Genomic DNA, 278,499 nt, shown 5'->3' on the forward strand with positions numbered 1-278,499 from the left:
CCTCTAGGTCAGGGGAATGAGAGGATCTGCGACTGGGAGGAGGTGCTCAGAGACAGCAGAGGTGGGGGGAGACTTCTCAGCCCATGGCCCACGTGCCCACCCTGGCCACACCCGGGGCCTCTCCTTCCTGCCAGAAACCACCCTCCGACCCTTCAACATAAGCCATCCCTCCCTTGTTCCTATCGCTCTTCCCAACTCCACGCTGAGCTTTCTGGAATGGGGGACGTTGCCCAGTGCCTCCCAAGACCGGCTGGCTATCTGGCCCTGAATTAAGGTTCTCCTGAGGCCGCCCCAGGAGCCAATCCCAGAGCGTTACGGAAGGAGAGGGAAGGGGAGAGTGGGGGGAGCTCAGTGGGAGCCCCGGCGCCTGAAGCTCCCCCACCCCCACCCCAGCACCGAGGCCCCCTCCCTCCATTGCTGAAGAAGAGGCAGCAGGAGCTACAGCCGCCTCCTCCCCCCTCCCTGCCGCTGCTGCCTCCTCGGCTGAGCCGGCAGGTTGTCTTGGCAACGGGAGGCGGAGAGGAGATGCGCTGAGGGATGGAGGTGTATGTCACCGAGGAAGCTGCCGAGCCCCACGCCCCAGGCCCTTGAAGGTACCGCAGACCCCTCCCTTCCCCCTCCCCCTGCCCTGTCCCCTAGGCTTCCCCACTCTATCCAGAGTGCTCCTTTCCCTGGGGAATGCTCCCCTCCTCCCAGCCCAGCGACTCCCACCCATTCCTCCTGAGCCACCTCATTCCAGGCCCCTGTCCACAGCTGTCCTTCCTGGCAACCGCTCATTCCAGCCCTACCTCTGGGGACCCTTGCACCGGAAGGCAAATCTCCTGGAATGGGGTCTTGGGGGGGTGGGTGACGCATGAAAACAGGGAAGGAACCGAGATAGTGGGAAAAATCAGGAATTCTAAAGGGCCACCTGGCACTTGGTCTCCCGGAGAGGGGGAGGGAGGCTGTGCAGCACTAGGGTGGGGACAGGGCAATAGGGGTGGGGTTGAACGGACAGAAAGCTGAGAGGCCGGGCTGGTTGTGCAGAAAGGCCTGGTTCCCCTCTGCTAAGGCTATGGCCCACTCCTGCCACATCAAAAGTGCACCTCCTCCTCCATCATCTCCTGGCCTTTTTTTCATGGTTTGATGGATCCTGTGTTTCTCTCCCACTCCCAGGCTTTCTAGTACCTCTCCACAGGCCCCTCTCCCCACTCTGTCATGCATCCAGCAGCTAAGCCCAGATTCTTTCCACTCTTCCGCAGCCACTCGGCTACCTGCCTTTTTCATTTCTCCTTTCTTTCTGGAGCCCATCCTTCAGGATTCATTCTTCTCAGTCTCCCACTAACCCAGACACATCCCCCCCTTCCTGTCCCTACCTGTCCTCTCCGGTCCTCTTCTCTTTGAGAAACAGGTCCCAGGACACACTCTCACCTGTCCTCTCAAGACCCTCCCTCCTGTGATTTTTCCATTCAGATACCCCAGAGCCCCCTCCCCAGATTCTAGATTTCCCCAACGACAGCTGATACCATCAGCTGACCAGCTGTGGGCAGCGGTTACCAGGGCAACAGTAAGGGCTGCCTAGGTAGGCAAGTCTGCACAGAGGTGGAGAGGAGGCTGGGCTGGGGCCAGGGTCAGCTGGCTGGGCTCCCTCCCCTGCTCCCGGGGTTCACAAATGAACCAGGCTCTGCTCTAAGCCCAAAGGGAACCAAAAGGCCAATGACAGGGGCCTGGAGTCCTGGAGGTTTTCCCAGAGACATTCCTGTAGTTCAGTGCTGGGACCTGGACATCACCTGGTGAGAACTTCTCTTTTGAAGACCCCGCCCTGGAGAGAGATTGGGGTCGTTCCCACTCACCACCACTGTGCTCTGTCCCCGGGGGATTTGGGTTACCCAAGGGCCAACCCGGTCTCTTGTGCTGAGGACCTGGTTTCTCGAATCCTCCCATTCTGTCCTCCCCAGGAGAGGGTTAATCCTTGGGTAACCAATTCTGGCATCTAGCCCACGCCCCTGCCCCTCACCATCTATGCGCTTTAGCACCCCAGGGAGGCAGGGACCCAGAGGCCTCTGTGGTGCTGGTAGGTGATGAGTGGGAGATACAGGTGCTTGGGGAAACCGGGTGTTGTCACCCCTCTGTTATCAGTAGAGCCCCTTCCCCCTGACTCAAACTCTGGCTGTTTAGGAGGCTGGAGGGGCTGTGTGTGTGAGCGTGTGTTGCAGGGTGGGGGGGTGGGTGTGGGAAAGGGAAAAAGGCCAGCGGCTGGCCGAGAGTCTGCTTCCGATTCTGCTTCGTCATGATGCCCGGTTAATGGTCCTCTTGTTTGAAATGGATTGAGCTGCAGCAAGCGAGGTGGAAGAGCAGACACACAAACACACACCCGCAGGCCAGTGGCCACACGCTATCAGCTGGAGGTGGGGAGGGTGCAGGGGTGGGTGGGAGCCAGCGGCCCGCCCACCTGGCCGCCCGCCCGCCCCGCCTGGCCTGCCCACCGGCGCACACACCCGGCCCTGGGATTGCACGCCAGGCTGGCGGAGAAGCAGGGTGGCGGCGAGGGGGTGGGGGCCCAGAAGGGTAAGTCCCCTCCTTCGCCGGCTGCCCACCCACTCACCCACCGCAAGCCGGCTTTTTTCTTGTTATTTGTGCTCTGGGAAATCACGCTGGGTTCCTGGAAGAGCCGCCTGTTACCTGGGCTCTGAGGAAAAGCCGAAGCCCCGGGATCTGCGCCTGCCCCTGCCCCCACCCTGGGGCCTCAGAGCACCTGGGCCACCCTGTCTGGGAAGAGGTAGGTGGCAGGGTCTCCCGCCTCTCTTCCCCTCTGTGGGCACTTTGGCCACAACACCTGCCTAGAAGTGAGGCTCTGGGTGGTGGCAGGGATCCTGGGGTGGGGAGGGGGAGAATGGGCAGGACCCTGGGACTAGCTGGGTTTGATCTGACCCAACCTCCTTCTGATTCGGGGAAGAGGGGCTGGAGTGTCACATGCTGCCACCCAGGGACCCCCTCCCCTAGCTGTGCTGGTCAGAAGTCCAAGTGATGGGGGTGGAGGCTCCACCTTGGGTAGGCTGGAGAGCTGTGCCATCTTTGCTGAGTGGTGGAAGGGGAGGGGGCGTTGCCCATCTCCCGCCACCATGCCACAGATGCTCTGGGGGGGAGGGGGGAGCAGTTCACTCAGAGGCCTGAATGCCATTGGTGTGGGGACTGCTCCTTGTGGGCAGGGGCCTGAGGAGCCTCCTTCTAGCCCTTAGCTGGCCAGGCTGGGGTGAGGACCAAATGCAGACCGAGGCTGGGTGGCAGGGCGTGGCCACAGGCCTGGCCACGATGCTCTCCTGGTGCCGGCTGTTGAAGTGCTTGAAGGGGCTGGGGGCTGAGCAGACACGCAGGCCTCCAAGGATCGAGGCGCCCCCTTGCTAGCTCTGCCCCTCCCTTGGCCTGGCAGGCCAGGCGCCCTTCCCCGGGCAGGCACACCTGGTGGTTCTTTCCCAGGGCACTGGGTTGCCGAGTAGTGAGAGGCAGGGGAGCAGGGACAGGTGTAGGAGAAGGCATGCAGTCTTGCTTTGGGAAGGGGTGGGGCCCGGGAAGCGCCCACGGGATGGGTGAGTGGGTGCTCTGTGCCGGGGACGATGTGTCAGCACGTGGGGTGGGTGGCTGTGAGCGTGGAGAACCGGAGCCAAGGGGAGGATCGGTGGGTGGCGTGAGTGGGTGTCAAAGGCACCGCGTGTCAGCGTGGGGGGTGCCTCGCTGGGAGAGCGGGGGCGTGCGTTCTGCAACCGTGCTTCAGCAGGGGCTGCCTGTGTGGGTGAAGTGCCTGTGCCCGCGGGGGAGGCTGGCCTCCGCGCTGCTGGCCTCGCTACGGCCACATGTCCAATGCCGGGGCCAGCCCGTCCACCTGGGGGTGCAGGTCTGAGGAATTCCTCGTTCAGAGCTCATGCGTGTGTGTAACGACCAGAATAGGGACGCCCCCAGGATTCAGAAAGCTGAATTTGGGAGGCAATCTCCCTTGCATCTCCCCCAGCCCTATCAATCAACTTGCACAAGTGACACCACAACCCGCCAACAGGACCAGCTATAAATAGAGACCAGAGCAGGAACAAGCTGAGGACCAAGCAAGCCTAAGGGGCTGGGAGGGGGGACACAGAAAGAGGGCCCTCTTCAGGGGGTGTGTAGAGAGAGGATACAGAAACCCAAGCGAGAGTGCTAAGAGAAACTGTGTGACGAGATGCATATTTGTGGGGGGTGGGGGAGGAAGGAAGGAAGGGGGCGCCCAGGCCCGCTCCTGCTGTCATCAGAAGCAAACGGGGAGCAGGGCCTTGAGCAGGTGGGTTCCCAGGCTGGGACCCTGATTCTGGGCCCACCTGCCCCTGCCTGATGCTTCACCAGAGTGTGAGAGGGTGCTGTTCAGGGTTGGCATTAGAGGAACCCCAACCCTAGTCCTAGCAGATAGAGCAGGGCTTAAAAATGGGGGTGCGGGAGAAGGACAAAATGAGAGGAGGGGAGTGGGAGCTTCATCAGTCTTAGAAAAGGCGCAGGCGCAGGCTTGGCAGAGGTTAAGAGACGTTCTGATGAGCCACCGGCCCGGAGCAGGGCGATTTTGGGGGCGATTGTGGGTGCCCCCTCCCCCCACACACACACACAGACACAGACCCCACCCTCAGGGTATGCCCCGGACCTCCCCTGTTGGGCTGGTCTGCTCCCACCCACCCTTCCCCTCTCCACCCTGGTATGCTGTTTTGGGAACTGTGACCTAGCTGGATCCTGCCTTTATTTCTGGCATTGAGTTGTTGCCACAGTAACTGCGGGGGTGGGGCCGGGAGAGAGAGAGGGTGAAAGGGAAGCAGAACCAAGGGAAGAAAGATGAAGAAAGGAAAGAAAAAGGGAATGGAAAGCAGAAAGAGCGAGATGGGACCCGGAGGCACAAGGCAGGCAGGCACACTATGAATGAAACTGGTGAAAAAGGAGAAAGGCAGAATGCTTGCCCACCTGACCCCAGCCCACGGGGCCAGCTCAGCCATTTCGCAACTCGTTTACTATCTGCAAGGCCGGCTTCCAGCCTGGCTTGTCCCTGCCCCAGGGCACAGAGCCCGTGTCCCCCAGCCTTTCTGCTCCTTATCCACAGGCCAGTCCAATGAAGCATTCTGGTGGCTCCACGGTATAAGGTTAGCACACGGGACCCCAAATCCAAAGTTCAGATTAAAGTGAGATCTTTGGGCACCCATTGAAAAGAGCATTCATTGGCTTTGACCTGAGACAGACCTGGGTAGGAATTCCAGGTTGGCTTCAGTGGGCCGAGGCGTGGGGGGTGTTGGGGGTGGGGGGGAAGGTCAGTCTCTCAACCACATTTTCATCTAATTGGGAGACGTGAGCTTTGGTGAAGCTAGAGAGGATGGGTGAAAGTCCCTGGCCCAGAGCAAGTGATGGTTTAGAACAGGGCGGGAAGCTGGACTAGAGGATACCAGGCTGCGGTTCTGCCGGTTGAGCCTTCATTTCCACAAGTCCAGGGAGCCAAGGCCGGCTCAGCCCCTACCTGTAGCGGGCGCCCATGGGAATGGGTGGGCGGGCCTTATCATCAGGGCCGAGCGGCTCTAGGTGCCATGGAGACGGGGCAGGCGGCGTGAGGTGGGGCCCGGCTGGGGGCTCAGATAAGGCGCGGCTGCACAGCTGGGGGAGGGTGGGTCCGAGATGGAAGAACTGGGCGCCGCCGGGGCAGCTGAGAAGGCCCTTCCGCCACCTGGGCTGGCCTTCCTCCGCAGCTCTTTCCCTTTCCTCCCTTTGCGCCCTCCCTTCCTGCTGCAGTCTGCCCTCTCGGTCTGTCCACTGGAGGCGGCCCGGGCCTGGGAGCGCACGTGCAGAAACGAGGGGTGTGCACGGGTGCGGACGCGCGAGGAAATTGGCTTTGGGGGAGGGGCTACGAGTGGGTGGAGTAAGCGTTTGCGGGGCGTGATGTGATTTGGGAGAAGGCAAGAACACTTTCTCTCCCTTTCTTTCCCCTCCCCCTTTCCCCCTCCCCTCCCTCCTTCCCTCTCTCCCTCTCTCCCTCTCCCCCCACCCTACACTCCTACTCCACCCCAAAACATTTTCCCTGCTGGCTTAATATTTAACGAGTAAGACCTTCACTCCTTAAGGTTAGCCCCAAATTAAAATGCCATGTCTCTGGAAGGGTAAGACATTAACAATTTCCGCAGCGTGCTTTCTAACACACCAGGCGCTGGTGTGCAGGTTGCTGAACGAATGCGGCTCAGGGCAGAAGGCGAGGAGACCCAGCCCAGGGGATGGGCACGGGGCTGTGCACAGCTGTGGAGAAGAAGGGGCAGGGGACAGAGCGGGGACATCATTATTCTGAATCGTCTTTCCGAGTGGCTGCGTCTGTGGAACAGTGTTGGTGCACAGGCGAGTGGGGGTCTCAGTGCAAGACCTTGTAACCTGTGACCTGGCTCACCTTGGACCCCTCCTCTCCCTCCCTGGGCAGTGACCACTCTGAGAGGCAGTCATTACCCCACTCTGTACCCACCCGCAACTGGTGTTCCAGGTCAGGGTGCCTGGGCCACCTCCAGGTTCAGCCTGAGGCTCCGGGACACATAGTCGCTCTCCATTCTCCCCCACCTCCCCCGCTCCACACTCCCCCCGGCTCCCCCCACCCCCACCCCCGACCGTTCCAGTCCTTTCTACTCTCTTCAGCCTCTGCCTAACCCACCTGTAGGGTCTGTATATGACCTTATCTCTCACTTTTCCTGGGAAAATAGAAGCCTCCCGATAGGCCCACTCCAAAGTCCCCTAGACTGCAGTTACCCAGCTTTCCCTTTCCTCTCCTTTCAGGGAAGCTCGGGCTTTCTTTCCAAAGGTAGTCCTTCACTTGGGCCTGGACCCAATCCCTCTCCCCTTCCCCTGCTGGGACCTTCCTCCCTCAAGTGCCCCCCCTCTCCTGCAGCCACAATTTCTTCTTCTCTACTCTTCACTGCCTACAAACGTGTTGAGGTCTCCCTTTTCCTAAAAAACCTTCAGCCAAGCTCACCTCCTGCAAAGTAACTCTCCTAACCCCCTCCTGCCCTTCTGTCACACTTCTTGGAAGTGCCCCTCCCCCTGCCTGTACACCCTGGCCACCCCTCCCCACCCCCATCCCAAACAAGGAGGCCTCACTATTCCTCTGCAGATGCTCTCAGAGGCCACCAGGGCTTGACATCCAAACTGGCAAGCTGTCACTCCTTCCTGCATGTCTTGCCTTCTCTGGGCGATGGACTCCTGGCTTCATGACATTCTTTCTCAACCCCCCTATCCCTCCCCGCAACTCTCTCTCAATGTTTATGGCACACTTAACTGTGTATTAGGTCCTTTACTGAAAATACAAAGAATCACTAGATACACTCCCAGCCCCTCAGGGACCCGGGCATCTAGCCTTCCGCCTCCCTTTCATGCCATCTCCAGCTCCCGTTTTCTTCTAGTCCCCTAGCGTTTCCCAGGATGCTGGTTTTTGACCTTCTTTCTCCCTCGGCAACCTCATGGGGCAGACTACCACCTCTAGCTCAAATGGCTCCCAAATTTCTGTTGCCAGCTACTGCCCCCACCTCAACCTCAACTGGCGAGAAGTGAACTCATTGCTTCCCCTTCTCCTGTCATTGCTACCTGTTCCTCCCCCGCGGTGAGGGGGGTTGCGGGGGAGGCTGTCTCCAGATCAAGTTCTGTTTTAAACATTCTGCCTCTAGGATTCCTCCCACTTGGCCCTTTCCATCTTCGGCCCCAGGCCCAAGTCTAGAGCCTCACAATCCCCTGCCTGAACTACTGCCGTAACTTCCTGGCTGGTCTCTCTGTGGACCGCCTCTTCCTGTCTATTCCATCTCCCAGGCTGCAGCCTGATTCATTTTCCCAAAGCACTGCTTGGATCCGTCACTTCTTTGTTTTAAAAAAAGTTTCTAAGCATTCCATAGACCTAGTTGCCCACAGAATACATTCGGAATCCCCTAGTCTAAGTTCAAGGCATCTACAAATCTGGCCCCCAACCTCCTGCCCCAAACCAGTCTCAACCTCATGAGCTCCACGGTTCAGCCATATTTGCTTTCTCCAGACAGACCCAGTGCTTCCCCGTGTCTCCGGCTTCCCTCATGCTGCTGTCTCTTTCAAGGATCCCTCTTTTAGTTTTTGCATGATCTCAAACCGGGCATCTTTCTGCCTTAAACACTTCCTCCTCTAAGAAAACCTTTTTATTTTCCCCTCTTGACACCCCAGCAGGAGTGATTCCTCTCTCCTGTGATCTCTCACAGCCCTTTATACTATCTTATCAGGCACACATAATTTTCTGCTTTGCATGGGCGTTATCTATACATATGGCCTCATTTCTGGAGGGGCGGCTTAGCTCCTTTGACTCATCTTTCTGTTCTCCATAACACCACAGCGCTCTGTGGTCATTGCAGAACAGGTGCTCAGAAAGTAGTGAATGAATGGGTAAAACAATACATGACTGGGTGGGCGGGTGGATGTATATGGGTGGATGAATGAGTGTTTGCCTCTTGGCTAAGCCAGTGTATAGCTAGTTTGACAATGTCTGTTAACAAAGTAAAGACGAAATAGGAGTGAGAGGGAGCTAACAGCTCTTTGAGTATGTGTTAGAGTTTATTCCAGTCCTCACACATCTAGTTAAAAGCATTACAAAGTGAGTGTTAAGAAAGCAAGAGAAGGATGAAGCTCTGGAATGGAGCCCTTCCATGGGCACCTAGTCACCAGTGTGACTCTGATGGCCAGAGTCTTGTCTTGGAGAAGCCTTGGCTCTAGAATTCCAAAAAGACTTGAGAACTGCGGCAAATGCTAGTCTATCCCCACAGTGAACCTGACACAGTACTACGGCGGCACTACGAAACATGCCAATGCTGAAGACACAGTCACTGTCACCTCCACGACTCTGGACAAGTTTTTAACCTCTCCGAGCCTCGGTTTTCTCATCTGTAAAATAGGTCTACCTTATAGGATTGTTGGGGGGATGAAACAAAATAATCCTTGTAAAGTGCTTATCAAAGTACCCGGCATGAGCATTCAAAAAATGATAGCTATTATTATTGTTGTAGAAATTAGCAGTCATTCTAGTTAGCGAGAAAACATGTCAGGCAACATAACCAAGGACTAAGTTATATGATTCTCTTTTTAAGTCCCACTGGAATTCAGAGACGAGTTTGTCAATGAGGACTAGAATAATAGGGGAGGCCTCCAAGAGGAGGAGGGTTTAGCATGGCCCTTAAAGGATGGGTGGGATCTGGGAGATGAGAATAGTGCAAGAGCATGCGCAAAAGCAGGGAAGTGGGAGTGAGGGCTGCTGGTGCAGCAAGTAGGTGGTGGAGAGACAGAGAGCAGAAAAACGGCCTGATACAAAGTAACAGGTGATAAAATTGGGAGCACCAATGACCTCAAGTCTTTCATGACCTTCTGTGGCAGAGTGGCTACAGAAAGCCATCTAAGTTTATCAGTCCTCAGGGAGATAGAAATAATAATAGTTAACACTCTACATAAAATCTATGTTTTAAACACTTCACATGTTGTAACTTAACTAATAATCAGAGCAACCCTATGACACAGATACTAGTACCACCTTCCATGTTATGGATGAGAACGTGAGGCCCAAAGAGGGTAAGTAACTTGCGCAAGGTCACACAGCTTCTGAGTGGCAGAGTCTCCTCTCCCCAGGCATCCCAGTCCAGAGTCCATGCTCTTAACCACTACATTATTGCTGCCTCTTCCCTGCACCTTCTGTAGTCATCAGCTCTCTTCACTCTATGGCTTACTGCCAGCAGTTGGAAGACAGTTCCACTGCCACCGTCACGTCAGAAACTCAGCCAGGCGTTCATTGAATGGTTATTTTTATTTATTTATATAAATTTATTTTATTTATTTATTTTTTGCTGCATTAGGTCTTCATGGCTGCACACGGGCTTTCTCTAGTTGTGGCGAGCGGGGGCTACTCTTCGTTGCGGTGCGCGGGCTTCTCATTGCAGTGGCTTCTCGTTGTGGAGCATGGGCTCTAGGCGCGCAGGCTTCAGTAGTTGTGGCACATGGGCTCTAGAGCGCAGTCTCAGTAGTTGTGGCGCACGGGCTTAGTTGCTCCGCGGCATGTGGGATCTTCCCGGACCAGGGCTCAAACCCATGTCCCCTGCATTGGCAGATGGATTCTTAACACTGCGCCACCAGGGAAGTCCCACTGAATAGTTATTATGTGTCTGGTCCAGGGGTGTGTGGGGAGGATGGGAGGATTGCTAAGGGAGTTACTGAGGAAGGAAACCTGGGCTGTGGCCCCAGGGAACTCCTACTCTACTGCTGCAGACAGGACTCAACTTCTTAGGAACCAAGAGAGGGCAGTGCCAGCCTGGAGGCCTTCCTGCTGAACTAGAGGGCCCTGACTTGCAGCAAAGTAGCACTTCAGAGGGCAGCCTCAGCTCGAGGATTCCGAGATGGTGGGGAGCTGGGACGTGGGCTTCGCCCCAAAGGTGTTTTACCAAATGCCCGCAAGTGGGATTGCCTGCTGTACAGGGCCAGGCACATGGGGATGTGGCTCCCTCCAGCCGCCCCCTCCCTTCTCCACTGGGAGAGCGGCAGCCCCCAGCCAATGACCTGAGCGCTTCCCACCAAATCGCCTTCGCTTTGTCCTCCCCTCCCCCTATTGCCATCTCATAGTATTACTAAGTCCCTCTGTGTTCAACCTTTCTGGGCTATGAGAGAGGGGTGGCACCGTGGACATAGATTGAGGGGAAGGAGGTCAAGGGCACCAACACAGCGCCAGGGAAAGGCCACGGCAGAGGCCGAGGCGAGCGAGAACCTGGGCCTGAAACTGACCCGCAGCCCGGGCAGGGCAGGTGTGAGGAAGCAGGGATGTGTAGGCTGCCCCGGGAACGGGAACGGCTGGCCCCTGCCGTCATTTCCTTTCCAGCCAGAGAACAATGGCTCAGAAACTAGTGCAGCCCGTCCACCTTCCCGTCTCGCCGCGGGCCACATGCGACCTCCGGTCCCCGCGGCTGAGCGAACGGAAAGCTGGAGCCCCGCTCCCCGAAACACGCGGGGCCGGAGGGGGCTGCCCTCGCCCCCGCCCTCTGAGGTCTCGGGGCCCCGACAGCCCCGGCTGGCACGTTCTCCCTCCCCTTCCAGGCCCTGCACTCGGCCAGCAGCCTGGAGAGTCACCGAGGGATGAGGACGCCGCAGCCCGGGGGAGCACCTTTTCTGCTCTCGAGGCCCCGAGCGCGCAGCGCCCAGGAGCCGCATAGAGCCTGACGCCCTGTCGTCTCCCCTCGCGCACAGGGCTCTGCGAGTGATCCGGCCGGCCAGCTCCCTGCTGCATGGAACGGCTGCAGAAGGTGCGCGGGGCTACACCCACGCCGGGGCGGTGGGGTGCCGGGGGCACGCGGTGGGGGCCAGGCTCCCCGCGGAGGGTCAGGTCGGGAGTCGAGGATGCCACCTGGTGGTTGCCCGCGGCGCCGCACCCCGGGGCCCCAGAGGCCTAGAGAAGCCCTCCCCTGCCCCACCCCCTCCCTCCGCCCGGCCCTGGCACCCACGCACATTCCCACCCGCCCGCCTTCTCGCTCTCCCCAGCAACCACTTACCTCCCCTGGGAGCGTCAGCTCCTCCCGAGGCTCCAGTGTTCCCGGCTCTCCCTCCAGCATCGTGGTGAGTACCTCTCGGCCACCAGCACCCTCAGGCTGGGAGGAGGGAGGGGCGGGGCGCACGCTGGCAGCTTCACTCAAATGATGATGGTCCTGCCAGGGCTGGCAGGCAGGCAGAGAGAACCCCAGATCCAGAGAAGGTTCTGCACACCCCCTCCTGCTGGTCTGGTCCTGTCTCATTGTACCCAAAGGGCTAGATGAAGGACTATCATTGTTTTAAGGTGACCCTCTAAATGCTTAAAATGACAATAATAGAAATATTAACTTACAGGAGCTGACATCTAAAACGGCTGCCCATCTTCTTCCTAATAAATTGCAGGTCTGGCTTGTAAGGCCAGTATTCTAGGGGAGGCTTTTGACACCTCTGTTCCATGTGTACCATTTCCCTTCAGGCCAAGATGGACAATCAGGTGATGGGCTACAAGGACTTGGCCGCCATCCCCAAGGACAAGGCCATCCTGGACATCGAGAGGCCTGACCTCATGATCTACGAGCCCCATTTTACCTATTCTCTGCTGGAACACGTGGAGCTGCCCAGAAGCCGGGAGGTAAAGGGTGGGAGGTTCCTCTTGGACAGGACTTGGGGGAAGGGCTCCCCCAGCCACACTGGGTGGGAGGCAGAATCCCTCTCATGCTTTCTTTCCTGGAGGTCAGACTCCAAAACAAGAAGGGGACCTGTGCACAGGAATCACCAGTCAGTTGGTGAACTGGGTATTTGTGCAGAGCAGGCAGAGATGGGCTGGCGGCTGGAGACTAGCTCGAGGTGGAGAGCAGGGGAGGCCGTGTTTGAATGGTAGCAGCATAGAGCGGGGTCATGTAGGAATCGGGTGGGACTGGGCAGAAAGTGAGCAAATTTGTGGAAAGCACTCAGGAACACTGAGCTCGGAGGCCAGAAGTCCTAGCTGAGTGTGACCTGTGTGACGGTGTGGTCTCAGTTTCCCTTCCTATAAAGTAGAGGTGATACCTTTACCCGTCCACCTCACTAGTCAAATGCACGAGATAACGCAGGACAGGTACTTCATACACTGTGTTGGAGAAAGGGGCAGTGTCATGGCTGAGCAGAGAGACGGGGCCAGGCTGTGGGGAGACTTAAATGCCTGACAAGGGGCCCGGACTCCATCCTGGACGCTGTGGGTCTTGTCCCTTCCCCTTGTTGCTCGTTGGCTCTGAGGTCAGAGCCATAGACCCTCCAGCTGGCCCTCAGAGCACATGCACACTGCTCCAAGATCCTCGGCTTCTTCTGCTTCTTCGTGGGTCCTAGGGAAAGACTTAGGTCCCTGTCTCGGGAGAGAGAGGACGGAGGGCCAGCCCTGGGAGCTGGCAAGGACTAAGAGAGAAGAGGTGGCCCAGAAACTGGCTGGGCAATTGCAGAGTTGAGTGAGGGGGGGTGAAGTGGCCCACCTGGGGTCCTAGGGACAAGGGTTTAATCCCACCCTTGTGGCTCTGACCAGCCTCCTCTCCATTCACAGCGCTCGCTGTCACCCAAATCCACATCCCCCCCACCATCCCCAGAGGTGAGTCTGCCCCGCACCTGACACTTGCCCAGCCCTGCTCTGACCGGGCTCAACCCCCTTCCCCACACACGTCCAGACTGGGCTTGGCAGAGCCTAGTGGGTGATGGAATCAGTGGACCTTGTCCTGTCACTGGCCAGCTCTGGGTCCATCTACGTCTAACCCAGGATCTCTTTTAATCCTTTCTCCTGGGTCAGGCACCATCAGGAGGTCGAGTCCTTGGATAGCCTTCCTCTGCCCTGGGGTTGGGGGCGTGTGGGCTGCTAGGGTGGGAGGATGGAGATGGTGGAGGGGGTGGGGTGGGGGACCTGGGAGCTGCAGTGAACCGTACTTCTGCTCTGCAGGTGTGGGCGGAGAGCCGGTCCCCTGGAACCATCTCTCAGGCTTCAGCCCCAAGAACCACTGGGACGCCCCGGACCAGCCTGCCCCATTTCCACCATCCTGGTAGGTTTTAGTGTGAGCATGGCTGCATCCTTGCCCTAGGACCTCTTTTTTCCTTCAGGAACCCAAGCCCCTTACTCTCAGTCCCCCACTCTCTGGAGTATATGCACACCACAGAACTGGCGGGAACCCCAGATGCCGGACCCCAGGCAGAGCTCCCAGAGATGGTGGGCCCTGCTGCATCCTCTCTCCCACCCAAACAGAGAAGTGCAAAAATCCCAACCCCTGAGGGATAATTTCGGGATCTCCGGTTCTGTCTTGGCTCTTGGCAGGAGCCCCTGAATTTCCTTCCTTCTCCCAATCCATGTCTCCATTCCCTTCTCTGACCCAGCCTCCCCGCCATCCTCATAGCCTCCTTCTCATCCACTCTTGCTCCCTCTCCACAGAGACCACCCGCCCAGATTCCAACATCTACAAGAAGCCACCCATCTACAAGCAGAAAGGTGAGGGTTCCCCTGACCGACCAGAGCTCCCTTTTTGCCACGTGCCGGGAGGCTGTCCTGAGGGTGGGAAGGTGATGGGAGAACAGATGTTCATCACGGCGTGTAAACTGCCCTGTGCATTTCCTTGTGCGTTGCTTTTACACCCAGGAGCTCACAGGTGTGAAGAGGGAGGGATGAGGGAGTGGGGGGCCGAGGTGGGAGGTGGCCTCCGGGGCGGGGTGTGCCCGGGCTGACCTTGACCTCCCCCCGCAGAGTCCACAGGAGGCAGCCCTCAGAGCAAGCACCTCATTGAAGACCTCATCATCGAGTCGTCCAAGTTCCCTGCAGCGCAGCCTCCCGACCCCAACCAGCCAGCCAAGATCGAAACGGACTACTGGCCGTGCCCCCCGTCGCTGGCCGTTGTGGGTAGGCGAGACTGCTGGAGAGGGGAGAGGGAGGCCCTGCTGAAGCCCCAGGAACCCCCCACCACCTGCATGAACCCTCCAGGCTCCTGCTCCCCTGTCCCCTGCAACCCCATCGCTCTTGGTGTAAGCAGCCCTGCTTGTTAGTCATTTACCTGCTTTCCGTTCATTTCTTTGGCTGCTCAACAGACGTTTGTCAAATTTCTACTGTGTCCCAGGCTCTGTGATGGGAGCTCTGGAAAGAGAAAGAGGAATGAGACGAGGTCTTGGCCCCCAGTTGCTTTCAGTCGTGTGAGCATGTGTTGCCCACCCAGCTTCACCGCAAGGCTAGAAAACGTTGCTTTTGTTTTATAATAATAATTTGCAGTGTTCCCTTCAAGGTGCAGCCCCGGGACATGCACAAAGCAGCCCCTGACAGACGCTCGTTGAGCGCGCGGTTGATTGACTGATGTGCCTGCTTTTGTCCGTCTTTCCCAGAGACAGAATGGAGGAAGCGGAAGGCGTCGAGGAGGGGGGCAGAGGAGGAGGAGGAGGAGGAGGACGATGACTCCGGGGAGGAGATGAAGGCTCTCAGGGAGCGTCAGAGGGAGGAACTCAGTAAGGTAGCGTCTCACTGCCCCACCCGCATCCCTGGGCCACCCTGGGGACAGAAGTTCCATTCTGATCTAAATGGGTACATGTCTGAAAAGCGTCCTAGTGAGACCATGTGAGGAATTCCTTTTCTTTGCCAGGATGTCAGGCTGCTGCTTTTGAAGGGACACAAGGATTGCATGTTGCTTTAGGGGGGCACCACTTACTGTTAGGGCCAAAAGCACAGAAAAGGGTGGCCCCACCAGTGCCAGGCTTCAGCAGGCGGAGTAGTTCATGGGATGAGGAGAAAGGAGAGAGTAGGCTGCTGGCCTCCAGGGGAGGAGAGAGGGTGTAGGGAGTCACGGAAAGGCCACTGATGGTGGCACGGGCTTGTGCTCTGGGCCTTGTGACTTGGGACGCAGAAGCCCCTGGGGCAGAGTTACACTGAGCGGCTCTGACTCCTTGCTCTCGAGGGTGGCCAGACCCAATGTGGCAGAGCTTCTGACCAGGACAGGCTCCACGGGCTCCAGGCACCACACAGCCCCTCGGGAACTCTGTCCCCACTCCTGCCTGGGGTGGACCCAACTCTGAACCTTTTGGAGATGAGAAACAAGTATCGACGCCTTGGATCCATCTTCCTTTCTCCTTGCCAGGTTACTTCTAACTTGGGAAAGATGATCTTGAAAGAAGAGATGGAAAAGTCATTGCCTATCCGGCGGAAAACCCGCTCTCTGCCTGACCGGACACCCTTCCATACCTGTGAGTGTCACCGAGGGGGCTCAGAATCACCTGGCCAGACCCTGAGGCCAGAATCAAATAGTCTGCTGAGTTTGTCTGTCACACGCCCAGCACTGTGCTACTGTGGGTATAAGAGACATAGAAGTTTCGGTTGCTGGCTCAAGACTCTGGTGATCCCCTTAGGCCAAGGGTACCAGTCATGGAACAAGATGAGATGACAAAGGATGGCCTCAGCTAAAGCAGAATTAGCACATTTTGTTTAATTCAACAAACATTTATTGGGTGTCTACCATGTTCTTGGCCTTGAGGATATAAAGAGTAAAACACTATAGTGCTGCCTTCCAGTAGCTTCTGGTCACGGGGAAAGTGACGTGGAAACTGGGGTGTCAGTGCAGCATAGCAGGTGAGAGGTACACTTCAAGTGCTTTGAGAGGACACTGATAGGGCCTGGGTCCCAGAGTTGGAGTCTTGAAGAACGAGACAAAGTGAGTCGGGGAGAAAGGCAGCACAGACCCCAGGGACAGTGTGGGAGCAAAGGCCAGGAGCAGCAAACATCTGGCCAGCAGAGAGGACCTCCGGGAGCCTGGAATTACAGCGCACAGAGCGTGCTCTGAGGTGGCTGGGGCTTTGGTGCCATGCTGCTCATCACTGAGCCTAACCTGGGCTTCCTTCGAGCATGGATGGCTGGAGAGGAGGGGGGCACATCTGAGAAGCCCAAACTGGAAGCTACAAGGCCTCTAAGAGCCTGGCCTCAGAAGCCACAGGGTATCCTTCTACTGCCTTCTGACGGCCAGAGCAGCTCACAGGCCACCCAGACACAAGGGAGAGGAAAGAGATTCTGCTTCCTGATGAGAGGAACCACCCAAGGGCACACAGGCTGGGAGATAATGTTGCGGGCCATCTTCGGAGACAGTCTACCACACTTTCCAATCATCTGGGTAAGGGCTAAAAATATACATAGGTCCAGAGAAGAGGGAATGGGTTTGAGAACTATACAGGCACAGTCTGTATAGAAATAGCCCCGGAATTACAATTTTTCAACTTTACGATGGTGCGAAAGCAATATGCATTCAGTAGAGACTGTATGTCCAGTTTTGAATTTTGACCTTTTCCCAGGCTAGTGATGTGCGGTACGATGCTCTCTTGGCTTTTTTTTTTTTCTTTTTTTCTTCTTTTTTTTTTTTTTTGGCCGCACCGTGCAGCATGCAGGATCTTAGTTCCCCAACCAGGGATTGAACACGCAACCCCCGGCAGTGGAAGCGCAGAGTCTTAACCACGGGACAGCCAGGGAAGTCCCACGATGCTCTCTTGAGATGCTGGGCAGCGGCAGCGAGCCTCAGCTCCCCGCCAGCCACACCATCACGACGGGAAGCAGCCCGTACGCTCACAACCATTCTGTACCCAGACCACCATTCTGTTTTTCGCTTTCAGGACAGTATGCAATAAATTACATGAGAGGTTCAACACTTCATTGTAAAATAGGCTTTGCCCACCTGTAGGCTCATGGAAGTGTTCCAAGTACGTTTAACGTAGGCTGGGCTGAGCTCTGATGTTCAGTAGGTTTGGTGTATTAAATGCATTTTTGACTTAACGATGGGTTTATCGGGGCATGACCCCATCGTAGGTCGAGGAAGATCTGTAGAGGAGATGGAATCAACTGGACTTATTGGCTGATTGGATGTGGGTGGTGAAGGAGAGACAAGTTGGGGTTTTTGTCTTGGGTGCTGGGTGATGACAGACCTGGGGCTGAGATCATGAAAGAGGCAGGTTTCGGGGGAAAGATGAAGAGACTTTTGGGACGTGTTGGGTTAAGTGCATGTAGGTGGGAGCTGAGTTTGACTGAGTTGGAAGCTTGAGGCGCAAGTCAGGGCTCAAGCAGAATCTTCAGCTTATACGTGGTAGTGGGACCATGAGAAAAAATCCAATTGTGTAGAAAAAGTGGAGGGAAGGGCAGGGTGCCGAGGGCTGTTCCTTGGAGAGCATTCACACTATAGTCCCCTTGGAAGGTTGGCTGGGAGGAGGTCAGAAGTGAGACCCAGCCTCAGGATGCGGGAGGCTGGCCTTGAAAGGGTCGGGGACTTGGCTTTGGGAGCAGGCCACATCAGAAGTTGAGGTTTGGGACTTCCCTGGTGGTCCAGTGGTTAAGAATCCAAGCTCCAACCTGAACAATTTCAGAAGTACGGACAGGCGTGTCATTCTGACGTAAGGGTAACATTGAAATTAATGGTCACTTTCAAACATAAAAAGGCAATCTAGAAATCATTAGGAGTGAAAATCTTATACACTTTAGGGACTTCCCTGGCCGGTCCAGTAGTTAAGACTCTGCGCTTCCAGTGCAGAGGGCACGGGTTCGATCCCTGGTCGGGGAGAACTAAGATCCTGCATGCTGCATGGCTAGGCCAAAAAAAAAAGAGAGAGAGAAGTTGACGTCTGAGCACACGGAGGGTGAGGCTTGGTGAGAGTGGTGAAGGTTCGGAACAGCTTCTGCTGGGAAAGGGAACTGATGAGAGGCTTTAGGGTCTGTAGTGATGCTAATGTACACGTGGTGGGCTTCATCTCCATAGCCTGCGGGCAAAAGGGGAGCCCTGGGCTGATGCAGGGTTAGAGTTTGGGTGCTGCTGAGTGTGGGTGAAAGTGGTTATGTACTCACCCATGGGTCAAAGGTCAGGGGGAAGTGGGGGACCAAGACGCTGGAGGTTCCCCATGATATTGACCGGCAGATGTGCCAGGAATGCGGCTGAGGGAAAGCTGCAAACAAAAAAGGGTGCTGTGGCCGCAAAGTGTGATACCCAGGCTTCAGTGTCAAAGCGAATTGGTTGTGGACGACAAGATCCAGGGGCTGGCCACCGGAAGGGGTTGCATGCTGTGGAGTGGAGGTGAAAGCCACTGGGCTGGGGGACTCAAGGAACCGTTAAGGCTCATATATGGCTGGGACATCCATAGGGTCATCGAAATGATATTTCACCAGGATGATATTTCAGTGTGGGTGGGAAGAGCTTCTAATAGGCCTTTTTAGAGAATGTGGAATAAATAGTTAAGGCCTGAAGAATGAGGCAGAGAGAGCGATGCCCCGAAGGTTGGATTCAGCCTTCATGCTCCACCAGGATTTGCTAGTTAGGCAAAATTAGCTCTTTAATGTGCATTTGGCCTTGCAAAGTTGAGTAGCGAAATGTCTGCCTCAGTGTCAATGTTGGCATCCTTGAACTTGTATGGGATCAACGGTCATATGATTGCCTAGGTTACTCTCATAGCTGATCAACCTGAACAATTTCAGAATTACGGACAGGCGTGTCATTCTGACTTAAGGGTAACATTGAAATTAATGGTCACTTTCAAACATAAATAAGCAGTCTAGAAGTAATTAGGAGTGAAAATCTTTTACACTTTAGGGACTTCCCTCGCGGTCCAGTAGTTAAGACTCTGCGCTTCCAATGCAGGGGGCACGGGTTCAATTCCTGGTTGGGGATGCCATGCAGCATGGCCAAAAAGTTAAAAAAAAAAAAATCTTATCAGTCAGTTGAGGGAGAAGCGTGTACTTATCACAAAAGAGAAGTGCTTCAGTAATGAGGGTTGTGAAAGCAGACAATTTTCTACACAAAAATAAGAAGCATTAAGGAAAAAAAAAACACGAGGGTCCCCAAAACACATTTTGTTCTCACCAAACTTCCAAATAACATATTTTATTAAAATGTTTGAAGAAAACAATTCTTCCTTATACTTTTGAGTCTGTCCAGGCTAAACCTTCACACAAAAAATGCTGGTCAAAACAATTGCTATACCATGCCAGCAATTTCTAGTCATTGGAGATAAAGGAATTTTGAGATTAGAACAAACTAAGAATCCTTCTAGGAAAACCTGTTACCGAAAACCAATTTTCTTGAATTATAATCTGCAGCGCTTGAAAGCTTAGTGATATTATTGGACGTCAAGTTGAAAGTGACATCTGGTCATGCGAATGTCAAGTCCAGTGACTGCGGTGCCATCTAGCAGCTGAAAGTGCTGGGAAAACTGCAGCTTCTGTTTTATAACATCAAGCATTTGAAATTTGATTACCAACATTGCTAAACCTAAAATTGGAATAATTCGATTGTTTTGACTAAATTTTAGATTTATTTTCATATTCCAGAGGTTCATTTTACGATGGTGAGCCTCATCATCTGACTATCATTGGCTGACTATCAATTTGAACACTCGGACATTTGGCCCAAATGTCTATTTTGTGCACGTCTGTTAGAGAGAGGGGAGGCATTAGGGATAGTTCAGAGCTGCCAGCACGATGTCACCTGCTGAAGGTAACGGGCAGGAGCTGGAAGCCAACAGAGGCCCACCGGCTTCCCCCAAGTCCCCCCCTCCACTGCCCTGCCCCTGGCAGGGGAGGCCAGGGAATGACCCTCTGGAATGACTGTCAGGCCAAAGGGTCTGAAACAGGGCCTCCTGCTCTCTTCCAGCCTTGCACGTGGGAACATCGAAGTCTTCTTCCCTCCCCGCCTACGGCAGGACCACCCTGAGCCGGGTAAGGTCCCAGGACAGAGGTCACAGGCCTCGTGGGAAGAGTGTGCATGTGGGGCCCGTGAGGGACTGAGCTACGTGGGCACCCGGGGGGGGCGGCCAGACCCTTACAGTGAAGGGGGACGATGTGGAATGCCCCAGCTTCCTCTGATTCCTTCGTGTCCTTTCCAGCTACAGTCCACAGACTTCAGCCCATCTGGGAGCGAGACCGAAAGCCCAGGTGAGAGGCAGGGCCGCCCTGATGCTGGGATAGGGGCTCAAGAGGCCCCTGGGGCAGCCCGTGTCTGCGATGTGGGCAGGGCTCTGTGGCCGGAGGTCGGGGCGGCTGAGCTGGCAGGTTTGGAAGCCTGCTGACCTCAGAGCTGCCTCTGAACAATGGCTCTTCTCTCCCACAGGCCTGCAGGTGAGTGCCTTCTGGAGGGTAACACGTGGAGCACGGAAGCCACGGATGGACGGGGGACTGGCAGTGTTGGGGAAGGGGTGCGGGGCGACGGAGTCACCTGGTGAGGACGTAAGAAGCTTAGGGTAAGGCTGGGGAGGCCTCCCTGCCCCACTCTGGCTCACTGCGGCTTTGGTCTCCCCAGAACGGAGAGGGCCAGAGGGGGAGGATGGACCGGGGGAACTCCCTTCCCTGTGTGCTGGAGCAGAAGGTGAGGGGCAGGGGCAGAGGCAGGGGATGGTGGGCAGGGGACAGAACCGTCTCTAGTGGGGGCGGGCCAGCTTGGGGAGAAGCCAGGGAAGTGAATGCACTGAGGGGTCCTCCTGGCTGATGATGGGAGGGGCAGCACGGAAGTTGGGGGAGTTGGATGGCAAGATGGCATGAGCCCCCATGGCCCCTGCAGGCTGATAAGGGGGCCTGGGGAATGGAGGGGGTTACACTGACAGGGACCTCGAAGAGCCTGATACTTACGGCCCGCCTCCCCTCCCCGCCAGATCTATCCTTACGAAATGCTGGTGGTGACCAACAGGGGGCGAACCAAGCTGCCTCCAGGTGTGGATAGGATGAGGCTTGAGGTACGCAGGGAGCATGTGCTGGGTGGGTGAGGGGCTACTGACGGGGCAGCCTCCCCTGCCCGCTGTGGGGGAAGGTGGCCCAGCCCCACCCTGTGCCTCCTGTCCCTACACTGCCCCTGTGTGTCCCCCTTGCAGAGGCACCTGTCAGCAGAGGACTTCTCAAGGGTCTTTTCCATGTCTCCCGAAGAGTTTGGCAAGCTGGCTCTGTGGAAGCGAAACGAACTCAAGAAAAAGGCCTCTCTCTTCTGACGGCCCCCACCTGCTCCGTGACTGACCCTCACCCTTGCTGCTTCGGGGCTCTGGAGCTGGGGTCACTAGACCCCAAAGCATCACCTCTGGGGGGAGCAGGGGGGTGGGGCAGACGTGGGGTTGGCTCCGTTGCCCAGGTCGAGGGAGAGCAAGGCCCCTGCAGTGCTGGGGTTTTGGGACGTGGACCTCCTTCCCCATGATGAGCTGGGGGGTCTCCTTCTCTCATCCCTGGTCCTTGCTGCACAGGGCAAACCCAGCGTGCACTCCAGCACACACAGAGTTAGTGTCTGCACCCTCTCCCTGCCCCCACCCCCATGTGAAGGTCCCCAGAAGGGAGTGATGAGACACGAACGTGACACTTAGTGGTCAGGCCTGTCTGCTGTCCTGACCAAGGGGTGGGAAGAACCCTCGGGCCTGGTAGGAGGCACGTGAGGGTGGGAGGCAGCCACGCAGGCAGAGAGCGCCCAGGACCCTGTGTGCACCCAAACACTCCTCCGCAGCTCACCTGGGACGGGTTCCCCTGCACCTGGGCCTCCCTCCTCTCAGCCTCCAGCAGGGAGGCCACCCAGCCCTCCAGCTTACCCTGTCCTCTCCTTGTGACCCCCAAGCTTCGAAGCCTCTTGCTCCAGCCCTGAGGCTTCCCTAGAAGCCTTGGCTTAGAGTGGAGATGTCGCCTATACAGACCCCCAGCCCTACATCAGCCTTCAGGCTGAGTCGGCTAGAATGCTACCTTCTAGCATCCAGGTCCTGGGCAGAGCCCAGGCCTTTGGGCTCCCCTGGACGGGATGAGGAGCCAGGCTGAGAGTCCTGGCTACCGGGTCCCAGCCACACCCCTGCATCCCCCACCATGCTCTCTAAAGAATGTAATTTATTGGGGCACCCCCCAGCTGCTTTCCTCACCTAACTCTCTGCCCTACCTTAATCACGCTCCCAGCTTTTCTTCTCTCCGAATACACGTGTATATAATTATATATATATTTTTTTGCCGGGGTCTGGGTTTTGTTCCTGCCCAGACCCCGACATCCCTTTCCACCGTGTGTGTGTGATAATGCTGGGGGAGGGGGACTCTGCTTGGAATTAAAAGGTTGCATCGGGGCCCCAAATCTATTTGTTCTTTATGAGCCACCAGATCCGAGTGAGAGGGACAGGTGATGCCAGGCTGAGAAGAGCCACAGAGCGAGGGTTCAAATGGGGGGGCACACAGAGTTGGAGGAGGGAGAGCGATGGCACACATCCTACCCTCCCCCATCCCTGGGCCAGAAAAGCGGGGGCAGTCTTGCAGGTCCTGTCTGCCTCCTCTCCTTCAGGGGCTGTGCAATGGTGACATGGATGCGGGGACAGAAACTCACACTCTGGAGCATGAATATAGAGCCAGCTGGGAAAAAAGGCTCTGCCCTTCACTGAGCCCCTAAATGCACCCCCTTGGCGGTCAAGCTCATCAACAGCTGACATGGTTGTACCCCTCCAGGTCTATGATACTCACAGTTCAATGGGGAGGCCAAACACGCAGTAAAGGTCAACTGTGTAGGAGTGGACAGTGAGCTGATTGTCGAGGGTCAGGCGGGGAAAACTAAGGGGTGGAGAAATGATGAGGGAAATCTAGCAGGAGCGAGGGTCAAGTGGAGGCCAAGGGAGCAGGGGTAACTTGGTCCTGGATGACTTGGCGGGACCGCCCAGGGGCAGTAGACATGGAACAGGCCTGCTGAAGTGGGTGGAGGGGGTGAAGACTGGATTTGAAGATCAGAAGGAGGACTTTGGGTGTGAGGGCTGGCGGGGATGGGGCCGGCTCACCTGGGGGGAACAGAACCTGGGTTTGGGCACCTGAAGAGGTATGCAGTCCAGAGGACCGGGTGAGTTGGAGGGGGCCCTGCGTGTGAACCCTAGACTGGACCTGGCACCTGAATCAACTATCCTGCCCTTGGACGAGTTTCTAGCCCCTTTGGCTGAAACAAAAGCAAAGTGGATAAGAACTGCTCAAGTGTGAATGATTAAACTGTAGGAGTTCTGCTACATGCACAACATTGATCGTCTTAACAAACTTGCGAGGTCAACGGCACAGGTTGTTTTCATTCTTCTCGAGAATGAGAAAATCATGGAATAGAGACATTTCACAAGCCTGAAGCTACAAGCAACTAATGATTGCAGACTGGAAACACACATCCCAGTTTCTTCACTGCTAACCTGGGTCATTCCCAGTATAGACACAGTTGCCTCTCCAGGGGCAGCAAAGAGAGGAATGGTACCCACACACACGTACCCAGGATTAGGTGTTCAGCAAAAGTTTGGAAGGCTTATCCCGTTCCGGCATGAGGGAAACGGGTGACGAGGCCAGCACACCCCTGTCCATGGAGCTCCCAGGCTCTTGAGCACCAAGGGGTGTGAGGAGTGTTTGATCACAGCGCACTGGGAAATGTTTGTGGTGCGAGCAGACCGGACTTGAAGTCCTAAAGGATCTGAAGTTCCTGAGAATTTAGAGCGGCTCAAAGTGGAGGTCTGTCCTAAAATAAAACCTTGGTGATTATTTAGTCCATTGGTTTCCAAACCTTTTTAGTAGTCAATCTTTTTAAAAATTAGATCTTACTATTAGTAATTAGAATACATTTATAAGTTGATTATATTTATTTATTTTTTTGGCCATGCCATGCGGCATGCGGGATCTTAGTTCCCTGACCAGGGATAGAACCTGTGGCCCTTGCAGTGGAGGCACGGAATCCTAACCACTGGACCGCCGGGGAATTCCCTGTAAGTTGGATTTTATAGTTAATTATTAATGAAATCAATCAATGAGAACAAGGAAGCAATTTGATGGATATAAAAATTTTAAGTCAAGGGTTGTATATGACAGCCGCCCTTTCAGCAAGCACGGGATCTAATTTATTCTTGTATTTGGTTGCACAGTAGGAGAGAATTCTGATTCACAGATAAGTAGTCACAAAGTTGCAGTGGTTTAAAAATGCATGCAAATGTGAACAGTCACATTCCTCACGTTGAGCAGCAGCAGCTAAGTCCCATCTCTTTGAATCTGGGCTTAGTGCCTTGCTCTTTCAAACTGTTTATTCTGCAACAGCCTTCTACCTTCATTTACGCTGACAGGAGGGAAGGTTCATTCAAACATCTTCCCAATGAGCTAACCTGGCAGCAGAATTTAAATACATCGGTGGGCTCTATCATATATACAAGTATGTCCACTGACTTTTATTAGAGCTTTTGAAATAAAATTTTAAAAGTTAAACCAAATAAAAGGTTATGAATTTCTTATACACTTCCCCTATATTCTACAGTTCCTTGAAATATCTTGAAGGAAAACAAGTAGATTTAATCCATCCAGCCTGCTTCCTTTACCTATGAGGAAGAAGACCCAGAGAAGAACAGTGTTGGACTGACTCCAGATTGCTTTTTTTTTTTAATTAAAAAAGTGTTTTTTGGCCACGCCGTGCAGCATGCAGGATCTTAGTTCCCCGACCAGGGATCGAACCACTGGACCGCAAGGGAAGTCCCCTAGATTGCTTCTTGATACACAAAATAGGCTTGTTTCTTCCCTTTGTTCTTATACTTTTCAGCCTAAAAGCCTCCTCTCATTTCCCATAGGCTCCTCACCTGGGACCAATTGTAGACGAGCTGTTTGAAACATCTATTTTCCCTAAGCAGCTGCCAGAGAACTGAGATCCAAATACTAGCTCAGCCGAACCCTGGCCTCCCCATGACTCGGTCTGGACTGCAGGCTCCACTCCACAGCACATGGCCAACTCTGGGCAGGCGTTGCCTCCTGGGCCTTAGTCCCACTGGTGAAAGAGGCCCCAAAGGCAGGGCCAGTGCAGTGAAGCCCCAGTACCCCACAGCTCCAGGTCCTCAGATCTGTGAGAGGGGCTACCCACCTTCCCTCGTGGGACCCCTGGTGCCTCACCCTCTCATCAGATGGTGTCAGGGGTCAGCAGGAACACATTTTGAACAGATGTCAGCCCTATCCTCAGGAAGAATCTCTTTCCATTCCTGGGGGTTAGAGGTGGGAGATGGGAGCAGGGAGATGGGGAATGGGCTTTGAACTGGCAGAGCTGGCTGCTAGAAAGCCCCCTCCCTAAGGTCCCAGCTTTTGACATTCTGGGAAACCCTGCTCTGGTTGAGGGTTCTGCCTGTTTAACTCTTGGGTGTAACTTTCCCAGTGTGTCCCCGACACCGGAAACCCACCTTCTGTTTCTCTCCTTGGTGCGTCTAGAAGGGCAAAACGAGGCCAGTGTGATGTCCTATGCAGGACCTCTGGACCAGCACTGTATCCACTTAAAGTAACAAGCAACAAGTGAAATTAATTTTTATAATATACTTTGGTTAACTCAATTTATCTAATAGATTACGTTTCAACTTGTAATCAACATAAAACATCATTAGTGACTATTTTACATTCTTTCCTTTGTCTGACATGTCTTCAGCACATGTCAATTAGGACTAGCCCGTTTCAGCTCCATAGCCACAAGTGGCCAGTGGCTACTGTGCTGGACAGGGGTGGGGGAAAGAAGTCACGCTGGCCCCGTTTTGCCCTTCTAGATGCATCAAGGAAACAGGTGTGTCTCGTGTGTGTGTGTGTGTGTGTGTGTGTGTGTGTGTGTTTGTTCGGGGGGACACACTGGGAAAATTATGGCCAAGAATTACACAGGCAGAACCCTCAACCAGAGCAGGGTTTCCCGGAATGTTCAAAGCTCGGCCCTTAGGGAGGGGACCTTCGAGCAGCCAGCTCTGCCAGTTCAAAGCCCATTCCCCATCTCCCCGCTCCACGCCCCCATTCCCCCAGGAATGGAAAGAAATTCTTCCTGAGCACATGGCAGTCAGCTGTTCAAAATGTATTTCTGCTGACCCTCGACATCATATGATGGGAGGCTAAGGCATTACGGGGTCCCACGAGGAAAGTCTAGAGACTTCCAGAACCCACAAACCTTCTCATCCCTCATGGGAAAAACCTGTCTGGTTCCACTCGCCCTTCTCTAAGGGTAGTTCGCTCGCTGCCTCCTGGTTCCCCAAGAGGCCGCGGCGGACTTGACCCTGCCCCTCCGCTGCCCCGGCTGTCGGCGCCCCCGACCCCGGGGCCCTTCCTAGCTGCCTGGCCCGGCCACGTTGGCGGCCGGCCTCCTCTCCGACCCCGGGCTAGGCCGGGGGGGGGAGCGGCGGGGCGGGGCGGCCGGGGCCCCGCCTCCCTCGCCGCGCCTCCGGGTCGCCGCCTGCGCCCGGGAGCTCCGCCGCCGCCGCCGCCGCCGCCGCCCGGGAGCCGGGAGCCGGGAGCCGGGCCGCCGTCATGCTGAGCCGGCTCGGGGCGCTGCTGCAGGAGGCCGTGGGGGCGGTGAGGCCGGGGACGCTGGGGCGCGCGGGGCCTGGGCCGGAAGGGCGGGCGCGGGGCCGGGGGAGGAGCCGGCCGGCGCGCGGGCGTACGGAGGGTGCGGGCCGCCTCCAGGAAGGGACCCCCAACCCGGGCCGTGGTGCCCCTTCCCGGGCCTCCTCGCTCCCCCGCCGCGCCCCTCCTGCGCAGCGCTCCCCGCTTCCAGGGGCTTCTTTCCGGATCGCGCGTGTTCCCAGCTCCTCTCCAGGTCGCTCCGGCCCCCTAACCCTTCTCCCCGGATTGCTTCCTGTTTATTTCTCCTGCTCCCCGAGTCTCTCCCAATTCCCAAACTCCTCTGTGCCGAATGATCCCTAGTCACCCAATAGTTTCTTCCCAAAATTCCCCCCAAGGCCCCTCCCCCAGCTTGGGTGCCTTCCTCCTCCCCCACGCTCCTCCCTTCCTGGTCACCCGGCCTTAAAAAATAGCTGCCCCTTACCCTGGTTCCTAGCCCTCGGCCGCCTCCAAGACCACACTCAGGCGCAGTCTGCCCTCTCACCTTGGACTTGGGAAGTGCAGGCCCCGGACTGGCCAAGTCCCCAGGAAGGGTACAGATACAGTCCGGCGGGCGGGGGGTCGCCTAGCCCAGGAAACAGCCGGCTGCAGGGTACAAGCGCAGTTTCCATAATGCTGTCTCAACACCAGGCCAGCCCGAGCTCCACTGACCTTGAGTCAGGAGAGGCCAGCTGCAGTGCGGCCTGGGGCGGCCAGCGGGGACGGGGAGTGTGTGTTTCTGCCATTTTCTGTTGGGCTTGAAGGCTGCTGAGAGGCGCCCAAGGCGGCTGTTCTCTTCATTGAGCGAGATAAAAGTGCCCTTTAGCTAGGGTAGGCGGGATGCCCTCCAGTTAAAGCAACCCTGCCAAGATTCTGCCTGTAAAGTTAACAATTCTTTTGTCTCGCAGTATAAACCCTCCCCCTAATTGATCAGTTGAGTGTATCACATGTTCTCAGGAGAAACACCCTTGGGTTCCATCGCTTTCCTCCCCAACACACACACCAAATCAGAGCTTGTTAATGAGTGAAATCAGTCTCAGCCTTAAGCAAACTTGTGAAGAAAGTGAAAAGCTTCTGCCCTTTCTCCTCTCCCACCCTGCCCTTGCTGGTGTTCAGGAGCCTCCGGCCATTCCGCCTCAGGAGGGGGTTCCAAAATGATCTCTCCTCCCTTCCTCCCTGTCCCCAATCAAAATAGCTGTCATTTTAGAAAGTAATCTGACACTCCTTCATACCTCTCTGGGAAAGCTGCATACACAACCAGATGGGTGGACTGGATAGACAGGACCCTAGACCTGAGAAGTGAATTTCTAATGCTTCCTATGTGGAAATTTCAGTGTCAGTGGCTGCAGGAGTATTGCTGGTCAAGGGGGATATTTTTAGGCAGGTGATCTTAGGCCCCTCAGTATACAACATATAGATGATGCCCTGGAAATTTGGCTGGCCCCGTGCAACCATCAGGAGAGATGGGGACCCCTCTCCCTCCCACCCCCAAGCTTGAGTATCATACGTCTTCCCAGGGCTGGGTCACCAGGTTAAAACCCCCAGCAAGTTGCTTGACTCCTAGTTAAAGAGGAAGAGTGCACCTTCCTGCCCTCTTCTGACAAAATAGAATAGCAATCTTTAGCATTATTTGTAAATAATATTATATTATTTAAAAATTAATCATTTGGTGCAGTTTCCTTGGGCTGGAGTTACAGTAGCTAATAACAGATTCAGGTAAAGATTACCCCCTGCTTTCTTAGCTCTAACAGTCTGTTTTGGCTAACCTTTGTTCTCCTGTTTCTCCTTTTCTTGCTGGATTGTTTTTTTTTTTAATTTATTTATTTTTTATTTTTGGCTGTGTTGGGTCTTTGTTGCTGCGTGCGGGCTTTCTCTAGTTGTGGCGAGCGGGGGCTACTCTTCGTTGGCGGTGCATGTGCTTCTTATTGCGGTGGCTTCTCGTTGCGGAGCACCAGCTCTAGGCGCACGGGCTTCAGTAGTTGTGGCACACGGGTTTCAGTAGTTGTGGCTCGCGGGCTCTAGAGCCCAGGCTCAGTAGTTGAGGCACACAGGCTTAGTTGCTCCATGGCATGTGGGATCTTCCACGACCAGGGCTCAAACCCGTGTCCCCTGCATTGGCAGGTGGATTCTTAACCACTGTGCCACCAGGGAAGTCCCTGGATTGTTGTTTTTTGATTTAAGTCCAGCTTAAGGCTTTAGGAGACTATAAATGAATTTTAAGGCTAGATGAGACCCCATCACAGGCTTGTGCGATGACCGTAGCGTGGTCAAGGGTCAGAGGGCTTTCCCAGAGACAAGGAACCATATATGGAAGGGGCTGAAGGAGTTTGCTGAGATATTTAGTAAATATCAATGAGTAATCACTCTGTGCAGAGCCCTTTAGGGGCAGGCAGAAACACAGAACCCTGGCCCCAGGGAGCTCACAGTCTCCTGGAGAGATGACTGCTCACCCAACAATAATAGCATCACGTAGAACGTGATAAGATGCAGTCACTCCATATGGACGGTATGTTTGGAACGACTGTGCGAGGTGCCACTCCTGTAAGTCGTGGTCCCCACAGCGAACTTTGAGAGAAGACAAGACTGCCTGGGCCGCCAAGGCCGGGGGAATACTTCAAGGCCTCTGATTCAGTGTGATGCTTCCTCCTCTTGTCATAATGGTCTGCTAAGCATTTATCCTGTGTCTGTCTCCTACACACCCGCCAGATGACTCTTCCTCACACAGTTCGATGTCACTGACCTGCACCCGGCAGCCTGCAAAACAATAAAAAATTTTAAAAATTAAAAACAAAATCGGACTTTTTGGTTTGGCCAAGAAATTCAAGGCCCCACACACTCATCAATCCATCCTTGGTCTGGACATGCTTTGCAAAGTTCCTTCTCCAGGAAATGTCTCTCCTATTTCTCTAATTGTTGAAATCAGACCCAGCTCTTCAGGTTTTAGTTCCCGCATGACCTCGGTAAAGCCTCTTTGTTCCACTTGTTGCAAGTGACCCCTCTTCGCCCAAAGGCCATTCTCCACCTCTCCTGTGTTCTCACACTACTTCAGTAGTGGAGTTATTCAGCATGTTTTATATTCTCTTCTCCTCCACGGCACGTTTCTGGAGGACTGGCTCTTAGACAGCCTTGTATGGCTTGTAACATCAGGCGTGGTGTCTTGTACGTGGTAGGCACTCAACAGATACCTACTGAGTGAGTTATGGAAGGAGGAGACACCCCGTCCTGTGGTGTAGAAAAGCGTGACTTTAGAGATGCGTCTGGGGACCGCAGAGGTGGCTTTGTGGAGGTGGTGGCCCTGAGCTGGACCTCGCTGGGGACTGCTAGGACCTAGACAGGTGTAGGGGGATACGGGGGCTCCTGGACAGAGGAGTGGCCGGAGCAAAGACCAAGAGGTAGGGATATAGGTAGGGACTATGCGTTTTTCTCCTGCGAACATTTACCCTGCTAGAAAAGAGAAGAAATGCACTTTTTTGGAGAAGTTTTCAGGGGAACTGGTTGTTACCAGTTCAAGGTTAGTTCCAGCTGGGGCATGGAAATGAAGAGAGCACTTTGGGAAAGGGGGGAGGTTCTGGGGTTGCTCACAGCAGATCAGAATTCCCCCCGGGGCAATCGAAGGAGTCAGAGGAGATGTGGACAGGAGCAGAGCGGAGAGGAGCTAGGGGTGCACGGCCTGCAGCCGTGGACAAAAGATGCAGCACATTATAAGTAAGGCACTTTCTTAATATTCCTCTAACGTTACCTGTCTGGCTGAACTGAGCTGTCGTGGCCTTCAACCCGGATTTTCAGACTCTCAGACCGAGAGGGACCCGAAAGCTTTGTCTTTGCCACATTTTCCATCTGTATCATTTTGATTTGGTTGTTTTGGGGATGCTCTCCTGCTTCCCTCTATGTACCTCTGTCGTAGCATAACCGCGATATATGGAAATGATCTGTCTCTGTGTCTGTTTCCCCCACCATCAGTCTTAGCTGCTCTGGGACAGGGGATATAGAATCATGACATGTGCTCATGTCACAGCATTTCCAGGAGGGAGAGGGGGTCTGAGGAGAGGAACCAGGAGATTGTTGGCAGATAGGGAGACAATGTGCAAATGTCCTGGAGAAAATGTGTAACTATTCAATTTGAGAACCCAGGATCACGGTGCCTCCTCCAGGGCCTAGCACCCGTCCGACACTTAGCAGATGGTGGAATGTCCTTTCTGATGAGTGCCGGTGGCGACCACTTAGGTTGTGTCTGCTCTCTCCACAGCGGGAGCCCAGCATTGACCTGCTGGAGGCCTTCGTGGAACACTGGAAGGGCATCACGAACTACTACATTGAAAGCACAGGTGCGGCCTGGTCTCCTTCCGCGCAGGGATCCCTGGAGGGAGCAGGGAGGAAGGTGTGGGTGGAGTCACCCTGCAGCTCAGAGATGCAGGTGTCCTGAGGAAGGTGACATCCGCTGCTCAGGAGTTCAGAGTGGGGGCTGCCCCACCCTGACCTTCTGGGAGGGGACCTGTGTGAGGTAGGAGTGGGGACAGGGAGGCTGAGGTCTCACTGGCCTGACTCTGCAACCCAGAGGTTGAATGCCACTTGCCCCCAGCTTCCAGTTGGGCAGAATGTCCAGGCCTTCAGTCCCCAAGTGCCTGGGCCCTGTGCCTAGGGCTTACTGATTAAAGAAAAGAAATGGAATAAATTCCTCTTTTCTGTGAGCCAACTTAGAGGGGCATTTCTCTTGTAGAGACCTGGCAAGGCATGTAGCACACCTGGTCCTTCTCCCCAAGCTGACACTCTAAAAAGCCAAAGCCTTGGGTCATCTGGGCCCATCAGGATCACTCACTGAGGGGGCAGCGTCTCATTGGCTGCCTTGTAGTCAGTATGCTGGGATTGGTGGAGATGCACTGGTTGCCAGGTAACCTTTCCTGCATCCCTAGCCTTCCACCTCCTGGAGTTCAGACTGGGGTTTGATTCCAGCCTACACCTTTCCTAAAGGCTTTATTTCCAGCCTGAGCCAACCCAAGAAATTAAAAGTGGCCTTTGGACACTCTGAGGGACCCTCTGAGCGTTTTGTTAGACCAGGTTCCTCAGTCTTGGCACTGGTGACACTTGGACTGGATCATTCTTTGTTGTAGGGGGCTGGGGGGGTACACTGTATGTTTAGCAGCAACTCTGACCTCTATCCACTAAATGCCAGTAGCACCCCTTCCCCATTGTGATAACCATAAATGGCTCTCCAAACATTGCCAAATATCCTGGGGAGCAGGGGCAAAATCACCCCCAGTTAAGAACGATTGCTTTAGACTGAAGATCCCTTTTTTTTTTTTTTAACTGAGATACAATTGACATATTAGGTTGGCCAAAAAGTTCGTTTGGGCTTTTGTATCATCTTATGGAAAACCCGAACGAACTTTTTGGCCAATCCAATATAATTGGTGTAATCAATTGAATATATTGATTCAATATATGGAAATACGGAGAAATGATCACCACAATAAGTCTAGTCAACATCTGTCACCACACATAGCTACAGTTTTTTTTTCTTGTGATGAAAACTTTTAAGATCTTCTCTGTTAGCAACTTTTAAATATACAGTACAGTATTATTAACTATAGTCACCATACTGTACATTACATTCCCAGGACTTATTTTACATCTGGAAGTTTGCAGCTTTTAGACTGAAGATCTCTTGACAGGGAGCCCCAAGCTACCAGAGACTAGGAAAAGATCTAGAACTGCCTTGGGTCCACCTGGGGCTTCACCTGGGCCCAATCCGTTAATTTCCAGACTGGTCCCTGGACCAGAGATGCAGGGGTGGGCGAGGTGAGCTGCCCTGCTTAAAAGCCTATGCTTTCAAGAAAAGCTAGGGGGTGCTCCAAGGCCAGTCCCAAAGTACCAAAACTTTCTTTATAAAAATACTCTACCCTCTGAGACTGACTAAGAAAATCCCACTAATCAGCTTCTCCGTCAGGACCTGGGCACTGTGCAGTGAGTTTGAGTCTGAACCCACGGTCGTGCATGGATTTTTTTTTTTTTTTTTTTGGCTTTGTAAAAAAAATAGAGTATTGCCTTCCTTGAGTATAAAAGAGACATAAACAGGCCCCAGGAGGTTATCTGTTAGGAAGCTGATCGAAGATGGCTTCTAAATAATATAACAGAGACCCCTGAGCCCATAGCTTCTCACTCAGGCCCAGGGCTCACTCTGCCCCTTCAGAGCAGGCCTGAAGCCCTAGCAGGTGTCCTTCTGTAGGCCCCAGGGTTCAGAGAAAAAATGTTGCTGCTTTCCTCTCATAAAGTGCTGGGGCCTGCACACATGCTCCGTCAGAGGGCTGTATCCTGGGCTTCATCTAGAAGGTCTTTTGTCTTTTCAACTAGAGAGGCATCAACTGTAAACTTCCCTTTCCTCTGGTCTTTGAAGAAAAGCGTTAACCTGGCCTGCTCCAGGTTGGCTTCCACCTCCCTCCACCCGCTAGGCCCTGTGGGCTTGACCCCATCCAGCCAGAGTGCCCCTCTTCACCCCATTCACCTTGTTTCCTGAATCTTGATTAGATGAAAACACCCCAGCCAAGAAAACAGATATTCCCTGGCGGCTGAAGCAAATGCTGGACATCCTGGTGTACGAGGAGAAGCAGCAGGCGGCGGCCGGTGAGGCGGGGCCGTGTCTGGAGTACCTGCTGCAGCACAAGATCCTGGAGACCCTGTGCACACTGGGCAAGGCCGAGGTGGGCAGGACCCCGGTGCCTCTGGAACTTTCCACCTGAGCCGGTGTCCGGCAGGTCTACCTGTGCTCCTCCCGGTGCCCGGTGCCCACACTGGGGGCGGGGCACTGAGGCTGTCTCAGAACACCCCGAGGCTTTGGGCCCTTGCTTATTTGCTTTGGTGGCGTGTTCTCGCTGTCGTCCGGGTTGAGGACATGTTTCCTTTCGTTCAGTCCGCGTTCGTTCATCAAAGATGTACTGAGGACCAGCCATGTGCCAGTCTGTGTCCTAGGCACTGGGGACCTAGCAGTGATTGAAACAGACGAAAATTCTAGTTGGGGAGAGGCAGGATAATCAAAGGAGCCCACGTATAGTATGCTCAATAAAGACAAGGTTATGGACAAAAATAAAGCAGGAAGGGGGCGGGACTTCCCTGGCGGTCCAGTGGTCAAGACTCCGCGCTCCTGATGCAGGGGGCACGGTTGGATCTCTGGTCGCAACTAAGATCCCGCATGTGCGGCCAAAAAGAAAAAGGAAAAAAGCAAGAAGCGGGCTTGGCAGCATAGAGGAGGCCAGTTGCCAAGAGTGAGGGAGGGAGGCTGGCGGAGAAGGCCCCTCCGCGCAGTGAGGGGAGGAGCGGTCCGGGCGGGGGCGTGGCCTCGCCGCCTGACTGACAGGTACTCTGTCCCCCGACCCGCAGTACCCGCCAGGCATGCGGCAGCAGGTGCTCCAGTTCTTCAGCAAGGTTCTGGCCCAGGTGCAGCATCCCCTCCTGCATTACCTCAGCGTCCACAGGCCTGTGCAGGTGAGGGGCCCAGAAGCTACGGGGTGTCTGGGGGTGAGGCCTATGCTTTCAAGAAAAGCTAGGGGTGCTCCTAGGCCAGTCCCAAAGCACCGGAACTTTCTCTACAAAAACACTCCACCCTCTGAGACTCTTAAGAAAGCCCCCAAATCCAGCTTCTCCATCAGGACCCGTGCCGCAGGTTTGAGTCTGAACCCATGGTCGTGCACGGGTTTTTTTTTCTGCCGCCCCATTCTTCCTTCTCTTCCCTGCCACCCCATTCCCCTCTGTCTCTGTCCTGCTCCGCTTCCAGAAACTTCTCCGACTTGGTGGGACAGTTCCTGGATCCCTCACAGAAAAGGAGGAGGTGCAGTTCACCACTGTCCTCTGCTCCAAGATCCAGCAGGATCCAGCCCTGCTCACCTATATTCTAGAGGTGAGCGCCTCTGGGGAACAGGAGCGGGAGGGCCCAGACCCCAGGGCAATCCCCTGTGGCCCTTCTGAAGAAGCAGAAGGATGGAGCAGGTACCGGGGAGGCGCTCAGGCAGCTCCCCCTCCAGCTCCACGCCGAAGCCACCCACCCTGTACTCCCAAGGGGCCACCGTGGGAGGTGCTCTGCACCACAGCCTGGCCTCACGCAGCCTCCCTTGCAGGGTAAAAAGACCGTCGGTAGGAAGGAGGCATCCAGAGAAGCCACCGCCCTGCCGAGAGAGGCAGCCGGCATCAAGAACGAGGAGCAGCCCCACAGCAAAGCTCCTGACAGGGGTGCCTGGGGGGCCCGGGCCTTGAGCACCCAGCTGCCTGCTGAGACCGAGCAGCCCGATGGAGGGACTGGGGAGAGCAACCTCATCACCTCGCTGATTGGCTTGTGCAAGAGCAAGGTGCCGGCTGGCGAGACGCAGGGAGCAGGGGTGGGGCGGGCGAGTTGCTGGGAGGGCACTTGGGGGATCAGCCGCACGTCACTGAAGTCGTACCCTTATCCCCTAGAAAGGTCGGGTGGCCCTGAAGGCCCAGGAGAACCTGCTGCTCCTGGTAAGCGTGGCTTCCCAGGCAGCTGCCACCTACCTGGTGCAGAGCAGCCCTTGTTGCCCTGCCATCGTCGAGCACCTCTGCCAGCTGTACCAGTCCCTGCCCAGCTTCCTGGACCCCGCAGACATTGCCGCTTTAGAGGGCATCAGCTGGAGGTAGGCGCTTGGCCAGGGAAGGCTGGGCTGCATCTTCAGTGGTTAGAAGCCCTGCCCGTCATCTTCCTGGTAGTAGCAGCTCTTCTTGTTTTCCGGGGGGATGGGGACCCCTGCTGGCCACCCTCTTCCTGAGGTTACAGCCCATGCCCAAGGGCCTTCTCGCCTTCCAGGAAAGCATCACTTTGGCTTCTGCCCTCAGAGCCCCCAGTAAAACTGACCCCCAGCAACAGAGGTTCTAGGGCAGAGGGCAGAAGGGCCCAGCTTCCTGGACGTACCCGAAGCAGGCCTCACAAAGCTCTCTCGCTCTCCCTCAGGTTACCCAGTGCCCCGTCTGATGAGGCTTCCTTCCCCGGCAAGGAGACCTTGGCTGCCTTCTTGGGCTGGTTTGATTACTGCGACCACCTCATCACAGAGGCACACACGGTGAGCGGGGTGGGCGATGACAGGGCTCTCCTCGGGTGTCCCCCGCTTCATGGTGCTCTGTTCGTGTCTCTACCTCAAGGACCCGGGGGGTCTCTTGGGAGCTGGGTAGGGCCCGAGGTCAGCAGAGACCCTCTACCTGTTGTTAGGCTCTGTGCAAGGACATAGCTGTTTCTCAGTGGAAAATGGTCGATCGGAGGTAAAATGTGTTTAAGACATGCTCTTTGGCGCCCAGGTGGTTTCGGATGCCTTGGCAAAGTCTGTGGCTGAGAAGTTATTTGTGGAGATTCTGCAGCCCCAGCTCCTGCATGTGTGAGTTCTGTGCAGTTCCCTTGGGCGTAGCCATAGTCTGGGCGAACCGCCCACCCCACCAAGCCCCTTCCTGCGCCTGAGACCAGGGACCTCCTTGTCCAGAGTCATGGGAATCTGTGGGCTCCGTCAGTTGATGTTTGCCTGTTCCCCTGACATACTCGTGGCTCAGAGCTACGTGGGCTAACAAAGGCCTCCCACCCTTGGACTCTAGGACCTCGGGGGGGGGGGGTGTGGGCAGAGAAATACCAGCCGAAGATGCAAGGGAACCAGGAAAGGGTGCTGCCCCCTACACCCCTTCCCTCCCTGCTCCTACTCTGGTCTTGACTGCCCCGCCTGGCTCAGCGCGCCCTCCCTGTAGGTCTGAACAGAGCGTCCTGACCTCCACCGCCCTGCTCACGGCCATGCTGCGCCAGCTCCGCTCCCCTGCCCTGCTGCGCGAGGCCGTGGCCTTCCTCCTGGGCTCGGACCAGCAGCCTGCAGCCCCCGAGGACAGCCCTCACACCCTGGGTGGCCACCTCGTCAGGCACTGCGACCACCTCTCTGATGAGGTGAGGCGGGCGGGCCCTCCTCTCTAACCGCTCCCTGGCCCCCAGCCCCTGCCCAAGGGACTCCTGAAGTTTCTTCCCATTTGCATTAGCTTACCAGGTGGTTCTACCTTTGAGGCCATTGAAACCCAACTCCCCACCCCCACCCCCAGCCAAAAAAAAAAAGAAAAAGGCAGTGACCCAGTGATTGGTAGCCAAACTGCTTTTGTCACGCAGTTAATTTTCTGTGATCACATACTTGTGATGGCACTTTTTATCTTACAAAATGCTTTTATATTCATTTGGCTTGTTTGAAGCTGACAGCTCCGGGCCATTTTCTAGACATGGAAACTAAGGCTCCAAGGAGCCAGTGGGCTTGCCTGATACTACACCTCAAATCAGTAATGGGACAGGGACCAGCCAGACTTCCGGTTCCTGGGCCAACACCCATCTGCTCCCCTTAAAACCTGCCACCTTAGCCCCCGGCTGGAGGAGGTGACCCTCTCCTAGGGGGACTCCTCTTATCTGGGTGAGCACTTCCCAGGCACCCCTAGAGGCCGGGATGGGGAAGGGGTGTCCTGCTGACCGCTTCTTGTCCCAGATCAGCATCGCCACGCTGCGGCTGTTTGAGGAGCTGCTCCAGAAGCCCCACGAGCAGATCATCCACAGCCTGATCCTGTGCCACCTCGAGGGCCGCCCTTACGTGGCCCGGGGCTCGCCCGAGCCCGAGAGCTACGAGGACACCCTGTAAGTAAAGCTCAGCGCCTCGGGGAGGCCTCGGACCGTTCGGGACCCACCCCCCCCCCGCCGGCCCCCAGCACCCCACACCAGTTCCTGCGTTCACTGGTGCCTCGCTTGTCTGCCCTGGCACAGAGATCTGGAGGAAGACCCCTACTTCACGGATGGCTTCCTTGACTCCAGCTTTCAACCCTCCATGAAGCCTCCCCCTGCCCCCGTCACCAACCCCGATGGCAAAACAGCGGTGACCGAGATTGTCAACAGGTAGGAGCAGGTCAGGAACTCTGAGCCACCTGAGTTTTGTTCCGTCTTTGGCCACAGCCCCGATGGGGTGCAGCCGGGAGAGTGCTCCCTCGGGGCTGGAGGTGGGGCGGGGAGAGCAGGGCGGCCCAGGCTGGGGCACCTCCAAACCACGGGTCCTGTCTCTCAGTTTCCTCTGCCTCGTTCCTGAGGAAGCCAAGACCTCGGCTTTCCTGGAAGAGACCGGATATGACACATACGTCCACGATGCTTACGGACTGGTGAGTGTCAAGGCCTCTGCCGGCGCCCAGTTCTCGCCGCTCAGAGCGTGGGGTTAATACACTCTGCCTCTGCCTCTGCGATCTCCCGCCCGAGGTGCTCCCAGCTCTGGCCAAGGGCCCGAGCCCCACCTGCCTGCGCGGCTCCCTCTGTCTGCTGGTGCCTCCTGACCACTGGGTCCACCTCTTTTAACTCTCCCCTCCCGTTTCAGTTCCAGGAGTGCAGCTCCCGAGTGGCGCCCTGGGGCTGGCCGCCGGCTCCCACACCCCTGGACCCCCATGAGCCCGAACGGCCTTTCTTTGAGGGTCACTTCCTCCGAATGCTGTTCGACCGCATGTCCCGGATTTTAGAACAGGTGCCTGACAGGGCTGGGCCCCTGCCACAGGGCGAAGGCCTCTGGAGTCCTTCAGGAGAGGAGGGCCCAGCCGTGGGGGTCCAGTCATCTTCTCTTTTCCGGTTCCACGACCCCCCTCAAGCCCCACCTTTCCCCAGGCGGGAAGCCCCGTCTCGCCTCTGCTCCACACGCCCTGACGTGCCCTGGTCCTCAGCTCCAGGGAACCCGTGACACACACATCACATGCATCTCCAACCCCCGCGCATGTTCACACTGGCCAGGCGCCTTGCTGGGGGGTGGGGGGGGGGCGCAGAAGTGCTCACCGCCTGTGCCAACCCTTGCTTGTCCACCGTGCTCCCCCCAGCCGTACAGCCTGAACCTGCAAGTGACCTCAGTCTTGTCCCGGCTCGCCCTCTTCCCCCACCCCCTCATCCACGAGTACCTCCTGGATCCCTACATCAACCTGGCCCCTGGCTGCCGGAGCCTGTTCTCTGTGCTCGTCAGGGTAAGGATGCCCGGGCCAGAGGGAGCATGCCAATGCTGAGGACAGGAAGGGAGGGGGACAGGACGGGGGTGCCGGGGGCTGCAGGAGTGGGCACCCTTGCCAGCGCCAGGGGAAAGCACTGGTACCACCCCCCTCCCATGGTGCGACAGAGCCAGGGACCCTGCGGCAGTGTCGCTGGTCTCCTCAGTCCCCTCTTGTTCCCACTCTAGGTGATCGGGGACTTGATGCAGAGAATTCAGAGGGTGCCCCAGTTCCCAGGCAAACTGCTTCTGGTGCGCAGGCAGCTGATGGGCCAGGTGCCCGGGGAGCAGTAAGTAACAGGGAAGCGGGTGCCCAAGGAAGAGCCCTGGGGTGGGAAAGCTAGGGCTTCCGGGTGGGGGAGGCGCCAGGCCGGGGACAGAGGAGGGCCCGTTGCTGAGGCCTGTGGTCCCTCACAGACAGTCAGAGGTGGCTGCCGCCGGGTGATCCCTCACAGACACTGGGATATCACGCTGGCACGCTCCCCACACCTCCCAGCCGTGACCCCCGTCGTGCTGTCTCCCTCAGGCTGGACCACCAGACCCTCCTCCAGGGCGTGGTAGTCCTTGAGGAATTCTGCAAAGAGCTGGCTGCCATCGCTTTCGTCAAGTTCCCCCCACATGGTCCTCACCTGCGCCTCTCCGAACCCCCGGAAGGGCACGTCTGAACCAGGAACGTGACACCTGCCCAAGAGCTGCCTCCCGCCTGGCACTGCTGCCACCACTGTCCTCCCGGGGTGGGGGCTTGGCTCCGTCTCCTTTACATCCCGGGGACCTCTGCCTGGGTGGAGGTCTGGGCTTCCACTCTCGGGTTAACTCAAGACGCCCTTGGCCTGTTGGCTCTACCAGACTGGGTTTCAAGGAGCGGGTCTCCGAGGTATCAGAAGCCAAGGAGCAAAAGAGATGGCTTTCTGGGCAGCATGGTGGCCTCGGGGCCTTCTCTGGGGAGCTGGGTGACGGCCAGGTGAGCCCCCAGACCCAGAGCTTCATGTGTCCTGTGCCTGTCACCTGTCTCTGGGCCATCTGTGGCGAAGGCCAAGACCTGAGACTCATTCCAGGGGCACGGCGGGGAGTGAGCTGATGACTCTGAGGCTGGTCAGGACCACAGGCCAGAGAGATGCGGGCACGGCCCTGTCTTGGCCACACCAAGTACCACAGATGCTGCCGAGACTTGACGTTTTCTCTCCTGCCTTCTTGGCTTAACCCTTGGGGAAGCGGCAGTGGACAGCAGGGGAAGCCCCTCTTCCCGCTCAGCCCTCCCGGAGACTGTTGCACAATTCCCGACAGCCTCATGGCAAATGCCCAAAGCATGCTCCACGCCCAGGTGGGGGCAGCCACTTATGAGAAGCGTGATGCAACTGCAGCCAGGGCGGGAGAGGGCCTGGGGAGCCCGGGGGGCTGGATGCCAGGCTCCAGCTCCAGCTGGTTTCTCTCTGGCGCCTTCTAAACCTGTCTCGGCAGGTCCACGACACCTGGGCAGAGGGGCTCAGAGACCGGGGGAGGCCAGGCCTTGCCCTTAGCATCCTGCCAGGGTTCTCCATGGAATTCAATCCCAGCGGTGCTGGAAGCTCTGGGTCCAGGTGAGGCCAAGATGCCCACCGGACCGTGGGCCCCCCAAGGCCTGGCCGGGGAGTGGGGCTGGGGCACAGGCAGCCAGCCGGTCATGGTGTGGTTCTCCCTGCATGACCTCTACGGCTGGGGCTGCCACCCCACCCGGCCTGAATCTGTCTCAACCTGCAGGAACACACAGGCAGTGCCAGGCATTACTTCACAGCAAACTGCAGTTGCTGGCTTTACTCCTGGGCAAGGAGGAGCAAGCCAGAGCCCCACTCGCTTCATTTTTCTGCCCATGCTGCTTCTAGAAGCCGTCCACAGGTTGCCAAGAGGTGACGTGAAAGAGGAGGAAACTCAACGACCTCTACCTCTCCTGCATCCCTCCAAGCTGGGGAAGATTTAACTGCTGCTCCGGAGGACACTGTGCACGTGCCTGCACGCGTGTGTGCGCACGTATGTGTGTGCACGTGGGCGTTGGTGTGGGACGGGAGCAGAGCTCAGCGGGCGAATTGGGTCTGGACTCTTCGATTCAGAAAACGTTTGAGCGTCCGGGAGTCAGACACTCCGCTCCCCAATGCACTCGGGCATTTATTTGCAAGGTGTCCCCCGCTAGACAGCACGGCAATAAATGGTGTGGTTGTGTGGACACAGCTGCCCTGTTCTTCTGCGCCCTTTGTGTCCTTCTGCCCAGGTCTCCACTGCTGATTCAGGCCCATCTTCCTAAGGAAGGCAAATTAAATTCCTTTTCCAGCACAGGGGCGTAGGGGGGGCAGTGTGTGTGTGGTGTGGGCCGGAGAGGGAGTGGTAAACAGAGACAGGCTCTGGCAGTGCAGATCTGATGTTCCCCAGCACCTGCCAGGAACCAGGAACTAGGAACCAGCCGCTCTTGGCCAAGCAGCACTATTTTTGCACGGCTTGCCTACAGCTGAGAGCTGGCAGCCCTGGAGACACCACGAGGCAATGGGCCACCTGAGGCATCTGTATGCAAGTGTCCTTTTTAGTGTTTATGTTGTGAGCGGTATGGCTGCTTTAGTGGTGAACAGTGGACCTGATATTTTAAAAAATCTTGTCCCTAAGTGTACGCGTGTGGCAACCCTCTGAGGGGGGTCCCCAAGAGTACTCCAGGGCAGGGAAGATGAAGATGCAGAGTGAGGCCTGATCCGTGGCTTTTGCCTCGTTGCTTTTTAAAAGCATCCCCTTGTGGGTTGCCTTTAAAAATACCAGTGCTCCAATCCTGCCCTCCACCAGTTAATCACATCTCTGGGGGTGGGCCCACAGTTGTTTTTAAAGCTCTCCAGGTGATTCTAATGGGCACCCAGGGTTGAAAACTACTATAGGCTAAATAATGGAAGATCACTGTCTTTCAATGTGGATATGGACCGGTGGGTCTCTCAGACGCTGAGAGAAGGGAAACCAGAATGAAAGGGTTTGTTTCCCTCATTTGGAAGATGTTTTTCTTTAGAGGGAACAAGAGTATTCCTACCACAGCCCCAGAGGCCAGAAAAACAAGATGGCAGCCCAGAGAGGCAGAGAAGGGGGTCTTTGAGGTTATCCTGGTCCTTCGGTGTCAAGAGTGGAGTTACTTCAGAAGGGAAACCCAGTCAAGTATTTCCCTGCTCAGAACAAAACCTGTATGTTAGTGATGAGTGTATAGCAGTAAGTAGCGTGATATAGTTTCCTCATTTCCTTTGGTTTTCCCTTATTCAGTAAAGTTCTTTTTAAAAATAATTCCTACCATGATTCAGCTGAGCTGAGGGAAAATGAAGAGAGGGTTTTGGTCTGGCTTTGGGGTGGAGTTGTACCAAGGCAGAGGCAGGAGCCTGGGGGACAGAGCGAGGTCGGGAGGGATCTGTCGGAGAAGCTCAGGGAGAAGAAGACTGGGGGAGAGAGCCAGGGGCAGCTCTCAGCTCCTTGCCCACCTGAAGCTTCTCCTGGCCTTCTCACTGCTCAAACCTTGGAGGAGATGTAGTCACCTGGCAGGCAGATGAAGGAGCCCCAGCGGGCCCAAGACAGGCTATGGTGGACAAAGGAAGCCTGCCAGCCAGTCACCCGCAGTGTCGCCTGCTGTCTGGGAAGGCCTGGGTGGTATCAGTGGGATGAGGGAAAGAGCTTCTCTTGATGGCAGCCCCCCTTTCCTGCTCACTTCCAACCCACAGAGACATTTAGGCAGGAAGGCAAAGTAAGCAACACCTATTTACTCAGCCAGGGACCCACTCCCTTGGAATGACCTCCCCCAGCACCCCTTCCATGTTCTAAGTGCTTGAGAATCTGGATGAGGCCTTTACTGAGGCGGGCACAGAAAACGAAGAGGTGCCACCTGAGGGGTCCAGAAAGTCCTCACATCCCCTTAGGGAGTCGTGCCCTCATTGTGCCCTCAGGGCAACTGGGTCCTTGAGCTCTGGACTCCTTGCTTGGTTGAAGGCACTGTCCCTTCTGATGCAGTGCAGGGACCTGCTCCATGGCAATAAGAGATGGAAGTCCCCCTGGGAACCAGGAGAACTGCCCTGCTCCCCATGCAACAAGATCTCTACCAACCCCCGGTGCCTCTTAGAGGCAAAGCCTCCTCTGAAGCACAGACACCATCATACAGGGGGTCAGACGGCCTGAGTGTAAGCGCAGGTTGTACAATTACTGCCCATGGGAACCCAGCTCCTGGCCCACTGACGGGAGCCTCCTATCGGTTGATTGGGACGACAGATGATTCCTGAAGCCTCTGTAAGAGCTGGCTTTGTAGGTCTTCCTCCACTACCTTCCACCAAAAGAAGTTCTCACCCCGAACCTTTGGGGGCTCATTTTGGATACCTGGATTCCGAAAAGCCACCGTCACCAGCACGTTCAGGCAGATGCCATCGGTTTGGTCTTTGCCCAGGTGCTGCAGTCCAAGCAACCCCTTGGTCTCCACTGCCAAGTGGTGCAAGGTCAGACACTCCTGTAGCAGACGCAGGACGGCCATCTTGATGCCACCCCTCTGCTCTATGGGAGCAAAGCCACAGGAGGTGATGGGCAAGTGAGGCATCCCCACTGTGCCCACCAACACCCACACTGTCTGGACACTGGTAAAGGTGGCTACGAGCCGCTGGCAGACCAGACTGCAGGGAAGCTCTTGGGGCAGAAGGAGAGGGTGCCTGGCTTGCTGGCGATACTGGGCGGCTAGCTCTATCAGATGCAGAATGTCGTGGGCTCGCAGCGGGGTGGGCAGCGAGGTTCGAGGGTACCAGCCAGCCTGCAGGGACTCCGCATCTGCCTCCTTGGGAGTCTTGAGAATTCCACCTGGGGGTGATGTAGGTGACAGGGTAGGGGGAAAGGTATATGTTGAGGGAAGTGCTGGGCCTGGCAGAGTAAAGGGCCACCCAGGCATCTAGCCCTGACCCAGGGGAGGCCCCGAGTCAAGTCCTCAGGCTGGAATCTGGAGATGCCAGGTTTGTGCCAGCCAGAACAGGGGCTCACCTCACCTGAGGACAAGCTGGGGAAACGGTGTCAACTGCCCTCTGCCCACACTGCCATCCACTGGGGCCATACCTGTGGGGCGAGCGAGGAACACAAAGCGGATCCAGGAGGGGCCCCGCTCCTCCACAGACAGCAACGTCAAAGGCTCACACTGCAGCCCGGCCTCCTCCTTCACCTCCCGCTGCAGCGCCTCCACAATGGTCTCCCTGGGCTCCATCCTCCCCGCGGGAAGGTACCACGACCCACGGCACTCCTTCTTGGCCTCCTGGATCAGAAGCACCTCATCCTGAGGGCAGAGGAAGGATCCTCACCCACCACAGCTGGGATGGGAGCTCCTGGGGAGCAGCACAGCCAGCAGCCTTTGCTTGCCCTGGGGCCATGACAAATCCCAGATATAGCTGCTCAATACCCACATTCTGGGGGACACCCTGAAATTGTGGCGCTCTCCAGGCGACTGGCCCTTGTGTGTCTGGGGACTGCAGCTGCCTCTGCAATTCATCCCTCTTTGCACTAAAGTTTTCATTTCAGAAAGGGGCTAAGATTCCTGGGAGCTGCTTCAGGGGCTGGAGATTAGGCCTCCCAGCGAGGGCTGTCATGTGTCCTGCACTGATTCACGTCTGCGTAAGTCACTGCATATCTCTCACCTCCCCTTGTGGTTTATAAACTGCTTGTGGCCAGTCCTCACACTGGAGTCTAGACTTTGAAACACACCCCAAACCCTCACCCCGTACAACTCCTACCTATGGCTCCGGCCCCTTCTAGCTGTTGTCACAGCAACTTGTACAGGGATCAGCACCAAAAAGAGCATCACACAGGGGGTCAGAAGGCCTGAGTGTACGTGCAGGTTGTGCAATTACTGCCCATGGGACCCAGGGGAGGTCTCTGAAGCACTAGACAGGTCTTTAAGAGCGCCCACTCCGCAGCGGGCACTGTGCTAGATTCTGGGGAAAGGAAGAGGCCTAAGATAGCCTCAAGGAACTGAGGCCTAGAGGGATGGGACAGGCAGGCTCCTGGGCCTCAGTTTCTTTCTTTGTACATCGGGACAATCACAGGGTTGGGCTGCACAAGGCTCAGATGTAAGTGTGAGAGTGCTTTGCAAAACTGGGAAGAGCCACACACCAGGAAGCGGTGGCTGTTGCGGGCATGTCCTCTGTCCCCACCGGGGTTGCCTGCGAGACCCGGAGGCCTGGGCGGTGGGCCTGACGGGCGGACGCTCACCTGCTCGTTGAGGAACACGGCCAGCACCACGTAGCAGACGTTCTTCCGCAGCCGCACCTGCGCCGGCGTCTCCCCGGCCGGCCCCGAGTCATAGCTCTGCACGCGCAGCCCCCGGCCCCCAAGAACGGCCGCCAGAGCCCCTGCCAGGTCTTCCGAGGCCATCGGGTCCCCAGAGAGAAGGCGGGCCCCCCCACCCCCCGCAGCCCGGCCAAGCCGGGTGGGATGGACGTTGGTGACCGTGGAACGCGTCGCCCTCACACCCTCCCCCTGCAAACTCGGGCCGGACGCGCTCGCAAAGCGGAAGCGCCCGGCGAGCCCTGGACGCTGATAGGCTGCGCGTCACCGCGGCCGGCCCGGATTGGCTGGCTCGCGTCTGGCACGGTGGGGCGGGGCCAGTCCGTAAGGGGCGGGGCCAGCCCGTAAAGGGGCTGGGCACCCCTCCCTGGCAGTGCGGACCCCGCCCCCGCTTCTGCCTTTCTACCGGTTTCTCCTCTCTCTTTCCCGGCGCCGCCAACCGCCAGCCAAGCTAATTCCTCCCGCGCGCACTTGTCTGCACCGGTTCCGACGATGACGTCATCCTGCCCGCAGGCTGCGGAGCGCCGCAGCGGCCAGCGACGGTGACGTTACAAGCCCGATGACGTCCCCGGGCCCGAGGCTCGGACCCACTGTCCAGCTTTTGTCGTAAACAAACCATGGCCTTGCCCGAAATGACACTTCCCAGATAACCTTCTTTCTTCACTAAAAATGGACTTGGCTGTCACATGGCAGGAAAGACACGAGCTCCTGCCTTGGAGGTGGTTTTGATCTAGTTGGAGACGTGGACATAGACATATAATGGAAAGTCAACTGATTTATAAGCCAAGGACTAAAAGATTGGTTTGGGCAGGAGATGCTACAGGCGCTCAGAGGAGTGAGGGAGCAGAGCTGGGATGCTCAAGGGGTGCCTGGCGATGGAAGGCAGGATTTGGGGCAGAGATCAGCCTGCCCCGCCCTCAGTATTCTCCCGGCCCCCTGCCTGCCGCATTTCCCTCGCAGGGTCAGGGCCCTCTCCGCTGCAGCGGCCGGGTCCTGCTTTGTTGTACGCCGCCCCCCCCCCGCCCCCGCAGTTAGCGGAGCCCTGGAATATTGAGAGATGGTGTGTGGGTTGATTTGGGGAGCTCCTGCTTCCCCCGCAGCCTGATCTTTCCTCCTCAGGGCTTCCTTTAACCTCCTCTCAGGACAGGAAGGCAGGGCCAGCTGGAATGAAGCTGAAATCAGCCAAGTCTGAGCTCTTCAGCCCCAGTGAGGGCTCCTCTTTCCCTCCTGCTGGCTTTGGGCATGTCCCTTTTGGGGGGAACAGTAGCTTGGTGGAGCAGACAAAGCGCTGGACTTGGAGCTGGATGCCCAGCCACTGCTCCCTGGCTGGCTCTGTACCCTGAATAAGTTGTGGGCCTGTTTGCTCATCCTGTATGCTCCTAACAGCTCTTCCTTCCCAGGGCTGTCGGGAAGGTGAGACATCATGAGAGGAGCTCTATGGGCTGTCTGGCGAGGGTCACCACCACCAGGCAGCCCACCAACCCTCCAGGCTGGGCCCTCCTGGCCACGGCACTTGTTGCTACCACACAAAGGCTCATTTTCATGAAATGTGCCTACAGGGCCACCGTGAACTAGACCTTACTCTCGGGAATTCCAGCCACACCAGATCAGCCTCCTTAGGCCCTTCTCACATACTGAACTGACTGCAAGGTCCCTGGAGGGCAGGGTGCTGGATTAGGCTGTGGAGTATCCCCGGGGGACCCGCAATCTTTTGAGGCACTTGGTGAACGCTGCTGCCCCTACCCCTATCCAAGACCTGTCACGTCCCAAACAACTGAACTCACAGGGCTGAAGTCAGGCCCCCAGGACTGCAGAGCAACTTGTCGATGTATTTGCCGCACATACATGCGTGCGTGCGTGCGTGCGTGTGCGTGTTTAGACCTTGATTTTCCCATCTGTGAAGTGGGGACAGTGTTAGTCCCAGACTCCTTTCTGCCTCCCAGGAATGATTTGAGAGAGAGTGAGGTCATGTCTGGGCAGGGCTCTGAGAGTCTCAGAGGCAGCCTAAGATAAATACCAGATGGCCTAACTGCCCAGAAGAGCATAGGCTGCAGCAGACCGTGACTCCACTCCCCCCATTATTACTGAGAAAAGCGCTCCTCTCCTGTTAAGTGGACCTAATCACCCCTGTGATGAAGAGCACATGAGAAACTTGAAAACCAGTTGTAAACTGTGAAGGGCCCCACGGGCAGAGGGCCCTTGAGGGGGTGTACCCAGGCCTTGGCAGATGCTGAGGGGGACAACAGAAAGCAGACTTTCTCAAGGTGCTGGGAGACAGAGCACACACCAGACTGAGTCAGGAGAGACCCCAAGACAGAACTGGAAAAGCCAAGGGAGGGAGGGGGGCTGAGAAAGAAACTTCCAGAACCTGAAACAAAGGTAGGTCTCCGTCAGGTTTGCTCTGCATCCCCACAGAGGGCAGAGCACTGGCGGGTGTGGGTGGCTGAGCAGCACAGTGGCCAGAAGTGGCTGGACTGGTCGGCCCCACGGTGCAGTGCTCCCAGCACCCACGGGAGCCAGGCCTGAGCCAGCCGTTTTGGGGCCTGTGGACACACGTGCATGTGAACAGGAAGGCAGTATAGGCAACCTCGGAAACAGGCCGGGCAGGCAGGGTGGGGCAAGGGTGTCTGTGAGGCTAAAGTCATTTAGGGAGCGGCAGCCCTGGCCCTGGACAAAGCAGGAAGGGTGAAGAGGACAGTAGCCCAGAGTATGGGGAGGAGGAGGTCTGGCTTCAGCCTGTGCCCTGCCACTAGCTTGCTGGGTGACCTTGCGGGAGCCACATCTACCCTCTAGGCCATCTGTAAGGTGGATGGGTGGATCCTGAAACAGAAAACTGGTGAAATCCCAATAAAATCTGTTGTTTAGTTAATGGTAGTGTTAATATCAATTTCTTACCTTTCGATCACTGTGCCACAGTTCTATAAGATGTTACGGATGAAGGGTAACTGGGAACTCTCTGTAGTATCTTTGTGACTCAACTGGAAACCTCAAATCATTTCCAAATTAAAAGTCTAAACAAAAAAAAACAATAGAACTTCCCTAGCGATCCAGTGATTAAGACTCAGCGCTCTCACTGCCTAGGGCCCGGATTCAATCCCTGGTCGGGGAACTAAGATCCTGCAAGCCGTGTGACACGGCCAAAAAACAAAAAGTCTAAAAACTGTACTTGATAAGACAAAAAAAAAGGCAGTGTTGGATATACACACTCTGAGGTCACTTCCAGCTCTGAGGTTGTGCCTCTGTGATATCTGGGCCGGTGAGCGGGGCTGGAGCAAGTGGACAGTGGGATACAGGGAGAAGCAGAGGCCCAAAGTGCAGGGCTGGACTGAGGGGTGGCCTGCTGAACCTCCTTGAGGAAGAGAGCCACCAAGTGCCCCAGGCTGTCTCAGGGTCAGTCCCCACCTGGACTGGTTTCATTCCCAGGTCGAGTTCTGAAACATTTGGTCCACCTGCTGTTCGCTAGGAGCCAGACCCAATACGCCCTCAAGGGTGCTGTGACCTGCCATGAAAGGGGAGGCCTCAAAGAGGTCTGGAGGGGAGAGAGGGCCTGTCCCGGGGCCATCCCCATCTTCCCACAGGAAGGACCCCGTGTTTGGGGTTCTGAGGTGACATCAGGACATGGCTATACAAGTTGAAGTGTAGGTAAGGATGGGTCGCTCCGTGCCACTTGGAACGTGATCAGCTCTGAAGTGCGTCTACCGGAAGGAGGAGGACAGAGGGGACAGCAAGCCCATCTGCAAAATCCATTAAACACGAAGACTGTAATGTAAATGAGGCAGCTTAAGTCAGGAAACTTGGTTCAAGTCCCAATTCTGCCACTAAAATTGCTGTGTGACCTTGGGTGACACACTTAACCCCGGCCTGCCTTTTTCCTCTTCTGTAAAATGGAAATAAATAATATCGACCCCAAAGTTGTGATAAGGGATTCAATGAGATCCCTGGCACATAAAGTGCAGTAGTTCCTTAATTTTTTCTTTTTGCTTTTTTTCCTATCCCGTGGAAAAAATGAAAATAACCTAGCTTTGCAAACAATGAAGAAACCTAACTTTTTTAAAAATGAGAGATGATTATGGAAATCACTGCCAAGCCACTTAAGGGAATATACGAAGACATTTAAAATAAAGGTTAGGGGCTTCCCTGGTGGCGCAGTGGTTGAGAATCCGCCTGCCAATGCAGGGGACACAGGTTTGAGCCCTGGTCCGGGAAGATCCCACATGCCGCGGAGCAACTAAGCCCGTGCGCCACGACTACTGAGCCTGAGCTCTAGAGCCTGCGAGCCACAACGACTGAATCCCACGTGCCCTAGAGCCCGTGCTCTGCAACAAGAGAAGCCACGGCAATGAGAAGCCCGTGCACCGCAACAGAGTAGGCCCCACTTGCCACAACTCGAGAAAGTTCGCGCACAGCAACGAAGACCAACACAGCCAAAAATAAATAAATAAATTTAAAAAAATAATAATAAAATAAAATAAAATAAGGGTTAGATAGCAACCCAGGAAATGATCACAATACATTTTCCCAGAAGGAAACCCAGCATGGCTTCCCTGGTGGCGCAGAGGTTAAGAATCCCCCTGCCAGTGCAGGAGACATGGGTTCGAGCCCTGGTCTGGGAAGATCCCCCATGCCGCGGAGCAACTAAGCCCGTGCACCACAACTGCTGAAGCCTGCGCTCTAGAGCCTGTGCTCCGCAACAAGAGAAGTCACCACGATGAGAAGCCCACGCACCGCAATGAAGAATAGCCCCCACTCTCTGCAACTAGAGAAAGCCTGCATGCAGCAACCAAGACCCAACACAGCCCAAAATAAATAAAATAATAAATAAATTTTAAAAAAAAGGAAACCCAGCACAAAGCACCCCAATTCAACCATGTGTAAAACAGATCCCTGGAGAAAAGACTAAAGGAAATACACCAAAAGACTGATAGTGGTTGGATTGGAGGTGAGTGGAGGTGGGTCTACAGGTTTCTTTTTCTTATTTTCTAAATGTTCTGAAAGTATATTAAATTTATAATAAAAAATTTTACTTCATAAAAAAACATTCCCTGAACCACTGCAGGAACAACTGTAACACGAGTCAGAGGATGTTGTGGTGAGATGTACAAGGGCAGGGGAGTGGGTGGAGCCACACCAAAGGGTGGGGGGGTGGGGGGGTGGGGGGGAGGGAGGGGCTGTCAGCTGTCTCAGGCGACCGGCCAGTGGGCATGGGGCTGGCCATGGGCACCGAGGGCAGAAGACTGGGCAGGGGCTCTCCCAGGCCAGACTCCCGGAGCTCCAGGTCAGGTCAGACAGGAGAGATGGGGTAGCCTGGAGTTCGTAGGGAGAGTGAGGGTTCCAGAATCTCTGGTGCCACACAGGGAGATGGCCTTGCTGCTGTGGCCCGGACCTCTGCCTTGCCCGCTGTCGCTGTCAGGAGTATCCTCAAGGGCAGCCCCCTTGGAAGGCTCCACCTGCTCCTCTGTGGGAGGGAGGGACCCTGCCCCCCACCCTAAGAAGAACAGGCAGGGGTGTTTGAGGTCCCCGTCACCACAGCCTCAGCCCCCTCCCACCCTGCTCCATTTCCATGTGTCCCCTCCCTCCCCAGTCCATGTGGCCTGCAGGAGCAGGGCCAACCACACTGCAGCATTCACAAAACAATCAGCCTTTAATGGAAATCAAGAAGGAAGGAGGCGAGAGGAGGGTGCAGGGATGGGGCCTCGCCCATATCAACCCCTCCAGCCAAGCCTGGGTAGTGGCCAGATGCTGCCCCCTCCCCACACTTCACAGCTCTCTGGCAAGAGGGCAGGATGTCGGTGGCCCCTGTCCAGCACGCCTGCAGTGCAAAGGGCCGCCCGGGAGCCCAGGAGGATGTGGGTGGTATAAGCAGAGCTCGGGCACAGGTGAGACAGCAGGAGATGAAGCAGCAGCAGCAGGTGTTGCTTAAGCCAGAATGATTTCCGAGGTCCCCCAAGGAAGGGCTCTTCGTCTCCTGGGTTGGCGGGCAGGGGTTGGAGGGAGACGGTCACCCCCAGTGTGAGTCTGGTGCCATGGAGAGGAGCTTGGGGCGGAGCAAGTGCCAGCCTGCAAAGGGCAGGTGCGAGCTTCAGTGGCACTGTGGTTGTTGGCCTTAGAGCCCAGGTCAGGGGCAGGGAACGGGGTGCCCTGCTTGTGCCCAGAGTGGTGCTTGCGGGATCGAGCAGAAGTCCCCAAGTTCCCCGGTGCCATTCTCTGCTGAAGCTGTGCCTGGGCTGAGCACTGGTCTGCCTGCTCCCAACCCCTACCCCAGACACCTGGGATCCCCCTATTTAGCCTCTTGCAAGGTTCCCACAGCCAACTTCACTGCTTGGAACACAGCCCAGTCCATCTAGGAGAAAAGGAGAGGACAAGGAGTTTACAGTCGCGCCCCGGGCTCTCCCTGCCGCGAACACCCTCCCTGGGCGCAGCTGTGCTGTGGGGGGAATTGGGCAGCACACTCAGGCTCCCGGCCAGTGTCACACTCACCTGGGCATAAAGCAGGCGGCAGTCAGGGGGCAGGCTGGGCCCCTGGTGGCAGAGCTGAGCAGAGAGGGCAGCGGTCTCGGGGGACAGGAAGTGCTGAGTGACACTCACTGTGCTGACCAGCCCCTGCACCTGTGCCAGGGACGGGGTGGGCAGGAGGGTCAGTGGGGACTCAGGATGACGCACCCTGCCCCACTGGTTCCTGAGGTCTGCTTCCCCAGATGACTCCCACCCAGCTCTCAGAGAGCAGAGGCCCTGGGTCCAGCACCAGCCACCCCCAAAGGGCGCGGCCAAAACCAGGCCAAGGGGATGCCAGAGACGGCACAAGCAGAGCGGGCACCCAAGGACACAAAGCCCAGTTGGCTTGATGACTTCAAGACCACTCCTCTTCCCTGCAGTGGAGGCGTGACTTCCTGCTCTGCCTAGCTCCAGAGGGGAACTGAGAGGGACGAGGGTAGACCAGGCTGGGGAATGCTTCCGATATTCTGAGCTCTCTGCAGAGCCCCCGCCTGCACGCTCCGGGGAAGCACCTGGTGGGGAGCCCCCGCGGGCACCAGCACGGCCTCTCCGGGGGCCTGCAGCAGAGTCCAGCAGCTCACACCCCACTCCTCCCGCAGGCGCCGCCGCAGCCCTGCGTCCAGGTAGCAGCTGCCCGGGGTGCCAGGCTCCAAGTTTCCCGCCCCGGCCGGGCACACCTCAAAGAAAAGGAGGAATGAGCAAGGCGGGAGGCTAGGGCGGGGCTGCAGGAAGATGGGGCATGGGCTGCCCAAAGGCCAGAGGCAAAGGAAAGAGCCGCAGGGGTCAAGTCTTGAAGGGCAGGGGGAGGACATAGGGGTGGGAGAGAAAGGAGCAGGATGGTGAAGGGCTGGGGTCGCTCACGTTGGCAGAATAGAGATTTGGCTGGAAGGAGCTGAGAGGAAAGGATTAAGGGCTCTGAGGCTGGGGGTCTAAATCCCCGCTTTTCCCGGGGCTAGATGCCTTGAATAGCCTCTGTGGCCCTGGCCCTGGGCCCTCTGCTCCCTCCTTCAAAGGTACCCCTTTCTCCAAAACCCAGGAAGACGTCCTGCATAATCTCAACTTATAAACTGTCTACACCAAGAGCTCTTAATTGTGGAGTCCTGTGAATATCCTGAACTGTGTGCTAAGCTGTAGGTGAGCAGATAGCTGTACGTCCCTGGGGAGACAATCCAAAGCATGCGTCAGATTCTTCTAAGATCCCAGATCCTGAAAAGGCACAGCCACACGGAAGTTCTGACTCCCCAGTGGATGGACCGACCGGCTTGCCTGTCCAGGCTGAGGCCTCTGAAGCAGGCACAGCTTTGGGGGGCCTTCACCAGCCCAACCAGAGTGGGGAGCTCCTTGGGTAGATGGGAACTCGTGGAGGCCAGGGCCCAAGGAACACCTGCAGAGGTGAACCCAGCATCGTGCTTCAGCTGCCCACCAGCTCCATCCAGCCCTTCAGCTAGAACTTTAGCAATTACTCCTGGGCTTAGGGCTCAGGCCTCCAAGACCAGGCCATGGGAAGAGGGGAGGCTGGTGAGTCAGGTTGGACCCTAGGGTAACCCCAGGCAGGTGCCAAGGAAGTCCAACCTGGAACTAGAGCAGTGTTTCCCAGGCCACCCAGTGAGAATATGCCCCTCAGACCTTCCCGGTGAATTATCGGGTTTGGCTATGCGGGACTGCCCACAGCCGGCCACACCCAGATCAGACAAGGCCACCTATGCATGAAGGCGCGCTGCTGTCTGCTCCCCTCTGCGTGTCCCAGCACCTGCGTGAGTCCATCCGTGTGTGTGCATCTCCTGTGGGCAGGAGGGTGGCAGTGGACAGCCACGTTGACACCTGCACGTCCGTGTGTGTGCATGTGCCTGAGCAGGGGTGACACTTGGTGGGCGTCCTTTCCCCAGGACAGTCAGGGCTCAGCTGGACTTTGGAACCACAGGGCCTCCCCCACCTCCTGCTCACCCCCTCCTCTTCTCCTTCCCTGCCCCCTCTCCTGGCCCCGTGTCTCTCTCCACCTACCACGCTGCCCCCCCTTAGCCCTTCCTTGCTAGCACCTCAAAGGGCGCCTCCTCATAAGGTGCAGATTTCCGAGAGGGGAGCAGTGGGACGGATTCTCAGGTGAGCTTCCTGTTGCCCTTCGGCCAGCCCCCACCTGGAGCCTGCAGCGGGGAGGCTGCCTGTCCCCAGGGGGAGCACAGTGTAGCGACCCGGGCTGGGAACAGCCACAAGCTCGGGTCCCAGCTTTACCACTCAGCCTCAGTGTTCTCACCTGCAAAATGGGAAAGCAGCAGTACCTACCGCACGGGGTGCTCGTGACAATTAACAGAGAATGTACCCAAGGCCCTGAGCACAGTGCCCAGCCTGTGGCAGCTCTTGCTTCATTTCATCACTAGGTCCCCCACTTTCTGTGCGCCCCACTGCACACCTCTCAGGAGGGCCCAGTCTGCCTTCTCTGCACCAGTGGAGTCCAGCTCACCTGAGGCAAGGGAGCGAGCACACGGGGCACACACACAGAGGGAGAGCTTCTGGGGCTGGAAGGGGAAGGGGAGAGCTCCCGGCTCCCTCCTCACCATCTGGAGAAAGCGGCGGATGCGCTGGGCGTCCTGTGCCCGGAACACGTGCCACACGGTGCTGACCTGGCTGCCCGGAGACCAGAGCCCCTCCCCGTCCAGGGCTGAGAGGAAATCTGGGGGAGAAAGACGGCTCAGGAGGGCCCAGGGCCAGCAGAGACAGCACCTCGCATCTGCAGCTTGCGTCGACCCTTGCTTCCAGCCAAGGACGCACCTTTCTGTGTCCAGTGCCAGGCAGGCAGTGGGGCTTCAGCGCGTACCAGGACACTGACCAGGTCGGTCACCTCCACACAGAGGTTCTTGGTCCCCAGGTGCCCACACTGTGGGCTCACACCTGTATGGAGGTAGAGAAAAGACACTTGGGAATGGGCCCCAGGACCTCGGCACTGACACATGTGTTCTTGGAGATGACGGGAAGGGGGTAGGGACTGGGCAGGAATGGAGTGGACACTCACCATAGGCCGCCCACAGCTGGGGCTCCAGTGGACGCAGGACAGAGCCCCAAGGGAGGTAGGAGGCCAGGTTGAGCTTCCCATGGCGGGCACAGTACTCTGGGAGTGGCAGGCTGGCAGCCAGGCTCTCCACCCTGTGTGTGTGTGGGGGGGGGGTGTCACGCCCAGCAGGCTCAATCCAGGCACCAGAGACCCCGTCCAAGCCCGCAAAGCTAGAGTAGCTTCCCGAGGCAAGCACAGAGCACTGAGCGTCCCAGGGCCAAGGAGGAGAGGCAGGGAGGCCCGGCCAGACAGCCCTACGGCACCACGCACCTGCTGGTGTCCTCGTCCCCCAGAGCTCTGTGCAGCAGGAAGACCGAGCCCTCATCTGACTTTGGGCGAACTAGGGGAAGAGACAGAAAGGCCATTGGCCCAGGGAGGAACCTCCTTGGCCCAGAGGCCCTGCTCCCGTGGCAGCAACAGAGTCCAGTTTCTGCGCTGGGCCCTGCTTCCAGCTGCCCCCCGGGTCACTCTGGGACTTCGATGCCCCCCCAGCATCATAGGGGCTCCCAGCTCCTCTACCCCACATCAGGGATACTCACTCTCAGGCCGGGAGAATCCCTCCCAGAACGTTGTGCTGCCCAGGCTTGCGGGCTGGGGAGGTCTGAGGGGGGTCAGTGCCTGCACCTGGCCTCCAAGCGCCCCTAGAGCTTCTGTCCCCCACAGGTGGCCTTGCAATGTCCCCTGAATCCCTGACACCAACACGGGCTGTAGTGGGGAAAGAAAGGGGGACACGGGGAGAATGGATGGGGTACCCAACATGGCCAGGCCGGGGCATGTTGTAGGGGCACCAGAACGGCGTGGGGACAGGCCCTGTTGTTCCCTCCGAGTGACGGACCAGGTCTGCCTGGGCCTCAGGATCAAGGCCCTGAGGGTAGGCGAGGCTGTGAGAGCTGGGAGCCTCACCTGGCCCTGCCGCCAGTGCTCCTGGAAGAGGTGGAAGCCTCGCCGAGGCCTGGGCTCCTGCAGCCACAGCAAAGCCCCGGGGGGAGGCAGCCGGGGCCGCACCGGTGAGAGGGGCAGGCCCAGGCCTTTGCGCAGGCCCGGCCCGGCCCGCAGCCCCGGCCCCAGGGCTCTCTCCTGAATCTTCCGTTCCACTACCTGCGCGATGATGCTGTCCAGGATGTTAGTGATGCGGTCGTCCTGCGGGGAGGGAGGGGCGGAGAGGCAGGCGTGCTCAGGACCCGCCTGACCCTGCAGGGAAGGCCAGCCCAGTACCCGCCTGACCCTGCAGGGAAGGCCAGCCCAGTACCCGCCTGACCCTGCAGGGAAGTCCAGCCCAGTTTCGGCCCCAGGCCCCCAGCCCTCCCTTCGTGCCCTCGCTCACGCTGGGCAGGGCCGGAGTGACAGGGGCGAAGGCCATGTGTATCCGTTCGTGCCCCAAGCAGAGCTTGACAGCAGTGGAGGCCAGCAGTTCACAGAGAGAGGGACAAGGCAGGGGCCCTTGGCCAGCACGGTCCTCTGCCGGGGTCTCTCTGGAGTCTGGGGTCTCTGTTAGGAAGGAGGGCGGTGAGGGGCTTCACCTTTCTCTTGAGGCTCCATTGCCCATGTGCCCTTCCCTCCTCTCCTGGCGGAATCTGCTCTGTCCTCACTGGCACTGCCCATCTCAACTCTGGTCTGGATGCACTTGCCTCCCACCAGCTTTCCTGCCAGCGTGTCTAGGACCTCTCCAAAGGAGGGGCTCAGAACAGGGGTCCGGCTGGAGAGGGGTTAGGAGGCTTGTCCTAGATTTTATTTAGATTTATTTTCTTTGGAATGACTTGAGAAGAGAGATGGTGATGGGGGGCTGGGGGGATGGCTAAAGCCATGCCAATCTCTCCTGGGGATTCCAGCCTGGCCCAGCCTCCCCCGCACAGTCTGAGCAAGGCGCAGGGGGCCGCTCACCCTCCTTAGTGTCCTTGGTCCTGTTGGTATCCCTGTTGCAGGAAGGTTGTGGAGTTGGGGGAGTTTTCTCCGTCGGCTCCTTCTGTTAAACCCAGCCGCCACCCCCCCCCCCATCCAACCAGAGATTTAAAAATGGCAAATGCATCTCAATCCAATTCAACCCACAAGTATTAACAGTGGACTCTTGTTAAGTCCTAAAATCGTGTTTACAAGGAGCGAAATGTCATACGATACAACGTGAGGTGGAAAAAAGCTGCCCATGGACTTATGCATACAGCACGATCTAAAGTATACTCAAAAGAGGCTGGAATAAATAGATAGGCAAATGACTGGAAAGAAATATGTCAAAATGGTAACGGTGGTATTGTAAGCCACTGCTGTTTTCTTCCTTATTCTTGTCTGTATTTTCCAAATTTTCCACAGCGGGAATGTGTACGGTGTCTGGCACACAAAAGGCATTTGATAAACCCTTTCTTGAATAAATGACTTTTATAATAAAAACATGAACTTCATAAAAACTTTGTGAAACGCGCACTGAGCACCTGCTCTGTGTCAGGTGCGGGGACTACTGAGAAGGTGGGCCGACACTCCACCTGTAGGAGCCTGCGCCTGGGGAGCGGAAAGACGGGACTCCAGCAGCTCGAGCAAGATGCTGGGACGCGCACAGAGAGGGTGGGACCTCCAGGCAGGCAGAGAGCGAGGACTTCTGCTGGGCGGGTGGGGGGAGGCGGGGCAGAGGCTAGAGCTCACTCCATGGGCCCTCATCCCCAGGAGAAGAGAAGAAGCCTGATTTCACCGGCTTCCATGTCCCTCTTCACTCCCCTCAAAAGAAAAGGACCAAACTCTGCCAAATCAAAGTCAGGAATTTGCAGACACACCGCCTAATCCTGGGGCGCACCAGCCAGTGCCCTGTCCCGTGCCCTGCTTCTTACCTGCTGGCCCCCATCCCCAGGGGTCCACACCCGGGCATCAGCTTGGCAGGGGCAGTGCCCCCGGATGTCAAACTTGACCCAGACCTGGTGCATTGCAGTGCTCAATTCTGCCAAAGCTGTGAGGGGGAGAGGGGAGATGGAATTTGCCGGTGACTGCAGACAGGGGGCCACTTCCATGCTGCTTGGCCTCACCAACCAGGAGGGCATGGGATCGGGCTGAGGGACATCCAAACAGGAAGCTGGTCTCCCCCAGGACCTGCCCTCTGTACACCCCACCCCTCCAAGAGGGCTCACCCTGGCTGGAGACAAACTGGGTGAGCATCAGGGAACAGGCACTGTGCCCAGCCTCCTGGGGACACTTCTCCATGGACTGTTCCTGAGAGCCTGTTGGGGGTAGGAAAGGAGAAGCTGCAGGTCAGGAAATCAAGATAAACCCAGGTTAAAGTCAGGGAAGAAGAGCAAGGGAATGATATCTAAATCGGGGACCTTGAGAATCTACAAAACATGGGCTTTCTGGGAAACCTGAGTTCCCTAGTGACATAGGATCCTTTGCTTGCAGAACGCAGAGCCGTTAATATGCTGAGTGCGTTGCAAGATGCAAGACAATCATGTAGAATATGGTGTTCCGAAAGGTTTCTGACCCTGGAACTCTTTTTGGCCATGTCTATTGGAACACTGGGAAATTTCAAGTGTTGAGGTGGCGGAATTGAGCCAAGGGAGAGAAAGCTGAGAACCATGAAGAGAGCAGAACTTGGATTCAGAAGGCCTGCCTTTAAATCCTGGGCCCAACACTTACGAGCTGTGTGACCTTGCACAAGTCACTTAACCTCTCTGAGTTTTTCTCATCTGGAAAACGGAGGCAATAATACCTACTTCACAGTGTTGTAAGGTTTAAAAAGGTGCAAGCTGAGCCAAGTGAGAGATAGAGAGTAGGCACTCGACTTCTTTTAAGGATATGGGCATGGCCCTCTGATCTGGGGAGAGGAAAAGGTCTGCTCTAAAGGGCATTGAGCAGTGGTAGCTGAGGCTGCGGAGGGAGACTTTCTCAGGGAGCCACAGCCAAGAAATGACCATGAACTTTTTTTTTTTTTTGCCACGCCACATGGCATGCCGGATCTTAGTTCCCCAACCAGGTATCGAACCCGTGCCCCATGCAGTGGAAGTGCAGTCTTAACCACTGGACTGCCAGGGAAGTCCCTGGCCATGAACTCTAGAGCATCCCTTCCGAAGCCCCCAGCTCCTTTCCTACCTTCTTTCTCCCTGGTCCTCCAAGCTCCTGCCATGCGACCACAGGCCACACACAGCCGGTGGCTGCAGCAGGGGCATCGCCAGTGGGTGTTGAAGAGTCCATGGTGGCAGCGGCTACAGCAACGTGGAATGCCTGGGTTGTCCTCTGTCCCGGCTGGCCCCTGGCCTGCTGACCACAGGAGAGAACGGGGTCAGAGGGGCCTCAAGTCAGTGGCCCCTTTGAGGACCTCATGTGGGAGGCCTCCAGGAAGGGATGGACACACAGGAGCAGTTTCCACTCAGGGGCTGCCCCAGAAGGGAGACAGGCCCCCTTACAGTCACCCTTGATTACTCAACAGCCCCTGTAAAGAACCTACTTGCCGCACCGTCCGTCTGCAGCCAACCCTCCCAGGCCAGTGCAGGCTGCACCTCCCTGGCGCCTGCCCCAGGGCCCCCTGAGCCACAGGACTCCCAAAACAGTCCTTCATCCCCCCAGCCCACAACACAGTGGTGTCTCCTCAGGGGATTCCTCTGTATCTCAGAAGAGGAAACCTTGGGAGGCTGCTCCTTCCCTCACCCAGAGTTTCAGACCAAGCCCTGTTGGTAGGTGGGAGGTTGCCAGTGAGCACACGTTCATATACTCATCGACACACACTCGTCCCATCCAGGGCTGGGTGCTGGGGATCCAGAGCTGGTCAGGACCTGCCACTTGCACTCCCAGCACTCACATCACAAGGGGGGAGATGGGCCCATAAACATGGTAATGCTCGTGGCATCATGGGGTGGGTGCTAGAGCATGAGTGGGATGGAAGGAGGAGGGTGGGGACAGCTGCACAAACGGCCCTGAGCGATGAGTAACTTTTCATTCACCGGGTAGGAATGGAAGGGAAGCGCGTTCCAGGCAGAGGGAACAAAGGGTGCCGAGGCCTGAGGGGGCGGACAAGCTCAGGTGAGCCAAGAGGGCCGGGCGTGTGCCAGGAATCGGGCGGAGGGAGTGGCACGGTGGACAGGGGCTGGCTGTGAAAGGGGAAGGGGCTGGACTCTCTGGGACAAGAGGGAGCCACCAGGGGGTTCCATCCAGGGAGTGACAAGACAGCAGGAGTGTCTGGTCATTCCCCATGGAAGGGATGCAGGAGGGAGAGCCTGGAACCAGAGGGATTAGCTGATTGCCTCGAGCTCCTCCCATCTCTAACCTCGGCCCCAATCCTACCAGCTTCCCAGGGCCCAACAGCCCACCATCCCCGGAAGCCTTCCTTCCCTTGCAAAGCTGCAGAGAGCTCCCACCCCACCCCCGCCTCCCTCCCGGTGCTCTTGCAGACACTTGGCATTCAGTCTCATTTCCCCAAAGCTCTTAGAGGGTTGAGCCAGATCAGGTTTTACACCTTCCCAACATCCCCCGTCCAGGCCAGAAACTGGAATACAAGTTGACAGAGCCTGAGCTGGGAATAAGGGCACAGTGCGGCAGGAGCTCTCCCGCGCTGGCAGCAGGTTGGTAGGCAGTGCTGGGGGAGGGAGGTCCCATGCTCCTTGTGAAAGTACTGACCACAGGACCGGGCCGTCCCGGGGTCCTGAATGCCTGGTGGGGGCCTGCTCACCTTCCCGCTGGGCCCAGGCCAAGACCTCCCGCTCCCTCCGCAGCACGTGGCACAGTCGGTCTCCCAGAGCACTTAGCAGGTGCTTGGCGAGGCCCATGCTGAGCCCGGCCTCCTCCGGGCCAGACCCTCCTCCCTCGGAGCTGGCTGCCGTGTCTTCCTCTTGCTGCTGCAATCTGGAGGTAGGGCAGAGGAAGGTGAGCAGGGAGCCCCACTGGGAGGATGCTGGGGGCAGCCGGGGGCAACAGGCTCACCTGGGCACTGGCTGGGAGTGGCAGGCCGGCCCTCCCGCCGCACCAGCTGCCTGGGCACAGCTTTGGCACTGAGTCATGCCTGCCGGGGGAGCTGCGCAAGGTGTATCCTGAAGCCCCGGGTCCTGGAGTCTGGCCCTGACGTCTCGGGGTCCTGAGGGGACAATGCTGCTGGTCAGGAGGCCGGGCTTCCTGGGCTTCTGTGAACCCCAGGCCCTGCCTTAGCACCCAGACCGTCCCCACACAGAGCCAGCGCTGTCCCTGGGCCCGGGCCTACGAGGCCTGATTCGGAACGAGGGAACCAGGCAGCCGGAAACTTCAAAAAGGCTGAGCCCTAACATGGACTGACGGGCCACGTTTGGGGCAGCTGGGGCGCAGGATCCAGTCGGTGTAGACTTGGGTTAGCTCTGCCTCAGCCTCAGTGATACCGCTGGCTGCGTGACAGTGTGAAGAGACAATCCCGACGTGGACGGAGGGCGATGGAAGGTGAGAAGGCCGGAGAGTTTCAACACAGGCCACAGGTGCAGTAACCCTAGAAGTCGGAGGGGCCTACAGCTTCCCAGCGCAGGCAGAGGCCTGGAAGAGCACAGACAGACCCATGCCAGGTGCAGGGGTGCAAGACCAGAGAAAGAGTCCTGATCCAGGCCCAGCAGTCTGGGAGGCCAAGAAACCGAGGTGATCCCGAAGAACCGAGGCTGGGGCCGGCAGTGCCAGAACCCTCTGTGAAGGGCAGACCTTGACAGAGGGGTCCAAGATGTGCCCAAGTCCTAACACTGGCAGAGTCCAAAATGAGTTTCTATGATCCAGCTGGCCCAGAGAGTAGTTGTTTGTTCCTGAGGCAGGACAAGGGGTCCTTCAGGAGATGTAATCCCCCCGACGGGAGATTTGTGGCACAAGTAATCACAAAAGTGACTGTTCATTGAGTGCTTGCTAAGTGCCGTTTACGTGAATGATATTGTTTAATCTTTGCAGCACTCTTTACGGGGTAGGTGCTGTCTTTATCCCCATTTTATAGATGGAGAAACTGATGCCCAGAGAGGTGAAGTAACCAGCCCAAGGTCACATAGCACCAATCAGCAAAGCCAGGAGCCAGGTATTCTGACTCCGGAGTCCACACTCTGAATCCTGTCATTATACTGTCACCAAAACGCCATGGCTCGGGAGTAGGCACACGAAAATAGGAGCCACATGCTGGACGGGTCTGGCCTGTACCTGCTAAGGATTCCCAGAGAGCTATCCCATCCAGGTGGGCAATTGGACAGCTGGCTGTGATCTACTCATAAAGGACTTCTGATCCCACCTCCCTGCAAAGCCCCAGTCCCGGCTGCACCCTCCCAAGTAGGGCCCCCTGCAGGCCCTCCCCTGTCCCCTTACCTCTGTGGTCATCACGCTGTTTTGCCTCTGCCTTGTTCCCAAATGATGAGTCCAGCAGCTCCTGCCAACCTCTGGCCTCCTGCCCCACACTGCCCGGGAAAGGCCCGGACGGGCGCTTGGCGGCTGGGCTGCCCACTGCTCCCTGGACCTCGGGGCTGCTTGCCCTCTTGAGGGCCCGCAGCTGGGCTGCTGGGCTTTCCTCCTCCCCAGAGCAGCTGTCTGGGCACCCAAACTGCTCAGAGTGTCGTGTGAGCCATGTCTTCTTCAGCTTGGTGTGATGGCTGGGCGGGCAGGCCCTGGGACCAGGGGCCTTGTTTGCTTCCTCGCTGGATTCACTCGGCCCACTGGTTCCCCCCTCCAGGTCCTCCTGGCACTTCCCACAAGGGCCAAGACCTCCATCTCTAGCTGGTGGGTGAGATGAGCAACGGTCCACCTGGGTGGTAGGAGGCCCAGGAGAGGGGCACCTTGATGTGGCTGACGGCCCCAGCTGGTACCCAAGGCTCCCGCCTCCCGGTACAGCCCAGACATTGCCAAGAGTATGAACCAGGCCTGGGGAACAAGTGGGCCACAGGGTCCGGGGAACAGTATCTGGATGCCCCAGGACAAGGGGGCAAAGATTCTGATGCCTGCCGACTCCTGTCTCTCCATCTCTCTGGTGGAGTGAAGGGCGTTCCACCTCCCCAGTTCTCTGGAGATGCCCACCAGGCACTAAGCCCAACAACCCACGTTCCACAGTTGCCAGTGGCTCCTTTGCCAGCCTGAGAATGCTTGGATCCTTGCAGTAAAAACCCTAAAGAGAGGAGAAGGGATTAAGCTCATGCTGACTTTGCTTCCCACTGCTTAAAAGGATGGGCAGAACTGACAACCATCAGGTGTGAGCCTGTGTGGCTTTAAGGGTTGTGAAAATACTGAAGAACATACTGGTTAATAGGCACTGGTCCCCTAACTGCCTCCGCCACAGTCCTGGCTACCCCAGATCCTTCCCCAGGATTTCTCAGGCCTCCCCATAACCCAGCAACTAAAGGCTTCATGCCTGGCACAGTCAAAGGGCCTCCAGGATCTATTCAGATTGTGTGATGCCCTGTACCACACTGGATTTAAAATATTTTACATCTCATCCCTGAGGTGACCCTGGGGGGGGTCACTTGTGGGGGAAGTGCCAGAGGTACAGGCCATGGGGCCACCTGCCCATCCCACTCCCAGATACAGGGCCTTGTCTACCCCTCCCCCCAGGACAAGACCACACATTCTGAGGCCCCAGTTCCCAGGGCCTTGTTCTGGGTGGACAATGTGTGAGTCAATTCCTGAAATGGCCCAAAGGCAGGTGAGGCCTAATGAAATGGGTTTGCTCAGAAGAGGAATTGCTTGGGGTCGACTATGCCTGAGCTGACAGGCTCCTCCTCTGCCTGGGTACCACCTTATCTTTTCATCAAAATGGAAGGGCAGAGCGGTTTGGCCCCGGCAGCGTTGCTCAGGGGCCACTGAGCCCCGCTGCATGAGCCCCAGGTACCCTCTCTGCTCCAACACTCACCTTGCTGCCTAAGCTGAAGGCAGAGGGCACTTTGGGCTGGACTCCGGCGTACCCCCAGGGGTGTGGGGTCAGGGGCCAGTCACATGGACGCTCTGGGGGCAGGCTGGACACTAGGTAGGGTGGCAGGCAGCTGGGCACCCAGAAGGGAGCTTGCTCAAGAATATTGGTCTCCAGAAGAAAGGGGCAGTGCAAGGGTCGGAAAGCCACAGGGTCACTCTTGGGAGGGCCACCGTTATGCTCAGGAATCAGTGGGCCATAGCAAGGCGGGCATGCTGACCCACAGAATGCCAGCGGATGGCTAAGCATCGTCTCCTTCCAGCGCAGGCCCTCCTTGCTGCCCGACCAGCTAGCCTTCCTCTCCCCATTCCGGGGACCTTTGCCCTCCACCAATGGGAGCATGTCCTTGGGGCTCCGGGGGAAGCCAGGGGGGAGCCAGGAGCCTGGGGTGCTCAGGACACCCCTCCAGAAAGGAACAGGCTCTCCCAGGCACAGTGCTGCAGGGCTCAGGCCATCTTGTGGTGGGGTATCCAGCTCTGGTCCCACGATGCCATTCTCAGGGGCTGTTTTCTCCCAGGCTGGGCTGTCCTTCAGGAAGCTGGGCGTACTCTCCATCGCTCTCCTGCCCTCATGGGGCTCTCCCAGAGGGGGTCCCTGGAGCATAACCACCAAGGCATGAGCTGCTTAGGCACCTGCCTCAAGCACCCTACCGCCTGGTACAGAGTGGGCACCGCCCTGGCAGCACCAAGGCACCCCAAACCAGTAAGACAAGTGCCAGCCTACAGCTGGGCTCCACGTTGCCTGCCACATGAGACTCAAAGGACCCGCCTGAGTGGGATGTTCCAGTGTGGGACGTCATCCCTTCCCCTGAATGCCTGGAACTTGACAGCCCACCTGGGCCAGGGCCCCTCAGCAGAGACTGCCGATTCTAGGATGACATGTCCCGGCCTCGTCGAGCCTGGAACTGGTCATGAGCCATGGGGAAGGACAGAGGGCAAGAACCCAAAAGATGTGCTCCATGGAAGGCACTGCACTGGGAGACAAGAAAGTTGGATCCTGGCCCTGATCCAGTCACCTGCTGTGTGACCTTGGGCAAGTCACGTCACTCCTCTGGTGCCCTTGTGTAAAATAGGGCTGGGAAATGGGCAGGCTCAGAAGCCTCTTCCCTGCGCTGCAGTCTGTGGTTCTGGGGGTGCTGCTTCCCCACCCCCAGCCCTCAGCCCCACCTAGGCTTGTTTGGGTGGGAAGTGCAGACAGGGCAGGCTGGAGTCACGGGGGAGAGCAGGGCTGCTGGCTGGAATCTCTCCCTACACCTGGGCAGCCCCGAGTCTGCCTCTTCCAGGTGCTGTACAGTTTCTTGGCTCCTGAGGCAGAGCCGAGGACAACTGCTGGGGGCTGGGATCTCCACCGCTGCCCCCAAGGGAAGGAGTGAGCCGGCACAGGGGAGGGAAGTTAGAGGCCTCAGCAGGGATGGGTCAAGATGCCCCAGTCCAGCCGGCAGTGCTAGGGCGGCCGGTGGACGCTGGTAACTGCAGCCTGGCCGAGGGGAGGGAAGGAGGCGGGGAAAGCGGGCTAGGGCCCACAGAGAGGCAAAGGAGGGAAAATTGAACGTGCGTGCAAAGGACCAGGATGACAGGTGGCACCAGAGCCGCAGCGCTCTCCCAGCACGGCCACGTCGGCCCACTGGGGGAAGCCCCAGGAAGGAGGGGAGGGAGCCCAGGGAGCCGTGACACAGGGCGCTTGGGTTTTCTGGGGCCACCGCTCCGAGGCGATCCAGCCCCGTCGGACATCCTAACTTTCAGAGGTGTGGCCAAGCCCAGAGGAGCAAGGGGAGCTCATTCCCTGCGTGCGGCGCGGGCTCGGCTTAGAAATACCCTCCTATGGGCGTCCCCAGAAGGCGCGCGCCCGGCGCCCCTCTCAGCCCTTACCTGGGCTTCACGCGCCGGGCGCGGCGCGGGCGGCGGAGGTCTTTGTGGCCGACGCCGGGCGCCCTCTCCCCATGGGCTGGCTCCGGGGCCTCCCGGCCGGCGGGCGAGGACTCGTTCGTTCTCCCGCTCTCTGCTCAGCGCGCTGGCGCTCTCTTTCCCCCGGGGCGGCGGGGGCGCTCTAGGGCCGCAGGTTGGAGGGGTCGGGCTCCGGGATCTGCAGGATGCGGCACACGGCGCGGATCGGCCGCACCAGCTTCTGGGCCGAGGCCGTGGGTTGCGCCATGGGACGCCGAGACTCCGTGCTGCGCTGCGGGGAGGGCCGGGCCGGGGCTAGGGAGCGGGTGCCCCCGGAGGGAGAGAGGGAGCCGGGCCGGGGGGAACGCGCGCCCCGGGTCGGAGATGGCGGAGTGGGGGGAAAGGCCGAGGGGCCGGGGGAGGGGGTCGTGCCTGGAAGGGGGGCCGATCCCGTGACCCGGGAGAGAGGCACCAGCTACGGCGCAGCACGGCGCGGCGCGGCTAATGGAGGGAGTGCCCAGCGGAGAGCGCAGCAGGACCTCTGATCGCCATCGCCAGACGCGCAACTGAGAGTGGGGAAGCTGCTCCGCCGGTTTCCTCCTCCAGCACCCTGCGGGGAAACAGGAGCCCGAGATTCGGCGGCCCCGCCTGGGCCTGCCCCCTCCCGGGCCCCGGGGGCTTCCGCCAACGCCCCGGCGATGCCACCGGCTGCGCACGGGGAGAATGAGCCCTTTGTTCCCCCCTCCCCCCCGCAGCACCCGGGCGCCTGCCGAGAGAGGCTCCCCCGGGGCAGCGTGCCAGCTTCCCAGCCGCCCCACCCTCCCGTGGGCCCGGCCCCGGAGCCTGGCAGGCGGGCAGCACCCCCACTATAGGTGGCAAGCCCGGGAACTGGAGCAAAGGGCGGGAGGGGCCGGACCAGGCCACGATGGGGTGGGGTGCCCCCAGGGGTGCCAGGGCAGGGTTGCTGGGAGGGGTCAGTGCCAGAGCTGGCAGGGGCAGTCGAGTTCTCACGGGTCAGTGATGGGCGCTCTGACCCACGCCAGCCTCCCCGTGCTTGCTGGACCACTGGCTCCTGATCCTCTCCAGCTCTGGCACATGGGCACACACGCTGGCCCAGGTCTGCCCTGCCCGGTCCTCATCTGGCCAAGCTGCTCTTCACCGTTCCAGACACAAGCCCCCTCCCAGGGCACAGTGTCCTGCCTTAGCAGTTCTAGAAGGGTCTAGGCTCTAGTCTGTTCCTGGTCTAAGGGCCCCAGTTTCACCAATTGTCCAGAGAGGAAGTGGGACCAGATGCGCTCCACCACCTGCTCTAGCCCCATGTTCTGAGGGTCTGCCCCATCCTGTGCTCCTAGTGTTTCCAGGCCCAGCCCTGGAGAGGAGCCCATGGGAGTGGCTCCTGGGAGGGAGCAGAGAGGAGGAGAGGAAATGGGAAAGCAGGGCACCCTCCACCCGAGGAAGCATCCTGGCCCTTCTGCGAGGGTGGTTCCAGAGCACAGACACAAACAGATTCAAACACACACAGACAGATTCAGACACACACAGAAACCCACACGCCCAACGGGCGCTTCACTTCCCCTCAGGCACCCACGTCCCACCCCGCGACTCCCCTGCCTCCCTGTGGAAGCCATCCTTGGCCTGCCTTCACCCAGCCTGGGACAGAGAGAGCATCACCCCACCCACCCCCATTCCATCGAAGGGATGAGTTCTTGGATGCCTCTAGCCTTGTCCCAGGTCACACTACCATCCCTGGAGCAGGAAGCCATGAGGGCCTGGAGGGAGCCTTCCTCCCAAGAGACTGGAGGGGAGGCCGGGATCCTTTCACCAGTTGAGGAGAAGAGGAGGGGTCCTGAGGAGAGGAGGCCTGAAGGGGTCGGCACCAGGCAAGACTTAGGTCATGTTGGCATAGATTCTCCTGGCCCCTTCGCCTTCCCCCAGAGGCCGGTTCTGTGGCAGGGCAGGCTGGTAGGGGTTGTTTACATGACTGAGTTATTAACACTCCCTTCCTCCCATAGCTCCCCTGAGGGGTGGCCTGGACCTGAGTGTGCCAGGGGAAGTGATCCTGGAGGATCTAACCCAGACTGCAGTCTCCAAGCCCCAAGCCCCAAGCCCCAGCCTCCGGCTCCCAGGCTGGCTCCAGGATGTGGATGGAGGGCTGGGGTGTGCCTGTAGTCCCCCATCTGTGTCCTCTGGCAACCAAAACTTGTGGGAGATTCCAGGGGGAGATTCCTGCGGCTTGAGGCCTAGAAGAGGCTGGGCAGGGCAGGGTGGGAGCCTGGGCTGTCCAGGCCCCGAGGGGAAGGGGACTGCCCCAGGGGAGTGGGACAGACACCTCCCCCCACCCCCTTTGCCAAGTCTGCTTTGTCAGATCACTGCCTCTGGACTAGACCAGGACTCTCAGGACAGGCTCCTAAAATGCACAGGGGGTGGTGGGGGGGATTGGGGTGGCGGGGGAAGGAACCCCTTTCCACCCTCGCCCAGCTCCCCATCCTGCTCCACAGCCCATGCCACAGGCCCACAGAGCCCTTGTAGCTGGCTGTTCCGTGCCTGAGGACAGAGCAGATCTGAGGAGCCACACAAAGACACAAACAGAAGGAAAGCCACGCAACGTGTGGACACAATGCCGGATCCGTGGACAGAGGCGAGCTGACCAGCACCCCCAGACACGCGTGGGTCCGCTCCGGCCCCGCAACGACCCCTCAAGAGCACTGACACACACACACTGATACACACGTTCCCACTGACACGCGCAGCAGCACTCATGAGCCAGCTGCCCTCACGCTGTCCCCAGAGCCCCTTACCTGGGCAAGCACAAGTGCCCTTCGGGTGGAGCAGCCCCCTGCCCAGGGGAAGGCAGCAGGCGGGGGCGGGGAAAGGAGCCCCGGAGAGTCAGGCCAAGCTGCCACTAATCCGGGCAGGGAGAGGGGGGGCACCCACACGTCAGAGCGGGGACTGCCGGGTGGAGGGCATCTGAGGACATCCCCTCCCACACACGCGGCCGTCTGGGCACCTAGCCCTACTTCCCCAGCCCCTCCATCCTTCAGACAGCTGAGGCTGGCCTCCCCCCACCCCACCCCCACCCTTGTGGCAACGCCTGGGGCGGGGGCATGGGGGAGGGGGGAATACCGGGGAGAATTCTCCCAGGACGTGGGGAGAGGGGCAGAGGCAGGGAAGTGTGGAGATGCTTCTGGAGCCAGGAGGAAGCTCCGCGGCAGATGCCCCCTCCCCTCTCACCCACCCACCCGCATCTCTGACCTAGTTCCTCTTCTCAGTTTGCACCTCACCAATGCCCCTTCTCCTTCCGCCCAACCTTCCCTCCCCTGCAATCCAACCACCCTGGTAGAGAAAGCTACCTCATTCCGCCCGGGCTCAGGACCTTCTGCCTAGTAACCCAGCTCCGGCCCCCCGGGATTTCCCAAGCAGCGGGCCTCATCCTCCTGCCGGGGCTTCTGCGCCTACCCAGCTACAGGGCATCCCAGTCCCTGATGCTGGGCGGGGGACAAGGGAGCGAGAGCCGGAGCGCTCACCTCTTCAACCCCTTAAAGGGTGGGGCAGTGCCAGCCAAGACGCCCCAACTCAGCCTGGGCCAGGGCTGTGTTGAAACAAGAGGCTAACCACGCTGCTGCCGCCCAGAGTGGCAGCGAAAAATGCAGCAGTGGGGCTAGTGCACCTGGAGGCCAGAGGTAGGGAAGGGGGACCAGGACCGGGAGGGACCGAAGAGGTAGGGAGAGAGAGGAGCCACCAGAAAGGTCCAAGGGACAGCTGGGCTGTGGGGAGGAGGGAGAAGGGAGGGCTGGGAATGAAGGGCCACCTGCACCTGGGAACTTGGAGGCAATGGGGGCATCCCTCAGAAGCAGACAAGATGGATGAGGAGGCCAGAGTGAGCGCAAATCGAGCAGGGCTGGTACCTGGGCCAAGCAAAGTTGTGTGCTTCCAAGGGGACTGGCCTAGGCTCTTCATCTCCGTACCAGTGCCCGGCGTGATTCTGCCTGGGAAGGCAGTGGGCATACTGGTGGGTAATAGAAGGTGGGGGGCCGTGGGTAGGCCAGAGCAAGGCCTAACCTTCCCCTAGGGGCCAGGCCAGAGAGGGCATGGGCTGGGCCAGTAACCCCATGCAGAGGGAGATGGTGCTGGGCAGATGTGTCAGTGATTCTCAGAGGGACAGGGCAGGCTCTGAGGGAAGCCCAGCCCACACCCAATGCCCCAGTCTCGGGATCACATGTGCTTGTCCAGAACTTGGAATTCTCCTTGCCCCTTCCCTTCTGGCCCCAGGATGTCTTGGAATCCAAACAACTGCAGCAGACATTCGCCAAACATGTGTTACAGAGACCTGGGCATTTTCAAGGCTCTGTGATGGTCACCAAGGAGATGCAGGGTACAAAGTTGAATGTACAAGGTCATCCCCAGCCTCGAGGAGCTTCTGCTCACTTGGTCCATGTTCTTTTACCAGCTAACATTCCCTGAAGCACCTTAGGTGTCAGGCCCTGTGCTGGGCACTGCAGGTAATGATTGGAGTCGGGCATGCTAACAAACGTTAACAAGGTGCTTCCAGTCCCAGCCTGGAAAAATCAGGGGAGCGTCACAGAGGGGGTGATGCTTAGCTCAGAAATGAGAGACTAAGTACTTCACCATGTACTACAATATTTCACTTGGTCTAAACCACCATTTGCTCCGGGCCAGGATACAAAAGTAAGACACAAATCTATTCATTATGAAGTCACAATGTAGTGGGGGGGAAATACGATGTGCTCAAGGCAAAAATAGAAGTCCATGCAGGAACAGAGACAGCGTGGTCTAGATGAGCAATCAACCCCAAGGGGGCAAAGGGAAGGTTACAGAGGGCTTCCTGGAGGAGGTGATGTCTGAGTGGGGTTCAGAGGGCAAATAGGAACAGGACAGAGTGTTGGGGGGACAGGAGAAGAGCATGGAGACATGAGAGAGTCCAGACTGATGAGGTGGGGAGCAAGAAGCAATTGGGGTCTAGGGGAGTCTGGTTGGTCAGGGAGTGGAGGGGGCGATGGACACATGAGCACAGCCCACGGCATCGTGCGCCCAGGACAGGGTGAGCGGGCCAGAGATCAGGAGCCTCAGGATCCTCAGGAGGGGTTGGAGTCAGGGGAGGGCTCTTGGAGAAAGCAGATCATGAAGGAAGGCCGTGACGGCCTGGATGGAAGACTGTTGGGAGCACAGGCGATGCATACAGTGCAGCAAAGGCCTGGAGGCCAAGGTCGGAATGAAAGTGATGCGTTCTGCAGACAGAAATAGGAGCAGCGGGGCAGCCAGGCTAGCCCGGAGGCTGGGGCTAAGATAGCCATCAGGGACCATCTCTAATTCAGCCCCGGGGCCCAAGTGAGCCTGCCTGTCACTGTAAGACCCCATCCAAGGAATGAGGGCTGGTGAAGCCCCAGCTCCCAGGAAAACTCCCTCACCAGCCGGCACCTTCAGGCCTCCCCCAGCTGCTCCCCGCTTTGAGTTTTTATTTCATTTTGTCCATTTATCACACACTCCTCTGTTTTTCTCTCTCAGTTCAGGGGAGTGGATCCTGCCATTCCACCCCCACCAAGGCGACTTCTGGGCAGACTTGCATCAGGAGACAGGGCCCTGACCCACAGGCAGCACAATCATGGAGAAGTTGCTTCACCTCTCCAAGTCTCAGTTCTTCCATCTGTAAAATGGTTATAACCCCGACCTGACAGGCTTGACAGGAGAATTTAAGGAAATCATCTCTTTAAAATGCCCAACACAAGGTCAGACAAGCAATCAATGTTTCTTTTTGTTTTTTTGTAAATTTATTTATTTATTTTTGGCTGCGTTGGGTCTTTGTTGCTGCGCATGGGTTTTTTCTAGTTGGGACGAGCAGGGGCTACTCTTCGTTGCGGTGTGCAGGCTTCTCATTGCAATGGCTTCTCTTGTTGCGGAGCACGGTCTCTAGGTGCGCGGGCTTCCGTAGTTGTGGCACGTGGGCTCAGTAGTTGTGGCACGTGGGCTCAGTAGTTGTGGCTCACGGGCTCTAGAGCGCAGGTTCAGTAGCTGTGGTGCATGGGCTTAGTTGCTCTGCGGCATGTGGGATCTTCCCAGACCAGGGCACGAACCCTTGTCCCCTACATTGGCAGGCAGATTCTTAACCACTGCGCCACCAGGGAAGTCCCCACAATCAATGTTTGATAACTGCTAGTTTCCTTCTCCTTGCCTCCCAGGCAAGAAACTTTCTCATTTACTCTAGTTCTGCACAGTGGTTAAGTACACTGACTCTGGAGCCAGACTGCCTGGTTTCCAAGCCCAACTCTGCCACTTACTAGCTGTGTGACCTCAGGCAAATTACTTGCCCTCTCGGTGCCTGTTTTCCCATTTGTGAAATGGAGATTATAATAATAGTATGTACCTCATGAGATTGTTGTGAGGATTAAATTAATATATGTCGGGGGCTCAGCGCAGCCCCTGCTGGGGCAGCCACATTCTAGGTGCTAGCTCTCACTTGACTTTGTATCCCCAGTTTCTCGAAACATGCCTGGTACCTGGGAGATGCTCAATAAAGATTTTTGAATGAATAAATGAAGAGATAAATCAACCCCATGATGCAAGGGAACACCAAAATAGGAAGTCATTGAACACCAATCCGTGAGGAGCTAAGCCACCCAGCAGATTAAGTACTTCCCCCAAATAAACCCGGATAATCCCCATACCCAGAGTTAATCCACACTCCTCAGGTCACTCCGGGTGACCACCCCATTTCCCCTCTTCGTACCCGACACTCTCACCCATCTCTTGACTTAAGCGAAAGCGGGAAAGAAGAGGAGGCATGTGGGTGGGAGAGGGGAGCAGCCCGGGGACAGTACAGTAAGACCAGCATCCAGGGGCAGGAGAGGCCAGGGCTGGGCACTGGCTGCCCCAGGGATTAGAGTAGGGGATGGAGTGGAGCCAGCAAACAGCCTGGGTCTCAGAACAGAGGAGATTCGTGGATGGGACGGCTGAGGACCAATGACCACGAGCAGCAGGGAGGGCCTTTGGAGGCCGGACCGAGTTCTGCATCATCCCTCCAGCCAGCTAGCTGACAGGCCCCAGCAGGGCAAGGCCCTACCCAGCCTCCAAGCTCCGCCCTCCTTGACCTGGAAGCTGGGGGCAGCCCAGACCCTGGCAGCTGCTGCCCTCTCACGGCCACTCCGCAGAGGTGCAAAGCTCCTACTGTCAACCTGAGTGTTTACGAACTCGATGCACCGGGAGCTGCCTAGAGGCCTGGCAGGCCCTTGGAGGAAATCGGCCTCCCCAGCCCTAATCTTCCGCACAGCTTCAGCTAATCCCCATGAGATTATCGTGCTGCCTGAGGTCCCTCCACACCTTTGCCCCCACTGGTTTCTACTTCCCGTCAAGGCCTGATCCCATCCCCTCCGGATTGCATTCTTAGACTCTGGACTGCCCGCCCCCCCCCACCGCACCCCACTCTCCCATCCGTGTTCTCAGAGGTCCCCAAGAGCTTTCCATAATAGTACTTGCCGCATCACAACAATTTGTCAATGGCTATCTGCCGCAGAACACTGGGCCCCTCTGGCAGTCTGTCCGGCCTTTCAGCACTAGGCCCAGACTGGCCTGGGGCAGGCTGTTTAATACCACGTGCTGTGAGGGCTGGGACTACAAACCAGAAGAGACAGAGCACTTTTACGCATTTATTTATCAAAACTTCCACAAACCTGGCCTCATTCACCAACACAAACCATACAACCAGGACACACACACGGCCTTGGAGAAGGCTGTGAAGTACTTTGAAGGACAGGAAGGAACGAACACAGCTGGGTGGGCTTTGGGTTTCGTTTTTCAGGGGTCTGGGGAGGGCTCTGGTTCCATACCTGGGAAGGTAGAGGGGCGAGGAGGACAATAAATAGAACCCTGAGCCCAGCCTGCTTTGGTGCATCATGGGTGCAGCCCCACACGTGGCCCGTAACCGACAGCAAGAGTCAGGAGGGCAGCACGCAGGCAGCTGGTGCAGGCAGGCCAGACGTGCAGCCAGAGGTCCCCTCCAAACAGTCCCAACGCCCTGCAGGGCACGAGGTAAGACCGGGCCAGGCTCCGCAGACCCTAGCTGTCCATGTCTGAAGGCGTGGTCTTCTTCCTCGTCCGAACCTTCAGGGAGCGCGAGGTGCCCTGTGGGGAGAGAGAGCAGGCACACCGTGAGAGATGCGGGCTGAGGCGGCCACCAGGGCAGCTCACTTCCCTTGTGCCTTCCTCACCACCGACCTCCCGCACCAGCGGCTTCCTCTTGACCACACGCAGACTCTGGGTGCGGCCCAGAGGCTTCTCTCGGGGCCGCGCTGATGGCTGGGGGACCACTTCTGTGTCTGACCAACACTCATCCTCGGTGTCACTGTCCTGCAGGCCCCCTGCCCGGTACCCTGTTGTGGAGGAGAGGGAGGCCGGGAGGCAAAGCTGGGCACGGACACAGTCTGAAGGCCTGGGGCCAGCTGAGCCTGGCTTTCCTCTGGCCCTGGGGGGAGCCACAGCTTGCCTGGAGGAAGCCATGCCTCTCGGGACAGCTCTGGCTTCCTCTGCCCACTCACCGATGGGTGGCCTGCGGTGGGATACCTGGTCCTCCAGGTAGAGGGGATCCTGGTAGGTGGGAGCGGGGGCATCGGAGATGGTGCGCAGGTCCTGCATGGAGAAGCTCCGCAGCCTTCCGGCCAGTGCGCCCTGACTCTGCAAGAGAGTGGGATCCGCTGCTCCACCTGACGGAGGGGGGCAGGGCTCCTGGCAGGAAGGGGCCTCAACCAGGGGAGCTGCCCAGGAAAATCAAGGCTGACCTGCAAGCAATCCCTGGGGCACAGGCCTCAGAACCGAAAGAAATATGGCAACCTTCTAGCCCTGTGCCTTTGTGGCGCCAGCAGGAAGGTAGGGCCCAGGGAGCAAGAGGAGCCACTCACGGTCAGTGTCAGAGCCAGGGAAGTCTGAACTTAAAGCTCTGTGCTCCTGCCAACACCCCACCTGTCACCTCTCGCCCCTGTTCCCCCGGCCTGGACAGCTGCGATCTCTCAGCTCCCTGACAGAGAGCTGGACTCGCTCAAAAGGCCCCGGGGGTAGGGGTGGGGGTGGGGGAGGGCTGGGGCCCAGGGCACCTTGGTGGCTGCCTGCACAGCAGCCGAGGCGGCAATGTTGAGGCCCCGCTTCCCAAAGCTGAGCACCGTCTCGTAGCTGCGCTCCTTGGCCTGCACGATGTAGGTGTCGATCTCCTGCGGACACGGGGGAAGGAAAGCTCAGGCGGACAGCCCTAGTCACTCCTCTATGGCCCAGAAAAACCACTGGGAGCCACGCCTCCCAGCCCACCCCACCCACAGAGCACAGGGCTCCTCATCCACTCACCGGATGCTACACCTCAATGATCGGCCATGCTCCAGCCTCCTCCCACCATCCCCAAACCAACTTCCAGCTGGTGTCTCACACCCCCAAAAGATCATTCACGTGTGTCCCCATTTGATTTTCCCAGAAGAGGAGGAAGGCTAGGCTCTGTCAAGGTCCCATGGCTAAACAGCAGCAGGATGGGATTTGAGCCTAGGTGTCCCCAGTGTCTTGAGCTGCAAGTCCAGGGCTCTTCGCCTCACACCCACTCCTACACTGCCCGCCCTGCCACCCCCTGGGGTACCTTCTCATGGCGAGACAAGGATGGGTGGACGAACTTGCGGTAAAGCAGGCTGGCCCCCTTGGTATAGGGCGAAAGCAGCCACAGCACAAATGCCATCTTGATCTCGTAGTAGAAAGGGAACCTGTCAGAGCAGAGGGGGCAAGGTCTGCCAGGGAGCCAGGCCAGGGAGGGCTACCCGCTCCCCGCAGCCCACAGAACCCCAGTGCCCATACCAGGAAATAAAGATGTCTGTGAAGGTCTCCACTGCCATGAAGAGTGCAAAGACGATCCAGTACATCATCCACCGAACCTGGACGGGGAGGGGCGGGCAGAGAGGTCAGAGGCCAGCAGCTGAGCCTGCAGTGCCAAATCCCCTGTCCCGGGCTGACCCAGCCCAGAGATTCCAGAAAGCCCGTCCCACTGCATTCCCCTGGCACCTGGCTGGCCTTAGAAAGTTGCCTCTGAGAAACTGCCACTCATTCCTGTACCCATCCCCAACAGGCTGCACCCACAAGATCCTGCAAAGAATCCCAATAGCCCATCCTCCATCCACACCCACTCTGCTCCAGGGTACGCCACCAGATTCTACCCCTGGAGGAAAGGGAGGCCAGCTCCGACTCCCCCACCTCGCCAAATCCTACCACACCCCCAAGGCTGTGGTCCCCCCACCTGAGCTGAGCCCTCCTGCCCACCCCCACACTCACATATTCACGAATGTTCTTGGTCTTCACAGCCTTGTAGGAAGCATAAGTTGGGTACAGCATCCCAAACACCAGCCTGAAGAGCAGCCCCCAAAGCAGAGGGAGAGTGTGAGGAGCACCACGCCCCATGTCCCTGCCAGGTGGCGGCCTCCCCCCCACCCCATGTTCGAGGTGGCAGTGCCTGCCCTGTTCTTCCCGCTTGGCTTGCACAACCTGCACCTGACTCAGTGCCCTGGAGGCCACCTCCCCACCCTGTTGTTTACAAACATCCCAAGCCTGCCCAGGCCTGCACGAGTGGCCCATGGGTGCATGATGCAGCGAGAGCACAGATAGCCACTCCACAAGGTGAGTGGGAGGCAGGCTTCGGAGCCATGAGAGCACCAGGCTGTTCCCTCCCCTGGACGTGCAATCAGGCCCAGGGCCACCAGACCTGGCACTGCCAGGTTGCAGGCAAGGATATTCCAGCCAGGTGAGGAGTAGGACAGAGTGGGGAAGCTGGGGCCAGGGTGGTGAGTCACGTGACTGACTGCTCAGATGGGAAGCCGGCACCTGGATTCTCTGCCCACAACGTGCCACATCCTGTGTTTGCCAAGGGGCGGCTGGCCAGCCTGTGGTCCTCCGTCCCACTCACCTGCCTGCAGTGTGTGTGCGACTGCAGGGGGTCGCCATCAGCCAAGTAGGCTTGAGTGCGGGGGGACAAGCACACGGTGCCCAATGCCTTGTGCAGGCCCGCAGGTCCGTTAACCCTTGCGGTGAATGTTGGAGGGAGGGGAAAGGTGTGACATAGCTCAGAAAAAGCCCCCTTCTCCACCTGACATTCCCAGCTTCCACCCCAGGGGCGGGCTGACATCCAGGGCTAGAGAGGGTATTAGAGCGGCCATACTCACACCACCAGGCGACAGATCATCCAGGACACCATCCTGCAGTCTCGGGAGCGAAGGGAGATCCCTCCAGGAAGACGCCCAGAGGGACGCTCACGCCTGCGCTGGGATGGGATTAACAGTGGAGGTGTGGGAACCACAGGGGCGCTCGGGCTGCCTCTTGGTGGAGGCGGAGCCCACCGCCCACTAACTCCGCAGTGCTGGAAGCCTGAAGAATGGGGAGACCAGTGGGCCGGGGCAGGCAGGAACCAAGTTGGGAGCCGGTACCGGCCGGCACGCTCTTCCGCCCCGCCGCTCGGGCAGTTACGGCTCCGACGCGCACTTCCTGCCCCGGAGAACCAGGCGTTCGGCCCTTGCCGGGGGCGCTGTGGGTCCCGGGCAAGGGGTGGCTGGTCGCAGCCTGCGTTCCTGCGGGTCCCCACGGCCCCAGTGCGCCAGGACACCTGCACCGGCCTCGGGGCGGAGTTTGCAACTCACTTGAAAGTTGCACGGAACCGGGCTCTGCCCAACCCCAGGTCTCCGGCGCGTGGCGCAGGCGCAGTGCGGCCGCGGAGGGGCGGGGCGAGGTCAGGGAGGTGAGAGGCCTGCCCCTTAAAGTGGCGGTGCGCCTCTGACTGGTGGATGGGGCTCGTAGGTTGAGTAGCCCTCCGAATGGGAAAGATTTGGGGGTAGGAAGCGGAAACAAAAAGGTGCGGACTTCCCTGGTGGTGCAGTGGTTAAGAATCCGCCTGCCAATACAGGGAACACGGGTTCTAAGCCCTGGTCCGGGAAGATCCCACATGCCGCGGAGCAAGTAAGCCCGTGCGCCACAAGTACTGAGCCTGCGCTATAGGGCCCGCGAGCCACAACTACTAAAGCCCGCGTGCCCAGAGTCCATGCTCCGCAACAAGAGAAGCCACCCCAATGAGAAGACTGCGCACCGCAACGAGGAGTAGCCCCCACTCGCCACAACTGGAGAAAGTCCGCGCTCAGCAACCAAGACCCAATGCAGCCAAAAATAAATAAATTAAAAAAAAAAAAAAAAAAAAAAAGGTGCGACGGGGGAAGAAAGAAACGAAGGACATTTGGAGCCCAGAGTTTTCGAAGATCTTCACTAGCTCCCCTCTTTTGCCTCGTTTTCCCCCTCTGTGAAATGGGAATGGGCATGAGATGGGTGGACGTCCCCCGTTAGAGGCTCAGGTGAGAACTAGAAGGAGGTTTGGCTGGGCGCCAGTAAATCCGGCTCTTATAGCACTAGGTCGGGAGATCGGTAAGCGCCTCAAAGATGCTGAGGTGACCTAGAGGGAAAGTGGGGAGGATGTGGAGGAGAGGGAACCTGAGGGACTCATCACCCCCATCTCGCTCACCCTGTTGAAGAGTGGGCTTCAGGAGTTGACTTCTCTCTGGGATACCTTTCCAGAGCCCACATCCCTGGGCAGGCTGATTTGAAAGATTCTGGGTGGAGTCCCCAGCCCCCCATGTCTTCTTCCCCAAAAGTTTGAAATCCCACCTATTTCCATGAGTCAAGAACACAGATATCCCTGAGAGCTTAACAGTATCAACGACTGCCATTTTGTAGTGCATTTTTGAGCGCAGAGACTTGATCTTTACAAAGATCCTTTTTTTTTTAATATTTTTACCATTTAGGAAATAAGCTCAATGGTGGAAAGTAACTTGCCTAACGGCACCTGATGGTGAACGATAAATAAATGCTTAGATTAATCAGTCTTCTGAGGGCAGCCCTGGGAGGGGACAGGGAATGGAAAAGCTCCTCTAGGAGGAAGGTGTGTATCTGGAAGAAGGCGGGAGGCTCAAAAGAAAAGGCTTACAATATTGTAAATCAACTATACTCCAATAAAAAGTAATTTAAAAAAAAAAGAGAAGGCAAACTTTGCTGCTTCTACAACTTTCCACGTGGGGTTGCATTCTTTGTACCTCTTCTGCTAGGTGCCTCATTCCTCCCTCTGAAAATGGGGAGCGCATCATCCCCCACCCCGCCACCCCGCACAGCTTCCCCTCTGCCTCGCAGGGCTGAAGTGAGGGTGACAGCAGAGCTGCCCAGAGCGTGGGGAAAAAACGAGAAAACTTGGGCAGTTATTACTTTTTATTAGAGCCACAGTTAACACTCACCATCTATCGAAAGGATGGAATAGCTAATGATGGAGGGAAAGGAGGCTTCTTGGGAATAAATAAACACTCATTGATTATACAGTCATAATTATCATCATCAGTTTTATTGGTGTTGCTGAGTGGGAGAGCTTGCAGTGAAACTGGCCCACAGGAGAAACTCCCCCAAGGCCCTGATGCCTCCCTCTCCCCACCTAACCACCTTCTCACATTGGCCCTAACTCCCACCCTGGTTTGGAGTAACAAGAACCACCCAGGGCTAGGATCCCCTCAGGAAGGTCCCGGCCACCATCCATCTCTGATCACAGACATTGTAATGAAGGTGAAAAGTATCCTTGTCTCCTTGGAGCAAAAGGATGTGACTGACCCTCTGGACGCTCAGGAGGAGCAGGGGGTACAGAAAAGGGAATGGACATCCATTCCTCCAGAAGTTAGGGTGCCTGGGCTGCCTGTGTGCATGTGAGCCTCGGGCCTTTGGTACCTGCTTCAGAACTGCCTCCCCTCCCCCACCTTCGCTGCCTTCCAGAGTCACCTGCCCTCAGCATCACAGGCCTCACTTTACCCCCATTTGCTGGAGAGGAGCTCCCCTCTGCCAAAGCCAACCCAGCTGGGACCATCTCTCACATGGAGACTCTTGGTCCCGATGACTGTGCTTGGAAAAATCTAAGGGACAAAACATCGGAGGTCTGCTACTAAGAGCATGGAGGGGCGTGAGGCTGACAGCTGAGGGGGTCACCCTCCTGGGCTTTGGCAGAGTGAGTGGACTCTGCCTCTCACGCCCATTGGTCCTGAGCTGTTGACACAGTCACCCGGTTACAGTGGGTTGCTAAGCAGCTCTCTGGACATATGATGACCCACCTCTGGCAGGTGACCAGGCAGGCATATGGTGGGCTCCATTCCCCATGTGCAGAAAGCTGGGCATTCAGGGGGAGAAGTGTCTCCCAACCCTGGGGGTTGCCCTGGGGGGAGCGACAGTCAGAGTGATGTTTATCTTTCTACTGGGCAACAGAGTGCCAACATGTCTGGGAGACTCAACCCTCTTTCCCTGGCAACCTCTCCCTGGCACAGCATGAGGGCCCATTCCCCATTTGAAAAAGCAGGACAGGCATTCCCAGGACACTGTGGCTGGGGGGTCCCAAGAGATACCTGCTAAGCCAAGAGCACGTGAATGTGGTTTTAGGAGGTGGAAACCCAAACACATCACCTATGAGATTCCCTACTGTGAGGAGTGGGCATCTGAGGCTAAAGGTAAGATGTAGGGTACAGGGCCTCTGAGACTGAAGATAGGTCAGGAACCCTAATCCACAGACAGCAGGTCTCCCCAGAGATCAACCTTCTCCTCGCCCAAAAAGCAGCCTTCTCTGAGCCACCTGGGTATCTCCCAGAGTCCTACAATCAAAAATAAAAAATCTTAGTTCTGTGCCAGACACACGATTCTAAGCCTTACATATATTAACACATTATAAATCTAATGCATTCAAATCTCACGTTAACCCTGTCACATAGGTAGCATGATTATCCACATTTTCCAGATGAGGAAACTGAGATACAAATAGGCGAAGGAACATGGTTGAGACCTCCAAGCTAGTAAGTGGCAGGATCAGGATTGGACAAAGTAGGTTTTATTATTTACTTTACAGAAGGAGAAGCTCAGCTTGGAGAAATCAGTCCACTTGCTTGAAATCTCACACCTAGGGCCGAGGGTGGCAGCGATGACATATTTGTCCAGCAGAGGGGGGTGGAGAGGAGACGGCCTGCTGAGCTTGTCCTTGGCCCTGTTGGTTGGATTTGACCTGACCGAGGGACAGCCTCCAGTCTCAGTGGGCCCCAAGACTGTGATCTCCAAGAAGGAACACTTGGCCGTGAGTCAGCCCCAGGTGATAGAGACTAGTCACACCCAGCACCTGAATGTCATCACCATGAACTCCTGACCCCAGCACCGGCTGACTTTGGGGTGCCTACTCACTCCTCAGAGGGAGGGGAGCAGGGAGGAGGGGGGTCTGAAAGCTGATGCTGGCCCCCTGCAAGCAGCAGGGACAGACAACACAGCTCTGTTCTTAAGGAAACAGGTGCTGCTGACCATCACCATTGGATACCTGAGAGCCGTCAATGAGGTGGAAACTTTTTATTTGAAGCAAGTGAATCAGAGCATTGTCCCCAAGTGCCCCTGGGCATCCTCCTACCTGGAGGTCCCCACACAGTCTGGGCACAGGGAAGAGACTCCCCGCCCTGTGCCTTCCCTACCAGCCTAACATCTCAGAGCCCTCTATTCCCAGCGTACAGCAGAGGGCAGCAGAAGCTTGGCTGCCAGGTGCTGCTCCCACAGGACCCTCCCTCCCTCCCCCCTGCGGCACTCAGCTTGCACTGAAAGGCAGTGCTCCTGGGGTGTGCCTCTGTGGTTTGGAGGGACGCCAGGGCCCCCAGGATGCTCTTCAGCCCAGTTCCACTCCTGGCACCTGCCCAGATGCCTCAGGTGCTTGCAGCATCCCTGGCTTGGCCAGCCCTTGGATGCACCCAAAGGAGCCAACACAGTGCAGGGTCCATATCCCAATGGTGGGGCTGAACCAGGGGGTGGTCTGAGGCTGGGGAAGCTAAGGAAAGAAAAGCAGAAAGGCTTTCATCTGAGTGGTCTCCTGTTCACCAGTGAGCTGGATTCAGGGTCAGAGAAGGAAACTCCAGTGAGCACTGAGACAGCGCCGGGAAGACGGCAGGGTCTGCTGGAGCTGTTGTTATTGCTTCGGGCAGAGGGGCTTTGCCCCCAGGAGGTCAAGCTGGTGCCCAGAGGTTGGCACCACCATTCCAATCGTTTTCAGCTGCAGGGTGGGCACACCAGGGGTGAGCAGAGGAGGACGGGTACTCTGTGCCCCTCCAGGAAGAGAGGCAAGGTCATGGAGGGGACCCACTTTAGGCAGCGCTGAATCTGCATGTGTGCACGTGGAGATGGGAGTGTAGACAGGTGTGTGTGCGTGTAACTGAGGGAGTCTGTCCGTGTCCACGGGTGCGTGCAGAAGGCAGGTAGCGTGGGTGAGCGCACCCGGCAGTACGAAGGACGTGGCCATGGGCTGCAATGCGGAGCATGAGCAGGTAAACAGACACCTGGAGCACCAACAGGAAAGACCAGAGGGTCAGAAGGATAAGCTGAACAACAGGAGGGAGCGGTTCAGCCTCCAGCCCCCCCAGGACCCCTCCCTGGGCCAGAGCATGTGGAAGGCAGCAGAGCAAGGGAGGCTGCAGATGTGGTGTGGGGTGAACCAGCGTCCACATATGGGAGGGCACCAGGGGCTGGGCTGTCTGGTGCGTATACAAGACGTCATGCTGATTACAGTGAAAATTAAGTGGCATCCCTGGGCTAGAGTCCACGGTACGGTCCATGCTCACCGGGGGGATGTGTACGTGAGGGCACGTATGCAGGTTGGCTACATGTGTCCACACAGGCAAACATGCTGCTCACCTGGAGGCTCCACCCAGCCTCCAGTGCTGCCCGAGGAACCCAGAGGCCTCGGACCCCCTCTAGGCACTGAGATCCACCACCACGTGTCGGTACACAAGTGTCTGTCCCTTGAAGCTGGGGGCCAGGAGCAGCTGGGCGTCCCCAGCAGGCATGTAGCAGAAGGCCCGAGGGGCCTGCACCGCCAGCTCCTGGAACCGCACAAACTTCTGCCGCCCCTCATCCCACTGGTAGATCTGTGTGAAGGAGAAGTCGCTGCCCAGCGCCAGGTAGCGGCGGCCACCCACCAGGAAGGGCTGCAGGGCCAGCGAGCCCCTGGAGGGCAGCGCCTGCACCTCGGAGAAGCGGGTGCCCTCCCAGCGCAGGATCTTGGAGTCGCCGATGTAGCGGCTGAGGCACAGGTAGCTGTCGCGACCTGCGCGGAAGTGTTTCACAGCCTGGGCATCAGGCACCTGGGTCACCTCGCCCTGGGCCACAAACTGCTTCTGGGTGCGACTCCACTGATAGATGACGGGGGCCTGGGAGCTGCTGGACACGATCAGGCGTGGCTTGCCCTCGCCGTCTACAAATTCCAGGTCAGTGTCACGGTGCCAGGCATGCAGGGCCTGGTGGGAGTAGAAGCCGTTCTGGTGCCAGCGGTAGAGGCTGGTGGCCCCCGCCTTGGAGCTGTCAGCCACGGCAAAGTACCAGTCGCCATCGATGCGGAAGGCCTCGAGGTCATTGGGCTTGCGCACGCGCTGAGGGTCGATGTCCTGCAGCCTGGTGAAGCGCGTGGTGTTGGGGTCCCAGTGGTAAATGTAAGAGCCACCAAACAACTGGGCCACCACCACATACAGCTGGCTGTCCACCACCATCGGCTTGCAGTGCACTGCAGAGGGGGCTGCAGGATGGAGGGAAGCGAGTCAGGCAGCGTCAGGGGGCCCGCAAGCCCCTGCCCCACGCCACACCCTCAGAAAACAGTGTTGGTCCCTTCCAACGGTGGGCGAAGACTAAGGGTCTTTGCTACAGTATTCTCTCCCCGCTGAATATCCACTGGGTGCTCAATGCTTTCTAATTGTCTCACAGCTAATAATCAATCTCAGCATCACCCTCCCTTTGCTCTTGACCCCAAGGTTCAAATACAAGCTGACACTGAGCACAAAGTAAGTGCTGCTAGATATCGACCGATTGTGTAACCGTCATGTCCATTATTGAACTTTTATTGTGTATAGTCACTGTGCTAAGTGTGAACACATTGCCTCAATGAATCATGCTGAAATACACCCTATTATTTTGTAATTTCACACAGGAAGTAACTGAGGCTTGGAGTCTTAGTGACTTGCCCTAAGCTACCCCACTGGCGAATGTCCAGGCAGGGGAAGGAGAAAGAGTTTGAACACAGCCACAGCTGGTGACAAAGCCTAGGTAAACAGAGCCTTGGAGCCTTGTGTATGAAAACACAATCCCCCAAGAGCTCCCACTTGTGAGAGGGCTTTTATGTACGAGAACATCTGCATCACAACCAGATTGCCCGGACCCCTTCTCAGGCACCGGAGTCATGTGTGGACACACTCTCGCCTCTCCTGGTGTCCCCAGTCATCGCCCCTCCTCTCCTGCTTGCCAGCACTGCTTCACCACCCTCCTCCTCCTCGTGACCCCACCTGTTTCCCAAGGGAAGCCTGTGCTGAGCCTCAGCCTCTGGCAGTCACTGCCCTGAGTCCTTTCCACAGCCTTGGTCTGTGCACCCAGATGCTGATGACTCCCCCAGCTCCTGAGCAGCAGCTTAGACCCTCCTTCCCCCGACACCCACAAGCATCTCAAACTCTGGCTGGCCGAGACTGAGCTCTGTATCTACCCCCAAACCTGTGTTCTTGATTTCAATTTGTGGCTCTGCCCAGTCACCCCATCCTGAATCCTGGGAGCCATCCCCAACACTGCCGCCCTCTCCCTCACCCACTGCTGACCAGTCCCTAAGTCCTGTCAACCCTCCCTTCTGCTTTCTAATACAGTGTGTGTAAGATTGGTATTATTTCTTCCTTAAACATTTGATGGAATTCACCATCTGGCCCTGGAGTCTTCTTTGGGAGAAGGGTTTTTTATGTAACGACTTCAAGTTCTTTCATAGATACAGGGCAATATAAACTTTCCATTTCCTCTTGTGTCAGTTCAATCCCCCCTTATTCTACCTCTCTATCCACACTGCTGCTGCCTCAGTCCAGGCTCCAGCTGAACCCCTCCTGGTGTGCCCACCTGTCTTGCTTCATGCCTAGCACTCTCCACACTGCTCACAGAGGGAATTTTCCAAAATACAGATTGGATTGATTCATACACTCTGCTCAGAACCTGTCAATGGTCTGGTCCTCATCTCTCTCTCGGGTCTCGTCTGCCACTCTCCACCTTGAACATTATGCTGTCATCCTGTGAGCTGCTAATTGTTTACACGTGCATACTCTCACATGCTAAGCTGCTGCACACCTTCTTGACTTTGCTCATGCCGTTCCCTCTGCCAGAATACCCTTCCCACAATTTTTCTCCTAGCTAAGTCTCCCTCAGCCTTCGAGACTCAGCTTAAACTCAGTGGATCCCAAACTGAGCTCACTAGCCACTCCTATATCTTCCTTAGTTCTCTGGCACCATCCAGTCACTTAAGCCAGGATCCTGGACATCACTCCTCCCTCTCCCTCATCCTTCAAGATTCAGCTTAGGCATCCCCTCCACCAGGAAGCCTTCCTTGATTGCCCACGGTAGGCCTCTCCTTTGTGCTCCCAGAGCATTGTGGTCATATCTTCCTCCTAACACCTACATATTATGTGGATGTTATGTGTGTATGTATCAGCCTCCCCCCAAAGACTAGAAAGTTCTTATGTGCAGAGACCATGTTTCATCTATCCTTCTACCTATAGGAACTCAGTGAAGAGGAACAATGGAGCCCACCCCACCATAAGGACTACCGCAACCAGGCCAGGCGCAGATACCTGGGATTCTATCATAGTCTCGAAGCTGCCTTTCAACATAGTCCCACTTGAGGATGGTGCAAGCGCTGGCTCCTGGCTGGGCCAAAGCCAAATAGAGGTCACTGGAGTAAAGGAAGGGCTCGGCCGACACCGCTGGGAAGGACAGGGTCTGGTACAGCACGAAATCTGCAGTGATGGGTCGGGGGGGTGGTGGTGGTGGTTAGGGAGAAGGGTAAGAGCTTTCTGGGTGGTAAGAGTTACTCGACTGGCAAGGCAGGGTGCTGGGAGCTTCCCTGGGGAGGCCCAGCCTGATGCCCGAGGTGGAGCACCTTCTTCCTACCTGTGGTGATGCAGTCGAACTCCCGCAGCGGCAGATCCTGCACCTTGTGCTCTTGGAAGCGGGGGGGGCTGGCGCAGTAGATGGGCGCCACCGTGGTGTTGGTGTGTGCCAGCCACTCCACCAGCCACTTCACCTTGCAGTCACAGTTGAGCGAGTTGCCCCGCAGGTCCCTGGATCATGAGGGTAATGGAGGGGACACAGAGAGGGACAGGCTCCCAGCTGCTCTGCCCACCCAGGCCATCTAGGTTTTCAGAAGTAGATATTGTCAAGGCTGCTGTTGGTTGCTCATGTGGCATCTTTGTGCCAGTTAGGAAGATGTTCCCCTTGGGGTGGGTGCAGCCCCGTGGACACGTGCTTGGCCAGCAGAGTGGGGGCTGAGTTTCATCCCCTACTTGCCTCCTTGGCCAAGTGCCTTTTGCAGTGTATGACCTGCACAACTATCTGTTGCATCCCAATTCCTCCAAACCTTCCATAATCCAGGGCTTTTGTTTTCCTGTAGAAATACTGATCAATGACTGCGGCTATGCTATCAGACTTTAACGTAGATTCAAATCAAACATAGATTTTAAAAGCGCATGTTTTAAAAAACATATATACATAACGTCTCGTGTGCATTTTAAGAGGGCCCACAGATGCCTTGAAGAACCCCAACTTGAAAGGCTACCAATCTATATATAACTCAACCTAGCCTTCTCCCCGCCCCAAACCCAAACCCTCCCAGCCTGTCAAGACCTTATGATCTTCCCAATTCTGGCTCCCACACCCCTCCCTCCAGGGACGTGTCCCTCTGTGCCATTGTCAAAAGAAGTAGGACTCAGGCCTTACAAGTCACTCAGGATGTCCAGGGGCCGAAAGATGTCTCTAGGCAGTGTCTGCAGGTTATTGTTGGCCAGTGAGCTGCAAGAGAGACCCCTGGGTCATCTGAAGATCGTGACCGAAGCCAAAGGCCACAGGAGACAGGGGGCTTTGGTCTGGTGTATGAGTGTGATGTACTCACAGGTGTGTCAAAGACTTGAGTCCTCTGAAGGTAAACTTGGAAAGTGCCCAGATGTCATTGTTCTCAATGAAGCTGGAGAAAATAAGAACTTGTCTCAGCCACCAGTCAGGATCCGAGACCCTCGACCAGCTACTTCTCATGCCCCACCTAGATTCCAGCCCATGACCCTAAGACAGGCTTCCATTCTGAATCTGGCAACATTAAGTCTGTGGTGACAGGGCATCCAGGCGGGATGGTTTAGGCAGAGGGATGGATGAAATGACATTCTGCTTGGGTCCTGCAGTCAGAGGATTCAAGGGCTCTCACCCCCTCACCTCCCCCCAGCCCTCCTCACTCCCCCTCCCCCTCAGCCCTCCTCCCTTCCACTTCCCAATTCCCCTTTCCTTCCCACGCACAGGTACTGCAGGTGAGACAGTCCTGTGAAGGCATTGTCTCCAATCAGTGTAAACTTGTTGGAATTGAGTAACCTGCAGAGACAAAGGTGGATTAGAGCTTCCAATGGCACACCTGCCGTGCCAGCCCCCAGCCGGCTGCCTCACCCCCGGGCCATGCCTCCCACCCTTGGGACCCCAGCAGAGAACCCCAGAGCAGCCTGGGCGGCAGGTCCAGGCAGGAGCCTGCTCTGGTCCCAGAAGCTCCCAGGGCCCCTATTTACTCCTAGGGTAAGAGCAGCCAGGGGCGGATCTCTCTTGTCAAGCTGGGTCCTTCCCCACTGCTCTGTCTCCCACCCTCACCCCAGCTCTCTCCAGTCCCTCCCAGATGGATGGTAAGTTTGAGGATAACCACATGTATTCTCTCCTGCAACTGGGGCTTCAAACAGAAACAGCCCCTTTTAGAATTCCAGACCCTCCCGTCTTCCCTCCCTTTCAGTCCCCAGCTTTTTCTTCAGAACCTGATCCCTGGGGTCACTTGTCTCTAAGATGAGCTCTCTTCCCTGCAGTGTCCACCCTCTGGCACCAGCCTAAATTACTGCACCCAATTCTTTGGGATCTGCAGAGGAGGAAAGTCCATTCCTAACTGGGTCCCAAATACCCGCTTCTTTGCTTTTGTGGGCAACCCCCATCTTCCTTCCCCAAAACTGCTGCTCCCTGCACCCCTCCTGACTCCCCGCTGCTTCGCTGTTTGTGGCTCTCCCATTGGACAGAAAGTAAGGGACGCCTGCCTCCTAACCTCCAAAGGCTACTCACAACCTCTCCCCTCTCCCCAGTCCAGGATCTGTCCCCTTCCCCCGCCCGCCCCCCCCCCCCTCGCCGGCCTCCTTCAGCAAGGCTCTGTCCATACAGGAACTGCAGCAGTGGCAGGTGGGAAAATGCTCCATCCTGGATCTCCGAAAAGGCAGCATTCACCAGCGTCCTGCAGGGGACACTTGAGTCAGTACTGAGGGGCGTATGCAGGGACTCTGCTGGGGTGGCAGGAGGTGGACAGGGCAGTGGTTTCTGCACACCCTCGCCCTGGAAACTCCCCATGTCACCTGGCTCCTCCCCCAACTTGAGGCTGTCTTTCCCTTCTCACAAGCTCACTGCCTGCCTTCCTCATCATCCTCCCCTACTGCCTCTCTGAGCACTAAGGACCTCAGCCCAAAGAAGGTTCCATTACCCACACCTTCTCCATCATCCAGACACCCACCGTGTGCTGGGTGCTGTTGAGGGATGGGGCACTGGGATGGGGGTGGTGGATTAGCATCTTGCTCTCAAGGACCACACAGACCGTCTAGTCCCTGAGGCCGCTTGCTGCAAGTGACAGGCTGGCTGGCCCCGTGCAGAGTGGCTGGCGAGACCAGTGGCAGCCATCTGCCCGTGCCAGGGCACTGTAGGAGTGTATCTCACTTCCACCCCTCCCCCTGCTGCCACCCTTCCCCCACAAGAAGCCTTCTGTCCTTGGTGTGACATCACAGGCAGGGGCCCCCATGCTCATGTAAACAACCCCCTCCCTCCAAGTCCAGAGCCCTGCACACAGTAGGTCTCATTGATGCTGATGGTGGTGATGATTCATTCTTGGCCATAAACACCAGCTCTCTCAGCCACCGCTGCTGAGCCTGCATGACTGCAGAACTCCCAGCCAGGGCTGATGCCTTGAATCTCCAGTCCTGAGGACGCCCTGGAGCCCTCCTGGTCCCCACACTTTGTAGAGGTGGAGCAGGGGTTCTCCCCACCCACTCCCAGAGCAGGTTTTTGCCTTCCTCTGCTCTCAAGCTCTCCCACCCCACCCCACCCCAGACCAGAGCACTCACAGAGAGATGACCTCGGAGGGCAGGTTCCTGGGCACTGCCTTAGAGTCCACGCAGAAGGCGGTGTCCCTGGTGCAGGAGCAGCTGGGCGGGCACGGGGGCATCTTGGGGGGCCTCTTGGCGCCGACTTGCAGCATTAGGCAGAGGCCCAGCGTGGACAGCGCCAGCAGCCCGAGCCCCGAGCCCAGCCTGGCCCGCAGCCCCGCCATGCTGCCTGCGAGCTCCCGCCCCACCGCTCTCGGCCACCCCGCGCGGGCGCCACAGGCAGCCGCTGCCGCAGCTAGGGCCGCAGCTGCCCGCTGCGGAGGGCGACTCCTCGGGCCCTCGGGCGCCGGCTGCCGTCCCCTCCCCTGCTCGCTCCCGCGAGCCGAGCCCTCGGAGAGATGCAGAGATGCGCGGAGCCCGGAGCGAGCCGAGGGCTGACCGGCTGGGAGTACGCGGACTGCGGCGGGCGGCGGGGGCGCGCTGGGCGGAGGGGGGAGTCCCGGGCGGGGAGTAGCCACTGAAAGGAGTGGTTGCGGCCCTGGCCGCTGCACACCCTGCGGGCGGTCTCTGGGGCCATCTGCTCGTGGCTGTGCGTGAGTGCGTGTGTGCGAGGTCTCCTTGTGCATCCTGCACGCGTGCACACCTGTCTCTGCACGGGCACAGGCACATATTCCTCCGGGCAGGCGTTTCTGCGCTACGTATAGATCCATGAACCTCTGTGTACCTGTGCGTATGTCTTGGCGCTCAGCGGCCTCTAAGCAGAGTTCATGGGCATGTCATGTGTCATAAATGACATGTGTGTATCTGTGTTCACGTCTCCACAGGCTAGTAAACAGAATGTTCCTTTGTGTCTGTGGGAGCTGAAAGGGGAAATATCACTGGAGTTGGAATGGGAATGTGTGGAATTCCAGAACATTCCTCACTAAATAGCCACAGCCTGTTGGAGCTGGAAACGGCCTCGGATGTTTCCAGTCCAGCCCTTTGTTTAACAAATGAGGAAACTGAAGCCCACATCAAGAGGAAAGCAGCCAAGCTTGATATCACATCTACTACGTGTTGTGTACTCTACTTACTTAATCGCCTCAACCTTCTGAGGTCTCTGATATTAATCCCCTTCTACAGATAAGAAAAGTGAGGCCCGTAGTACCCGAAGAAGAAAGTGACAGAGCAGGGATTTAAATCCACTGTGCCCAACTCCAAAGTCCACAGCCGTTCTTCTACACCAGGGGTTTTCAAAGTCCGGTCCAGGGAGCCCAGAGGCCCTTGAGAACCTTCCAGGGAGTCTTTGAGGTCAAAACAGTTTTCCTAACAATGTTAAGACATTATGTGCCCTTTTCACTTTCATGCTCTTATAGAAGTACCCTGGAATTTTCCAGAGGTATCTTCTATTAAACTGAATTAACAAAATTAAAGAAATTTCCAAAAATGTAACGCCATGACACTCTGCTCCCTAATATTTTTGCTTTGTGAAATAGTTAATCTCATTAAGAAATTGTATGTTATGTATGTTATAACATAGAATGGGTTTATTATTGCTATTTTAATTAAATTAATTCATATTTTAAAATTTCTCAGTAAATATCAATACGGTAAATATCAATAGGTATAACCCACATAAACAAAAGCACTTTGGGGTCCTCGCTACCTTTTTAAGAGTGTTAAGGGGTCCTGCAGCCAAAAAGTTTGAGAACTGCTGCTCTATACTACGTTATTTCCCAGGGGTGTGGAGGGGGTGTTTGATTGTCCCAAGAGCTCACAGGTACAGTCAAGTGGCTGGGCTGCCAGTCCAGTGCTCTTTCCATCAGTCCGGGAAACCGAGATCGCTAGGTATAAGATGCTTCCCCAGCTGTCCCCAGCCTCTGCTAGCAGGGGATTCTCTGGTCTGAGCTTAAGTCCATGTTCTCCCAGCCAAGGATGCCCCTGACCTTGGATGTTCACTTGCTACTGCCCATCCAGCTGCCCTCCCCATGCCAGCTTGTGGGAAGACGAGCAGTGGGGGTGGGGAGAGTGGCTGGGGCAGCTGGGCAACCATCCCCACCCGTCCCTGGCACGGCTCTGCCCAGCACACAAAGGGCAGAGTGAATCTTGTTCATCCCCTGTGGCTGAGGGGCTGGAAGGAGGAAAAGGGGAGGCACAAACAGGAGTGGCTGCCATGGGGAGAATTCTCCATCACCCACATTCTCAGAGAGGTTTAACTCAGAGACAGACAGAAAGGGGGAGTCTGGGTCCTATTCTTTTCTCTCTGTTTTTTTAAAGATTTATTTATTATTTATTTATTTATTTTTATTTTTGGCTGCGTTGGGTCTTAGTTGCAGCACGCGGGATCGTCGTTGAGGCACGCGGGATCTTTCGTTACGGTGCGTGGGCTCTTTGTTGCGGCGCGCGGGCTTCTCTCTATTTGTGGCGTGCAGGTTTTCTCTTCTCTAGTGTGGCACACAGGCTCCAGGGCTCGTGGGCTCTATTGTGGTGTGCTGGTTCCAGAGCGCGTGGGCTCTGTAGTTTGCAGCACACGGGCTCTCTAGTTGAGGCGCACGAGCTCAGTAGTTGTGGCACAGGCTTAGTTGCCCTGTGGCATGTGGGATCTTAGTTCCCTGACCAGGGATCGAACCCGCGTCCCCTGCATTGGAAGGCGGATTCTTTCTTTTTTTTTTTTTATAGGTTACTATTTTTTTATATAATTTTTTTATAAGCAGATATTCATTTTTAATTATTATTTATTTATTTATTTTATTTTTGGCTGTGTTGGGTCTTCGTTTCTGTGCGAGGGCTTTCTCCAGTTGTGGCAAGCGGGGGCCATTCTTCATCGCGGTGCGCGAGCCTCTCACTATCGCGGCCTCTCTTGTTGCGGAGCACAGGCTCCAGACGCGCAGGCTCAGTAGTTGTGGCTCACAGGCCTAGTTGCTCCGCGGCATGTGGGATCTTCCCAGACTAGGGCTCGAACCCGTGTCCCCTCCATTGGCAGGCAGATTCTCAACCACTGCGCCACCAGGGAAGCCCCAGAAGGCGGATTCTTTACCACTGGACCACCAAGGAAGTCCCTGGTCCTATCCTTTTTTTCTTTCTTTTTTTTCTTTTTTTTTTTTAAAGAATACTCTCCAGCCCTAAAGATCCACAAATTTTGGTTCCAATTTCTGACCATGTAAAAAAATTATTTATTTATTTGGCTGTGTCAGGTCTTAGTTGCGGCATGCGGGATCTTCGTCGTGGCATGCGGGATCTTTGTCGTGGCATACAGAATCTTTTGTTGGGAAGGAATCTTTCCTTGTGATGCGCGGGCTCTTCGGTGCAGCACGAGGGCTTCTCTCTAGTTGTGGCATGAGGGCTCCAGAGTGCATGGGCTCAGTAGTTGCTGCACGCAGGCCCGGCATGTGGGATCTTAGTTCCCCAACCAGGTATCGAACCCGTGTCCCCTGCATTGGAAGGCGGATTCTTAACCACTGGACCACCAGGGAAGTCTCTGTCTGGGTCCTATTCTTAGCTACTGAGAAGAGGTGCCCTGGCGGTGAAGTAGATGATGATAGTCATGAAGATTGGACTTTCACATCGTGATGTCATTGGATCCTCACAACAGCTTGGAGAGGGAACAGGACAGGCTGTATTAGACCCATTTTGCAGATGAACACACTAAAGCCAAGAAAAGCAGAATGACTTATTCAAAGTCCCAGAGCTGAGCTGGCCAGTGAAGCACTGAGGACATACTGAAGGAATAAACTACTGACCCCTCACCAGGAGCCCCCTCATGTTTGGTGACAGTCTTATTATCATTGAATAGAGTTACATGTTGGCTGCATGCGTGCTCCTTGCCCTGAGGGAAGCCTCAGGAAAGCACGGTCTCAGGGCTGGTCCCAGGGCCGGCAGGCTTTTTGGGAAGAAAGGCAACCAAAAACACCCATGTAGCTGATGGGGCCAGCAGTGCCTGCTAAGTGGCAGATGCAAGTGCATCAGGAATGCTGGGCGATCTTGGAGGAGGGAGGGGGCACCGTAGGCTGGGGTGGTGAGCACAGAAGGGGTGTCATTGGTTCTTGCCTGGCCTTTTAGGGTGGGTGGTATTCAGAGAAGTAAAGAGGCGTTGAAGGTGCGTTTTCCAGGAAGGAGAAATGGCCTAAGTAAAGGCCAAAAATGTGAAAAGCCTGCAGCAGAGGGCTGGTGTGGGGGGACGAGGTGACAGCCATGCATGCCCAGCGAAAGGTCCCGCCCCCGTTCCTGAGAAGGAAGACAATAATCCCAAAACCTCTACCAGGTCAGTGCCAGCATCTGAACTTCCCTTATGAAACTTGAGCTCACCCTTCCTTCCCCAACCTCCAAATAGGCAAAAACAAGTTTAAAAAGAAAGAAGAAAGAAAAAAACAAAGTTGTAAGAACCACAGTCTAAGGGCAGCCTGCAGGGGAGACTGAGGACCCAAGGGAGCAGAGGCTTCTTTCCAAGAAAGAGATCCCTTTCCCAGCAGCCAGGGATGATGGCAAGCCCTAAGCACAGCACCTGCTCAGAACAAGCCCCACAGCTGGACTATGCGCCCCCTGCCCCAGATGCCCACAGGGACCCCCCCCCGAGATGCTTGCCATTCTCCTTGGTTCTCCCGCTGGCCCGCTGCCCACCTGGCTCAGGTCCAGTATGCGTGAGTCAGCCAATCAGTTCCAGTGTTGCCAGGACAACCGGGGGCGGGAGTGGGGGCCCTGGGGCGGGCAGGGGTGGGCCCTGCAGGCAGGCTGTCTCCTGCATCTGGCACCTGCACGCAGCTGAAGCTGCACACAGTCGAGAGGAGGATGCTTCTTCCCCCCTTCTCCCTGGAGCCCCCTCCCCCTCTTTCACTCCTCCTAGGACACTTGCTGCTAGAGGCTTAGGCAAATATTTAAAGTGGCAGCTGGGGGGTGAGTAGGGTGGGGGGAACAAACACTTCTGTCTCTCTCTCCTTCTCCGAGCTTCTCGAGCTTCTCGGGGCTCTCAGCTCAGATGCCATGCCATTGTGCAACCTGGAGGCTGAAGGCTCTCTAGCTGGAGAGGGGGTCCTTGTGGGGACACGGGAGCCTGCCAGGGCTGGAGAGTTGGGGACCAGCTCATGACTGAAGGGCAGGGCCAAGGTGCGAGGGGGCCCCAGCAAGGGACAGGAATTGGGGTGAAGTGTTGGAGTTCAAGTACAAGGAGGACAGGGGGTGAGGCCAAGAGAGGAGTGAGGTGTGGGGCTCTGACTTACACTCGCGTGAACGTTTAGAGGTGGAGGCGTTGTAGGGACCACCTGGCCCAGCAAGTGGTGGGAGCCCAAGAGAAAGGATGCAGCCATTAGTCGATGTGGTTTAGTACAACAAAGCAACAGGGATGGCTTTGGGCAAAGAGGCAGGAAAGAGGTAGAGAGGAGAAGAAGATCCAGAAAGTGGTTCACATCTGGGTGAGTAGCATTCTCAGGGCAAATATAGGATCAGAGGATATACAAAGAAGAGTGTCGAGAGGTTAGGGTGCGAGGCAGCACCAAGCAGGTGGGCTGATTCAGGGACGAGGAGATGGGGACCCCATCAGTCACCACCCCCAGCCCTGTGCAAGGCTGTCTGGCACTGTCAGGCATGGAACTGCTATCATAAGCCTCCAGCTTGATCTCTGAAAATTGGTTTGCTATTCACTTGATAGAGAAAACCCCGCAGAATCATGCAAATCCAGAAGTTCAGATCTTCGTGTTCATTTTAGGAATATTTGTGAAACTGCTCAGGCTATCGAGGGTATGCATATCCAAAAAGCCACCAAGTATTTGAATGATGTCACTTTGCAGAAGCAATGTGAGCTGTTCCCTTGTTACAATTGTGGAGCTGGTAGGTGTGCTCAGGCCAAACACACCTTGTTACAATTTTGGGGCTAGACATAGGGTCAGCGGTCCAAAAAGAGTGTGGAATTTTGCTGCACATGCTTAAAAATGCAGAGAGTGATGCTGAACTGAAGGGTTTAGATGTGGATTCTCTGGTCATCAAGCACATGCAGGTGAACAAGCCCCCACGATGCAGCACAGAACTTCACAGAGCTCACAGTCGGATTAACCCCTATAGGACTCCCCCTGCCACATGAAGATGATCCTCCCTAAAAAAAAGGGCAGATTGTTCCTAAACCCGAAGAGGAGGTTGCACAGAAGAGAAAGCTGTCCCAGAAGAAACTGAAGAAGCAAAAACATACGGTCTGGAAATAAATTCAGCATAAAATAAATGCAAATAAAAGTAAAAGCAGGTTAGAAAAAAAAAAAAAAAAAGCCTTCAGCTTACAAACAAGCCTATGACAAAGAAAGAAAAACTGCGTGTTAGTAAGCATTTATAACCAGAGGGGACAGTGTTCAGAATCTGGGCAAGAATGACTGGGGGCATGTCTGAGGTTAGGTACGAAATGTGTGGGAGGAGGTGAGGCAGATACTCGAAGTGAAAATCTGATGCTCTCAGAGAATTGATGAACCATTTATGAACGCCCACTCTGAAGCCAAAGCACCCTGTGCTTTTAGTACTGTCCCTGCGGGTCCACAGGGGCTCCCCTTCCTGGAGCTCAGCCCTATGCTTGGGGGAAAATTCTGTTGGGAAATGTGGTGGACCCATTGGGTCAGACCCTTGGTTGCCTAAGAGGTTCAGCCTGGGAGAAGAACAGGAAAAGCCAAAGGACTGAAGGGGCAGGTGCCAGCAAGAATGGCAGGCATGCCAGCAAGACACCCACGGTGAGAGGTGTAGATTGCCCAAGGGCAGGTTTGCTCACCTTACCCAGCTTTGCTCTTGCTGGGGCCAAGAGGACTCATGTTCCGGCGCCAAGGGCCCTTAGGCACTCTTGCAGCTAGCTTATCGGGGCCTCGGCTCTGGAGGACCAGGAACAAACAGGCTTCAAAGCTGAGGGCTTGGCTGGCAGACAGGGGCTGGGTCTTTCACCTCTGTCCCCTCTCCCTCCTGGCACATATAAGACCCTAGTCACACTTGGAGATGAGGAGGGGAAGGTGTCTACCGTGAGATGGATGTGGGCAGCAAAGAGGTCTTGATGGAGAGCCCGCCGGTGAGTTTGATCGTGTGTGTGTGTGCATGTATGCGGGAGTGTATCTGTGTGTGGTGGGCCCTACCTCCTCCAACCTCTGGGCCTGTTTCCTCATCCAGATTCATTCACTCAACTAACTTAGGACTGTGCTAAATCAAGATAAGGACACCAACCGCTAAGACAGAGACCCTTGGAGAGATAGACTCGTCAGCCACTAATTCCCATATGAGGGGCCGTGAGCCACCACAGGGGTCAGTGGAAAGGGCTGTAGAGAGCACTGGGTAAGGAGCCACTACTCGGGAGATCACAGGAAGCTTCGCAGAGAAAATAACATTTGAGCTGGCTCCAGAGGAACTAGTCAGAGCTCACCAGGTTGAGAAGAAGGAAGGCATTGCAGGAAGAAGGGATAGTATGCATAAAGGCATGGATGGGGGGGTCGGGGCAGGACAGAGAGGGACTGGGCATGGTTAGGATGCCAGAGGTCTGGAGGAAACAGCAGGAGATGAGACTGGTGAAACAGTCTCTCTTGGGTCTCTCCAAGCCAGACCTCACTTCTAAGCATCTATGGGTTTGTTGGAATCCAGGCCCCCTCCTCCAGGAAGCCTTCTCTGATCTCCTCAGCCCTTCTCTGCATGTCCATAGCATTGGTTGTTCAGCCTCGGGAGAGTGTGGGAAGGTGTCCTGGTTGTGCAGGGAGAAGAAAGGGCATCCTCATGACCTCACACCTGTCTCCCTCCCTGCCCCACCACGTCAGGACTACTCAGCAGTCCCTGGGGGCCGGTTCCAAATCCCCTGCTGTCCTGTGAACATCAAACGCCTTCTCATCGTGGTCGTGGTGGTGGTCCTTGTTGTCGTGGTGATTGTAGGGGCCCTGCTCATGGGTCTTCACATGAGCCAGAAACATACTGAGATGGTGAGCAGGCCTGGGATGGGGTGGGCAGTGGGTACAGGTCAGGCCAGACAAAGGCCCTGGGATGGGGTGGGCAGATAGCATAATTGCCCAAGGGGAATGAGGGGAGGAGACAAGTGGCACCTCAGGGAAGGACAGAGGTGGGAACAGGGTGGTAAACCTGGCCCGGGCTTTTTCACCAGGTCCCTGCCCCACGGTGGGATGACCTGTTCCCTCCAGCACCTGGTTCCACTCGGCCTCTCTGAGCTCCCAGGGAAGAAAAAATTGCGTTTGAGTAAAGAGGACTGAGGGTGGGCATGATGAGTGGGGAAAGAGGAATGCCAGGCAGCACTATGCCCTCCCCTAGGTCCTAGAGATGAGCATCGCGGGGCCGGAAGCCCAGCAACGCCTGGCCCTGAGTGAGCGTGTGGGAACTACTGCCACCTTCTCCATTGGCTCCACTGGCATCGTGGCATATGACTACCAGAGGGTGGGTATGCCTGGACCTCTTGACCCCAGGGCTAGACTGTGCGAGACCTATCCAGCTGTGGACTCGTACACGCCCACCTCTCCCCACCCCCCCAGCACTTTTGCCTGAGCCCTAGATTCCAGTATGACTCCCTCCAGTCCCCAACCTAGAGGGAGATGGCCAAGGACCAGGGTTAGGAGCGAGCTAGGCAGCGCCTTCCTGAACCAACTCTGGGGTTCCTGTGCCCAGCTCCTGATTGCCTACAAGCCAGCCCCGGGAACCTGCTGCTATGTCATGAAGATGGCTCCGCAGAGCATCCCGAGTCTTGAGGCTCTCACTAGAAAATTCCAGAACTTCCAGGTGGGTGTGTGGGTAAGAAAGAGTGGGCTGTCTCCCTCCCAGGGCTGCTATGAGGAGCATTGAAGATGATGGTTCTTTGTCACCTGTAAAGCGCTGTTCCTCGTGGACTGCCAGGTGAATGACCTCCCGGGATTCCCCTGCACCAAACCTTTCCTACCCATTTACCATCCCCACCCCACAGCCAAGCTGCTGGCCTCAACTGAGCCCACACACCCCCTGGGGGCTTCTGACTCCAGCACAGCCCCTTCTTTACTCAGAGAGATTGCCTGACACACCTGAGGTACCACAATAAGGGCCGCAGGTGAGGCAGAAACTCAGTTCCCAGCCTCCAAATCAGGTGCTCTTTCCAGGCCGAGTCCTCAGTACCTACCTCTAAGCTGGGCCAGCAGGAGGGCCGTGATGCCGGCTTGGCATCCTCCGGGGACCTGGCCTTCCTGGGCAGCACCGTGAGCACCCTGTGTGGCGAGGTGCCCCTCTACTACATCTAGGACCCATCAGGTGAGCAGGTGTGACCTCCAGGGCACTGGAGCAACAGTGGCCCAGGATGGTCATGTCAGCTGACCAGGAACTGGGGGAACCACGGAGGCGGGGTCACCTACAGAGCTCAGGGGAGGGAAGGTTCACAGACACCGACCCCCCACGTCCCTCTCCCTCACATAATGAACAGTGTTCCTTTGCTTCGCAGGGCCTCAGCAAGCCCCAAAGGGACAGCAAAGCTCCAGGAGCAAAGGGTCTTGTGCAGACAGGCAGGAAGCCGCTCCTGCCAATACCACTGGGACTGGTCCTGGAGAAATGGGAGCTGTGGGGAGAGGTGGGCAGAGGAGAAGCAGCTCCTAGGGCCCAAGAGGGTTCCTACACCAAAGAATAAAGCAGCCTGATTGAAAAACGAAGGGTGTACCTCGTCTATCCTCTCACATGCCTCAGTCCCGCTCTTGGTGGGGGCCAGCCAGGGGAAGGCTAGGGCCTTGGGCGCGCCAAGCGGGCTTTCCCATTCTCCCCCGGTCCCAGGGTGATGAGGCGAGGGGACTGGGGAGCAATCCGCGGGCTTCAGGCGCCCTCCAGTGGCGTCTCCCGAGGGAGGGAGCGAGACGGAGACGGCGAGAGACAGGACAGAACTAGAGGGACAGGGACCGAGATGGGAGAGCGCGAGGGTCCGAGAAAGGCAGACAGCGAGAGCCGCAGGCGGGGAAACACGGCCCAAAATCGGGGGACGGAGCGAGGCGGAGGCGGCACGATTGACCCGACGGTGTGTTCCGCGGCCCGGGAGGGGGCGCCGGGCCGGACACCCCGGGGCCCGGCGCCCCCTCTCCGGCCCCGCCGCCCCGCGCCCCGCGCCTCCCGAGCCCCCTCCCGGCCGGCCGGCTCTACACCCTCCCAGCCTCCGGCTGGCGCGCGTCCCGGCCCGGCCGAGCACGGTCCCGGCCCCGAGGGGGGCCGAGCTCCAGGCGAAAACCCGCCCTCCAGCGAGCTCATTTCCCTAAAGAGGGGGAGAGGGAGGGAGGGAGAGAAGGAAAGAGACGGAAAGAAGGGAAGGGAGAGCGGAGAAGCCGGGCCGGAGAGGGGGCGGGAGACAGGAAGGAGGGAGGGCGAGGAGAGGGAAGGGGAAGAGGTAGGGAGAGCGCGGGGGGAGAGCGGACGGCCGGGAGCGCCCTCCCCTCGCCGCCAGTCCTCCGCTTCCCCTCTCGTCCGCTCCCGCGTCCGGGCGCGACCCGCCGCCGCCGCCGCCGCCGCCGCCGCCGCCGCCGCCGCCGCGCCCGCCGCCGCCGCGCCCGCCAGCATGCCCGGCGTGGCCCGCCCGCCGCTGCCGCTGCTGCTCTGGCTGCTGCTGCTCGCGCGCCCGGGCCGGCAGCTCGACTTGGCCGACTACACCTATGACCTGGGGGAGGAGGACGACGCGGAGCCCCTCAACTACAAAGACCCCTGCAAGGCGGGTAGGCGCCCCCCACCCCACCGGCCGGTCCCGGGGCGCCCGGGCCGGGCGCGGGCGGGCCGGGGCTGGGAGGGAGGCGCGGGCTGCTGAGGGTTCGGGGTTGGGGGAGGACAGTCCGGTGTGGGAAGCCGGGAGCTGCCTGGTTGGCAATGCAGTGGGGAACAAAAGAAAGAGGGAGAGAGGGAGGGGGAAGTTTGGGGGACTTTTAGGGACTGAAGTTTTGCTGCTGTTGGTGGGAGCTGCCGTGGCTGTCTCTGGTCTCTCCCAGAGGATTCCTGCCCGGGTCCCAGGAGAAACCTGCTGCCAAGGAGGCTTTTCCTTCTACTGGAAACTTTTCCGGCCAAACTCCTCTGTGTGTGTGTGTGTGTGTGTGTGTGTGCGTGTGCACTTTTCCCTTCTCCCCCATCCCGGGCTCCAGCACACTGGTGTTTTCCAGCCTGTCTGTCTAGGCTGCCCTCTGGGGCTGCATGTCTGTCCCGCTGGGTTCAGGGAGGCCTGTATCTCCAAGGAGCAGGTCTCCTGAGGCCCCCACCCAGCAAGTGGAAGAAGAAAGTTTTTCAAGGGATCCTCTGAGATCATGCCCACTGGGAATCCCATGTTCCCCACCAGCGGCAGCAGGTTTCTGACCTCGGAGACAGCTGTCAAAGTCAGAGAAGCCAGCCCAGGACAGGGACTTAACTTCTGCCCGTGTGCCAGAGGACCTTACTAAGGCCAAGTGGGGTGGAAAGGGGAAAAACAGAGAACTCAGATACTGTATATCAGTTCTCTCTGTCCCACAGACACTGGAGGCTAATTAGCCCAGGTCAGGGCCCTGGAGTGTGTGTGTGTGTGTGTGTGTGTGTGTGTGTGTGTGTGTGTGTGTGTGTGTGTGTGTGTGTGTGTGTGTGTATGTGTGTTCTTTGTCCACAAAGACCCCATGTAACCCTTTCACTCCTGCTGGGCCCAGAGGGATTCCCCCCCCCCCCCCCGCCCCACAGAGTGACCAGATGGTCATGCACTCCAGCCGTTTGCCTGATCGGATGACCCTGAACAGGCTGCCTGGGACAAGAGAACACACAGGGCATTAGATATCAGAACCTTTCCTCGACTTCCTGCCTCTGACTTCAGACTGTCTCCAAATAGCCAGAGCCAGGGCAGTGGCACAGTGCCTGGAGTTCTAGAAGTGCCTGTGTGGAGCATGAGGTGTTGGGGGGCAGGTTGCTCTGGTCCTGACCCGGGGGACCCCTCTTTGGGTGATGGATCAGAGCAAACTGCAGGAATAAGAGTCCTTCCAGTGCGAGGAGGAGAAGCCAATCCCCCAGCCCTTGCTCCTCCACCCCTGCTGGGCTGTGAGCAAACCAGACATTGGCCTCCATCTTTCTCGCTGGGCTTGGGGTGGACATGAGGCTAAGTGGACAGAGCGTGGGCTTTGGAGGCAGGCAGACCTAGCTCTCAATCCTGGACCCATAACTCATTAGCTGTATTGTCTTGGGAATGGTAATTATCTCTGAACTTTGCTTTTCTCACCTGTAAAATGGAACTGATAATACGATTCTCCGATTCTCCGTAGAGTTGGTGGTAAGGATTAAATGTGAGAACATATATAAAATGCATATGAGAGCTTAACACTCAGTAAGCACTAAATAAATGTTGGTGGCCTACCCGCTGTTTTCTGTGCCTCACGCTCTGACTTCATTTTTTTCTGAGGGAATAGGCTTGGTTTTCAGGAGAAGGGAGTGTCTCCCTAACCCCATCCTTGTGTCACTTATTCATTCAACTGATCTACATTTACTAAATGCCTAAGAGGTGCCAGGCCCTGGCCTTGATGTTGTGGGAGATACAGAGAATTATAAGTCATGCCCCCTGCCCTCAAGGAGCTTACAGTCCAAAAGGGGCACAAGACACACGTGGACATAATCAACTGCACAAACCAAGGAGGGAAAGCCCTAAAGGCTCAAGGAGCCTCTTGCCCCTCTGCAGCCCTGGTGGTGGTGGTGGCAGAGGAACAGTGATCACAGCAAGCTGGGAAGTTTGGGGAGGTCTTCGTGGAGAAGGAGGGCTGGGCAAGGTCTTAAAGAATAGGTAGGAAGCCAATCTGATGTATTTCACTACCAGTTGGAAATTGGAGGGATTTGAGCAGCGGGAGGCTGAGGGCTCTATCCCCAGTCTCAGATTTCATGGAAGGGTGGGGCTAGCTGAGCTGGAACTTCAAACGAGGACTCTGGAGAAAGTTCTCCACCGGGGCTTGGGGCTCGTGGGGAGCTGGGCCAGGCCTGGGGTGGCCAGGAGGGTCTGACAAGGCCAAGATTCAGGGTCAGACCAGGCTTCCCTCCTGGGTGTGACTGGTGCAGCCCTGCCTCCCTCCGACCTGACTCCTAAGACCCCACACGAACACCCTCAGGCCTCAGGTCCCCAGGCTCTTTCCTCTGTTTGTGTTAACCTCTCCTGCCGGCCTTCACCTCTTGCCCCCTCTGAGCCCTGCCCTCCAGATGCGGGAGGTGGCAGTGGCAGGCGTGTCTGGCTTTACTTCCTTTGGATGCACCTGGCTGTGCCTGCTACCTCTACCCGCTTGATGCTCTCCAGCTCTCTCCTCTTCCTCTCCTCCTCCTCGCACGTGGAGGACCAAGAATGAAAGCCCCATTGACTCCCTGGCTCACCTGTGATCGCTCAGGAGAGCGGGGCCTCTTCATTTGAGGTCACCTCTTGCTATTACCATCAGAGTGATGGTTTACTGTTGCAGTAAGGACAAAATTAAGACCCTTGATACCCTGGAGAGGTGCCTGGATATTCTGGGCAAGATCAGAACACTGGGCAGGAAGCCAGGCTGGCTTGTGTGTGCTCAGAGCTGGTTCCACCAAGCCCTCTCCCTCTCTCCCAGGGAGATTGCGAGTCAGCCCTGATTTCTTGTACGTTGGGATGCCAAACCATCAAGGGAATCCTTCCCTAAGATTCCCAGTTCCATTTGGCTGCCCCAGATGACTCAGGACTCTGGGAGGGACCTTAGAGGCAGGAATTGGGACACAGCTGCTCCCATCAGCAGAGAAGCCCACAGGGATTCTCCTGAGCCAGCAAGGACCTTACTTCAGCCTCAGCTGGCAGCTCAGAGGTCTGCTTTGGGGAGGTGAGGTGGGCCAGTAGCTCACCAGTCCTTGTCAGCATCCCCATCCCAGGGGCTTTGTAGCCCAGGTTTGGACTTCAGGGGGCCTCAGAGGAGTAGGTTATCAGCTCCAGAGGTTGAGAAACAATTCATTCTCTTGCCAGACCACATTCCCCCTCCAGACACGCTGAATGAGTCACCCACCCACCTATACCCCTGCTCCATGAGTCACCTTCTCTTTTAGGTGCCCCAAGGGAGCAGGAAAAGTCTTACAATCTCCCTGGGCTCCAGATGGAGGGGGACCGATGGGACTCCCCCAGAAGAAGGAACTCTCAAAAATTCTAGTTTCTCCAGGGATTTTGGGAGAAGATATTGGGGGAGGGGAGGGAGTAGAATGTATCACTCCTCAGGCCACTAAAGCTTACCTCCTAAGGAGAGCTAGGGGAATCGGCTAATCTCTCTCTCTCTCCTCTCCCCTCTCCATTTCTAAAGGTGCCCCTCTCCTTCTGGGGGTGTAGCCTGTGAAATGGGGTATTCACGTGCAGTTCTTTGAGTGTTTGAAAACACTAGGGCTTGCACAGGGAAGTAGTGAAGAGTGTGTTTTTTGCACATTTGTGGGTGTGCCCCTGCTTTATGGGCAAGTCTGTTCAACTGTGCATGTTGGTACTCCTGAGTACATGTAAGTGCGTGTGCAAATGTGCACCTGTGTGTAAACGTACACTGTGATTAAGTACACGCAAACACTCGCAGGAGCTTAAGCGTGTCCTCCCCCAGCAAGAAGCTTGCACCTGTGTAATGGGACATGCGTAGTATGCCTGGTACACATGGCTTTGGGGCTCCACACCAGCCAGGCACCTCTCCCTCCCCCTAAAAGGGGAGGAGACTGCAGTGAGGAGGCCGACCTGAAGGATGCCGTACTTATTCTCTTCTTTCCTCTCCTGCTGGGGGGCGGGTGGGTGTGTGTGTGTGGGGGGGGGGAACTGGCTATGGAGCAGCCATAAGTGCTCCTGGCTGGTTTACAGCCGGAAAACAAAACAAAAACTTTTGATCCCGTGTTGAAAACAACTACTATCCTGACCTTGACCCTGACCCAGGGCTTCCTTCCTGGTAAGGACGGGCATCCTGGACTCTCCAGGATCCAGATTCCCTAGCTTCCCCGGAGGGCATCCCAAATGGACAGGGCTTTCAGGCCCAGGTCCTGGCCATCAGGCTCTCCTGCCCACCCCCATCTCTCCCCTTCCCCCCTCAGTTCCCACGCATTCTTCAGTCATGACATTCCCACCACAGGGCACTGCTGGCAGTGAGCTCCGCGGCTAGGCTAGCCCAGAGCGTGTCCCGCCTTCCGCTCACCCTGCCCTCCACGCCGCCTTGGTCCCGCAGGCCAACACAGTTCTGTGGCCTCTGTACTTGGAATTTAAGGTTCTGCTTCTGAGCACCTGGGGGCTTCACTCAGCCAGGAGGCCAGTGTGGGTGAAAACTCTGTGCCCGTGAAAGTAGAGAGCTGAACCTGAGATTACAGGGCTACTATTGGGGCGATATTAACAGTGGCCACTCCATGGCTTCTTACTGTGCTCCAGGCTTAGTGCTAGATGCTTTATGTACGTGCCTTATTTCATGCAGTAGTCCTGGGAGACAGATTCTTTTATTTGTTCCTTTTTTATATAGGAGAAAATTGAGGTTTAGAAGAGTTCATATGACTTGTCAGTAAGAAGTAGTCAAGCTGCGATTCAAAGACAGGTCTGTCTGACTCCAAAGACCTTGCTGTTTGCAGCTATGTCTGAAGATGAGTCTAAATGTCCAGCCACATGTGTACTTGGTGATGTCTGCGGGTGTGGCTGTGTGAGCCTGGCGCTGCAGTGTCTGTGCAAAGGTGCAAAGTGAGCAGAGGTGTGGGAGCATTCACATGGGACATGAATGCCCGTATGAAGACTGGCACATAGGACCCGCCACCACCTCCGTGGGGTGCACCTCCCATCCCATATCCTTGCTAAGGTCACCCTTGCATGTCAGCTGAGAAGCGCCTTGTATTGCTGTCCCATCAATTGCTGAGCCAAGGCTGCCAAGGGTGATGTTTTCAATAAGAGAATCTTTCCCGTGTGGAGGAAGAACTTCTGGACCACCTACCAGCTGGTGAACTTGGCCAAGGCATTTCCCCTCTCACATCCAAGTGTTTTGATCTCTCAAGTCAGGGAGGTGGGCTTGAATCTAGCCACTAGCTTATCTAAGAGTTTGTAATGGGACACTCCTAGGCAAGTGTATGGGTGGAGCTTGGCTTAATGGGCATGTCCCTGGTGGGCCAGGATTAATTAATTCATCAATATGAATTCATTAATATGAAAGCACTTTGTCAACTGGAAAGCACCACATAAATTTCAACAGACATTTACATAAGGTATCATTATTTCTACTATTACTGGCTTAATGGGCTTGGAACTTGCAGTTGGGTTTGTGTGTGTTGGAGCTTCTGCATGTGTGTTTTAGGACTGTCTGTGATGTGTGTATTTTTTGGTGGATGTGTGTGTCTGAGTGAGTATTTAGAATATGGGTTCTGCAAGATGATGAACTTCAGTGCAGTGAGCGCTGGACTGGGAATCAGGAGGCGTGAGTTATAAATCCAGCCTTTGTAGTGACTAGCAACATGGTCTCAGTTAAATCATTGCCCTTCTGGGCTTCAGTTTCCACATCTGTAAAATGGAAATTTGGCCTAGATAACTGCTAAAGTCACTCCCGCATTCTGCCCATCCAGCTCCAGGTCACATCTATAGAATAGTGTGTGTCTGGGGCACGTGTTTGCAAGCCCAAAGAATATGGACGTGATCCTTCACTTGAACAAACGTTATTGAGTGCCTCCCACCAGAAGGGGTGGTATCGGTGCTGCTTGTGCATGCAGGGTTGTCTCTGTGACTTTTATAGCTCTGTTTTTGGTGGCATGGCTGTGGATGTCACCATGTGTCTGGAGGAACACTGGCCCATGTGTCTGATTCTGTGTTGATGAGTAGGGGTGTGTGTGTGTGTGTGTGTGTGTGTGTTTGTGTGTCTGTCCATCCAGTGGGCCATCTGGGGAGGAGAAACCTGTGTGCAAGGCCTCAAGGTTAAAACAATTTGTGTAACGCTGCCCACCAGGCCTGTGTAGCGCTTGGGATGAGAAGCAGATGTCACTGTGGGTGGAGCTGGGGGGAGGCTGCTCTCTGCTCCACCTCCAGCGCAGCCTCTCACCTCCCCCACAGCAGCCCAGCATGAAGCTTGCATCTGAGCTCCTTCCAAAGCGCTCAGCTCCAGGGCCTCTGTTTCTCAAAAAGCAGATAGACCGCTTAACCCATCCCTCTGGAAACCTCAGCCCCCAGCTCCAGAAATCAGAATGTCCCGTTAGGGGGATTCTTTTCCCCCAGGCCTTCCTTCCTCCAGAGAGGGGACTCTGAGACTCAGAATATGAATCACTTGAGAACTATTAAAGCTTTTCCTCCAAGCCCATCAGGTGTCCTGGCTCCCCTCAATATACGCTCCCCTCAGTGTAATTGAAATGGCATTTGTTGAGTGAATTCCATATGCTCAGCACAAAGCTAAGGTTATGGGCCCCCGAAGTAGACACTCTGTCCTCTCATCCCCTTTCATTTTCTTGGTAGCACCCATCCCTTCCTGGAATTCTCGAGCTCCGTATTTGTTTACTTGTGTTTCTTTGAAGGTCAGTTTCCTGCGAGCAGGGACCTCTTCTGTCTTGCTAATCACTGGAGTAGCGCCGGCCCACAGTAGGTGCTTACTAAGCATTTGCTGAAGAATGATGGAATAAATGACACGACTGTGGCTTTGAGGAGCTAACAGTCTGGTGGGGGTGGGCATCCGCTTTGCTGAGATTCCAGCTGAAAAATGATCATGAGTTTCCCAAGAGATCCTCAAAGCCCCCATGTCCCTTCCCCTTCCTCAGAAGGCACTTGAGGATTACAGTTGCTGGGGCCAGGGGCTGTGCCCACAGGGCTGGGCTTTCAGTGCTGGGTAGGGGGACTGACTCGCCCCGGCTTCTTCTCTCTCCAGCTGCCTTCCTTGGGGACATCGCCCTTGATGAGGAGGACTTGAGGGCCTTCCAGGTGCAGCAGGCTGCGGATCTCAGACAGCGTGCAACCCGCAGGTCTTCCATCAAAGCTGCAGGTACACCCAGTACGGGCTGGCCCCTCTCTGTCTCAGAAATGGGTTCCAGAATTGGAAAAACAAGGAACCTCCCTGTTCCCAGCTAGGCCCTCCCAGGACAGAGGCCATGAGCCTGAACCCAGCATAAGAGCTTGTCTTCCCTTGGGATATCTTTATCCCTTCCCCAGAGTGGTGGCAAGTGTAGACATACCCAGAAGCTAAGCACCCACATTGCTTTTTGCTTACAGTTTACAAAGTACTTTCAAAAACATTGTCTAACTTGACTGTCCCCAATCACCTTCACAGGTAGGTCAGGACAACTCCCACTTTACAGACACAGATCTTCCTCAACTTATGGTGGTGTTACATCCTGATAAACCCATCATAAGTTGAAAATATCTTAAGTCGAAAATGCATTTAATATACCTAACCTACTGAACATCATAGCTCAGCCCAGGCTACCTTAAAGGTGCTCAGAACACTTAACACTAGCCTACTGTTGGGCAAAATCTTCTGCCACAAAGCCCATTTTATAATAAAATGGTGAATCACGTAATTATTGAACACTGTCCTGAAAGCGAAAAACAGAATGGTGGTCTGGGTACAGAATGGTTGTGAGCGTACGGGCTGCTTCCCGTCGTGATGGTGTGGCTGGCGGGGAGCTGCGGCTCGCTGCCGCTGCCCAGCATCTCAAGAGAGGATCACACTGCCTATCACTAGCCCAGGAAATTCAAAATTCGAAGTACGGTTTCTACTGAGTGTGTTATCACTTTCGTACTATCAAAACGTTGCAAGTAGAACCATCGTAAGTCAGAGACCATCTGTACAGAAACTAAGAGTCACAGAGGTAATGTGACTTGCTCAAGGTCCCAAAGCTAGTCAGTGGCAAAACTGGGACAGGAGCCCAAGGCTTCTCATTCCAAATCCCAGGCTCTTCGCTCCACATCACCATCCCTCCTGGCTTCCTCTCCTGCTCCCGCTTTGCAAGCCTCTACGCATCCTTTAAAGCCCATCTCAAGAGCTTCTCTTGTGAAATCTTCCCTGATCATCCCCGAGTCCTGACCATGCCACCATTTGCTGTGATCTTTCCTCTGGGCTTACACTGATAGCATCTCACAAGTCGCACCACACTGCAATGATTTGTTTCTATGTCTCTCTCCCCAGCTGGACTCAAAGCTCTTCAAGGTCAGGGGTGGGTCCAAGTACCGCCCCCCCCCCAAACAAACCTGGCACTTGTGAATGGGTGAGGGAATGGGAGGGTTGAGGGCCTGGGCTGTCTTGGTTCTGTCCAGCCTTCTCACCGCTCTGGAACGTGGTCCTGCTCACAGGTAACCCTCCCATTGCCCAAGTGGGGGATTCTCACCTGGGACCTGTTCTGGGCACACTCTGGTGGTACCAGGCAGTTGTCCTGTCTGGCAGGAGGGAGGATCCTGGCATGGGCAGGCCATGGAGTAAAGGTCAAACTACCCCAGAGAGCAGCTGGCATTGGAGGGTGACCTGGTAGCCTGGTAACTAGCAAGGCTTACTTGACCTTAGTGGGGATTAGTAGACACGGGACAAGAGGAAAGCAGAATGGAGATTTGGATAACTTGGACTTGCCACTAACCCACCATCTGACTTTGCGCAAATCTTGGGCTTTAGTTTCCTCATCTGTCAAATGTAGATAGCGACACTGGCCCAGTCCATCCAGAGAGCTACTGTGTCAAATGAGGACATGTACTTGGGAATACTTAAAGAGGACGTTAAGTTCTGTATGCTCCACAAATATGAAGGTTTATTGGCTGAGACGGGACTGTTTCCTAGTCTCGGGTCCCCTGCAGGTCTGGGGAAACGAGTACACCGCTGTTCTCTTTTTCACTGACAGTCAGTTCTCTCTGTTCATGGTAGTTATGAATAGAGTTGTAGAATAACCTTACAGTTATTCCATAAAGTCACTGTGAACACTGAATTAGCAAATTCTGAGCCATTACTCCTAGGAGAAATACAAGGTTAGTTTCCTGCGAGCCTCTGGTCACATTTTCATCAACTCATTAATACGTAACCCAGTCTTATGTGTGTTTCTATTTAAAGACACCTTAATTAATATAGCATTGATTCATTAATGTTGAACTCATGGCCAAGAGCACTGTAACTCATGCCTGAACAAAGCTTCTCTAACCCAGGTATTTTCTCCATAAGGTACATCCCAGCCCTCTTGCACTTGGGAACACTAGACAGCCCTTCAGCACTACAGGGGGGTAAGGGGAGGGTCATTTTAAACAGCAAACTCACCAAGAAAAAGCACAAAATGCAAAAAATGTTGCACTAAATAATTGTGAAAAAGATATTTACAGTATAAGCTGAAACAAGAAGGCAGCCTGTCGCCTTGTTCAGGCTCAGCTGGGATCATGCCTGTTGGGTGACTTAAATTTTTCACTGCTCTGTGCATGACAGCAAGTGACCATGAAAGAGCTGAGGGTATTGATTTGGGGGTTACAAAGAAATTTTACTGAGCGGGCAAATACGGAATCCCTAGATAATGAGGATCCGTTGTAATTTGCTTCTTCTTGCTCTTCTTTCCCTTGCGACCAAATGCCTTCTTCTTTCAATTTCAGGAAACTCTTCCACCCTCAACTGTCAGAGCACTAGTGGGCAGCCGCAGAGGAGAAGTCACGGGAGATGGAGAAGCAGGTCCCGGAGCCGGAGGGCAGCAACGTCTAGACCAGAGCGCGTGTGGCCCGATGGGGTCATCCCCTTTGTCATTGGGGGAAACTTCACTGGTGAGCATGATGTCGGGCGTGTGGGGAGCAGCTTGCACCCTGGCCTGGCCTCAGGACAGCCCTGTCGCGCATGGTGGTGTGAGTGGTACCTTCTGCCTGTCTGTCCAATGAATGGCTGACTCTTTAGCAATGGGTGGAAGTGGGCCCACCTGGACAGCTGTGACAGCCTGGCCTCCCTTGTCCTGGCAGGCAGCCAGAGGGCAGTCTTCCGGCAGGCCATGAGGCACTGGGAGAAGCACACCTGTGTCACCTTCCTGGAGCGCACAGACGAGGACAGCTATATTGTGTTCACCTATCGACCCTGCGGGTGAGCAGGGGCCCCTGGGCACTGTACCCTCGGCCGTCGCCCCAACCCATGTTCTGTCCTGAGCACTGCAGCTGTCCCATCTGGGCACGGCCCTGCGTCATCTGTCCCCTCCCGCCATGGGGCATCTCCCCAGGAGCTGCCCCGGATGTGGCTCAGACCCCAGCACACAGTCCGGGCATCCCGCACTCGGGTCCCTCCCCAACCCCTCCGCTCCCTGGCCCCCCTGGCAGCCACACCCGACCCCTGAGTGGATGCACTCCCCCAGCTCGGGACCGCCCCCCTGAGCTGGCCCCGCCCTCCAGGTGCTGCTCCTACGTGGGCCGCCGTGGTGGGGGCCCCCAGGCCATCTCCATCGGCAAGAACTGTGACAAGTTCGGCATCGTGGTCCATGAACTGGGTCATGTCATCGGCTTCTGGCACGAACACACGCGGCCCGACCGAGACCGCCACGTCTCCATCGTGCGCGAGAACATCCAGCCAGGTACGCACCTCTGCCTGCCCCTCCAGGGCTCCTGGTCAGGGTGGGAGCTGCTCCCTCCAGCCATCACCTTCGGTCAACTCAGCATTGTAGTCCCAGCCAGCTGGGCAGTCACAGCCCTGCCTGGGGTCCAGACCCTTCCCCTGCAGCCTCTCCTCCGGGTCAGTAGCAGCTCAGGGACTGCAAATCAGTTGCCAGACGGGGGGCCAGGACAGGTCCAGGTCCTGCACACAGGGGCTGTCTGGAGCAGCCAGAACGCACCTGGCCTTTAGGGTGGCGGGTGGGAAGGGGTCGGCCCATCCCCCATGCTGCCTCAGCCTTTCTCTTCACTTTTACCCAGTCTCCTGCTCTCTGCCTATGCTGTCCTCTAAGGGTTTTTTCCTCTCTCCTTTCTCCCCACTGTGCTCTCTTTCTTCCCTCCCTTCCTGCTTCCTCCCTTTCTCCCCAGGCCTCCTCCACTCTTCACTGCTCTCATCTCCCTGTGGTTCTAGAAATGGGCACCTCCTTCCCATCTTCCCTTGAGCCTTCCCTCCAGCAAGTCCTCAACCCCACCCACCCCCCCTGCTGGACAGACTCTTCTAGAGACCCGCCCCTCCCCCAGGCTTCCCTTGGCAGCTGCCCAGACCCTCAGGTAGGGAGGCACCTCTCAAGTGCAGGGAGGACCCCGTTCCCCACCCTGAAAAGGTGGCACTGCATCCCGCACAGACCCGCCCGCTCCCACCTCCCCACACCCTTTTCCTGGTCTTCGCAGGGCAGGAGTATAACTTCCTGAAGATGGAGGTCCAGGAGGTGGAATCCCTGGGGGAGACCTATGATTTTGACAGTATCATGCACTATGCCCGGAACACATTCTCCAGGTGAGAGATGGGGCCCAGCCTCTTCTGGGGCAGCCCGGCCCTGCCCTCCGTAGGCCTCCCGCTTTGCACTAGCCTGCCCTGCTGGGGTCGTTGGCGAGGACAAGGGTGGGCCTCTGGGTGGCTGCGGCCCCCGAGCAGAGGACCCGTGGATGCTGCCTGCCCTGCTCTCCTCTTCCGCGGTGGGTCCATGGCAGGGCCGGGACTCACAGAGCCTGGGTTCTTCACCTAGTACTGGGCACACCTGGCCCGGGAGGCTGAAACCCAGCTGCTGTGCAGCCGCGTGGTGTGCTGTGGCCCCGGAACCGTATCCGCCTGAAGGAGCTGAGCTTTTCCCTCAACCCTCAGCCAAAGGGGGCATGTCTTTCTGATGGGTCTGCCTTTTTGTAATTGGCTGATTGGCACAAAGTCTGGCTTCTGCCCTGGACCAACCCTCCTCCCCAGCTCACGAGCACATGTACACCTACTCTTTATCCTGGGCCTAGGTTCCCAGAAATCGCAGCCAGAGCCCCCAGAGGTAGTGGCCCAGCCTCCCCGTCCCAGTTTCTCCTTAGCAGAGTGTGGGAAACAGCCCCTCCTCCTCCTCAGCCTCCCCCCAAGCCCTCTGCACCCCAACTCGCACCCCCTCCTGGCCTTTCCCATGCCTGGCTCTGTCCTCATCCTCTGTCTCTGCTCTCCCAGACCCTGGCCCTCCCCCTCTCCTCAGACGCTCCTTCTAGACCCACTCTTCCTGCCTCCAGACCTGAGGGAACAGAGACCAAGGAAGGGTGGTGAGGTCATCCCACCCGCCACACCCACAGACCACCCCCTGTACATTTCCCACCACATCCCACCCCACCTCCTGCTGAGTTCTGCCCGGCTGGGTGTGAGTCAGGGGCCCTGGGGAGGTGGAGGGATGCCTGCTCCCCCTTCCTTCTGCTCCTCCCGGATGGAAACATCCAGGACCTAGCAGGCAGGAACTGAGGGGCAGGGGACACTGATGGATCAGGAGCTAGCGGGGCTGTCCCTGGGGTCTGGTCTGGCCATGGTGGAGCCTGCCCTTTGGCCTTGTCCCAGGTGCCATCAGGAGTAGCCCGTGCCAGCAGGGCGAAGTGTTGGCCCTGGGTAGTCCTGGGAGAGGTGTAGTCAGGGCTGAATCAGCACAGGGAGCCTCAGAAGCAGGGCCGGGCAGGGCTGAGACACGACTGACGAGGGGTCTGGAGCGCTCCCAGGGCTGGGAGTTGGGCCAGACTGAGCCGGAGCACCGGTGGGTCCCCAGGGCCTCCTAGGTCCGTGTCCCCGGGGCTCCCCCAGGCCCTGTGGTGTGACTGCCACGGAGCAGCGTGGCTGCTGGGCATTGGACAGTGTAATGACAGGGTGAGACGTCTCCACCCATCCCTGACCCTGCTGAGGAATGTCTGGGCTCTTGCGGGGTCGTGACCTTTGGTGCACGCGGGCCGGCCGCCCTCCTTCCCATAGGATTCTCACCCAGGCTGGGCTTCTCCTCCTCAGGGGTATCTTCCTGGACACCATCGTTCCCAAGTACGAGGTGAATGGGGTGAAGCCTCCCATCGGCCAGAGGACCCGGCTCAGCAAGGGGGACATTGCCCAGGCCCGCAAGCTCTACAAGTGCCCAGGTCGGGGCAGGGGTGGGGACAGGCCAGGGTGGGGGGGAGGGCAGGCCCTGGGGCCAAGAAGGTTGAGGCTGTGAGACTTAGAAAAGGCTGAGGCTGCCTGGTGTCGGGGGAGGGGGCACCCAGGGAGGGGGAGTGTTCAAGTTACAGACCCAAACTGGGGCTTGGCTCAGGTGGGGAGATGCCGAGCCACCCATCTTCTGAGGGTGAGGGTGAGAGTGAGGGACAGTAGGAGCAGAAAATGGGGGGCGCAGAGCGATTCTCAGGGAGTGAGATGGAGTGAGGCCCTCCGAAGGAGCTTGACCTTAACTCTGGAACCCATGTTGCCTTGACAACAGGGCATCCTGCAGCACTAGGTAGAACGAAAAGGAGAAGGGATGGATCTTAAAGGGACAGGGCCATCCCAGACTCTCTCCTCTCCCCCAAAGTATGCCAGGGCTCAGGGCAGGGAAGCCAGAAAGTTGGGGGGATTGGGCACCTGCAGCCAGCAACCCAGTCATTTCCTTTCCTTGACAGCTTGCGGAGAGACCCTACAAGATAGCACGGGCAACTTCTCCTCCCCCGAGTACCCCAACGGCTACTCCGCCCACATGCACTGCGTATGGCGCATCTCAGTCACACCTGGGGAGAAGGTAACTGAGCATCCTCTCCTCTGCCAGGACCCCTGAGTAGGAGAGCTTAGTCCATGTGGCTGTGAGTGACCTACCTGGGGAATGTAAACTCATTCACCCTGCAGGATGCTGAGAGGCTTCTACTAATAGTTGTATATAAATGCTAACTTGTGAATAGCATTTACTGTGTGCCAGGCATTTTTCTAAGTGCTTCTCAGATCCATTCACAGGCTTTTCATGTGGAGTCTGGACCTCTCACCCACCCCTGGACCTTCCATGTCCTTCATATTTTTATTGCTCCTAAGAGCTTTAAGGCTTTATTTCCCTTGATTGGAACTTGGTTCTTAATGTCCTAGTGCAACCTTGATCTGGGTTAGATTTTATTACCGGTCTCATTGCTCATTCCAACAGCTCTCAAGATCATTTTGAATCAGAATTCCACCATCCAGCAGGTAGCCGTCCTCACTCTCCCATGAGCTCATTTGATAAGCATGTCTTCTGGGTCTTCCAAACTTGGCCTTTGATCAAAATATTGAACAGGACATGAATTAAAGCAGATCCAAGATCTCCCTCTGAATTGACATTGACCCAGTAATCTGCAGGCTTCGGGCAAAACTATTCCACTAGCTATGACCATGCTAAATGTCATTACCAGCCAGCCACCAGTCACCACCTTATTGACCAACCACCATATGAGCTGCTTCTGAGATGAGGCCTTTGTCATCTTTATGTCTCTGGCACAGGAAGTGATTAATAAATGCCGAATACATGGATGAGTTGCCTTACCAAAACAAATCCACTGTTTCACCAGTTGGTAGATCCCCTTTTAAAAAGGAAGTGAGATTTGTCTGATGTACCTTGTTTCAAGTGAACCCAAACTGGCTCCTAGTAGTCAAGTGTTTCTTTTCTAAATGGTCATAGACCCTCTGTTTAATTGGGGATCACCATTGAACTCAGTGGTTTGCAATTCCCAGAATTCACTCTAAACCCCCTTCCCAACACACGCATGTGCATGCACGCATGCATACAAACCCCTTTTGAAAACTGGGAAAGATTTTGTTCTGAGTTCTCAAGATTACAGACACTGCTCACATCTGCAAGTTATTTGAATGTCCTCTGATGTCATTTTTGAGTCTAGAGGCAAAAGCCAATTTAAAGAGGCGCTCGCTGACTCTCCTTCTGTATTATTGAGCTTCTATTTCCTTTCCAAACGATGCTGATTTTATTTTTTATAATTTGACGATCATCCTCACTTACGACAGACTTTTACTGAGAGCTGAGTAATTCCCTATCTCCCTTGGTTAACTTTCTACCATCTTCCCTCAAAAGTGAACCCACCCCTTCCTTGTTCTTCTTCTTGTTCTGAATCTAAGTTAAAAATTGCCGTCCTTTTCACTGGTTTGTAGTGACCTTGCCCTGGATTCCTTCATTCCTCTGCTGAGGGTTTCCAGCCTTTGGAAATCTCACCGCGGATAACAATAATAATAATAACAACTAATGATTATTGAGCATATGATTGGCCAGGCATGTGTTAAATCTCTGTGTTATGTCTTTTAGCACAACGTTATAGGCTGGGTGCTAATGTTAGCCTCATTTTGTATATGAGAAAACAAACTTGGAAAAATTAACTTGCCCAAGATCTCATAGATCCTGGATTATGACATAAAAGTCTGTGATTGAAATACTGTGTGTATTCCAAAGCCTTGTCCCATTCCAACAACTAAGTGCGCTTTGGCAACTTGTGTGGCCACTAGGTGCCCAGTGCTGGGCCCAGCCCTGGGGATGGACAGGTGCACGAGACAGTCCCCGGCCCCGCGGAGCACAGAGTAGGGTAGAGCATCACTTTCTTTCCCATTCAGGAGGTTTGCTCAGTTGGCAGGCATATGGCAACTTGGTCAGGACCCTCTTCTTTCCTTGCTTTGTGGGCTGGCATGGGCTGGCCCTAGTCCCTAGTGAGCACATGGCCTTGCCTTAGGAGGCTCTCCGTGCCTGGGACCTGCTCCCTTCATAGCTCCCACAAGACTCCCCATCCTTTTTCAGAGGCCTGCCCGGAGCTCCAGGGAGAGAAGTGGGCTATGGATAAAAATTCCAGATTAACCAATGCATGATTGTAGAAATGCAAAAAGTAAAACCCACCCATGGTCCTGGTTGAAATTGTAGAGTTGTAACTGAACCAAAGATGGAACCCTGGGGAACAGAAACATTTAAAGGCTGGGGAATCAGAAGAGGATGGTATCATAAAATTGGCATGGCCACTCTTTGTTACTTACCAATTATGTGCCAAAGTACTGGCATCTTACATGCATGATCTCATTATTCCTCACAACCGTTTCATGACGTAGGTACTGTTATCCCTACTGGAGAGTGGAGGGAATTGAGGCTTAAAGTGCCAGGAGTAGATCTGGCCAAGTTTGCTCAGGTAGCAATGGTGGAACCAGCATTCAGTTCTAGGACTATCTGACTCCAAAGTCTACTCTTTCAACAGTAAACCTTAAATAAATCCACGTGTGTTAGCGGATGGACTTTGACATCTGTTTGGCTCCTGAGAGGTTGTTTTTCACTAGCCTACCAGTTCTCAGCTTATTGCCAGACATGCAAGTGATAATGTAAAACTTATCTCGTAGAATTGTGCAAGTCGTAGGGATGTCAAACAGGAGAAAGAGCCACTTTGGAGGACTTCTTGGAGGATCCTCAAGTCTTTACACTGCACGTAATTAGCAACTGCCCTGAAGAGGATTTACAGTGTTTCTCAAGCAACGAAGGGAACTCCTTTATGAGCAGGAAAGTGGTTTCAGAAGGAGACCATAGTCAAATGTTGCAGAGGAGCCAAGAAGATAAGAACTTAAAATGTTTTTGGATTTGGCCGTATCCACCCTCATTCCCATCAAGGTCCAACCCAAATTCTGCCTCCTCCCATCCCCCAGCTGGGCAGAGGTGACCCCTCCCATCCCTCCTCTGCAAGGCCTGGGCTGGGTCCTCCCTTAAGTCCCTCTTCTCAGGCACTGAAGGGCGTAGAGCTCTGAGCATGGAGGGAAAGCTGATGCTCATTCTTTGCACAGCTGTTGGGCAAAATTGATTGGTAGGCCTGGGGAGGCCACGTGGAATGGAGGTTAGGGGTATAAGTTTAGGATCCAGAGTGCCTGGGTTTGATGCCCAGCTGTGCTCTTTACTGGATGTATGATCTTGGGGAAGTTGCTTGCCCTCTCTGTGCCTTTGTTTCCCCATTTGTGAAATGAGCCTGGTGATAGTACCTCCCTCATGGGGTTGATACGAGGATTAAACAAGTTAATGTACATAAAGTGCTTAGGGCACTGCCTGGAACATAGTGGGAATTCAATCCATGTTAGCTGCTAGTATCATTCTACGGTCCTGATCTATTAAATGAGTGAGCCCTGGTCAACTTCCCCGGGTACCTCATTTGCCTCCCTCTATTTCCTGGATTCTGATCCGGACCGTCCTGTGAACCCAATATCAAACTATCTAAGCAAATTCAACTCCAGGAGTGAAATTAACGTTTATCAAGTGGCATACACTGTCGTATGGATGTGTGACATGTATGTGTGGCACCCGTGTCAGACAAGGTCGTAAATTTTACGTGTATTAATTTAATTCCCCTAAGTCCTATGAGGCTGGTACTATTCCCGTTACCATCCTACAGATAAGGAAACAGAGGCCCAGAGGAGGAGTTAAATGAGGAAACAGGAGTTAAATGAGGCCTAAGATCTGACTGAAGCCAGACAACAGGTCCCCCAGGGTCGGCGTGTTCTCCCAACTCCTCCCTGAGGGCACCCAACAAGCATGAGGAACACTTCCCACACGCAGGGTGCCCCTGGGGACTCTGTACCCGTATCTCATTTACCCCCGACTCCCCAGTGGAGTCCTTACGGTCACCTTCATTTTTCAGACAGAGACAGCGAGGCACAAAGTCAAACCATGGGCCGGAGTCACCGGCCAGGAAGTGGCAGAGCTGGCCCAGTTTTCCTTGGCAAAGGGCAGTGCCCCTGCCAGCAGCGCACAGCTGTTTCCACACGACAGAAGTTGTTACAACTCTTAATTAGACACCTCCGGTCTCAATATAGCCGTGGGTGCGCCTCCCTGTAGGATGCCCCTGACTGCTAGCCCAGGTCTCTTCCTTCCACGTGAGGTGGCCTCTGCTTCCTCCTGCCCGTGGCAGGTCTTGGGTGGGCCCTGTGGGGCTCTGCTGGCTGGGCACGGTTTCTTCTTTGGAGGCCTGAATCCATCCCCCCTGGACAGAATCACAGTTGTTTCCGGGGAGGAAGGGAAAGTGGCTGCCGTTCTCAGGGCTGCTTGCTGAGTGAAATTGATTGGCAGACCCAAGGAGGCCACGTGGAGTAGGGGTTAAGGGTGTAAGTTTAGGAGTCAGGGAGCCCTCACTCGGCCCTCTGCATTCCTTCTTCCACCCAGCAGCTCTTCGAAAGGTATTTTTGTTGTTTGCTAGATATAAAGATAACATATGCATGTTGTAAAAATTTTGAGCAGTATAGGAATGCCTAAGGTAAAAAGTGAATTTTCTCCCCTTGATCATCCTCCAAATCCCACTCCACAGAGACAACTAAGCATTGGTAACACTTGGGATGTCCTTCTAGACCCTTCTAGTGCGTGGGTGTGGGTGTGGGTGTGTGGCCTTCTGAAACTTGCCTTTCACTCAACAATAAATCACAGTCATCATTCCATGTCAGCACATATAGATCTACCTCAATCACTTTCGTGGTTGCTTGGCATCCCATCATCTTGATTGCCCTTAATTTAATTATTTAATCATCCCCTCAGGTCTCTTGATGGATGCTGATTTAAGTTTTTCCAAGCTTTCATTACTGCCAAAATAAATACCTTGAAACTTAAATCTTTATACACTTGGGCAAGTATATAAGAATAGATTCCAAAAAGCAAAATTCTATTCAAGAAATATTTATTAAACAACTATTATGTGCCATGCACCGAGGATTCCATAGTGAATTAAACTTCCTCTGTGGTCATATTTGGTCATTTTCTAAAAAGATAAAATATTGGGTTAGGATTCCGGGCTTTCACTGCTGTGGCCTGGGTTCAATCCCTGGTTGGGGAACTGAGATCCTGCAAGCCATGCGGCACGGCCAAAAAAAAAAAAGGAGTAATATAGTGCACTTTTCTTTTAATTTTTAAATTTTTATTTATTTTTTGGCTGTGTTGGGTCTCCGTTGCTGCACGTGGGCTTTTTGCTAATTGCGACAAGCGGGGGCTACTCTTCCTTGCGATGCGCGGGCTTCTCATTGCAGTGGCTTCCCTTGTTGCAGAGCATAGGTTCTAGGCGCACAGGCTTCAGTAGTTGCAGCACGCGGGCTCAGTAGTTGTGGCACGCGGGCTTAGTTGCTCCACGGCACGTGGGATCTTCCGGGACCAGGGATCGAACCTGTGTCCCCTGCATTGGCAGGCAGATTCTTAACCACTGCGCCACCAGGGAAGTCCCCTGTAATGCACTTTTCAAAACGTGTTCTCACTTGATTACATCTCAGAGTAACAAAATTAATGAAAGCCCCCCCCAAACACAAACATATTTAAACTCATGTGTGAATCAAAAGAAAATATGAAAGATGGACCATGGGTTCCAAGCTAGGTCAGAAGAAATGTAAGTACAGGGGGGTGAAAGGCAGTGAAAGTACAACAGGCTCAGTAGATTGAAGGTTGCAGTGAACTGGAAGGATCGTTGAGCTCTGTGTACAGAGGGAGTGAGCAAGGAAGGATTGGGGCACATGGACGTAGAGTGGGGTCCTTGGATTTGAGATTATGGATGATAACAAGGTCCAGGGCATGGTGTGCTGGCTGAGAAGGGGCAGAGAGAGGGTGAGAGAGGAGGTTAGGGAATGCAAAGGTCAGGAAATGGGAAGGATAGTGCAGGTGGATACTGAAAACACCAAGAAGGAACTTCCCTGCTGGCGCAGTGGTTAAGAATCCACCTGCCAATGCAGGGGACACGGGTTCGAGCCCTGCTCCAGGAAGATCCCACATGCCACAGAGCAACTAAGCCTGTGCGCCACAACTACTGAGCCTGCGCTCTAGAGCCCGTGAGCCACAACTACTGAGCCCCCGTGCCACAACTACTGAAGCCCACACACCTAGAGCCCGTGCTCCGCAACAAGAGAAGCCACCGCAATGAGAAACCCATGCACCACAACAAAGAGTAGGCCCCGCTCGCCGCAACTAGAGAAAGCCTGCGCACAGCAACGAAGACTCAATGCAGCCAAAAATAAATAAATAAAAATAAAATTAAATTAAAAATTAAAATTAAAAAAAAAAGAAAACACCAAGAATTCTGACGGGGTCGGTGCTAAAGTGACCATAAGCCAGGAACTCTTCCTTGACCAGCGGCAGTAGTGGCTGCAGACAGCAACTGCCAGCACCCGTGGGATCTTTTTCATTCTGGCCTCCACTCTGTCTGCCTCTAACACTGCAGTGAGCCACAGGGGAGATGGACACCCTTGTCCCCTTCTCCTCCAGCAGGGAACCCAGCTAGCACCTAACAGGTGGGCCCCTTGGGCCTTCTCCTGCCCACTGCACACTCCTCGCAGATGGGGGCGCCATTCTCTGGAGTCCCTGCTTGTTGGACTCTGAACATACAGCAGGCTTCAGGGCTCACTCCAGAAACTAAGGAAGCAGTTTCCCTCCTAGGAAGTGTGCTTCTCTACCTGTTCATATGCCCCCCTGCTGGGGAGACTTGGTACTTACCAAGGTATCAAACGTTCCTCCAGTATTAGGTGAACATTTGATGAGTTCAAGGGCTGAAATAAGTTCATGTGAAGGAGGTGCTTAGGGCAGTATCTGTACGGATGTATTGCTGTGTTAGGGTGAGATGCTCTTTCCTCATTTTATGCACCATTTTATGCAGAGGCGAGATTCAAACCCAGGCTCATATGACTGGAGTCTGAGTTTTTCACTAGGTGGTCTTTTCATGCATATGTCTTATTCTTCTAAGTCCTAAGTTCCTTGACAGGGACATATCTTTTTTTTTTTTTTCTTTTATTTATTTATTTATTTTTGGCTGCGTTGGGTCTTCGTTGCTGTGCGCAGGCTTTCTCTAGTTGTGGCGAGCGGGGGCGCCTCTTTGTTGAGGTGCGCAGGCTTCTCACTGCGGTGGCTTCTCTTGTTGCGGAGCACGGGCTCTAGGCGTGTGGGCTTCAGTAGTTGCGGCACACAGGTTCAGTAGTTGTGGCTCACGGGCTCTAGAGCGCAGGCTCAGTAGTTGTGACGCACGGGCTTAGTTGCTCTGCGGCATGTGGGATCTTCCCAGATGAGGGCTCGAACCCGTGTCCCCTGCATTGGCAGGCAGATTCTTAACCATTGTGCCACCAGGGAAGCCCTTTTTTTTTTTTTTTTTAAAGAAATTCACGTTCTTTTATTTATTTATTTATTTATTTATTTATTTATTTATTTATTTTTGGCTGTGTTGAGTCTTCGTTTCTGTGCGAGGGCTTTCTCTAGTTGCGGCAAGTGGGGACCACTCTTCATCGCGGTGCACGGGCCTCTCACCACCGCGGCCTCTCTTGTTTCGGATCACAGGCTCCAGACGCGCAGGCTCAGTAATTGTGGCTCACGGGCCCAGTTGCTCCGTGGCATGTGGGATCTTCCCAGACCAGGGCTCGAACCCGTGTCCCCTGCATTGGCAGGCAGATTCTCAACCACTGCGCCACCAGGGAAGCCCCCTTTTTTTTTTTTTTTTTTTTTTTTTTTTTTTTAACTGAAGTATAGTTGAGCGTCTTAAACCCATTCTTGGGAGGCATACAGACCTGATACTCCCTTCAGCGGTTAGCACGAGCCCTGCCTAGAACCAGCATTCAGTAAATACGTGATGATGGATAACTCAGGCCTTCTTCCCTCTGCTCTTCCTCTCTGGACCCTTCATTCCCGTTCAGACCGGCCCCTGCCCCCAGTCCCACATGCCTCCCTGGGCCCTTCCTCTCACCACGGAGACCTCTTCCCTCTAAAGATGCTGTAATATATAATATTTAAGTTGACCATGAAGAGAGCTGGGTTTGTTTAACCCTAAGCAACGGCTCCTTACTAAGGAGATGAGTAAAATGAGACCCCAGGTCTCAAACATATTTTCAACGAGGCTGTGCATTTTAAGTGAGGCCTGGCTTGGGGTATCTGGGAAGAATGCTGACTAGAACTGGCAGATGGCTGGGGACGAGGGACACTTCTGTGCCAGGAGCTCCTTTCTGGAGCACTTAACTATTTATAACCCATGGCACACAGCCTCGCGAGGCAGGCAGCGGTCATGGGGCTGGTGGGCGAGGCCGGTGGGCGATGTGTGGACCATTACACACCTTCCTCCCCCATTTCCCCAGATCATCCTGAACTTCACGTCCATGGACCTGTACCGCAGCCGCCTGTGCTGGTACGACTATGTGGAGGTCCGAGACGGCTTCTGGAGGAAGGCGCCCCTCCGAGGTACCGGCACAGCCCCGTCTCACCGCCTCCACAGCTGCGTCCTTCTTAGAACTACTCACATGACACGCTCTGCATCCTCCCCCCAACACCAGCGCTTGGCTAAGGGCAGCACCCTAGCATGGGAACCAGGAGTCCTGGTATAGTCAGTGCTGCCGGCTCCATCACTAAATGTGTGACTTTGGGCAAGTCTCTTCCCCAGTCTGGACCTCAGGGTCCTCAGTACGGGCTTCCAGGCCTCCCTCAGAGGGTGGCTGTCAGTGTATAGGTGTGGGGAGTCACACAAGGTGACAGAGGGAGATGGACAGGCCCGTCCTCTCAGCTCCAGGCTCTCTTCCTCCTCTGGGCAATTTCAGAGGCTCCGTTTTCTGTCTACGAGATGTGGCCTGAGGGTGCCCACAATGCAGCCTGGTGCACCACAGAGGCCTACATTCCTGGCACGGTCGCCCAAATTTGTTTGCACAGAATGCTTTGTCTCAGGGGATAGGGGAGTGGGTAAGTGGGGGATGGATGGGTCAGAACCACAAGACAGAAGATGCTGTAATGAACACAGAGCTAGAGCCTGAGGAGCTACATGCATTCTCCTTCTTCGATCTGGATGTGAGCCTAAGTAGCTCAGGACCGCTCATTAGCGTTAGAACTTTGTCTCACAGCCTCTGCCTGAAGCAGGCTGAGAAATCCTCGCTAACCATCTCTTTTTTTTCCCCAGTTTCTGATATTCAAATATTTCTTATTAGTCACCCAAAGCAGCTGTCATTACGACACTTCTTGCTACAGAAGTGTTAGCATTTCCAAGATTGCAGTTTCTTTCTTTCTTTTTTTTTTTTTTTTTTGCAGTTTCTTTTTCATAACTTACATTCCTAGGGCAGCACCCTCTGTCCATTGCTGAAAGTTGGGAAACACCCATCTTATTACGAACACACAAATCATCCCTAGTCAATTCTTGACTACAAAGAATTCCACAGATGGCCAGCCTCATCTGCTTATGTGGATTCTTGTCAGGTTTTATTTCAAAGAGGATATTTTCTGACCCAGTCCCCAGCTTCTGGGATTTATTTGGGGTCCCATGGTATCCCCTGCATTTGAGCAAAAGAAAACTGTGTTTGTTTTTGGTTATTACTTGTTTGCATGGAGAGCAAATAAGAAAGGATAAGTAGTGATGGTAATGCTCTTTTTAAAAAGTAAATAAAACACAGGTACCGGTGGTTAAGGTGAGGAGTTACCTTTCCTTCCAGAAACAGACTCCTATCCTTTCCCTCAAGGGCATGAAATCTTCTAGAGTGGACTCTGGCTCTTCAAGGCCAAACTGGACCTTGGACCAGATGCGGGCCAACTTGAATGTGTTTCAAGTGCAGACCAGGGCCAGAGCCCCTGAGCCCCTCAGAGAGGTGGGGAGGGCTTCCTGGAGGTGCAGCCCTGGTGCGGGAAGGGAGAGGGCCTTGCTTTGGGCCTCACTGCCCCCTGTCCGCGCCGTCTGTGCAGGCCGCTTCTGCGGGGGCAAACTCCCGGAGCCCATTGTCTCCACCGACAGCCGCCTCTGGGTTGAATTCCGCAGCAGCAGCAATTGGGTCGGGAAAGGCTTCTTTGCGGTCTATGAAGGTACCGAGGCAGGGGGACGGGGGAGTCAGAGGTGGGGTCCCTGGACACCCTAGAACCACTCCCTCCTGGCACCCCAGGGGCAAGGCCGAGGGCCCGTGAAGGAGGAAACAGAGATCCCACTGGGACTGGCCAGGGCCAGGGGCACTGGGAAGCTGGGGATGTGGGTGGGCAGGGCTGGAAGAGGGGGTAGAGGGGCTCTTGAACATTGCAGAGCATTCTGACCGACATCCTCTTTTTCCCACCTCATCCCCTGTCCCCAAAGCCATCTGTGGGGGAGATGTGAAAAAGGACAACGGCCACATCCAGTCGCCCAATTACCCAGACGACTACCGGCCCAGCAAAGTCTGCATCTGGCGGATCCAGGTGTCCGAGGGCTTCCATGTGGGCCTCACCTTCCAGTCCTTTGAGGTGGGTCAGAGACCCTCAGGATGGCCCACCTCCTGCGGGCTTCCGGGGCTTGGGTCTGGGCCGCCAGGGCTCCTCCTGCTGACGGAGCCCCCGACCCCCAGATTGAGCGCCACGACAGCTGCGCCTATGACTATCTGGAGGTGCGCGACGGGCACAGCGAGAGCAGCACCCTCATCGGGCGCTACTGCGGCTATGAGAAGCCGGACGACATCAAGAGCACGTCCAGCCGCCTCTGGCTCAAGTTCGTCTCTGATGGGTCCATTAACAAAGCTGGCTTCGCCGTCAACTTTTTCAAAGGTGCCTCCTTCCCCGCTCCCCTACCCCGGCCCACTCCTGTGGCCAACCCACCTCCTTTGTTCCTTCTTTTTATTTTTAAAATTTTATTTGATTGTGGTAAGAACACTTAGCGTGAGATCTACGCTCGGAACACATCTAAGTAAGTGTACAGACCAGTATTGCTGACCAAGGCACAGTGCTGTGCAGATCTCCTTGCTTGACGGAAACTTTATGCCCACTGATTCATAACTCCCCACCTCCCCCTCCCCCAGCCCTAGACACCCATCATTCCACTCTTTAATTTTATGAATTGGGCTATTTTAGATACCTCATGTAAGTGGAATCATGCAGAATTTGACTCTTTGGGACTGGCTTATTTTACTTAACATAATGTCCTGAAGGTTCATCCGTGTTTTCGCATATGGCGGAATTTCCTTCTTTTTTAAGGCTGAGTAGTATTCCACTGTGTGTCTGAACCACATTTCCTTTAGCCTCATCCATTGGTGGACACCTTGGCTATTGTGAATGGTGCTGCCATGGCTTCATTCGTTCCTCATTCACTCACTCAACACACTGTGAGGGATTCGTAGACCCTGGCGCCCTGCCTTTGAATTTATGGCCTAACTGGGCAGAAAAGGTCCCACTGAAAAACTACATACCTCATTGAGTAAATGACAAACATAGGTAAAAGTAGCTGACACACGGTAGGTGCTCGACAGAGAATTGACATAACAATTCAGGAGTTGTCTTAAAGTCCAAAAGTTTGTACTGAAGGAATCTTGGTGAGATGTGCAGGCAGGAAGTACCGTAGGAGCTCAGGGAGGAGACAAGGCAGCATGGACTTTTTATTGGTGTGACCCTGGGCATTGAGGGTGTTCTGCCCAAACCTCATTTCCTCATCTGTAAGCTGGGCACAGTTACAGCCCCTCCATCACAGGCTTCATGTAGGGATTGAAGCAGAGGTGAAAGAATAGTAATCAGCTGGGGATGGCACACGAGAGGCCCCAGTGAATGGTGGTGGCCACCACCCCAGCCAGTGTGGTCAGAAGGAAGGCTCCATGGGCCCACCTGTCCCCTCCTTCAGGGCACTGCCTGTCCCTTTGGGGTTGTCACAGACAGGATCCCCTGGGGACCGAATGGGGTTCTGAGCAGGTCACAGCTGACTTCCTCCCCCTGGAATGGGACTGGGGGTGGTCCTAGCAGCCTGAGGGACCCTGGACTTGACTCTCAAGCAGAGGGCAGGAGCAGGGACCCAGGCCCCGGGCTGGGAGTCCCTGACACCCTTTCCTTCCGACCGCAGAGGTGGACGAGTGCTCTCGGCCCAACCGCGGGGGCTGTGAGCAGCGGTGTCTCAACACCCTGGGCAGTTACAAGTGCAGCTGCGACCCTGGGTATGAGCTGGCCCCTGACAAGCGCCGCTGCGAGGGTAGGTGCCCCCAGGTTTCCCAGGACCTTGTTCCCTCTCCCACCCCAAACCCTCCAGCCCGGATCTCTTCTGCCCTTGGACAGACCCCTTTCCAGAAAAACTAGGATTCCCTGGCACTTTGGTCACTACTCATGGATAAGGAATACATTGTATGTTTCAATCCCCTGGAACACACTGTGACCAGGTGTGATGTACTCTGGTTTTGTTTTGTTTTCATTCTTGTTCTTCTTTTTAAATGCTGATCTTGACTGATTTCATCACCCACCAGAAGGTCATGACCCACAATTTGGAAACCACTGTTCTTAGAAAGGCACTGAGTTCCAGCCTCTCATTATAAATATTCCCAGGAGGTAGTGAAACGCTCTCTGGCTAACTGACTCCAGCTCAGCCTGATCTTGCTGCCCGGCTTCTCTCCACTCACCTCTGAGCAGCTCCCTCTCCCTCCGCGCCTCCTAGTCCTCCCTGCCTCCCTCCCAGCCCTCCCTGCCCTCCTCCTGGTCCTCCCTGCCCTCCTCGTGGTCCTCCCTGCCCTCCTCCCGGTCCTCCCTGCCCTCCTCTCGGTCCTCCGTGCCCTCCTCCCGGTCCTCCCTGCCCTCCTCCCGGTCCTCTCTGTCCTCCTCCCGGTCATCCCTGCCCTCCTCCCAGTCCTCCTTGCCCTCCTCTCGGTCCTCCCTACCCTCCTCTCCATCCTCCCCATCCTCCCCCACAGCCCCATCCCCTCTGCCTCCCTCCCAGCACCCCCTGCCCACTGGTACTGCCTTTCTGGAGCCCCTCACCCCACCCCCCCACCTCTAAGCAGATGCCTGGCCTGTTCTCTCGTAGAGAAAATTGAAGTGACCACACAACTCCTCCTACTCTGAAGACACCCCCTCGCCCTGCCTCCTTCCCTTCTTCCCCACAGAGACCACACACAAGCCCCCCAGGCTGGGGGAACCCACAAACCCACTCCTCCTCCTTCATGCACCCCAGCCTGTGTCCAGGCCCTTCTCTAGAGCCGGGACTCCTGGTGGGTGACGCCACCTCCCTTGTCCCCCCAGCTGCCTGTGGTGGATTCCTCACCAAGCTCAATGGCTCCATCACCAGCCCGGGCTGGCCCAAGGAGTACCCCCCTAACAAAAACTGCATCTGGCAGCTGGTGGCGCCCACCCAGTACCGCATCTCCCTGCAGTTTGACTTCTTCGAGACCGAGGGCAATGATGTAAGTGCCCGCCTGGGGCTGAGGAGACGCAGGGAGGTCTGAGGCATGCGAGCTCAGCCTGGTGCCTGCTTCCTACCCTCCGAAAGAAATACTCCAGGAATGTAGAGGCGGAGGGGGGTTCAGAGGAAGCAGGGGAGGCTCAGGGAGGAGGGCCTTGAAGGCCAGGGAGCACGTGGCACGTGGGAATGAAGGACGTGGAGTCCAGAAGCCTGTGGGGAGAGGCAGGGCTGGGGGCTTGTGTGGGGAGCACAAGAGGAACTGATGGGGTGGGGTGGCACTTTTTGAATTGTTAGATGTGGCAAAGCAGGTAACTAAAGGCGAAAGGACCCACAGAACAGGGAGCCTCCTCAGGCGAGGGTGGTCAGGAGAGGCTTCCTGGAGGAGGTGGGCCTGGAGCTGCGCTGCCCCACAGGTGTGCAAGTACGACTTCGTGGAGGTGCGCAGCGGACTCACGGCCGACTCCAAGCTGCACGGCAAGTTCTGTGGCTCCGAGAAGCCCGAGGTCATCACCTCCCAGTACAACAACATGCGTGTGGAGTTCAAGTCCGACAACACAGTCTCCAAAAAGGGCTTCAAGGCCCACTTCTTCTCAGGTAACCCCGGACTCCCCAGCTCCGAGCCCCGCATCCCTTTCTTCCTGCCGCTGCACCCCTGTACTCTGCAGCCCCTCTGGTGCCGGGCAGCAGGGTCTGTCCCCTGCTCTCCGCACTGGCCCTCCACCACCAGGACAGCCCTCCCCGCCTGAACCCCGCTATTCCTGAGCCCTCAAGGCTGTATGGGAGCCGACCTGAGGCCGGGCAGGACATAGGCCTGCAGAAACGAAGGGAGAGGGCGCTCCAGGCCTCAGGGGCCGCCAGCCAAGACCCGAGAGAGGTCAGGCCCTGGGAACAGGGAGTTCAGTGAGGCCGGGCACTGCCGCATGCAGAAGAGGAGGGCGTTTGCATTGGACTGTGGGGCAGATTATCTGGCAGCGGCTGGATCTTTAATCAGAACCTGCACACACCAAACGGGGTCATGCCGGGGCCTTCAGAAGCGATGAGGAGCCTCCCTTCCCTCAACCCCAAAGCCTTCCCACTCCCCCGAGGCCCACGGCGGGGGACTCAGATCCAGCCAGCACATGTCTGTTGACAGCTGCCCCATGTAAGGCTAGGGGTCGAGTGCCTTTGAGGGCCCCATCTCCGGGCAGGCAGGAGGCCATGGGCTGGCCGGAGCAGACAGTTTGTCGGGGAGCAGCCCAGGGGTCCTCATCCCCAGCACGCCTGGTGGGCCAGGCATGGGCGGCAGGAAGCCCAGAAGCCTCCTGCCGGGTCCACGCTGCCTTCCTTCTCCCCTCCTTTGCCCAGGGTCCTGCATCCTCAAGTCCCCTATGTGGCCGCCCTGCACCCTCACCTGCCCCACTGGATGCCATGCACTGCCCCTGTGCACTGGTTCCCTGCTTGGCACTGCCAGCCACCCCGCTCTGCTTTCAGTGCCTCACAGCCCCTGCCCCACTGCTGGCTGAGACCCTTGCAATGCGACTCCCTCTCTTCCCTGGGCCCACCTGGAACCCGTGTGAGGTGCTCACCAGAGGGCTGAGGGGACGTAACATCTACTCAGGGATGGGCTCGGCCCCGGGGAAACCATTACCTGCTTACTCTTGTCTCTTCCTGCCCTTCTGTTGCTCCAGTCTTGCGGGGGTGGGCACGGAGGGGGACCAGCACCACATCTGTCAGACCTAGAGCCCAGGGCTCTCCACCCACGGTTACTGCCCTGCCCTGGCCCGACACTGTGCTACCCTCAGCCCACCCTCAGCTCTGCACAGACGTGCACGCACACTCACGCACACACACACCTGCACATGCACACTTGCACTGCCCCTTCTCACAAGAAACCTGCAGAGGACCCTCACCGCTGGGCATCAAGTTTCAGCCCTCAGGGTCCAGGGCATCTGACTCTGACCCCCCAGGAGGGGGGCTATTTGGACTTTTGGGACACCCAGCGAGGAGACCATAAGGCAAGAAGAAGAGAGAGCCTGAAGACCTTCAGTGTGACCCCAGCCACCTTCCGGGGCATTTGGCACTGGAGGGTGAGTGCCATCTCCTTGTCCCAGCCCGTGTCCACTCCCTGCTCCTGCCCCTCCTGCAACCTGCATCCCTGGCTCCCAGGAGAGGCTGCCCCCAACCATGGCAGAGCCCCTCTCCGGGCACTAAAGCAGCCCTTTCTCAGGGCTCACAGCTCTCAATACTGCACTCAGCACTCACTCACCCACTCACTCGTTCATTGGGCAAGTATTTCTTTTACCCCTACAATGTGCCAGGCACTGTACTCGGTTTCTGGGGTGCAAATATGAGGAAGGCATGGGGGTCAATTTCAGGACAGTCTTTGCTCATTCCATGAGCTGGGACTCCTGAAGCTCCCAGCATAGTCATCAGTGAGTTACTCGGTGAAACCCCAGGATGGGTTGTAGGGTGCCCATCACCCCCACATTCTCACAGGGCTTGTGCAAAGGCAGCTTCCACAGGGCCCTCTGTCAGGGTCCCTCACGATGCTGTAACTGAGGAGACCTGGGGAAGGACTTGGGGACTCCACCTCTTGACCTTGGGTTGTTTGGGTCCCACGGGGTCTGGCTCACCTGAGAGTGGATTGGAGAAGCAGGGCCATCTGGGAGCCAGTGCTCCAGCCCTCGGGCCCCTCTCCCAAGGGAGACCCGGAACAGGGCCGCCGTCGTCACAGACTCCACCTGGCCATGTGAATGTCAGCAGGCATCTTTCTACCTCGGGCTCCTCTCTGGAATTCTGTGTGTCCACTCCCCTTCCCTGAATGCCTGCCTCCGTTCCAGGCACACAGTACCCAAAATGACCATGTAGAGAGTGGAGAATATGTGTGTGTGACGTACCCTTGCCTGTGACCACATGTCCCTCTGTGTGTCAGTTTCTGTGTTCGTGGGAGAGCGCATGTGCAGATCCACCCGAATGGGAGCAGCTGCGCCCGCGAGCCCTCCTGAGTCCGCAGTGGCCTGCTGACGAGCCCGTGGTCTCTGCATCCACGTGTGTCTCTGTTTGTACCTGTGCCTGTGTGTTTGTGCCTGCGCATGCTTCCTCACGCACAGGGAGTGAGCCAGCGGCATCTATCCCTGTGTGCACGTGTACACAGGTGGCTGATGGCTGATGTGTGTGAGTGTGGTGTCTGTGTGTGAGGGGCTGACGTGTATCCTGTGCGTGTGTGTGTGTGTGTGTGTGTGTGTGTGTGTGTCAACCTATGGGTCAGTGTCTGTGCTGCCGTGTCGGGACGACGGTACAGGGTGAGGGATAATAGGTCTGTGGGTGTGTTGGCGTGAGTGTGTGTCTGTGTCTGTAACACACTCTGTAGTTGCAGCACCAGAGGAGAGAGCCGAGCTCTGGATGAGGCCCCTTCCCCTGGACTGCTCCCCTCTGCTAGAGACTCTACGTCTCCTTCCCCAGCGTGCGGGCCTCATTTCCACCCCCAAGGCCTTCTCCCTGCCGCAGGCTTCCTCCCGTCTGTCCCCTGTCGCTGTGCCTCCTCCCACCCGCTGCCCCTCCGTGGCCTGGCTGCTCCGGACATGGCCGTCCTGCATGTGTGTCCCGCTGCCCCCCACCCCGCGCTGCCCGTGGACCCCCCTCGGAGCCGGGCCTGGTTTTCACTGCTCTCCCTCCCTGCCCCCGCCCTCCACCCGCACCCCTTGGTCCCTTTTCTCCTTCTCTCTCTCGTTTCAGAAAAGAGGCCAGCTCTGCAGCCCCCCCGGGGACGGCCCCACCAGCTCAAATTCCGAGTGCAGAAAAGAAACCGGACCCCCCAGTGAGGCCCGCCTGGCCTCCCGGACCCTTTGTTACTCAGGAACCTCACCTTGGACGGAATGGGCTGGGGGCTCTGCTGCCGCCCACCCCGACCTCCGCTCTGCCGTGCCGGCCCGGCTCCCTCCGGCCGGACAGAACTGGTGCTCTCCTCGCCCCCGCCCCCCCTCACGTGGACAGGGGACCCTCCCTGCCTCCCGCCCCTCCCATTTTGATGGTGTCTGTGACATTTCCTGTTGTGAAGTAAAAGAGGGACCCCTGCGTCCTGCTCCTTTCTCTTGCAGTCTGCTTGTCCGTGTGTCTATTTTTCCACTTGTCCGTCTGTCCAGTAAGCAGGTAATGGTAGAGGGTTCCCATGCTGGTCAGCTCCAGACCTCAGCCTCCCTCCGTCCACTTCTCCTTTCTCTCCGCACAGCTGGGCCCCCCTCAGCCACCTCCGCTTGATGCAGTGCCCTGGACCCCCACCATCGCCTTGACCTCCGCTCCCCACCCCGCCTGTGGGGGGGGCGGGGGGAGGGCGAGGTGGACGCCCAGCCAGTCCTCCCACTTCCCCTGGGGTGACGCAGCCCTCAGCCCTGCACAGACCAGTCTGCCCTTGCTTGTTCCCCCTGCAGACAAGGACGAGTGCTCCAAGGATAACGGCGGCTGCCAGCAAGACTGCGTCAACACCTTCGGCAGCTACGAGTGTCAGTGTCGCAGCGGCTTCGTCCTGCACGACAACAAGCACGACTGCAAGGAAGGTAAGCGCTGCCAGAGCCCCCGGGCGCCTCCCGCTGCCCGCGGCCTGGGGCCTGAAGGACCGAGGCTGGGGAGCGGGCTCAGAGGTGCCATCTCCTTCGGCCTCGCTTTGGACTCGAGAAGAAGCTGAGTGACCTCTGAGGTCACCTCGTTTTGCCTCCCGCCTAGTGCACGGACCACCCCCCCCCCCCCCCGCCAGCAATATCCAAGCCACACACACTTCTGGAGAGGAGGGGCTGCCCCCAGGCCCCACTGTTAGGCTGCTCTGGTAATTAGCGCTCCTTAAAGTCCATGTCCAAGTCTTTCTCTTTGTCCGACCTCCCTCTGTCAGGGAGGCAAGCTGGGAGAGTGGTGAAGAGCACAGACTCTGGTGCCAGGCTGCCTGGCGCAGCCCTACCACTTAGCCAGCCACGTGCCCTTGAGCAGCTGACTTCCTTTCTCCGCACCTGGGTTTGCTCACGAGTGACTGCTGGATGGCACCAGCACCCTCCTCCTAGGGGCGGGGCGCTGTGATGTGCTCCGAGCAGTGCCTGGCTCATAGCAAGCGGTCACGTATGTCACTGTTATCGGTCACGTCTCTGACCCCTGGGGACACCCAGAACAGGACTGCTGCCTCCCTGACATTGAAGCCCTGCAGATCCTTGGAAACAGCTCTCAGGTCATTCCCCATATCACATGATGCCTCTCTGGATGCAGTACAACCCTGGCCTGCTCCCGGTTGTTGATTCCACTGTGGCCCGTGCCTGCTGGATGTACTATCCCAGCAGCACAATGTAGACTCGCCTCTGACACTGAGAGTCTGTGTGCCTTTGGGTGAGTCATTTCGGCTCTCTGAGCTTCAATTGCCTCACCCATGAGATGGTCCTAAGCTTTAGAGCCCTTGCTTTGACCACTTAGCACAGTGCCTGGCAAATGCCTCTTCTCACCATTACTAGGTGGACAACCAAAGTACCAGCAAATAAACTGCCGACTAGAATAAACAGAGGTGAAGCACCCAACGGACATTCCAGGGCTTCTATCCCCATCGCTTCAGGCTCTCCAAATATAGAGTACCTGACTCACGGAGCCCCCATATCTTTTAGCTAGGGGAGACCTTCTTCTGATGTTGTCTAAACTGCATGCCATCTCTGTACTCTCTATGAAAAACAGGGTTTTGCTAAAGAACCCTCAGCATTGACATCAACAGGATAGCAGGAGCAGGTGTAAACTTCCTGGGAAGATGGCCTGTGTGTAGCTCCGATTCACTTTAGAAGAGCTCATCGTTCCTTACTCAGTGCTAGGCTAGTAACAAATCAGTATTTCCTGACGCCCTGCGGAGGGTGTAGTTCTGTGCAAAGTTCTGTAGGGGGTTCAAGAGGGGATCCCTTTGCTCCCAAGGAGACTGCAGTGTAGCTGGGGAGAGAAGTGGGCATGGAAGGAGAAATTAGAGGGTGGGGAAAACTGGTGTAAAAATGGGGTGGGGGGGCAGTGAGTGTGGACATGGGAAGCTGAAGATGGGTAATGGAAACAGTGCATAGCTCAAACGTGGAGGCCAGGAGCTCCACTTGCCTCCACCCGGGCCGCTGGGTGGCCTGTGAGGGCACTGCCCCTCTGGACCCTGGCGGCTGTGCCTTCATCCTGTGAGCCTCTGACTATAGGCACAGCTGTTGGGCCTGCACCCCACCTGCCCTTTTCTCCTCCCCGGTCCAGCAGTGCACTGGCTTTTCCTCAGAGGGACCTGTCAGATTGGATGATAATGAATAAGGAGCATCAGCCTTGGAGTTTGTGAGGCCATGCTGTTCCGAGGCAGAAGGCAGATTGCAGTGGATCAAGGAGCCATGAGTAGTGAGAACATGGTGTAGCAAGTTTTCTTGAAGACAAGGAGACAGGATGCGTGGTAGCCGGAGGAGAGAGTTGTTTCAGGATGGGCAAAGCGTAGGAAGGTTCGTGGGCTGGCCGAGCTGGCAGAGGGAGTGAGCACGGGTAATGTGTGATATGAGGGTCCCCAGATGGTGGGCAGCAATGAGCTCCAGCTCAAGGAAGGAAAATCCATTCCTGCCCAGGAGGAGTGGCACCTTCTCTAAGACAAGGCAGGAGGGAAGGTGAGCGGGGAAGGTGAATTTGCAGGTAGGGGTTGGGAAGTTGAAGTTGTTCATAGTTGAGGGCCCTGCTTTTCTCCAGGAGGCAGGAGGTGAGGTGGTCTGCTGGGAGCGGGGCTGGGAGTTGAGGAGAGGGCCGAAGGTTTGGAGCTGTAGCTGAGGAGGTGAGAGATGGAGCTGGTGGAGGACGAATCCAAAGAATATCAAGGGGTGGGGGCCCAGCCACGCTTGGAGACCACGAATGGGGTTTTCCAAGATGGTGCAGCTCAAGCGTGGCCCTTGATGAGCCGCTGGGGTGATGGGCCACATGGTCCAGCTGATAGAGAAGCAAGTTAAGTCAACCCAGGAGGAAGTATTGGGAGGAAGTGGAAGGATCGAGGCCGTGGAGGTCTCTCTAAAGCTGAAGAGGTGATAGGGAAAGGGAGGGCCTGAGCGCCCTGGAAGAACGGGAGGTGGCCACTGCGAGGGTGATGTGTTTGTAGCATCGAGAATTGGAAGGTGATGGCGAAGCCTTGAGGGTGAGAGGTGAGAACCCATAGAGCTGAGAAGGTCAGGGGCAAGAGGCCAGCATGTGGGTGCACCATCCATGTGTTTGTTGACATCACCTAGGATGGTGGCAGGAGTGGGGTGGAGAGAACTGAGTCAGGTGCCAAAGTCTTCTGTGGATGTGGAAGCGTGGCAGGAGATCAGAGGATGTCAGCTTCGTGGAGGGCAGAGGTGGTATGGCCAAATGGCCTCAAAGGTCCAGGAATGTACACGGGGCGCCTGGGAGGGCTGCTTCCGTGGATGGTGCCAGGTGAGGTCCAGCTTGGAACCAAGCAGCTAGATTTCCCCGGGCTGGGTGACTGAATGGAAAAGAAGTAATGTGAGCTTTCACTCCATTTCTAAGTGGGGGACAAGAGAAGCAAGAAAGGAGGAGGAGGGGAGGGAGGGGCTTCTTCCTTCCTTTCTTCATAGGGACCATTGGAGCACCGGGGTCCCTGCTGATCCCCTTCCCCTCACTCAACTCTCCACAGCCGGCTGTGACCACAGGGTGACATCCACCAGCGGCACCATCACCAGCCCCAACTGGCCTGACAAATACCCCAGCAAGAAGGAGTGTACCTGGGCCATCTCTAGCACCCCCGGGCACCGGGTCAAGCTGGTAAGGTGCCCACTCCCCACCCCGCTCCTCTGTGCCATCTGCCCATCACTTATTTCCTGTCAGCTCCAAAGCCCCATGTCACTCAGAGCACTGCTCAGGGCCATGCAGGCTGCAGGCTGGTGGCCTGGCCGAGCCCACAGGGCTGCCATCCCTATGAGAAGCCCAAGTCTGGTATGGACAGAGGCCCTTTCCCAGCATACAGTGGGTTTGTACCTGCCATCACCTCATTCCTAGGTCCTCCCCATCTCCCATCCACCAGCAGTGGCCACTGCCCTGGTGTCCATGAACTGGGGTCCAGGGGCCTTGGTTTGGTGCCACCTGTTGCCCACGCCTCCTGCCCTCGGCCACATAATTCCTAATTCGCTGTCCTCCCTCATGCCCTCCAGACCTTCATGGAGATGGACATCGAGTCCCAGCCTGAGTGTGCCTATGACCACCTGGAGGTGTACGACGGGCGTGACGCCAAGGCCCCCGTCCTGGGCCGCTTCTGCGGGAGCAAGAAGCCCGAGCCCGTCCTGGCCACGGGCAGCCGCATGTTCCTGCGCTTCTACTCTGACAACTCCGTGCAGAGGAAGGGCTTCCAGGCGTCCCACTCCACAGGTGAGCCCACCGCAGGCCAGGGTGGGGGCAGCCGGTTCCCTGTGTGGTCATTTGTCCTGGAGGCATCTGCTGATCCTGGTCTCAAAGGCAGGCCCTGGGCTCCAGTCGGAGGTTTACAAAGAGCTCCTGAAGACACAGACAGGCCCAGCCCCTGGCCGGGTGGAGAGACAGCATGTCCTGAAGGGCAGAGAGTCAGCCTCCTGGGCTAGGGAGAGGAGGTCCTGATTAGGGGTGCGAAGGTCCGAAAACAGGGCAGTGACAGCAGTGCGTAGAGAACCAGAGATGGGGAGGGAATCCCCTGGAGTCCCCAGAGGTAGGACACTTGACTGTGCAGTAGGCCACCCACATTCCACCCCCCCAGATTCACGCGTTCATTCATTCCGCAGACACTTGTTAACACGTGGCAGGTACGCGGCAGCATCCTAAGTGCGGGTCACAAAATGAACGAAGCAGACAAACCTCTCAGTCCTTGAGGGGTCTACTCTGCATTTACTTGTTCGTTTATTCAACAACCTTCTACTGAGCCCTGGCCCCCTGCAGGAGACTCAGAGGGGCACGGAGAGATGAATCAGGCGTAAGCCCTTCACCCTGCCCACACGGGAACCCACAGCCCAGGCGAGAGACAGGACATGGACAGATAATTACAGCAGGAGACAAAACACGATAAGGGCCTCGCTCTGGGTGTGAGGTGATGGGTCATCGCAGGCAGGAGAGGAGCCCAAGCACAGCCACAACCCCAGACAGCTCTGGGTGTACACAGGTGACTGCAGGTCACTTAGTTTGGCTGGAGCAATGGGCGTGTGAGGACGGCAGTGAACTGGGAATGGTGTGGCTACAGAGAAAGGCTGGGGCCCAGTCCTGTGAGGCCTGGGACGTCAGGCCAACGGTGACCGCTGGGGGCTTGGCAGGCTTCTTGTGGGTCTTAAGCTACCTGTTGGGGAGGCCCCAGAACTGATGGGTCCACAGTCCCGCTCCTCCCTTTTAACTCAGCCCCTGACCCAGGCCTCGCCCATCCACTCCCCACCTGTGAGCCCAGGTGTCCTGGAGGCCAGAGGGCGTAAGAAGGGGTGGACGGGCTGGCCCTGCCCTGCCTGCTCTCGTTTGCCCCTCCCAGCACAGGGTCACACACTGGAGGCCCGGAACTCCATCTGGTCCTCAGACCTGCTCTGTTTGACCCACACTGTATTTTTTAAAAACATGAGCCAACGTCTAAAAATTAGGAGTTTTCGCATAAAATCCACAAGTACGTCTTCTCGCTTAAGAATGGGAGCTCAGGCGACATAGGGCCCACATTCTTCCGTGACAGCCATCAGCTGGAGCAAATTAGCAGCAACCTCTTTCAACAAGCGCGCTTTCCCCGGGGCCTCCACTCAGAGCGGCCTTCCACCCACCACGTCCCCGGGCCTCCGTGGGCATCTCTCCAGAGGGAAAGCCACAGAGCACTTGTTCCAGGCCAAGGCCTGGGCCGGGTCCAAACCCACCTATCGCTAGCCATGTGGCCTTGTCCCAGGGCCTCCAGCCGGCCAGGAGGCCTGAATGTGGGGAGGGACAGTGCCTGGGCCGCAGCCGTGCTCAGGGGGTGGTGGCTGATCTTGTGTCCCCCTCCCCCCTCAGAGTGTGGAGGCCAGGTGCAGGCAGAGGTGAAGACCAAGGACCTTTACTCCCACGCCCAGTTTGGCGACAACAACTACCCTGGGGGGGTGGACTGCGCGTGGGTCATCGTGGCCGAGGAGGGCTATGGCGTGGAGCTGGTGTTCCAGACCTTCGAGGTGGAGGAGGAGACCGACTGCGGCTACGACTACATGGAGCTCTTCGACGGCTACGACAGCACAGCCCCCAGACTGGGGCGCTACTGCGGCTCAGGGGTGAGACCCGCCGCCCCTCTCACCCCCGTGCAGAGACCCAGCGCCTCTGCAGGCGTGGGGTCCCGGCATGGGTGACAGCACCTGCCTGGCACATTGTAGGAGCCAGAGACCTACAAAGTGGGTGGTCACTCACAGAGGCCCGCCCCGCCCTGGGCCATCCCCACCCAGGAAACCAGGTCCTTTCTGGTCAACACAGAGGTTCCTGCAGCCTCTGGGATAGGCCCTGCCCTGACCCAAGCCTGCTCAGCACCAGTTTGGTTGGGTCTCCAAGGTAGTTTGCATCTGGAGAGGAGGATGGAGTTCCCTCTGCCCTCTGATTCCCTCGTCCCAGTCCAAAGGCAGCTGACCAGGGCCCGGGATGAGAGCAGAGGTTGGGGCAGGAGCCAGAGACCAGGACTGAGCTGAGTCGTGCTAGGCAGTCGTTCTGGCGGAGCTGTAACAATACCCTCATCTCTTCCACTGCCAGTTTCTCTTCTTGGTGAAAGGCCAGCTGGTCCCAAAGCACATTGATGCTGCTGTCCAAGCAGATACTGAATATTACTTCTTGGTCCATAAAATGGCACTTTCAGAGGCAGTGGGCAAAAGTTTGCTTGATGGGGTTTTTAACTGAGGCCACAGGAAAACCACAGAGGTGGGTTTATTTTCCTCCAGGCAGAGCTTGTGAGTTCTTTTGTTTTTTTCTTTTTCTTTTCTTTTTAATCCTCTCCTCCTTCAGTGAATGCCATCTTCCCCTCGCCATTCCACACACACACACACACTTTTGCACATGTACGCACACTCATATGCACACTCAGACACACCTTCCTTCCCATCACTTCCCTGGTCCCCTGCCTCTCTCATGGCCGTGCTCCAGGGCAGCCTGGGTGCCCCAGGAAGGGTTAAACTTCCCAGGAGCTGCAGTAGCTGCTGAACCCAGCGTTGGTCGGTGGAATATCCCCTTAGGAGCAGAGCTTCAGCCTTTGTCAACTGGCAAGGGCTGGGCAGGGCTGGGACAGGGTGGAGAGCTGGGGAAGCGGAGCACACAGCCACAGCCCCCTTGCCTGCCTGGCTCAGCCGCTCCAGAATCCCCAGGCTACCAAGCTAGTGCCCCCTCCCCACTTGGCTCTTTGTGACTCCCTTGATCTGACACCTTTGGGTGAGTCACACACCAAATTGGGTGTCCCCAGGTGGCTTCTTCCAAAGACTTCCATCAGGCTGGAGCAAACGGGAGGGGACCTGGGGAAGGAACCCAGTTCCGTCAGGGCTTCCTGGCATGGTTGCTGGAAATGTCCCCAGCGTTTTTGGAAATGGTCCTTTCCATGCCTTGAGGGCCAGGGCCTCTTTGTGCTGATGCTCTGTGAGCGGCTGTCATTCTGAGGGCCTGCACACGCAGGTGAGGCGGGGCTTGCAGGGGCCTAGGAAGGGGCACCACCCGGAGCTGACCATGGCCAGCATTGGGGGAGGGCAGGAGCGCCGTGGCCGAGGCCGGGTCTGGGGGACCCAGCTGTCCTGTCTTCTCCGAGAGACAGCCGGGACAGCAACAAGGCAGCCGCTCAGACAAGCTGCTCCCTTTCCAAGTCCCTTTCACAGCTATCATCTTTTTGTTCCTGCCACCAGCCCTTCTAGGCTTGGAGAGCAGAGAGCTTTTGCTCCCATTTGCTTCTGAGGGAAGCCAGGCCCAGAGAGGGGCAGTGCCTCGCCTAAGACTTCACGGCTAACTAGTTAGTAGCAGCGCTGGGTGTGGAATGAAAGTGTAACTCTGAACTTAAGACAAGCTCCTCTACCCCCTGCTGCCTCCCCTCCTCCAGGCACCCCGTTAAACTCCTGCTCCCAAGAATCCGCCTCCTGCTTCAAGGCGCCGGGGGAATCTGGCGAAAGTCGGGAGCTGCCCGCCTTCCTTATAGCTGGGGAGCTCGGGGAGGGAAACAGCAGCCCAGCCCCTGGTCCTCACTCTCATGCCCACCCCTTTCCTCTGTCAGCCTCCCGAGGAGGTGTACTCGGCGGGAGATTCTGTCCTGGTGAAATTCCACTCGGATGACACCATCACCAAAAAAGGCTTCCACCTGCGATACACCAGCACGAAGTTCCAGGACACGCTGCACAGCAGGAAGTGACCACTGCCCTCACACGGCGGGGACGGGAGGCCCGCTGCCCTCAGTCAACTGAGCCGGACAGCGGGGGCCGGGCAGAAGGCGGGACCCCGTCCCCATCCCCCAGGTGCCAGGACCTGCGGGCCAATGGTCCAGGTGAGGCAGGGCACTGGACTCCTACATGAGCCACTGCCCCACAATCCCTTCCTCCCTTGCCCCCGCCAGGAGTGAAGGGCCAGGGCCAGGGAGCCAGAGCTTTCCCTGAGACACTTGAAGTGGCCATTCCTCTCTGGGGGCCCAGCCCGGCAGGAGAGGGTCTGTCAGCGGGACCCGCCCACCTTCCCTGCCCGTCTCTACACGCTGTATTGTGTATGGCCGGTGGCATATCTTCATTGTAATGTACATTTCCCACCCCTTCTCCAACCCTGATTTGGTTTTATTTTAAGCCTCCACTTCCCCCTGTTTCCTGGGGCGTGAGTTTCCGTACATGTCCCACAGGAGCCAGGGTGAGAAGATGAAGGGGAGGGAGTGGGGCAGCAAGACAGGGCTTCTCTCAGGCCCAGTGGCTGGTCGGCCACACCAGGGCACCCCAGCCAATAAACCGAAAGTGTTACAGCCAGTATCCTGTGCCAGATGCTGTCTGGGGTGTGGGGGCGGCGGGCGTGGGGTGGCTCGTCTCACTCCAGAAGCGCAGGCTTGCCGTGTCTGGGGCCGGCCCACAGCCAGGACACCTGCCCTCACTGGCTGCCCTTCCTTCCGTCAATTCCAGGGCCCCAGAGGGTGGGATTCACGGTCGGGCACACACAGATACGCCTCGCACACTTCAGCCTGCAGGCGCCCCATGTACACACACTGCCCGCAGCTCTCCCACACAACTGAAGGGGTGGAACGTTCTGTAAACAGGCTGTTCGGTGGGGAGGGAGGAGATACGTAAAAGGGGATGGCATGTGTCTGTCCATCCAGTGTCCATCCGGGTCTTCTGTCTCTGGGTCTGGGTGTCGGGCTAGGGGAGCCCACCAGGACCTAGAATACCAGCATCAGCCAGAACAGACCCACCAGCTGGCCCCCAGTGCCTGCCCTCCTGAAGGTCGGACCCCAAGTGCTGGCCCCTCGGATCCTTCTCTCCCCAGTGAGACAAGAGCCAGATGCTCGGCAGCCACTGAGCAGACATTCCAGCTCTGGCCCCCTCTCCCAGGGCGACCCATGGCTGTGTCTTGTCTGGCTTCTTCCTCCCTGCCATTGCCTTCTTCCTCTCCAGGCAATAGTGAGGCACAGACCTGTCTCCCCGAGGCCAGGTGGAGAGAAACTACATCCCTGCTCCTTCCCTTCAAAGGAGCCTCTCTCTACCCTTTCTCTCCATGGATCTCACAGAGAAAGAAAGCCCAGAGAGGACCTAGGTTCTCTGCCTGGTCTGGCCACTCCCAGATTCCCGAGCGAGCAGGCAGCCTGCTCCAAGCCCTGGGGCTCCCTGAGAGCCTTCGGGGGACTGTAGGTCTTTTACTGGCCCCAAACTCCTTCCCATTGCAGAGGCAGATGTTGTGCCAGCTGCTGTCTGGACTACGTGGGGGGACCTACCCCCAGGGAGCAATACGGCACGGTGCATCCCATATTGGTCCTTCAGGCAGAAAGCAGCAGTGGAAACCAGACACATGGCTCGTATCTGATGTGCATGCGGGACCAGCTCCCATGGTCAGGCTGCAGCCTTCTCTTCTAGTCCTGAGCGCAGGTGAGGGAGTGGGTGCTGGCCGGAGGGCCAGCGAGGTCACAGGCTGTGATGTCACGGCCACCCCTCCACCTCCTCTGACCAAGGTGCTCAGGACAGCTCAGAGGGCCGTGAACAGAATAGAAAAACCCCCAAACGGTTGGAGCCGCCCAGGCATCTCATCTGGACACTTTGCCAGCAAACTTGGCCTCAGCTCCACGGCAGAATTTGTAGTCAGTGGTCACAGCTCTCCTCACCAGCCCTGCAGGTTCCTCTGAAGCTCAGAGGACCACACTGCCAGTTGACAAGCCACATGTGCGAAGAGTCAGGATCACAGCCCCGTCCAGACTTCGGGACTGCGGCCCAAGAGAGTACCCAGTCCTCCCCCACCCAGATCAGGACCCCTGCGAACGGCAGCAGCACAGCCGGAGGCAGCTCAGGACTGACCCATGCAGCCACCCTGGGCACCCGTCCCAAGACTCCGTCACCACCGTAGACTCGGACCCCTCTTAACGACCCAGGGGCCCATGCTGGTGGGCCCTCCCAGCCTTCCCTGGGCCCATCTTCCCAGAGGCTGCCTCTGGGCGCTGAAGGCTGTTCAGGAGCTGGCTGCAGGCCATTGATACACATTCCAGAAGTTAATGAATGTGTTCTCCAGACCCGGCCTACGCTCACCTTCTGGCTACTTCAGGCTTCTAGACTAGATGAACTCCAGCGCAGCTGCCCAGCCGCTCAGGTGATTCCACGTCAGCAGACGGAACCCTTCCTCGTCCAACTGTCTCCAAGTCCCTGAGGTTTCCTGGGTCCTGAGTGCGTGGCCAGCAGCAGAAAAGCTAGGATGGACCTGTCCCAGACTGCGCTCCCAACCTGGTAACCCGGTTAAGATAACCACATACCCTGGAGCTCAGGACTCCTCCCTCTGGGCGCACCTCTCTAGCCCTCGAAAGACAGGACACCAGCCCTGGCCTGGCGGTCAGGAGATCTGGCTCTGCCTTGCTTCGCCCTATGACGTTGACCAACTGTCCCCTCCCTGGGCCTCTGCTCCCCAGCCTATCGCCTTTCCCCAGCAACCCTTCCTGTTGGGGTCTAGTCTCCAAGAGCCAGAGGGCAGGGCCAGGCTCCTGAGGCAGCTGGGGACTTCCAGGGCCAACTGTTGGCTCAGTTGTAAAAGAAAGAAGGTTGGATGCCCTGCACTGCCCCCTCACTCCTTTTTATCCCTCCCCCTCCCCCTAACCCCACATTCTTCTCAGTAGGTCGTGAGAAGGTTATAAGCTTGAATGCAGCACAGCCAGTTTGGGGCTTCCCTGGCGGTCCAGTGGTTAAGACTCCAGGCTTCCACTGCAGGGGACATGGGTTCAATCCCTGGCAGGGGAACTAAGATCCCACATGCTGCGTGGCACAGCCAAAAAAATTTTAAATAAATAAATAAAATAAAATAAAATAAAAACATAGCCGGTTTTGAATACAAGCTTTCCCATTGGGTGGCTCCGTGCCCCTTGGTGAGTCATTTAACTGCTCTGAACCTTGGTTTCTTCATCTAGATACAAAGGATGATAGCACAGTGTTTCAAGAAAGGAAGAGATAGACTTTGGAGGGAGACTGTCACAGCGCCTGGAAAATAGGCTGTCTGTAAATGGGCCTTCTTTTCCTGTCATCTGCCAAACAATTCTCCAGTTCCTGGACGAAGCTCTTCCTATGCTAAAAGGAAACTTCTGGGTTCACCAGTTTCCAGTCGTGCGTTAGGAGTTTAGCGCAGAACTACATGTGCCAGAGAGGGCAATGCTTAACCCACAGCAAGGCGGGGCTTGCGGGGCAGCGGGGGACATATTTCTGGCTAGCTGGTAGCCTTTCTGGGCACCTCCCAAGTCACACCCTGTGCTTGCCTGTCCCTACATACAAAGCTGATTCTAGAATATGTGAAAAGATTTGCTGCCCCAGTTTGCAAAAATAGTAGTGCCTGACTTGGGGAGAGGAGTAAGGAGGGGAGAAGGAGGCCAGATGTTTTCCCCTGAGAGTCAGAAGGCCCACCCCCTCACTGACCAGCCTGCTTCTCCTGCTCCAGCCCCCCCCAGCCTCACAGCCCTCCCCTCCCCCCATCCCAGGAACATCTGGTTCCAATGTCTTCCAGATGCTGTGGCCAAGCTGTTTTATGGCCAATCACCTCAGCTCAGCTTCCTGAAGGCCTCCCTCCATTTCGGGGAATGGTCCCTCCTCGTCCCTTTCCTTGGGACCTTGGCCACCTCTTTTCCTAACATGGAGAAGAGATACATATCGAAGCCAAATGAAACTGTGAGGGTCCTCAGAACTGGCACCTTCCTTCCCACTTCCTTTGTGGGGGGGGGGGGCCTGTCATCCAGCCAGGATTAAAAGAAAGATGCTGTCCCAGAAGGAAAGGAATGGATAGGGAAGTATGGGTGTGTGTGTGTGTGTGTGTGTGTGTGTGTGTGTGTGTGTGTGTGTGTGTGAGTGAGGTGTGAGTGTATGAGGCTGTGCCTATATATTGGGTGTGTCTGTGTTTGTGTCTGCACAGCAAAATACCTCCCTGTAACCTGGAAGTGCCCCTTGGTGGCCACCACCTCATTTTCCCTCCCTGTCTGCACTAGCTAACTCGGGGCCCCTCTGCTGGACAGTGGCAGCTGCAGCCCAAGGTTGTCCCTTACCTGGCAGCTCTCTGTGGCCGCCAAAGCTGTCTTCCATAGCCAGCCCAGGGAGGCGGTGTGTGTGTGTGTGTTTATGCACACATAGACCTCTCTCCCTCCGCCAGGTCAGATTAGAGGGACGCAGGCCAGAAGGGACCCCGGGGCAGACTCTGGCAGATGCCCTGACCCAGCTCTATCTGACAGGTGCCTGGAGCTGCCCAGGGCTGGCCGAGTGCCAGAGAGCAGCCATCTGGAGAGAGGAAGGACGAGCGGGCTCTCTGGAGGAAACCTGTATGCAGCCCCCCCGACCCCTGCCTCAACTGGCTCCTTCGTCCCCCACTAAGAGGACCCTGGGAGCCAATCTCTCCTCCTAAGAAACCCAGAAGGGTTTTGCAAAAGGAAGATTGAAGCCTGTGCCTCTGGGGGACTCTGAAAACCCCTCAGCTGATGCTGGGGGGTGGTCCTGCCCAGAGGCGGAAGGATGGACCCTGGAGGTCACCCCCCATCCTTAGAATCCTGGACTCCAAATATTCCCCACTACTCCTTCAAAATAAGCTTCCTTGGCATTTTTGGCTCCACAGCCCCCCCTGGTGTTATTCGGGAACTAGGCATGGCCATGATCAGAAGCGCTGTGGAGACCCTTGGGTGGGCCACTGTGTCTGAGACCTGCCCTGCCCGTGTCTTACTGTCCCAGGTGGTCCCTGGCATACACTGGGGAGACAGGGCAGTGAAATGGAAGGATTCTAGCTTCTGAATCAAATCCTGGGCATTGTTGCCTACTGGCTGTAAGACACGGGCAAGCCTTTTAACCTCTTTGTGCCTCAGTTTCTTCATCTGTTAAATGGGAATCATACGGTGCAGAGACATTGTGAAGACTAAAGGAGCTGATGTGTGTGAAAGCACCTGGCCGGATGCCTGGCACGTAGTAGGCCCTCAGGAAGTGGCATTTGCCCTTCAGCTTTCCTTCCTAGTGCGAGGAGGCTGTGCCCCAAGCTTTGGATGACACATGTTCATCTGGCCCTGAGCCAGGCAGTGTCAGGGAGGTGACTCTGTTTTTTCTGGAGCTTTTCCACTCCAGCAGAGGATCATTTTAATAAGTCCATAATAATAGACACAGAGGTGACTCAGATCTGCAAACGAGGAGCCCTGCTGGGGAGCGGACACTCTGGCTCTGGGGGAGGGAAATTCAGTGGCATCTGAGTCTGATGCAGTGGCAGGCTGCTGCAGTGGGAAGGGCTCCAAACAGGCGGCCTGCGGACCTCGGTTAGGCCTCCAGATTGCTACAGGTTGTCCCCTAGGAGGCGTCAGTTTCCCCATCTGCAGAATGCATGGTAGTGCCAAATTGACCTCCAAAGTCCTTTCCAAGCTGGAGATGTGGCTCTGCTTTTGGAGCCCTGCCTCTCACAGTGAGATGTGGAACAACCTTGGAGACGGTTCCAGGTGGCCTGTCCTGGGGGGCATCCTCATTCGAGCTCTTCTGTGACTATACAGCTTGCCCACCCCACCCCTCTCAGAGCCCAAGGAGAGGCAGGGCTCTCAGGCCATGGTGGTTTATTGATGCACGTCGCAAGCACAGCACACAGGCGGGTGTGCCCCCAGCCCAGGGCAAACACGAGGCCAGGGGAGGGCAGCGGGCCTTTTCCGCTGCCCTCAGCAGAGGGGAAAGGGCCTGGGGCCCACGTCTTCTCCTCCATGCATCTCCCACGGCCCCCAGCCCTGATCCATGCCACGGAGACAGCTGGCCACACCACTCCCTGTGGTTACAGAAGAGGCAACCAGCTGTCCCATCTGCCCACCCACTGAGATATGGCCTTGTTGGCCTGCTGCCCCCTTCTGTCCTTCATCGCAGAAATCCGGCTGTCACCTTGGGGGCTGCTTCCCACCACCTGACATCACCTCTGGCATCCCCCAAACAGCTGCCTGCCTTAGTTAACACCTCTCCCCGTCACCCCACGCAGTCTGCTTGTCCCCAGGGTCCACTCTCACCACTCCCATGACCCTTACAAAAGTAGGAAAGAGGTGAAAACGTTGAGTGGCCCGGGAAAGACCTCACCAAGAACTCCCCAGGGAAGGGTCTCTCCGCCAATAGGCTAGCTTCGCGGTGGGTACCCGACAGGGCCAGTGGGCAGGGGCGCGAGGGGGGGCGGGGCAGGGAAGCCACAGTCCAGATGACACACAGGCACAGGGCAGTGGCGGCGCCGCGGCAGAGCGAGCGAGCAAGCGCGCAGCCAGGCGGGGTGCCAGGGCTCTGGGGGAACGCCCTCACTTCCAGTTCCACGCCGGGTCCCCAAGGCGTGAGGCCGCCCACTCCCGGCTGAGGAAGGGGTCCCTCCGGGTCTCAGGGGTCTCTTGCCCCCTCCTCGACCCCAGCGGCTGCCCTTGCAGACCCAGCACTCTGAGCAAGGGAGAAAGTACGCCGGGATTTACACCATTTCCAGACGGAAGAAGGGGAAACACCAGCAGCCAGGTGCCCCCGAAGCTAAGAGAAAAAGACGGTCCTTTTCTAGAGGGCAGATGGAGAAGGAGAGGCACAGCCCTTCCCGTGCAGGAAGAGGGTGCTGCGGGGTAAGGAGCAGGGGGCGGGGTGGGGGCGGGGGTCACAGCGGTGCAGGAAACTATTTATAGAGGGAGAGGGTGGGGCCTGCGGTGAGAAGCCCCCAGGCCGGACTCACGGGGAGGGGCATTCTGTGATTGGCCCTGAGCGGGAGGGGGTGGGGCTAAGGAAGAGCACGCCCACAGCTCTCGGCTCACCTCCGGAGGCAGGCAAGCTACAGGTGGGCCTTGGAAGGGAAGGCTTCCCCGGGAGAGCCCTAGGCGGCAGGTCTCCTGAGATGGAGGCCTGGGATGAGGCAAGAAACAGCAGGGCAGGGAAACCAGAGGAAAGGGGAAGTCTCTAGAAATCCACCCGCCCCCGCACTCCCCACCAACCTGCTGAGGCTAAGAAGCCTTCCCAACCCCACCAGGCATGGGTGGGCCATGCCTACCAAGGGACCACCCTCCGTTGCCTCCAATGCCCTGGGGAAGGGAAGGGAAGAGGGAGATGGATGGCATGGAGGGAGCAGGGCGGCAGGGGAGAGAAAGCCAGCTCCCTGCACCTATGCCACCCATCACCACCCTGCCTGCCATCTCTCCCTAGCCCCCCAGCTCCCCAGAAGTCCCTAGCGGCCCACGCTGATGTTGCAGGTCTTGCAGCTGGGGTCTTTCTTGGCGTCAGCAGTGGACAGGCTCATGAGCTGGTGCCCGCTGATCTCCCCCAGGGTGCCCAGGGACAGGTCGACAGGCTCGGTGTAGATGATCTCCAGGATGAGGTCCTGGGCATGGCGGAAGACCAGCTCCCCATCCTCCACGCTGCAGGTCAGGAACTTGTTGCAGGCAATGTCCAGGAGGGGCAGGCGGTCACGGCAGAAGCGATCCCCCAGGGAACCCTTGGGGGCCAGCACCAGGATGGCATAGTGGTAGGCCGTGTACATACAGTAGAAGTCCGCAAAGTAGAGGTTGGTGCTGGGGTTGAAAAGGCGCTGGGCAGGGATCTGGAAGCGCCAGCGGCCGTAGGGGGAGTCCTGCGGGGGCTGGCCTGTGTTGAACTCCGTGTTGCAGCTGAAGAAGACCCCGTGGAGCATGCCGCTGGTCGGGGAGCCATGGCTGCCACTGTTGTCCTTCAGGTAGGGCTGCAGCATGTTCCCGCAGTGGGTCCTGCCCACCCCGGGGCGGGGAGAAAGGCCCAGGGGAAGAGAAAATGCCGTTGGTTAGCTGGACTGAGGCTGGCTGCTATGTGTGACCGAGAAGGGTGTCAACCCAGCTCCCAGCTCTCCCACCAGCTACCGCCTCCACCAGTCACAAATAGAACATTCCAGAATGCAAGAGAAGGGAGGGCCCGGGAGATGGGCTGATCCAGCCCACTTGTTCACGGAAGAGAGATCTGAACGCGCCACTCCCCAGCTTACAACCCTTTGATGGGACTTGCACAAAAAGCAACGCCGTAAAGATCTGGTCTTTCGGGCCCCACCTCCCAACACCCCCAAACGCACAGGTAACAGGTAACATCCTCCAGCAGGAACCCCACCCCAGGTCTTTCCTGCCTCTGTGCCTTTGCAGTGCTCTTCCCTCTGCCTGGACTGCCCCTCCCACATTTTTCCACCTGGCCTGGCAAACTTCTAATCATCCCTCAGGTGTCCCCTCCTCTCCAAAACCTTCCAGGAACAGCAAGCACTTACATTCAACAAAATTTTGACTGCCTACTACATGCAGGACACTGAACTTTACTCAGCAATCACACATGCTTATTATATTCCATCTGTCTGTACTGTTCCCCTGATAGACTCTGAGGTTTGCAAGAGGGGGGGACTATGCCTTTATTCATCTTTTTTTTTTTTTTTTTTCCTGAGCCCCACGGCATGCAGGATCTTAGTTCCCTGACCAGGGATCGAACCCATGCCCCCAGCAGTGGTAGCACAAAGTCTTAACCACTGGACCACCAGGGACTTCCCTATTCATCTTTATATTCTGGCACGTATGGGCGCTCTCTGTCTCTCCCTTGCTTGCTGATAGAGGAGCCCAACCTGCTGCCTCTCTTCTTTAGTACAAACACCAAAGATCCCCCCGGGGTCAGGTCAAAACGCCCCGCCCCAGCTGACTGCAGTGATAAAGACAGTAACAGGGGCAGCTTGCCCTGGCGCCCTGAGAAGGATGAAGACTTGGAGCAGTATCAGCCAGCATGGTGAGGATGGGCAGCCCCTGGTCCAGCCTCACTCTTGCCCGGTTCTGCTGGCCCTCTGGACCTCAGGCTCCCCATTTGTAGCCTGAGGGTGTTGGACGGGATCACCAATTTTCAAACATTTTTGAAATGTTTCAAACATTCAAGCAGAACCCCTCTCTTTTATCCCCAAAGGAAATTATACACGGGCAGGCCAGAGGCAATTAAATTGAAGCCTCTCTGGTTGGGTGACAGGTGCGGGGCTCAGCAAGCCTCATCCTCTGATTTCCTCTCCAGTCCCTCGGCACCACCTTAAAGGGCGCCCTGAGATCCTTCCCCGGAGCCTCCAGGTTTCCCAGCACGCAGTGTGAAGACCACAACCCTTCGTATTGAGAATCCTCTCAATCTGTATTCCCCTCACCACCTCCCTTGGGACCCAGGGCCTGAACTGGAGGGACAGCTGACCTGCAGCCTTAGAACCCAGTGAAAGGAACTCTCCCAAAGGAGGATCAAATCCAGGACCTCGTCCACTCATGACTGTTAGCGTGGTGCCCCCAGGCAGCCCCATCCTGAGAGCCCTCTCCTTCCCTGGAGCCTAACATCCCCCACCAGATCCAGCCTGGGTTATGGGGGTGGTGAGGACCCCAGAGGAGGGTCTGGCAACTAACACGGTGGGGGTGACGTCAGATGGCTGGGGCAGCGGGCAGATCCAGGGCAGAAAGGAGAGACCCAGCCGTACCTGGCGTGCTGGAAGTACTCCTTGTGATGGTTGCGGTAGAAGACGGAGAAGCGGAGCATGCGGCCTGCGATCTGCTCTGCCTTCTCCTGCAACTGGGCCAGGTGTTCCTTGGCATAATCTGCAAGAGTCCAGGTGGGTCAGCCGAGGGCCAAGCGGGGGATCACAGCCTGCCCCACAGATCACCCACTGCATACCGTGAACGCCGGCCCACCTCTGTCGTCAGGGCGCAGGGGAGACCAGACAGTCACAGCACCTTGGACCAGTTAGGAACAGACCACCTGGCCTGGCTGGGAACATGAGCACCTGGATGCTGTCTGTCCTTGTCACCTCGGGGCCCTATTGCCAGAGGCTCAGGGCTCTGCGTCAGAAAAGGGCAGAGGGCTGCCCAGTTATACAGTCATGTACAGCGAGGGCCCCAGAGGCTGTGATCCCAGACCATCCTCGTGTGAAAAGAGGACCAAGAGGCAAAAGACTGAGAGGAGACAATTTGAGGTCCTTTGGGGAGAGCCCCTCAAATCCACCAGGTAGGAGGCTGCCCACACCACTGCATGGAAGCCAGCTGTAATTTCAGGTGGAGAGTCAGGAGGAACCTGCAGAGAACCAAGGTGAATATCTAGGCAGACCAGGGTCTGGGGCATCCCATGAGAAAGGGGGAAGGTTGGAAACAGCACAGTCAAATTGGACTCCCTGGGCCAGGGCCAGAGGCTGGGGCCGTGGAGCCCAGGCAGGGCTGCTGCTAGCCTAGCCAGCGCCTTTGCACAAAGTAGGAAGAGGTGCCCTTTCCTCCTTGCTGATGCAGCCCTGGCCAGGGTGCTGGGTTTGACAAAAGGAGGAGGAACTGGATTGCAGCCATCCCCAGCTCCCCAGTTTGAATGACCTCCCACTACATGTAGAGTTCTGGGGGTAAACCAAGAGGCTTTCCCTGCAAGGTGCAGGAGCACCTCCAGAGAGTGGCGTTTTGCAGCTGAGCTAAGAAAAAAACACCACTCAGAAGAGAAAGGCAGGTCAAGGAGACTTGGGGCACAGACTTTGGCAGAGGATGGAGTCAGGAGCCTCTGAGGCCTGGGGCTAAGGATGTTCATGCCCCTTCCTTGTGACAGAGGGAGATCTGGAGCAGTTCTCACCGTGGGCACCAAAAGAATGGAATATCATGGGGCCGATCCTGGGTCATCAGTGAGCAAGTACGCAGAAGCCCAGTATTTGTTCATGTTGGAATTTGCAAGCTAATAGGTGAGTTTGTGGGATGGTTTTCCCAGCCTACGTGGAGGCTCAAGACAAACAAAATGTGATTGTCCTACAAAGTGTCCATCAACCAATGATCAATAAACAAAACATGGTCCATCCACACAATGGGGTGTTATTCAGCCTTAAAAAGGAAAGAAATCCTGACACATGCTGTAACATGGATGAACCTTGAGGACATTATGCTAAATGAATAAGCCAATCACAGAAGGGCGAATACTGTGTGATTCTCTTCACACGCGGTACCGAGAGTAGTCAAATTTACAGGGACAAAAAGTGGAAGGGTGGTTGCCAGGGCGTGGAACGAGAGGGGAACGGGAAGTTGTTGTTTAAGGGGCATAGAGTTTCAGTTTGGGAAGATGAAAAAGTTCTGGAGATGGATTGCACACCAATGTGAATGTACTTAACGCTGCTGGACTGAAAAATGGTTAAGATGGTAAATTTATGTTATGTTTATTTTCCCACACTTATGCTTGCCCCGAGCCAGAAAAGTAACTCCATCCCTTTCTGGAAGAGGTATTGTCAACATAATTAGCAGTGCTCGCATCTGCCTCCTGCATCAGACTGCAGGCTTTGGGGGGGGCACGGGTGGGTCTCACCCATAGGTGTCTGCCCGTTGACCGAAGCATGGTGCCTGCGTACAGCAGGTGTTCCTAAGTGCGTGCTGGGTTAAGAGGAAGTCCCCTCCTGACCATCACTAAACCAGATGTGCCAAAGCAGCCGGACAGCAGGGGCTCACCCCCAGTGCAGAACTCGACCGTCTCGCTCCAGCCAGACACGAGGTACTCCCCGTCGCTCTGCTTCACGGCGGTCTGCACTGCCACACTGTACTCCGTGCGGGGGCTCAGGAACCAGTGGCCTCTCACCGTCATGGGCAGCGGCACGGCCTTGGCCACGAGCTTGGTGGGGACATCCTGAGAAATGGGGCGCGGACAGAGAGCCGAGAGTCAAATTGGGGGTCACGTCCACTCTTGGCATTCCCCCAGACCTCCCGCTCCCCCAGATGGCCGCCTTCCTGCTGAGGAGAGCCAGAGCCTCAAGGATTCAATGGCTCGGTGCCCTGGCCACCATTTTGCCACAGAAGCAAGCCGTGGCCATTGGGAAGGCCATACAGACACTCCCTGGCCTCCACCCCCTTAACTCCTGATGCCTGTTCTCTTGGGAAATGAGGAGAAAGACCACTGGGGTGGAGGCCCGCAAAGTTGAGGGCGGCGAGACCTTCTTTTCCGAGGGAGACTTCGAGAGCTCTGCACACTGCAGTGCCGTCTCCACGGCAACGGCAAATGCTGAGAAGCCAGGGAGGAAGGGAAAATATGCCTTCTTCTTTGGGGGGGAGGGTTAAGGGGGTGGTGGTGAACATTCACGTCACCGTGGCAACTGGCCTGCCAAAAGACACCCAGATTGGAGAGCCAGTTCCAAAGAGAGAGAGGGTGAGTAACCCACAAGACACAGTCGTCGTGGGAAGCAGCTCCTTCCCACCTCACTCTTCCCCCCGCCTCTCTGCCAGCTTGAGAAGATGGGAGCCTTCCTCCCACCCTCCCCCACGCCGGCTCTAACCCAGGGAAAGACATCCCAGCCAGTGCAGGACTCGCCATCCCTTTTCTAAACCCAGCAAAGAATAGGCCAGAGGGTCGGAGACAAAGAGGATCACAGGGGCCTGAGGACCAAGCAAAGGGGCACAACCCTGCCCACGGCCCACGTTGCCCACCAGGTCAACAATAAGGCTGCTTTCTCAGTCGGGGGCTTTGTCGGACCCCTGAGACGCCATCCCCAGGTGTGACGTGTCTGTGGCCGCACCCTGGGTTTTCCCACCCCATGTGAATGTCCAGTCATGATGCCGATGAGGGTGTTTGCTGTGTGCTGGGCCGAAGCCAAATACCACGCAGACAATTACCTCGATGAAGCCTCTCCCTGGCATTATTATTATTCCCTTTTTACCAGTGGAGGAGAGAGGTTAAACAACTTCCCCAAGATTACACAGTAAGAGCTGGACTGGAGTCGGGCCTCTCCGACTCCCAACTGTCCCCTCTAGGCGTTCTGTTATCCTGCCCCCCTTCAAGAGCAGGGGCTCGGAGGAGGCGCTCTGGGCACCCTGCACTCACCCGGTGCTTGAACTTGTTGGAGTTCTTATTCTCTTTCTTGTTCAGGTCAATGAAGTAGTGGGTGACCCTCTCCAGGTCACTGTTCTCCATGGCCCAGGAGATGCGAAAGGAGTCACAGGTGATGTTGCTGACCTCGATGCTGTGGGGCGTGGACAGCAGCTCCATGCTCCCCACTGGTTTGGCTTCTGTGTGGACTGAGGAGAGAGGAAGACTCAGCACCTCCCTCCCCGCCACGGAATCTTCTAGAATGTCTTGCTCCCAACATCACTTGCAAGGTGGAACCTTGAGGAGCCATCGATTGCACCTGCCTCATCAGATCTGACGGGAAGATTGCACGAGGAGGACTGGAGGGGTGGGGCCGAAGGTGGGCTGGGGTGGCCCCCTCGGGGGCTCTTGGCTCTCCTGGGAGGTGTCTGCAGAGCAGATGGCACCTGACAGGTGGCGGAGGCAGTGGGAATGCTTCAAACGTGGGGCAGGACAGATTTGCAGCAGATGGAGCCAAGGAGGGGGGCCCTCAGCCAGCAGGCGTGAAAAGAGAAAGGGGTGGGGTGGAGAGAGCAGTGCGAGGCGGTGGAGAAGCGGCAGGAAGCACCCGCCGGGAGCAGGGTGTGAGGGTGAGGCAGGCAGCGGGCGCTGGCAGCCAAGAGGCCCAGGATGCCAGGGCTCTCGGGTTCAGGCCCCCTCGTCCCTGGGGGTGACTCAGCAAGGGTCACCACAACTCGGGGCTGGGAGTACGAGTGCCACTGAGATGACGTGAATCCACTGGTGGTGGGAGGGGACAGCAGGGCCACGGTTCTCTTCCACCTGTAACATTTCAACTCTCGTTCTTTTTCTTTCAGCAGATCCTCTGTCGCTTGACTCTTACATTACTAGTTTTTACCTTTACATCTCTTGCAGGCCAACTACGTGCTAATAATTTCACAAACATCATCTCATGCAAGCCTCACAATAGGTAGGTACTATTATTATCCCCATTTTACAGATGAAGTGGCTGAGGTTGGTGGGGTGGGGGGTGGTACTAAGATGTCAAAGGTCACACAGCTGCAAAATGATTTGAACTCAGGTCTGTCTGATTCCAGGGCCCAAGCTCTTTATCAGGAAGCTAAGGTTGTGTCCCCTTGTGTGTGTGTGTGTGTGTGTGTGTGTCTGTGTGTGTGTGAGACACATGTGGTGTGTGTGTGCACAGGTGCATGTGGTTTTACCGCTATTTATTTTTCCTCCTTCCATCCTTCCCTTTCAAGGAATTGCTTTTTCTCTCACCTCCCTCTCTCACTCCTTTGCTTCTACCCCTGGCTGCTGTTCCAGGTGTGAAAGGACCACACCACCATTACTCTCAACTGTGCTTTAGCCAGGACGAGCTGACTCTGGCCTTGACTTTGGCCTGGCTCACTGGAGCTCCGGGGAACAGGGTGGGGAGTGAGAGGAAGGGGGAGTGACTGTCTCTGGGATAAGAACGTGAATGTGGTTGGACTCTGTCCTGGGGCGTGTGCTCATTACCGCATCGAGCTCATGCCTGCCTCAAGCCCAGCCCAGCACACCTCAGATTTCTGGAGTGTCATCTCCTTTTCTCCCCCTCCCCTCTTCCTCACCCAGGCGCTAAGGGTGAGGGTACCTTGTGCCTTTGAAAGCAGGTACTTCTATTTATAGCTCCCAGAAGGTCCAACCCACACTTTCCTGTCAATTAAGCCTGCTCCGGAGACTGGCACCTCTAAATTAACCCCTGGGCTGCCTGGGCGGCAGGCACAGGGCGAAGGAGATGGGTGATGGCCCTCACCTGTCCCAGGCTGTCACCTGAATCCTTGTTTCATCTTAGCTTCCCACCCTAAAGTGTGTGCCTGCCTGTTGTGAAGTTCAGCCAAATGCCAGTGGCTTCGCGTATGGGGAATCCTATGGTGAATAAGCACAGGGGTGCTACCAGGTCCACCCCGAAATCAAACAGAATGGGATCGGTGTCTAGAAACAACTGTATGATAATAAACCAGCTGGTAATTCCTGGGGACAGGTGTGGAGCAGGGGGGAGTTGCCATTCCCTCGGGCTCCCAGTGAGGAGCTCCCCCGGGAGACACATGTGTGCCCCCCACATGCACCCACACACACACATGCACCAACACACACCAACACGGACACACAGCCACCCCAGAGGGCCTGAGTGGCCACCTCCCAGCCGCATGGGAGGCAGTCTATGCCTAGCCTGTGGGGGGACACCTATTCCTGTCCCCGTACTCCTCTCCTCAGAGTCTTCCCAGAGGCAGGGGCAGCAGGGGTAGCCGTGTTTGGTGGCAGGGGTCTCCAGGACCTGGCTCCTCCTTTCCTCTCTCCAGTTCTAGGAGAGCTCAGATCACTCCCCCATGCTAGCTTGGGGGGAGGCAGTGAGTGACACTGGGAGAACAATGAAGCCGAGTGGACCAAGGATGGGCGTGCACCTGGGTCTCCAAGCCCAGATGCTGGAGAAGGGCAGGGTTTGAGGGACAGGCTGAGACAGCACCTGAGAAACACCCACGGTCCCATGTAATCCACCCCAAGACAAGCATTTACACACCCACACACAGGCAGGCGCACACGCACGCACACAGATGCACTGGGTATGCCCACCCACACCTGCCACACACGGCTGCACACGCCTCCTCAGACATCCTCGTCCCACACACTCACCTACGCACTCAGGTACCCTCCGCCACCTTCCACGTTCTAAGAATGTCCCACAGTTGTCCCTCCACAAGCTGTCACCTCCACACAGACCCACGCATGTTCACCTCCGCAGGCTCTCACACACACACACACGTAGGCACACACGCCTTCCCACAAGCCATATTTGGGGAAGAAAGGAGGCCACAGTCACCAACATGCATGCGTGCCGCCTCCACAGAGGCACGCTACCCCTCCGCCTGCTTGCACACACGTGTGCATTCGCACACACATCAACCTCTGCAACACGACAACCTCAACCTCTGCCCGTATTCTGGCGTTCTCTCTCACGGCTTCTCCAGGCTCAAAGCCACAGACTTTGAAAACATGTTCGTCTCTGCCAGGCTCTGCCAGCCCTGATCCTTCACATGCCAACAGGTTTGAGCACCTACGCACGCGGGCCTGCCCACGGACAGAGGCTTCTGTCTGCTCTCCCCACCTCCATCCCCCTTCTGCTCTGGAGTTGCGCCTCCCCACCTAGAAACCCTCTGGTCGCATGCAGTCAGCCCCCCAACAAAATGCACTCCCACACATATGACAAGTGAGATGTCCACCCCATAAATATACTGCCTCACACCAACGCCCGCCCACACAGCCCCCAGGCTGCTCAGATAACTGATCCCCCCCACGGACCTCACATGTACATGTATGTTCCCAGACCCGCCACACGTGAGCATAAGTGCAGGCAGACAGAACTATGTACTCAAGCAAGCAGGCACTCGTGCTGAACACACCGATACCCCCGGCCCATGCCCATTCCGAACAGCCACCACACGCCAGAGGGAACGCATCCCCCCACCCCGCTGTCCCCGTTGGCATCGCTGACTGCAGCAGAATGGTCATGGGGTGACTGTGGTGCCCCAGGGACTGGATCCAGCTGTGAACCCCTTTGCCAAGGGCCTGGGGGAAAGGGGAGGAGGTCGTCAGCCCCGGCTATCCAGGTGGGCACCTCGGGCAGTGGCAGGACCCTGACGCTCCCAGCTCCTAGGCCCTGGCCACCCGAGTCCCTCTCGGGATTGACAGCACGATCAATCCTCTGGGGAGGAAGGACGCTCACCTGGCTCCACCGGGCTCTGCAGAGGAAGATCTGGAAGGGAGGGAGGGGAGAGACCTCTGCGTGGACAGTCTCCCCAGGCTGAGGGGCAGCAGCCGGACGCCTGGGTCAAAGGCAGCAGCGCTCTCTCGCTCCCCTGGCTCCTCTCTCAGCTGCCAAGGAGGCTTCTTCCATGCCCCGCAGGCAGCTCCTCCCTGGCTCTGCAGCACAACGCTGCTGCCCCCTGAGAGGCGATGTTCCCAGCCGAGCGCCAGGAGAGAAACAAGAGCAAAATCAAAGCGGCGGCGTGGAGGAGAGAGAGGCAGAGAAGGCGAGAAAGAACGAAAGAGCCAGACCGAATCTGGCTCCACCAATGGGATCAGTGGCTGCCCAGCGTCAGGTGACAATAAGCAAGCTTGGTCCCTGCTCGCCTGGGCCGGTGGGAGGGGGAAAGGGCAGAGGGTCTCCCAGGGAGCTACAGCGATGTCCTTGGAGACAGTGGCAGTGATCACCTTTCCCCCATTCTTCCAGGACAAGCTGCCCTCACAAGAAGTCCCTCCAGCACACCCCTGCTTGGAAATCTCTCACTTGAAGGCAGCCCCTAAACTTCAGGATGCTGGGAGAGGGGTGGGGCTTAGCCTAAGGGCTCAGGAGCTCCAAAGCAAGGATTCTGATTGGCGGATGGAGAGGGGGGCTGTGAAGGGGAAGGGTTCACACGGGGTATGTGAGCTGCAGGCGGGCAGGAGGGGGCTTCTGTCTACAGTCTGGATTCTCTCTTCAGGGCCTTTTGCTGATCTGTGGCTCCATTTTCTTACCAACTCTATCAAGAGATATCAGACCTGCAGCTCCAGGGCCCCCTGATCGTCAAGGGAGAATGTCTGGCTACTTAAGTTCCCCAGGGGGAAAAGAAAACAAGAGAAAGAAGTTGTGGGGCAGTGAAGGAAGAGCAGAGGCAAGAAAGTGGGGGTGGGAGGGACACACAGAGCTTGGAGTGTTCTCATCCCAGCCAACCACCTGGGCTCAGAGGAGCCAAGCCCTGGATACCTTGACCAGAGAGATTACTATCTGCTGTCTTAACAACAGGAAGCTTTTCTGCCACCCAGAAATGAGGACCCTGAGGATGCCACCATGAATAGCACTCCAGGAAATCTGAGTCAAGCAAACAGTGACAAAGAGTATGTACAGTGTGGAAAAGCACAGGCTTTGCAGTCAGACAGATACGGTCAGAATTCTTGCTCTGTCACTTTCTAGCTGGGTGACCTCAGACAAGTTACTCAACCTCTCAGAGCTTCAGTTTCTCCATCCGTCAAGTGGGATAATAACACAGGTTTGTTGTCATCACTGAATGAGAAATCACATCATAAATCTCAAAGCTCTGGCTGATCCACCAGATGTGCCCCGTCACGCATCACAGCTGATATCATCACCATCATTACTGACCGTGCCTGCCTGCAAAGAGCCCACTGTCTTTTAGGGGAGAAAAGATGGACATTTAGAGACCCGATTAGAGAACAAGGCGTATACAGCTAAGTTGAGGGTACAGATGTGGATGCACAAAAGGAGGGAGGACCAGCTCCAGAGAGCAGGTGGAGCACAGCCAAGAGGAGGAGGCGGAAGCAGCAGCGTGGTGGAAGGTGGGGAGGTCCTGGTGCAGACACAGCAGACACAGCCGGCAGGCCCTGGGTGAGGGCCTCGGAGAGCCGTCCCTTGGCCAAACATGAGTAGGTCCCGCTCCTCACACACCTACACTGAGAAGTTGAAACTCCGAAGAGATGCACCGTGTCATCTCATGGTCATGGCCAGCATCAGACATCTGGACCGACACCTGGCCCTACAACCCACCTGAGGACAGCAACTCAGTTTCCCCATCTGTAAAGGAAGACGAGTCTCAGCACACCCCCGCCTCCCACCTTCACAGGATGGCACGCAGAGACCGCACGAGATCACGTGTCCCAAGCAGAGAACTGTTGCTATCTGAATGCACTTTTGTGGAGCTGGGCGCTAGTGTCAAGTGAAGACACAAACCCTCTCAGAGCTCCTGCCTCCTCTTGCCTCAGAGGACTTCTCTGCAGATCACATGAGAAAGCACATGGTAAGAAGAAAGCATGACGAGCCAAATATAACTAACTCCGGATGAAACCAAACAACTGCCAAGATGCACTACGGCTGCATTTTTTTTTAAAATAACTTTTTATTACACAAGCCATACGTGATCATTGTAGAAAGAGGAGAAGAATTAATTCTAAAATTTGAGAGAATTAAAATTGCTGGTTTCCTCACCATTCAGAAATAGGCGTATATGATATATACTTTATTAGCAAAAATAGAAAGTATAAATACTGTTTTATAACCTGCTTCTTTCACTTACCAATACTTTTTCTGTTCATTACATAGTCTTTCTACAGTTGTTTTTTTGTTCTTTTGTTTCTTTTGGTCACACCTCTCTTAGTTCCCTGACCAGGGATTCAACCTGGGCCTACGGTAGTGAAAGCACCAAGTCCTAACCACTGGACCACCAGGGAATTCCCTACAGTATTGTTTTAAATTTAAATATGTTCTAGATTAAGCCTCTTAGATAGCCTCAACCACCAGAGGACAGACAGCAGAAGCAAGAAAAACTACAATCCTGCAGCCTGTGGACCAAAACCCACAGTTACAGAAAGACAGACAAGATGTAAATATGTTCTACTTCTTTGGAGCCAATTCCCATCTCCTCTGATTAACTTAGTTTACTTTTTCTCCATTCTAAACAACACTGCCAGGGACATTCTTGCAGCAAAATCTCTTCCCACGCTTTAATTATTTTTTCCAGTAAAATATTAAGAGGTATAATAAATATAAAGGGACCTTATTTGGATACTGATTATATTAAGAGGTATAATAAATATAAAGGGACCTTATTTGGATACTGATTTCACAGCAGTTAAAATGTGAATACTAACTGGATCTTTGATAATATTTAGGAATTATTAGTTCTGATAATGTTTTAGGGTTATTCTTTTAAGAGAATATCCTTCAACGATACACATTCTAATATTTATGGATGAATAACATCATATCTGTGATTTGTTTCAAGATAATCTCTGGGGAACATGGGGTGTGTATATGAAAGATCAGCATGGGTGGATAATTATTGAAGCCGGGCACTTTGAGATTCAATAAGCTATTGTCTCCACTTTTGTGCATGCTTGGAAGTTTCCATGTTAAATATTATGTCTAAGCTATGATTACAATTATAACAAAAGCGTCTATTAAGCACCAAGACACAGTGCTAGGCATGCGATTCTCACAACGACCTTGAGGGGTGGATCTATCAACCCCATTTTCAAAGGCGGATAGTGGGAAATGAGACTCGATCCATAAGAAGTCAAGCTAGAGTCAAATCAGGTCTGAGTACAAAGGCTGGGTTCTTCGTGGTAGAAGGACACAGAGCAAATACAGAGTCTGAGGTAAGAGACAATGAGTCTATAAGTGAAAAAAATCTACAGTCTTAACATTGCTCATGCACTTTTTAGACTCAAAATGTTTATGTCTGTTTCCCCATGGTTGAACTAAGTGTGGAGATCTCAGGGGCCAATGAATGCAGACACATCCAGACAGCCCATAAAAACCACCTTGTTGGGCTTCCCTGGTGGTGCAGTGGTTGAGAATCTGCCTGCCAGTGCAGGGGACACGGGTTCGAGCCCTGGTCTGGGAAGATCCCACATGCCACGGAGCAACTGGGCCCGTGAGCCACAACTCCTGAGCCTGCGTGTCTGGAGCCTGTGCTCCGCAACAAGAGAGGCCACGACAGTGAGAGGCCCACACACCGCGATGAAGAGTGGCCCCCGCTCGCCTCAACTAGAGAAAGCCCTCGCACAGAAATGAAGACCCAACACAGCCAAAAATAAAAATAAATAAATTAATTAAAGTAACGAAAAAAAAAACTAAAAAAAAACCAAAACACCACCTTGTTCATTTACAAGTGTCAACAATGACAGGAATGGGCAGTGACTGTTTATCAGAACTGAGTGGATTTCTCAGTGCTTATTTTCGTTACCTGTTCAAAATTATGTTTAGACTTCCTACAACCCTCACCAGTCACCTATTTCGAATTTACTAAAGAACATTAATTCTAAAATCTGGACACATTCCTGAGTATTCATTCAACTAAAGAATACAATATGTTTTTTAGCTTTTTTAAACTTAAATATGTAACAACTTTAAGACATGGAAAAATACCGAATTATATTTAAGGACTCTGAAAAGCTATTAGAAGAGACGCTAATGAAACGTTGGAGGGGCAGAAGAAAGTTCAAGGGAAGAAGATTAAGAACAATGAAGAAAGAATCACAAGTGAAATGAGAAGGGGAAGGACTAATCAGATAGAATGAAGGTACTGGAATAGTCACTAAACTATACCTGAAGTGGACCATCATAACGTAGGAACTATGGAACACCCCTGGGCACAGCATGGCAAGACACCTGGGACAACACATACTGAATACGTGAACTCCTCAGGCTGGAAAGGCTTCCCTCCACACTCACTCTATTTAGAGAGTTGCATAGGAAAGAACCTATAGAGAAGACATAGGAAAATGCAAGGCAAAGATGGCTTTTACATCAATGGTGCCAAAGTTAAATTACAGATACAATCCACCTAGAAACAATCCACCCTTATTTTTCTTTTCTTTTTTTTTTTCAAGATTTTTTTTTTTTTTTTGGATGTGGACCATTTTAAAAGTCTTTATTGAATTTGTTACAATATTGCTTCTGTTTTGGTTTTTTGACTGCAAGGCATGTGGGTTCTTACCTCCCCAACCAGGGATTGAACCCGCACCCCCGGCATTGGAAGGCGAAGTCTTAACCACTGGACCGCCAGGGAGGTCCCAACCCTTGTTTTTCTAATGCACATCTAGATGGGCTACTTGGTCTCACCACAAACTGGAATCCATTCATTCAACAAAAATGTATTGGGTGCTTCACTACATATCAGGTGATGTTTTAGGCAACGAGGATATGTAGTGGGAGGAAGGGAAAAAGAAATCCCTGCTCTTAGGGATTTACTTTCTGGTAAGGGGAAGACAGACAGTAAACAAACTCTCTATTAGGTGGTGATAAGTGCTATGGAGAAAAATAAGTCAGTACATAGGGATAGGGAATGTCATGGGGGAATGGGAAGTTACAATTTTAAACAAGGCCATCAGAGAAGGCCTGAAAAAGGTGACTTTGGGCTAAAAAGCCTGAAGGGAGGGAGGGAGCCATACAGAATTACGTGGGGGAAGAGCATTCCCGTTAGCAAGAGCGGAGGTCCTAAAGCACAGGCCCTGAAGCGGGAGCATGCCAGGTTGTTCCAGATACAGCAAGGGAACCAGTGCAGCGGAAGAAGAGGGAGCAAGCGGAGGGTGGTAGGAGTTGAGGACAGGGAGGTGGTAGGTGGAGGGACAGATTATGCAGGGCTGTGTAGGCCGGTCTAAAACCTCTGGTTTGTACTGCGAAATGGGAAGCCACTGGGCAGTTTAGAGCAGAGACTGACCTGATGTGAAATATGTTAATTATGCTCTGTTGAGACGTGGCTGAGGGCGTCCAGGTGGAAACAGGGATGCCTGTTAGGAGGCTATTACAATAATCACAGCCTCCTCATTAGAGGTGGCCTGGACCAAGGTGGAATGTCAGTGAAGGCGGTGAGAAGTGGTATATATCTGGAAGAGCTGATGTGTTAGAGGTATCGCATGAGAAAGAGAAAAGAGTCAAGAATAACCCCAAGATTTTGGACTTCAACTCCTAGGAGGGATGGAGCTGCCAGGTACTGAGATTGGGAACACTCTGGAGTAGTTTGAGGAGGAAGATGAAGAGTTTGGATGTGGATATAGGTTGGAGATGCCTGGCAGACATCCAAGTGGAGGTGTGGGATAGGCAGAGATACATATCTGGAGTTCAGAGAGGTCCAGATGAGATAAGCATTGAGGAGTTGTCAGCACACAGCACATAGGTCAAAGCTGAGAAACTGGACCATTGCAAAGGGAGCAAGTATAGAGAAGAAAGGGAAGAGTTCTGAGAACTGAATCCTACAGCTCTCCAGTGTTTCGAGGTCAAGGAGATGAGGAGGCACCAGCAAATAAACGGCTGCAAAATGATGCAAACGAATTAGGATAAATTATTCATAGAAAACATGTAATAGCTTGAACTTGGATAACATTTTCAGACCACATATTCCTTTTATTCTACTGATGTGTGTTCGAAGTGTTCTTTATTCATTTAGCATTTCCAATGCCATCAAGAATTCACAGGAACAGGCTTTCGAAAGAATCAGTTTATATCTTCTGAAATCTGCATTTAGACTCCAAAAAACTGTTCTTAAAGACTTTGATTATTAGTTTCATTAAGTTATCAGACAAAAATGAGATTATTGTCTTTACTATGAAATGTGTAAAACTAAAATGCAATGTTATTTTTTTTTTTTAAAGAGACTCCTCTTTTTTTTTTTTAATTTTATTTATTTATTTATTTATTGGCTGTGTTGGGTCTTCGTTTCTGTGCGAGGGCTTCCTCTAGTTGCGGCAAGCGGGGGCCACTCTTAATCGCAGTGCGCGGGCCTCTCACTATCGCGGCCTCTCTTGTTGCAGAGCACAGGCTCCAGACGCGCGGGCTCAGTAGTTGTGGCACACGGGCTTAGTTGCTCCGCAGCATGTGGGATCTTCCCAGACCAGGGCTCGAACCCGTGTCCCCTGCATTGGCAGGCAGATTCTCAACCACTGCACCACCAGAGAAGCCCCAAATGCAATGTTATTAATAACAAATTAAGGTCTGCTAGAATCACAGATATGATTGCCCATGGTTTGGCTAGTAATGATTTACAACTTTCTTTTGAGGCTAGATAAGAGAATGAACACTCGTCCAGAGAAAATGAAGAGGGAGGTGCTGGAGCAAATAAGGAAAGCAGGATGGTGCCGAAAGTATATCAGCCTGATTAGAGGGAAAATTGGAGAGTACTCTTAATGGGAAATTATAATAATTGTTGTTAGGAAGTAAACCCCAAAATGTTAAAGGTAGAAGGCTTAAGTATTCTTTCCTCTTGTCCTTTCAGCCTGAAAAGGGCTGCGGAAATCCAAGAAGTATTGCAGTAAGGAAACTGGTTAAGTAAAGTATGATGCAAGACAACAATTTGGAATAATATTTAGTCATTAAAAACCATAATTTAGGGCTTCCCTGGTGGCACAGTGGTTAAGGATCCGCCTGCCAATGCAGGGGACATGGGTTCGAGCCCTGGTCCAGTAAGATCCCACATGCCGCGGAGCAACTAAGCCTGTGCGTCACAACTACTGAGCCTGTGCTCTAGAGCCTGGGAGCCACACTACTGAAGCCTGCGTGCCTAAGGCCCATGCTCCGCAACAAGAGAAGCCACCGCAATGAGAAGCCTGCGTGCCTCAACGAAGAGTAGCCTCCACTTGCAATTAGAGAAAGCGCGCGCACAGCAACAAAGACCCAACACAGCCAAAAATAAATAAATTTAAAAAACCATAATTTAGAATATTTAATAACTCAGAAGTGTTTATAGTATATTAAGAGAAAAAAGCAGATTATAGAACCATATATAAAATGTTTCAATTTTTAATTTTGATATAATTTTTAAAGGTTACTTTCCATTTACAATTATTACAAAATATTGGCTACATTCCCTGTGCTGTACAATACATCCTTGAGCCTATCTTACACCCAATAGTTTGTACCTCCCACTGCCACACCCCTATATTGTCCCTCCCCCACCCCCACTGGTAACCACTAGTTTGTTCTTTATATATGTGAATCTGCTCCTTTTTTGTTATATTCACTAGCTTGTTGTATTTTTTAGATTCCACATATAAGTGATATCACACAGTATTTGTCTTTCTCTGTCTGACTTATTTCATTTAGCACAATGCCCTCCAAGTCCACCCATGTTGCTGCAAATGGCAAATTTTCGTTCTTCTTTATGGCTGAGTAGTATTCCATTGTATATATATACCACATCTTCTTTATCCATTCATCTCTTGATGGACACTTAGTTTGTTTCCTTGTCTTGGCAATTGTAAATAATGCTGCTATGAACATTGGGGTGCACCTATCTTTTCAATAAGTGTTTTTTTTTCAGATATATACCCAGGAGTGGAATTGCTGGGTCATCTGGTAGTTCTATTTTTAGTTTTTTAAGAAACCTCCATACTGTTTTCCACAGTGGCTGCGACAATTTACATTCCCAAGAACAGTGTACAAAGGTTCCCTTTTCTCCACATCCTCGCCAACATTTGTTATTTGTAGACTTTGATAATAGCCATTCTGACAGGTGTGAGGTGATATCTCATTGTGGTTTTGATTTGCATCTCTCATAATTAGTAGTTTTGAGCATCTTTTCATGTGCCTGTTGGCCATCTGCATTTCTTCTTTGGAAAAATGTCTATTCAGTTCTTCTGTCCATTTTTTAATCGGGTTGTTTGCTTTTTTTTTGATGTTGAGTTGTTATACTTCATTTATAGTTATTATACTCCATTTACAGTTATTATAAAATATTGGCTGTATTCCCATTGTTGTACAAGATATCCTTGTAGCTTATTTTACACCTAATAGTTTGTACCTACTATTGTACCCCTACTCCCAGATTGACCATTCCCCACTTCCCTCTTCCCACTGGTAACTACTAGTTTGTTCTCTATATATGTGAATCTTCTTCTTTTTTGTTACATTCACTAGTTTGTTGTGTTTTTTACATTCCACATATAAGTGATATCATATGGTATTTATCTTTCTCTTACTTATTTCACTTAGCAATAATGCCCTCCAAGTCCGTCCATGTTGCTGCAAATGGCAAATTTTCATTCTTTTTTATGGATGAGTAGTATTCCATTATGTGTATGTGTGTGTGTCTCTCTCTCTCTCTATATATATATATAGATGCTTTTTAAAAATTTCCAAATTTTCTACAATGAATAAGTACCTTTGTAAAAAACAAAATAAAACAAAAACCTAGGAGCTGCTAGAAAGCTGCTGGACCTCAAAGCCCAGAGAATGAAATCAAAGCAGTTTTATCTAGTGCCCCAGTCAGAAGCTAAGAGCTGCTATGCGTAGCTCTGTAAGGGACAGGAAGAGTTTTCCTTTGTTTAGGTTTAGTTATATAAAACCAATATGGAGAAAAGAAGTTGAAAAAAGTCTGGTTTAGAAACCAATACCACAAAATATTAATATATTATTAAATTGACAAAAATTAAAAAAATTTTAAGAGCCGATACTCAAAAGAATGTGGCAAAATGTTATATATATTCTTATATATGACATACATTTATGTATACATTTTCTTACTGGTGATGCATATCAGCACAACCCTTTTTGAAAGCAATTCAGCAAAATGGATGAACAACTATAAAATGTGCATGTTCCAAATGGTACAGCCACTGTGGAAACAGTTTGGCAGTTTCTGATAAAATTAAGCATACAACTATCATTCAACCCAACAATTGCACTTGTGGGCATTTATCCCAGAGAAAGAAAAACTTACACAAAAACCTGTACATGTGTGTTCATAGCAGCTTTATTTGTGATAGCCCCAAACTGAAAACAACCCAGATGTTCTTCAAAGGATGAATAGTTAAACAAACCATGGATATTCAGCAATAAAAAGGAATTATACGTGCATGATACATGCAACAACTTGGATAATCTCCAGGGAATTATGCTGAGTGAACAAAGCAATCCCAAGAAGTCACATATTGTATTATTCCATCTTTGAATGATTTCCACTCTGGAAATAACAAAATTATAAGATAGAGAACAGATTAGCAGCTGCCAGGGATGTGTGGGAGGGAGGGAAGTGTGGCTGTAAAAGGGCACTAGAGGATCCTTGTGGTAATGGAAATGTCTTGTATTTTGCCTATCAATGTAGATATTCTGGTTGTGATAGTGTACTATAGTTTTACAATATGATACTATTGGGGAACCTGAGTAAAAGGTACTTGGGATCTCCGCATTGTTTCTTACAGCTGCACGTGTTATCTACTATTATCTCAAAATTAAAAAATTTTACTTAAAAAAAATAAAGTATGTCTTCTTTTGGCCAGTTATCAGAAGTCTGGAAATTTGTTCTAGGAATATAATCCAGAAGAAGAAAAAACTTTAAAGGCACCAGATGTTCACTACAGTGGTATTTACAATAGGGAAAAGAAACAATTTAAGTGTCCAAACAGGAACACAGACAAATTGTGACATAGCCACCCAAGAATTATGCAGTCGTTTGATGCATCAACAAAGCAACAAACGTTATTTGAAAAGGGAGGATTCAAAATTGTGGTACAATATGAAATCTCTGTGAGGGGGATTGTAATATATTACATAAGTTTTAATAGTTATGCTGTGTGAAATTCTAACAAATGTTTTCCTTCCCTCAAGCTATCTGTAATTACATGGTTTTTACATGGTTTGGGGGTGGGGAACGACAGTAAAGGACATTTTTTTATGTTAAATTACAGATGTCGAAGTCACGATAAAAGTTCTTTAAATCTGTCCCTCAGAACCAACAGAACAAACTTCGTTTTTCAGGTTCCAGGGTGGGAACAAGAGTGCATACAAGGGCCCACAGTCACGAGCCCAGGGCAGGTGCCATTAGGCACCCGATTCATCCGCTGCAGTTGCTCCAGCGCTATGCCCACAGCCCAACCCCAGGATCCCACCAGGAGTCCGGGGAAGGGACCCCCGAACAAGGGCGAGGATGCAGCCCGGAGGTGCAGTGACCACTCCAAGGTCACCAGCGAGCTGGCAGTCGAGGCTCGGCCCGGCCCAGCCCAGAGCTCCCTGACTCTGAGTCGGGGTCTCGCTCTCTGCCCCGCGTCCCCCGCCCCAACCCAAGCTTCGACCCCACGGCTCCGCAGCGGCGAACTCCCACGTTGCATCCAGGCGGCCACCCGGTCCCCAGACCCTGAGCTGGCGCCCCCACCTCACGCCGCCAGCCAAGACCCCCCGAGCGCTGCAGCGTGGCGTGACCTAGACCATTCCCCGCTTCCTTTTTCGCCCTCTCAACCCAGCTTTTCCCGACTCCGGGAAGAACCGGGAAGAGAAGGCGGAGGGGAGCTAGGCGCCGCCGGATAAATACTGTGGCTCGGCCCCGCCCACCGACCTCACTTCCGCCCCGAGACAAGATGGCGGCGCCCGCGCCGTGCCACGCAGACTTCCGCCCGGCGCCGAGGTCCGGGGTCGACCGCGGGTCGCCTCGGAGGTGAAGTCGGGACGTGCGTGGTGCGGAGCTGCAGCCTGGGTGCGCTGGGGTGCGTCGTTGCCTCGTGCCTGGTCGGGAGCCTGGGGAGACGGCGAGCCAAGGGGTCTGGCAGCGGTGGTCTGGGGAGTCTCGCCACGTGGGAGGGGGAGGAGCTGAGACGCTGCGGGAGGGACGCGCTGACGGGGGGCGGGAGGCCACGTGGGTGGGGTTCCGCCCAGGGTCCGCGTGTCCTCCCCCTCGAGTGACTTCGTTACCCCTTTCCTCCTTCTCTCTCAGGCACCATGTCAGAAGGAAACGCCGCGGGCGAGCCCAGTGCTCCAGGAGGGCCCCGACCCCTCCTTTCTGGGGCGCGGGGGCTTATCGGGCGGAGGCCGGCGCCTTCCCTCACCCCGGGTCGCCTTCCCTCCATCCGCTCCAGGGATCTCACCCTCGGGGGAGTCAAGAAGGTACCCGACGGCACCTTTCTAAAGAAACCCAACTACCCTGAATTCCAGGCACCTGGGGGGTTTGACTGATGTTCCTGTAGGGCCTAGCGTGGTGTTGGGCCTCAGGAATCTTGTCCTCAGACTTACGCCTACAATTTCTGGGGAGCCTACCCTACCTTCAAATCAAGATACTGGGTACAAAATGTTGACATGGCTCTTAGAGATGACTGAAGAGCGGAGAATCTTGAGCAGTGTTTATTTCGTTTTTGTGTGTGTCTTGGATACCTTTAACAAACCCATGAAAGCCACGCAGACATAAACTTTGCCTTCAATTTAAGAGAGTTCTGAATTTGACCTGGATCCCAGTGTGCAAACTTCTGATCCGAAGTATTATGATTCTTAGGCATGGTATTAGAGGCTCTGGGTCCTTTCCTATTATGTTTATGACTGTAGATGTAAAGGGTAGCCCTTAAAGAAGATGGGGAGGATGACAGCATAAAGCAGCCAGTTTTTTTTTTTTTTTTTTTTTTAATTTTTTTTTTTATTTATTATTTATTTATTTATTTATTTTTGGCTGTGTTGGGTCTTTGTTTCTGTGAGGGCTTTCTCTAGTTGTGGCGAGCGGGGGCCACTCTTCATCGCGGTGCGCGGGCCTCTCACTGTCGCGGCCTCTCTTGTTGCGGAGCACAGGCTCCAGACGCGCAGGCTCAGTAATTGTGGCTCACGGGCCCAGTTGCTCCGCGGCATGTGGGATCCTCCCAGACCAGGGCTCGAACCCGTGTCCCCTGCATTGGCAGGCAGATTCTCAACCACTGCGCCACAAGGGAAGCCCATAAAGCAGCCAGTTTTTGAAGACCAAAGTTTACCTTTGGAAATTCTGGTGGCAGTCTAACCCGATCCTGTGTTTGTGAGTGCTGGCAGATCTGTCTTCCCTACTTGCGCCTTGCTGCTAGAGCCCTTTCCCTATGATACTGTCTGGTCTCTATAGCAGTTTGAAGACAAGGGGTGAGGTTAGGTAAATTGCTTTGCTATTAGAAGCCCTGAGGGCTCTCTCCTTCCAGGGGGGGAAGAAGCTGAGGCTGCTATTTAAATGTTGTTTGATGCCCCTTTTCTTCTATGTGTAACTCCACTGTCACCATGACATGACATTCCTCCTTTTCAAACACATGTCCCTTTCTGTAAATCTTTGACAACAGTGTGGAATGTGCAGAAGAGAGCCATGTTGGTCTTTGTCCACAGAAGATGCCCCTTTGGAAGTTTTTATTTTCCTCTGTACTTTGGGATCAGAATTTACCAAATCAGTGACTCCTGTATTTTACTTTCAGAAAACCTTCACCCCAAATATCATCAGTCGGAAGGTCAAGGAAGAGTAAGTAGCTAGGCCTTCTGAATACTTGCCCCTTATTTACTTGTTCTGAATTTGGGCCTTTGGGGAAATAATTAAGTATGTGCCTCAGAAATTTAAATTTGTAGATTTAGTTCTTTTCAGTAGTGACTTTCAACCCTGGCTCCCAGGTGATTCTAGTGTGCAAGCTTTAAAAAAATACAGGTGCCTGGGAGTCCATCCCTAAAATAGTGGTTTAACTTGTTTGCAATGAAACAGAGTGATTATCTTTTATAGCTAGAGTTGAGAGCCAGTAGTTTGGGCAAAGATGTATCAGGTTTTCCCTTAAGTTCTTTTGCAATGCAGCTTTCCTACTCTCAGTCAATACCAAAAAATCCACATTTTGGGGCAGTCTCTATAATTCAACTTTTGAGTTATAGTTCTAACATACACTCTCAAACAAAAAGGTAAAGTACAGTAAACTGAAAGGACTCTGCTTCAGCAAGGAAGTGAAAAAGGTGCTAGACTTAAGATTGGGTGTTCTGCTTCTCATGATGTAGTCGTTGGCTCATGTGGAGCGGAGTGTATGGGAAAGTAAGACCAGTTCTCGGAGGCAGGGGAAGTGAGTGGTTTTCCTTAATCCAGTGTCTTTTCCAGGACCAAGGAAGAAGTAACTGTCAAGAAGGAGAAGCGTGATAGGGATAGAGACCGACAGCGAGAGGGCCATGGACGGGGCCGGGGGCGCCCAGAAGTGATCCAGTCCCACTCTATCTTTGAGCAGGGCCCAGCTGAAATGATGAAGAAAAAGGGTACAAAGCTGCCGGGGCTCCGGGAGGAAGGAATTGGTGGATTTCAGTTCAGACTGCTCAAGAGAAGGGCAAGGGCGGTGGCATTCCCCTGCTTGCTCCCAGTTTAGTGTTCCTTGCTGTTGGCCCCTTCCTTACTCCTGGTGAGCTGGGTGGTTTCCCACAGGGAACTGGGATAAGACGGTGGATATGTCGGACGTGGGGCCCTCTCACATCATCAACATCAAAAAGGAGAAGAGGGAGACAGATGAAGAAACAAAACAGATTCTGCGTATGCTGGAGAAGGATGATGTAGGTACCAGCAGGCTGGGGGGATGGGGCTTCTTTGCGTGATGAAAAGCGCTTCAGGGGAACAGAGTCGGGGGATGCAGAGCTCTCTGATGTCCCGGAAGCCTGGTGAGCGGCGGGAATCTTCGATTAGAAAAGGACTAAGGTGGACTGCACTCCAGGTATTAGTGTATGCTGGCCCCGCCATGTGACCCCCGACTTTTCTTTGGCAGTTCATCGATGACCCTGGGCTGAGGAATGACACTCGAAACATGCCTGTGCAGCTGCCGCTGGCTCACTCGGGCTGGCTTTTTAAGGAAGAGAATGAAGAACCAGATGTTAAACCTTGGCTGGCTGGCCCCAAGGAAGAGGACATGGAGGTGGACGTGCCTGCTGTGAAAGGTACTCTGTGTCAGTTAACATCTTGTCTCCTTTTCTCCAGCCGTCCCCCAAGAGCGAGTTTCCCGGACCGCTGCTGCTAAGCCGGTTCTCTCCCACTCCACAGGACCTGAGCACGCTCAGCGGGTTCATGCTGACGGGGATCGGTGGGCCCAGCCTGCGATACTCCTTTTTAAATAAGTCCCACAGCTCCTGGATCCCTCTTTCAAAGCAGAGTTTCCTTCCAGCTTCCTGGCTGAGTGACAGTGGAGCAGACCAGGCCGAAGGGATGGGTGCAGTGAGATGGCATGGGGGCTGGCCACTGACAGCCCTTCCACTTCCGTTATCTCGGGCAGTGAAAGAGGAGCCGCGAGATGAGGAAGAGGAGGCCAGGATGAAGGCTTCTTCCAGAGCAGCCAGGAAGACCCCGGGCCTCCCGAAGGACGTGTCCGTGGCAGAGCTGCTCAGGGAGCTGAGCCTCACGCAGGAGGAGGAGCTGCTGTTCCTGCAGCTGCCAGACTCACTCCCTGGCCAGCCGCCCACTCAGGACGTCAAGCCTATCAAGACAGAGGTGCAGAGCGAGGACGGACAGATGGTGGTTATAAAGCAGGAGAAAGACCGGGTATGTTCACGACTGAGTTCTGTGAAGATGCAGGGGACCAGGAGGGGAAAGAGCCACCTGTAGGGGGAAACAAAGGTGTGCCACCCACGCTGAAATGAGAGAATAATATGCATTTGTTGTTTCTGCCCGTGAGGGCCTTGGGGCTTTGTACTTCAATCCCAGTTGTATGTGTGTTTTTCACAATGAAATATTTTGAATGTGTACAAATGAGAGAACATAAACTTTCATATACCATCACCCAGCTTTATCAGTTACTGATATTTTGTCCATTTATTTATGTTTGCTGTGGTTTTGTTTTGTTTTTTGACCAGTGTCAGGCAGCCCCAGGAAAAGGCCCTGTCTGGGGAACTAAAGGATGGAGGGAACGGCTCCTTACCCAGTTTCCATCCCCTCATTGTCTTCACAGGAAGCCAGGCTGGCAGAGAATGCTTGTACCCTGGCTGACCTGACAGAGGGTCAGGTCGGCAAGCTGCTCATCCGCAAGTCAGGGAAGGTGCAGCTCCTCCTGGGCAAGGTGACTCTGGACGTGACCATGGGGACCACCTGCTCTTTCCTGCAGGTGAGAGCCTGCTGGGTTGGGACGGAGGCTCTTCAAGGCATTGAGGAGTGTTGAGGACTTGGTGCTGAATATAGGGGAAGGGTTCTTGGGATTATCACGTTAAAATCACGGGACTGAGCGAGTGATAGGCTGTGCGGTTTTGGTTCTAATCTCTGTCTCTCTTGATGGGCAGGAGCTGGTGTCCGTGGGCCTTGGAGACAGTAGGACGGGTGACATGACAGTCCTGGGACACGTAAAGCACAAACTTGTATGTTCTCCCAATTTTGAATCCCTGTTGGATCACAGACACCGGTAAAATGAGCAGATGGAGGATGGTGGTGATTGTGTCCACGGCTGCTGCCTGCTCCAGACGTTTTGTTCTCAAATCTGTTCAACCCAGAAGGCGCCTGTTTAGCCCACCCACTCCAGCCACTGTCCCAGTTTTCCGCACATGGCTCCTTCCCGCAGCAGCTGTGAACGGCGCAGTGACCTTCCCACAGCACGGAGACTGCACACCCTCGCTGCTGGGGGGCTTGTCCCTGCTATTTATTTTTATATTTATGGCTTAGCTCTTCAACTGACTGCATCCTCCCCAGGTGGAGCGGGGGCACGGTCTGGGAAAGGACAGGCTCCTTCTCTGGTGACGTCTTTGTTCTCAGGGTAGGAAGTGTACGGACAGCTGCTGCTCCCTCCTTCCCCCCAAGAGGCGTTGCCAGAGAGAGAGCAGGGACTTCCGAATCTGAGACTCAGCCCCAGCTCTGTCCATTACTACTTGTGTGACTGGACAAACTACCTAACGTTTCTGAGCCTCATATTCCTCATCTGACAAAAATGAGGACCATACCTACCTCACAGGGTTGGCATGAGGATGCAGTGGAATACTGTCGATGAAAACTTGCACAAGGCCAGACATACACAGTAGGAGCTCAATAAATGTTAGTTTAGTTTCCCTTCGACTGAATCTATTTTCAAACAAAAGAGAGATTCTGAGAATCTCAGATAGTGAATGGAGCTGCTTCATCCCACATTCTTACTCCGTGTCCTGTCCCCACAGCGTGATGCTCTGACGGTTTGGGTTTGGGCCCTTCTATGCCCTTTTTTTCCTAAGCACTCCTAGGCAGGTGCTTCCTGTTTATTGCTGCGAGGCCCTAGCTGTAGGTGCCATCAGAAGTGACAAAGTCAGAGACTCACTCCTCCCAGTGCCCTACAGATGCCTTCGGGTGACATGGTGGTCCCAGGACTCCCTCCACCCTCACTCCTGCAGTAAGTAGCTGCTACTCTTCCAGTAGCAGCTACTGGAAGAGTAGCTGCTTCCACTTTTTCTCAGAAGAAACCTGTGACCACTCCTGGAGAATTATCACCACACCGAGTCAAATACTGCTGAAAAACAACCCTGGCTGAGATAGTAAGTAGAGATTTATTGAATAATGGCCTCACTTTGAATTTGAGAGGCCCACCTCTGTCTCCTGCCCTGGCATCAGCTTGGATTCCACTGCCACTGGCCGCGCTGGCCTTGTAGTTCATTGGTCTGTGGTCTTGTTCCTTTCAGCAGCTCACCACACTCTTGACCCTTCCAGTGTGTGGTCCCTAAGGAGCAGCTTCTCTTTCCTCGTCCCTCGTCTGCAGGGCAGGGTTGGGGAGGCACCTCTGAGGTTGGGGAAGGCCTCCTGTTGCAGTGTCCGTGGTCATGAGACACCGGCAACGCAGCTCCCTTTGCTGTGAGCTTAGCAGACCACCTCTGGGACAGGTGTGAACCACACAGACACCTCTTAACTTAGGTGGCCCGAGAGGTTTTGGAAGCGTATGCCTTCCTTTATTCTCGCCTTCTTTCTGTTCCTTGAGCCTGTTTTTTATTCATCACCACTGGGGCTTCTTCTCCACCGAGCCCCTCAAGCTGCCTAGCCAGCAGCTAGGAGGCAGGATTGACTGTGTAATCCCCACATCGCCCCTTCTGTAGCTGAGAGCTCACGTGAGCTCCGTTGGATGGTGCTGTTCTGGTCTCTGTTCTCACTATAGAGGACAGGTGAGCAGAAAGGGTCTTGGAGACGTGTGCCATGGAAGTCCTGTTTGGTCTAATGCTGAGCTTTGATGAACCAACTCCTTTTTTGTTCTCTGAGCTTCAGTGTTTGCTGCTTCTCCTTTTCCACAGCTAATGCGCTGCCAGTGAGTCTCCATTGTAATCCTCTCTTTCTCTTGGTTACTTTGGTTCAAAAACACTCTTCTGCTTTTCCCGGCTAACTCAAAGGCCCTGCCTTGTTAGATGTTTGGTGTTTTGCAGTCTTTAGTTCTTTGACTCCTCCACGGAAGCTTGAGGAAGAGTGTGTACCACTTTAACGTTCACCACTTCGCCATTTCAAGTATCTTGGGGATCGACCATTATGACCCTGCATCAGAGTCCCCACGACCTGTCTCTACATTCCTGATACACAGATTGAACATCGTCAATAAAAGTGTGGCAAAAAGACGAGGCAAGTCTGCTTTCTTGGCCAAGCCTCCAAAGCATACATTTCTACCAACAAATAAATGCAAATAACAGGAGTAAAAAGCCCAAAGCCAAATTCATGTATGAGTGCAAATGGATGCAAATTTATTACTACCTGCATCTGTGTGTATGCATTTTGTTAAGATGCCGAAAGCGAGCTGTAGGCTTGTTCATTTCTTAATTACATGATTAAGTGACAGAGTGTGGGCCTTAGAGTCAGGGTGGGGTTTGAATCTAACTCCACCAGTATAACATTGGGGAAAATCATTTATCCTCCCTAAGCTCAGTTTTATTCATTTTCTGTAAAAATGAGATAATAGTAGCTTTTTAATAGGGTTGCTTTTAAATTACAGTGGACATAAAGCATTTATTTCATGCCAGACAGAAAAGTGCTTCTGTCAGGACCTGATCAGCACAAGTAACAGAAAACTAGACTGACAGTGACGTAAGCAATAAGAATGTTTAATTATCTCATGTAACGGGCAGTCTGGAGATAGATGGTTCCAGAGTTGGGTGGCAGCCAAAACATCAAGATTTTCTTGGATGCATTTGTTCTGCCATCCTTGGTGTTACAAAGTGGCTGTAACAACTCAGCATCATTTCTTCAAATGACAGTGTCCAGAGCCAAAGCAGGAAGCAAAGTAGACAGCAGTAAAGGAACTTTCTCCTCATTCTGCTCATATCAGGGAGGAGTATCCTTCAGAGGCCCAAAGAGACTTGCCCCTATGTCTCTCTGATAGAGCGGACCACATAACCACCCTTGGGTGGACCACTGACGTCTTGTTGCCTTTGAGACAGGGTTTTGTTAGGGAAGAAACGGGAATGGCAGTTAGGTATAAACAGCCCATGATAGTTGCCACCATGATTAAAAAATACTGTCTATTGTACTAAACTCTATATCTAGGTAGAATGTTTTTTAATGTTCAATTACCTTTTATTCTACTAAATAAACCAGTTTTAACATTTTAGTGCATATTCTTTCAGACTACAAAATTGTGTATTTTACATGTAATGACATAAACATGCTGTTTTATCACATTTCATCTCACTCAAAAATACAGTTCTTCCATGTTAATAGTAAGCATCTTGTACTTCAGTTACTTCTGATCTAGCTGAAAATATCAGAGGCAGCGCCCTTTAATCCTCCCAGACCTACCCACATGGTCCAATTGATCACTCACACTTGGCTCTTCAAAGGAAGAGGCTTATTTCCTAGGTATAGTCACGGTGAAAAAAGTGACGTCCATTGCCTATCCATCCCACCCCCAGCCTAGTGCAGGATGCTTCCACAGTTGGGGCATCCCCCTCTTAAGATGGCCACAGCTATAGTGACAGATGCCATGTTGACAGCTGCTCTTGGACTGTGGTTCAGCTGCCAAAGTTCTACTGATGGAGGGTCGGAACTGGAGTGGGCTTAGGTCTCAAGGGCATCATCTGAAAAAATGGAGATAGAATGCCAATTCTAGGAACCTCTCTGTGTGGCCAACTTCTGACTCAGCTCTTCCGAAGCGTTTCTTCTGTCCCCTTCCATTGGAGCAGTCACTGGTCCAACTCCCCGAAAGCTGAGGCAGAGGTTAGACTTCCTTCTATTTGGCTCATTTACGTTTAAGACCCCGTCAGTTGGGAAAAATGCAGTGTTGATCATCATTGGCCCAACGGTTTTATCTTGTCTACTTTTCAGGATTCAGTGGAGAAATAGAAACCATTCTAGGTACTCTAAGCAGAAAAGTTTAATACAGGAAGGTAAGTATTTTTAGACTCATTGGAAAGCTGGGAGAGTGAGGCATAGGTTGAGTCTCCACGATTCAGGACCGTAGAGAACTGATGTACCAGGGGAGCGACACCCTCTGCTAGAATCAGGAAGGCGAAGGACCAGGATCGAGCTATGAGGACACACTGCACGGCTGCAATCTAGGGATCAGGAAATGTCCGCAGTCTCAACTGCCTGGAGAACCACAGAGCTAAAGGTTGCACTCTGGAACACCTGAAGAAAACCCCCCACGTGCTGAGCGCCCTCTGTGTGCTAGGTACAGTTCAAGCGTAGGATTTGTCAGTGACAAAACAGAAAGGTCTCTGTCCTGGTAGAACTTGCATTCTAGTGAGGGAGACAGACAATAAGTAAGTTACGTAGTATTTAGAAGGTGATGAGTGCTTGCGAATTTTCTTTTAAAAGGATAAGGGGAGTCTATGGGTGGTAGTATCACAGTAAGTAGGGTAGGCTTCGTTGAAAAAATGTTTGAAGTGAAGCAGCAGGGTCAGTAGGCAGTGGGGACAGCTAGGAGCTGACGCAGTAAGAGGGGGAACAGCATCAGAGGTGGGGTGGGCAGCCCAGGTCCTGCAGGGCTTCGAAACCATCGTAAGGACTTTGGCTTTATTCTAAGGGAAATGATTAGCTGTTGCAAGTGTCTTAGGTTTCAAAAGGCTCCCATTAGCTGCTGGGTTGAGACAAGGGTAGAAGCAGAGGCACCAGTTTGGAGGCTGCTACATTAACCCAGGCAACAGCCGGCAGTGGCTTGGACCAGGGTTAATGGTGGAGGTGTTGGGAAGTGGTTGGATGCTAGATACTTATTGCAAAGGTAGAGCCACCTCGATCTGCTGATAGAGTAGATGTGGGGTGTGAAAGAGCAGACTCAAACAGCCAAAGCAGTAGGAAGGTGGGCCGTACTTCCACCTCTCAAATCAATTGGTAGAACCTAACTCACACCCAGCATCCTCGCGCAAGCGATTTTGGGAAATGTAGCATCCCCCTTCTAGCCCCGGTAATCCAGGCTGGCACTTTATTAAGTGGTGGTTGATACGTCTATGTTCAACCACATTCAGCAGAGTTGGCTTAAGGATCCAAAATTTGAAGGTAAAGCTTTCTGTGGCCATGTCGTGCTGCCAATACAAAGTTCTCTGATTCATTTCCTCAAAACAGTATACTCCAAATGAAAACACAATACCTAACACTGACTGTACTCTGTGACTCACGCATTTTCCCAGGGCAAGATAATACAGGAATTCTTTTGGAAACAGCTCTTACACTGTACAACATAACATTAATGGCCACATTAGAATGCATCTTTGGACTATCAAAATTGACCCAAATATTCCCTGATTGCTGGACAATTTTGGTTTTTCCAATTTTTCACGATTTTAAAAATGTGATAAACAATTTTGTAGTTAAATTGTTTCTGATATCCTCATTATTTCCTTAGGGTGTTTTTAAATTGAAAATGGCTTTTTTGACATTAAAAGTGTCAAATTCTATGCCATCTTTAAGGCTTTTGGTAGATAACGCCCCCCAGAATGCTTGCACCTGCCCACATGCCCATCAACACTGTGTAAGAGTTGCTTGTGCATTTGTAAAGTTAATGTATAATCAAGATTCTGGTTTTGAACTATGTAAATGTAAAAAGATGCTGAGTAGAGACCTGACCTGTACTCAGCTGACCTTCAGGGTAGATAACTAATGTTTTCTCTCTTCCCTCTGTCAGGCATCAAAGGGGGTTGATGTGTAAAGAACACGCTGCACCCGCGGTTGGGTTATATGCTTTCCCAAAGTCAGTTGTGTTTTTCCCAAGCTTGCTTTTGCCAGTTGTGTTCACTATTGTACTTACATAGTTCAGTTAAACATGGTATAAACTAATAAAATATGAGGATTAGAAGGAAGTTATTTCTGATGAAAATAAGGTAAGTACATAATTTAAGTATATAAACTGATGAAATAATAAGTGCTAAAATAAAGTTCTTACTTCTGTGTAAACCAAGGTAAATGCTTTGGAAAGAATAAACGTGAGTCACTAAATACTACCATTGAATTAAGTTAGGGGGGCAATCATAATTATCTAAAGTAATTCTGCATTCACATTTCTCCGCAAGTTCTCTAGTGCTTTGACTTCACATTCTGCTTTTGGAGATATCAAAACTGGTGATCTTAGCAGTGCATTGTAGGTGTGTGTAGTTTTCATGGAATGCTAATCAGTGGACCCATGCTCAAAGAAAAGGACTTGTCCCTACACCAAAAGGGGATGACTGTCCATTTATAAGTATTAAGTTAAAATATTTAAAATAGATACATTTCTTGTCTTACAAATTTTCCCCAAAATATCAGTTAAGATTAGGTTCAGCTAAGAGAAATAGAGCCCCAAAATAACAGTGGCTTAACCAAATAGACTTTTGTCTCTCATAAAAATCTAAAGATGCACAGTCTGAACTGGTGTGGCAGCTCTGCTCTACAGAGCCCCAAGGGTCTCCGCTCCTTCCAGCTTACCTTCCCATGGTGTCTAGGGTGTGGCTCTTATCCTCAACTTCTAGATTGAAACCAGACCTCTGTTCATTGCATCCCCACCCCTGGCAGCCAGATGAATGAAAGGTTTACATACTTCCCCATCCCCCCACCCCTTGCCAGATGACAGGGCACGTATTCAATATTATATCTTCTTTAAGGAAGACACCTAAGAGCTGTCCCATAACGTTTATGATTACAGTTGACCCTTGAACAACACAGGTTTGAACTGTATGGGTCCACTTATGTGGGGATATGGAAGGGACTTGAGCTGACTGTAAGGGCCTTGAGCATCCATGGATTTAGATATCAGCAGGGGGTCCTGGAGCCAATTCCCCTGGGATATGGAGGGGTGATTGTACACACCGTTGTCCAGAAAGTAGTGACACAGCCTCAGCCTCCAAGGAGGCTGAGAAATGTGGTCTTGATCTGGAATGAGCAGGTACCCTCCTAAAAATCAAGATTCATTGTCATGAAAGAAGGAAACTGGATACTAAGGATCAACCAGCAGCCTCTGGCACATCTATTTCACTTACTTTAAGAATAACTGAACATCTACTGGTCTCAATTGTGACAGAGAAGAGCTTCCAATTTACATCACTTGTGTAAGCAAACCCTCAACTGCCAGCACAGATATCGTGTGCTGTTGTTATAACCACTTCCTTGCATACACTCTCAGTGTCCTTGCCCCTCTCTCCTGTTTTACTCATAGGACAAAAGCCCACTTCTGGGTAAATCTAAACCTCTGCCTACTCTGCATCTCTCCTGAGGGCTTAAACCTGGCTGGAGAAGCACCTGACACCAAGCTGAATCATCTCACTTTAAGACCAATAATCTAGTACATTTTCCTTGTCCATTTACTCCTCCCACTCCCCAGAGAGTACTGTGCTCTCACACCTCCAACACCTCTCCTCACTCTCAGCTGGTGATCCTGCTTCTTATCGCAGTAAGAAAATAGAAGCAGTCAGAAAGAACACCACGTGTTCCCACTACTGCATCTGTCTGTTTGCAGCTGTGTGCAGGTGCACAGTCTGGCCTGATACTATGGATGAACAGTCTGCCCTCCTCCCGGAGATCAGACCCTCCACAGGAGCCCTAGATTCCATCCCTCTTACCTACTCAAAGGTTAGTGTTCCAGCAACCCCCTACACACACATCTATTTCCCTCTATTAGGTCAGTCTCACATGATCCAAATAGGCTCTTAGGGATCCATCTTGAAAACAAATTTTCCTTTGAGGTTGCATTCATCTCCAATTATCATCTCTTTTCTCTACTTCCCTTTGCAGCAAAACTCTTTTTTTTTTTTTTAAAGATGTATGTATTTCTAATTATTATTTATTTATTTTTTTGGCTGTGTTGGGTCTTTGTTTCTGTGCGAGGGCTTCCTCTAGTTGCGGCAAGCGGGGGCCACTCTTCATCGCGGTGCGCGGGCCTCTCACTATCGCGGCCTCTCTTTTTGCGGAGCACAGGCTCCAGACGCGCAGGCTCAGTAGTTGTGGCTCACGGGCCTAGTTGCTCTGCGGCATGTGGGATCCTCCCAGACCAGGGCTCGAACCTGTGTGCCCTGCATTAGCAGGCAGACTCTCAACCACTGCGCCACCAGGGAAGCCCTATTCATATGTTTTACTGCATAAATATAAGTGTTTGATTATTTGTGCTGTCTCAGACCATTCTAGGGGAGGTATACAATGTACAATTTAATTATCTTTTTAAAATTTAAAATTTCCTGAATTCTGAAATGTACGTGGCCCCAAGGATTTCTGATAAGGGATTTTAAGCCTACTGAGAGAGTAAATCTTAAAAGTTCTCATGACACACAAAATTTTTTGTAATTGTGTAAGGTGATGGATGTTAACTAGATTTATTGTGGTGAGTATTTTGCAAAGTATACAAATATTGAATCCTTACGTTGTGCACCTGAAACTAATATACCATTATATGTCAATTATACCTCAATTAAAATATTTTAAATATATATTTAAAAAATTTAATATGCATGCTGAGAGAGTGTAGAGTTAATTATTATTACCCTCCTCCAGAACCTTATAATGCTTTTATTCTAATTACCTCCCTCCTGACTTATATGCTATTTTTCTTATCCTCTTAGCTCTATCATTTTTTTTTTTTTGAGAAGTCAAGCTTCATTAATTATTTATAATCTGCCTTTCTCCAAGAAGTTCTGACATGTTCTAACAAATTTTGTAGTGCAAGAAGACTTTAACAAATATGTAAGGAAATGAAGGTAAAGGGAAAACAAGAGTAGGAACAATAAGTTGATGCCAAGGGGTGAACAGATGAATGCCTCAGGGGGTCACGCTCATGACTCTGAGTTTCCGGACCACCACGGCAAGGCAGTTAGCTCTATCATTTTTTTTTAAATTTCACTGTATTGGAGACCTCTTATGCTCCATTACAGATCCTCTCGGTCTTACCTGTCCCTTTATATAGCCAGTACTATGGTGAACGGTTTTCTGTGAGCGCTCACCAGGTCTACAGGGATACAAGCTGATAATGCCTAGCCTCAGGCTTGCCCTGTGCACCTCCTGCTTTCTGCCCTGAGGCTTCTGTTTTTGTTTTGTTTTGTTTTTTAATTAATTAATTTATTTATTTATTTATTTATGGCTGTGTTGGGTCTTCGTTTCTGTGCGAGGGCTTTCTCTACTTGTGGCAAGCGGGGGCCACTCTTCATCGCGGCGCGCGGGCCTCTCACCATCGCGGCCTCTCTTGTTGCGGAGCACAGGCTCCAGACGCGCAGGCTCAGTAATTGTGGCTCACGGGCCCAGCCGCTCCGCGGCATGTGGGATCCTCCCAGACCAGGGCTCGAACCCGTGTCCCCTGCAGTGGCAGGCAGATTCTCAACCACTGCGCCACCAGGGAAGCCCGAGGCTTCTGTTTTGATGCCAAGGCATGGAGTAGCATGGGAACATCGTGGTGCACCTAGAAAGTATAAGGGGTTAATACTCCTTGAGGTGAGCCTTTGACCAAGGGAGAGGAGAGAGTCAATGGATACATGCATCCCCCCAACTCCCCCAGGTAACATCCTGCAGGACTAGTAGTCTTTTTTTTTTTTTTAATATTTATTTATTTATTTATTTAGTTGCGTCGAGCCTTAGTTGCGGCTTGTGGGCTCCCCAGCTGTGGCTCGCCAGCTCCTTAGTTGTGGCATGCGAACTCTTAGTTGTGGCATGCATGTGGGATCTAGTTCCTGGACCAGGGATCAAACCCAGGCCCCCTGCATTGGGAGCACGGAGTCTTAACCACTGTGCCACCAGGGAAGTCCCAGGACTAGTAGTCTTGACGTGTACTTCCTATGGCTTCTCAAATGGTCCCCAGAGATGGAGCAACCAGAACTCTGTAGCGGTGACAAACTTGGGAATCTTATTTTCCTGACCAGGGATCGAACCCGCGCCCCCTGCAGTGGAAGTACAGAGTCTGAACCACTGGACCCGCAGGGAAGTCCCGGTAATGCATCCTTGAATGAATTTTCTCTCCCTCCCTGCATCATTCTCTCTCCCTCCATTCCTCACTCCTGTTCCTTGGGATCACACTTTCCAATAAGATCCTTGTGCTAAACCTTTGTCTCAGTCTCTGCCTCCTGAGGAATCTAGGATAAGCCATCCTCCTCTTATACATTATTATTATTACTTTATTCAATCAACTACTTTACTTATGATTCCTTTTTTCATCTCAGACTTTCCCTCTGGGGTCATTTTTCTGCATTTTAGTGTTTGGAAAGTCCTTTACAGAGCGTTTATTAGAGGTAAATCTCTGTGTTTGTCCTAAAATGCTTTATTTTACTATTGTTCTAGGAAGAAAATTTCACTGGATATGCATTTTCTAGGTTGACAGTTCTTTTTTTCCCTTAAACTTTCAGGCCTGTGGAGATGTGTGTGTGTGTGTGTGTGTGCGCGTGCCAATGTCTTCCAGGCTTTTTCTTTTTCTTTTTAAAAAATATTTATTTATTTATATTGGCTGCGTCAGGTCTTAGTTGCGGCACACGGGATCTTTTGCCGTGGCATGCAGTCTTCTCCCTAGTTGTGGCGCACGGGCTTAGTTGCCCTGTGGCATGTGGGATCTTAGTTTCCAGACCAGGGGTCGAACCCGCATCCCCTGCTTTGGAAGGAGGATTCTCAACCACTGGACCACCAGGAAAGTCCCCAGGCCTTTTCTATTGAGCCAATTTTCATTCATTTATAGGAAATGTGTTTTTTCTCTGACTGTTTTTTTAAATCTTTTCTTTAGTTTTGATATTCTGCAGTACAGCTATGATGTGCTAAGCGTAGATTTCTTTTTACTTTTCTATTTGAGATTCACTGGGCTTCCTGATTCTAAAGATTTGTATCTTTCACTGATTCTGAAAATTTTGTTATTACTTCTTTAAATATTGTCTTTCCTCTTTTCTCCATATACTCTCCTTCTCAAACTCTATGGGACCTTTTATTCTAACTCTATTCTCCATGTCTCTCAACCTCTTTTTCATATTTTACTTTTTTTTTTTTTTGGTACCTCTGTTCTACAGTATGGGTAAATACTTCAGATTTATCTTTTTTTAAAAAATTTATTTTATTTTATTTATTTTATTTTTGGCTGCGTTGGCTCTTTGCCGCTACGCTCAGGCTTTTCTCTGGTTGCAGCGAGCGGGGGCTACTCTTCGTTGTGGTGTGCAGGCTTCTCATTGTGGTGGCTTCTCTTGTGGAGCATGGGCTCTAGGCACATGGGCTTCAGTAGTTGTGGCACACGGGTTCAGTAGTTGTGGCTCGCGGGCTCTAGAGCGCAGGCTCAGTAGTTGTGGCACACGGGCCTTGTTGCTCTGCGGCATGTGGGATCCTCCCAGACCAGGGCTCGAACCCACGTCCCCTGCATTGGCAGGCGGACTCCCAACCGCTGCACCACCAGATTTATCTTCTAATTCACAACGTCTTCCTTCAGCTGTGTCTTTTTTCTTGTGTAACTTTTATTCTGAACATTTAATTTCAATTTTTATATTACTCATTTGTAGAAGTCCTATTTTGGTTCTTTTTCAAATCTGCCTAGTCGATTTTGATAACCTTTGCTCTTACTCATGGTTTTAATTGCCACCTTTATTTCTTAAAACGTATTCAAGATTTATTTATATTCTGGGTCCAGTGATTCTTTTTTTGAAATCTTTGTGGATCTGGTTCTGTTCACTGTAGTTTCTGCTTGTTTGCTAATGTTTTTAAAGGAGGTTTTATTAAGATCTATTTTACATATCATAAAACTTACCCTATTAGAGTATTCAATAATTTTTGGTAAATTTAATGAGTGGTGTAGACATCACCACAAATCAGTTTTAGAACATTGTTATCACCCTAATAAAATCCCTCAGGCCCATTAACAGTTCATCCTCATTCCCACTTCCAGCCCCAGACAACCACTTGTCTACATTCTGTCTCTATACATTTGTCTTTTCTAGACTTTTCATATAAATGGAATCATACAATATATGGTTTCTTGTGTCTGGCTTCATCTTATAACATGTTTTGAGGTTCCTCCATGGCATAGCATAGTAGTTTGTTCCTTTTTAATGCTGAATCTGTCCATTGTATGAACACACTACATTTTGCTTATCCATTCACCAGTTGATGAGCATTTAATTGGTTTTCAGGTTTTGGCTCTCATAACAATTGATGCTATGAATGTATGCATGCAAGTTTTGTGGGAGCATATGTTTTCATTCCTCTTAGGTAGTTACTAAGAAGTGGAACTCTTGGTTCCTAGGAAATTTTTTGTTTAACTTTTTGAGAAATTGCCAAATGTTTTCCAAAGTGGTGCACCCCCTAACCTATCTGCTTATATGACCTGAGCCACTGCTGTGGCTGGACTGGCCGTTGGGTTCTTATTATGACTGCAGGATGCACCACAGCAGCAACCATCAGGGAACTTTGAAAAATCAAGTGCTGGAGGGTACATGGCATGCCTGAGGGCCACACAGCAAGGTCATGGGGAAATATATACATATATATATAGAGAGAGAGAGAGAGAGAGACAGAGAGACAGACAGACAGACAGACAGAGACAGAAGAGAGAGAGAGAGAGACAGAGACAGAAACACACAGAGAGAAAGACACAGACACAGAGAAAGACAGAGACAGAGACACAGAGACAGAGAGAGAAACAGAGAGACAGAGACACAGAGACACAGAGATACAGAGACAGAGACAGACACAGAGACAGATAGAAAGTGAGAATCTGCAGTTCTGCCTTTATTAAGGTTGAGAGTAGGGTGGCTAGGGTTTTGCAGGTTCACTCTTCATTGGTGAATTTAAAACCTAGGAGCATGGACTCCCACAGGAACCTGCAGCAACAGCAGACATGGGGGGGGGCCACCTGGCCAGGCGCTAGCTGAGTGATGCACTGGGCGAGCCTGACCCCCTCCAGATGCCCACCTTCCCATCTGACTATGGCTTCCACAGGTGCAAGGAGCATGGGATGGTAGCCCCTCAGCTGCAGGTGGAGCAAGGCGCAGCTGGTGCTTCATCAGCCTGACTACTGCGCTGACTACCTCATCGGGCTTCTCAGGTGTAAGCTGTCACATTCCCCGACTTCCTGGCCTGCAAGCACGACAGCACAACTGGGACTACTGCGAGCACATGGACTACGGGGAGCGCATGAAGGAGTTTGAGTCAGAGCCCCGGCTGCTCCAACAACAGCAGGAGCAGAAGCAGGCAGACACAGCCAGAGCCAGGGGCCCGGTGAGGTGGCCTGTAGTGCAACTGCCTACCACCCCGTGGACCAGTCAAGAAATAAAACCTGCAGGCCCCGCCACCCAAAATAAATGAATGAATGAATGAATCCCAAGAGCAGGAATTAGGGCATGGGGAGGAAAAAGCAGGAGCACTCAAGAGGTCAGCGTCACCCAGGGCTTTCTAAAAGGGGAACTTCGTGGGTGGAGGTGTCCTGGTTCCTTATCTAGTTATTTAGATGGCAGCATGTTTATTTGAGATGGACGTCTTTGAAACGGGTGTCTTGGCAATGAGAAGCTTAATATCAGGCACTTGAATTACAATGAAAAAAAAGCTTAATGTCAGGCACTTACAGCACAACATCCTTGCTGACTTTATTATTGCATTAATCAGCTAGGGCTGCCATTACAAAATACTGCAGACAAGGTGGCTTAAACAACAGACATTTATTTTCTCACAGTTCTGGAGGCTAGAAGTCCATGACCAAGGCGCTGGCAAATTTGGTTTCTGGTGAGGGCTCATCTTCCTGACTTGTAGACAGCCACCTTCTTGTAGTATTGTGTTTTCACATGGCCTTTCCTCTTTGCTCACAGGGAAAGAAAGAGATCTCTGGTGTCTCTTCTTCTAAGGACACCAATGCTATGAGTTGGGCCCTACCCTTATGACTTCATTTAACCTTAGTTACCTCCCCAGAGGCTCTGCTCCAAATACAGTGACGTTGGGGGTTAGGTTTCAACATATGACTCTTGGGGGGACAAAATTCAGTTCATAACATCCTGCCGTCCGGTCCCGCCAAATTCATGTCCTTCTCACATTCAAAATACATTCACCCCATCCCAATAGCTCCAAAAGTTTTAATCTACTCCAGCATTAATTCCAAGTCCAAAATCTCATCTAGACATCATCTAAATCAGATATTGGTGAGACTTGAGGTATGATTCATCCTGGAGCAATATTCCTCTCCGGCTGTGAAGCTATGAAGAGGAAATAGCTTTGTCACATAGGCTTGTGGTGACAGTGGCAGCACTGGTGATGGCTGAATCACCTTTGGGGTTATTCTTCCCTTTTCTTAAAGGATTAAGCATGTTGAATCGCTCTATTGTCCTGTCCTGTAGAATCCCAGAAGTCCAAAAGCCATCCTTTAGAAAGCCTTCCTTTATTTCATCCAGTCTCTGTTCCCTTTGGTCCAAACTGGCAGTGTCTCTGCTGCTGTTCAACATAATCTTATTTTTGCTTCTAGCTTCTGCTGAGATAGCTGATTAACTCCATAGTTAACCATGGATAATCTCTTAATAGAGTGATTGTCTAGCCACACCCTTGGGTGTTCTCTCCAGAACAAGCTTTCTCACTTTTGCACTATAGATAGGCTGAGAACTTCCCAAATCTTCAAACTCTGATTCTTTTTTGCTTAATCTTTCTTTCAATTTATCTTTCTCCTCTTACATTTTACTATAAGCAGGCAGGAGAGGCCAGGTCACGCCTCAACAGTTTGCTTAGATATCTCCTTAGCTACATATCCAAGTTCATTGCTTGTGAGTTCTACCTTCCACAAAGCACAAGACTACAATTCAGCCAGTTCTTTCCCAGTTTATAACAAGGATGACCTTTCTCCCAGTTTCCAATAACATGTTCCTCATTTCTGTCTGAGACCTCACCAGAAGCACCTTTAACATCCATATTTCTACCAAGAGTCCCTTCAAGGAAATCTAGGCTTTTTCTACCATGTACCTCAAAAGTCTTCCAATTATACCCATCACCCAGCTCCAAAACCACTTCCACATTTTTATGTATTTTTTACATCAGCACCCTACTTCATGGTACCACAATCTGTATTAGTCAGGGTTCTCCAGTGAAACAGAACCATTAGGAGATTTTATATATATATATATATATATATATATATATATATATATACACACACACATATTTTTATTTATTTATTTATTTATTTATATATACATACACTTTCTACTAAGGAATTATAATATGTGATTATGGAGGTTGACAAATCCCAAGATCTTCAGTGGAGTTGCAGGAGAGCCAATGGTGTAGTTCTAGTCCAAATCCAAAGGCCTGAAAACCGGGAGAGCCAGTGGTGGTGTTCCAATCTGAAGGCTTGCAGACTTAAGACCCAGAAGAGCCAATGCTTTCGTTTGAGTCAGAAGGCAGGAAAAAGCTGATATTTCAGTTCAATGGCAGTCAGGTGAGAAAAATTCTCTCTTAATCCAGAGAGGGTAAGCCTTCTTGTCCTAGTTAGGCCTTCAATTGATTGGATGAGGCCATCCACAATAGAGAGGGCAGTCTGTTTTACCCCGTCTCCCAATTCAAATGTTAATTTCATCCAAAACACCCTCCAAGAAACACAGAATAATGTCTGACCAAATATCTGGGTACCTGTTGGCCAAACTGATATATAAAAGTAACTATCACAGTTATTATCTGTCCTATTTATTATAGCCATTCTAGTGGGTGTGAAATATCTTACTGTGTTTTTGTTTGTCTGTTTGCATTTCCGTAATGACTAATGGTGTTGAGCACATTTTCATGTGATTTTTACCCATTTGTATATCTTCTTTGGTGAAAGATCAGTTCATATCTGTTGCCCATTTAAAAAATTGCGTTGTTTGTCTTCTTATTGAGCCTAACGTGTGTTTTTAAAATTAATTTAAACAAAACAACCCAACAAACAATCAAAACAGTTCACCCATTTTATTGACCCTAATGTGTTTTGTGATTTATTTTTTCTTGTGAGTTCCTGTGTGGAAATTTTGAGTGCCAGGTGGAGGGTGTATTTCTCCTGGGAGGATCTGTGTTTACCTCTGCCTGGAACCCATAGGTACTATAAATGTAGGTCCAATTTCAATTAAATCCTCCCTGTAGTTTCTAGGCCAAACAGGTAATGTCATTTTCTGCCATTAGTCTTGCTGTGGCTCTGGTGACTTTATTTTCTCAACAACAATAACAACAACAAATCAGGATTTATGGTCAGAATGGAAATACTTACTGGGGACAAAGGGCCAGACTCTTTGATGTCATGACTGCCTGGGAAAATCCAGATTGTTTATAGTGACAGGGCCATACTCACCCTGAATTTTAAAGCCTGGCAAGGCCAAGTAGACAGAATTTGGTGTTATGAAAATATCATCTGTAATTTAATTTTAAATACTTTAAACAGTACAATATGTGTGTGCTCTTTTAAATCAATATCCTAGGTATGGTTAATTAACAACTGAGTGTCCTGTTGGGGAATGTAAACTCCAGGAGAGGTTGATTAGCTTTTGAAAGCTTCTAAGCAGATGTCCACAATTTAGAGAGCTTCAACTATCTTAATTTCCAGTCAACACTGAGACTATGTGGATTTTCCTTTGGTGAAATAACTAGTATTCATTATGTGTGGGTTGGCTAGAAATATTGTACAGGGTATTTCTATATCCTGTCTACTCTTGCATGACATGTATAGAAATCTAGGGAACCCAATGTGTATATCCTTTGTAATGGTGCTCGGTTTAGATTCAAAAACTGACAGCTTCAGAAAATTATCTGAGAATTGCTGTTGTAAAGAGCTGCTGAAATATTGTTTCCTAGGTATGGAATTAATCTTTCATGCAAGGTTTGGTCAGAGTACATATAAGGACAGGGAACTGGGACTTTACCAAGGTTACAAAACAGTTTGTATAACTATTTTTGAGTGCACTTGCTACTAAATGTTGGCATGAACAACAGAATTCAGTATCCATGTTATTATAACATAACATTGTAACATTGTAAAGTAGGAAGGCTGTGAGGTAGAAGAACTCACATATAATGTTAAACAAACAACATATACAAAGAGGGAAGGGGTATCCCGCCAATTAGATTCCCGCTTTGGAAATTCTCCTGCTCCAATAATTTTCAAACTATTCTGTTTTGGGAAGGAGAGGAGAGTCCTTGATTGTATGGATTAAAACGAGGTATGAGATATCTGAGGCTTGGAAAAGCCGCGTCTAGCCCTATTCCATATAGAGTATTTACATATCTCTACAACATCAGCCAAGGTCTCTGGAAGCTTGATCCCAACCACCTCAGAAAACTTGGGGTTGGAGAGTGGTGCAGTTATTTGTCAAAATGATTGGAGAGGGAGAGAAATCTTTATTTATTTGGAAAATATACCGTAGCTGCAGAGTTAACCACCAATGCTTTTACATAGTTTGAAGAAAGCTCTTCTTGGCTCACAGATTCAGGCATCAATAAATAATAACGATAGGCAAAATTTATTGCAGGCAATCTTCTCCTTGTGCCAGGTATTTTACACGCATCATCTCATTAAAGTATGTACATTTCCATACAATCCTATGAATGGATGATTTTCTTCCAGTTTTATATATAAGTACAGTGAGGATTAGAGATCACGTAATTAGGTGTTTGAACGTCAACTCAAGCTCTTTCCTATTCATCAGCCACATCCTTATATCCTCTAACTGGGAAGGATGGGGCAAGTCAGTCTCTACATGAGCGTGTAAGCTAACTCTGTTTACAGGAGTTGCCCACGGCATGGGAGTCAGGATCTTAAAAACGTAACACATTTTAATGCTTAGCTTCACTCCTAACTTCTGGACCCCCACTTGGAGCACCCCTTTCGGATGAACCTAGTGATAGAGCGAAGCTGCTGGAACGGGAGAGGGAGGCACTCTTTACAGAAGAGCCAATGAGACCGCTGGCTCTTGTGAGTGGCACGTCGTTTGGCCAATGGGTTCATCCCCTGAGGCCCCGCGAGAGGACGGGAACTTGGGGTCTGGAACATGTGGGCTCGTGGCGCTGCGCGAGCGCTGTAGTGCAGGGTTCTCTTGAGGCCCCGCTGAGCTGCGCGAGGGCTCGAATGCTGGTGAGAGGAGGGGACGCAGGTGTGGAAGGCCGGGGAAGCCGAGGTCGCTCTGCTACAGGCCAGGTGCGCTTTCGCTCAAGCTCTTGCTGGTGAACGGGGGCCCCTCTGGCCCACTCGGACCCTCCCCTGTCTTCTCACCCCATATCCCTGGGTAGCCGCGAGGGGCTGTGGGCCCCTGGGCGGAGCCTGGGCCGGGGGCGGGGGCGGGGAGTGGTTATTTGAGGCTGGGGGGTGGGGGGGTAGGAGGAACGCAGGACCTCGGAGAGGTGGGAAGGTGGTGCCTGGAGAGCGAGGGGACGCTGATGGGGAGAGGGGTTTGGGCGGGCGTGAGTGTTACTCGCACACAAAGGGTGGGCAGGACGCCCAGGGGAGTTTTGGTTTGGGGAATGATGCTTTCTCCAGGGTGGAAGGGGTGTAGTATTTGCCTTCAGGAACCTCTTTTCTGGTTAGGCCCAGTCTATATGCCCCAGCCCGGAGCTTGCACCTGGAGGGGTGGGGAACGTAGGCCTCGCCGGTCCTGGGACCTGCCTGTCCTTGGACTCTCCTCACTTGTACCTTATAGTCAGCCAGCCACCTGCTAACTAAGCAAAGGAGAAAATCCACATTAAGGGAGGGCCTGAATCTGTAGAAGTGATGGTGGAGGTGAGGAGGGGTGGAGAAAGAAGAGGATTCCAGAAATCCTGTAATTGGTAGGTGTTACAGTGCCTCTCAGTGTGTACCAGTTAGGCTACTGATTGTTCTGGTTTCTTCCAGTGGTGGCGAGAAGGTGTGAGTCAAGAGGCCAAGCTAACTGAAAAGGAGTTTAAACAATTAAAGGGGAGAACTGTAGTAGCCTTTGGGTAAGGGAGGCATATCCTCCCATTTTAGTGTAAAAGATAATAATTTATTTAAAAAATTTTTGCCAGATCCTGAACTGCCTTCACCTATAGTTGACTTAGGAATTGTGTGTCAGTCTTTTCCTTATATGCATGGCCTGATTTCTCTGTAGCTAATACTTAAGACACATTTGCAAAAGTTAAGAAGAGGCTTACTTATTGGTTACAAAAGATTCTTCAGGGATCAGGGGTGAGTCCAGACAATGAAGGGAGCCCCTGAAAGAAGGAGTCCTGAAGTCTACAGATAATGAAGTGAGTTTGAAGAAGCTTAGTGAGTCTGAGACTTGAGGGGCAAGAAGAGCATCATCCCTGGTTACCTTGTGGGGTGGGGGGGGAAGGTGTTAAATGTCACCTGTGAGACTCGGCAGGAATCATAGGCTGAAACCAGAAAGCGTTCTGTACCCTGGAGACCTCAGTTCTGGTAGAGTTTGAAAGAAGAGTTTTATAGAAAGGAATTGGATAAAGATTCAGAGAAGCAGCTAAGGAACCAAGGAGGAGATGGAAAAGTTTAATGTGAAAATAGACTGGAAAAATATTAGGACTCTGGTAGAAGAGTGGCCCAAAACAAAGCAAAACCCATAAATATTTATGGACAAAAAAATTTTATGATATGGCTATGTTAACTATAAACTTACTTATAAAGCAAAATCATGCCCATACATAAAAAGCGTTTCCGTCTACAACTGGTAGTTAACTTACAGGACTGAGTTCTCTAAGAGGCCGTTTGGGTAGAAAATATAAGTAAATTCAAGGAGGGCTTGGCCTTTAAGAGATTGCTGATGGAGAGTGTTTAGAATATTCTGGGCTAAACAGAAGCTTTTGGAGTGAACATAATATAGGAGGCTGGTTGTATCACTGGTCTGATCCAAAGTAGCTTTTTTTTTTTTTTTTTTAAATGCTTTGTGAGTCTGTCTTGAAGGAAAAGGAAAACAGTTGGGAATCATTTAAATTATAAAATGATGGCAGATAATTAACCAGAACAAATGGACACCTGTGTCCTCTGCAGCCTTGCAATGGATCCTGTCAGACCACCCTTCAGGGGCCCGTCTCCTGTGCACCCATCTCAGTCTGTGCGGATGCCGGGCTCTTGGCAACAGGCTCCAAAACGTTTGGACCCAGCTCTGGGCAGGGCAGGACCTGCAGGCAGAGGCCATGTATTTGGAAAGCGAGAGGAGCCAGGCCCACAGAGTGGGCCAGTGCAAAAGGTAAGACCGTGTCTGCCTACATAGTAGCAGCATACAGCTTATCATCAGGGCAAATAAGGGATTTCAAGGTATTTAGGAAACTGGGAAGCCCTATATGAAAGCAAGGGTTTGTTTTTTTTTCCCCTTGAACAAGTGGTTGCCTCTTGGAATATATTTCAAATTCTTGAGTTGCAAGTCTAGAAAAAGGGCCTCGTAATGAATGTTAGATGGACCTGGGTAAATGCCTTAGTTCTCTAGCTTCTATAAATATAAATATATGCATACATAAATGATAGGTTTAAAGGTACAGTCTTTTGTTTTTTTGTGGGTGTTTAGATTTCCACTCTGGGTTTGACTCTATGGTATTAGCAGCCACTCTTGCCTCTAAGGTCATAATTGTTAAGAATGGTTCCTTTCAGAAGGCTCTTTGCCTAAATCTTAAAGAAAAAGAGGATCTTCAGCTATTGTTAGTGCTGTGTGTATACTCGCATGGACATGCATTCTTAATCTCCTAATTATATAGTAATTTTAAGAATGGTATTTGTCTATAATTAATCTCAAAGAATAAAGAGTTAGCAAATACAGGAAGAACCTAATAGTGCAGTTATGACAATTTTAAGTAGGTTGACAATGTCAGATGTAATGTTCTGTAAGAAGAAACGTTATTGACAGTAATCCTGTATTTTTACTCAAATGGATTGCTTGAGTCTATATGTGGCAACTCTAATTGGTGTAACAGTAGTGAACTTCCAAGACTGCTACAGGAAAACAGTAGCAAGTTTTGTTGAGGTTGTTTAAAAAAAACCCAAAATTCTGATACCCTTAAATGATCCATTTTTTGGGAAAATTTATTAGCTAGTACACTTGTTCTCTCTTACCTTAGGTGTACAGGAAATGAACTAGAAAAATAATTCTGTTGCATTTGTTACACTGTATATCAAATCATGAACTGTAACTGTTTATGCTTGAAAACCTAATATGACATAAGTGGGTTTTTTTTTTTTTTACATAAATGTATTTATTTTTGGCTGCATTGGGTCTTCGTTGCTGCACGTGGGCTTTCTCTAGTTGCAGCGAGCGAGGGCTGCTCTTTGTTTTGGTGCATGGGCTTCTCATTGCGGTGGCTTCTTCTGTTGCAGATCACGGGCTCTAGGTGCGCGGGCTTCAGTAGTTGTGGCTTGTGGGCTCCAGAGCGCAGGCTCAGTAGTTGTAGCGCACGGGCTTAGTTGCTCCGCGGTATGTGGGATCTTCCCGGACCAGGGATCGAACCCGTGTCCCCTGCATTGGCAGGCGGATTCTTAACCACTGTGCCACCAGGGAAGTCCGACAGAAGTGTTTTTTTTTAAGACCATAAGGATTTAAACAATTTTTATAAGGTATTTTTATTCTTGTAACATTTATAGAATTTGAAGAGGATGATTTTTATTATTTACCAAGACTTGAAGAAAACCAACAGTGTTTCTGGGGTTTTAAACTACATCTTAGAATAACTTTATTCTTTGACTTTCTGTAGGAATCTGTGGGTTTGGTCTCAATGTTCCGAGGACTGGACCTTGAAACAGTGTCCCGGACCCCTGTGGAACAGGAAATGCCTCCTTTAGGTATGTGGAAAACTAACTTGAGAAAACGTGGTGTTATATATGTTTGCTTTGTTCTTAAATTCACACAGTTTATCTTCAGAAAAATTACTGTTCTTTATAAAATGTTCAGCTCACGGTTACAGCTGGGGTTTGACCCTTCCGTTTAGGTAGAGGCATTTTAGGTCGAGGCTTGTCTACCAGTATGGCACGCAAGGACAAAGAAGAACCCCATCCCACTTTTCTGGATCCTTCAGTGTTGGCATCTGGAGATAGCAAGATGGCAGAGGCCTCTGTTGGTTGGAATAGGTGGGTAAAGTTGCCTTCTTGGGTAGCCATCAAATTCAGGTGAAATATCTCTGAGTCTAGAGAGAAACTCTAAAGTGGGTTGTATTATCTCACAAAGAAGCAATGCATGGTTTCCTGGTAAGAATGGGTATTTTCCAAGAGTAGTCAGCAGCTACTGATGCAGTCAGTCTTTGGACGAGGGTAAAAGCAGTACTCCACTGCACAGTTCACCACCCTGTTTGTCCTCTTAAGAACTCAGCCTGATGGTAGTGGTTCTTTAACCCAGGTGGGTCAAACTTCCATCTCAATTTCTGCTATGGACGTTGGCCCTGAGAGTCAATATTAATAACAATTGATGAATGAGTCATGTTGGCATATTGGATTTGGAGAGAATCCCAATGCTTGGGTCCCTTTTGCTGACTCCTCCAGGAAGAGAATGTAGATTTGGGGGACTCATTTAGATGGGGCATAGATAGAAGCATGATTGAGAAAGTTCTGATTTGCCTCCTTTCAACATTTCAGAATGCTTGGAAGAGGGAATTTGGATGCCTTTTTACTACCGATGGGAAGAGCAGCTGGTGGTATAGGCAGAGGAGCATACAAGGCTCCCGGTGCTCTCAGCCTGAATCCTCAGGATCCTGCCCAGCTGTCATCTCCGCCACCTCTGCCCCCGGCCCCGCTGCACTCCCTGGATCGCCCTCCACTGGGGACTGCAGAACACAAGGAAAAGTAAGTCAGGAGTGCTGCCTTCCCTGCTTGGTGATGATGTGGAGGAGGGCTTCGCATAGTATTGCAAACTCTGTTCTGTTGTGTCTAAAGTCCTCCTTGGGTGGTAGGTACTGCAGGGTTGTTTTGTGTTTTTGCCAGTGGGGAGAATGACAGAGGTGGGGCAATTCCTGGTGAGGTGAAATGGGGTTAGTGATGATAGTATGTATCTATCTAGAGTCTACTCATGGCTTTTCATTTCCTTCCCAATTCAGACATAGATAATTCTTTGTCATGTTGAAGATAAGGAAATTATCTAGGAAATACATTGCAGCAGTTCATTTTTCTCTATAGAACTAATTCTTATGTTCTTAGTTAGCTGGCCTAGTTGTTCCAGTGATATTACTAGGACAAATAGGGTGACCTTGCTTCTCTAATTAGAGATTGCTAAGAATTTACCTTCTGGCTTTCAAAGCTTCGTTTGTATGTCTTGATTCTTGGTCTGTGTACCTGTAAGCAGAGTGTGAAATACTACTTCCCCCAATCTATCTTTCCTTTCCTTTTCTTTCTTTGTATTTTTGTGGCATGGATTATTTGTTGGTTTTGGCATATGTGGGTGCTTTTGTTTTTTATTTTTATTTTCTAGAGAGCCTTTTGTGAAGCAAGGATCAAAAGGAACACCTGAATCTTTGGGATTGAACCTTATCAAAATACAGTGTCATAATGAAGCAGTTTATCAATATCATGTGACTTTCAGGTATTCACAGCTTTTTTTCCCCCCGTATTGTTCACTTCTTAGAGAGCAGTAATGAAGTAGTTCCACAGGAATAACTGAATTGTTTTTCTGTATAACTCCTGATGCAGCTCCCCCTGCAGTAATTCATATATTCAGATCCTTGCAATAAGTTTAAAGTTAACATTTTTTGTGTGTGTTTAGCTATATTACCAATCCAGATTTTAACTTAATAGGTGCAATTTTATGCATGAGGTTAGAGGTGGATTTTCTGTGAAGTTAATGAAACTTAAGTTCAGGGCCTTGTACTTGCATAGATCCCTTCATAACCTTTTTAACTTATCTTGTATCTGTAATTTTGTATTCCTCTTCTTAAAGAAACCCCCCCCCACACACACACAATGGTATCAGATACACACCCCACGATACCTGGATCCTCCCTGCATGAGTGCTATACCAGCATTTGATGGCTCTCCAGTGATAGTCTAGGGTTAAATTTGAGGGTGAAAAAACCAGAGAAAATAACTTTAATTTTATATCAGTGACTTTAGGATTTATCATACTTCTTTAAAAGTTAAGAATTTATATTAGTCTGTGTTCTTTTTTAAAATCTCAGGAGAGCCATTAGCTGGAGGTTATTAGCTGGAATTGTGAAAATAAATGAGTGTTCTGGAATATTTATGGAGAAAATAGGAAGATGGAAGACTGAATTTTTGAAGCACAGCTATTAATTGGTACAAGAAGAAGAAGTGGAATGAAAGAGAGAAGAAAGGAACAGTTAGGGGAAAAATACCCTGAAGACAGGTTATAAAGCCAGAAAGAAGGACCCATTCAATGACGGGGAGGTGGTTGACTCTGGCCACAGGGAAAAAAGTTATTGAATTTGCTTTCAAGAGGCACCCTTGGTGATTTTCTAGTAGCTTTATTAGTGTATGGGGGAAAAAACGAGATTAAAAGAACAAAGGAGAGCCTGGGCCATGAGAAATAGCCAGTGGATTGGCCACTTATTTTAAAAGTATGTAAGAGGAATGAGAAATGGAATGAAAATTGCTTTAAAGGTTTCCGTGAGGTAAGAAACTGGAGGTGAACACATATGACAAGTGAAGAGAAGGAGTCAGGAAACTGGGTGAAATTGAACTAGCAAGAGGGGAAGGTGGTGGGAATGGGCCTGTTCTGGAATGTAAGGGATGGAGATGGGTGTTAATGAGAGGGAAGAGTACTTGCTCTGGAAATGGATTGACAACTAATGATGAAACAGAAAGGAGTGTGAGACTCCTCACGGGTCTCTGCATTGACCAGGCTGTGGAGAAGACATGGATTCTATAAATTTCGAGATTGTAGATGCGGACCTTTGAAGCCATAATGTGAAGAGGATGAGAGAATACCGAGAGGATGTATTACAGTGACTGGTCATCCTGTAGATTCCTTGACATCATGGGGCTCTAAAAAGACAAATTTAAATATAGTGTCTTGGGCATAATGCCATGTATTTGTGAATTTTTTAGAAGAAGCATTTTGAAATGTGATGTTAGCATGTGAGTGCTTAGTTTTGGCGATGACTATATTGGATTACCGCTTGATTTTTTTGTTGATGTTATCTTTCTTCATGTACTTGAACATGCTTGACCCTTTTTAGCCTTGGATTTGTTTAAACTTTGAAGTTGTAGAATAGGTTGTGTGTTACTGTGATCTAATGGGACAATCATTGTACAAAGTAGCTACTGGACTTTTTCAAAGCTGTAAGATTTGTGACAGTCAATCGATAAAAAGTTGAAATTGCTGTGAGTGAAAAATGGTTAGAGTAAAATCCTATATTTTTTTAAAATATATTTTTAAAAGAGTGTATATTTCTATAGACACTAGAGCAGGGATTAGCAAACTGTGGCAGGCCTGCTGGGTAAATCTGGCCCACTGCCTGTTTTTGTAATAAAGTTTCGCTGGAACATAGCCATACTTATTGGTTTACATATTGTCTACGAGGCTTTTGTGCTATGTTAGCAGAGTTGAGTAGTTGTAGCAGAGACCATATGACCTGTAAAATCTTTCCATAAAAGTTTTCTGACCCTCTGGTCTAAACTCTCGAAGAATGTACACTGACATGATAAGGCAGTTGTGTTTGGGGGGTGGAATTATGGATTGTTTTTATTTTGTGAGCCAGTATCCTTGGGTCAGAGTTCTGTTTTTAGTCAGATGTATTTCAATTTTTTAATGTGACCACTAGATGGAGCAGTAGTCATAAGTGACTGCGTCTCTAACAGACCTACCGCACAGCTGTAAAGTCAAACTGAAATAAAATCGTCTTTATCATTTTCTAGCCCCAATGTGGAGTGCAAAAGCATGAGGTTTGGCATGTTGAAGGACCATCGAGCTGTCACCGGAAACATCACTGCTTTCGATGGATCCATTCTCTATCTGCCTGTTAAGCTTCAACAAGTGAGACCAAATAGGAAGTGCACTTTGGGACGAAGCATGGGTGGTGGGAAATCATAGTGTCCCTGAACATTTGAGTTGTACTTTCCTATTCTGAGAGGAAAGGCAGACTTCTCCATAACAAAGAAATTGCAAACTGAGAAACTTTTACATTTGAGTTCTTTCTAGTCCCTTCTCTCTTAAGAGGAGTGGTTGGAAGCCTTGGACCTCAGTGACAAAGAATAGTTCAAGATTGCAAATTTAAAGAGCTCTGTTGCTAGTTCTCCATTGGGTTTCGCTTACCAAATCCTTTCGTAAATCCTACTTGTCATGCTGTGATTTTGTCTAGTGTGGACAGCAAAGTAACAGTAAAGAATAAAACATGTTTATGATATTATAGTGTTCTAGAACACAGTTGGATTAGATAGCGCTTGGTAGTGTTGTCGTTTTTCTTTACTTGCATATGTTTATTTGTTAGGTTCTTGAGTTAAAAAGTCAAAGGAAAACTGACAGTGCCGAGATCACCATTAAGATTCAGTTGACAAAGATCCTGGAGCCCTGTTCTGACTTGTGCATTCCGTTCTACAATGTTGTTTTCCGTCGGTGAGAAACGGCTGAAGTCTTACTTTCTTTAACCTCAGTCTTGTATTTGTAACAAAGCTCTTCAAGAAGCTTGAATGGTATTAAAATATAGTGCATATATAGATGAGTTTGGAAACATTTAATAAATAAATGGATGACATTAAGGCTAACTTATTAAAAGTTATCTCAAGTGATTGTCCAGATTTGGGTATATGAAAGTAGGTTTGAAGTAGCTGGATAGAGGGAGATAGTTTCCTTCCATTCATTCAGGAACTTTAAAAGCAAATGTTTATGGTACATATTTAATGGTGTCAGTGATGGGGCTACTTGAAGAGGTAGCATGTAAAAATTTTTGCTAGAATTTTTCCCAGTCTTTTGAATTTTTGGATACAGACAGCTCATAATTTTTTAACTTTTCTGCAGACTCCCAAATTTTCATAAAACTGTTATTCCCAAACCACCTTTTTAAAAATGAAACATAGAACCTGATTTCTACTTAGTAAGCTGAACTGCCAGAAACAAACATAACTTCCTAGCCTGACTGATATTCACAAATTTAGAAATGGACTTTCTTGTGCTCTGTTTAGTTAATGGGGAAAAGTAATGTAAATTGAGCTTGGGAAGTCAACTTGATTTTTGGTTACCTAGTTAGTAGAAAAATCTGCAGTCAGTTGCATATACTGCAAGATAAATACTTTGGTAATTTTTATTTTTCTTTTGGCAAGAGTGTTCTCAGCATAAAAGGTATATTGTGCAAAGCATCAACGTTTCTGCTCTTTTAGGCTTCCAAAGGAAAATTTAGCTAAGAGCAATTGAACTTAATTATTTTTAATTCTTCTACTAGAAAACCCATTCTTGCTCTTTATTTCAGGGTAATGAAACTTTTAGATATGAAGCTGGTGGGGAGAAACTTCTTTGACCCTACAAGTGCTATGGTACTACAGCAACACAGGTTGGTGGTGTTTTCTTCTTCCTCACTTTTGAATGTTCTGGAAATTTTCATTGCAATCACCGTATTAGTATTTTATGATAGTGAGTACAGTTTATGAGTTAATTATTTTCCATAATTTAGGTTTTTAGTAAGTTCACAATGATGTTGACTTAATTTGTTTCCTGTTGCTTTCTCATTGTTATTGGGGAGGGGCAGTATCTGCTCAAAGTATTGCCTCAAATGGTGGCATGGAAATATCTGTGGTTCTTATTAGAACCGCAGCGTAAATGCCACCTATGTCTTCAGATTGCAGATCTGGCCGGGCTATGCAGCTAGCATCCGGAGGACAGATGGAGGTCTTTTCCTGCTAGCTGATGTCTCCCATAAGGTCATTCGGAATGATTCTGTGCTGGACGTCATGTGAGTGGATGGTGGCATCTACGTTTAACAAACTAACAATTTTCTGAGAAGTTCAGTAATAGCTGGTAATAAATACAGATAAGCCATTGTTCCATTTGGGTTTTAAATTGTAGAATAGATTGAGAATGCTGAATTGATGTGCTCTTTCTGTGAGTCCTACCAGAATAGGCATCTGGATAGAGACCTGCTGCACTTAGACTGAGGAGGAATGTATGTTAAGTCTCCGGTTACGAAGACTTGGTTTAATATACACATACCCTGAGTTCTTGTTTAAGTGTATTACTCTAGTAAATATTTACTGTAGTAAATATAGATGTGTATAATTTGTAATCGTTACATGAAATCCTATCTTATACATAAATCTGTGTGCATCTATGATTTTTTTAGGTTGTGTACCCAAAAGTGGAATTACTTAATGAAAAGGCTGAACATTTTAAAGACTTGAAATATTTACTATAATAAGATGTTTAAATATATATTGACCGATGACCCTCTAGAAAATTTACTTAGTTTATTTTCTCACCAGCTATGTATAACTACTGGGTGTTAGGAAGCTTATGAATCTTTGCTTATCTGATAAATTCATTCATTCCATCAACATATATTTATAGAGCTCCAGTTTGTACCAGAGTTTTGGAACTTATCAGTTAACAAAACAAAGATCCCTCTCCTCATGGAGTTTGCATTGTAGTCAGGTGAGATAAATAGTAAATAATAAGCATGATAAGTAAATTGCATAGGGTACTACAAGTGATAAGAGGTATGGAGGAAAGAAAAGGTAGAACACAGGGCAGGAGAGATCAGGAGTACTAGGGGTGGGATGGAAAGGGGAGAGAGCTGTCATTTCAGTAACATGTCAAGCTCATTTGAACCAACACTTGGAACAGGTGAGGGAGTTAGCCAGGTAAATATATGGGCTAAGGGAATTCTTGTTAGAGGGACAGCTGAGGTAAAGGCCTAAGCCAGAAATATGCCTGGCTCTTCAAGGAGCAGCAGGGAAGCCAGCGTGGCTAGAGCAGAGCAAGTGAGGTGAGGGCAGTGGAAGGATGGAGTAGATGGAAGGAAGAGCTGAGGATACAGAGCTTTGTAAGTCTGTTGGCAAGAGTTTCGGTTTTAGTGTGAGTGAAACATAGGGCTTGTAGCCAACGAGTGACACGATGTGACTTAAGTTGTGAAAGGATCCCTCTTGTTACTTACTGCGTGGAGAATAGGCTTGGTGGGATGGGGTAGAAGTGGGGAGACCAGCCAGGAAGCTCTTGTAGTAATCCAGTGGAGAAATGAGGGGGTGGCAGCAGTAAAGATGGTGAGAAGTGGTTGGCCTCTGGATATGTTCTCAAAGTAGTGTTCAGTCGATTTCCCAACTGGGTGGTGGAGTGCGAGAGAAAGAGAGAGGTTAAGGATGACTCAGACTTTTTTGACTGAGTTTGTAATTATTTATTTTGTTTCTCCTAGACTCTCTCTCCTTGATGGTAGGGACCATCTCTCTTTCTCTCACATGGTACACCCAGACGTAGTTTATTCCTAGCCTGTAGTAAGTGTTCAAGAATGTTTATTAAATAAAAATAATGTCTTTAAATTTGCTCTTTCTTTCTTTATGGTTACTGTCTTTGTTTTTCTACTTAGAAAGGTCTGCTTGTTTTAATTTCCAATGTTTTAAACCTTCTGGAACTTGGTGTGATGTTAGGATCATCATGATTGTTTTGGTACGGTTACACAATTTATTGAAAAACATTTTTCTTTAGATTTAAATCACTATCTTTATCAAATGCTAAAATACTTGGATTTATTTCTGAATATTTCATTTTGAACCACTGGTTAAAACCAGTGTGATACTGTTTTAATTATTGCAGTTTTATTAGGTTTTAATATTTGTCGAGGAATTCTGTTTTCAGAATTTTTATTCTGTACCCCCCCTTACTCTTTCATGTGAAACTTTGAATAATTTAGTGAAAATAAGACAAAAAGTCAATTGGCAATTTGATTGATATTGACTAGGGAGAGTGTTTAGTGAGGCTTCCTATTCATAAATATGGCGTGTCTTTTCATTTATTGAAATTTATTTTTATTAAAGTTTTACTTTTATTAAAGTTTTAGTCATATTATGACTACACAGAAACTATAGGTGAGCTATGTAGTATGTACTATGATTATTTTTGTTTTCTGCACAATTATCTTGGATATAAAAATTGTCTTTTAAAAAATTTTTCGAAGTGCATAATTTTATATGTACTTACTATTAATTCAACTTCAGATTCACATCCATTTGTGTAATCTCACCGTACATTCAGACACTAGGTATTTTGTCAGTTTCATCCTCCCTGTCCCCTCCCCCCTCCCCCCAAAAATCATATTTCTTGGATTATTTAAATCAAATTATATCTAGCTTTGAGCTCCTGTTCTCCAAGACAGAAGTCCTAAGTCAGACATAACCCCATTATGTTACATACGAGACCCTGAGGTGTTCATGGTCCTGGTCCTAGTCTGGCTGTAGTGCCTAGCACTCAGCCTTGGAGAGCATGACTCAGGTGTGGGGCTCTGCACTTCTTAGTTTTCCCTTGCAGCCTTGCAGCGGTTACACACTTGGGACTTTGCCACCTTTCTTTCCCTGTGCACTTTATGTTGTTATGAACCACTGGAAACCACAGAAGAGCAGTTATTTTCCTGGAAGTTAGGTCTTAAGGCTAAAAGCTGCTGCATTTCTAATCAGGAATGCTTGGCTACCTAAATGTCCATTGAGACATGAATGGATAAAGAAAATGTGTGTGTGTGTATATATATGTGTATACACACGCACATACCACATACACACCATGGAGTACTACTCAGCCATAAGAAATAATGAATTAATGCCGTTTGCAGCAACATGGAGGGACCTAGAGATTATCCTATAAGTGAAGTAAGTCAGAAAGAGAAAAACAAATACCATATGATATCACTTATATGTGGAATCTAAAATGTGACACAAATGAACTTATTTACAAAAGAAAATAGACTCAGACATAGAAAACAAACTTACGGTTACCAAAGAGGAACGGGGGTAGGGGAGGGGTAAATTAGGAGTTTGGGACTAGCAGATTCCAACCACTATACATAAAACAGAGGTCCTACTGTATAGCACAGGGAACTCTATTCAGTGTCCTGCAATAAACCACAATGGAAAAGAATATGAAAAAGAATATGTACATATATATATAACTGAATCACTTTGCTGTACACCAGAATCTAACACAACATTGTAAATCAACTATACTTCCATAAAAAGAAAAAAAAGAATGGTTGGCTTATTTCTCAAAGGGTAATGAACAAAGAAGGTTAGGTTTCATATGTTGCTATTAAGTTCTCAATAATGCATTTAACGACCCACAGAATTCAGTATCATCTTAGAAATCTCTGTGAAAACCTGAGTGGCTTCAGTTTGGACTGGTTGCTCTCCAGCGTAGCTGATAGTTACTGTCTGGGGTTCCCCTTCACTGTGTTGAAGACTCGCTTTCCCTCTCACCACAGGTATCCTGTAGTTCGATTCCATGACGACTTCCTTCTGGTTTACTCTCTTGTTTCTCAGCTCTTACGTGTTTGAAATCTCTTTATTTTACCTTAGTTTGATTGGGCATAAAATTTGAGATTGGAGATAATTTTCCCTTGGAATTTAAAAATCATGGTTCCTTTGTTTTTTTTTTCTCTTCAGTATAATCTTTATTCATGTTCACATATTCTTTCACAGTGAGACTATTTCCTTATTTAAATTTAACTCTTTGGGTATTCTCATAGTAACGCTGTATTTGAATACACCTTACTTCTGAATTTTTCCACTTTTTCATTCTGTAGATGAGTAAACAACCACCTCTTACACCATCCTTATATCTTTTTTACCTTACTTGTACCTTTTGAGCAAGCCCAAACTTGATTTTAATATTGCTTCATCCCTTCTTTTTTTCATATTTTAATTTTAGATTTGATATGTTAAATGCTGTGTAGGTACTACACTTCTAAAAAATTGTTATGGTTAGTACTATATTTTAGTATTGGTAAGGCAAGTCCTTCCACCTTGCTCTTATATCCACTATCTTCCTTTTTCTTTCCTATAACTATTTTTCACATTTATTTTCCAGATTAATTTCAGAATATTTTTGTTGAGCTCTCCAGAAAATGCCACTGCAGTTTTGCTCCATTTTCTTTTTGCTTTCAGACTTACTGTTGAAAAAATCTAAAGCCATTCTGATTTCTTTTTTGAAATTAAGTTTATTTTTTATTGAGGTATAGTTGATTTACAATATTATATTAGTTTCAGATGTACAACGAAGTGATTCAAAATTATTATAGATTATACTCCATTTAAAATTATTATAAAATATTGACTATGTTCCCTGTGCTGTATGGTATATCCTTGTAGCTTATTTATTTTGTACATAATAGTTTGGACCCCCTTAATCCCATATCCTTATCTTGCCCTCCCCCCTTCCCTCTACCCACTGGTAACTGCTAGTTTGTTCTAACTGTGAGTCTCTTTCTTTTTTGTTATATTCACTAGTCTGTTTTTTTAGATTCCACATGTAAGTGATAAAATGCAGTATTTGTCTTTCTCTGACTTATTTCACTAAGCATAATACCCTCCAGGTCCATCCATATTGTTGCAAATGGCAAAATTTAATTCTTTTTTCATGGCTAAGTAGTATTCCAGTGTGTGTGTGCGTGCGTGTGCACGCGCGCTTGTGTGTGTATGTGTGTGTGTATGTGTATGTATGTATCTCAGTTCTTCCTTATCCATTCATTTGTTCATGGACACTTAGGTTACTTCCATATCTTGGCTATTGTAAATAATAATAATAATAATAATGCTGTTGTGAACAGTGGTGTGCATGCATCTTTATGAATTCGTGTTTTCTTTGGATATGTACCCAGGAGTGGAATTGCTGGCTCATATGATATATTTTTAGTTTTTTGAGGAACCTCAATACTGTTTTCCTCAGAGGCTGCACAAATTTATATTCTCACCAACAGTGTACAGAGGTTCCCTTTTCTCCACATCCTTGCCAACATTTGTTATCTGTGGTCTTTTTTTTTCTTTTTTAAATTTATTTTATTTATTTATTATTTTTGGCTGCATTGGGTCTTCTTTGCTACACGCAGGCTCTCTCTAGTTACGGCAAGTGGGGGCTACTCTTTGTTGTGCGTGGGCTTCTCACTGCAGTGGCTTGTCTTGTTGCGGAGCACGGGCTCTAGGCACACGGGCTTCAGTAGTTGTGGCACACGGGCTTCAGTAGTTGTGGCTCGTGGGCTCTAGAGCGCAGGCTCAGTAGTTGTGGCTCAGTAGTTGTGGCGCTCAGGCTTAGTTGCTCTGCGGCATGTGGGATGTTCCTGGACCAGGGCTCGAGCACGTGTCGCCTGCATCGGCAGGCAGATTCTTAACCACTGCACCACCAGGGAAGCCCCATCTGTGGTCTTTTTGATGATAGCCATTTTGACAAGTGTGAGGTGCTATCTCATTGTATTTTCTGTGTTTTTTTTAACATCTTTATTGGAGTATAATTGCTTTACAGTGTTGTGTTAGTTCCTGCTGTATAACAAAATGAATCAGCTATATGTATACGTATATCCCCATATCTGCTTCCTCTTGCATCTGCCTCCCACCCTCCTTATCCCTCCCCTCTAGGTGGTCGTAAAGCACTGAGCAGATCTCCCTGTGCGATGCAGCTGCTTCCCACTAACTATCTGTTTTACATTTGGTAGTGTATATATGTCAGTGCTATTCTCTCACTTCGTCCCAGCTTACCCTTCCCCCTCCCCGTGTCCTCAAGTCTATTTTCTATGTCTGTGTCTTTATTCCTGTCCTGCCCCTAGGTTCATCAGAACCAATTTTTTTTTTAGATTCCATATATATGTGTTAGCATATGATATTTGTTTTTCTCTTTCTGACTTCCTTCACTCTGTATGACAGACTCTAGGTCCATCCACCTCACTACAAAGAACTCAATTTCGTTTCTTTTTATGGCTGAGTAATATACCATTGTATACATGTGCCACACCTTCTTTATCCATTCATCTGTCGATGGACACTTCCGTGTCCTGGCTATTGTAAATAGTGCTGCAATAAACATTGTGGTACATGACTGTTTTTGAATTATGGTTTTCTCAGGGTATATGCCCAGTAGTGGGATTGCTGGATCATATGGTAGTTCTATTTTTAGTTTTTTAAGGAACCTCCATGCTGTTCTCCATAGTGGCTGTATCAACTTACATTCCCACCTAACAGTGCAAGAGGGTTCCCTTTTCTCCACACCCTCCCCAGCATTTATTGTTTGTAGTTTTTTTGATGATGGCCATTCTGCCCAGTGTGAGGTGATACCTCATTGTAGTTTTGATTTGCATTTCTCTAATGATTAGTGATGTTGAGCATCTTTTCATGTGTTTCTTGGCAATCTGCATATCTTCTTTGGAGAAATGTCTATTTAGGTCTTCTGTCCATTTTTGGATTGAGTTGTTTGTTTTTTTTGATGTTGAACTGCATGAGCTGCTTGTATATTTTGGAGATTATTCCTTTGTCAGTTGCTCTGTTTGCAAATATTTTCTCCCATTCTGAGGGCTGTCTTTTCGTCTTGTTTATGGCTTCCTTTGCTGTGCAAGAGCTTTTAAGTTTCATTAGGTCCCATTTGTGATTGTCCCTTGCTGTGATTTATGTCATAGAGTGTTCTGCCTCTGTTTTCCGCTAAGAGTTTTATAGCATCTGGCCTTACATTTAGGTCTTTAATCCATTTTGAGTTTATTTTTGTGTATGGTGTTCGGGAATGTTCTAATTTCATTCTTTGACATGTAGCTGGCCAGTTTTCCGAGCATCAATTATTGAAGAGGATGTCTTTTCTCCATTGTATGTTCTTGCCTCCTTTATCAAAGATAAAGTGACCATATGTGCGTGGGTTTATCTGTGGGCTTTCTATCCTGTTCCACTGATCTTTATTTCTGTTTTTGTGCCAGTACTATACTGTCTTGATTACTGTAGCTTTGTAGTATAGTCTGAAGTCCAGGAGCCTGATTCCTCCAGCTCCATTTTTCTTTCTCAAGATTGCTTTGGCTATTTGGGGTCTTTTGTGTTTCCATACAAATGGTGAAATTTTTTGTTCTAGTTCTGTGAAAAATGCCATTGGTAGTTTGATAGGGATTCCATTGAATCTGTAGATTGCTTTGGGTAGTATAGTCATTTTCACAATGTTGATTCTTCCTCTCCAAGAACATAGTATATCTCTCCATCTGTTTGTATCATCTTTAATTTCTTTCATCAGTGTCTTATAGTTTTCTGCATACAGGTCTTTTGTCTCTTTAGGTAGGTTTATTCTTAGGTATTTTATTCTTTTTGTTGGCAGTGGTAAATGGGAGTGTTTCCTTAATTTCTCTTTCAGATTTTTCATCATTAGTGTATAGGAATGCGAGAGATTTCTGTGCATTAATTTTGTATCCTGCTACTTACCAAATTCATTGATTAGCTCTGGTAGTTTTCTGGTAGCATCTTTAGGGTTCTCTATGTATAGTATCATGTCATCTGCAGACAGTTACAGTTTTACTTCTTCTTTTCTGATTTGGATTCCTTTTATTTCTTTTTCTTCTCTGATTGCTGTGGCTAGGACTTCCAAAACTATGTTGAATAATAGTGGTGAGAGTGGGCAACCTTGTCTTGTTCCTGATCTTAGAGGAAATGGTTTCAGTTTTTCACCATTGAGAACAATGGTGGCTGTGGGTTTGTCATATATGGCCTTTATTGTGTTGAGGTAGGTTCCCTCTGTGCCTACTTTCTAGAGAGTTTTTATCATAAGTGGGTGTTGAATTTTGTCAAAAGCTTTTTCTGCATCTACTGAGATGATCATATGATTTTTATTCTTCAGTTTGTTAATGTGGTGTGTCACACTGATTGACTTGTGGATATTGAACCATCCCTGGAATAAACCCACTTGATCATGGTATATACATCCTTTTAATGTATTGTTGAATTCAGTTTGCTAATATCTTGTTGAGAATTTTTGTATCTACATTTTTCAGTGATATTGGCCTATAATTTTCTTTTTTGGGGATATCGTGTGTGGATTTGGTATCAGGGTGATACTGGCCTTATAGAATGAGTTCAGAATTTGCCTTCCTTTGCAAGTTTTTGCAGCAATTTGGGAAGGATAGGTGTTAACTCTTATATAAATTTTTGGTAGAATTCACCTGTGAAGCCATCTGGTCCTGGACTTTTGTTTGTTGTGAGTTTTTTTATTATTGAAATTTCATTACTGGTAATTGGTCTGCTCAGATTGTCCATTGCTTCCTGGTTCAGTCTTGGGAAATTGTACATTTCTAGGAATTTGTCTATTTCATCTATGTTGTCCATTTTATTCACATAGTTGTTTGTAATAATCTCTTGTAATCCTTTGTATTTCTGTGGGGATGGTGTAACTTCTTTTTCACTTCTGATTTTATTGATCTGGGCACTCTTTTTTTTCTTGATGTGTCTAGCTAAAGGTTTATCACTTTTGTTTATCTTTTCAGAGAACCAGCTCTTAGTTTCATTAATCCTTTCTGTTGCCTTTTTAGTCTCTATTTAGTTTATTTCTGCTGTGTTCTTTATGGTTTCTCTCCTTCTACTAACTTTGGGTTTTGTCTGTTCTTCTTTTTCTAGTTCCTTTAGGTGTAGGGTTAGGTTGTTTCTTTGAGATTTTTCTTGTTTCTTGAGATAGGCTTGTATCACTATAAACTTTCCTGTTAGAACTACTTTTGCCATGTCCCATAGATTTTGGATCATTGTGGTTTTTTTTCATTTGTCTCCAGGTATTTTTAAAATTTCTTCAGTGACGCCTTTTTTAGTAGCTTATTGTTTAGCCTCTACGTGTTTGGTTTTTTGCAGTTTTTTTTCTTTGTAGTTGATTTTTATTCTCATAGTGTTATAGTCAGAAAATATGCTTGATATGATTTCAGTTTTCTTAAATTTACTGAGAATTGTTCTGTAGCCTAGCATGTGATCTACCCTGGAGAATGTTCCATATACACTTGAAAAGAATGTGTATTCTGCTGCTCTTGGATGGAATGTTCTATATATATCTATTAAGTTCATCAGGTGTAATGTGTCATTTAAGGCCAGTGTTTCCTTACTAATTTTCTTTCTGGATGATGTGTCCATTGATGTACGTGGGGTGTTAAAATCCCCTACTGTTATCGTGTTACTGCCAATTTCTCCCTTTATGTCTGTTCATATTTTTTTTATGTGTTTAGGTGCTCCCATGTTGGTTGCATATATATTTATAATTGTTTTATCTTCTCCTTGGCTTGATCCCTTGATCATTATGTAGTGTTCTTCTTTGTCTCTTTTAACAGTCTGTTTTAAAGTCTGTTTTGTCTGATATATGTATTGCTACCCTGGCTTTCTTTTGATTTCCGTTTGCACAGAATACTTTTCCATCGTCTCACTTTCAGTCTATGTATGTCTGTAGATCTAAAGTGAGTGTCTTGTAAGCAACGTATATATGGGTCTTGTTTTTGTATCCACTGAGCTCCTCTGTCTTTTGATTGGATCATTTGGTGCCTTTACATTTAAAGTAATTATTGGTAGGTATGTACATATTGCCATTCTGTTAATTGTTTTGCGTTGTTTTTGTAGTTCTTTTTTGTTACTTTTTTCTGCTTTTGTTCTCTTCCCTTGTGATTTAATGACTATCTTTAGTGTTATGTTTGGATTCCTTTTTCTTTTTTGTGTATATCTATTATGGATTTTTGGTTTGTGTTTATCATGAGGTTTATATATATGATTATATATATGATTATTTTAAGTTGCTGCTGTCTTAATTTCAAACACATTTTAATAACTCTGCATTTTTTACTCCTCTCCCCCAATGATTACTGTTTTTGATATCATATTTTTATGTTTTTGTTTTGTGTATCACTTAACTACTTATTGTGGATATAGCTGATTTTACTGCTTTTGTCTTTTAACCTTCCTACTAGCTTTGTATGTGGTTGATTTACTACTTTTACTGTATATTTACCTTTACCAGTGAGCTTTCTTCTTTCATAATTTTCATGTTTCTAGTTGTGGCTTTTTCTTTTTTGCTTAGAGAAATCCCTTTAACATTTCTTGTAAAGCTGGTTTGGTGGCGCTGAACTCTTTTAGCTTTTGCTTGTCTATAAAGCTTTTGATCTCTCCATCAAATCTGAACAAGAGCCTTGCTGGTCAGAGTGTTCTTGGTTTTAGATTTTCCCCTTTCATCACTTTAAATATATTATGCCACTCCCCCCCTTTTTTTTTTTCTGGGAGAGGGAAGGATTTATTATTACTTGCAGCAAGTAAGGAGAACACCGGGGTTGTTTCCCAAAGCAGTGTCTCCTGTGCCACTCCCTTCTGGCTTGCAGAGTTTCTGCTGAAAAGTCAGTTGATAACCTTACGGGAGTTCCTTTGTATGTACCTTGTTGCTTTTCCCTTACTGCTTTTAGTATTCTCTTTTTATCTTTAATTTTTGCCATTTTAATTACAGTGTGTCTTGGTATGGTCCTCTTTGGGTTGATCTTGTTTGGGACTCTCTGGTGCTTCCTGGACCTGGATGTCTGTTTCCTTTCCCACATTAGGGGGATTTTCAGCTATTATGTGTTAAGATATGTTCTCTGCCCCCTTTCTTTCTCTCTTCTCCTTCTGGGGCCCCTATAATGCGAATGTTATTGCAATTGATGTTGTCCCAGAGGTCTCTTAAATTGTCCTCATTTCTTTTTATTCTTTTTGCTTTTTTTTGGTTCAGCTTCAGTGATTTGCACTACTCAGACTTATAGCTTGCTGATCCATTTCTCTGTATCATTTAAGCTACTGTTGATTCCGTCTATTGTATATTTCATCTCAGTTACTGTATTCTTCAGCTCCTTTTGGTTTTCCTTTATGTATTCTAACTCATTTTTAAACTTCTCACTCTGTTCATCCATTCTTCTACTGAGTTCTTTGATCATCTTTATGGTCATTACCTTGAACTATTTACTGGGTGGATTGCCTGTCTGCACTTCACTTAGTTCTTCTGGTTTTATCTTGTTCCTTCATTTGGTCCATGTTCCTCTGTCGCCTCATTTTGCCTAACTTGCTGTTTTTATTTCTATGTATCTGGTAGGTTGGTTATATTTCCTGACTTCGGTGGAGTGGCTTTTTTTGGAGACATTCTGTGTGTCCCAGCAGCTTGGTCCCCTCTGGTCACCAGAGCTATATGCCCTATGGGTGTCCCCATGTGGGCTGCATGGGTCCTTCAGTTGTGGTGGACTGACTATTGTGGGTGGTCTGGTAGGCGTGGTTGGCCCTGGTCCAGTTGGTTGCCAGGCCCTGCATTGTGCAGAGGCTGCCAGCCTCTGATTGGCATGACCAGTCACAAGGTGGCTGGCTGTGGAACTCCAGGGTGTCCTGGGATGAGTGCTGGCTCACTGGTGAGCACAGCTGGCTTCTGGAATGGGTGTGTGTGAGACTGGTGTTCCCAGATGATTGGGGCTGGTTCCTGACACAGCTGACTGCAGGTTCTGGGGTGTCCTAAGGCCAATGCCAGCCTATTGGTGAGTGGGACTGGATCCCGGAGTGGTTGGCTGAAGAGTCCAAGGTATCTTAGAGCTGGTGTTGGCCTGCTAGTGGGTAGGGCTGGGGCCCAGGACTTCCTGGGGCTGGTGTCAGCCTGCTGGTATGCAGGAATGGGGCCCAGGGGGTCCTAGGGATAGTGCTGGCTCACTGGTGTGTGGAGCCAGGTCATAGGCCATCTGGTGGAGAAGGTCATGTCCAGTGGTGGCTGTGAGCTCAGGCAGGTCTTAAGGTAGCCTGCCTGCTGGTGGATGTGGCTGTTTCCCTGCCTGGGTAGTTGCCAGGTCTGAGGCGTCCCAGTACTGGTGCCTACAGGCTGGTGGGTGAGGTGTGGGGTTGGGTCCTGAGGCTAACAAGCTAGAGGGAGGATTCCAAAGTGGTGCTTACCAGCACCAGTGTTCATGCGATAAAACAAGCTCCCCAAAATGCTGCCAGTGTCCATGTGCCTAGTGTGAGCTGCAGTTGCTTCCTGCCTCTCTGGGAGACTCTCCAGATCAGAAGGTATGTCTGGTCCAGGCTCCTTTCAAATTACTGCTTCTGCCCTGGCTCCTAGAGTATGTGAGATTTTGTGTGAGCCCTTTAAGAGTGGAGTCTCTATTCCCCACAGCCCCTTGGATCGCCTGAAGATAAGCCCCACTGGCCTTCTAAGCGAAACATCCTGGGTGCTCATCTTCCTGGTGTAGGACCCTTGTGCAGGGAAGCCCAGTGCAGGGCTCAGACCTTCACTCCTTGGGGAGAACCTCTGCAGTTGTAATTATCCTCCTGTTTGTGGGCCACCCACCCAGGGGTATGGGACTTGATTATATCAGAACTCCATTCCTCCTACCCATCTCATTGTGCTCCCTTCTTTATATTGTCAGTTGTAGAAGATATTTTCTGGTAGATTCTGGTCTTTCTCATCACTAGTGCTCTGTAAATAGTTGTAATATTGGTGTGTCCATGAGAGGAGGTGAGCTCAGAGTCTTCCGTCTCTGCCATCTTCCATTCTGATTTCTGATTCCAGAATCTGTGTTTCTCCCAAATGCTCCCTTGGGAGTTTTGGGAGCCCCTCTGTACTCCAGTATTCTGAAATTTTATTGGTTCTTCATTTCTTCTGCATCTCTTAGGATTCTATCTTATTTTCCCTTTGCTTGAAGAACCCCCTGTAGTATTTCCTTTAGTGTGGAATCTGCTAATGACTTATCTTTTTTTTTTTTTTTAAGGTATTATATCTTTTTTTTTTTTTTTGGCCTTTGGTTTTCAGCAGTCTCGCTATTCAGGCATACATCATTTTATTGCGCTATGCATTATGGTGTTTTTCCTTCTTCCCTTCTTCCTTCCTTCTTCCCTCCCTCCCTCCTTTCCTCCCTCCCTCTCTCCCTCCCTCCCTCTCTCCCTCCCTTCCTTTCTGTTAGATTTTACACATACATGAAATCATACAGTATTTGTCTTTCTCTGTCTGCCTTATTTCACTTAACATAAATGCCCTTGAGGTCCATTCGTGTTGTCACAAATGGCAGGATTTCCTTCTTTTCTTTATAGCTGAATAATATTGCATTGTGTGTGTGTGTGTGTGTGTGTGTATACATATATATAAATTTTCTTTTTCCATTCATCTATTCATGGGCACTTAGGATGCTTCCAGGTCTTGGCTTTTGTAAATAATGCAGCAAATATGGGAGTGCATATATCTTTTTGAGTTGGTGTTTTTATTTCCTTCAGATAAATTCCCAGAAGTGGAATTGCTGAATCATATGGTAGTTCTGTTTTTAGTTTTTTGAGGACCCTCCATACTGTTTTTCATAGTGGCTGCACCAATTTACATTCCCAGCAAAGTGTATAAGGGTTCCCTTTTCTGCACATCCTCACCAACTCTTGTTTCTTGTATTGTTGATAATAGCCATTCTAACAGGTGTGAGGTGATCTCGTGGTTTTGATTTGCATTTCCTTGATGATTAGTGATGTTGAGCACGTTTTCATGTACCTGTTGGCCATCTGTATGTCTTCTTTGGAAGAATATCTGTTCAGATTCTTTGCCCAGTCTTAAATCAGATTGTTTGCTTTTTTTTTGCTATTGAGTTATGTGAGTTTTTTATATATGTTGGATATTAACCCCTTATCAGATATGTGATTTGCAAATACTTTCTCCCATTTTGTAGGTTGTCTTTTCATTTTGTTGATGGTTTCCTTTGCTGTGCAGAAGCTTTTGGGTTTGTTTTTTTTTTAAGAGAAATGGGTGGGTTTTTAAAAAAAAATTATTTATTTTATTTATTTTTGGCTGCGTTGGGTCTTTGTTGCTGTGCATGGGCTTTCTCTAGTTGTGGTGAGCGGGGGCTACTCTTCGTTGCGGTGCGCGGGCTTCTCATTGCAGTGGCTTCTCTTGTTGCGGGGCATGGGCTCTAGGCGTGCGGGCTTCAGTAGTTGCGGCTCACGGGCTCTAGAGCGCAGGCTCGGTAGTTGTGGCGCACGGGCTTATTTGCTCCAGGCATGTGGGATCTTCCCGGACCAGGGATTGAACCCGTGTCGCCTGCATTGGCAGGCGGATTCTTAACCACTGCGCCACCAGGGAAGTCCCACGCTTTTTGGTTTGATGTAGTCCTACTTGTTAATTTTGCCTTTGTTGCCTTTGCTTTTGGTGTCAATGGATGTCACTTCTGAAGTGAGATTATAAACAGACTATGGTGTCTGTCTTGGGCGCTCTCTCTTGCTGTCTCAGGTCACTCAGCCTGGGGAAGCCAGCTGCCAGGTTGTGGCGCACCCCAATGAAGTGAGCTTAGAACCAGATCCTCCTTCAGTTGAGGCTTGAGATGTCTGCATCCCTGGTTGACACCTTGCTTGCAGCCTTGTGCAAGATGCAGAACCAGAGGCACCCAACTAAGCCACACCCAAATTACTGACCCACTGAAATTGTGAAGTAATTAACATGTGTGATCTTTTTTAACAGCTTTATTAAGACATGATTCACATACCATTCAATTCATCCATTTTAACTGTGGCTTAATTATATTCACATAGCTGTACGTCCATCTGAACAGTCAATTTTAGAACATTTTCATGGCCTCAAAAAAATCCTAGGGCCTCCCTAAGTGGCACAGTGGTTAAGAATCCGCCTGCCAATGCAGGGGACACGGGTTCGAGCCCCGGTCTGGGAAGATCCCACATGCTGCGGAGCAGCTAAGCCTGTGAGCCACAACTACTGAAGCCCGCGTGCCTAGAGCCCGTGCTCCACAGCAAGAGAAGCCACCGCAATGAGAAGCCTGCGCGCCACAACAAAGAGTAGCCCTCGCTCGCCACAACTAGAGAAAAGCCCGTGCGCAGCAACAAAGACCCAACGCAGCCAAAAATAAATAAAATAAATAAATTTATTCAAAAAAAGAAAAAGAAATCCTGCACCCCTTAGCCATCACTTCTTAATTCCCTCATTTTCCCCCAGACATAGGCAACCACTGATATACTTTCTGTATCTATAGATTGGCCTATTCTGGACATTTCATGTAAATAGGATCACATAATATATGTGTAATAATCTTTCACTTAGCAATGTTTTCAGGGTTTATACGTGTTGTGGCTTGTATAGGTACTTCATTCCTTTTCAGTGGCTGAATAATATTGCATTGAATGGTTGTATCTTATTTTGTTTTATACATTCGTTTATAGACAGACATTTGAGTTGTTTTCACTTCGGGGGCTATTACGAATAATGCTGCTATGAACATTCACATGCAAGTGTTTCTTGCAGACTTATGTTTTCATCTCTCTTCTGTAGATACCTACAAGTGGAATTGCTGGATCATGTGTTAGCTTTATGTTTCACCATTTGAGGAACCGCCAGACTGTTTTCCAAAGTGGCTGTACTGTTTTACATTCCCATCAGCAGTGTGTGAGGGTTCTGATTTGTCCATATCCTCATCAACACTTATTATTATCTGTGTTTATGATTCTAATCATCCAAGTGGATAGGAAATGGTGTGGTTTTGATTTGCATTTCCCTGATGATTAATGATGTTGAAAATCTGTTTATGTGCTTATTGGCTATTTGTGTATCTTCTTTGAAGAAATGTCTATTCACATCCTTTGCCTGCTTTTTAAATTGAGTCATTTGCCTTTTTATTATTGAGTTGCAAGATTTCTTTATACATTCAAGATACAAGTCTCTTACCAGATACATGATTTGGAAATTTTTTCTTATTCTGTAGGTTTTCTTCAGTTTCTTGATAATGTCATTTGAAACACAAAAATTTTCAATCTCATGAAGTCCAGTTTATCTGTTTTCTCTTTTGCTGCTTGTGTTCCTGGTGTCATGTAAAAATCCATTGCAAAATCTGAGGTCGTAAAGATTTACCCGTATGTTTTCTTCTAAGAGTTTTACAGTTTTAGCTCTTATATTTAGGTTTTTCCTCCACTGAATGTTCTTGACACCTTTGTTGAAAATCAGTTCAACACATGGGTTTATTTCTGGACTCTCGGTTCTGTTCCACTGGTTTATATGACTATCTTTAATCCAGTGCCACACTGTCTTATTACTGTTACTTTGTATTAAGTTTTGAAATTGGGAAATACCAGTCTTCCAACCTTGTTCTTTTTCAAGATTGTTTTGACAATTCTGGATCTCTTGAACTCTATATGAATTCTAGAATCAGCTTGTCAAACTCCACCAGTATGTCAACTGGGATTCTGATAGGGATCTGTTGAATCAGTAGATTAATTTGAAGAGTATTGCCATCTTAACAATATTAAGTCTTCTGATCTATGAACACAGAGTTTTTCCATTTATTTAGATCTTCTTTAATTTCTTTAAACAGTGTTTTGTAGTTTTCAGAGTATAAGTTTCACATTTATTCCTAAGTACAGGTATTTTAGTCTTTTTGAGGATTTTGTAAATTGAATTTTTAAATTTCATTTTTGGATTGTTCATTCCAAGTGTGTAGAAATACAGTTGATTTTTGTATATTGATCTTTTATCCTTCAGCCTCTTTGAATTCATTTATTCTAATAGTTCTTTCATGGATACCTTGGAATTTTCTATATAAGAGATCATGTCATCTGAAAATAGAGATATTTTTACTTCTTCCTTTCCAATATGGATGTCTTTTATTTTTTTCTTGCTGAATTGCCCTGCTGGGACCTCTAGTACAATGCTGAATAGAAGTGGTGAGAGTGGACATCCTTTTCCTGTTCTGATTTTAGGGGGGAAAAGCATCCAGTCTTTCATTATTAAGTATGACGTTAGTTATGGGTTTTTGAAGATGCCCTTTATCAAGTTGAGGAAGTTCCTTTTTTTTTTTTTTTTTTTTTTTTTTAAATTTATTTTTATTTATTTATTTTTGGCTGTGTTGGGTGTTCGTTTCTGTGCGAGGGCTTTCTCTAGTTGCGGCAAGCGGGGGCCCCTCTTCATCGCGGTACGCGGGCCTCTCACTATCGTGGCCTCTCTTGTTGGAGAGCACAGGCTCCAGACGCGCAGGCTCAGTAGTCGTGGCTCACGGGCCTAGTTGCTCCGCGGCATGTGGGATCTTCCCAGACCAGGGCTCGAACCCATGTCCCCTGCATTAGCAGGCAGATTCTCAACCACTGCGCCACCAGGGAAGCCCGGAAGTTCCTTTTTATTCTTAGTTTGATGAGTGTTTTTATCATGAAAGGCTATTGGATTTTGTTGACTGCTTTTCCTGTGTCTATAGAGATGACCACTTTAAAAATTCTATCTGATTTTTAAATTGAGTTTTGGATGTTAAATCAACCTTACATTCTTGGGATAAATCCCACTTGGTCATATTGTTTAATTCTTTTCCTATGTTGCTGGATTTGGTTTGCTTGTATTTTGTTGGGAATTTTTGTGTCTATATTCATAAGAGGTATTGGTCTGTAGTTTTCTTGTGATGCCTTTGTCTGGTTTTGATATCTGGGTAATACTGACCTTATAGAAAAAAATGGGAAGTATTCCCTCCCTGTTCTATTTTTTTGAAGAGTTGTAAAGGATGGGTATTCATTCTTCTTTGAATGCTCAGTAGAAATTCAGCAGTGAAGCCATCTGGGCTTGGGTTTTTCTTTGTGTTCAGCTTTTCAATTACTAATTCATTGTCTTGTTAGAGGTTTCTTCACATTTTTAATTTATTCTTGGGTCAGTTTTGGTAGTTTATGACTTTCTAGGAATTTATCCATTTCATTTAAAGGGATCTAATTTGTTGGCATACTTTTGTTCAAAGTATTCCCTTATAATCCTTTTTATTTCTGTGAGGCCAGTAGTGATGTCCCCTCTTTCATTCCTGATTTTAGCAATCTGGGTCTCCTTTTTTTCATAGGTGGTCTAGCTAAAGGTTTGTCAGTGTTGTTGACCTCTTAAAAAAACCAGCGTTTGGTTTTGTTGATGTCCCTGTTTCATTACTTTCCACTCATATTTATTATTTCCTTCCTTCTGCTTGCTTTATTTTTAAATGTTTTAAAACTTACTACTACTGGTTCATTATAAAGGGTGCAAACTCAGGAAGAGCCAAATGGAAGAAATGCTTGGAGCAGTGGAGGAGAATAGGGGGTTGGGGGCTTCCATGCTCTCTCCAGGCACACCCACCCTCCCAGCACTTCCATGAATTGAGCAATCAAGAAGCTCCCCCAAACCCATCAGTTAGAGGTTTTTATGGAGGTTCTGTTATGTAGGCATTATTGGTTAGATCATTGGTCTTTGGTGACCAAGTTCAATCTGCAGCCCCCTCTCCCCTCCCCAGAAATTGAGGGGTGGGGCTGAAAGTTCTAAGTTATGGAACTGAAAGACTAGGTTATGCCTTAGTCTTTCTGGGGACCATCGCCAATCCTGAAGTTACTCATGGGCTCCCAGCCCCCTGTCATCTCATCTTCTGCTTGTTTCAGGTTTAGTTTGCTCTTCTTTTTCCAGTGTCTCAAGGTAGAAGTTTAGGTTATTTGTTTGAGATATTTTTTCTTTTTAATGTAGGAATTTACAGCTATAAATTCTCCTGTAAGTATTGCTTTAGCTGTATCCCGTAAGTTTGATTATGTTGTGTTTTCATTTTCATCTAATTCAAAGTATTTTAATTTCCCTTGTTATGTCTTGTTTGACCCATTGATTATCTAGGGTAATATGTTGTTTAATTTCCACATACTTGTGTACTTCCCAAATTTCTTCCTGTTATTTATTTCTAATTTCATTCTGTGGTTGTCAGAGGACTTACTTTGTATATTTCTGTCCTTTTATTGAGGTTTGTTTTATGATTTAGCATGTGATCTATACTGGAGAATGTCACATGTGCACTTTGGGCATTTTAACTTTAACTCAAAAAATTTTTTTTTCTATTTATCAAGGAAAGTGCAAGAGTTAGGATTGTAGTTGTCTTTATATCAGAAACAGGGAGATGTTGAGACTTTGACATTAGCAAACCCATGACAAACAAGAGAAAGAAGCGCTAAGGTCGTCTAAGGATGTGTGTTTGTGAACCGTATCTCAGGTTCCAACCACAGATAGGAAGGGGCCATGAGATCAGTGACCCAACTATCATTGACCCTGGAATTTGAACTAAATAAATAAAGTCTCCTTCTTTCACAAATTGACAAGACAAGGAGTGCCTTCATGACATTTGAGAAATTTGCTTTTTTACAACTTGGTCGCTGATCTAATGGACCTCCAACCATAATGTCTCAGGAGTAGGTTGGCTTGGTTTCAAGACTTATCTGGCTTATGCCTCTATCCATTCCGTATAGAACACTCCCTTGTACATTTATTTAACAGAGACAAGGAAATCCAGGACAAAACAAAAACAAATGAAAGAAGACTTTATGCATATTGACAAGTAATAGCAAAAGTAAAATAAGCAAATGAAGAATAATCAGTTTAATAGCAAAAATATTTTCAAGTAGTATATCTTCAAAACAAAAAGCCTAAAAACCTTGTACAGAGAGCTAGGTCTAATTATATACCAGATAATGCACTTTTAAACTGAAAGGTCAATATTATTAAAGCAACCAGAGTCTAATGAAACTAGTTAGACCTCAGATGGTTGTTGGGATTGACTAAATTGGCAGCAGATCTGAAGGACAGTGGAATTAAGCATAAGGGGCCCAATGAGTGCATCTATTGGTTTGAGACTCCCTGGAGTGTTGCCTGGGAAGAGTTCACAGTTATCTTGCTGAGACCTCCAGAATTACCAAAGGATGATGAGACCTCTTAGAGAAAGCTGATTTACTGCTTACTACAGTAAGAGACTGTTGATCTTATATAGAGTACTGTATTTGAGAAGTGTGTAGTTCAGGACTGCAGACTTACAACGGGCCAAGTAGGTCAACATCGTCTGTAAAAGCATTGTTGCTCAGGTGAGACTATCAGTTGATTAGCGCTTGGTGGGATGCTTATTGGATTATCATTCCCTCATTTCCAGAAACAAGGGGATGACAGTGGTTGAGTTGGCTTGCAAAAGTGTGTTTTCTGAGGTGAGTTGATGTAGATTAATTAAGCAGGTTTAAAATTGGTTCTTATGACTACTTGTTACCATTACTACAGAACAATCCATCTTTTCTGAAGTTTGCGGGGATTTTTTTTATTCCCAAGAGTGTATGAATATCTGCGTTTTCATCCAGTTTTATTGTTTAATTTTTTACATATTAATTTTTAAAAATATTTTAAAAATTTATTTTATTTATTTATTCTTGGTTGTGTTGGGTCTTCGTTGCTGCGCGCGGGCTTTCTCTAGTTGCAGCGAGTGGGGACTACTCTTCGTTGTGGTGCGCGGGCTTCTCATTGCGGTGGCTTCTCTTGTTGTGGAGCATGGGCTCTAGAGCGCAGGCTCAGTAGTTGTGGCGCACGGGCTTTGTTGCTCCATGGCATGTGGGATCTTCCTGGACCAGAGCTCGAACCCATTTCCCCTGCATTGGCAGGTGGATTCTTAACCACTGTGCTGCCAGGGCAGCCTCTACATATTAATTTTAAATTCATAAAGAATTTTATTTTTTAAATGATTTAGGAAATTATTCTATTTATTTTTTTCTTTTCTTTTTTTAAAATTGAAGTATAGTTGATTTACAGTATTGTGTTAGTTTCAGGTGTACAGCATAGTGATTCTTCTTTTTTGCAGATTATAGTCCATTATAAGTTATTACAAGATATTAGGTATAATTCCCTGTGCTATACAGTAAATTCTTGTTGCTTATCTATTTTATGTATAGTAGTTTGTATCTGTTAACCTCATACTCCTAATTTGTTCCTCTCCCCCTCTCTCTCCCCTTTGGTACCCGAAAGTTTGTTTTCTATGTCTGTGAGTCTGTTTCTGTTTTGTATATAGATGCATTTGTATATTTTTTTAGATTCCGTATACAAGTGATTTATGTTTCTCTGCCTGACTTACTTCACTAAGTGTAATATTCTCTAGGTGCATCCTTATCGCTGCAGATGGCAATATTTCATTCTTTTTTATGGCTGAGTATTTTTCCATTGTGTATATATACTACATCTTCTTAAACCAATCATCTGTTAATGGGAATTTGGGTTGTTTCCTTGTCTTGGCTATTGAAAATAGTGCCGCTATGAACATTAGGGTAAATGTATCTTTTCAAATTAGAGTGTTTGTTTTTTTCTGGATATATACCCAGGATTGGAATTGCTTGATTATATGGTAGTTCCATTTCTAGTTTTTTAAGGAACCTCCATACTGTTCTCCATAGTGGCTGAACCAATTTACATTCCCACCAACAGTGTAGAAGAGGGTGCGTTTTTCTCCACACACTCTCCAGCATTTATTATTTATAGACTTTTTGATGATGGCCATTCTGACCAGAGTGAGGTGATACCTCATTGTAGTTTTCATTTGCATTTCTCTGATAATTAATGATTTTGAGCATCTTTTCATGTGTCTGTTGTCATGTCATCTGTATGTCTTCTTTGGAGAAATGTCTATTTAGCTCTTCCCATTTTTTGATAAGATTGTTTATTTTTTTCATATTGAGCTGTTTGTATATTGGAAATTAATCACTTGGCAGTAGCATTGTTTGCATATGTTTTCTCCCATTCTGTAGGTTGTCTATATGTATTGTTGATGGTTTCCTTTGCTGTGCAAAAGCTTTTAAGTTTGATTAGGTCCCATTTCTTTATTTTTGCTTTTATTTATTTATTTTTTTGCCTTGGGAGACTGATCTAAGAAAATATTGCTACAATTTATGTCAAAGTTTCACCTGTGTTCTCTTCTAGGAGTTTTATGGTGTCATGTCTTACATTTAGATCTTTAAACCATTTTGAGGTTTTTTTTTGTATATGGTGTGAGAAAGTGTTCTAATTTCATTGTTTTCCATGTAGGCCAGTTTTCCCCAACACCATTGTTGAAGAGACTGTCTTTTCTCCATTGTATATTCTTGCTTCCTTTGTCATAGATTAATTGACTCTAACTGCATGGGGTTATTGGCTCTCTGATCTATTGATCTATGTTTATTGATCTACAGTCTGTTTTTGTGCCAGTGTCACACTGTTTTGATTACTGTAGCTTTGTAGTATAGTCTCAGGTCTGGGAGGGTGATACCCCAGCTTGTTCTTTTTTCTCAAGATTGCTTTGGCAGTTTGGGGTCTTTTGTGGTTTCATATAAATTTTAGGATCATTTGTTCTAGTTCTGTGAAAAATGTTATGGGTATTTTGATAGGAATTGCATTAAATCTGTAGGTTGCTTTGAGTAGTATGGCCACTTTAACAATATTAATTCTTCTAGTCCAAGAGCATGGGATAGCTTTCCATTTTCTTTGAATTATCTTTAATTTCCTTTTTCATTATTTTATAGTTTTCAGAGTGTAGGTCTTTCACCTCCTTGGTTAAGTTTATTCCTAGCTGTTTTACCTTTTTTTTGACGTAATTTTAAAAGAGGTTGTTTTTTTAGTTTCTGCTTCTGATATTTCATTATTAGTATGTGTAATGCAACAGATGTCTGTGTATTGATCTTATACCCTGCTACCTTGCTCACTTCATATATTAGTTCTGATAGTTTTTGTGTGGAGACTTTAGCATTCTGAAAATGGAGTATCATATCATCTGCAGGTAGAGACAGTTTTACTTCTTCCCTTCCAATTTGGATACCTTTTATTTATTTTTCTTGTCTGATTGCTATGGCTAGGACTTCCGATATTATGTTGAATGTAAGCAGTGAGAGTGGGCACCCTTGTCTTGTTCCTGAATTTAGTGAAAAGGCTTTCAGCTCAATACCATTGAGTATTATGTTGGCTGTGGGTTTGTTGTAAATGACCTTTATTATGTTGAGATATATTCCCTCTGTACCACTTTGATGAGCAGTTTTATCATGAATGGATGTTGAATTTTTTCAAATACTTTTTCTGTGTCTATTGAGATGATCATGTGGTTTTTGGCTTTCTTTTGGTTAATGTGGTGTATCCCATTGATTCATTTGCGTATATTGAACCATCCTTCTGACCCTGGAATGAATCCAGCTTGGTCATAGTGTATGATCCTTTTTATATATTGTTGGATTTTGTTTGCTAATATTTTGTTGAGGATTTTTGCATCTATATTCATCAAAGGTATTGGCCTGTAATTTTGTTTTTTTGTAGTGTCTTTGTCTGGTTTTGGTATCAGGGTAATGGTTGCCTCGTAGAATGATTATGGGAGTGTTCCCTCCTCTTCAATTTTTTTGGAGTAGCTTGAGAAGGATAGGTATAAGTTCTTTATAAGTTGGAAAGAATTCCCCAGTGAAGCAGTCTGGTCCTGGAATTTTGTTTGCAGGGAGTTTTTTAAATTACAGATTCAATTTCACTTCTAGTGATCAGTCTGTTTAAATTGTTTCTTATTTTTTTATATATAAATTTATTTGCTTATTAATTTTTGGCTGCATTAGGTCTTCATTGCTGTACGTAGGCTTTCTCTAGTTGTGGCGAGCAGGGGCTACTCTTCATTGCAGTGTGCAGGCTTCTCCTTGCAGTGGCTTTTCTTGTTGTGGAACATGGGCTCTAGGCATGCGGGCTTCAGTAGTTGTGGCGCACAGGCTAGGTAGTTGTGGCTCGTGGGCTCTAGAGCGCAGGCTCAGTAGCTGTGGGGCACGGGCTTAGTTACTCCGTGGCACGTGGGGTCTTCCTGGACCAGGGATTGAACCTGTGTCCCCTGCATTGGCAGGCGGATTCTTATCCACTGTGCCACCAGGGAGATCCCTCTATTGTTTTTTTATCTCTATTTTATTTATTTCCTCTCAGATCTTTATTATTTTCTTCCTTCTGCTGACTTTGGGCTTTGTTTATTCTTCTTTTTCTAATCCTTTTAGGTGGTAGGTTAGGTTGTTTATTTGAGATTTTTCTTGTTTCTTGAGGAAGACCTGTATCACTATGAACCTCCATCTTAGAACTGCATTTGCTTTATCCCATACATTTTGTAAAGTTGCGGTTTCATTTTCATTTGTCTCTATCCATTTTTTAATGATCCTTTTTTTTCTCACTAATTTGAAATGCCACCAGTAATTACTGTGTACTCAGTCCTAATCTGTATTTCAGTCTAGTTCTGGCTCCTTTATTCTATTATTTCTGTTTTTCACATTTGTTAAGGCACAGTTGACACACAGTAAACTGCACACATTTAAAGTATACACTTTGATGAGTTTTGACATATTTTTGTATCTATGACACATCATAATGAAGAAAATGAACATATCCATTGTCGTCTCAAAATTTACTCCTGTTTCTTTGAAACCTCTTCTCACTTTTACTTTTCTTCTGCCCTGTGGGCAGCAAATGCTGATCTTCTCTCTGACACTAGAGATTAGTTTTCATTTTCTAGAATTTTATATAAATGGAATCATATAGTATATACTTTTTTTTTTTTGACATGCCACGTGGCTTGTGGGATCTTAGTTCCCCGACCAGGAATTGAACCCAGGCCCTCAGCAGTGACAGCACAGAGTCCTAACCACTGGACTGCCAGGAAAATCCCAGTATGTACTTAGTTGTATGTATCAAAAGTTTGTTCCTTTTTTATTGCTGAGTAGTATTCTTTTGTATGAATATACCATGGTTTTTAAAATCTACTCACCTGTTGTTCCCACTTGTTGGCTATTACACATAAAGTTGCTGTAAATATTAGGGCACAAGTCTTTCAATGGACACATACTTTTATTTCTCTTAGTTAATACCTGGAAAGTGGAATGGTGGGTCATGTGATAGGTGTACATTTAACTTTCTAAGAAACTGTGTTCCAAAGTAGCTGTACCATTTTACATTCCCACCAGCAGTGTATGAGATTTCAGTTTGTTCTACGTTCTCACCAACACTTGATATAGTCAGTCTTTTTTTTTTTTTTTTTAATTTATTTATTATTTATGGCTGTGTTGGGTCTGTGTTTCTGTGCGAGGGCTTTCTCTAGTTGTGGCAAGTGGAGGCCACTCTTCATCACGGTGCGCGGGCCTCTCATTATCGTGGCCTCTCTTGTTGCGGAGCACAGGCTCCAGACGCGCAGGCTCAGTGATTGTGGCTCGCGGGCCTAGTTGCTCCGCGGCATATGGGATCTTCCCAGACCAGGGCTCGAACCCATGTCCCCTGCATTGGCAGGCAGATTCTCAACCACTGCGCCACCAGGGAAGCCCAGTCAGTCTTTTTAATATTAGAAAATCTGATCAGTATAGTGGTATCCTGTTGTGGTTTTATTTTGTTTTATTTTATTTCTTTTTGCGGTAAGAACATTTAAGATCCTGTGTTTAATTTTAATGCTTTCTAAAGGTTTTTTTAAAATTTTTATTTTATATTGGAGTACAGTTGATTAACAATGTTGTGTTAATTTCAGGTGTACAACAAAGTGATTCAGTTATACATATACATGTATCTATTCTTTTTCAAATTCTTTTCCCATTTAGGTTATTACAGAATATCGTGGTTTTAATTTGCATTTCCCTAGTGACTAATGATGTTGAGCATCTTTTCCTGTGCTTATTTGCCATTCATTTACCTACTTCGATGAAATGTCTGTTCAAAATTTTCGCCTATTTTTTTTGGTGTTATTTTTTCACTGAGTTGTGTAAGAATTCTTATATGTGAGAAATATAATCCCTTTATCAAGATACATTATTTGCAAAACTTTTCTCTCAGTCTGTGGCTGTCTTTTCATTTTTATTAATGGTGTCTTTTAAGGATAGAGCATTTTTATTTTGATGAAGTCTATTATTAGTTTTTTCTTTCATGGATTGTGTTTTTGGTGTCATATCTAAGAAATTGTTGCCTAACTCAAGGTCATAAAGATTTTCTGTGTTTTATTTTAAGAGGCATATTGTTTAGCTGTTACATTTAAGTCTGTGATCCATTCTGAGTTAACTTTTGTGGACAGTATGAGATAGTGGTCTAAGTTCATTTTGTTGCATATAAATACCCAATTATCATAACACTGTTTCTTGAAAAAGACTTTCCTTTCTTATAATTTACCTATGACACCTTTATCATAAACATGTAGGTTTATTTCTGCCTTTCTTTCTCAGATAATTTAAAGCTATAAACTTCCCTCTGACCGCTGCATTAGCTATAACTCATGATATTTTGATATATTGGTTTTTTTGTTTTCTTTTAGTTTGAGATATTTCCTAATTTCTCTTGTGCTGCCTTCTTTGAATTATTTAGAGGGTGAAGTTTAATTTCTTGATATTTGGATATTTCCTATTCTCTCTGTTTTTAGTTTCTAGTCTTATTCTGATGTATTTGGAGAACGTATTTTGTATTATTTCAGGTGTTTTAATTTTACTGAAACTTGTTTTATGGCCTAGTATAGAATCTGTCCTAGAGAAGGTTCCATTTGTAATTGAAAAGGATATGCATTCTGCTGTTTTTGGGTGGACTTTTTTATATACGTCAGTTAGGTTCAGTTGGTTTAATAGTGTTGTTCAAGTCTTCCATATCTTTCCTCATTTTCTACTTATGGTATCAATTACTAAGAGAGGGATATTGAAATCTTGTCAAGTTGTTTAATTCTTCTTTAAATTGTCAGTTTTTCCTTCGGATATTTTCCTTTGGATACACACACACATCTATATTTACATAAATATGTATATTTATAATTGCTATGTCTTACTGATGTGTTAACCCCTTTATCATTGTGAAATGTGCCTCTTCGTCTCTAGTAATGATTTTGTCTTGAAGTCTATTTTGTCTGACATTAATGTAGCCAATCTAGCTTTTTTATGGTTACTGTTTGGTATATATTTTCTGTTCCTCTATTTTCAACCTGTTTATGTCTTTGAATATAAAATGTGTATCTTGTAGACAGCATATATCTGGATTTTGGGCTTTTAATCCAGTCTGACAATCTCTGCTTTTGGATTGGCCTGTTTAACACTTTTTTTTAGATAAATTTATTTATTTATTTATTTATGACTGCCTTGGGTCTTTGTTGCTGCGCACGGGCTTTCTCTAGTTGTGGTGAGCGGGGACTACTCTTCGATGCGGTGTGTGGATTTCTCATTGCAGTGGCTTCTCTTTTTGCAGAGCACGGGCTCTAGGTGCGTGGGCTTCAGTAGTTGTGGCACGCTGGCTCAGTAGTTGTGGCTCATGGGCTCTGGAGCGCAGGCTCAGTAGTTGTGGTGCACGGGCTTAGTTGCTCCGCGGCATGTGGGATCTTCCCGGACCAGGGCTCGAACCCGTGTCCCCTGCATTGGCAGGCAGATTCTTAACCACTGTGCCCCCAGGGAAGCCCTGTTTAATACCTTTATATTAAACATTAGTATTCACATTGTTGGCTGTATGTCTGTCATTTGCTATTTGTTTTCTGTATGTCTCCTGTCTTTTTTTCCCCTTCATTCCTTCTTTATTGCCTTCTTTTGTGTTAAATATTTTTTAGTGTACCATTTAAATTCCTCTGTTGACTGTGTGTGTGTGTTTGTTCTAAGGACTTCAGTAAGTATCTTACACGTATCATAGTCTATTTTACATTAATACATAATTCCAGTAAAACATAGAAATTTTGCTCCAGTATAATTCCATATTTCTCCCTTCTTTATGCATACACACACACACACACACACACACACACACACACACACAGAGTATATATGTTATAAACCCAACAGTACAGTATTTTAGTTATTGCTTTAAACAATCAATGTAAACAGTCTTATGATTTTTTAAGAAATGAAGAAAAAATATATTCATATATAGTCTTTTTATATTTACCTACATATATATCATTTCCAGTATTCTTCCTTCCTGTGGATCCAGGTTGCCATCTGGTATTGTTTTCTTTTAGCCTGAGGGACTTCCTTTAGTATTTCCTGTAGAGCAGGTCTTCCAGCAATATGTTCTCTTAGTTTTTGTTTACCTGAGAATGATTTTATGTCACCTTCAATTTTTTTAAACAGCTTTATTGAGATTTAACTATATACCATACAGTTCATTCATTTAAAGGATACCATTAATGGCTTTTAGTATATTCATTATGCATCCATCACTACAGTCAATTTTAGAACATTTCCATTACCCCCAGAAGAAACCCTACACCCCTTAGCCATTATCCACCCCTACTCCCTATCAAATTTCCCTCCCTAGTTCTAGGCAACCACTAACCTATTTTCTATATCTATAGATTTACCTGTTCTGGACATTTCATATAGGAATCATACAGTATATGGTCCTTTGTGACTGCCTTCTTCATTTTCATTTTTGAAAAATAGTTTTGGGAATTCCCTGGAGGTCCAGTGGTTAGGACTCCATGCTCTCACTGCTGAGGGCCCAGGTTCGATCCCTGGTCAGGAAACTAAAATCCCATAAGCCGCAAGGCATGGTCAAAAAAAAAAAATGGATATAGATTTTTCTGTTAGACATTTTTTTTTTCCTGCCCTTTCCTGCCCTTTGAGCATGTCATTACACTGCCTTCTGGCCTCCATTGTTTCAGATGTTTGTTTGTTTGTTTATTTATTTATTTTTGGGTGCGTTGGGTCTTCGTTGCTGTGCGGGGGCTTCTCATTGCAGTGGCTTCTCTTGCTGCAGAGCATGGGCTCTAGGGGCGCAGGCTTCAGTAGTTGTGGCACGTGGGCTGGGCTCAGTAGTTGTGGCTCGTGAACTCTATAGCTCAGGCTCAGCAGTTGTGGCACACAGGCTTAGTTGCTCCACGGCATGTGGGATATTCCTGGACCAGGGCTCAAGCCCATGTCGCCTACATAGGCAGGCGGATTCTTAACCACTGCACCACCAGGGAAGCCCGAGAAGTAGGTTTTTAACCATATTGTTGTTCTCCTGTATATGATGCGTCATTTTTCTCTTGCTGCTATCAAGATTTTTCTCTTTGGCTTTGGATTTTGGCAGGTTGTCCATGATGTGTTTAGGTGTGGTTCTCACTGTGTTTGTCATACTTAAGATTCATTGAGGTTATGGATTTATAAGTAATTTCTTTAATCAAATTTGGGAAGTTTTAGGCCACTGTTTGTTTTAATATTTTTCTTTCCTCTCTTGTCCGCCTTCTGGGACTCTCAGTATATTTATGTTGGCACTCTTTATATTGTCTCATAAGATTTTGTGTCATTTGTCTTTAATATCTTTCTCTGTCTTCTTTGCATTGAGTACTTTCTATTGATCTATCTTTATGTTGTTGGCTATTTATTCTGCCATTTCAAATCTGCTGGTGAGTTCATCTTAACAATTTTTCATTTTGATTGTATTTTCCAACTTTACAGTTTCTTTTTCCCTTCCCCCTCCCTCTCCCCCTCCTCCTCCTTCTTCCCTTCCGTTTCCCCTCCTCCTTCTCCTGTTTTTTTTTTTTTTCAGTTTCTGTTTCTCTATCGAGATGTGCCCTATTTGTCAATTTGTTGTATTTTCCTTTAGTTATTTGAACATACTTATAATAGCTGCTTTGAATTCTTTGTGTGCAAAGTCCATCATGTAAACCCTCTTGTATAAGTTTCTGTTGACTGCTTTTTTTCATGATTATTGGCCATGCTTTCCTGTTTCTTTGCACATTTAATAATTTGTAATTGAAAAGTAAACATTTCAGATAACATATTGTAGCAAATCTGGATCTTGTTTTATTTTTCTGAGTTTTGAAAAATTATGACTCGTTCATACTTAAACTGTGGACTCTGTATCCTCTGTGGAGTGCAGCTGCTGATGTTTCTGCTCAATTTTTCTATTCTTATTTTGATATTTTAGCCTATTCCTTGGGATCACACCTTTGTATAGTTTAGAGGTTCAGGCAATAATTTGGGTAGAGGTTGTACCTTATAGGTTGAACCCATAAGGCTTTCATTCTCTGATGATGAATCTGTGTGTGGGGTTGAAAAACTCAAAGTTATGGGTAGTTCTCACATGTGTCTTGGCTTTCACTTTTAGCAAGTCTCTCCTGGCTTTCTCCTGAGCATATGTAAGTTTCCTAGTCAGCCAAAGATGTGTGGTGAGCTTATCTTAAACCCTTCTATTGCTTTCTGATTTCCAGAATCTATTCGTTAAATTTCTAGCTACTCTGCTCCTTGTACTTGGGGTACAACCTTGGACTAGCAAAACTTTGGTTTTCCCCATTACCATTGGTAGCTGGCTTGCTATCCATTTCCACTCCATCCTCAGGTTGTATTTTCCCACTCAGGCCAGTAAAACTACCCTTTCTCAGTGACTGAAGGGGTGGGATAGAAAAGATGGGGACTGTCTCAGGCAAGGTCACAAATTTCTGCTGTTCTTACCAGAAACTTTAGGTGTTTAAAAAAAAAATGCTTCTCAATTTGTTGTCTGTCTTTGGTTGATTTCCAGTGTATTAAAATGTTTGTTTTTGATAATTTTGTCTAGTTTTATACTTGATTTTTATAGAAAGGAATTGCTGACATCTTCATACTGCTGTAATGAGAGGTCCTTTTTTTAATTTCAGTTTTTGTTATTGAGGTATAATTAACATGCCATAAAATTAGTCACTTTTAAAATTCACTGTTTTTTAGTATATATACAAATCACTGTATGTAAAAAATGGTGAAAGCTAAATAAGGTTACTATCTTATTCTAGAACATTTTCATCACCCCCCACAAAAGAAACCCCTTACTTATCACCCCTTTTTATATTTGAAATGTAAATTTTTTCAGAACTTTCAGATTCAGGTTCCTTTACATTAATTTGCCAGCCATTTTTTGAGCTCTTTCAACTGGACCCAACTCTTTCTTCAGCTTTTAAAAAAATTTTCTTTGTTTCCCTTCTGTAAATTATTTTGTATTTATCTTTTATCCCTTAGACTTGTCTTCTGTGTCTGGATATCCTTCATTTTATCATACTCATCTCTTTATTTCCTCAGAGTACTAAAACAATTTCTTTTTTTTTTTCATGGAAAGGCATTTTATTTTAAATATAACAGGGTGTACATGTCAATCCCAAACTCCCAATCTATTCCTCCCCCACAGCCCTCCACCCTGGTAGCCATAAATTTGTTCTGTAAGTCTGTGTGTCTGATTCTGTTTTGTAAATCAGTTCATTTGTATCTGTCTTTTTTAGATTCTGCATATAAGCAGTATCTCACATTTGTCTTTCTCTGTCGGACTTCACTTAAGTATGATCATCTTCAGGTCCGTCCATGTTGCTATAAATGGCATTATTTCATTCTTTTTAATGGCTGAGTAATATTCCATTGTATATATGTACCACATCTTCTTTATCCATTCATCTGTCAATGGACATTTAGGTTGCTTAAAACAACTTCTTAAGCCCAATTTTTAATTCATAAATTTGATTTTCTAGGCCAAGATTTGCTGCCTCTGTTACCTTTGCTAAAATTTCTAATGGTTGGCACTCTTGATTTATTTATATTTTTAATAAATTTATTTATCTATTTATTTATTTTGGCTGCATTGGGTCTTCGTTGCTGTGCGCGGGCTTTCTCTAGTTGCGTCAAGCAGGGGGGCTACTCTTCATTGCAGTGCACAGGCTTCTCATTGCGGTGGCTTCTCTTGTTGCAGAGCACAAGCTCTAGGCATGCGGGCTTCAGTAGTTGTGGCACGCAGGCTCAGTAGTTGTGGCTTGTCGGCTCTAGAGGGCAGGCTCAGTAGTTGTGGCTTAGTTGGTCCGCGGCATGTGGGATCTTCCTGGACCAGGGCTCAAACCTGGGTCCCCTGCATTGGCAGGTAGATTCTTAACCACTGTACCACCAGGGAAGCCCCGCTTTATTTTTCATTAAAGCAATCTCTAGCCCCGCTTTATTTTTCATTAAAGCAATCTCTACTGCTTTCAAATTATTGTCCTTTCATAAATTCAGTAGTCTTTTGAATATCATTAAAAATAAGAATTACTGTTAAAATATTTTTTATTTTATACATGCTTTTTTCTTTTCTAGAAAACTTAGTGTTGAGTTTATTTTTCCCTCTTTCCAGTGTTTGTATTTATGTTTTAATTATTATTATATACTTTTAATTTATTTTTTTGTTTTTCTTTTTTCTTCGTATTTTTTATGTTTAAAAGAGTTTAGTTATGAAAAATTTTAAACATTTGCAAAAATAGAGAGAATAGTATAATAAACCCCCTCATTCCTATTTTATAGATTCAACAATTATTAATTCATGAACAGCCTGTTTCATGTGGTCTTCTACCACTTTTTCCCACTAAACTTAATTATTTTGAAGCAAATCCTGGACATCTTATTTCTTTCACAGATATTTCAGTATTTATCTCCTAAATTGACTCTCTCTTTAAAACATAACCATAATGTCATTATTACACCTAAATTTTAAATTTCTTATGATCATTATTATATTGGTATGTCCATAGGTTCTTCCTGTACCAGATTCTCTTCATAAATCAAAACCAAAACTGGCAAATGTCAGTTCTTTGAGATCTAAAATAATTTGTTTAAAAGTAGTCCTTTGTTTTAAGAACCTTATGTATTTGTATTTACATGGAAGACTATCTAAACTATATTAAGTTAAAAATCAGGTTGCAAAACAGTGTATCTGGTATGATTATACACTTCGGGGGGAAATTATTAGTATTCACAAATTTAAGAAAAGCTGAGGGAAAGTGGGTCTCTCACGAATAGATTACAAACCATGTTCAGTTTCTGTTTTTTTATAGTAACACTTTTATTTTATAAGCAACATATAACACTTTTAAAGCAAAACCATGGTAAAGATTAAAGAAAAACAATGATCCATTAAAAATTGGGCAAAAGATATGAACTGACATTTTACCAAAGAGCTGATTTGTAAGGTAAATACGTACATGGAAAGGTGTTCAACATCATTAGCCATTAGGGAAATGCAAATTATAACTACAGTGAGATACCAGTATACATCTATTAGAGTAACTAAAATAAAAACTAGTGAAAATACCAAATACTGGTAAGGATGTAGAGAAACTGTCCCTCATGTACTTTGTGTGGGAATGTAAAATGGTTCAGCTATGCCAGAGAATTTTTTGGCAGTTTCTTATAAAACTAAGCATATACTTATAAAACTAAGCATGCACTTAACCATATGACCCCACAGTCACACACTTGGGCATTTTTCCCAGAAAAATGAAAATTTAAGTTCACACAAAACTGATACACAGATAGATGTTCATAGCAGCTTTTATTTGTAATAGCAAAAAAGTGGAAACAACCAAAATGGCCTTCAGCAGGTTAATGGTTAAACTCTAGTACCTCCATACAGTGGAATACTACTCAGCATTAAAAACAAATGCGCCGTTGATACAACAACCTGGATGGATCTCAGGGGCATTACGCTTAGTGGAAAATGTCAATCTCAAAAGGTTGCATAATAAAGTTCCATTTGTATGGCATTCTCAAAATGACAAAACTATAGTAGAAAACAGATCTGTGGCTTCCAGGGCACAGGGAAGGGGAAGGAGTGTGACCATGATGGAATGGCATGAAATAGTTCCCTTTATGATGATATGGAACAGTTCTGTGACTGATTGTGGTGGTAGCTACACAAACCTATCAGTGAGATAAAATTGCATAGAACCACACACACAGACACACACACACAAGTCAATGTGTGCAAGAAATGGTGAAAACGGAATAAGGTCTGCAGTCCAGTTAATGATATTATAACCAGTGCCAATTCCATACATGAAGTTCTCTGTACAAATTTTACAGCTTCCTTTGATTTTATAATTATTTAAAAGTAAGAAAATTTTTTAAAAAGATAATTTTTAATGCCACTAGGCTTTCATTACAAGAATCTTAAAGTTCTAATCTTTTATTTATTTATTTATTTTTTAATTTATTTATTTATTTATTTATTTATTTTTGGCTACGTTGGGTCTTTGTTGCTGTGCGCGGGCTTCTCATTGCGGTGGCTTCTCGTTGCGGAGCACGGGCTCTAGGTGCTCGGGCTTCAGTAGTTGTGGCACGCGGGCTCAGTAGTTGTGGTTTGTGGGCTCTAGAGCACAGGCTCAGTAGTTGTGGCTCACGGGCCCAGTTGCTCTGCGGCATGTGGGATCTTCCCAGACCAGGGCTCGAACCCGTGTCCCCTGCACTGGCAGGCGGATTCTTAACCATTGCACCACCAGGGAAGTCCAGTTCTAATCTTTTAATCTAGTGATTTCACTTATGGGAAATCTGTCTCAAAGAAGCAATTTTAAGTATAGAAGAATCTTTATAAAAGATGTTCATCCAGAATTATTTGTAAGAGTGAAACAATAGAACTATTATTTAAAAAGTAAAACCAGTGAATTAATGTACCCTCCACTTAGTGAAATAGTATTATGGAACCATTAACATAGTTGAAGGTTTTGATTAAAAATACTTATAATTAAGTTTTCTACAATGTTGCATGCATTTACTAGACAATAGTGAGTTAGACAAGCATAAGATGTATTGATGAATAAAACTGTGCAAATAGGAAGCAAAAATCCATGAAACTATCTGAGATAAAATCTCTAACCTTATTTCAAAACAACTTAATGTTCTAAGTGCTTTATGTGTATAAAGTCATGGAGTTCTCTCAGCAACACTGTGAGTTAGGTGGTTTTTTCTGACTCCACTTTCACACAGGGAAACTGAGGCACAAGGAGGTTAAATAACTTGCTCAGGGTCTCACGTGCTGCTAAGTGGCAGAGCCAAGATTTGAACCCAGGCTTTGGCTCCAGGGTCTGTAGTCAGTGTTGAATTGTTTCAAGTTTCTGATGGTTTTTCATCCCTTACTGCAGCAAGTTCTGCAGGATACTAATTGCCTGCAATGGATGTTAATAGATGTAATGGTAATGATGGTAATAGACGGTAATAGATGTTCAGTGAGCTAAAAGGGAAAAGGGAAGGAGGAGTCTGTGGTTCAATAAATTTGTAGGTAAATGAAACTAAATATGTTTCTCCTTTTTATCAGCCTGATGTGGTAATGTATGTTGTGAACCTCTAAGAAGGGGTTATATTATGCAGAATGGACTCAACTTTTTTGATTGTGGAACCTTTTTCACCCCACCTCAAGACCTCTCAAGGGACCAGTGTTCCTGAAGAATGTACCCTAGTTGACACTGGCCCATAGACGAGTCCATGCTCTGACCCACAGAGGAATTCATATCTGGTCCCTGTCTGTCTTCAGCCTACATTGACCATCTTCTGACCCTTTTTCACCTCCTTGCTCGCCCCAGTCCCAGATCCCTGATTGTCCCCTGCATACCTATGCCTCTGCCTAGGGTGTTACTTACCAGCTGCCATGGCGTCTCTGCCTGGCAGGTTGCTCCTTCAAGTATCACCTGCCTCTGTAAACTTTCCTTGACTCCCTGTGCATGCTCAGACATGCTTTCTGTGAGTTTCTGTTGTTACCTTGTTCATGGCACTGTTATAGAGGTTGCCTCGAGAGTACATTTGTCTGTGGTGAGTCTTTTCATCTCTTCATATTTAGCATCTTCACCAGTGGTGTCTTCTGATAGGTAGTTGTAATTTCTTCCTTCGGCTAGAAAGGGCAAATATAGTTTAAAGAATGTTTTATTGTTCCTCTGTAGACTATCTCCTAATAACGATACAAATTATTTTGATGATTAGTGTACCGTATTTTAAGGAATACAGTGAATTTTATCAATTTATAGTTGCTGTTTTTAATTTCATTTTTATCCTTTCACTTTTTTTGGGTAGTGTTAAAAAGAAAAGAGATGAGGGTCCTATCTCTTAAAAGAGACAGCTGGAGCCTTTTGGTGCTATATAGTTGCGATTGTAACCCTAAAGTACTTATTTGCATCCCCTATGCCTTTCATGCTGCTCTGTGTGTACTGCATATGATCCAAAGGTCTTTTGTCTCTTTCCAAAGGCATGCCATGTACCAACAGAACAAAGAAGACTTCCAGGACGAGTGCACCAAGCTTCTGGTTGGCAGTATTGTCATAACCCGATACAACAATCGTACCTATCGTATTGATGATGTGGATTGGAATAAGACTCCAAAAGATAGCTTCACGATGTCTGATGGGAAGGAGATTACATTCTTGGAATACTACAGGTAGAGGGAAGAGACTGGGCTTGGGCCTGCGGGTTGGGGCCATAGTCTCCTGTTCTCCAGCAGGAGTGGCACACAGCAGGACACTTCAAAAATAATTGGATTGGTAATGCATCCAAGATTGATGAGCTCATTTGTGGGATTTGATGTGAATTTGCTACCCTTACAGTTTTATTTCTTTCAGTACTTTTTGGAAGTTATTTCATAAATTAATCTCAGGACTTCGAATTGTGCTTCCTTTGCTGTTTTGGTTACAAGTCTGTTTAGAGAGATTAAATTCAAGTCATTAATCATTTGACTATCATTTTGCCTTTCTAGTTACCTAAGCCCTTTAACCTGATACAGTTTTTAAACAAATTCTTTCCTGGACTGTTATCCTATTTCTCCTCTATTTAATTGCAACGTTAACTTGAGCCTGCTTTTTCCAGTTATGTATATGCTATGGTGAGTTTCTGATGGATCCTTGACAAGGGTATAATGCAGATTGTGTACCTCAGTCCTGGTTAACACTTTGACTGTGGTGCTGTAAGAGTGGTGATGCTGCTTCTGACTTTTTCCCCTGCCTCTGTTCGGCTCTAGCAAAAACTATGGGATCACAATAAAGGAAAAGGACCAGCCGCTGCTGATCCACAGGCCCAGTGAGCGACAGAATAACCAAGGGATGGTGAGTTGGAGGTGGGGGGCAGGGTGTCAGGCCGATGCTTCCATCTAAGTTCTCCACCCATCAGCCCCGGGAGCCGTGGGACCTATGATTACAGTGGAGCTACAATTACAGTGTGGTTGGGGAAAGCTGTGTAGGGTTTTGTCTGTCTCCTCTAGCCAGAGTTGCTTTTGCAGTCCCCTTAGTGAGGAACTAAACATCCATAGAGCGAGTTAGGTTAAGGAATAAGGAGAATTTACTGCTAAAGAAGATGAAAACACTGGGTCCATTAGGGAAGTTACAGACATTTTAACAGAACTGGGGGCCAGGGAAAAGTGCCTCAGTACCTGACTCCTCTGTCTTCAGAGTAGAGACTGAAGATCAATAGGTTAAGATGAGACAGAGACACCAGCTTGATAGGAGGTATTGTCTCAGCTTATCTGGAGGCCGAAGTGGAACAAAACTTTTCGTTTTTCTAGTTTCTTCTCTCCTTTTGACAATTTGAATATTTTTCTCTTTACCTAATACAACAGGCTATCGTGACTTGAGGGAGAAAAGGGTAAAACACTTGTAGTGTTTCCTGCCCTCTTCTCTGGGGTTTTGTGTTCCTTAGTGTGCCAGTGATACACCTGCAAGACCAGCTCTGGGCCTGGGAGGTCTTGCACTGGTCAGGGGAAGAAGATCCTCTTTTACTGCCTTGCTTTCCCTCCGTTCTCTCCTCAAAGCTGCTAAAAGGCGAAATCCTGCTGCTGCCTGAGCTTTCCTTCATGACTGGAATCCCTGAGAAGATGAAGAAGGACTTTAGAGCCATGAGGGTGAGAAGTGCCTGCTTTGAACCGAAGACCTTTCTGATAGCAGATATAGCTAGAACTGGGCCAGGTTTCCACGTCATCTGGGCAGGTTCATTTTTCCTCTGTATAAAGCATAATCTGTGTCCCTTCCCACACACTGTGAAAAAACCGATCAGAACTTTCTTTGGAATGTTGTTACAATAGTAGAACGACTGGATTATAAGGTAAAAGGAAACAAATAGTTCTGGCATCACCCTCGCCGATCAGATGGATGACTGTAAGCTGGTCATATGACCATAAATGAGGTTCTTTGAGAGCACTGAATTTTTTTAACATTTCTGTAAACCTTCAGTTTATTTGAAGGGAGGAGGAGATAATGTAGCAAAAAGTCAACAAGTGAGAGGATGAAATTAAAGGATAGAAGTTTACACTGTGGGGCTCGAGGTGTCCTGGAAGTCTCATGTTGGGCACAGTCTTGTAGGAAATAGCTGGGAGGCAGAGATGTGTGCAGCAGCGTGGGTCCGGACCCCAAGGGCTTCACCTCCACACTGTCTGCTTGGGGCTTTCCACCCTCACACTGCTCTGCTGCCTCTCAGTCCTTGTCTGTCCTAGTTTTGGAACCCCGGCCCTGTCTCAGATGCCACGTATTGTTTTTAGTAACATAAAGAGCTAAAATGAATTTCTGTAAGAAATGTCTTTCATGTTTACCTTCTGATACTTCTGCTTTTAGTATGTAGGTCAAGGCTCCTTCCTTACAACTCTCAGTAACGTAATGATTTTATTATCTATCTATCTATCTGTATAGCCCCGTAGACTCACTGCCCTAATGACTGCCACACAGGGAGCAACAGCTGCACAGTTCATTAGTCCCAGAAGAATGAAGAAAGAACTCACTTACGTGATTCAGAATCTTCATACACACCTATTAGATATTCATTCAACAATAAATATTTAGAAAACACCTATTATGGGCCACACACTGGACCTAACAAGTGTCTTACGGTGACATTAAGTGGCTAGTATCATATGACATAAAGTGTAAGACTGGATGTGTTTTTCCATTCCATTATGTTTGCCTGCATGCCTGGCATAGGGCATTTCCCCCCCCCTAGATATTAAATAGATGTAATCAAGCCCCCTTACATGGCTTTGAGAAAAAGAATAAGATTTAGATGTCATAAGAAAAAAACAATGACAATTTTAAATACTTACTTTTAAGTATGTATGTATATGTATAACTGAATCACTTTGCTGTACAGCAGAACTTAACACAACATTATAAATCAACTATATTTCAATAAAAAAAAGCCAATTCTTTTATGGTTAAAATTTTAACCTTATACTTCATTCACATTCATGAGATATTTATTAAAGTCCTTGGAGATATTTTAAAATTTCTATAGATTTCAATGGGAAGGAGGTTTTCTATGGAAATTTGTTATACATTAGGGTTTATTTAACCTCATACTGGAGAAAGTAATAACTTAGTATCTCCATTTTGATTCTACTTAGGATTTGACCCAGCAGATCAACCTGAGCCCCAAACAGCACCATAATGCTTTGAAATGCTTGCTACAGAGAATTTCAAAAAATGAGACAGCCAACAGTGAACTGACACGTTGGGGACTCTATCTGCAGAAGGATGTACATAAGGTAAACCAGAAAATATGATGGTAGGAAACAGCATTAACCAAAGATTTTAGAGCTTTGTGAGACTAGGTGATAACTTCATATCTTGTCTTTATTTTGCAGTTTTTGCTTTATAATTACACTTTTTTTTTTTTTTGGTCCTAGTCATAATACTTGAACTTTCTTGACTTAATTTGCTAGTATCTCTTACAGATTTTCTTTTGTATTTCCCAGGATCTGAGCTGTTAATTTCCAGTCAAGCAAAAGGAATATTGACTTAAAATTCACCTCATTTTTAGTTTTCCAACCCAAATTATTCTTAAAGTTCTCTATGTCTTTTTCCTTTTTTCCCCCTAAGTTTTTCTCTATCTTTCCCAATAATTGTGTTTCTTTGAATGTACTACTCTCATTCTTTCCATAGGCATAAAGTCTCAGACTTGTACATTTTAATTTTCGCATGGCCCTTTCTGCCTGCAATTTGCCTGAGTCCATTCTGTTGTATTTTGTGCAGCGTGAGCCATAGTGCAGAGGCAGCATGAGGTGGCGGTGAAGTCCTTGGCTTTGAATCTTAGTTCTACCACTTGCCATCTTGGTTACTTGGAACAAATTGCTTAGTATCTCTTAGTTTCTTTATCTGTGAAATAAAGATAATGACTGAGTTAAAGGAATTAAGTGGTAAAATCTTCAGCATCATATCTGACACATAGCAAGTGCTCAGTAAATATTAGCTTTTATTACTTTTAATTTTCTTTCTAGGTTATACCAAAATAATTAATTCTATCTTTTCTCTAGTTCTCTTGCACTCTGAATTGACTCCTTGTTAAAAACTGTTTCTTTTTTCTTTTTTTTTTTTTAAATAAAAGTAATGGAAAGTCAATAAGGAAAATGTGGGTACTGTAGAAAATGTAAAGAAGGAAATAAAAACATCTGTAGTTTCATCACCCAAAGATAATATCTTAGTGATTTATTTTAGACACATAAAAGATAATATTATTTTCAAAATATTTTGTTTCCCTAAACTTTTTTTCTGTGAGGATGAATCTTTTCTTTTTTCTTTTTTCTTTTTAATTTTTTTTGTAAGTTTATTTACTTATTTAATTTATTTTTGGCTGCATTGGGTCTTCGTTGCTGAGCGTGGGCTTTCTCTAGTTGTGGTGAGCAGGAGCTACTCTTCGTTGTGGTGAGCAGGCTGTTCCTTGCGGTGGCTTCCATTGTTGCAGAGCATAGGCTCTAGGGCATGCGGGCTTCAGTAGTTGTGGCTCGCGGGCTCTAGAGCGCAGGCTCAGGAGTTGTGGTGCATGGGCTTAGTTGCTCTGCAGCATGTGGGGTTTTCCCAGACCAGGGCTCAAACCCGTGTCTCCTGCATTGGCAGGCGGATTCTTAACCACTGGGCCACCAGGGAAGCCCAGGATGAATCTTTTCTTAAAAAATTGTGCTTATAACTATATATGGTTTTGCATCTTCTTTTTCATTTATTATTATATCTTGAACATGTGTTCATGTTATTAAATATTATTTGAAGAGTCAGAAAACTTAAGCCAGAGAAGAGAAGAGTTTATCCATAATCATGCTGTATCAGAATAACCACTGTTAACATTTTGGTACATATCCTTCAGTGTTTTTTGTCTGTGTGTATGTGTACGCACACAATCACATGCAGCATGTTTTCAGATGGTTTCCTTTTTTTTTTTTTTTTTTTACTCAGTTTATTTAGAATTTTTTTTCCATGTCATTTAATATTTTTCTAAATATTTTAATGGCTAACAGATATTCATTTTATTAATAATTTCCTATTCTTTTACATTCAAATTGAATTTAGTATTTTCCTGTTATAAATAGTGAATCTGTGAACATCCTTGTAACTAAATCTTTGCACATGATGTTTATTTTCATGGTCAAATTTATGGAAGTGTAATTGTTAGGTCAGAGGACATTTATGTTTTTAGTACTTTTTATTATATATTACCAACTGCCTTGTAGAAAGGTTCAGTTTTTTACTTTCATAAGCAAAGGTGAACATTCTTGCTAATACAATTGCTACAATTGCAACAATGCTAAAGCAATTGTTATTCTTTGTGTTAAACTTTTATAATATTAAGAAAATCATTAAAAATTTTTTTGATTATAGGTAAAATAAGTATTTTGTTACTTTTTTAAGAAAGCAAGGAGTAGAGCTCATAAAAAGTAAAAATCCTACATAATTACATATTCCCCCAGAGATACTCATTACTCAATGTGGACTCATTCAGTTTTTATAATGCATACATTACTATTTATTTTTTGCAAAAACAGGATTATATTAAATGCACTTAGAAAGTTATTTTAATAATGGCAAATATCCATCATATTGATATGTCATCAACTTAGTTATCTTCTTATTTTTGGATATTTAGATCTAATTGATTCATTATTATTAACTTTAATTTGGTCTTTCATTATATTTATGCTTTTTTTTCCTGCTTTTCTTTTGTATAAAGTATAATAGTAGTTTATGTGCAGCCTTATTAAGAAATATTCTCTGATTTTCTACTTAAATTTTTCCCTTAAAATCTTCTTAAAGATTATTTTCCTGTTCACCTTGTATTTATAGGCATTTTGCATGAATTCCCTGGTTCTAAAGAGACAGTGTTTTCTGATTCCTTTCTTGGGGACTATGTTGGAAGCTTCAATAATTAAAGAGCAGCGCCTATCAAAATTCACCTGTATGTGTGTCCAGAGTTTTATTGACGTGGACTCTTACTGCTAACAGTTGCATTTTTCTACCATTTTCAGAAGTTATGACAGGGACAGGTCTATATGGTAGAGTTGACCAGGCCCCAGAACAGTATCAGTGTTTTTCTAAATAGTGTTTACAGATGGTTCATGTCATAGGCACTTTATTTTCTGTTTAGATTGAAGGACGTGTTCTGCCAATGGAAAGAATTAACTTAAGGAATACATCATTTATCACATCTCAGGAACTAAACTGGATTAAGGAAGTAACCAGAGACCTTTCCATCTTAACTGTAAGTGACTTGTGAGGTGGTAAAGAGAGGTCCAGTATTCCTAGAAGTGTGGAAATTAGGAAGCAGGAATTATTTAGTGTCCTCTTTTTGAGAAGAAGTACCAACTGAATTCCCATCCTGAATTATTTGCTAAACAGAGGCCCTTTGAACAAGAGCGAGTTGATGAGTTGGTAGAGGGAAGCCCTTTGCTTGACCATAGACTTAGGACAAGGAAATAAACTGCCGTGGTAATTCATTCAGTGCCAGCCTATTACCCACTCTCTCTTTGTTCTTCCTTCTTCTTTTCTCTTTCCTTCCTCTTTTTCCCTAGGGTTTCCCTGAAAGAAATAAAATTAAAACAGTTTCCCACCAAGGCAACCAAAGAACAGAATGGTATATAATTATTTTTATATGTTTTTGGCTCACCTGGTCACTATGGCCATGCATAAAGTACACGCATTTGTTTCTAAAACTTTTTTTTGAAATATATTTAAAGAAAAAGTACACTTATGTATATAACTTGATGAATTTTTACAAGTTAAATAAACCTGTGTAATCAACACTGAGGGTTAAGAAACAGAACTTTACCAGTGCCCCAGAAGCCCCACCCCCATGCTCCTAATTACTACCTACCTGGCACCCTTACACAACCCAGAAATGGCCACTATTCTGACCTCTAACAGCATTGATTTTTTTCAGCTGTGTTTGTACTTAATATATACATGAAACCACACTGTATATATTCTGTCATGTCTGACTTCATTTCTTCAGCCTTGTTTGGTAAGTTTCTCCATACTGTTAGGTATAGTTACAGATCTTCGATTCTCATTGCTGTGTAGTATTCCATTGTGAGACTGTGCCACAATTTACTTATCACACACATCTGCATTAGTAATCGGCATTAGATAAGACAGGACTCAAGCAGAGAGAGTGAAAAGCAATTTGTTCTTTAGAATAACATCTCCTGATATGAAGTTGGAGTGTTGGGGAAGTTGTGGGAAGTACTAAAAATAGCTTGTTGTTGCTCCTAGGTCCCCATGCATTTCTGGGCACTGTTTTACCCAAAGAGAGCAATGAATCAAGCCCGAGAACTGGTGAACATGTTAGAGAAGGTAGCTGGCCCCATTGGCATACGCATGAGCCCACCAGCCTGGGTGGAACTGAAGGATGATCGCATAGAGACCTATGTCAGAACCATTCAATCCATGCTGGGAGTTGAGGTAATAAATTAATTTGAGTAAATTTTCAGGATGTCCATTCTGAAATGCTTGAATACTTGATTTTAAATTATCTTGGTTATTGGTCTGCTGTTGATGATGTCCAGGAATCTGTATCTTACTCATGTGCACATGAAATACCGAATTAACAAAGTAGTCGTCATGCCCTTTGGTTGGTTTCGCTTCTCTCCTCCTTTGTTGGCACTCTCACTCACTCCAGCGTTCTGTTCCTCACGTAATTGGCTGAGATAATAGCTGACTTAACTTCAATTTGTTATCTATATAGAACATGTTGTGCTCAGAAAGCAGTTTCCTGGGCCAGGTGCCGTCTTGCACGATTCAGTACTGAGCTGTCACAGTCTGGTCTGGCTCAAGATTCAAATTGCTCCAGTGATGAACTTGGGAGTGGGCCCATCAGCTTGGTCCAGATAGTCGAACGGGACTACTGGAGCTGAGCAGGTCATAGTGTTCACAACTCAGTAGTTCAGGCCTGCAGTTCTTATCTGTTCGTACATAAAACAGGAAGAAGATTAAGGAGGGAAAAAAAGCAGACCAAGGGCTTCCCTGGTGGCGCAGTGGTTGAGAGTCTGCCTGCCGATGCAGGGGACACGGGTTCGAGCCCTGGTCCAGGAAGGTCCCACATGCTGCGGAGCAACTAAGCCTGTGAGCCACAACTGCTGAGCCCGCGTGCCACAACTACTGAAGCCCGCGCACCTGGAGCCCGTGCTCCGCAACAAGAGAAGCCACCGCAATGAGAAGCCTGCGCACCGCAACGAAGAGTAGCCCCTGCTCGCCACAACTAGAGAAAGCCCGCGCGCAGCAACGAAGACTCAACGCAGCCAAAAATAAATTTAATTAATCATAAAAAAAAAAAAAAAAAAGCAGACCAAAAGTTTTTGGAAATAACTAGTCCTTGAATTGAAGAGTCAGTTCTTGTGAGATCAATACTAGAATTGATATTCTAGTATTGACTAGAACACAGGTCAGTCATGACATTCTCTGTTCATCCACCGCTCTGGGTGTGTCATCTTGTAGCAGCACACTCATGTTCTCTCTTTCTTTGTATTTTCTTCCTGATTTGCCATGCCTTCTTACTCTGCCGTGGCCTCCCCCGGGCCTGATCATTGATAAAGTCTGCCCTGCTTTCAAAAGAAAAACCCAGCTGAGTACCTCAGCTCCCCCATCTCATGAGTTGGCCTGTTCTCTTTATGAGAGTGCACTGCCAACAATCTTCACGTAGCATGGGTATGAGTTGCATTCATAATGTTGACTCCTATTGGTCTTGCTATCTCTCTGCCATCTTTAGGGCATTCTGTTTTATTATTCTCTTTGTTTCAGGGTCATAAACTCAGATGTCTACGGGAGTGAAGTGGGCCAGGAGGGGACTCTAGGGAACTAAAGAGAGTAAACCCCATGACTGCACATAACAGCCCAGCATTGTCAAATTGATTTTTAGTTTGTTTATTTTTCAATAGAAGCCAAAAGTCTAGATTTGCATATGTGTACACCTACCTATGTTTAAATGTTAATTTTAAAAAAGACTTGTGAATCATTATAGGGACTAAAAAACCACATCTGTTTCCTAGATCCAGCCCACAGGCTCCCAGCATGCAGCCCATGTTCTATGTGACTTCGGAAGTTCTTTGATCTGATTGCTGGAACATGTGTCCTCTGAGAAGTCTTCATTTAAAATTAATCTTGATTTGGAATAGCATACTGTTGATTTCTGTTTCTGTCATAAAGCGTTGGCAACTTTATTTCACTTGTGTGCTACTTTTCTTTATTCAGATTTTGAAGGATCCTCTGTTCTTAATATCAGATCTCTTAAGCAGTGAGAGGTAGAAGATGCCGATATAAGATAGCCGATATAAGATATTCTGCTGGCAATATCATTCTCTCTCCTAATCAGAAAGTTAGGAAGATCTACTTACGGATTTGGCAGTAGCTTCATTTCCTCTGCATTTGGCTCTGAATCCTTTCTCCTGGTGTTGTATCCTGTGTTTCCTAGTTAAAGTTCTATGGCATGAATGTAATAAGGTGCTTAGTTTACTAAAGAGAGTGGCAAAAAACATTATAGTGCATTGAAAGCATCAACTAATAAGAAACCCTTGCATATTTTTAAGCCTGGTTCTTTTCCAGGGATCTTAAGTGTCCTAATAAATTAATCAGGTAATCAGGACCAGCTCTAGGTAACTTACGGTAACATGTTATGTAGCTAAGCAAAGAAGCCTGGAACCCAGCAAATGCTCACTCAGGTTCAAGGACCTTTTTCTCTGTTGTAATGTCCACCATCTTTGTCTCAGTCCCCTCTTTACCCTAAAGGTCCTATGGCTTTGCAGACTCTTGAACTGCCCCTGACTGAAGCCCTATCAAGGTCCTCTCAGAGTTCCAAAGCCTGACTGATATATACTTTATCTCCTCAAGGGGAAGATACAGATGGTTGTTTGCATCATCATGGGCACACGTGACGACCTCTACGGGGCCATTAAAAAGCTGTGCTGTGTGCAGACTCCCGTGCCCTCGCAGGTGAGTGGAAACTGGGCAGGAGGCACAGAGGGAAACTCTAGCCTCCCTTGAGGCTTGGAAAAGAGGGACTGAAGTAACTATTAGAAGCCAGCATATGTAGATGCATCTGGTGAAACTTTCCTGTTACAGTAACCTGGCTAATAGCAGACGTTCTTTGTAAATGCTGCTTTCATGTTCCCACATGAGCACTTTTGCTTGTTCATAGGTGAGTCGCCAGGTGGTTTCACATGACCGGGTTCTGAGAGTATAGGCTTCCCTTTGAAAGGAGAAAGCTGGTTTTCCTACGGAGGTTAAATTTTTTTTTAATCTGCATGAGATCTTTTTGAAAGTTTTTGTTGGCTCGTTTTTTGGTTTTGATTTGTGTCATGTGTGTGCACACACACACAACATGCCTGACTAGAAACCCTAGAATTAGAACTGTTAGTACAAAGTGTATTATCTGCCAGCTGGAGTTTCTTAAACAAATGTAGTACTTGCTCTAGAATTGTTTACATTGTTTGAAAGGTTGATAGTGTCCTCTTTCCCCTCTATTACAGGTCATCAATATCCGAACCATTGGCCAGCCCACCAGGCTTCAGAGTGTGGCGCAGAAAATTTTACTCCAGATTAACTGTAAATTGGGTGGTGAGCTCTGGGGAGTGAATATTCCTCTGGTGAGTGATGCTGAGATATGTCTTCATTCAATTCAGCATCCCAGAGAGTCCTACCTAGCTATTTTCGTAATTTTCCTCCTAGAACTTTCCTCATTCTCAGTGCTTATAGTCTGAGTGGTTCATTGCTTGTTTTTGTATAGCCCACAAGCTTAGAACAGTTTTCACATTTTTAAGTGGTTGAAAAAAATAAAAATAAGACTAATATCTCCAGGGCTTCCCTGGTGGCGCAGTGGTTGAGAATCTGCCTGCTAATGCAGGGGACACGGGTTCGAGCCCTGGTCTGGGAAGATCCCACATGCCGCGGAGCAACTGGGCCCGTGAGCCACAACTACTGAGGCTGCGCGTCTGGAGCCTGTGCTCCGCAACAAGAGAGGCCACGATGGTGAGAGGCCCGCGCACCATGATGAAGAGTGGCCCCCGCTTGCCGCAAGTAGAGAAAGCCCTCGCACAGAAACGAAGACCCAACACAGCCAAAAATAATAAATAAATAAATAAATAAAAATAAATTTAAAAAAAAAGTAATCATTTAAAAAAAAAAAGACTAGTATCTCCAGACACATGAAAATTATATGAAATTCAGTTTTCAGTGTCCTTAAATGAATTTTTATTGGAATGTAGCCACACTCCTTTATGTACTACCTGTGGCTGCTTGTGTGCTGTAATGGCAGAATTGAATAGTTCCTCCAGAGACGGTGTGGCTCACAAAGCCTAAGGTATTTACTTTTTAGTCCTTTACCGAAAGTTTGCCAATCCCTGGTCTTGACGATCTCTGACTTTGTTCATAGCGTTTAAAAAATATCAAGTTGATTGCACTCTTTCTCTTCCTTTCCCAGAACTTATTTTCATATGTTGCTTTGGGGTTCAGATAACAATTAAAGATGGGGTGAGGTATTGCTTGGATGTTTCGGTTTGTTTTTGTTTTCTAACCCAGAAACAATTAATGGTGATCGGGGTGGATGTTTACCACAACCCCAGCAGAGGCATGCGCTCCGTGGTTGGCTTTGTCTCAAGCATCAGTCTGTAAGTACCACTCCTGGCTCCATTGTGTTTGGTTACCTTATTTTAATGCCTAATCTAACTGTAAATCCAGAAAAAATTTTTGAATATTTAATATTATAGTAAAAGTATACTGAAATTCTTCCTTCTCTATCTTCCTATGGTATTAATTTTTACAATCTCTTATCACATGTGTAAGTTTGTTCCCTGGCTACAATGTAAACCTCTTTGAGAATGGGGTCTGTGTCTTGCTGGTGGTGGGTTTTTTCACTAGAAATGAGGGGTTTTGTTTGTTTTTTCTGATTGTAAAAATAAAGCACGCTCATGCAAAAATCTCCAGAAATTTAGAAAGTGAAAATTCCTCATGGTCTATCTTTTATTAACCGCCACCAAAGATTTGGAGTATATATATACTTTTAGGTACTCTTTCATGCACATATTAACATATAGGTAGCTGGTATACACATACAAGTGGCACATTACTGTGTATACTGTTCCTCATCTTCTTTTATGTACTTAAACTGTATATTTTGGTCATTTTCCCGTATTGATGCAAATAAATCTCCATCAATTCTTTTTAACTGCTGCATGGAATTTATTATATGCTATAGCACTATTTATTTAACTAGTCCTCTGTTGGTGGATATCTAGGTTGTTAAATTTTTTCAATTGGAAGCAGTTTTGTAGCAGATATCCACAATTATGCCTGTGTTTTTATATTCTGTAGCTGGCTTACATGTATCTTTTCCCTACATCAGTGCGTGTTTTTACATGTAACATAAATGTGTTTGCTGGATACTTGTGCATGGAGAAGCCTGTGTATGCTGACATTCAGCTGTGGGCCTTCCTTTGTGAGTGTGTGTTCATCTTTCTCTCTCTCTCTCTCTAACTGCCTCTGCCCCAGCACCCTCACAAAATGGTATTCACGAGTGGTATTCCAGATGCCTCATCAGGAGATTGTGGATAGCCTGAAGCTGTGCCTGGTGGGCTCCTTAAAAAAGTTCTATGAGGTGAGGAGAACAGCAGTTCTAAAGTATCAGGGTTTTTAAGGACTACCTTCCTGATCACTTTAAGAGGAAGTCTGATTTAGTGAGAGGGATCCCAAATCGAAGGTGAGTTTCCTAAACAGACTGACAGGCAGCTCAGAAGGACTGTTTTCAGGCTTCTACTTGTACAGAGCAGCTTAAAGAGCTGAATGCTTTGATTTGGTTTGGTAATTTATGATTATTTCCCTGGTTGTCAGCCTAATGCCTGTGTGTATAATCTTCAGGCCCTTATCAGGAAAGTCAGGGTAAATTTTAGTCATTAAAGCAGCTTATTAATTTTCTCAGCTTTTTATGGCTGTCATTAGACGCTGGTTCTTTTCATTTAGGCTCAAGACCAGTGCCTCCCTGAAAATCACCCCTAGAACTCCAAAGAATGCTAACCATGGAGAATTGCTGTCATTAAGCTGATATTGGGTCTGGAACAATGAGCAAGCAAGGTACTGGGTTTTGCCTTGGCCAGTACATCAAAGGAAGCACTGATAAGTGGCTTTCATTTCTTAGGGTTCAGTGTTAGCCCTTTGCATAGAGATTAAACAGCAAGAAATTTAATGATTTCACATGATTAAAGTTAATCTCTAGAACTCCACCTTGTTTCATTTTAGAATAATGTTTCCTGTAGTGTCCTTCCAATAGTTTGGTACTGTTTCAGTATTAGAGATTGTGTAAACCAGAAGTTAAATTTTTGTCCCTATAGAGGTCCATGTGATATGCTACTTTGTTACCAAGTCCCACCCACACCTTCCTTCTTGTTGTTGCTGTTGTTTGCCTGCAAAGTTGTGTATGTCTATTCAGCCCTAGCTCAAAGATTACTTCTGTGAAACATTTCTCATTTCCCCTCCTCTGCTCCATCCCTTAGCTAGACTTATTTCTTTATGGTCCTCTCCCAAGGCCCTCTGTTAACATTCTGTGTAGTGATTATCACATCCTGCCTTTTATTAGTTGTTTGTATCCTTATTTATCTCTCCCTCTGGGTTGTAAATTACTTGAGCACTGTTTGGTTATGGATGGCTCTGTAGTAAATTACCCTAAAACTTAGTGACATGCAGTGAGCATTTATGATGTTCACTGTCAGGAAGTTGGACAGGGCACAGTGGGCTCCAGTTCCTCTCCATTTGGGCCCCTTCATGTGGTCTTTTCACATGAGCTAGTTTGGGCTTCCTCACAGCATGGTGGCTGGGTTCAGAGCTTGAGCATTCCAAGAGATTGAGAGAGCCAGGTAGAAAACGTGTTGCCTTGTATACCTTAGTCTTGAAAGCCATGTAGCGTCACTTCCACTGCATTCTGTAAGCCAGGTAGTAGTATCATTGTGGATATGCCTGACTTTTGGAGGAGCCAGTATGAGGTAGAGGTAGACTTAAAGAAACAACTGATATGCTCTATAAGGCCATTACATATATTCTGATATTTCTGTACTAATTACTCTTTCCCCCCTTCATCTATTATAAGGCAGTTTGTACCTTACAATAAACTGTGCAAAACTCTTTAGCATAGAAGTTAGCTGGTGGTTAGCTAGTCCTGTTCTTTCTTCAGGCCAGTAATTTTTCCATTTATATTACATCCTGAGGAGGCTATAACCCAATTTCCCAATATATTTGCTTATCAATATTGGTATTATCATAAGACTTATTTACATGGTATAGTTGAATCTTACCAACAAGGTTAGTTGAATCTTACCAACAAGGTCACCCTACATCATGATGCAGGGTGGTAGTAGACCTAACCTGAAATACAAGAGTCAACAGTGGCACATTACTAGAGACCCACGCAGGCATGAATAATTAGTTCAGTTCATCATTATATTGTAAGACCAAAATATCTCCCAGAGCCATGCCACTTAAGTTTGCAGGCTTCCATTCAACATTGTCAGGTTCTGAAAGCAGCAGTTCATTCGCCATTTCAGACATTGGTATACTTGAGCTAACAGACAATGTCATCTCTTGCTCTGAGCGTCTTTTAAGGCACCAATGTAATATTGTATTTTCCTCATTGCACAACCATTTATTCATTCCTTTATCCTCAACTACCATTCTTCCTTCTCTGTATTTATACCCAAACTTTTCCACCTTTAAATGGAACATTAGGTTTAGCCACTGTGCTGGTCTAGGATGCTGCCAGCAATACTAGTCTAGCAATTGCCTCCCCCTCAGTCCACTGCCATCCACACAGGGTAGGATTACATAGGTCAGAACGAGTGGGCTATCTCACCTCCTAGGCAATATAGATGCGTGTCCTGTGAACCTCAATTTTGCCTGAGGGGGTGAAGGCACAGTCCACCCCGTCAGGCCCTTAGGAACTCTAATTACAGTTTCTTGCTTAGGGATTGTTATGGGTTGAATTGTGCCCCCTTAAAAAGATATTGAAGTCCTAACCCCAGTACCAGTGAATGTAACCTTTTTTGGAAAGAGTGTCTTGGCAGATAATCAAGTTAAGATGAGGTCTTTAGAGTGGGCCCTAATCCAGTATGGCTGTGTTCTTATGAAAAGAGGAGATTTGGACACAGAGACACACACACATAGAGGAAAGACAATGTGAAGACACAGGGAGAGCACCATCTACAAGCCAAGGAACACATGAGGCCACCAGGAGTCATAGAACGATAGATTCTCTGTCACAGCCCTCAGAAGGAAACAACCCTGCCAACACTTTGATGTCAAACTTTAGACTCCAGCATGGTGGAACAGTACACTTCAGTTAGTGGTACTTTGTTATGGCAGCTCTAGCAAATGAATGCATGGTTCATCCCAGCTTCTAGCACCCAAAGTTGCAGTCCTGGTCCGAGAACCACTGCATCAGGTAGTGAAAAAGAGGGTTAACGTCATGTGGGGGAAAACAAAAAAAAAGTATTGTCATAGCAGCATCCTTCCCCACCCCTTGTTCTTTAGATCCCCCAGAAAAGGAGAGGAGTTTATCTAGTGGGGACATTCCCTTTGGCCCCTGTCATGTTGAGTATGAGTACACACTCATAAAGTCATGTAAGCTAGCCCTTCACACCTTTATTCCCTTCATTTTAAACAATAAATGTTTCAGTTGCTCATTCTAATTTTCTGTCAAACTGTTACTCTGGGGATGAAAGTGTGTTCCTTGGTCTGAGGAAATGTGACTTGGCAGTCCAGATTGGTATAGTGTCTTCTGTTTTAGTTCTTTTATAGTATTTTGAGAATTTGTATCTACCAGCAGATATGCAAAACCCAGTCCAGAATAGGTGTCTGTTTCTGTCAGGAACAATTTGTAATCTCCTGGAGCTGCAGAGTCAGTCCAATTTGCCACTGTGTGCGGGGCCTTCCCCTCAGGGAATCTGCCCCCAGAGCCATCTGCATTCTCTGTTCTCTTGGCAGACAGAACAGTTTATTGGAATTTTGCACTTCAGAGGGTATGAGAAAAATATGTCTAGATTTAGCCCATTTCTTCACTGCTACAGCCCTCAGTGTCCATTCATTTCATGGACCCAGGTACCGCTCGAGCAGACACACCAAGATATCTGCTTGCTGGTAACTACTTTCTGATCCTGGAAGGAGGTAGTTACTCCCCATTCACCCTTCTCCCTACTTCCTGGTAACATCTAATCTGCTTTCTTTCTGTGGATTTGTGTATATTATATAGAGATAATCATAAAATACATGATCTTTTGTGTTTGCCTTCTTTTATTGATCATGTTTATAAGGTTCGTCTAAATTGTAGACTATATTATTAGTTTGTTCTTTTTTATGGATGAATAATGTTCTATTGTATGTTTATCCATTCATCATTGATGGACATTTGTACTATTCCCACCTTTTGACTATTGTGAATAATGTGAATAATACAGGCTGTGAACATGCCTGTATATGTATTAGTTTGAGTACCTATTTTCAGTTTTTTCAGGGATATACCTCAGAGTGAAATTGCTGGGTCATATGGTAATTCTTTGTTTAACTTTTTGAGGAACCCTCAAACTGTTTTCCACAGTGGATGCACCATTTCACATTCCTATCAGCAATATAGAAGGGTTCCAGCTCCTCCACATCCTTGCCAACACATCTTATTTTCCTTTTTTTAATTGTAACTCTTGTGAAGTGGTATCTCATTATGGCTTTAACTTGCATTTCCTTAATGACTAATGATGTTGTACATCTTTTCCTGTGCTTACTGTCCATTTGTATAACTTGTTTGGAGAAGTCCTTTTGAGTCCTTTCCCTGTTTTTCAGGTATTTTATTCTTTTGAAGGCTGCTGCGTATGGAATAGTTCTAATTTCATTTTTAGATTGTTCATTGCTGATGTATAGAAACATAATTGTTTTGTGTGTTAATCTTTAACCCTGCAACTTTTCTGAACTTAACTAGCTTTAGTAGATTTTTTTCCTCAATTCTTTGGGATTTTTCTATATATAGAATCATGTTATATGCAAATCAGAATAGTCATACTTCTTTTTTTCCAGTTTCGATGCCTTTTATCTATTTGTCCTGCGTAGTTGCTCTGACTGGAACTTCCAGTACAATATTTAATAGCAGTGGTAAAAACAGGCATCCTTGTCTTTTTCCTGATCTTAGGGGGATAGTTTTAAGTCTTTCACCATTGAGTATGATGTTAGCTGTGGGTGTTTCATAGACTCACTTTATCATGTTAAGGAAGTTTCTTTCTGTTCGTAATTGGCTGAGTGTTTTTATAGTGAAAGTGTGTTGGATTTTTATCAAATGCTTTTTCTGCATATTAAGTTTATAACAGTCTCATTCATGTTAATACGAAATTGATTTCAGTAGTACACAAAAAATTTGTTCCTTTCTGGTACTATGGTGTCCCTCTTTCTCTGTGCTAATTTTATTTTATTTTATTTTAATTAATTAATTAATCTTTGGCTGTGTTGGGTCTTTGTTGCCGTGCATGGGCTTTCTCTAGTTGCAGTGAGCGGGGGCTACTCTTTGTTGCAGTGGCGGGCTTCTCATTGCAGTGGCTTCTTTTGTTGCGGAGCATGGGCTCTAGGCACGTGGGCTTCAATAGTTGTGGCGCAAGGGCTTAGCTGCTCCGTGGCATGTGGTATATTCCCGGACCAGGGCTTGAACCCGTGTCTCCTGCATTGGCAGGTGGATTCTTAACCACTGTGCCACCAGGGAAGTCCTGTGCTAATTTTATATTAGGGTTTCCAGAGAGACAGATCAATACGGGGAGTGTGTGTCTGTGTGTATGTGTGTGTGTGTGTGTGTGTGTGTGTGTGTGTGTGTGTGTGTGTGTGTATGTGTGTATTTTGAGGAATTGGCTCATGTGATTTATGGAGGCTGGCAAGTCCAAAATCTGCAGGGTAGGCCAGCAGGTTGGAGACCCAGGGAAGGGCTGATGTTGTAGATCAAGTTTGAGTTTATCCTAATTGGTATGTTTTAGTCTTCTTGAATGTGTCAGTTAACTTTTGAATCAAATTTGGGAATTTTTGGTCCACTATTTCTTCGAACACTCTTTTGCCCCTTTCTCTCTCTCCCCTGCTACTGAGACTCCAGTTATTCGTATATTGTTATGCTTGATGGTGTCTCACAGGTCTCAGAGGCTGCATTCATTTTTCTTCCTTTTTTTCTTTCTGTTTCTCACAGTGGATAATCTTTTATTTATTTATTTATTTATTTATTTATTTATTTATTTATTTATTTATTTATTTATTTATGGCTGTGTTGGGTCTTCGTTTCTGTGCGAGGGCTTTCTCTAGTTGTGACAAGCGGGGGCCACTCTTCATCGCGGTGCGCGGGCCTCTCACTATCGCGGCCTCTCTTGTTGCGGAGCACAGGCTCCAGACGCGCAGGCTCAGTAATTGTGGCTCACGGGCCCAGCTACTCTGCGGCATGTGGGATCTTCCCAGACCACGGCTCGAACCCGTGTCCCCTGCATTGGCAGGCAGACTCTCAACCACTGCGCCACCAGGGAAGCCCCTGGATAATCTTGATTGATTTATCTTTTAGTTCACTGATTATTCCTTCTGCCTGATCAAATCTGCTCTTAAGCCCCTCTGGTGAATTTTTCATTTCACTTATACTTTCTGATTCCAAAATTTTTGTTTGGTTCTTTCTTACAATTTCTATCTTTATTGGTAGTCTTTACTTCGTGAGATTTTCCTTAAGGTCTTTAGATGTAGTTTTCTTTGGATCTTTGAACATTATTGAAAAATGGTTGGGGGCTTCTCTGGTGGTGCAGTGGTTAAGAATCCGCCTGCCAATGCAGGAGACACAGGTTCGAGCCCTGGTCCGGGAAGATCCCACATGCCGCGGAGCAGCTAAGCCTGTGCGCCACAACTACTGAGCCTGCGCTCTAGAGCCCACAAGCCACAACTACTGAGCCCACATACCACAACTGCTGAAGCCTGTGCACCTAGAGCCCATGCTCTGCAACAAGAGAACCACCACGGTGAGAAGCCCGTGCACTGCAATGAAGAGTAGCTCCTGCTAGCAGCAACTAGAGAAAAGCGTGCACGCAGCAACAAAGACCCAATGCAGCCAAACATAAATATAAATAAGTAAATAATTTAAAAAATAAATAAAATAAAACGAAAATGGTTGGTTTAAAGTCTTTGTCTAATGTAACCGATGTCCGGGCTTCTCCCTGTGCAGTTTCTATTAACTACTTTTTTTTCATGTGAATGGGCTATAGTTTACTATTTCTTGGCATGTTTCATAATTTTTTATTGAAAGCTAGACATATTTATTTTTATTAAAAAAAGTTTTTTTTTTGGGCTTCCCTGGTGGCTCAGTGGTTGAGAAACTGCCTGCCAATGCAGGGGACACAGGTTCGAGCCCTGGTCTGGGAAGATCCCGCGTGCCGCAGAGCGGCTGGGCCCGTGAGCCACAATTACTGAGCCTGCGCTCCACAAGAGAGGCCACGATAGTGAGAGGCCTGCGCACTGCGATGAAGAGTGGCCCCCGCTCCCCACAACTGGAGAAAGCCCTTGCACAGAAGTTAAGACCCAACACAGCCATAAAAAAAAAAAAAGTTTTTTTTAAAGCTACATTTCTTTCTTTTTTAAACTATTTATTTATTTATTTGGCTGCCTCAGGTCTTAGTTGTGGCATGCGGGATCTTCATTGCAGCATGCAGGACCTTTCATTGCGGCATCAGGATCGTTCATTGTGGCACGCAGCCTTCTCTCTAGTTGTGGCGCATGGGCTCCAGAGCACGTGGGCTCAGTTGCCCTGTGGCATGTGGGATCTTAGTTCCTCGACCAGGGATCCAGCCTGCGTCCCCTGCATTGGAAGGAGGATTCTTAACCACTGGACCACCAGGGAGTCCCTAGACATTTTTAATATAATGTTGGCAACTCTGCAAATCAAATCTCCACCCCCAGGGCTTGTTGTTGTTGCTCTTTGATGACTTCCCTGGCCTGATTCTGTAATCTTTGTAATCTAAACTGTGTGTAGCCACTGAAATCTCCCCTTAGTTTAGCTTAGTGATCAGCTAATGATAAGACAAAGATTTCTTCAAATGCCTTGAATGTTCTGCACCTTCCAGTGATTGCTAGATTATTTTCACAGTTACCATGGTAGTGAGGCTGCAGGTGTCACAGCTACTGCAGAGAAAGGGGAATATGAATAGTGTAAGTTAAAGCACCACAAAGGTCAAGATTCAGCCAATTTTATTGAATAAATGCTGTTCAGATTGTTTTAAGCCTCTGGTTAGTTTCCACAGTTCCAAAAAAGTTGATTTTGACCATTTGTGCAGTGTGCTTGTTGCTTTTATGGTTGAACAGATTTTTGGAGGTCCTTACTTTCTCATTCAAGAAATATTTCTTGAAGAGTGCTTTTGACAGTCTGCTTTTGTTAAGTGCAAGTGCTTTTCTAGGTGGACAGTGATTAGAGTTTAGAACCCACTAAGGATAGATTGCACTAGAAAACCTCCATCATTTTGTTTTAGGGCCCCAAAGGGCTACATTCTAGGAATAAGGGTGATTGAAAGCAAACTACAGCTCATCTTTGAATTATTTTAAATTTTTGAATCAGATATGATGATCCAGCGTGCTAGTGTTTCCAAGTTTCTCATAGTGCAAATACTCCAGACACCTGGAAGAAACAAACTTGAGTCTTCTCCGTATGAACAATATCATTCCAGGCACCATGTAATTTCTATTAACAATACTGTAAATACAGGCATACCTCAGAGATATTGGGGGTCCAGTTCCAGACTACCACAGTAAAGCTAGTACTGCACTAAAGTGAGTCACAAATTTTTTAGTTTCCCAGGGCATATAAATGTTGGGTTTATGCTATACTATAGTCTATTAAGTGTGCAATGAACAAAAGTGCATGTCTTAATTAAAAAATAATGTGTTGGAAAAATGGCACTGATAGACTTGCTCAACACAGGGTGACACAAAACTTTAATTTGTAAAAAAAAATGCAGTATCTGCGAAGTGCAATAAAGTGAAGCACAATAAAATGAGGTACGTCTGTGCTATGTTTGGCAATTTTTAAAAAGGAATATATGTATATTATACACACATGTATGCACATATGTGTATATATTTTTAAATATATACATGTGTATATATGTATATACATATGTACATATACACACATGAGTATACATACATATATATATGTATGGCTACTTGAATTTAATTGAGAAGTTAATGAAGCAAAGAAGAATAAGTAGGTGAAGATACAAAATGACAGAAACCCAGAGAGATGATGAGAGCTGCATTTGGGTTCTTCTTCTTTAGGGACATATGCTAATTCTGGAAGAGGCAGCTGAAACATTGAAAAGCTGTGGAGCACTTTTGAAGTCTTTAGGGATCAAAAGCTGGAGGCCAGGGCCCCCAAGTCAGTGGTAGTCGTGAGTCTTCTCCCCACTATTTGGGCTGTGAATCTGAAGAGCTGCAAACTAGGAGTAAAGAAGAGCTATAGGTAGATCAACTCTGAATGATACTAGTCCTTGCATATGGATTCAGGTGAACTCTGACTGCTAGTTTTACTGCCCACTTGCCAAAAGCAAATAAAAACCCTCTGAAGGAAGATAACATTATCCTGGGTATCAAATTTTTCTGCAATATCTAGCAATCAATAAATAACAACCAACAACACGAGAGAAAATGAAGGGACTGAAAAACTAAGAAAGTCAACAGATAATTGATCCAGATACACAGAGGATTCAGATAGATGAATAGTCAGACACATTTTAAAATAGCTACACTTAAGTTCAGAGAAATGGAAGACAACATTAAGAATTTTAGCAAAGAATTGGAAACTGTGGGGAAAAATTGAAATTTCTACAACTAAAAATTATGATAACCAAAATTAAACACTTAGTGAATGGGTGTATTAGGTTGCTAGGGCTGCCGGAACAACGGCTTAAACAATAAAAATTTATTTCCTCACAGATCTGTGGGATGGGAAGTCCAAGATCAGGATGCTGTGCTGGCAGGGTTGGATTCTCCTGAGGCCTCTCTCCTTGTCTTATAGATGGCTGTCTTCTCTCTGTGTCACATGGTCTTTACTCCATGTGTGTCTATGTCCCAGTCTCCTCTTCTTAGAAAGACACCAGTCATATTTGATTAGGGCCCACCCCAGTGACCTTATTTAAACTGAATAACCTCTCTAAATATCTATTTCCAAATACAGTCACATTTTGGGTATGCCAGGTTAGGACTTCAACACAAATTTTGGAGAAACACAGCTCTGTGCATAACAGTGGGCAACAGTAGTTTAGACTTAATTGAGGAAATTTCAAGAGACAATTGAAAGATAGGTAAGAAGAAAATAAACTGCACTGAGATACGGAGGGTTAGAAAATACAACAAGGCAACAGACATGGGAGTTATGGAGTTAAAATATATTATACACATAAGTGGTCCAGAAGGAGGTTAGAGAGAGCAGAGGGCAGAAAAACAATGGTAAAGTATATTCCAAAAGTGTTAGAAGACATTAAGTCACAGATATGAGAAATCCAACAAATCCCAAGCAAGATATAAAAAGAAAAGTACACTTAGGCACATTATAATAAAACTGTTGAAAGTAAAGACAAATATATATATACATATTAAGGCAAGTCAAAGGAAAATAAAAGAGGTTACCTTCAAGGAACAACAAATTGACTAATAGTGAACTAGTCAAAAGAAACAATTTAAGCCACAAGATAATAATAGCTACAAAATGCTGAAAAAAACTACCAACATAGAATCCAATATCCACTAAAAGTAACTTCTAATAAGGTGAAAAAAGACATTTTTTGGCAAATAAAAAATTGAGAACGCTTGTCACCGGCAGATTTACACTGAAGGAAAATACAAAAGAGCATTTTTCACCTACAAGGAAAATTATCCCAGAAAACACTTAGAAATGGTCAAAGGAATAAATACAGGAATAAAAGTGCCAAGTATGGGGAAAAATTTAAATGAATACCTACCATCTAAAATAATAATATAATGTTTTTGAGTGGGTATATATTCATTTGTGTGTATAAATTTCAAATTGATGACAATAATAGCACATATATCTGGAAGAAGTAAATGAAGTTCCAATGCCTTTAGTTTCTTGAATTGTTGAGGAAAAGGTGAAAGTACTAATTTATATTACACTTTGATACACTAAAGAGCTATGTTGTAATTTCTAGGGTAGCCACTAAAAGAATAAAAAAAGAGTTATGTAACAATCACGATGAGAGAAGAGAAAATAAAAATTTTTTTAAGGAAGAAAGGAAAAGAATGTAGAGCAGGTGAAACAAATAGCAAGCAATACTTGGACCTTGGAAATGTTATGCTAAGTGAAAGAAGCCAGTCATAAAAGACCACATTTTATATGATTCCATTCATAAGAAATGTTCAGAACAGGGAAGTTTACAGAAACAGAAAGTAGGTCAGTGGTTGCTTAGGGCTAAGTTGGGGAGAGAATAGGAGGTGGGTAGAGTGGTGGTAGTTTAAGAGTGTGGGGCTTCTTGTTGAGGTGATGAAAATGTTCTAAAATCGATTGTGGTGATGGTTGTACATATCTGGGGGTATACTAAAAAACATTGTATTTTACACTTTAAATTGATGAATTATATGGTGTGTGGATTATGTCTGAATAAATAAATTTTTTAAAAAATTTAAAGAATCATATAGAAATTCTGGACTTCTAAAATGTAATAAATGAAAATTTCAGTAGAGGGGCCTAACATCAGATTGGATTAAGCAGAAGAGATAACTAGCAAATTTGAAGATAGGTCAGTTGAGATTATTCAGTGTGAAGAAAAGAAAGAAAAAAATAAGGAAAATTAACAGAGGCTCAGAGATCTGTGGGACACCATCAGCCATAGCAGTATAAACATAATGTGATTCCCAGAAGGGGAGTAGTGAGAGAGAACTGGGAACAAAGGACATTGGAAGGAATAATAGCCAAAAATTTCCAAAATTAATGAAGAAAGTAATCAATTCATCCAAGAAGCCTAACGAACACTAAGTAGGAAAAACTCAAAGATACCCATACCTAGACACAACCAAGTAAGACTGCTAAAAGACAAAGAGGGCATCTTGAAAGCACCAAGAGAAAGCTGCTCGTTATGTTCAAGGCGTCTTCAGTAAGATTAAGAGCTGACTTCTCATCAGAAATCATGGAGGCCAGAAGGCAATGGGATGACATATTCCAAATGCTGGAAGAAAAAGAAAGTTGAATAAGAATTGTATATCCAGAAAAGCTGCTGTTCAGAAATAAAGGAGAAACCTTGACAGTAATATTATGCTCAGTGAAAGAAGCTAGACATAAAAAGCCACATATTTATATTATTCCATTTCTATGAAATATCCAGAATAGGAAAATTTGTGGAGACAGAAAAGAGATTACTGGTTTCCAGGCACTGAGGATGCTGGCAGGAATAGGGAGTAACTGCTAATGGGTATAGGGTTCTTTTTGGGGTGTTGAAAATATTATGGAATTAGGTAGTGTTGATAGGTATATAACTTTGTGAGTATACTAAAACCACTGAATTATACTCTTTGAAATAGTGAATTTTATGTGATTTACATCTCATTTTTTTTTTAATGGAGAAAGTAAGACTCTCAGATAAAAACTAGGGGAATTTGTCACTAGCAGACCTGTCCTACAAGAAATACTTAAGGGAGTCCTTCAGGTAGAAATGAAATGACACTAGACAGTAATTTGTATCCACCTGAAGAAGTAAGTACCACCAGGAAAGGTAACTATAGAGGTAAACATAAAGAGAGCAAAAATATATTTTTGTTTGTAATTTTTCTTCTAGTCTGTGTCTTAAGAGACAAGTGCATAAAGTGGTAATTATAAATCTAAGTGGATGTGCATACAATGTATAAAGATATAATTTGTATGACAGTAAAGGCACAAAGGAGAGGGGAGGGAATGGAGCCATATAGGAGCAAAGTTTTTGAATAATACCAAAATTAATTTTGTATTGGGACTTCCGTGGTGGTCCAGTGGTAAAGAATTTGCCTTACAATGCAGGGGACGCAGGTTCTATCCCTGGTCAGGGAACTAAGATCCTACATGCCACAGGGCAGCTAAGCCCACTTGCCACAACTACTGAGCTCACACACACCTCAACTAGAGCCCATATGCCGCAAACTACAGACCCCATGTGCTCTGGAACCCACATGCCACAGCTGCAGAGCCCACATGCCCTGGAGCCTGTGTGCCACAACTAGAGAAGAGAAAACCTGCACACCACAAGTAGAGAGAAGTCCGTGTACCACAACGAAGAGCCCGTGCACTGGTGCAATGACAGATCCCACATCTAAGACCCAACAGAGCCAACAATAAATTAAATAAATAAAAAAATAAATAAATCATCATTTAAAAAAAATAAATGTATTTATTTTTGGCTGCATTGGGTCTTCACTGCTGCATGTGGGGGGCTTTCTCTAGTTGTGGCGAGCGGGGGCTACTCTTCATTGTGGTGCATGGGCTTCTCACTGTGGTGGCTTCTCGTTGCGGAGCACGGGCTCTAGGTACGCGGGCTTCAGTAGCTGTGGCACACAGGCTCAGTAGTTGTGGCTCATGGGCTATAGAGCGCAGGCTCAGTAGTTGTGGCGCACAAGCTTAGTTGCTCTGTGGCATTTGGGATCTTCCTGAACCAGGGCTCAAACCCGTGTCCCCTGCATTGGTAGGCGGATTCTTAACCACTGCGCCACCAGTGGTTTAAATCTTTAAAAGAATCTTTAAATCTTTTAAATCTTTAAAAACAATTTTGTATTAACTGACCAAATGAGATTGTTATAAGTTAATATGTTAACTGTAATCCCCAGGTGAAACACTTAAGAAAATAACTCAGAAAAATAAAAGAAAAGGAACGGCAAGGGAATTAATATGGTAACTAGAAAATGTCTATTTAATACAAATTAAGGCAGTTGAGGAAGAATAGAGGGACAAAAAAGATATAAGGCATGTGGAAAACAAATAGTAAAATGGCAGATGTAAATCTTACCGTATCCGTAATTACATTAAATGTAAATGGACTAAACACCAAAGGTAGAGATTAGCAACTTGGATTAAGTGAAAATATGAAGATGTGCTTTCTCCAAGAGACATATTTTAGTTTCAAAGACACAGGAGGTTGAAAGTAAACGAATGGAACAAGATAAACCAAAAGAGAGCTGGAGTAGCTATACTAATAACAGGCAAAACAGACTTTAAGATAACAATTGTTACTAAAGACAAGAAAGGACATTTCGTAATGGCAAAAGGGTCAATCCATGAGGAAGTCATAAAATATAAACATATGAAACTAACAACATACATCCAAAAATATATGAAACAAAAACTAACATAAGTGAAAGAAATAGACAATTCTACAGTAATAGATGGAGATTTCAAAACTTCATTTTCAATAATGGATAGAACAGTTAGAAATAAGATCAACAAGGAAATAAAATACTTGAACAACTCTGTGATCCAACTCAGCCTAACAGACATCTACAGAACACACAACAACAGAACATACATTCTTCTCAAATGTGTGTGGCACGTTCTCCATGATAGAACATATGTCAGGTTATAAAACAAGACTCAGTCCATCTTAAAGGTTTAAAATCATGCAAAATGTGTTCTGAAACCACAATAGAATGAAATTAGAATTTAATACGTGAGACATTTGGGAAAGTCACAACTATATGGAAATTAAACAATACTCCCAAGTAACCAAGAGGTCAAAGAAGAAATCAAAAGGGAAATTAGAAAACGCTTTGAGATAAATGAAAATAAAAACAAAACATACCAAAACTTGTGGATGTATGTAAAGAAGTGCTTAGAAGGAAAATTTATAGCTGTAAACACCTATAATAAAAAAGAAGAAAAATCTCCAAACAGCCCAAGTTCCACCTTAAGAAACTAGAAAAAGAAGAGCAAACTAAACTCAAAGCAAGAAAGAAGGAATTGATAGAGATTATAGCATAGAGAAATGAAATGGAAAATTGAAAAACAACAGAGAAAATCAATAAACCAAAAATTGATTATTTGAAAAGATCAACAGAATTGATAAGCCTTTAGCTAGACCACCCATGAAAAAGAGAAGATCAGATACTAAAATCTGGAATGAAAAAGACATCACTACTGACCTTACAGAAATAAAAAAAGGATTTTGAGAAAACACTATGAACGGCTGTATGCCAAGAAATTAGATAACCTAAGTGAAATGGACAAACTCCAAGAAAGGCACAAACTATCAAAACTTTTTAGTTATACAGAATATTTAAAGAATTAATACTCTTTCACAAACTCTTCCAAAAAATAGGAAAGGAGGGAACACTTCCCAGTTCATACCATAAGGCCAATATTACCTTGATACTAAAGCTAAACAAAAATATCCCAAGAAAACTGCAGAAGACATCCAGACTGGAAAGGAAGAAGTTAAACTATGTCTGTTTCTATTTGACATTATCTTACATATAGAAAACCCTAAAGAATACACACACACTATTGTAGCTAGTAAAAGAGTTCAGCAAGGTTGAGGATACAAGACTGCTGTACAATAATCAACTATTTCTTTATACTAGCAATGATCAATCCAGAAATGAAATTAAAATTTATAACATTTATAACAGCATAAAAGAGAACTGTGTAGGAAAATGTTTAACAAAAGAAGTGCAAAAAATACTCTGAACACTGCAGAACATTGTTGAAAGAATTGAAGAAGACCTAAACAAAAGGAAAGACAACCCATATTCAAGACTTAATATTGTTAAGATGGTAGTACTCCTTAAATTAATCTACAGATTCAAGGAAATACATATCAAAAGTCTAACATTCTTTTTTTGTAGAAATGGACAAATTGATTTTCAAATTCATATGGAAATGTAAAAAATTCCAGAATAGGCAAAACAATTTTGAAAAAGAAGAAAATTGAAGGACTCATACTTTCTGAATTCAAAACTTACTACAAAGCTAGAATAAACAAGACAGTCTGGTACTGAAATGGAAAGAGATGTAGAAATCAGTTGAGAGTCCAGAAGTAAACCTGTGTGCTTATGGTAAACTGATTTCTGCAAGGGTGACATTCAGCGGTAAGAAAGCATAGTCTTTTCAGGAAATGGCGCAGGGAGTACTGGATATCCACATGCAAAAGAATGAAGTTGGATCCTTGCCTCACACAATATATAAAAAATAACTCCAAATGGATCAAAGACGTAAATGTAGGAACTAAAACTATAAAACTCTAGATGATGGCATAGGTTTATGTCTTTGTGACCATTTAACAGACAACAGTTTATTAGATATGATACTGAAAGAAAAAAGCAAGTAAAGAAAAACATAAATCAGACTTCATCAAATTTAAAATATTTTGTGCTTCAAAGTGCAAGAAAGTGGAAAGACAACCCATGGAATGGGACAGAATCATTCATCTGATATATCTAGTACAGGTATAGTTTCCAGAATATACAACTGAAAAACAAAGAGACAAATAACCCAGCATAAAAACAGGCAAACATTTGAATAGACATTTCTCCAAAGAGCATATACAAATAGATGACAAGCACATGAAGAGAGGTTAAATCATTAGTCATTAGGGAAGTGGAAATCAAAATCACAATGAGGTACCACTTCACATGAAAACCAGATAAAGGCATTACAATAAAGGAAGCTACAGATCAATATTTCTCATGATTATAGATGCAAAGATCTTCAACAAAATATTAGTAAAGCAAATCTAATAATGCATAAAAAGAATTATACACCATAACTGTTCTGAGTTGAATACTGCCTCTCCAAATTCATGTCCACCTGGATCCTGTGAATGTGACGTCATCTGGAAATAGGGTCTTTGCAGATTCAGTCAGGTTAAAATGAGGTTAGACTGGATTAGGGTGGGCCCTAAGCCAATGACGTATTCTTATAAGAAGAGGGAAGTTTGGTCAGAGTCATAGAAGGTCATGTGAAGGAGCAGAGACACAGACACACAGGAGAAGGCACTGGAAAGGTGGAAGCAGAGATTGGAGTGATGTATCTACAAGCCAAGAAACACTAAGGATTGCCAGAAACCACCAGAAGCTAGAATAGGCAAGGAAGTATTCTTTCCTAGGGCCTTTGGAGGAAGCATGTGGACCTGCTGATACCACAGTTCTGGACTTCTGCCCTCCAGAACTGTGAGAGAATATATTTCTGTTGTTCTAAGCAACCCAGTTTGTGGTTATTACAGCAACCCTTAAAAAGGATACAACTACCAAGTGGTTTGTATTCCAGTTATACAGGGCTGGTTCAGCATTTGAAAATCAGTGTGGTCTGTCACATCAATAGGCTAAAGAAGAAAAATCCTATCACGTCAATAGATGCAGAAAAAGCATTTGACAAAAGTCAACTCCCATTCGTGACTAAAAAAACAAAAAAAAACAAGCAAACAAAAAACAACAACAAACCTCCCAGCAGACTAGGAGTATAAGGGGAACTTCATAAACTTAATACAGAACATCTACAAAAATCCTGCAGCTAACCTTGTACTTAATTGTGAGAAACTAGATACTTTTCCCCTAAGATCAAGAACAAGACAGTTATTTCTTCTCTCATCACTCCTATTCAGCATCATACTGGAAGTCCTAGCTAATGCAAAAAGACAAAAGGAAGTAAAAGTTATACAGTCAAAAAGGAGGAAAAAAAACTTTGCGGGTAGCATGATGTCTATGTATACATCTCGAGAAATCAACAACAAAAAAACTCTGCCGGAATTACAAGGTTGCAGGATACAAAATAAATATACAAAATTAAATTGCTGAAAAAACCCACAAAATCAATTCCTTTTCTATATATCAGCAATGAACAATTGGAATTTGAAATTAAAAACAATACCATTTGTATTAGCACCAAAAAATGAAACATTAGATATGTCTAACAAAGTTTATATAAGATTTACATGAAGAAAACTCTGAAACTCTAATGAAAAATATCAAATATCTAAATAAATAGATATCCCATGTTCATTGATAGGAGGACTCAATATTGTTAAGATGTCAGTTCTTCCCAATTTGATCTATCGATTCACTGTAGCCCTAGTCAAAATCCCAGCAAGTTACTTTGCAGATATTTACAAACAGATTGTAAAGTTTAAATAGAAAGGTAAAAGACAGGGTAGCCAACACAGTACTTAAGAAGAACCAAATCAGAGGACTTCTGTTACTCAAAGAGTTACTATGAAGCTACAGTAATATAGGTGGTGTGGTATTGACAAAAAGAAAAATAGACATGTCAAGGAAACAGAATTGAGAGCCCAGAAGTAGACCTATACAAATAGATTCCAGTGATCTTTGATAAAAGATCATGGGCCACTTCACTGGAAAAGGAGAATCTTTTCAACAAATGGTGCTGGAACAGCTGCCCATCCACATGCAAACAAAACAGAAATGAAAACTATACCCAGACCATATACCTTTCACAAAAATTAACTCAAAATTATCACAAACTTACCTTTAAAATGCAAAAGTGTAAAAGGTATAGAAGATAACATAGAAAATCTTGGTGACCTTGGGTTTGGTGATGACTTTTTGATACCAAAGCACTATCCATGAAAGAAAGAACTGATAAACAGGACTTAATTAAAAAAAAAAACTTCTGTGAAACTTCTGTGAGAGACACTAAGAGAATGAAAATAAGCTACAGACTGGGAGAAAATATTTGCAAAACATGTATCTGATAAAATACTGTTACCTAAAATATACAAAGAACTCTTAAAATCTCAATAAGAAAACAACCTAATTAAAAGATGGGCAAAAGACTTGAACAGACTTCTCACCAAAGAAGATATACAGATGGCAAATAAGCATATGAAAAGATACGCAATATAACATTAGGGAATGGCAAATTAAAACAACAAGATACCACTACACATCTATTAGAATGGCCAAAATCTAAAACACTGACAACACCAAATGCTAGTGAGGATGTGGAGCAATGGGAACTCTCATCATTGCCTGAGGGAATGTGAAATGGTACAGCCACTTTGGAAGGCAGTTTGGTAGTTTCTTACAAAACTAAACATACTCTTACCATACAATTCAGCAATCACACTCCTTAGTATTTACCCAAATGAGTTGAAAACATATGTCCACACAAAAACCTGCACAAAGATTTTTATAGCAGCTTTATTTATAATTGCCCAAACTGGAAGCAACGAAGATGTTCTTCAGTAGGTGAATGGACAGATAATCTGTGGTACATCCAGACAATTAAATACTCAGCAGTAAACAGAAATGAGCTATCGAGCCATGGGAAGATATGGAGGAATCTTAAATGCATGTAACTAAGTGGAAAAAGCCAATCTGAAAAGGCTACATACTATATGATTCCAACTATGGGACATTCAGGAAAAGACACAAAACTATGGACACAGTAAAAAGATCAGTGATTGCCAGAGGTTTGGGAGGGTGAGGAAGGGAAGTATAAATAGGGAGCACAGGGGGTTTTTAGGGCTGTAAAATTACTATAATGGTAGATAAATGACATGCATTTCTTAAAGCCTATAGAATATACAAGAGAGTGAATGCGAATATAAACTGTGGACTTTAGTTAATAATATATCAATATTTATCAGTTGTAACAAATGCACCACCCTAATGTAATATGGTAACAACAGGGGAAACTATGTGTATGGTTGGTGGGGAAGGTGTATATGGGAACTCTGTACTATGGCCTCAAGTTTTTTGTTAACTTAAAACTCGTCTGAAAAATAAAGTCTCTGTTTAAAAGCATGCACACACAATGAGATACCACCTCACACACACTAGGATGGCTAAAATAAAAAAGATAATAAGAGTGTTGTCAAGGATGTGGAGAAATTGGAACCCTCATACATTGCTGGTGGGAATGTAAAATGGTAGAGCTTCTTTGAAAAACAGTTTGTTATTTCGTCAGGATGTTAAACATAGAGTTACCATATGACCCAGCAATTCTACTCCTAGGTATAATAAACCAAGAGAATTGAAAACATATGTCCACACAGAACTTGTATATGAATGTTCATAGCAGTATTATTCATAATAGCCAAAACTGGAAATAACCCATACGATCGATGAATGGACAAATGTGATGTAGCCTGTAATGTAATGTCATTTGGCAACATAAGGGAATGAAGGACTGATACAACATGGGTGAACTGTGAAAACATTATGCTCAGTGAAATAGTTAGTCACAAAAGACCACATATTACATGATTCTGTTTGTCCAAAATAGGCTAATCCAAAGAAACAAAGTATGTTAGTGTGTTCCAGGAGTTGGGGTTGGGGGGGCGATGGGAAATGACTGCTAATGGGTATGAGATTACCTTTTGGGGTGATGTATATGTTCTAAAATTAGATAGCGGTGATGGTTGCGAAATTCGATAAATGTAAAACTTTTGACTTTTATACCTTAAGAGAGTGTCTTTTATGGTATAGCAAATTATAGCTCAATAAAGCTGTGATTTAAAAAAAAGCACCACTCCCAAACATCCGTCTAGCTTACCTACCCTTGTGGAATCAGCAAAATCAACACATGCTGCCGGGGAAAAACAGGTTCAAAAGGCTGGCTTATTTCTCTGGGCCCCCATCCTTCCTCTGATGCTGCCTTCAGGTAGATGTTTTTATATTTTGTCCAGCTTTTCCAGTTGTCCTCAGTGGCAGGGTTTCTTAGAAATCCTGGTCCACCACCTGAAGCCTTGCTGGCAAGCTTAATCTCATCTGTGGTTTTATTTAATATCTGTATTTAGATTTATATTTCTAGTCCAGTTCTCAAATTTTTTGGTCTAAGGAAATCTTTACCTTCTTAAATATTATTGAGTTTTTTGTTTGTATAGGTATACATCAATAATTACCGTATTAGAAGTTAAAACAGAACTTTTTAATGTTTTTTAATTTACTTTAAAATAATAAGCTCAATATAGTTAATAACATAAATAACATTTTATTTTATTTTTTATTTTTTATTGTAATTTATTTATTTATTTATTTATGGCTGCGTTGGGTCTTCAGTGCTGTGCGTGGGCTTTCTCTAGTTGCGGCGAGTGGGGGCTACTCTTCGTTGTGGTGCGTGGGCTTCTCGTTGCGGTGTGCGGGCTTCTCATTGCAGTGGCTTCTCTTGTTGCAGAGCATGGGCTCTGGGCGCACGGGCTTCAGTTGTTGTGGCACGTGAGCTCAGTAGTTGTGGCTCGCGGGCTCTAGAGCGCAGGCTCAGTAGTTGTGGCGCACTGGCTTAGTTGCTCCGTGGCATGTGGGATCTTCCCAGACCAGGACTCGAACCCATGTTCTCTGCATTGGCAGGCGGGTTCTTAACCACTGTGCCACCAGGGAAGTCCCATAAATAACATTTTAAATTAAAGATTACTTTCAAAATGTTCGGTGATGTTTTACATTTTGGCGAATGGCTTTAATGTTTGGGTTAGTAAAAGGCAAGTGAATATCCTACATTTAAGTTATTGCAGTGTCACACATCATTTACTTTCTGGAAAATTCTACTGGATATTTATGAGCGAATTAGAGTGAAAATGGCAAGTAATGTAGTAGTAGTATTGTGAAATTAGTTTTGACTCTGTGGACTCCCTAAAACATCTAAGGGGAAGCACTGGAGCCCAGAGCACACATTGAGAATCACTCTGTGGCCCATACCCTTCATCTGAGCTCCTAGACCACATCTTCAGCTGCCTGCGTGGCCCCTCTAGTACTTGGATGTCTCATGGGCCACTGAAACCTAACATGTGAGTCTGAGTGCCAGTGTTGCCTTCCACTCATGTGTGAAAATCAAAACCAAGCTACGTTCTTGACACTTGCCTTAGCTTTAGCTCTCATGATTAGTAATCACTTAATGTTGAGTTCATCTGTTATTTGGCCTGAGCTTTGAGAAGATTAAACTCAGCTGTAGTTAATTCAGCCCTTTTGCTTCTCCTGTGGCTCTGGCTCTGGCTCTGGCTCTGACTTCATATTGCTGGACTGGTCTGACTAGTGTTCGACCCTGGAGACAGAAGGGAGTGGGCCACGGTATTGCCTTTGGAATCAGAAGTTTCAGGCAGCCAGTTTACAATGTGTGAGAGTATAGGTTCTTTCTGCTTTTCAGTTCCACCTTCACTTCCCTTTTCTTGGCACAATTGGGAGGATCTTAGGGTGGAGAGTTATCTTGAGCAAGTGATTATTTGGGGACTCTTCCAGACTTCAGCCTGCCCTTTCTGCACCTGCCATTTCTAGTAGCTTGCCTGGCCTCTTCCCTCTTTTTTTCCCCCAATTTTTTTAATTGAGTAAAATACACATAACATAAAATTTACCATCTTAACCATTTTTAAGTATAACATTTCAGTGATATTAAATACATTCAAAATGTTGGGCAGTCATCATCATCATCCATCTCCATAACTCTTTTTTTTATCTTGTAAAACTGAAACTCTGTCCCCTTAAAACAGTAATTCCCCATGCTCCCCTCCCCCTAGCCCGTTGCCACCACCCTTCTACCTCCTGTCTCTGATTTTGACTCCCCTGAGTATCTCATACACGTGGAATCATACTGTATTTGTCTTTTTGTGACTGGTTTATTTCACTTAGCATAATGTCTTCAGAGTTCACCCATGTTGTAGTATTCAATACATTGCAGTGCTACCTGGAATCCTTTACCCTTCTTGCTGACTGAATTGTCTGCTAGTTCTTTCACTGAGGCATAATATTCACTTTTTCCTCTAGAGAACAAATGTCTTATACTTCTCTGTTCCCATAGCATTTTATTTATATTCTTTGTTATGTTATTTGTAATGTATTGAGAGTATTTACTTTGTGTCTGTCTCCCCAGTGTTAATTTGAGTTCCACTAATATTTGGAAGGTATCAAGATAATTTTTAAATTTTCTGAGACTAGCACAGTGGCTCATATCTAGTGGGCATTAAGTGTTTGTTCAGTGAATGAATGGAATCACACATAAAAGAACATCTCAAACTTCCAGCAGATACTTATTTTCTACTTGACCCTCACCGTTGTATTCAGTGCTAGGGATAGCAAGCCAACAAGCACAGTCCTGCTTTCATTAATTTATTGTTTCATGTATTCACCCTAGTACTGAAGTGATTTAATAATGTATATTTAATGTTTATGTTTCAGTATTGTGATTTGTCTCATATTTTGACCCCCCTACATCATAGTCTTATCATTTATGAAATGAGGAGAATGGACTAGATGACCTAGAAAAGTTACCATTGTTGACTGTTATTATTAGATTTGAAAGCTCCTTAATAACAGGAATCATGCCTTTCACTTCTACTGGAATCTTACATAGGGCCAAGTATAATGTCTCACACTCAGTAGTTGGTTAACAGATTTTAAAGAAAGAGGTAATATCAGTGAATACTTCAGACGAATTTGATTCTATTTCTCACTCCATTGATCTTGTTAGATCCCTTCCCTGTGCTTCAGAATATCTGTATTTCCTTGATCTAGTTTGTTCTCAACTTTTGTGTGTAGCTTAAAAAAATTATATACATATATATACACACTTTATCCCTCTTAACCCTGAGAAGAAGAAAAGTAAGGTGGTCATTTACATCCATTTTTCAAGTGAGGAAACTGAGTCTTCAAGAGCATAGCTGAGGAGCAGCACATTCAGACTCAGTCCCAGGTCTCCTGACCCCAGATCCAGTGTAATTCTTCTCTGTTTCCTCATCTGTGAAATCAGGTTTTCTTCCAGATCCAAGTGCCTTTGTTACCCACCCTTTTACACAACGTATCAGTTAGGGGTCTTTGGGAAGTCACAGAAATGTGCTAACTTAAGCAAAATGGGGATTAATTGGTAAGATCATGGAGAGTCTCAGAGGATTCGTGGGAAGGTTGAGCGTCAAGCTGGGAAATGGATAGGGTTCCAGAAGCAGGGATCCTGAAGAAGCACCACCACAAAGGGAAAATCTCCAGGTGTTTCTTACTCTCTGTCAAAGAGTCAGACTGAGGGAGGAGTGTTCTGCTGGGGCAGTTTTGTTCCCCCAATGGGCAGCCTGAAGACATTTTTGGTTATAACTGAGAGAGATTGCTACTGGTATCTAGTGGGTAGAGGCCAGGAATGCTGCTAAACATCCTCTAGTGTCAGCCCCCAATAAAAAGAATCCACTGGCCCTACATGTCAGTAGTGTTGAGGTTGAGAAGCCCTGGATTAGGGGAAGGTACCTTGATTAATAATCACACGAATTCCAATGTATCCTGTTGGAGGCAGGAGGACACTTAAAATGCTGTTAGCAAAAAGAGGTGGAATAGATGCTAGACAGCCAAAAACAACATAAAAACAAAAAAGTACAGCTGGGGGAATAATTCCAATCTTGGAATGTGAAGATGAATCACATGTTTGTAAATACAGTACTTGTGGGGTCTCAGAAAAAAGGGACATTTATAAAATATTTGAATTTTAAACTTAAACTCCAAAAAGATGCTAGGTGATTATTTATTATTAAAAAGGGTTCTTTGAAATGAAACTTAAATTTTCATGTAGAGTAACCTATAAAGAATATGTAGTATAAGCCTATCTAATTCAATGATAAGTTAAGGTTTTGAGGGGAATTGTGAACAAAAACCTAGGATGAACCAAAATCAGAATCAAACTGTCACTAACTGAATTAAACCAAAGCACTTTATTTATTTATGTATTTCTTTGGCCATGCCACATGGCATGTGGGATCTTAGTTCACCAACCAGGGATCGAACCCATGCCCCCTGCAGTGGAAGCATGGAGTCCTAACCACTGGACCGCCAGGGAAGTCCCTAAACCAAAGCACTTTAAAGAAAACTTCTAGTTTAAAATGAAACAGCTTATTTTTTAAAATTATTGAAGTCACATACAACTAGAACATAATTATATTCTCTAAATGGGGAAAAAATTATTTTTCAAAACCGATTCAAGGGGTTTCCCTGGTGGCGCAGTGGTTGAGAATCTGCCTGCCAATGCAGGGGACATGGGTTCAAGCCCTGGTCTGGGAAGATCCCACATGCCGCAGAGCAGCTAGGCCCGTGAGCCACAATTACTGAGCCTGCGCATCTGGAGGCTGTGCTCTGCAACAAGAGAGGCCGCGATAGTGAGAGGCCCGCGCACCGTGATGACGAGTGGCCCCCACTTGCCGCAACTAGAGAAAGCCCTCACACAGAAACGAAGACCCAGCACAGCCATAAATAAATAAATAAATAAATAAATAAATAAATAATTTTTAAAAACCCAAGAAACAAAAAAACAAAAAACTGATTCAAGCCAGCATTTAATTTGATTTGGATCCACGGACAATTTACCAGGACTGCTATTTACTTAGTTATATTAAGAATGTTTCACACTATACCTGATGGTAGGATAATATTTAGTAAAGGATCCCCTTTCATTTGTCAGCAACTTTGGATGTTGCTAATACACAGAAACGTGAGGATGGTGGATCTGTGGGATGTGCAGTTATATGTTAGAATTTCTGCAGCAGTTCACCTTGTTTTTTGCCTAGACAGTAGTTAGTGTTAAATCCAAGTAGTAGGAAGATTGATTCAGCCCATAATTTTCCTTCCTTTTAACTTTTTTTCACACCGTTTCAGTATAAGCCGTATATATATGACTCAGAGCTTGCTTATTTGGTTTCATATTTTATAACACCTTTGGTGTACCAGACCTGTTTTACTGCCCTGAGGAAGTCTAGAAATGACTAGAAGCTGCTTCTCCCTGCCCTTCCAACATGATGGCTTTGGGCCCAGCTGTCAAAGGGACCTACTGCCGTGTCTCCAGGTTGTTTGCTGAGTGAGCGTTTCTCTGCCTGTGGTCATTAGCCCCAGGGCCACACAGTTCACCTCAGCAGCGTGTTGTTTCAGGTGAACCACTGTCTCCCAGAGAAGATTGTGGTGTACCGTGATGGAGTGTCTGATGGCCAACTAAAGACAATTGCCAGCTATGAGATTCCTCAGCTACAGAAGTGTTTTGAAGCTTTTGAGAATTATCATCCCAAGATGGTGGTATTTGTAGTTCAGAAGAAAATCAGCACCAATGTGTACCGGTCTTCTACCGAGCACTTTGTGACTCCCTCCCCCGGCACTGTGGTAGATCATACAATAACAAGCTGTGAGTGGTAAGTGGGCGAGACACAGTTATTTCACAAGAATAGGTTGGAGAAGTTATCTGTTCCCTGGGTATTGGAATGGGGAGGTTGCCTAGAGAGATGTGGAATGGAATCAGAGATTTTACTGTTAAAAAGTAAAATTTTAAAAACTATTTAAAAACACACAAACCAACAATGAAGCTTTTACCTCTTAAGTATAAAATATTGAACATACAGTCTCTTCCTAAGACTATGCATGCTTAACCGTCTGCACACAGATGTCATTTCTACCACCATTCTTAAATAGCCTGTTGAGTCAGGAGACCTGAATTCTCAGCCTAGTTTGGTCCTTGTATGTCCTTGATCCAGTCATTTGACCTCTCTGAGCCTTAGGTGAAGGAGCTAGAATGATCTCCAAGATCTTTTCCAGCTCTGGCCAAATCCAACTCTACCATTACTTTGTACTTTTTCCTTTGTAGGGTGGACTTCTACCTTCTTGCCCATCATGTACGACAGGGTTGTGGCATTCCTACCCATTATGTTTGTGTTCTCAACACTGCACACCTGAGCCCTGATCATATGCAGAGGTGAGCTGACCACTAACCTCCTCCTCACTTGTAAATAATTCTGGCCAGTGAGCTAAGGCTAAGACCTGGAATTTTAAAACCACTGAATTAAACAAACTGGATCACTGGTTTTTGGCTTAATAATTTTCTGATTCTCTTTGGAAGCATTTTGAATTTATCTTTTGAAGTTGGATTTCCTAATACTCATTTTCTCTTATATAATCAGAAAAGACAAATACTGCCCACTGCCAGGAATATTTACCCCTTGAGTTTCTTCTTGTCTTTCATGATAATGGTATCTTTTTGAGGTGCGACTGATAATCCTTGTTGTACACTAAAATTACTTGGAGACCTTTCAAAAAATACACCCAGGCTTCACGAACTCCAAGCATTCTGAGGCATTCGCATTTTTAAAAACTGCTTCTAATGATCATGACACACAGCCAGGTTTGAGATGCATTACTCTTGTGCTCAGATTATATAAATACTTTGCTGGGGTACTTACCTTTCTGCAGCTTTTTCTTGAGGCAAAAAAAACCCCAAAAACAAAAACATGTTCTCCTTGCTGTTTTCCTTGTTTTGATATAAAAAGAGGAGCACCTAAAGTGGGAATTTCCCCATGCCCTCTTGACTTACAAATAGTGGAAATAGATACAATTCCTCTTAAAAATAATGATTCCCAAAAGTTGCATCATATGTTCCTCAGTCCCCCAGTTTGCTGGTAAGTATGCTGTGTCACACACCCAGAAGTACATAATGTGCTCCAAATTGAAGACGGAAAGTGAAAAGGATCATGTTTTCTTCTTGGCCTACAGGTTGACTTTCAAACTGTGCCACATGTACTGGAATTGGCCTGGTACCATTAGAGTTCCAGCTCCTTGCAAGTATGCCCACAAGCTAGCTTTCCTGTCAGGACAAATCTTGCATCATGAACCAGCCATCCAGCTGTGTGAGAACCTGTTCTTCCTGTGACTGGACAATCAGGACATGGGCTGGTCAGAGCAATCAGACTTCTGAACTCAGCTGTGAACTCAGCTGTGCAGGATTAACAGTGACTGAAAGGGGTTTTGTGTTGGTGTTTTCCCCTTCACCAACCCAGTAGAATAAGATACCTTTTTTTCCTTTTCTCTTTTAAACCTGATATCACCAAGAAGCAGGTTCCACCCTAAGGATCAGCTAGAAATTGTCTTGTTGCCTTTGTAGAGCACATGGGGGGTAGTCTGCTACTGTGTAGATGGGGTGGGTGAAGACAGGGGACCCTTTAGGAGCCTCCAAAGCCAATTTGAGCTGTAGAAACCCGCAGAAGTAGCGATTGCACTTACAAACTCTGTTTACTAATAAACAGTTCCCATTTCTGGTGCCAGAGGTGATAATGAATGAAGTCTTTGCAAGTTTCTTAAAGTAGAGAACTACTTTATTTGGGCAACTGGGAAAGGTAAGAAGGCAAGGTTTTTCAAGATATGCCTATTGCTGGAAAATGTGAAAGGCATGTAGTAAAACCAGCTGGTGGGATAGTCAGGTCCTTGCTTACCTAATCTTCTCTAGGGGTTGAGTTGATGACACGTGACTTGAGCTGGCTTTGAAAGAGGTGTTTAGCTATTCCTTGGCCTCCTAAGAGAGGCCAAATGCAGTTTTTTCTGTATATTTCAGTTGCTTTATAGCGTGCCATGTTGATTTCTTCCTACCTCCCTCCCCGCCGCATATACACACACTCAGGCACAAAGACAGCTTTGCTCCGGTTACTGATCTTTAGTAAGTTTCAGTTTTTTTAAAATTAAGCATCAGAACCTGTGAAATTCAGCAGCTTGGAAGGTTCATAATGGGGCATGAGCTTTTCTTGACCCTTTCTCCCCAGTGTGTCACCTTCTTTTCTGTTGATATGTTTGCAAATTGAATCACTCATTTCCCTTGCTCAATACCCTCTTCCCGGCTGTTGGCTCATTTTGTTAGGAATTTTTCTGAATCCATGTTACGATTTCTAGAAGTTGGCTTCGGGAAACATGACACTCCTTCCAAAGTCCAGACGTTTCAGCTTAGAAAGTTGTTACTGTGTCTGTGGGTTTCAGTGTTTTGGGGAAGCACTGTTTTTGTGTGTTTATTTTTCCCCGTTTAAAAAATTTCCAGTCCCTTCAGGGCTAATTCAGTCATATCTTGCTTTACCTGGGTTTTAAAAGACAGTTACATTTAATCTTTTCACATTTGCATTTATTTATTTTTTGGTATGATGGCAGGGAGGGGATGAAGCAGAAATCCCTATTTTATATGACAGTGTGTGAGAAGAGAAACTTCAGCTTAAAAATCTTTAGAAGAAAACTGAGCAAGCGTTGCGTTCGCAGAGGCTGAGCGGTTCTGGGTGTCAGTGGTCTCAAGTGCGCTTCGGTTCCATTTGGAGTGAGGGACAGAGGAAGGCTGAGACCTGGGATTTAAACACCATGGAGTCAGACACATTGGATCACTGGTTTTTGGCTTAACAGTCTCTGATTCTCTTTGGAAGCATTTTGAATTTCTCTTTTGAAGTTAGATTTCCTAATACTCATTTTCTCTTATATAATCAGAAAAGACAAATACTTGAATATAATACAAAAATTTCACTTTTTATTCCGGTTTTCTTGTCTTGTTTTTTCAGTCTTAATGTGAAATGACTGGGTCATGGGGTGGGAAATAAATAAAAACAAATTTGTATAAATGTGTAGTTGTGTTTGAAATAATGTCATTGACATATGATATTGATATAGTTCTTTTCCTTTGTAGAGCTGTAACACTTGTTAAAATTATTAATTTGTTACTAGGCATGCTGGATGCAGCTCCAGTATTAGTACCCAGGTAATTTCACTGAGATCTGGCAGTAAGATTTTTTGGAAAAGACGCTAACAGTCTTACTTCTGGGACAAATGAGGCAACTGTGTGTGTGTGTGTGTGTGTGTGTGTGTGTGTGTGTGTGTGTGTGTGTGTGTTTTGTCTTGTTTTCAAAAATCTCTTTTCCCATCAGACAATTTCTGTTAGCCTAAGTGAGACCCAGCTCCTAAGGGTGGCCCTCCCTTCTCACCTTTTCCTAATGCTTGCCCTTCTTTGCATGTACCTCATGGCGTGTATGTAACCTTTAAAAATACCTTCCCAAAGCACCCTGGCTGCTTGCCTCACCACTACGTCCTTTTCTATTTATTTAGAAACTCCATCTTAAATGGTGCAGTGCTTCTTGAACTCATTCTAGAAAGAACCCAATTTCTTTTTTTTTAATTTTTTAAAATTAAAAAAAAATTTCTTTTTAAAAAAATTTTATTTATTTATTTATTGGCTGCATTGGGTCTTTGTTGCTGCGCGGGCTTTCTCTAGTTGGCGGCGAGCGGGGGCTACTCTTTGTCGCGGTGCACGGGCTTCTCATTGCGGTGGCTTCTCTTGTTGTGGAGCACGGGCTCTAGGCGCGTGGGCTTCAGTGGTTGTGGCACGTGGGCTCTAGAGCGCAGGCTCAGTAGTTGTGGCATACAGGCTTAGTTGCTCCGTGGCATGTGGGATCTTCCCGGACCAGGGCTCAAACATCATGTGTTGATGCTCCACATCATATGTCATTAGAGAATTACAAATTAAAATGAGATACCACTGCACACCTATTAGAATAGCCAAAATCCAAAACACTGACAACACCAAATGCTGGTGAGGATGTGGAACAACATGAACTCATCGTTGCCTGAGGGAATGTGAAATAGTATAGCCGCTTTGGAAGACGGTTTGGTAGTTTCTTACAAAACTAAACATATTCTTATCATATGATCAAGCAATCACACTGCTTGGTATTTGCCCAAATGAGTTTACAACTTTTGTCCACACAGAAACCTACACATGAATGTTTAAAGCAGCTTTATCCATAATTGCCAAAACTTGTAAGCAACCAAGGTGTCCATCAGTAGGTGAATAGATAAACTATGGTACGACAAGACAATGGAATATTATTCAGTGCTAAAAAGCAATGAGCTATCAAGCTATTGGAAAGACCTGCAGGAAACTTAAATGCATATTACTGAGTGAAAGAAGCCAATCTGAAAAGGTTACATACTGTATGATTCCAACTATATAACATTCTGGAAAAGGTAAAAACTATAGAGACAGTGAAAGGGTCAGGGGTTAGGGGAGAGGAGGGATGAATGGGCAGAGCACAGAGGATTTTTAGGGCAAGGAAACTATTCTGTATGATATTGTATTGGTGGATACATGTCATTATATATTTGTGTAAACCCATAGACTGTGAAACACTAAGCATGAACCCTGATGTAAACTGGGACTTTAGGTGATTATGATAAGTTGATGTAGGTTCACTAATTGTAACACATGTACCATTCTTGTGGGGGATGTTGATAATGGGGGAGGCTGTACGTATACGGGAAATCTTTACCCTCTGCAAACGGTACTGTGAACCTAAAGCTATTCTAAAAAATACATACATATTTTTAAGAATGAGTAAGTGTAGGTGTTCCTTGCTGGTCTAGAGGTTAGGATTCGGCGCCTTCACTGCCCTGGCTGGGGTTCAATCCCTGGATCCCTGGTTAGGGAACTGAGAATCCCCCAAGCTGCGTGGCACAAAAAGAAAGGAGAAGAATGAGTACGGGAGACTTCTGGCAACACAGCAGACTTGAGCTGACCATACTGACGAAGGTTGGCCGAAATAGAAAAAAAAAATTTTTTTATGTTAAGTAGCTGGATTTTCAGGAAATGGAACGAGGGAAGAGAGAGAGATGGTAGGGAAGGAGGAAGGAGGGAAGATACTGAGGCACAAGAAAGAAAGGGAAGCCAGAGTGGTTACAGTTGATGCCAACACAGCATCCCAGGGTTATGGACAAAATGCAGGGACAGGAGCACTGAGCTTTTTCATTTCAGATAAGGATAGAAGATGCAGTGTTAGACCTTATGAGGTGCAGGATTGCTGGGGTGAATTCTCCTAGATAGAGAGCTGGAGCCTGGAAGGGGAGTAGAGTAGAAGGTCCGTGCCAACCATCCTGGGGCAGCAGCAAGAAAGTTAGACAAAAGGCATTTATGAGAAAT

At 49.4% G+C, this 278,499-nt stretch overlaps 12 protein-coding genes and 2 long non-coding RNA genes across 33 annotated transcripts; 7 read left to right on the forward strand and 7 right to left on the reverse strand.

The window, feature by feature from the left end:
• The first annotated feature begins 5,101 nt into the window (after window positions 1–5,101).
• On the forward strand, window positions 5,102–22,569 carry DMTN (dematin actin binding protein). The gene is given in 16 exon segments (XM_082471326.1): window positions 5,102–5,126; window positions 11,086–11,291; window positions 11,527–11,601; window positions 11,990–12,145; window positions 13,067–13,111; window positions 13,454–13,553; window positions 13,937–13,993; window positions 14,246–14,398; window positions 14,872–14,996; window positions 15,618–15,723; window positions 20,151–20,215; window positions 20,383–20,431; window positions 20,607–20,733; window positions 20,735–20,861; window positions 21,145–21,225; window positions 21,361–22,569. Coding segments are annotated over 15 exon segments (1,398 nt in total). The 5' UTR covers window positions 5,102–5,126; window positions 11,086–11,273; the 3' UTR covers window positions 21,475–22,569.
• LOC309665161 lies at window positions 11,619–33,459 on the reverse strand. Of its 3 annotated transcripts, none has more exons than XR_014266252.1 (4): window positions 33,327–33,459; window positions 27,333–29,581; window positions 14,550–14,629; window positions 11,619–11,699 (listed from the first exon to the last, which is right to left on the reverse strand). It is a non-coding gene; the product is annotated as an uncharacterized lncRNA (long non-coding RNA). The 3 variants fall into 3 exon arrangements; XR_014266253.1 differs by lacking the exon at window positions 11,619–11,699 and adding an exon at window positions 12,159–12,272; XR_014266254.1 differs by lacking the exon at window positions 11,619–11,699 and having other exon boundaries at window positions 14,410–14,629.
• FHIP2B (FHF complex subunit HOOK interacting protein 2B) lies at window positions 26,643–41,032 on the forward strand. Its single transcript, XM_082471282.1, has 17 exons — window positions 26,643–26,800; window positions 31,074–31,152; window positions 33,350–33,522; window positions 34,199–34,303; window positions 34,593–34,715; window positions 34,933–35,160; window positions 35,267–35,463; window positions 35,778–35,886; window positions 36,119–36,195; window positions 36,554–36,743; window positions 37,321–37,466; window positions 37,593–37,721; window positions 37,888–37,978; window positions 38,188–38,331; window positions 38,675–38,815; window positions 39,025–39,125; window positions 39,362–41,032. Exons 1-17 carry the CDS (start codon window positions 26,756–26,758, stop codon window positions 39,498–39,500), a joined length of 2,217 nt encoding a protein of 738 aa, XP_082327408.1. The 5' UTR covers window positions 26,643–26,755; the 3' UTR covers window positions 39,501–41,032.
• Window positions 41,033–42,566: 1,534 nt separating this feature from the next.
• NUDT18 (nudix hydrolase 18) lies at window positions 42,567–50,639 on the reverse strand. 2 transcript variants are annotated; one of them, XM_082471342.1, is made up of 3 exons: window positions 44,953–50,639; window positions 43,906–44,119; window positions 42,567–43,656 (listed from the first exon to the last, which is right to left on the reverse strand). In XM_082471342.1, the coding sequence occupies exons 1-3, from the start codon at window positions 45,211–45,213 to the stop codon at window positions 43,061–43,063; spliced, it is 1,071 nt and encodes a 356-aa protein (XP_082327468.1). In that variant the 5' UTR covers window positions 45,214–50,639; the 3' UTR covers window positions 42,567–43,060. The 2 variants fall into 2 exon arrangements, with proteins under 2 accessions (XP_082327468.1, XP_082327469.1); XM_082471343.1 differs by having other exon boundaries at window positions 45,052–48,141.
• Window positions 50,640–50,748: 109 nt separating this feature from the next.
• HR (HR lysine demethylase and nuclear receptor corepressor) lies at window positions 50,749–65,511 on the reverse strand. 7 transcript variants are annotated; one of them, XM_082471246.1, is made up of 19 exons: window positions 65,378–65,511; window positions 63,453–64,103; window positions 61,922–62,711; window positions 60,551–60,701; window positions 60,300–60,472; window positions 58,727–58,894; window positions 57,772–57,861; window positions 57,478–57,593; window positions 56,546–56,627; window positions 55,989–56,152; window positions 55,568–55,804; window positions 55,204–55,369; window positions 54,935–55,004; window positions 54,626–54,756; window positions 54,385–54,504; window positions 54,171–54,286; window positions 52,131–52,295; window positions 51,604–51,732; window positions 50,749–51,466 (listed from the first exon to the last, which is right to left on the reverse strand). In XM_082471246.1, exons 2-19 carry the CDS (start codon window positions 64,062–64,064, stop codon window positions 51,404–51,406), a joined length of 3,543 nt encoding a protein of 1,180 aa, XP_082327372.1. In that variant the 5' UTR covers window positions 64,065–64,103; window positions 65,378–65,511; the 3' UTR covers window positions 50,749–51,403. The 7 variants fall into 7 exon arrangements, with proteins under 7 accessions (XP_082327372.1, XP_082327370.1, XP_082327369.1 ...); XM_082471244.1 differs by lacking the exon at window positions 65,378–65,511 and adding an exon at window positions 64,233–64,370 and having other exon boundaries at window positions 58,727–58,891; XM_082471243.1 differs by lacking the exon at window positions 65,378–65,511 and adding an exon at window positions 64,233–64,370.
• Window positions 65,512–65,555: 44 nt separating this feature from the next.
• Window positions 65,556–65,660, reverse strand: HRURF (HR upstream open reading frame; the record flags this gene model as incomplete). The annotated part of the gene is made up of 1 exon (XM_082471389.1): window positions 65,556–65,660. The coding sequence occupies one exon, from the start codon at window positions 65,658–65,660 to the stop codon at window positions 65,556–65,558; it is 105 nt and encodes a 34-aa protein (XP_082327515.1).
• A 3,087-nt stretch (window positions 65,661–68,747) lies between these two features.
• LOC309665163 lies at window positions 68,748–72,928 on the forward strand. Its single transcript, XR_014266256.1, has 3 exons — window positions 68,748–70,078; window positions 70,921–71,136; window positions 71,883–72,928. It is a non-coding gene; the product is annotated as an uncharacterized lncRNA (long non-coding RNA).
• Window positions 72,929–73,037: 109 nt separating this feature from the next.
• On the reverse strand, window positions 73,038–77,070 carry REEP4 (receptor accessory protein 4). 7 transcript variants are annotated; one of them, XM_082471357.1, is made up of 9 exons: window positions 77,053–77,070; window positions 76,582–76,679; window positions 75,698–75,770; window positions 75,227–75,303; window positions 75,015–75,135; window positions 74,491–74,604; window positions 73,939–74,074; window positions 73,619–73,773; window positions 73,038–73,525 (listed from the first exon to the last, which is right to left on the reverse strand). In XM_082471357.1, exons 2-9 carry the CDS (start codon window positions 76,611–76,613, stop codon window positions 73,460–73,462), a joined length of 774 nt encoding a protein of 257 aa, XP_082327483.1. In that variant the 5' UTR covers window positions 76,614–76,679; window positions 77,053–77,070; the 3' UTR covers window positions 73,038–73,459. The 7 variants fall into 7 exon arrangements, with proteins under 7 accessions (XP_082327483.1, XP_082327481.1, XP_082327485.1 ...); XM_082471355.1 differs by lacking the exon at window positions 77,053–77,070 and adding an exon at window positions 76,326–76,440 and having other exon boundaries at window positions 75,698–75,727; window positions 76,582–77,046; XM_082471359.1 differs by lacking the exon at window positions 77,053–77,070 and having other exon boundaries at window positions 75,698–75,727; window positions 76,582–77,046.
• A 1,277-nt stretch (window positions 77,071–78,347) lies between these two features.
• LGI3 (leucine rich repeat LGI family member 3) lies at window positions 78,348–89,081 on the reverse strand. 2 transcript variants are annotated; one of them, XM_082471283.1, is made up of 8 exons: window positions 88,630–89,080; window positions 87,681–87,752; window positions 86,795–86,866; window positions 86,400–86,471; window positions 86,228–86,299; window positions 85,403–85,572; window positions 85,084–85,248; window positions 78,348–83,009 (listed from the first exon to the last, which is right to left on the reverse strand). In XM_082471283.1, exons 1-8 carry the CDS (start codon window positions 88,833–88,835, stop codon window positions 82,192–82,194), a joined length of 1,647 nt encoding a protein of 548 aa, XP_082327409.1. In that variant the 5' UTR covers window positions 88,836–89,080; the 3' UTR covers window positions 78,348–82,191. The 2 variants fall into 2 exon arrangements, with proteins under 2 accessions (XP_082327409.1, XP_082327410.1); XM_082471284.1 differs by lacking the exon at window positions 85,084–85,248 and having other exon boundaries at window positions 88,630–89,081.
• A 6,426-nt stretch (window positions 89,082–95,507) lies between these two features.
• On the forward strand, window positions 95,508–98,201 carry SFTPC (surfactant protein C). Of its 2 annotated transcripts, XM_082470759.1 has the most exons (6): window positions 95,508–95,614; window positions 96,348–96,506; window positions 96,850–96,972; window positions 97,201–97,311; window positions 97,662–97,809; window positions 97,997–98,201. In XM_082470759.1, exons 1-5 carry the CDS (start codon window positions 95,573–95,575, stop codon window positions 97,797–97,799), a joined length of 573 nt encoding a protein of 190 aa, XP_082326885.1. In that variant the 5' UTR covers window positions 95,508–95,572; the 3' UTR covers window positions 97,800–97,809; window positions 97,997–98,201. The 2 variants fall into 2 exon arrangements, with proteins under 2 accessions (XP_082326885.1, XP_082326884.1); XM_082470758.1 differs by lacking the exon at window positions 97,662–97,809.
• A 627-nt stretch (window positions 98,202–98,828) lies between these two features.
• Window positions 98,829–139,314, forward strand: BMP1 (bone morphogenetic protein 1). Of its 2 annotated transcripts, XM_082470698.1 has the most exons (20): window positions 98,829–99,242; window positions 106,347–106,460; window positions 109,034–109,198; window positions 109,388–109,505; window positions 109,808–109,986; window positions 110,735–110,840; window positions 112,329–112,453; window positions 112,967–113,082; window positions 121,404–121,506; window positions 122,986–123,102; window positions 123,365–123,510; window positions 123,612–123,807; window positions 125,087–125,212; window positions 126,250–126,410; window positions 126,823–127,003; window positions 130,816–130,941; window positions 134,034–134,161; window positions 134,548–134,761; window positions 136,376–136,626; window positions 138,585–139,314. In XM_082470698.1, exons 1-20 carry the CDS (start codon window positions 99,089–99,091, stop codon window positions 138,717–138,719), a joined length of 2,961 nt encoding a protein of 986 aa, XP_082326824.1. In that variant the 5' UTR covers window positions 98,829–99,088; the 3' UTR covers window positions 138,720–139,314. The 2 variants fall into 2 exon arrangements, with proteins under 2 accessions (XP_082326824.1, XP_082326825.1); XM_082470699.1 differs by lacking the exons at window positions 130,816–130,941; window positions 134,034–134,161; window positions 134,548–134,761; window positions 136,376–136,626; window positions 138,585–139,314 and adding an exon at window positions 130,124–130,484 and having other exon boundaries at window positions 98,830–99,242.
• A 5,256-nt stretch (window positions 139,315–144,570) lies between these two features.
• PHYHIP (phytanoyl-CoA 2-hydroxylase interacting protein) lies at window positions 144,571–156,103 on the reverse strand. The gene is made up of 5 exons (XM_082470722.1): window positions 155,555–156,103; window positions 151,813–152,006; window positions 150,450–150,624; window positions 148,469–148,586; window positions 144,571–146,729 (listed from the first exon to the last, which is right to left on the reverse strand). Exons 2-5 carry the CDS (start codon window positions 151,975–151,977, stop codon window positions 146,195–146,197), a joined length of 993 nt encoding a protein of 330 aa, XP_082326848.1. The 5' UTR covers window positions 151,978–152,006; window positions 155,555–156,103; the 3' UTR covers window positions 144,571–146,194.
• Window positions 156,104–166,644: 10,541 nt separating this feature from the next.
• POLR3D (RNA polymerase III subunit D) lies at window positions 166,645–174,555 on the forward strand. 2 transcript variants are annotated; one of them, XM_082470720.1, is made up of 9 exons: window positions 166,645–166,797; window positions 167,025–167,194; window positions 168,499–168,542; window positions 169,155–169,306; window positions 169,470–169,594; window positions 169,804–169,972; window positions 170,305–170,570; window positions 170,977–171,129; window positions 171,302–174,555. In XM_082470720.1, the coding sequence occupies exons 2-9, from the start codon at window positions 167,030–167,032 to the stop codon at window positions 171,422–171,424; spliced, it is 1,197 nt and encodes a 398-aa protein (XP_082326846.1). In that variant the 5' UTR covers window positions 166,645–166,797; window positions 167,025–167,029; the 3' UTR covers window positions 171,425–174,555. The 2 variants fall into 2 exon arrangements, with proteins under 2 accessions (XP_082326846.1, XP_082326847.1); XM_082470721.1 differs by having other exon boundaries at window positions 166,650–166,787.
• A 15,196-nt stretch (window positions 174,556–189,751) lies between these two features.
• On the forward strand, window positions 189,752–274,674 carry PIWIL2 (piwi like RNA-mediated gene silencing 2). Its single transcript, XM_082470705.1, has 22 exons — window positions 189,752–191,503; window positions 192,996–193,087; window positions 193,234–193,368; window positions 193,870–194,076; window positions 194,699–194,809; window positions 197,101–197,218; window positions 197,673–197,797; window positions 198,648–198,728; window positions 199,014–199,127; window positions 234,812–235,000; window positions 235,577–235,661; window positions 236,363–236,452; window positions 237,941–238,081; window positions 240,949–241,062; window positions 242,073–242,261; window positions 244,683–244,784; window positions 245,321–245,437; window positions 246,369–246,457; window positions 247,338–247,443; window positions 272,676–272,929; window positions 273,379–273,486; window positions 274,281–274,674. The coding sequence occupies exons 1-22, from the start codon at window positions 191,282–191,284 to the stop codon at window positions 274,435–274,437; spliced, it is 2,946 nt and encodes a 981-aa protein (XP_082326831.1). The 5' UTR covers window positions 189,752–191,281; the 3' UTR covers window positions 274,438–274,674.
• The last annotated feature ends 3,825 nt before the right edge of the window (window positions 274,675–278,499 follow it).

Source organism: Balaenoptera physalus, assembly GCF_965194825.1.
Source record: "Balaenoptera physalus genome assembly, chromosome: 7".
In the NCBI taxonomy this organism is placed as follows: domain Eukaryota; kingdom Metazoa; phylum Chordata; class Mammalia; order Artiodactyla; family Balaenopteridae; genus Balaenoptera; species Balaenoptera physalus.

Coding starts and splice junctions, on each gene's coding strand:
- LGI3 (XM_082471283.1), bottom strand. CDS start 88,835: ATGGCGGGGCTGCGGGCCAGGCTGGGCTCGGGGCTCGGGCTGCTGGCG. Junction 86,867..87,680: donor CTGCCACTGCTGCAGTTCCT/GTATGGACAGAG, acceptor TTGTCTCTGCAG/GTTACTCAATTCCAACAAGT. Junction 86,472..86,794: donor CTGTCTCACCTGCAGTACCT/GTGCGTGGGAAG, acceptor TATTTTCTCCAG/CTTCATTGAGAACAATGACA.
- PIWIL2 (XM_082470705.1), top strand. CDS start 191,282: ATGGACACCTGTGTCCTCTGCAGCCTTGCAATGGATCCTGTCAGACCA. Junction 191,504..192,995: donor AGAGTGGGCCAGTGCAAAAG/GTAAGACCGTGT, acceptor GACTTTCTGTAG/GAATCTGTGGGTTTGGTCTC. Junction 235,662..236,362: donor GACAGAATAACCAAGGGATG/GTGAGTTGGAGG, acceptor CTCTCCTCAAAG/CTGCTAAAAGGCGAAATCCT.
- BMP1 (XM_082470698.1), top strand. CDS start 99,089: ATGCCCGGCGTGGCCCGCCCGCCGCTGCCGCTGCTGCTCTGGCTGCTG. Junction 109,987..110,734: donor GCGCGAGAACATCCAGCCAG/GTACGCACCTCT, acceptor TGGTCTTCGCAG/GGCAGGAGTATAACTTCCTG. Junction 126,411..126,822: donor TCGAGACCGAGGGCAATGAT/GTAAGTGCCCGC, acceptor GCTGCCCCACAG/GTGTGCAAGTACGACTTCGT.
- FHIP2B (XM_082471282.1), top strand. CDS start 26,756: ATGCTGAGCCGGCTCGGGGCGCTGCTGCAGGAGGCCGTGGGGGCG. Junction 37,467..37,592: donor GAGAGCTACGAGGACACCCT/GTAAGTAAAGCT, acceptor GCCCTGGCACAG/AGATCTGGAGGAAGACCCCT. Junction 37,979..38,187: donor TCCACGATGCTTACGGACTG/GTGAGTGTCAAG, acceptor CTCCCGTTTCAG/TTCCAGGAGTGCAGCTCCCG.
- PHYHIP (XM_082470722.1), bottom strand. CDS start 151,977: ATGGAGCTGCTGTCCACGCCCCACAGCATCGAGGTCAGCAACATCACC. Junction 150,625..151,812: donor CCAACAAGTTCAAGCACCGG/GTGAGTGCAGGG, acceptor CCCATTTCTCAG/GATGTCCCCACCAAGCTCGT. Junction 146,730..148,468: donor GAGTACTTCCAGCACGCCAG/GTACGGCTGGGT, acceptor CGGGGTGGGCAG/GACCCACTGCGGGAACATGC.
- POLR3D (XM_082470720.1), top strand. CDS start 167,030: ATGTCAGAAGGAAACGCCGCGGGCGAGCCCAGTGCTCCAGGAGGGCCC. Junction 169,307..169,469: donor TGAAATGATGAAGAAAAAGG/GTACAAAGCTGC, acceptor GGTTTCCCACAG/GGAACTGGGATAAGACGGTG. Junction 169,595..169,803: donor GTATGCTGGAGAAGGATGAT/GTAGGTACCAGC, acceptor TTTCTTTGGCAG/TTCATCGATGACCCTGGGCT.
- SFTPC (XM_082470758.1), top strand. CDS start 95,573: ATGGATGTGGGCAGCAAAGAGGTCTTGATGGAGAGCCCGCCG. Junction 96,973..97,200: donor TGGCATATGACTACCAGAGG/GTGGGTATGCCT, acceptor TCCTGTGCCCAG/CTCCTGATTGCCTACAAGCC. Junction 97,312..97,996: donor GAAAATTCCAGAACTTCCAG/GTGGGTGTGTGG, acceptor TTTGCTTCGCAG/GGCCTCAGCAAGCCCCAAAG.
- HR (XM_082471243.1), bottom strand. CDS start 64,259: ATGTGGCAGGCAACGTGGAGCCCAGCT. Junction 60,473..60,550: donor CACTCCCAGCCAGTGCCCAG/GTGAGCCTGTTG, acceptor CCCTACCTCCAG/ATTGCAGCAGCAAGAGGAAG. Junction 52,296..54,170: donor TCCGCCGCTTTCTCCAGATG/GTGAGGAGGGAG, acceptor CTTTTCTTTGAG/GTGTGCCCGGCCGGGGCGGG.
- REEP4 (XM_082471353.1), bottom strand. CDS start 76,544: ATGTCAGCCCGCCCCTGGGGTGGAAGCTGGGAATGTCAGGTGGAGAAG. Junction 73,774..73,938: donor CCACCGCAGGCCACCCATCG/GTGAGTGGGCAG, acceptor CCTCCACAACAG/GGTACCGGGCAGGGGGCCTG. Junction 73,526..73,618: donor GGAAGCCGCTGGTGCGGGAG/GTCGGTGGTGAG, acceptor CTCTCCCCACAG/GGCACCTCGCGCTCCCTGAA.
- NUDT18 (XM_082471342.1), bottom strand. CDS start 45,213: ATGGCCTCGGAAGACCTGGCAGGGGCTCTGGCGGCCGTTCTTGGGGGC. Junction 44,120..44,952: donor GCAACAGCCACCGCTTCCTG/GTGTGTGGCTCT, acceptor CTCTGCCCTCAG/GATGAGGTGCTTCTGATCCA. Junction 43,657..43,905: donor GTTCCTCGCTCGCCCCACAG/GTATGGCCCCAG, acceptor CATCACCCCCAG/GTGGAATTCTCAAGACTCCC.